Raw genomic sequence first — 288,358 nt, 5'->3', positions numbered from 1 at the left:
TTTTTTGTTTATGCGTGTGATCTCTCTCTCTCTTTCTGTCTCAAAAACACAATGTGTGTGTGTGTGAGAGAGAGAGAGAGGGAGAGAGAGAGAGAAAGAGGGGAAGGGAATGTGAGAGAGAGGAGAGGGAAGGAGCATACCTGGCTCTCCTTCCTCTCCTCATTTATGTGTGTATGTGTGTGTGTGTGGAGAAGAAAGAGAGAGAGAGAGGGAGAGCGCGGGTTACCTCTTTGCTTGCTTGAGCGCCGAAAACTCATATCTGAGTTTTCGGGCGCTCTCGGTTTATTTTTTATCCCTGTTGGCGTCGCTATTTTACAAATAAACTAGCAACGCCGTGAATTTTTATTTTTAAGCGTCGCACTGTGAGCGTCGCTAATGTGAAGTACCTCTTGTAGTGTATGATTATTTGAGATTGATTGATATGCTTGGATTCTCATGGTGTAAGTGATGAGATATTGATTGATATAGTTGCCTTGTCATGCTATACGTGGGAAGCTATGATTGCTTGAGATTTGTTGATATGCTTGGATTCTCATGTTGTAAGTCATGAGATATTGATTGATGTAGTTGACTTGTTATATTCTAAGCTATTGATTTGTTTGGATTGGTTGATACGATTTGATTGATATGCTAATAGTTGCAAATAATATATTATAATTAGTCTTTGATTCATTGATATTGTCATGTTGTCACAATATTAAATCCCTATGATATATTGCTTGGGATGATACCCAATACTCATGTGTGGTCATTTATTATAGCTTTCTTCTATGAGTCGATTCCATGACTATTGGCTAGTGATTTGTGAGTATCATGTAGCTAAGTTAAGAAGGCAATAGATAGAGATCCTCAAGTGACCAATAATTTTTGGAAGGGTCTCTTTGAAAATCTAGGTGCTAGATTAAATTTCTCTTCGGCCTATTATCCATAAACGGATGGCCAAAGTGAAATAGCCAACTCCATGATCTTTGATCTACTAAAATCCTATATTTAATATAGGTACTAGTTGGCCTATCACCCACAAATGGATGGCCAAAGTGAAATAGCTAACTCCATGATCCTTGATCTACTAAAAGCCTATGTTACAAAAGTAGATCAACGTTCTCAATGGAAGAAGTACCTACCTCTTGTAGAGCATGCATCAACAATATTGTACATACTTCTACAGGAAAAGCACCATTTGAGGTCATTGAGGGAAGATCCAAAAGCACCTTGCTACTCAAAGGACATGGGAATATCTTTGTTGTTGATGAATATAGACGAGACTTAAAAGAATCTTTTTAAAAGATGCTTGAAGCTATATTTATCTCTCAGCAAAAGCAAAAGGCTGCTACTAATAAGCACAAAAGAGCCTTGACCTTCAAGCAAGATGACTGGGTCTTGCTAAAGTTTCCTAAAGCTCATCTAAGACATACCTCGGGCAAGAATCCTATAGGACACCAAAAGTATTATGCTAAACTAGCGAAAAGATACTATGGTCCCTTTCAAATTCTTAAGCCAATCAATGAGATTGAAGTTGCCCAATCATAGAGTGAAACATTTTAGGCTTTTTGGATCCAAGAACATGTTTACATGCACATCTCTATCTCTAAAGCATAGAGGAATGGCAAATGGTGGAGTGTACCATGGACATTTTGGATGTCTAGCCTTGGCTCCATTGGGGAGGAACTTTACAAAGGGAGAACTTATGGGTTTCTGGTAGAGAAGGGGGTATACTTCCATGTTTTAGGACATTGATATGTGGATGAACAGTGAACACATGGCCACCTTGAAGATAAGATCCATGTGCACATTGCACTAAATGAGGCAAGATATACACAATGCATAGATAGATTTTTTTGTAGTTTTTACTTAGAGATAGATGGAAATGGAAAGTTGTGTAGATATTGATGTCCTTATTTCTACCATTCTTTGCTTCCATGAGGCATAGTTTTACTTTTCCTTTTTTATAATATTTCTTGCAAGTCTTGATAAGGATCGAAAGAAATTTCTATGCCAAGAAGTTCTAATAGGGACTATCCATCTACAACCAAGCTAAACTACTCCTTAGTTAGACTCCTACAATATTGCTAGTGTTGTTGCCAGTTTGTATCAATTGTTCCCTATAATCATCACTTTGTACAAAATACTTTGATATCATTGGCAATTACTTGTTTGGTATAAATGTCTCATCTTGTTGGTTTTCATTTTGTAAGGATTTTCTGAGATTAGATGGAAAAAGATGTGTCAGTGTCATGCCCTCAATATTGTATGGTGTTTATATGTTAGAAAAATAAAGTGTTGTTTTACCACAGTCTTGTCATGCCCTTGCTTTATAACAATACAAGTAGCTCAAGTCAGTTTTCAAAGATCACCCATATACACTTACAATGGGCAATACATATAGAAATATGGGTAAGGATACATTCTCCTCTTCCTCATTTTCTGTGAGCAAGAACAAGGAGAAGAAGAAAAAGAGAAAAGAGGATGAGTAGAGGACCATAGAGGAGGAGAAGGTAGAGGAGGAAGTAGAAGAGGGTAGAGGCATACTTTGAACTAATTTTCATCATCTCAACTCTTAGGACCTCCAAGTGTAGATGTAGAATATGGAATGGATTATGATTTGAGAATTGACATCCTAATTTCAACAAAATTAATAAGGACTAAACATGCAAAACCATATCCAAGGACTGCCACAATTGCACACAAATTGAAAGACTATATTGAAAGTTACACTTGCTTGGAGACAATAAAATTATAACAATGGAAGCCTTTGGTTAAATTTACTTGTATTTACTCAATTTACAATCAAAATGTTTGATTTTGCAAGCGGTTTCCAGCTATACAAAATGTTGACTTACAAAAAGGGATATTGCGAATTCTTTACAAAATGTTATGTGCTCTTTGCAAAATGTTCCATCTCATATCTATTTTGAGTTATTATGTAACATGCCTACAAAGTTTCTAGAAAGGAAGCCTATAAATTGCCACAATGAGTGCCTTCTGTGCTCTTCTAATCTTTCTGAAGCATATCACTCTTTGAAAAAATCTTCTCTTCTCTAAAAGAGTATGGAATGGAATCTTAGTATCAATTCCTTCCTTAAGAGATAGGCTTTTAGGTGCAAGATTTTATTCTTGCTTTGAGCTCTCTCCTTGGTTTGTTTTTGATTCATCATGTAGCTCCTCCTTCTTCATCTCCTCTTTATGAACCTTCCTAGTAGCTGCTTGATCCTTGCCATTAATGACTTTCCCTCCTTGTATCATCAACCATATTATAAGTAAAATGAAGTATATAATGTAGAATACCCTTGAAATTCTTTAAGCAAGGGACTAAAACTAACACAAATTTTAAAAAACAAACAATGTGGCTCAAAATATGGTGATTTTGACATTGTCAATGCGTTTGAAAGGCCCAAAAACCCTAGGATCAACTCCTAAGTCACCTCTTTTGGACACTCGAAGGGGGAAAAACGTCAAAAAAAGCCTCCCACAATGTTGTGTCTCCCTATGAAAATTTAGTGTATGGAAAGGCCCCTCATATACACTAAATTTGCACAGGGAGGACATAACATTTTGGGAGGCTTTTTTGGACGTTTTTTCCCTCTCCGAGTGTCCAAAAGAGGCGACATAGGAGTCGGTCCTGAGGTTTTTGGGCCTTCCAGAGGCACTGGCGGGGTCAAAATCACCTTTTTTTTTTAAATGATAAAAATTTCTTGATTGTGCCCTCCTTGCACAAAACCTATGTATATGTGTGGCTCTCCATTTTTGTGTAAGGAGTACACCATAAAATATAATTATACAAAAGCTTTTGTGTCGTCCCTATGCAAAAAATAGTATAGTCGAACATGCATCTAGGTCCACTATTTCTGCATAGAGAAGACACAAGCACGAAAAAATTCAAAAAAGCTATTATGTCATTGCTATGCAAAAACAGTGTAGTCGAACATCCGGCTACACTATTTTTGCACAGAAAGACACAACCATGAAAAATATTCAAAAAAGCTATTATGTCATTGCTATGTGCAAATAGTGTGGTCGGACATGCATTAGCCTACACAATTTTTGCGTAGCGATGACATGGATTGAAAAATTTACAAAGAAAGCATTAAGATTATAAAATTTTACCTTACAATGAGTATCCAAAACTTACAGTATAGAAATTGAGGAGAAGATCCAGTCTAAATTGACCTTGTGGAGCAATGTGGGGAGAAGAATGGAGTTGACAAGAAAAGATTGTTTGGATGCAAATTACCTAGATAAAATTTGAATTGACACAATTTACGATGCATAGATTAGACCCTTGTGCATGGATTTCATCGTTGTGCACGTGTTTCGAGGTTCATGATTGAAATACTATTTATAGCTCTCAAAACACTTATATATGTCATTTTTTATCCATCCCTCGTATTTTGTTAAGATTTTTGTATAGAACATAAAGCTCAAAATGTTGTTGAGAAAACACAAAGGTACAAATTTTCATTGGAATTTTTTTTTAGAACATTTTTTTCAATGCAAATCTAAAGTGTGTCATCCCTATGCGAGCATAATGTACCCAGATGCCTTGTCGAATACACATAAATCACATAGCATCAACACATCCTTTTATCATTATATACAAGAAGTTTTTTTTCCTAATGTTTCATTGCTATGCGAAAATAGAACAATTGAACATGCCTCCAAGTGCTATATTTTTGCATAACAATGACACAATCAAGTAGGCACAAATTTCCTTGCTAATGTTGTCTCTATGCAAAAATAGAACTTTTGGACGTCCATTCAAATGCTCTTTTTTTGCATAGCAAGGACACAATCAAGTAGGCAAAAGACATATTGCTTATGTTGCCCTTATGCAAAAATAATGCACACGGACGCATGTCTGGGTGCTCTATTTTTGCATAGCGATGACATCATTGTCATTATACTTCACTTATTTTGTATAACAAAAATATTATCCAATCCTTGTTATATTTGGTCCCTATGAAAAATTAGATCACCCGGACAATATGCGTCTAGATGCTCTTTTTTTGTGTAGGGACGGCATTAGACCAATTGTTTTGAAGAATCAACATGACCAATCATTTTACTAAGTATAGGACCAATCTTTTAACCCAATATAAGAATTTTTTGTTCTTCCTTGTGCAGAAAAGGTGACTAGGAAGACTTTGGAGGGCGTTGACAATGAAGAGGCTGAGGAGACAAGTGAGGACAAGTTGATGGACCTACTATACCAAGCCAAGCAATTATCTAAGGTTTCCTGTGTGAAAGAAATTTTTAATGCTCCCTTTGATCTAGAGAGTTTTCTAGAAGGCTTTATCAATGAAATTCTTGACTATCAAAAGGTTTTTGTAGACCTTACCAAGGAGGGAGCACAAGGTTGAAAACTTTATACACTTTAATGATATTTTTAAAGCAGGCAATTGAACGCCAAACAAAGGCTCTAAGAAGTTGGCATTACTCCAAGATGATTGGAAGAAGGTCCATCAACCCTTGTGAGTGGCATGTAAAGCATGGTTGATTGAAGACATTGCATTCTTACTCTTTTTGACTCTTATTCCAATACATAAAAGGAAAGTTCAAATCTTTGCAAATCACAGCAGTTGTGAATGTCCAAGATGTGAAGAAACATCTGTAGATGTTTTAGAGAAAATGGAGAGGCTTCAAAGCGAAGAGATCCAATAAGAATTGGAGTGAACAAAATCATACTTCTTGAGAAGTAAGAAGCCATTAAAGTTTTTGGACTTGCTCCCAGATTTATGGGCTCAAGAAGTGCATACTTTGGCACTATGGTGAGTTATGTTCTTGCCTCTTCTGGCAAGCAGTTGTAGGGTTACAAGAAGCAGGAGTACTTGAAGTGGAGGGGAAAAAAGGAAAAGCCTGATCAAATAGCCATAAATAATCCTTGTATTATCCCCCACTTTCTTCCTTGCCTCTCTCTCTCTCTCTCTCTCTCTCTCTCTCTCTCTCTCTCTCTCTCTCTCTCTCTCTCTCTCTCTCTAGTGGAAATCCATTGTAAAAATCTTTCACTTGCAAAGGATCTACTGTATGCATCCTTCCTTTTATGTATACTCCTCTGTATAGATGTAGCAATATCAGAATTGTCTATAATAATAATTTACTCTCTTGTGATTTTGTTATATGCCACACTTTTCTATAAAACCATTGGAATACTTCAAGCAAGCTATTAGCTTTTTGAGCTCCTCCACCATGTCTAGTGTGTTTGAAAAACTTGGTTCTTGCTTGATAGTGGGACTTCTCCATACCTTGGGTAGACTAGATTAACAAGCTTCCATATTTCTTTACAAACCAAGAGTGCAATTGTAGATAATGTGTTGCACACAAAAAAAGATAATTTCTTTAGCAACCTATGCAAGTATTGAAGCAAATTAGTAGAATCAAAATTCATAAGTATTACTATGTAGTGTGTGAAGTTCTCTAATCTCCAAGCACTTGTCATAGCTTTCTTGAATTTGTTCAACTCTTCCTTAAAGTTGGAGAGACCATTATTTACCTAATGACTTTTATCACAGAAAGAAAAGTGCATGCAGTGTGCAATGGTTGACATTTGAAAGGGGAATATCTAAACAACTTGAAAGTTTGGATTTTTAGAGTGTCTACCTGGGGATTTGTTTCAATTAGTAGGATTTAGCTCCTTTGTTGCACCCATGCAGTAGATACAAGGGCTTTTCGCATTGGCACCCCTTAACACATTGTACATTCACATAAGTGTCTTAAGTTGCCCCCCATGTGCCATTCCACCATGTACCTACCAAAGCCCTCATCATCTAGCTCCTCTCCAGTCTATTAAGCTTTGATTATTGCAGGGATACTAGTGTGGTGGAACACCTAATTCAACACATTTAAATCTTCACTATCAACCTCAAAAGCACCCAACCACCAAATGTTCTTCTCTGATTGCACACTAAATTTTTTATGGTTTTTCCCCCCTCTTTGGTATGAAGAGATCTATTCATGGGGGTTATTGATACTCTCTTAAGCTTTCTACCCTTCATAATTTCACTCTCATCTAATTTGATGACAAAAATGGCTTGCCCATTCACCTCAGTATGTTGAAGATCATAGAATTTTATCATTGCCCTCTGCAAAGTTCTCAAGTCAAAGAACAGATTGTTGAAAGAGTTAAACTTGAGGTCTTTCTTCTTACCAGGTATATGCCATTGATGTGGAAAGGCTCTCTAAGCATCTCCATGACCTTGGAGTTAATTCTGAGCTTGGCATGTTGAGAAACTGATGGATTTGGAAGCAAGGATCCCTTCACTCTTGACTGCTTTAGGTTTCTTGCCCTACTGATTAGCTTGAACAACTTTTGGTAAACTACCCTACTGATTCCAACTTTGTCCAAAGTGCCTTGAACTTCATCTTTCTCGAAAGTAAAAATCTGCAAAAATCCATTGATGCATTTTTTCCTAGCAACCCTAAATCTTCTTTCATTTAATAGGTTGCCAACAACAACAGGTGGAATCACTTCACAAAACTCATGTTTCCTTGTGAACAGTCTAGCTGAACTAAGGACCTGAGGTAAACACAAAGAAAGACTATAGCACCCAAAGATACCAACTTGCAAAACAAATATCAATTTGATTTTTAAAAAAAGCAATTTTACCTCACTGCTCGATTCTTCTGTTGTAGCCTCCACCTCCTCGCTTGAGACTCAGACATCATATCTCTAGCATATAAAGACCAAGACATCTTTGATTTGGGTAGGCCACAACCCTAGATAAACGCCCAAACCCTCCAAAACACTCTCTAAATATACAATGGAAGCACCCTCTCACCTCATAATTGACTAGACAATGCAATATATGGTGCTCCTTGGTCTTCAATGCCACTCTGCAAGCCAACATAGGTGTTGCTCTGGGGGCACTCCATTGTGTCTTCCCACCTTTATTGCTAACCAATGTGAGGATGACCACACCTGACCAATAACACATCTCACTCAATGTGAAAGATGTGTGTCCATGTATCTTAATGGAATGGTAAAACCATCCTCAGTAGTGTGGAGAAGATGCTTCATAGAAAGACATCTTTGCACTCAAATCTTATACTAGTGGAAGTCTTGCAGATTTCCAACTGTGTGATATCATGTCTAATGCACTAGCTAATTTTACATCTACTCAAAGTAAGGATGACGCATTTAGAGAGTAATGGAATGGAGACCATAAAGATAAAGCCATGACAACATATGTGTATACTAGCAAGTAGTGTCTCCCTCTTTTGTTTACTGTTTATTTCTCTATAACTCCCACAAACTTTGAACAAACAATGCTAATATAGTGAATGCCTCTACTATGATGGGTGCTGCAAGAAGATCTGTAGTTACAATTGCATTGGGGACAAAGCTCTTGCTCCAAACCATCTTGCATATCATGATGACAAGTGTCCTCTTTATAACTCTCCACGTGTCGTCTATACATCCTTATCTCTTGTGGTGATCCACACTAGTTCCCCATATCTGGAAATCATAAGAATGATATATGTGACCAATGTATCAAACAACCAAAGATTTATGCAAGTCTCTTGAAACTGCACCTACGAGCACATCATCTCTAATCTTCCCAAAGTTGCATAGCCTCATGTCAATCAAACATTTGTTGCCCCCCCCTGTGGATAAGAAAGGTCCAACACAAGCATCCCTAGCATTCCACAACATCCTAGGCATTATAAACTTCTACGTCTATGTTTTTTATCACCTTGGCTTCCCCAAGGTTCACAAATAGGCCGTTGTCCTATGTTAATACGATGTCATCGGCATACATTAAGAGAAGATCCAAAATACTACTAAGTTGTGCTCCTTGATCTCCTCCTTTATCATTGTAGTTAGTGATCCCATCAATGTACAATTCAAAGATATCCAACAATGGGCATCCTTGTTTCACACTAATATTGGAGTGTCCCAAATGAAGATAGCTCTCAGAGGGCCACACTCTGTCCACTATCATCTCACACAATGTAGTAATCCCCCATACAATCTTGCTGGGCACCCTAAGGTCAAATATGCTTTATAGCAATTTAGCTTTGGGACTATGGCCAACTTCGTAGCAATCTAGCTTTGAGACTATGGCCAACTTTGCGTCTAATGATCAAGAATAAGGCATATAACTTGGCTAGTGTTTGACCAATCATGATGGTACGATAACTCATTGGCATGGTAGGGTTCCCTAATTTATGTATAGACACTAAAGTATTCATGCTCTACCTCTTGAAAAAACCTTCACACATGGATGGATTAAGCGTATGTAGCTAGTGTTTGACCAATCGTGATGGTGTGATAACTCGTTGGCATGGTAGGGTCCCTTGATTTATCTATAGGCACAATAGTATTAATACATGCTTGCTGGATCAAACATATGTGCAAAAATATATGGCATGGTAGGGTCCCTTGATTTATGTATAGGCACGATAGTATCCATGCTCTACCTCTTGAGAAAGCCTTCACACATGGACGGATCAAATGTATGTGCAAGAACTTCTACTAGAGTGTCTCTAATATGTAAAACATGCTTAGCCACATGTTCTACTCTCTCTGAAAAAGGTAAAGATTGGGGGACAAGGCTATGAAGGAGCAGGGATATGGGGATAGTCGTGTGGAATACTATCCCCATGGGTCTATGGGGATAGTCGTGTGGAATACCATCTCCATGGGTCTATACACTAAACCCATTTCAAGGCATACTAAACCTCTCCAGTGAAAAAATTGAGGTGCTCTAAACTTAGGCAGCGCAAAAATCAAGGCATCCAAGGGCCCGACCAATTGGTTTTACACCCTCATCCTCATGTCCCAAGCTTTGAGACACATGGTCTAACCACCTCACCCACACAAACATGATGTAACCCAACTCGTTTTTATGAACCTTAATGATAACTCAACATGCTCTGTCCGGGTTTAGGGGGTATAATTTCTGCCCAGATTTAGTTTTGATGTGACGCATGCGACTGCGATTGTAGTGATTTTTGTGCGTGGACTTTGCAACTGTGGATCCCCTCACCATCTGTCATTAAATGTTGTGTGTTACTTACTTTTAAGGGTGTTTTTTTGTTGAGAAAACAGTAAATTGTATTAAACAAGTGATTAAATCACGAGGCCTGCAACTGAGAAGGGCACATCAATCTAAACGTGGCTTTTGAGTCATATTAAGCTTTACCGAAAAGCTTTGAATGCCAATCTTCCACATTATTGCAAGCATTGTAGTCTTTCATGTTGAACTTTTCTATGAGGTAGAGCTAATTGAGACAATGCCACTCTAACAAGATTGGAAGAAAAGAACTTTGCCATCACTTAGTTCCCAAGTGACACTGATTTCCACACTTCACTATGGCTTATCTAGGTTAAAAATAGGTACTAAAATGCCATATACACAGAGGAAAGAAGACACCGGGGCCTTTTGTGTCAATTGTGCAGTGTAAAATACATGAAGTCGACTCAAAATTGGAGCTCAAAAATAGCTGCTATGGATAAGATGGGTAGATCTCAGCTTTGCAATGCGGAAACATAAGTTGTTGTTGCTGCTGTTGGGCCTCTACATTGTGGTATAGGTATTGCGATGTCAACACTCTTGCCCATTTCATCTTCAGAGAGGGATCCCCATTGCAGCGAGGAGTTGATACTTGAGAGGAAGTAATTCTGTGAACTTCATGCTCTTCTCTAGTCTCCAAGGAATCCACAGCAAATGCGGACCTGCACAAAGAGTTTTGAGATGATTTGTGGTGCAAACGGTTTCTTCCTAAGACCACCTCCGAGGGCAAGAAAGGTTGGCCTTTGAGTATGTGCCCATCAACATCGCAAGGCCCCTCTCTAAAGAGGTGGTAACCGTGTCCACCATAGAGGAGCAACCCGTGCCCCTCATCTTTACACACCATGCCACTACATGTGCAATCTTGTGACCTACATCCAAGTTGGGGGGGGGGGGGGGGGGGGGGGGGCTCGAGCCTCGAATCCAATACACATTGCACTTGCCCTTCCTTAATGAGAGGAACTGCCCACTCAAAAATGTTTTCCTCATCATACTCCATGTCAATAGCTTTGCAACCACTCATAATCTCCAAGAGCAAGACTCCAAAACTGTACACATCATGGTTGGTTGTCAAGTAGTGGAGCCTATAATACTCCGGGTCTACGTAGCCGAAAGTGTCTGTTGGAAGCTCCAACAACAATGAGTCATTGTCCACGTGGAGAGAGGGCATGAGAGAACCTCCCAGTTTGAACCTTCCTAAATACCGATCTCTTCCTCCACATTGAAGTACACACCTCCATCTTCAACATCGTCTGTGCCGCATTTAACAGTCTCAGACAATGTCACAGTGCTTGCCTTCCATAATCTTCTAGACACATCAATTTGGACCAGAAAGGAACAATTGAATCCTTCAAGGTTGTTATAGCAGAGGCCCAAAACACCTATGGTTCTGAGCCGCATTAAACTCGTAGGGATGGCCCCTACCAGACTTTTGGAGCTATACGTGCAAACTTCACTAAAGTCCCCAGCTCTCTACAACCACTTAGTACCACTGCCCTAAATTTGTAAATTGAATGCAAACCACATAGCGACAAGGGATGGGCCACTCAAGGAATTGCAATTGAGATTAACCCATAGAAACTTGGGGGCATTTATAGGGTATTGATTGCAGCCTACAGGCAAAAGGCCATGGTAGTCTAACGCGTAGTCATCTCCATGATCCTTTGAAGTTTTTGCTTTCAGAGATTCCCTCGTGTAGCAAAGCTCGAGATCATCTTTATTGCGGTGTAGCTGACGGTTGTAGACATGGGATTTGGGTGGAGCAAGACAACAAGCTGGAGGTGGACTCAAGCAGAGAGCTAGGCAAAGAGGCAAAGGCGGGCAACAACAGCACATGAGGAAAGCGGATAGCATGGGAGGTGGAGGTAGATAGGCTGAGCTAGGCGCACAGGGTAGGTGGCTCACAGGGTGGGAGGCTCAAGCTATGGCACGTAGGAGAATGAGGAGAGCAAGGGAGAAGCGCACGTGTCTACGAGAGAGCGAGAGAGAGATAGAGAGAGAGAGGGAGTGAGTTTGTGAAAGTAAGCAAGAGAGAGCACATTCCCCTGCTCTTTGCGTACTTTAAATATTTGATAGTCCTTTGACCTCACCCGCTCTTGTATGTGTGGGCTCCCACACATCGGTGAGTCAGCCTGTGTTCCCTACTTCGCCATCTCTGCTCCATCATCTATGCCTTCATTGGTTCCCTGCTCGGCCCCCTCACCACCACCATGTTCCGGCTCGTCCCTCTCTGCGTGCTCGCTTCTACTCTCTCTCTGCCCACTTCGTGCAGGGAGCCCGGTGACAGGAAGCAGCCATACAACTTAACAAAGTCATAGAAATACACTTGGTGGTGGCGTTGATCAATGCTTAGGCAGAGAGAGAAATTGTGTGTGTGACCGATCTCTGGTATAGATAGATAGGCTGAGACGCACACAGAGAGAGAGAGAGAGAGAGAGAGAGAGAGAGAGAGAGAGAGAGAGAGAGAGAGAGAGACTTGGATATGGCGAACCAGGGTCCAGGACCACTGTGCTTTGTCTCTAATTCTAAGTGACATGGATTTTATATTTTAATCTGAAAACCATTACGATATAACAAGGCAGCGGCTCTTCAATCGTATAATGAGTGTCTTGTTTCCTGCGATTAGTGTCTTTTCTTTTCATCAACCAATCCAATAATTGTACATTTTTAAAAATAACATTTGAAAAAAAAAAGGGCTTACTCCTTTTAGGCAAGCCAAAAATACATAATAGTTTCATATTTTTAGTCCACTCATACACATTGAATCCTTCACATTTTTTCAACAACCCACCACTACCACTCATGACTCTTTTTTGAGTACTGAAGTACACTCACCAATCAAACATTTTCATTCTTTATTTTATTTTTTCAAAATACATATGAGATTTTTCACTAACAAAAAGGGAACACATCACTAAGGCCTTAGCCCTTTGGGCATGCCAAAAAGAGAAATGGGGAAAATACAAGGCCTCAAAGGTAGGGAAAGAGCAGTCCATTAAAAATAGCTAGAGTTGGATACAAGCCCTCACCAGTTCAAATTCCGACAGCGCGCCTCGTTTTTTTCGATGGCCAGGTTTACAACGCCTAGCTTTTTGCGTGGCCGTGTTTAGTGTGCCTAGAGATTCCGCCCTTCAACCAAGACCATTGATCCCATTACTCCACCCCGCATTAACTGTGGGTGTTACTTAGTGCTAAGGGATACAAGCTTCGACCATTACGGTAAAGGGGCCAATAGCGGGCCACCTAAGGAAGGCGAAGAATTGCACTCAGTGTACATAACAGTTTTCAGCTTGGGAGGGCGTGATCAAAAGCTCAACACAAGGGCTATCTAGGATAGTAAGGCCAACTTGAATGGTGCGACACAGAAGCGGTACAACACAATTCGAAATTCCATGTGTAACAAAAATGACCATGGAAAGGGAGACACCGTGGGGTGTATTTAGTGCATCGTGTCCAACAAAGCTCGATTTTGACATCGGACGATCAGGATTGCACCCAACTCTCGGCTAACCAGTACACCATCCGTTAGCTTGTGTTCTTCTTCTGGAGGAAACTTGTACAAGTAAGGGGCCTGCCGCATTTTTGGACTGAAACCCGGCACGCTATTGGCCCCTTTACCCTAAGGCCCTTTCTCATGAGGGTGTTACCGAGGGCGCCTTAGCAGTACCTAAAGAGAGACGGCCAAAAAACCAACGGGCCAATTCTAACAACGAAGTGTGTTGACTTGAGCACGTACATTATCGAGTAGTCTCTCTGTTGGTGTTCGGAGCAAGGATGGCATCCTGGGGTAAGCTGCATTTTCGTGGGCCGACTGTGGTCTCTTGCAGCAGCTCCAATGTAATGCCTCTCCTATCTGGAGACCTATCCAACTCTTGGAAGCATCCAAATGCCATTAGAAGGTGCTCTCTCTCTCTCTCTCTCTCTCTCTCTCTCACTCACACACACACACACACACACACACACACACACACACACACACACAGATTGCACATGCACAGCGTGGTGAAGCGAATAAGCTATATTTGCCATAATGTTTTTCAAGCTCCAAAGAGGAATTGTGAGTTGATGCGAGGCCCTTGAAGATGGTCAATGGGAATGGAGGAGGTAACCGTGATTTGGCTGTTAATGGATGACATCTCAAACTCTACTCTTTTCTTTGGGTGAGTCCATACTTTTCTCTGTATCTTGAAGCTCCTTGCATTGCCTCCCAAGTGCCACCAAGCTTGTGAGTGCCCCTCAAGAGAACTAGCAGAAGCTGAGAGACTCTTTCTGAAAGTGCCTCTTCCAATCTTACATTCAATTAAGCTTCCTGACAAGCCAAGAGTGACGGAGTCTATAGCGACCTCACATAACTGGGCCTCATACAAAACATGTTGTCTATGCCAAGAGTAACTCCCAGGTAGAGCCCCCCCTCCCATGTGGTTCTTAAAAACATTGCTTTTCGGGCTGATCATAGGTCCAAAGTGTGTCTGATGTGCCTCGTTTTTTATTCAGGCTCTCTAAACGCAGCAAAATCTTCTTCTAGGCTCGACATCTTGTGGCTCCTACTCAAATAGGTCACTTGAGCTATTGAGGTCTTTTTCTCTTATTGAAATGAGCTCCATGAGCTCTCAAGCCTTTTAGAGATTTGGTCATTTTAATTTGCTAGTTGTGTAGTGTGGCTTGCCAAACAAACGAAGGTTGGAAGGTTCTTTGAATGTTGGCTTTATGCACATCCATGCACCTACAAGCATGCTGTCCTTGCTGATGATAGAGTGAAACCTTTCTCTTTGTGAATTTGAACATGATGACAGGCAGCAAGGGAAATTGGTTGACGGCAATGAAGGATGTATTAAGATTGCCATCTCCTGTAAAAAGTTTTGATGTGCCTACCTCTCCTGTGCCATCTCAGGGACAGAGGCAGAGTGTAGACAATTTCATTTCAAGATTGGGACCAGGCATGCTGGATACTTCATTTGAGCTGGACGAGGTTAGCCTTTTTTCCTCAATTTGTTTGCATTCTTGTAAACCTGTTCAGAGAGTGAAGTCTTTTCAACTTTGTTTATCAGCTTACTTTGTCATTTCCAAGTTCATATAATTTATATATGTTCTTTTGCAGTGGGCAACCAAGAAGAACCAGTGGAAGGAGATCCCATGAGATAAATGTGAACAACGGAACACCAGAGACAAAACAGGTGCAAAGAAGCAACAACATGAGCAATAGCATTAGCAACACTAGTAACAAAAACAGTAACAACAACAACAATGGCAACAATAACTTGGCGAAAAGCCCAAACAACCTGCAGATGCAGAGTAGAAGTGTTACCACAATAAACAGCAGCAACAAGAAGCTACAGTCGCCAAGAGCCCAACTAGTGCAAGCAGGAGGTGTAAACAGTATAAGGGGCAATGTAAGTAGCAATATAAGGCCTGTGATGAGACATAAAGGGGACATAAAAGCACAAGAAGACCATAACAGTAGGCATGCTAGGGCAGTTGCAGCAGCATCAGCTGCGGCTGCGGAGGCTGCTGCAGTGGCTGCCCAAGCAGCAGCAGAGGTGATGAGACTTACTGGCTACTCATCCACCCCCCATGGCCAATATAGTCCTCCTCTTGATGACTTTTCCCTCGATGATTTCTTCATTGCCTCACAAGCTCAAAGAGCAGCAGCTCTTATCCAGTCTGCCTATAGAGGACACCTGGTAATCCCTCTTGACTCTATTGTGCTTCTTGCCTGCCATCTAGCTTAAAATGAATGAACAACGACACAGATTACTGGACTTAGCATGTTCTTGCTTAATTAGCTTAGGTCAAATCTCATTGAATTAAAAAATTAATTTTCGTGCATTGTTCGTCAAGCTTTAGTATTTTGCGGCAGCCCAGCCTGCAAGATTCCAAAATCAAGGCCATGTATCTTGATTTAGTGATTTTTCTGCAAACACCAGTGCAGCAATGATTCTTCTCCAAACAGCCTGGTGATTTGAAATCCTCACAATTGAGGCACAAGACGGGGAAAAACTGAACTTTACAGTATAACAATGTACTTAGGAACAATGAAAACCTTGAATGCGGACCATAATATTCTCTCTTATGGTGGTACCCTTTACCAGTCTTCTAGAGAATTTGTGAATGGATTTTTTGGGTGTAAATTGACCTTGCATTGGCCTGCTATGAAGAGAGACAGCTTGAAGGTCTTTCTTTGCTAGCATGTATGTACACTGGATATAGCAGAGGAGAGCAATTGCTAAATTTGTCTTGCCTGCAGGAATCCTCATCAGATACAAAAACCTTGCTCTTGATCTGCAGAGTCTGTGGCAGGAAAAGAGTTCTTTCAACCTTCTTATTGGGATGGTTTAATAGGGTTAGCAGTATGAAAATGGGTAAGAAACTTAATATGTAGAACACCTAGCAAGAGTGCTACATATATTACTCTTTAGAAAGTATTGCTTTCAAACCGATTGCAGTAAGCAAATGCTTTCTAGCTCATGAAACAAAGTTTGGTGTCATCGGCTCTAGTACCCCCAACTTCCTTGAAAAAAGGCTATTTGAATGCATTTCCTTTTGTCCATGAAGAGTCAAATTGAAGAGTACTTCGAACATGGAGATCTTACAATTGAAGAAATCAGTACTGAGTGTTTTTTCCTTATTCCCATTAAAGCGACAGGGGTTACTATGCTTTTTGTTGCAGGGGTGTAGAGTACACGTTGACAGTAGCAAATTACTTGAGATTGTATTAGTGCCATAATCCATTTATGTCTTTTCTAATTGCTATGTGACTGCTGAGGCACACAAGACCTTGACAAGTGACAAGCTGCTTGGCGAGTTTGTATTCCCATGGTCTGCTTCATCTGCAAGATATAGGCTGTGAAATATAACTCGATGCTTCTGGTGCGTGGGTGCATAGCGAGGATTTTTCTCTCTAGATGCAAACACTGCATATGGAAGGGTTGTGCATCACATTAAACGCTAATAGGGATGCTTTTAAGCAGATGCAAGGTAAGATCCACTCTCAAATGTGATCAATTATGCTTGCATTTTGAAGACCAATGGCATCACACAGGAGAAGTAGCTACATACACACAGATTCTTGTGAAGCTTGCTAGTTAGGGGCTGTGAAATATTATACTTAGCTCAGTCTGTGGTCCTTGTAGTCACCAAAGCACCAGAAGTCCCTGGTAAGAATTTGACTCAGAATGTAGAGTCTGTTGAGAAGAAAACATCACATCTGCCCCTTACACAATGTGCATGGTCAACCTTTTCAAGGTTGCTTAGTCTGTTTACGTGTATTATGCATCAAAAAATTCAATCAACCGGAATGCTAAAAAAGACAACTTAATTGCCGGCAAGGCAAGCGCTGCGAGCGCCGAAGGGACTGGTGAAGCTACAAGCGGTGGTCAGGGGGCATCTGGTGAGGAGGCAAGCCAGGATATCTCTGCAATGCATGCAGGCTTTGGTGAGGCTACAGGCAAGGGTGAGGGCATGGCAGGTGAAAGCTGCCCTGCAGTTGGCAGCAGCGGCAGAGGAGCAAGGGCAGGGGCAGGGACTGATGCTTCCTCCTGCTTTTCTTCAATCTCTGCCAACAAATATTACCAGCCAGCTTCAGGAAACACCCTCCCACCACCATCGCCGCCTCTCCCCCTTCCGTAATGAGGCCTCTGCCCACTCGCCTGCACTGGTAAGCCCCTTGCTTGGCCCTTTTGATCAGAGTATGCAACCACATCCACCCAATCGGCCAATGGACACATTTTCGCGCGCTGGCTCCCTCATCAGCGTACGCTTTTACACACCCCTCTTTGTTTACGTGCGTGTGCGCGCGCCTGTGTGTCCGTGCGTGCTTGTGTATGTGTTACCAAAAAAAAAAAAAGTGTGTGTGTGGAGATTCCTAAATGAGATTCTCAGTAAGAGAATACATTATTGTGCAAACCTTCTTGTTTTACAAAGGAGCTTGTTTCCATCATGAGCTCAGACTTGAAACATAAAACTGTAATGCACTGCTCACATAGTAGTATTGGCTTAGCCTCAAGAGCAGAGCGCTACTCCATGTAGAACTCTGTACGGAGGAAGCTTCAGCGTCTTCAAGGTGCATGTGCGCACATGCACCTGTATAGGAACAACAAACTAAGTCCTTTTGCATACAGACATTCACATATACATATATGCAATATATATTCACATTCACACCTGTAAGCGAAGCCAGCCAACTGGCTACACCACTTTAACAAGTACAAGGGTTAGATTAACTTCCATGCTTTCACAAGGTTTTTGGTGGCTTGAAGCAGTTAGAAAACCTCGTGACCCTCATTTATTTGCTATAACTTATGAATGTAGTAGTGCTAATCTTGTGAGAAAAGATGCAGTTTGAGAATGCAGTTATGAATGTATTAATGCTAATGTTGTCGTTTAAGATATGATCGAAACTTTAAAGCCGATACGAAAGTTCTTGGAAAATCATTGGACATAGAGTGATTCGATACAATTCAATTGGACACGATTGAACATTCAGAGTTTCAAACTTCTATACCACAAACCGCATTCACTTTTAATCACTTGAGCAAGAGAAATCAATTGTTAAATCACTAGTTGCTCAGAAAGATAAGAAAAGAACTCCTTTATGCCTCGAACTTTGGACTTAACAACCCCCCTCAGGACCCCAGAGGATTGTTCAAAAAAAGATTCATCAACGCAAAGCTGATTTCTCTACAAACAGGCCTACTATCTATCTTTTTCAAATTTCCATAAAAAAAATGGTTCTGACAAGAGATTTGGTTCTAAACTTGAGCTGCTCCAAGCTCAATTTAGCGGGCTAAGCGTGCCGCTATTTTTCTTGGCAGAGTCTATGTTTTACATAGCAGTTTGACCTTATGGAGGTTTTATTGTTGCTAATACTTGCCAATTTATTCCATGGACCACAAGATGCTTTTTAGATGGCCTTTTGGTTGTCGAGAGTACTTTTCAAGAACGTGTATAACATTTTAGGTGGAGGAATTTTGGTACTCCATAGCCAATTCACAGAGATGGCATAAGAGAAGGGAGAGAGTGACAGGTGTGCATGAGTGGCAAGAGAGTTGGCTGCATCAACGATGGGGAAGAGGGATAGAGAGGGTTGTGTGTGCACGCGCGTAATTGGAAGGGTGGGGAAGGTTCTTCCATCCTTTTTTTGGTTGCTCTGCTCACAAGACTTTTAAGTATGAAGTTCTCTTTTTGTGTTGGATCTTTTTACATAGATTTATGGTTATCCAACGGTTTAATTCCTTGGTTGTGGCGCAGTTTTAAGAAAGTATCCTCACACTCGCTATGTTATCAAAACCACATTTAACTTTCATAAAGAGGTGTAACTGGAAACTAGCAACAAATTAAACCAGGGAAAGTATGGGACTTAATTCATATGCAGAGAACATATTTCCTAGCTTGCCTCGGGTAGTTGGTGCAATCATGTTCTTGATAGGGATGTTTGAACGTTGCACACTTGGTTGCATCCACAGGTTAGAGAACAAGACCCTCTCTCTCTCTCTCTCTCTCTCTCTCTCTCTCTCGGTGCAATCATGTTCTTGATAGGGATGTTTGAACGTTGCACACTTGGTTGCATCCACAGGTTAGAGAACAAGACCCTCTCTCTCTCTCTCTCTCTCTCTTAGAGTTATTTAGTTCAGTTTTTCATTGCCAAGGTTGATTGGTTCAGGAGACTCTCTCTCTCTCTCTCTCTCTCTCTCTCTCTCTCTCTCTCATGGTCTCTCACTGTTTTGAGGGTTTCGTCACTTCTTCTTTGCTGTTTTTAGGGTTTTGAAATTTCTTTTTGGTTTTTTTAGGGTTTTGTCACTATTTGTAGGGATTCAAAGCTGTTTTTTTGACGTTTTTTAGAGTTTCATCACTATTTTTTGCTGTTTCTTAGGGTTTTGTCACCGTTTCTTGCTGTTTTTTAGGGTTTTGCCACTGTTTTTAGGGTTTCAAATCTGTGTTTTGCTGTTTTTTAAGGTTTCACAAGCGTTTCTTGCTGTTTTTTAAAGTTTCTTGATTTTTTTTGCTGTTTTATAGTCTCTCTCTCTCTCTCTCTCTTCTTCTTTTTCTTCTTCTCTCTCACTCACTCATGAGAAGCATCGGAGAAGTGCCAACGGCTTCCCTCACGTGTAAGCAGACGCATCCTTTGTTGGCCGTCCACAAAGCCTCTTTCATGCGGACAGGGAAGAGGATGTCGGCAATAGAGAAGGAAATGAGAGAATGGAGAAACGAAGTGGCAGAGTGGAGGAAGGAGAGGAGTACTATTCTTTAAAGATGGACCGAAGAAAGAGATGACATGTGTGTAGGAGGATCGCTTTGCTTGAGGAGAAAGTGGTCATCCAAGATTCCATCATCTGAAATTTACAAGCAAAAAGTGGGCGGCTTGAAGAAGGCGAAATCTAGCCATCCATGATGGAAGAATTGAATACCATGAGAGAAGAAATACGGGTTATCAAAGAAGGTGAGGAGAAGAAGTCATGGGCCGCGCGGCGCAGTCATCTCCGTAACACAAAAGAAAGTAGAGGAGGTCGAAAAATGGATTGAGGCCGCCAAGAAAGGGAAAGGTAAGGAAGCTCCTTGTACATCCACTCTTCTTAACATGACCCTAGAAGAGGAACAAAGGAGGAGGATGCGGGCTCTACATGTGAGGGTAACTGGCCTCAAGGACATAAACAATGTGGAAAAAGAGGTCACAAGCCTCACATCCATGATGGGGGTGGACAAGCCTTCACAGACAAAGGCATGGAGAGTGGACAAGAAGAGTGATGGCCCGGGAGAATCCTCAAAAGGGAGAGCTCTCATACTACACTTCCCCTCCTTGGAAGAGAAGAAGGAATTCTTGAGAAAGAGGCCTACTCTCAAGAAGACAAGTATTTTCCTCGGTGATGATTTCACTCTCTCAAAACTTGCGCATATGAGAGAGGTAATGCGAGAGATTACGGCGGCAAGGGAGAAGGGAAAGATGGCCTTTTACAGAGATGGTCGGATGGTGATTGTAGAGCGGCACTCTACATAACTGTGTGAGACCTATGGGACCACATTGAAGATGGCTACTTGGAATTGTAATGGATCTATGAGATTGGACGTTGGTGCCTTTGATGACAGTTTCAGAGACAGGGACATTGTTTTCTTCTCAGAGACTCATCAGGCCTTTGGATAGCTTATGCCATATGTGGTGGGATACAGATGGGAGACAGCCCACAGGACAGTCGCGAGATCTGAGCATGGGAGTAGAGGTTCAGGAGGAGTAGCAATGCTATTTAGGGAGGAGTTACAGCCACTACTACATATTGTACGGAGAGATGATCATGCTAGATACATGTGGGTGAGACTGAGAGCTAACACAGGCCGATTTCTATACATTGCCATATGTTACAACTTACTTCCCCCCAGTACATGAGTATATGCTACATCCAGAGGACAGTTGCCTTTCTCTATACTAAATTATGATGTATGAGAGTTTTCTAGGGATGGTGATATCATCCTCCTAGGGGACTTCAATACCCGAACGGGCAACTCTCATACAGTCTTCTATGACACTACAGATGAGATGCTTAAAGAGCTGGATGTGGGTGAGTTGGAGCTTGACAGATACTCACATGACAAAGAGCAGATGGAGGATGGGAGATACCTCACGGAGATGACGACTACACATGGGTCAGCAATACTTAATGGCTTACAACGATTTCTTGGAGCAACTGGTTTCATATGCTTTTCACACAGTCACGGGGCCAATACAGTGGACTATGTTATGGCACAATCCAGCTTTATTCCTTGTATTCAGGATTTTATAGTGGGAGCCAGACTAGTCGGTGTAGCAGTGGATCATGCACTTTTGACATTGTGTGTTTCATTTTGGTATAGTACAACCCAAACATCAGGAGGTAGGTCACATGGGAGCTAGACCAGTCGGTGTAGCAGTGGATCATGCACTTTTGACATTGTCTGTTTCATTTCGGTATAGTACAGCCCAAACATCAGGAGACAGGTCACATACCCGTTATACATTTACACCAGAGGGTGACTTGGTTTATACAAAGGAGATCTATAGCCGTCTATGCACAACTGGTCCCGGCCTCTCAGTGGAGAAGTGCACCACTTTACTGACTGAGACACTGCATGGTGTTGCATCAGAGGCATACCCACACACTCAGCTCGGTCGAAGGCGATATTCCGGGAGCATGTCCCATAATAGTTGGTATGATGAGAAGTGCAGAGAGATGAGAGCCCAACTTCAGTGGGATCTTCTTTTAGGAGTCATCACTTACAGACAATCTCGGATTGCTTCCCAACAACTTGTGCGACGGAAGAAACGAGCTTACTTGGCCCAGATGGAGCGAGACTTGTATCAGCTGTTCTTGAGTAGAGACTTAGGAGAGGCATGGCGATTCTTTCATGAGCACTCCCCTCCCCCAGTTATTACTTCTCTTGATGTGTGGGGCCAATATGCCTCATTGTTATATACGGTTCCTGGACAGGACCCCCTTCCAGATCCTACAGAGCCATGCCCACCTACCAGCACCTTCTTTACTATTGAGATGGTAAAGAGAGCCATTGATAGGATGAGGACCAGCAAGGCATATGATCATGATGGTCTAGTAGCAGTGTACTATGAGATACGGGACCGTTTCCACTGTTTATTCAGAGAGGGTTTCGGTCCTTTCTCTAGGGTCATGAGTTATGAGGATTAGAGGTGTCTTGGGCTATATCTACTTGAGTTACACAGATATATAGACACTTTACTACTGGGGAGAGATAGAGAGAGACAATCCTACAGACAGATTACAGATTTCTTTTCACTAGCTATGGGACAGTCAAAGGAGCAGCCATCACTGCAGAAATCGGCCCACACTCATTCGACCACTACCGGCACTCTCATCGACCGAGCACTGGAGCTACTGAGATCCGGATGGGCATGATTGAGGAGAGGGGCTACACAGCATCGACGGAGACTACAACAGAGGATTCAAGCCATACTCTCTCTACATCCAGAGTGCAGATGAGGATGGATTCTAGTAGTAGTATCTTTGTTCTAGTTCTTTTGTACCTAGACATGGTATTAGATTCACCGTTTTGTAACAGATTGGTCTCATATGTAATTTTGGCCTTTTGAAGACGTTAATATAACATTTCATTTCTCTCTCTCTCTCTCTCTCTCTCTCTCATTCACTATTTGAGAAATTTTGCCTTATCCAGAATATTTAAGCATCATCAATCTGTAGTGGTTTGAAAGGCAAACTGCATTTCGTATCTTTTGACAATGCTTTTGTGAAATATAAATATCAAGCGGGTTTTTGGCGACACCATAGCACCATTCATCATCTTGTCACTCTTCGTGTTCTAATGGAGGAAAGTCCGTTGAAAGGCAAACGATTGTACTGTTGCTTTCTGGACTTTAAGAAAGCCTTTGATATAATTTCACGTAAAAATTTATGGAGAAGGATAGAAGAACTCTTGCGGTTTCTCGAATTTATGAGAAGGTGATGTGTAAACTGCACACGGGAAGAGGAATTTCAAAAAAATTGCAAGCACTATTGGGGTTAAACAAGGATGTCCGTTGTCACCCACTCTCTTTGGTCTCTACATCAATCAATTGGAACAAATGGTACTTGACTTTATGCAAGAAGAAGGCATTGAAGAGGTCACTATTTGCAATGCGGTAATCATGCTTTTGTTGTATGCGGATGATGTAGTGCTTCTAATACACTTTAGAGGATGCACAAAAGCCTATGGTTGTCCTTGAGAAATTTTGCTTGCATAGTGGGCTGATTGTGAATAAATCCAAAACAAAGGTTATGCTTGTGAAACCAACCATAAGGAGAAGCCATGCATTATGTACACAATGAGATACTTGAAGTTGTTGAGAGCTTTAAGTACCTTGGCCTTGAGGTTCCGGCCAATCACAAGTGGCATGAATGTGCTATGCTTAGTTTGGAAGTGGGAAAGAGAGCGTACTATGTATTTGAGAACATGTGCAATGCAAGAAGCATCAAGTGTTGGGTTCTCAAGAAGTATCTTTTTGACACATTGGTGACACGAGTTCTTCTTTATGGATAAAGAAGTGGTTTGGGAGATGGGATGCATTACACTTGCTACATGATGCCTCAATTGACTCCCAAGTGAATTTTCTACAACGCCAATGTATTACGGCTTGGGAGGAATCCGGTGGGTCACGCTTTATACATTGCACCACCCATATTGCCCCCAACTACAAAACCATATTCTTCGTTGAAAGAGGAAACGTACTCACCCTTAGATTCTTTAGTCTATCCCCTTGTCAGCGATACGTACTATCGCAGCCATTCGGCTTAGCTCCCCACTCCCTTCGATGCGAGACACAATGTTGGGGTAATATAGAAGAGTCAAATCGATTGTGCACATTATGCTCACTGCAAGTTCGAGAGTCTGAGTACCACACACTGCTAGAGTGATTATCTTTTGGTCACAACCAAACTTGCTTCCCTCACATTTTTAGCCACTATGATATTAGACCTACATACTTTCCTCTCTCAGCCACAATGTGGGCTCTCCATTGTGACTCTCATCACCACAGTTTTGAAGCATCAAGAATCACTCATCAGCCACACACATACTACATCACATGTAACTTTGTCCCATAGGTCATATATGACCTCCAAGGACGAAAATAAAATCTCTCTCTCTCTCTCTCTCTCTCTCTCTCTCTCTCTCTCTCGCTCAAGGTGAGCGCCCACCTCACCACCTTCAAGCTGAAGGTCTCTCACCTTGAGCTTGAGAGAGAGAGAGAGAGAGAGAGAGAGAGAGAGAGAGAGACATAACTAACTCTCTCATAAAAAAGTCTTGTTGCCTTTATTATCCCAGAGGAGATCCCACTATTACCAAAGGGCTCAATCAAACAAGTCCAAGACTCATGTTACATTGACTAGACTTAATCACGATTTCCTCTTGAAGCGATCAGCTCCGTTAAGGCTCATAATGTAATGTATGAACTTCCAACACCGAAAGCTTTCAGTAGAGGTGTTTTCCGAGATGCAAGCATCAGCATGGAAGAAATCACTACAGATTGATGATGCTTAAATATTCTGGATAAGGCACATAATGTAATGGATGAACTTCCAACACCGAAAGCTTTCAGTAGAGGTGTTTTCCGAGATGCAAGCATCAGCATGGAAGAAATCACTACAGATTGATGATGCTTAAATATTCTGGATTGTCAAAAGATCCAGTGGTGTTTGACTCTTTGTTCTAGTTCTTTTGTACCTAGACATGGTATTAGATTCACCATTTTGTAACAAATTGTCTCATAGTTAATTTTGGCCTTTTGAAGACGTTAATATAACATTTCATTTCATTTCTCTCTCTCTCTCTCTCATTCACTATTTGAGAAATTTTGCCTTATCCAGAATATTTAAGCATCATTAATCTGTAGTGGTTTGTTCTCATGGTTTCTTCCTTTCAATGTAGTCAGAAGACTCCAGAGATTGGGATAATAGTGCACTTTCCAAAGAAGAAATTGAGATGAAGGCATTGAAAAAGCAACATGCCTTGGCCCTGAGGCAAAAGGCCTTATCTTATGCAGAAAATAATCAGGTATGGCGTGGAACCCCTCTTTAGTCAGGTAATGCCTCTTGCAAGGTGAAGGTGTTGCATTGCAATGGAAAGTCTGTATCTCAGCATTAAAAGAAAAGGGAAAAGTGCATGTGTCTATCCACACAAGCTATGGCAGATCTTCCTTTTGTGCATATACATGCACACATTCGTGTGTTTGCATACTGGCATGCATGCAAGTGTGAAAAGGTTATGCAGGTGGGGACATGTATCCGTGTGTGTGGGGGAAGAGAGGGAGAGGGGGGGATCCTCGTCGATAAAGCACACGGGGTGTACTCGAGGGATCAACGGCTCGGGTGCATCCCACCGTTGGATCTCATATGGCTGGAAAAAAAAAAAGCGCGCCGCCTGCCCCTATCCCGCCTCGAGCTCGCGACCCCTTCCAACCCACTCGCAGACCTCAACCATCCCGCCTAACGCGCCTCCATGCAGATAATTCGCCTTTACGTGTATAAAAACCTGCCCCCTCTAGGCGCGTCGATCCAACGGTCTAAAGCTCTCCGCCCTGCCGATCACTCTCGTCGCCGTCGATCCCTCGAGTGACACCCCGTGTCACTTATAAACGAGGGGGGGGGATGCCCTCAGTTGTTGGATGTGCACGTGTACATGCTTGCTTGTGTCCATGTTGTCATGTGCATTGATGCAGATGTATGTTCAACATACACGTACGGTGCGGTTTCCACACTCGACACATGCATGCGCATACATTCACACACGCACGCATTAGGGTGTGTGCACTCGTGCGCGTATGTAACATATGTATGCTGCTTATTCCAATCAATTATTTACACCTCTTTGCTTTGTGAATGGCAGAGGACTCCAACAAGATCAATTGGAACAAGGATGCCAAGTGAGTATTACCAAGCACAACAACAGAAGACAAACAAGTCATCATTCCATGAAGCAGAGCCAGAGAAGCTGCACAGAGATTGGAGCTGGCTAGAGGGGTGGATGGCAGCACATGGGGCAACATCTGTGTGGGAGAGTAATGCAGCCGCACTATGGGAGAGCAGAGATGAGCGTCGTGACAGAGACGATGAGGACGATCCTATGATGTATGGGCACATGTACGGATCACACCATGAGTTAGCAGATGTGGAGTATGAGGATAATGCTTCCCATTCCCTTCTTCATGACCTCATCAACAGCGACGACGATCCGGCAATCAAAATCATTGAGATGGACCGTGTTGGCACTCCTCCTGCCTCTCGATCCCCTTACTCTTCCTCAAGGACTTTGCAGCACTTGAACAATACTCATCATCATCATCATCATCATCATCATCATGCTATGTCTAGTAGTAGATTGCATCATGTTGCGTCTCCACACCTTCAACCCTCCAACTTGCTACTCTAATAAAAATGAGTGCTCTTCCATCTTTCCTACTCTGTAAATATTTGGCATGTTTTTTTAATTTTAAAAATGAGTAGTATTTTCTTACTGTAATATATATTTGGAAAAATAACTCTTGCAGCACAGAATGTAGCAGCAGTTCTTAGATTCGCCTAGACATAAGACGCATGGCTTTAATTTATATTTTGTTTTGTTTTCGGAGTCGGGTAGGGCACGCCGGGCCGCGGCCTCTCCCCTCCTTTAATTTATATCTCGCACTAAACGAGAGCAATCCCACCAGACCTGTGTGAAAATTTCCTCACCGCTAAAAAAAGTTTAGGGATGAAAAGTCAAAGGAAATTAGTATTCAAACAACTTCAATATAAACTACGCTTATCTTTAAATTTTCCAAATTCTGGTTTTTGAAGGTGTAACAAGGGGTAAGAAAAAGCCTCCCCCTCAGTATGGCCTAATGACTTTTCACTTGTTTTCCTTCCAATAGCTAAAACCATTTTTTTAAATTGGGGAGAGTGTGTGCATGCGTTTGTCCGTGCGCACTTGCAAGATCAATTACCAAAAGCTTTCCACATGGTCATTGCATGCACGTACATCCACATAGTTCAATCTATTATTATGGCTTCATACAATTTCAACCTTCATTATTTCCTTGGGATGTAGAACACATTGATCACTTTATGTCCAAGGCGATACAATGTTTTTATGGTGAACCTAATTTGATTACTAGGGTTGTGTTTGCTTCAAAGAACTTAAGTGTTTTCACCTCCATGGATCCATTGATGTTCATTACAACATGCTTGCTTGAAAGGCCTCTTTGCTGCCTACATTTCTATATTGACAACCATTGGCTAAGATGTTACTAGCCTTGTGCCGACACATAAGAGTTTGTGCTTATGGTCATTGGGCACTTGATCATATTAATCTCAATTTTGGACATGCTCATATACCTAGTTGTCCATATGCATCTTTTGGATTTTAGTGTGGTAGCAAATACTTTGCTATTCCCCTAGTCTAAATGACCGCCACACTTGGGTAGTTTGTTGCACTTACAGTGCAAACATCAGAGTAGAACCTTTCTTTGGTTGTTGGCCTTGGCTTATTCGCAAAAAACATATAATCTGTCTGAAATTGGTGCATAATATGGCAACCTTGCATCTCTTTGATTTTGGCTTGATAGCAAATACTATGCTATCTCCATTGATTTTGGCTTGGTAGCAAATACTATGCTATCTCCATTGGTATTCACGACCACAACAATTGGGTAATTTGTTACGCTTACAAAGCATACATTGGACTAGAGCCTTTCTACAATCGTTGGCCTTAGGTTATCCACAAAAAGCATGTACTCCGTCTAGAATCGGTATATGATGTGGTTGTTGCGATCCTATTTCTTTCCTCTGGTTGTTCAAAAACAACATGTCTTTGTTTTTTTTTGTTTAACGCTAGTTTCGTACCAAAAAGGACAATTTAGTGTCCCTTTTTCATGAATTTAAATAAAATGGTACATGAAATCTAGAAACAATCTCAAGAAATACTTTTGAAAACTTAAAAAATGCTATTCAAAGTACTCATAAAAATTATAATCCATCACTTTTGTACACAACCTCAATAGTAACTACACTCATGAAAAGCACCTATGTAAAACAACAGTCCATGTTTCACTAAAACTCGTAGCCTAGTCTAAGAAAAAAATGAGCAAGGTGCATGCAATAATCCATGGTAATTACTTAGATATGTGTTTGATATTTTTGTAATTGTCATGAGAAAAGGTTAATCTTTGTGACTAGAATTAAATATAAAAAGTTGCGGGGGTCAAATATGCAACATTTATGAACTCAATGAACGACCACATAAAACGTTTAGTTCATCTAATTTCTTATGATGCATATATATTAGATCTACAACTCCATTACTCAAGGTGATATTATTTGATGGTTATCCATGCCACATTTGGTGATTTATGTTATATTTCAAAAATGGTGCATGTTATAATTCTTATTTTTTAATAAAAAATCAACCTTAAAATAAAGTCCACTTTCGGATTTTTTCATTCATCTCACTTATTTGTATATAAATACCTCATATAGACACAATTGAAAAATTTATATACACATTTTCATTAGTTTTTCACAGCAATGTTTTTTTCCCAAGTAATCATGTACTATAGTTTTTTAAATGAGCTTAGATTACAAGATACCCATGAGCTTGAAACCTTGAAAAATAATTAATTGATGGGTATTTGCGTATAGATATATTATAGACCTTAAGTTTTTCCATTATCTGTATCATGTTAATGAAAGAAACCTTGAAATACCAAAATGTTTCTCTTTGTCAACGCTTTCAAGATCTATGTTTTTTTTTATAACAAAATCTAACCTCATAACTAAGTTATGAAGCTCAATTTCTTGCTATAATAATTTGATGAGAAGTGATATTGAATCTATGGAAATTTTATTAAAATTGCACGAAATTTTTAGGAATTTTCCGTCTTAAAACCTATCACCATAACCTTAATTTGGTATTAATTTTGGTAAAATTAAAATTTGGCTATGTTCTTCACTTCATAACTAATTCAAGGCACGAACGTGAGACCTATAAATCTTTATTTCTAGATTCACCAAATAATTATGACAAGTTGCAGAAAGAACATGACACTTTAGCGTTTAAAGACACTTGAGTGTTCGATTGCAGAACTAGTGTTAAAGGAACAATCGCATTAGGATCTAGACAAACAAGAGGTACGAAAGACAAGGATAAACCATCAAGTTTAGTTGGAACTACTTGAAGTCAAAGTGGTATAACTAGTATGTTAGATAATTAAACACTTGAAGTTTTATGTCACTGTGGTAATGGCCAGCACAATGAACAACGAATCAACAAATCAAAATATACAATTTTCTTAGATAAAGAGGCATTCAAAGGCTATGCCATTGTGGTGATTACCGACACAAAAAAGAATGAGTTAGACCAATAGGTAAAGGTAATGGTCTTATTAGAGAGGTTTCACTAGATACAATAGCATAATCATGTGCAAAAGGTGGTAGCAAGGGTTGAGTTATATAGTTATCTTCACGTTATGCCCAAAGGAATATGAATTTCAAAGGGTCCATTAGCTCATGATAACTATAACTGAGAATTTTTTGGCTTAGATAGATGATCAAGATGGGAACTGTTAGCATGGGTTTAGATTACTCAACGTATAGAGGGACATGCTCTACAACTACCAACAAATGCACAACTTGCAGACCAAGCTTACAAAAGTAGAAAATAGGACATATTTCTACTGCAAAGGTTTGAAGAGTTTACAATTAGACACTTGGTTTGGAAAGAGAGAGGGCTCCCATTGCGGCTTTACTCACGTCACTTTCTGGGAAAGCTTGCAGGTGCACAAATTAGACGGTAGGGTTTCCCATGCTATGACAGAAGCATCTAAAAAAGATTGAAAGTATGCACCTTTTTGGATCTTTCTTTCATGAGATGATTACCTATGCTACCTCATCTAAATCAAAGAAAAGGTTGTATAGGAATGTAGGTGCTATGCTACCTCAATAACCTACTATGCAATAGATTTGATGGAGCAATTTCTTGAAGCTAATGAGCAAGATTGTATAAGTCTTTTACTAGGACAGTTGGAGGACCAATTCCAATGGTTGCAAGAGGAAGTATAAAGTCATAACAAAAGCCCAAAACCACTAGTGAGGAGAAATCGGATTCTAAGGCAACACATCATCCAAGCTGCATCTATTCTAAAGAAGATCTTGCACGTCAAGCTGCTCTAGAGGACTCATCCTCACTAAGAAAGAAAAGAAGAAAATTATATAAGTTTAAATCATAAGCATAGGAGAGATGGAAGAAAAAGTAGGGAGAGCCACCTCATCCATAACCAACTCAACCCAAGCCATGAGAAGATCTAGTAGCGGAGAGAGCAAAATTTCAAATACTAGATAAAAAAGAAAAATTGCTTTGTAATAAAGGAGGAGGAGGATACTAGCTTGTCAACGAGTGTGCTACTTAAATTGATATTGGGGTGCTCACTTTTCAAAGCGTGTATCATGTTCTGTAGGTAAAACTAGTGAGGATTATATATAACTAGTGTGTAAACCCGTCTTCCACACGGGATGTAAGAAGGAACATGAATAAGCAGGAATATGGATTCAGTTTCCTTTATGTCGATTCTAGTGTCGACGCACCAATTCAAAGATGAATAAAGGTTTAGTCTAAGCTCATATCAAGATGCAAAGACATTTGCATAAATTGAGTGCAAAAGCGTTTAATTTTTCCTATTTTACTTGCTTGCACTGGTCTTTTCTGATGTGTAGGTCCATGAATTTTGCTTTGTAGTGTTGATTCTAGCACTAATGACATCGCCCTAGTCCCATGCTTGAAAAGAACTTCAGGTTCTTCTCTCATTGAAGTTTCAACTGTAGAACCAGAACAAATTGAATTTCTATGGTCCTCTTCTAGTAGTGTCAATTTTGGCATCACCTTGGGGCCACACTTGCAAGACAGTTCGTTTGCTCTCTCTGGATTTCCATCTCTAGAACAACTTAACTCTCTTATCAGAACATATGGACTGATCATCTACTTTCACCCTAAAGAACATTATTTTCCTACCTCAGTACATTAGGTTTTTGGTAAAGGGGCCTTGCTCTGTTCAAAAGGACAGAATGCACAAACATTGATCGTAGGGGATGGATCAAACTTACCCACAGGTGGATTTGATGATGATGAGTATTGGATAGGTCTTCCTAGTGATGGCATTGCAGATGAGGTGAGGATTGTCAATCTACCTACTCTTGTGGGTATTTTATTTTATCCTTTCAATGGTGCTGCAAGAGCCAAATTTGAGATTATACACTTGGACCTTGGCAAAATGGGGGAGCATTTGTCTGATTGGGAGCATGTCACTTTACGGATCGATACCTTGACAGGAAAGCTTTCAAAGGTCCTTTTTGTCACATCATAGTGGCAGCATGTGGGTTGATCCGATCGATCTAGAGTACGCTAATGACAACAAATTTGTGATGTATGCGTCTAGATCGGGCAATGTAAGTTATCCTCGTCCAGGGATTCACCTTCTAGGCGATCATGGAGTGGGTCTTAGGAATGATGCAGATAAAAGTCAGTATTTTTTGGATGCCAGTCAGAATTTTGAAATCATGTCTGCAGACTACGTTGGACTCAAAATGCTCCTATAGAGCCCGTATGGCTGTAGTTCATGCGAAAATGGGCATAAATTGGCTAACATGAACTGTCTTAGTGCATTGTAGGCAAGTGGAAAGCAAGTGGGAATTGGGTCTTGTAAGGATTGGCATGGCCATAGCAAAGCGAGCCGAAGCCAATGGGTGCCCAATTGCATATGAAGGCACGTCAGCAAAGTTAGTAATACCTTATTCTTACTATTCCAATGCAATAAAGTTGGCGGCCAATTCAGATGTTTTGATGATCACTTGCCCCTTACGGAGGGGACAAAGGGAAACATTAACCCGAAAGTCCTCGATGCCGTGGGTCCAAGTGGATTCCTCACAAACATAGCTCAAGGTCCGATATTGGATGAAGCAGAACTTCTGAAGGCATTGGTGGAGGTCCGTATTGGAGGAGTTGTCTTGGATGTGTTTGAGAATGAGCCTCAAGTCCCCCAAGAGCTGATGTCTTTGGATAATGTTGTTCTGACTCCTCATGTTGGTAGTTTGACATGGGAAACCAGGAGGGCTATGGTAGATCTTGTTGTTTCTAGCCTTGAAGCCTATTTTGTTGGGCATACTTGCAACTAGTTCTTATATACAATGTGGTCGTCCTTGTTGCAGTACCATGAAATAATTCAAGATGGGCAAGCAAATTTTGGAGGGTGTCTACTCAACAAGCAGGAGGCAAAGAAGAACAAGACAGCTTGGATGCACATAATCAAACATATCCCATCCCTTGCTGCGATAGCTCCTCATCTTGCATCTTGTCGTCTTCCCTTTGACCTCTATTTGAATATCCCTTCTTCTATCATATGTGCTCATCTTTGCACGAAGGTGAAAGTGAATGAGAAGAGAGAGAAACGTGTGCCTCAATTGTCTATTGTGATTTGTGTGCATTGGATTTATCCATTGGAATGGTGCCAATGTTAAGGAAGGTGATGGCGTGAGCCTGGCCTTGGGAACTTGGTAGAGAGAGAGAGAGAGAGAGAGAGAGAGAGAGAGAGAGAGAGAGAGAGAGAGAGAGAGAGAGAGAGAGAGAGAGAGAGAGAGAGAGAGAGAGAGAAGAAGAGGAGGAAGAAGAAGAAGAAGAAGAGGATTTTAACATCGTAGGAAACTATCCCAAGAGACCTCAAAGATCTATCCGACGAGAGTTGAACTCAAGACCTGTTATTCAAGAGGGAAATGGCATAACCAATGAATGTAGCACACTTGGGTTATAGAAAGGTTATACCATTTTTCTCTTTTTATTAACACACCCACACACACGAGAGAGAGAGAGAGAGAGAGAGAGAGAGAGAGAGAGAGCCATGGGGTGTTCTTAAATGTTGAGATACCGCTAAAGAAACAAGGTGTTGGAGTTCCCTATTTTGGTATCCTCATCACTAAGGCTATGTATCGAGAGGGATAGACGCATTTGATGCCAAGTTTGCAGTCTTTGAGTTAATTTTTGGTTTGATATAAGCACTATCTATCTTCTTGTTAGTTTATGGTTAACTTATGCATTATTAAAGTAGAGTTTTTGCTCGTCTCTTAGTACTTTGAGAACATTTTTGGTTTGAGATTTTTTTCTTGTTACAGAGGAGGTAATTTTAAAATTTTATGAGATATCTCATCATAGTGCTTGGCATTCTTGTCAACCTTGTAGTTATGTTCTCTTCTTTTAAGAGAGACATTTGTGGAAAGATTGGATTCAAGACATGTTAAACCAAAAATATTAGCTAGAGCCACTCTTTGGCATCTAAAAGGCGTGGTCTATACAAATGCGCAATGGAAAATGCTTGATGCAAAAACTAGGTTCACTATTTGTTTACACTTAGTCTGTGTACTTCACTACATGGGAGAAGCTACTAATAAAACCTTATGGAAAAAGTTATGCAAGACAAATGAGAGTAAGAGCGCAAGTAGCAAAGTTTACTTGATGAAGAAGCTATTTGAGCTTCACATGAAAGAAAGTGATACAAATTTTGAACACTTCAACGCATTTAATGTATTTTTTGTCAACTGACCTCTTAGGGACTCGATTTTCATAACGAAGTACAGTCTATCTTTTGATTGTGCTCTCTATCCTCACTAGAAGACATATTTTTCATGGCCATAAGCAACTCTGCACTTGAGGAAAAAATTGGCCTATGATATCGTAATTTCGAGTACATTAAACAAAGAGATTCGCAGAAAGTAGAAAGTAAGGTGATGCGTATATTGCTAGTAACAAAGGACAGAGAGGTGGCACTCATAAGGGTACCAAACGAAAGAATCGTAGGAATTTTTGTTGTAAATCTTAAAGCTCTTTGCACAATGTTAAATGCTATCATTGCACAATGTCATGTATGGCAATGAGACAAGAAAAAGTCTCAAGACAACAAGAAGTCTGAGAATAATGGAAAAACCAAAACTAAGATTGAGAAGCTCAATGTTCTAAAGTCTCCTAAGACTACAGATATGCATGAGGTCCGATATGCTAGTCTTTACAACAAATCTTAGTCCAGATGCTCTTGTTGCAGAAGATGCTAGCTATAATTAGAATCATGAGAACGATTCTCTATGTATGCACATACTCATGGTTAAGTGAAGTGTTACCATATACATGTGGTAGTGATGTGTGTGAATACACTTAGGACCGTCGGGGAATTTTTTTCCTCTTTAGGAGGTTTTCCCCCCGTGCATTGTATATACGCCCATTCATTCTAGGGCTATCTATCTTTTCATTACACACTAAGTAATAGACTCTTTGTTGTGTGCCTTGAGCTTCCTTCATCTTCTCCAAGACGTGTGTGTTTTCCTGCAACCCTAATTCCAACAATTGATATCAGAGTAGGTTGTGTTCTCCCGAGCTTAGTTGCCAGCAGCTCCAGCATACGCTTGCTCACTTTCTCCGAATCTGTGAGCTATGATGAATGTTTACAGGTCGATAAATTTTTTGGGTAAGCTCTCTGCTGAGGTTTCTAATTCGGGCTCATTTCAGCCTCCATTTCCACTATAGGCAATATTGCACATGCTATTTTGTCATTTGTGTAGAATCTGTTAGTGTCGTTTTTTGCATAACAAATTCCTTACAGTCTTCTACGATTTGTGCTATATAGAACGTGTTGTTCCCGCTTCGTTTCTCCTCTTTTCGGGCATTTTTCACATCAGATGTATCATTTACTATGGCTGACAACAACAAAATTGTGTTCAAGATATTTGCTGCTACTGAGGACGGATTGGATGGGGATAATTACCCTATGTGGGCTTACATGATGAAACATGTTCTTGTGTCAAAGGGCGTCTGGAATATTCTGCACGGCATTGATGTACGTCCTAGTTCTGAGGATATAGGCGATGTTGATGATGTTGCAGGTCTTATTGCAAGGCTTACTGCTGTTAGAGTTGTTTTGCCTATGGAAAAACAAGCTCGTTGGGATGAAAAGGATGCATAGGCTCATGGTTAATTGTGTTGTCTTTGAAGCGCACCATTACTCCTCACATTCATTGAACAAAATTTACAAAAGAGGATTGGGCTAGTCTTTATGCAAGCCGCAATGAGGAAAAAATTGCATTGCTACGTAAAGAGGTGGAGTCGAAGATTATGCATAAGGAAGATGATATGGAAACTTTCCTTGTTGGTGTCAAGGATATCAATGAGAAACTTATTTCTACAGGTGTTTCTGTTAGGAAATAAGACGTAGCTAAATAGATAATTGAGTAGATTACTTAATGGAGAGAGACAGATTTATATACACGAGATTATAGAGTAGAGAGAGAGAGAGAGAGAGTACACACGATATACGTGGTTCACCCAATGTGGGCTACGTCCACGGGAAAGCAGCCACTCAATGGCTTTAGTACTTCAAAACAAGAAGTAGTTTACAAAGGGATTATACCCTTAATGGAGCTCCTGCCTTGCTTCACTCTCACCACCTCACACTCACCTTGTTGCATCAACTTCACACTATGAAATGTGTGTAGAAATGGCCTCCTTTTATAGGCCAAAAGGGCTGCCCTCTCTTATGAGAGACAGCCATGTGTAGCCGCCCTTGTGCGAATAAGTCCAAATCGGACCCTCCAATCCGCCCATGTGTGGCCGCCCTTGAGAAGACAAGTCCGCTTTTGAATTCGGCCACCGGCCATTGACTTCCGACCACCTGCCACCGGCCATTGACTTCCGACCACCGGCCATCGGCCATTGACTACCGGCCACCGGCCAACCGACCAGTTGTTTTCCGACCACTTTCCGGCCGCCGTCCGGCCATAATATTCCTTTAAAGTTGCCCCTGATTCTTGTCCGTGAAAATTTTAGTTTCCGGTGAGTGATTTTCCTTCACGCACAATGGCTTCTCCTCATAATGGGGGCCTTACAAATGTGCGCTTTTACCACAGAAAATTACAAGGGTAAATCAGGCTCCATACTTAACAATCTCCCACTTGGAGACTGATCTCCAAACCAAACTTGTGACTGCTTTCCATTCTGGCTTCTTATCCTTGAATGCCGATTGAAGATGAGCAAAAGCTCAACTTCTCCTTGTTGACCACCTTTGTAAACATGTCTGCAGGATTTTCACTTGTATGCACCTTTCCTAGCTTTAGTTGTCCCTCTTCCAAAAGAGTGCGTATGAAGTGATATCTCACCTCAATGTGCTTTGTCCTTGAATGAAAAGCTGAGTTCTTCGCAAGATGGATAGCGCTTTGGCTATCACTGTACAAGACACAATTGTCTTGTTTGAATCCAAGCTCTTCTAAGAATCTAAGAATCTGTGAAGCCACAGAATTTCTTTGCTTGCCTCCGTCATTGCTACATGCTCTGCTTCCGTGGTAGAAAGTGAAACCACTTTCTGCAGCTTTGAAGCCCAGCTTACTGCTGTGCCTCCAACCGTGAACACATAGCCAGTAGTGCTCCTTCGAGTATCTTTGTCACCTGCCATATCTGCATCAGCATACCCTTCTAGAAAAATATCAGTTCCTCCAAAATACAAAGCATTTGTTGTTGTCCCTTTTAGATACCTAAGTATCCACTTCACAGCTTGCCAATGCTCTTTACTTGGGTTGTCCATGAACCTACTCACAACTCCCACTGCATGTGCAATGTCTGGCCTTGTCCAGACCATAGCATACATTAGAGAACCCACCGCTGCAGCATATGGAACTTTAGACACATAGGCTATCTCCTCTTGTGTCTTTGGACACATATCCTTCGTTAGTTTAAAATGACCAGCCAAAGGTGTAGAAACTGTTTTTGCATTTTGCATTGCAAACCTTTCTAGTACCTTCTTGATGTAATCTTCTTGAGATAGCTTTATTTTCTTCTTCGTCCTGTCCCTTGATATTTTCATACCAAGTATCCTCTTTGCAGCACCTAAATCTTTCATTGAAAAAGATTTGGACAGCTCCTCTTTTAGGTCTTTGATGTCCTGCATGTTAGCACTTGCAATCAACATGTCATCAACATACAACATTAGGATGATGAATTTCCCATCTCCCAAATTCTCCATGTAGACGCAGTGATCCGAGTTGCATCTTGTGAATCCATGATCCAACATCCATCGATCAAACTTCAAGTACCATTGTCTTGATGCTTGCTTTAAACCATACAAGCTCTTCTTTAATCTGCAAACCATTTTCTCCTTACCTTTTACTTCATACCCCTTTGGTTGAAGCATGTAGATTTCCTCCTCTAAGTCACCGTGAGGGAATTCCGTATTTACATCCATTTGCTCGAGATTTAGATCATGAGCAGCCACAAGGCTTAAGACAAGCCTAATTGAGTTCATTTTTATAACAGGAGAAAATATTTCATTGAAGTCAATACCTTTCTTTTGAGAAAAACCTTTTACCACAAGCCTAGACTTGTACCTTTTCTTCCCACCTTCTTCTTCCTTTAGCTTGTACACCCATTTGTTTTGAAGTGCCCGCTTACCTTTAGGCAACTCAACCAACTCCCATGTTTGGTTGCGATGTAGTGAGTCCATCTCCACTTGCATGCTCTTCGTCCATTCTTCTTTGGATTCATGTTGCATAGCTTCTTCATATGATTCCGGCTCTCCAGAATCTGAGATCAAGAGATGGTTGAAGGAAGGAACAAAACTTTCTGGAGGTCTACTTGCTCTTGTAGATCTTCGGGGAATTGGTTGAGGCTCCTCATTTGGTTGACGTTGTTGCACATTGTCACCGTTTGCAGTCCTTGAGTCTTCACCGTCCTCAAGCTCCATGTACTCATCACCTGTTTCTTTTGTTTGTTTTCTTTCCAAGTAATCTTTGTACATATTTTGTTCGTTAAAAATTACATCCCTACTCCTTAAGATTTTACCATCTTCAGGATTCCATAGGCGATACCCAAAGTCTCTTTCTCCATAGCCAATGAAGAAACACTTTTTGGACTTTGCATCTAACTTTGATCTTAGGCTTCTATCTATGTGCATGAAAGCCTCACACCCAAACACTTTGAGAAATGCATAATTCACCGGTTTACCTGTCCATGCCTCTTTTGTAACTCCCCCATCCAATGCCGTTGAGGGTGACCGATTGATTAAGTACACAGACGTACTTACAGCTTTCGCCCAAAGCTCAAGCGGTAGGCCTGCATGTAGCCACATGCTTCGTGCTCGTTCCATGATTGTCCTGTTCATCCTTTCCGAAATCCCATTTTGTTGAGGTGTCCTTGGGGTTGTCCTTTGCCTCCGAATGCCATTGCTAGCACAAAAGCTTTCAAAAGCTTGGCTGCAATATTCGCCTCCATTGTCGGATCTGAGGCATTTAACCTTGGTACCTGTTTCATTCTCCACAAAGGCTTTCCACCTTTGAAATATGGAAAATACATCGGATTTATTCTTCATGACATAAACCCATGTTTTTCTAGTCGCATCGTCTATGAATGTAACATAGTACAATGAGCCACCAAGTGATGGTGTACTTGTAGGACCCCAAACATCAGAATGAACCAACTCAAGTTTTTTATTTTTTCTTTCATTTCCTGATTTTTGAAATTTTACCCTCTTTTGTTTACCATAAACACAATCTTCACAGAACTCTAAGTCCACTTCTTTCAAACATGGTAGAAGCTTCTTTGTTTGAAGAATTTGCATTCCTTTGGCACTCATATGCCCAAGTCGGTAGTGCCACACCGCACTGTCAACTTCTGTAGTTGCTGCACAAGCTGAAGGTTGCGTGCTAACAGTACACAAGTAAAGTGGACCGACTTTTTCACCCTTGGCAACCACCAAAGATCCCTTTGAGATCTTCCACCGTTTGTTTCCGAATGCAATGTTGTGACCTTCATCGTCCAATTGTCCTGTAGAAATCAAATTTTTGCGAAGAGAAGGAACATGCCTAACATCTTTAAGCTTCCATTCATTTCCGTTAGTGGTTTTGACAGAAACTGTACCTTTGCCGACAATCTCACAAGCTTCATCATCTCCCAAGTATACATACCCAAAATTACCTTTGGTGTAGTCTTGGAAATGTTGCTTGTGTGGTGTCGCATGGAATGAAGCCCCGGAATCTACTATCCAGGAATTAGACACATTGTCTAATGAGAGAATTAGAGCATCTTGCTCTACTTTACCTGCCACATTGGCCTTCGATGTTGGCTTGTTGTCTTGAGACTCTGTCTCCTTCTTCTTCTTGGACCAGCAATCCTTCTTGACGTGGCCCTTCTTGCCGCAGTTCCAACATTCAAGAACTGACTTTGTGCATGACTTGCTCCGCCTTGAGCGATCACGACCCTTTTGGTTTTTGAACCTCTCCTTAAGCCTTCCTCTTGTTTCCACTGATAGTGCAGCACTTGATGATTCTCCTGTGCTTCTCCTTCGAATTTCCTCGCTTAGGAGAACACCCACAACATCATCAAACTTAAGACTATTTGTGCCAGAGATAGAATTACTTACAGCCATCACAAGGCTGTCCCAACTATCCGGTAGAGATGATAGTATAAGGAGAGCTCGCACTTCGTCATCGAAATTGATTTTCACTGATAGAAGTTGACTTATGTTTGCGTTAAAGTCATTTAGGTGTTCTGCAACTGAACCATTCTCTGCCATCTTTAGATTGAACAAGCGCTTCATAAGAAATACCTTATTGGATGCCAATGGTTTCTCGTAGAAGTCGTCAAGTGACTTCATCAAGTCCTCCGTGGTCTTCATCTCCGAAACATTGAAGGCCACCGTTGACGCCAAGCTTAACCGGATTGTTCCCAGTGCCTTTCGATCAAGGACAATCCATGCTTCATCTGCCATTGTTGCGGGTTTCTTCGCAAGACCGCCTAGTGGCAAATAGAGGTCCTTCTGGTAGAGATAGTCTTCAATCTGCATCTTCCAATGTTGGTAGTTTTTGCCGTTGAACTTCTCAATCTTGAGCTTCCCTTCCTCCGCCATAACTCCCACTCAATTCAAGGAATCCTTTCCTTGAGATAATTTAGCTACGAGCAAACCTTGCTCTGATACCAGTTGTTAGGAAATAAGACGTAGCTAAATAGATAATTGAGTAGATTACTTAATGGAAAGAGACAGATTTATATGCACGAGATTATAGAGTAGAGAGAGAGAGAGAGAGTACACACGATATACGTGGTTCACCCAATGTGGGCTACATCCACGGGAAAGCATCCACTCAATGGCTTTAGTACTTCAAAACAAGAAGTAGTTTACAAAGGGATTATACCCTTAATGGAGCTCCCGCCTTGCTTCACTCTCACCACCTCACACTCACCTTGTTGCATCAACTTCACACTATGAAATGTGTGTAGAAATGGCCTCCTTTTATAGGCCAAAAGGGCTGCCCTCTCTTATGAGAGACAGCCATGTGTAGCCGCCCTTGTGCGAATAAGTCCAAATCGGACCCTCCAATCCGCCCATGTGTGGCCGCCCTTGAGAAGACAAGTCCGCTTTTGAATTCGGCCACCGGCCATTGACTTCCGACCACCGGCCAACCGACCGGTTGTTTTCCGACCACTTTCCGGCCGCCGTCCGGCCATAATATTCCGGCGAAAAAAAAATCTTGGGGGCCCGAGGCCTTTAAAGTTGCCCCTGATTCTTGTCCGTGAAAATTTTGGTTTCCGGTGAGTGATTTTCCTTCACGCACAATGGCTTCTCCTCATAATGGGGGCCTTACAAATGTGCGCTTTTACCACATAAATTTACAAGGGTAAATCAGGCTCCATATTTAAGAGTTTCCTTGTGCAGACTGTTCCTGATGCCTTACCAGATTCTTACGAGACTTTTGCCTTGCTATTGCAAGAGTCACTTTCCAAAAAAACACAGGACTAGATAGCATGCAGTTGAACAGGCTTTTATTGCTGCTCAAAGAAAGGGTAGTAACAACAATGCAACCACTTCTTATGGTTCTTCTACGAGTGGAAAATCACCTGTTCCTAATGATTTTGCTGGCAGCAATTCCTCTAGAAATTATGGTGATAAGGGCAAGATAAGGGCAGAAAGAAGATGCATTTCCATTATTGTAAAGCTAATGATCACTTGATCAAGCAGTGTCGTAAGTTGAAGGCAAAAGAGGCTAAGAAGAAAGAGGGTGGTTCCACTACAAATGCAGCTATTGTTGAGTCTTCTGTGAAAGGAGAGTGTGATGCTGATGTTGATGCAGAATGGCTTTTAGTGCAGAGTGTACCTATAATCCTGCTTTCCATGATGCATGCATGTCAATTACTGCAGATTCACATGTGTGGTATTTTGACAGTGGTGCTACAAAGCACATTACCTCACATTGTGATTTGTTCACGTCTCTTGAGTCTGTCCTTCATGGGAATTTAGTTACTTGTGCCAACAATGCCTCTTATCCAGTTCAGAGAGTTGGAAAGATTGTGCTTACTGCTGCAAATGGAAGTTATTTCACACTTGTTGATGCACTTTATGTACCTGGGATCAAGAAAAATCTTTTGTCTGTATCTGCACTTGCTAGACTTGGTCTTGTAGTCAAATTTGTGGATGATAGATGTATAATACATGATCTCAGTTTCGGTGATGAAATTGTAGCATCTCGCATTTTATGCCGTGGGCTGTATAAGCTCACTTTGTATGACAAGTGTAGGCAGAATTTTGCAAATGCAGTTTTTGATTTAAAGGCTATTTTAGATGCAAAATTGTTGCATGCACATTTTGGTCATTTGAATTTTGCTAGTTTGCTGTGTTTGTAGAAATTCAATATGGTTGCTTCTTTACTGCCTCTTGAAGCACCCGCCAAACATGTTTGTGAATGCTGTATTTCGAGTAAGATGCAGTGTTCTAAGTTTCCAAAGGATGGTTCAGCTAGAGCCACATGCAGGTTGCAGCTTGTGCATAGTGATGTTTGTGGGCCCATGCATTACCTTTACTTTGTGATTTTCCTTGATGATTACTCCAGGCATGCATGGGTATTTCTGCTTACAGCGAAGTCCAAAGTATTTACGTGCTTCAAACAATTTTTGGCTATGGCTGAAAATGTCTCGAAATGTACTATGGGCACCCTCCATTCTGATCGAGGGGGGAAATATATGTCTCATGAATTTAATTAATTTCTGGCTAGTCGTCAGATAAAACACCAATGCACAGTGCCTTATATGCCTGAGCAAAATGGTGCTGCTGAGAAGAAGAATAGGTCACTTACAAAAATGTCACAATGTATAGTCAAAAGTAAAGCTTTGCCTCATTCTTTTTGGCTTGAGGCCATCATGTGTACCACTTATGTACTAAACATGTGTCCTATGAAAGCTTTGCAGTCTATTACTCCATATGAAGCATGGCATGATAGAAAGCCTTCTATTGAGCACATGCATGTTTTTGGTTGTTTGTCATATGCTTTGGTGCCACAAACACAACGCATAAAATTTGATGATAAGGCTGTCAAATGTGTTTTGTTGGTTATAGTGCTGAAAGAAAAGGTTACAGGTTGTATCATCCACAAAAAAAGTGTATTCTAGTTTCACGAGATGTTGTGTTTGTGGAAGATTTTTTTCAGCCCTTATTGTCATGTACTAGAGACAGTAATGTAAGCTCACAGGACATTTATGACACTTTGTTGCCTCTTTTCAGTGGTGGAAGTTTCAATGTAAATTCCAATGAGGCAAATGTACAGCCTATGGGGGTTTCTGAAAATGTTACAAATCAGCCGATTACTGATGCAGATGTACATGATGTACTTGATGAGGAAAGGGCTGAAAATGAGCAGGCTAGAGGTATGCCAAAATGGTTGGTGCATACATTGCGTGACAGTAAATTGGATGTACCTTTGTCTAGTCGTACTCGTTCAGGCTCTTGCCATGCATCTTATGCATCAGATTGCTATGCTTTGGGTGTGTCTAGCCTACATGATGTTGAGGAACCTCTGTCTTTTGATGAAGCACAAAATTAAAAAAATTGGATGGCTGCCATACAATCAAAATATGATGCACTGATAGAAAATGACACATGGAATTTATGTGATTTACTTTTAGGCAAAAAGGCCATTGGTACGAAGTGGGTTTTCAAGTTGAAACCCAAGCCAGATGGTGAGATTGATCACTATAAAGCTCGACTTGTTGCAAAGGGTTATGCATAGCAAAAAGGCATAGATTATGAAGAGATTTTTTCTCCCACTTGCAGTGTTTTTTTTTTTGGCTAAAAATCGCCAATTTGGCGAATCTTGAAAATTTTGAGCTTTTTTTTGGCTCTCATTGGTGTAGAACTTAAGATGTTTTTCGCCAGTCTTTGCTATAAAGTTTTTCATTTTGGGGTAGCTAGTTGCCAAACTTATGCCCACTGAAGAAATTGATGGTAGGGGAGATTGAGGGCCAAGTAGGTTTGATTGACTACATTTTATGTAGGAGGTCTGAGATCTTCACACTTCCTCATTTAGTTTTCATTTAGATTTCAAAGACCTTACCCTACTCAACAAAAGGTTGTCTCCTAGCAAAACCCCAGTACATATAAGGTGTGTTGTGACATTGATACTTATTAGAAAAGTATAGGTGGCACTACTTAATCACTTCTTTCTATTATATAAAAAGTTGTAAGAGACGTTCCTTTTATCCTTATTGTAAGAAATGACCAAATAAGGTCTTTTTTTTTTGAAAAAATGATAAGTTTAATTCTAAAATATTATGCTCACCAAATTCATAAATTTAGATTCATTTTCTCGCCAAAAAATTGAGTAATATTTCAAGGTCGGTGTCCAAAAAAATACACTGCCCACTTGTCGTATGACTATTGTGCGTTTTCTATGTGCATTGGTAGCTCATTTTGGTTGGGATGTACATCAATCAGACATTGTTATTGCTTTCTTGAATGGTGACATATTTGAGGAAGTTTATGTAACGCAGCCTCGCGGTTTTGTCAAGAAAGGATAAGAGGATAAGGTGTGCAAATGTAACAAAGTTTTGTATGGGTTGAAGCAATCTCCCCGTGCTTGGTATGAGAAGGTTGACACTCATTTGGTCAAACAAGGCTTTTGTAACAGTCCAACAGAAAGCACATTGTATGTCAAGCGTGAGGGCAATGTACTTCTCATTGTGGTTCTTTATGTAGATGATTTGCTGATGACTAGACCAAATGAGAGACATATTGCTGAATTTAAGGCTCATTTGAATGCTACTTTCAAGATGAAAGATTGGGGGCTGTTGCATCATTACTTGGGTATACAATTTAAGCAGTGTGATGGTGGTATTGCCTTGTGTCAAAAAAGTTACATAGATACATTGCTATGTAAGTTTGGACTTGAGGATTGCAAACCTATTGCCACTCCCATGGAAATAGGTTTGAAATTGAGTCTTCATGATGCTGGTGATTCTGTAGATGTCACTCTTTACCAAACTGTTTTTGGATGCCTCATTTATGTATGCAACACGAGGCCAGATATTCAGTTTGCACTCTCATAGGTCAGCAGATTTATGCATAGCCCAGAGTCTAAGCATTGGTAGGCTATCAAGAGGATTTTCCGCTACTTGAGTGGCACTTTACATCTTGGCTTGTTTTATCCCAAGGGGGGATCATTGCCACTAGACTTACATGCTTTTTCAACCTCAGATTGGACAGGATATTTTGACACGCGAGTGTCCACAAGTGGTTTTTGTTTCATGCTTGGCAGTTCATGTATATCATGGTTGAGCAAGAAGCAACCTACTGTGGCCACTTCTAGTTGTGAGGCTGAGTACAGGGTAGTCTTCAAAGCTACAGTTGACTGTGTATGGCTCAGACGCCTTATGGCTAATTTGGGTGTTGGACATGACATTGCCAACACTATCTACACTGACAGTCAGAGAGCATTGGCACTTGCAAGGAACCCAGTTTTTCATGCTCGCACAAAGCACATTGAGGTGCATTACCACTATGTTAGGGAGAGGCTCTCAACAAGAGAGATAATCTTGGCTTATGTGCCAACACAGGACAACCTTTCAGATCTTTTCACAGAGGCATTGTCTTGTGAGAAGTTTGAAGCTTTATGCCAAGCTTTGGGCTTACTCCCCTTTGTGGACTGATCATGTCCTTAGGACATGGCACTTCCCTTTACTCATGTACCAGCTCTCATTCACCACATCACTCCAGGGGGGATTTGTTACCATATACATGTGGTAGTGATGTGTGTGAACACACTTAGGACCGCCGAGGCATTTTTCCCTCTTTAGGAGGTTTTTTCCCTCGTGCATTGTATATACGTCCATTCATTCTAGGGCTATCTATCTTTCCATTACACACTAAGTAATACACTCTCTGTTGTGTGTCTTGAGCTTCCTTCGTCTTTTCCAAGCTGTGTGTGTTTCCCTGCAACCCTGATTCCAACATGAAGCTCAATGTTGGCTATGAGCTTGAGATACATGGTGTTGGAAACATCATGCTAGTTTTGCACAATGACCCGGAATTCATAGTAAAGAAAGTCAAACCTGTCCCTAAGTTAGCAAAGACTTTTTTATCTGATGGCCAGCTTGGCGACTTGGGTTACACGACCACCTTTAGGAATGGTCCATGGACAATCAAAAAGGGCAATCTTATTATTCTTGAAGGTTAGAAGCATGGAACACTTTACTCTATGCTTGTTTTTTGTGTAGAAAAGGATTGTATATTTATAGCCGAGTTGACATCTACTAAGTTGTGGCATAGCCATTTGGGCCATATGAAAAAAAAGAGGAAAAACATTTAGCACGTTTTGGTTACTTATGTGTGTTAATTTATTTTGAATTTTCTACGTGTGACTATTGCATCTATGGTAAACAAACTAAGAGCACCTTATTGCTATTGAATAGGAAGTGTTTACAGCCACTAGAACTTATTCATATAGCGGCATTTTTAGTCTTGTACCGACCAAGTCTCTAGGAGAAGCTAGTTATTTTGTGACTTTCACAGATGATTCCACTAGGAAGGTGTGGGTTTATCAATTGTTCATAAGGATCAAATGTTCTCTACTTTCTAGAAATACTTAACATTGTTAGAGAATTAGTATTGAAAAAAGATCAAAAGCTTGAGAAGTGTTGATAATGGTAGAGAGTACGTCTCCAGGAAGTTTGCTATTTTTTGTAGCAAGAGAGTTGTTAAGAGCGAGCTTATTGCTCCTTACACACTTAATCAGAATGAAGTTGCCAAAAGGATGAATTGGATGATTCAAGAGTGAGTCTCAACAATGCTTTCTATGGAGAATCAAAGTTTTTGGATAGAGGCAGTAGTGATAGTAGTACATATCGTTAACACACCTAGTATACCATTGAATAACCAAATTCTAAAGGAGTTGTGGTCCAAAAAGAAGCCACACCATGATCATTTGTACATCTTTGGATGTGAAGCATATGCACATGTGTCAAAGGAACTTTGGAAAAAGCTAAACTTGAAGTCACATAAGTATATTTTCCTTGGTTATGGTGGAGATGGAGAAATGAGATATCATCTCTGGCTCTCGAAATCTCATAGAGGCATTTATAGTTCACTCATCATCAACAAGTCAAAGATGCACACACAAGAGAGAATTGACAAGGGAGAGGATACACAAACAACGGCTTCAAAATGTGTGTATCTCACACACACACACACACACACACACACACACACACACACACACACACCCCTAAGTACTTATACAGCTAGTACTTAACCCAATACAAAAACCGACTCTTTAATACGTTGGGTTTAGGATTTCTTTAGCCCCACAACCCCTCAAATAATAAAAAAAATCCCCCCCCCCCCCCCCCCCCCCCCCTTCCCCCCTCCTTTTTTTGTGGGGGTGGCCCCTTAATGCATCACTTTGTTAACTTTTTTAAGCCTCTCAAAGGTGCATAGAGTATGGGACATTACCCCAAAATAATGGTAACTGGCGGGCATTTTTGGGTATTGAGTTAAATGACCTTGTGCATATCAAGTAGTTCACGCCTATCGCTTACATTATCTACCTCACAACCTTACTGTCATATGAGCTTTGTGCACCTGCACGCTGCATGATGATGTTCTTTCTCTCTTCTCTCCCACTCAGTCCCCCTATGGGGCCATGGCGGGTGTTGCTTGTGGCCAGACACTTTGGAAACCGAGCAGAATTCAAAGACGCAGGTCTGCATAATCATCCAGCACTATATAAAGGTGAGGATGGCCCTGAGCCCCTCACTTAGTCTCTTTGCATGGTGTTTGTATTGGTGTAAAGAGAGATTGAGGGCTTTTCCTGGAAGCTTGCCTACTGTCTAACCATGGACTTGTGGAAAAAGATGTTGCTTCTCAGTGTTGGGTGCTTTTGCTATGGAGGCATGGTGGTGCAGGTGTGCTACAGCAGAACGAGTTGAATGAGAGAGAGAGAGAGAGAGAGAGAGAGAGAGAGAGAGAGAGAGAGAGAGAGAGAGAGAGAGAGAGAGAGAGAGAGAGAGAGAGATCTCGACACAGTAGAAAAAATAATGCTATATTATTGTATTGTAATCATTTGTAAATATAGCCTTTTAGGCTTGTCGTGCCTAACTTGGACTCCAAGTTTAACTAATTGTCCCTGCATGCATTATAAAGGGAGTTTCCCATCGACTGGGCACCGTTTTTGGGCTTGCATACCCAACAACCCTCCCCTCAAGCACAAACTACTGACAATGGACTCGAGACAGACCATGGCAGAGTTCATTCACCTGAAACCATGAGTAGAAGTCCCCCCCTTGGCTATAGCATAGGTGTGGGTGTGTACTTCCCTCAAAGGATTTATTGAGGTTGGCCACACTTATTAAAGTGTAAAATAAACAAAATCAAACGAGTTCTGTGTTTGCAGATGGCATCACCCGCCATAGCCTTAGCTGCCCTAACACTCATGTCCACATTATGTACAAATAATTTTTTACTGGCTTTTTTTGCATGAGACGTTTTGGTTTTGTATGATATATAGGGAAATGGTGTGGCTTGAGATTTAGCAACCATGAGCGTTAAAAGCAAACTAGTCCTTGAACTTACGTACTTGCTCTAGTCTTTTTTATACGATGTAGGCTTTTTTTTAAAATAGTGGTCGACAAAATTTCTTTTGATTTCTTTTGACTTTGGGCATAAAAGTCACTTAATTTGAGCAGATAAATGAGGATTGCAAGGATTTATGAAGGCCTTTTTCACATGCCTTGTGTTTTATGATTGTACGGCTGTAGATCCACACCAATGCTTTGGTTGGCATTCACGAAAAAAACTAAGATTTTTGGCCATCTTTTTTATGTTTAGGGATAACTGGCATTAGGTTGTACCCATGCACTTCACGGGTAAGCAGGGCATTAAGTCTGAGGCCTAGGTTTTGAGCTCGTAGTTTTGCTTACTGACTCAACATTTTGGGCTATTAGTTGTGGGTTTAAGACGTTGATGCCATTAAAAAGCAAGATACACCAGTGGTGTATCTACGTATTGGCTGGGAATATTGGGATAAACTGTTAAAAAAATGGGGGGCCGGGTCCGATGAGCCTTTGTTGCATTTGATACATGGTTTTTTGCTGGGCTACTAGCATAATCATGGTGTCACATTGATGATATATTGCGCACTATGATCTGGGTCACATTGCATACCATTGTGGAGGTTTTTTGAAAACCATGTCGTGATTGAACAATCTTGATTTAATGAGTTTTTTTTCACTTAAGGCATGGCTTATGAACACTTGCTTATACAGTTTTGATATTTTTTTATTCCTCTTACTCAAACCAAATGTAGAGGCTTTGATATCCTTAGCTAAGTTCTTTTTGCCTAAGCGAAGCAACAGACAAAATATTTGAAGTTTAATACGATGTTTTTGAGGGTTGTATCTAATGCTAAGGACAAAGGTACTATGTTTTGACTGGCGGTTTTAAAGATAGAGGTGGTAAGAAGTGTACCGCATATACTTGATTAGTCTAGGAGAGTTGTCTGACTAATTTTTCCACACTAAGTAAGAGAATGACGAACTTGCTATGAAAAATTTTGATGGTGTATGGTTAAGAAGTAGGCACAAAATAACTTTGAACTAATGGTGGTATTAAGTCACTTGGATCAAAAGGGGTGGTGGCCTTCTGATCAAAATGATGTTGAGATGTCGAGCTCTACACCTTGAGCTGGCATCCACTACGGGTCTTGGCCGCTTACGGCATTTACTCACTGGCGCGTTAGGTGACCGACACGGAGGATCTCTGCCAGTGATTCTACAGCTGGACTACACTTATAGTGCCAGCCTAGTATGCTTCTAGCGAGTTCACACTTAGTGACCGCATGTACATATGTGCTACTTTTCAGCTTTAGCACTTAGTCATTTTGTACTCTCTTTTCTGTGAAGAAGAAGAAGAAGCTTTCCATCTCTGTGTGCTTTGTGCTTGTCTTGTGTAGCTCTCTTGCATCCTCATTCTTTACATGGTATCAGAGCCTGGTGCAGGCAAGAGAGCAAGAGCACAAGTTTCTGAACAGGTCTCCAAAGTGCAGTATACAGAGATTTACTGTACAAGTACAGTGGTTGTATGTACGCTTGATTGTGGACACTCGTTGAGTGTAGAAAGCGTTACAGGAACCACGATAGCAGGTTCAGCAGATTTGCAGGTTTTTGCAGATTGCAGCTATTTTGTCTTAGTGCTTCAAGATGTCTGACGGTTTCAGTCAGATTGTTACTGAGAAGCTTGAGAAAAATAACTACCCTGCATGGAAGTTCAGAATAACAAATTTCCTAAAAGGAAAAGGTTATTGGGACTATGTAGAAGGAGACAATGAAAAGGAACCAGAGATTCCCGAGGCAAATGCTACAGCAGAACAAAGGAAAGCTTTGAGGGACTGGCAACAAGGCCAGAGCAAAGTGATGTATTGGCTTTCTATGAGCATCACAGATGGCATGATGGGCTATCTACAGGATGCTGAAACCCCCGCCATTGCATGGAAAAACTTAGGCAGAGTGTTCGAGGTGAACACCAAGGCCAGGAAGCTTCAACTAAAGTCGGAGCTAAATCAGGTTAAGAGGAACAACCTCTCCATCAATGATTATGCTTTGAAGATCAAGAGTATCATTGAGGCTCTTGGATCTATTAAAGTCTCAGTGGAAGACGATGACATTGTCCGTGCATGCTTGGATGGTCTAGGAGATGAGTATGTACATTTTAGGTCTTCCATGAATACAAGAGACGACATCCCCGTGTTCCAAGATTTGATTTCTATGCTTATTCTTGAAGAGAAGAACCTTGACACATCTTCTTCTCATGGCAGAAATAATTCTGAACAGGCCTTCTATTCTAACTCCAACAGAGGTAGAGGTAGAGGTCGTGGTCGAGGCCCAAGGGGTTGCAGGGGCCAATTTCTGGAAGGTCAATCAAATCAAAACAATACAGGTGGCAGGGGAAACCAGTCTCAAGGCAGGGGGAGTCAAAGAGGTCGTGGTGCAGGATCAAGCAGGCAGCAACATACTCCAGATAGTAGAGAATGTTGGACTTGTGGTGAAAGAGGTCACATGTCACGTGACTGTCCAAAGGGAAAAGCAAGTAGAAAGAGAGAACAGGGCAACTATGCATCTACTAGCAGAGATGCAGATGACAACAAAAACGAGCGCATGTTTGTTATGCAACATGTAATGAATACAATGACTGCAGAGAATTCCACCCAAGATGATGTTTGGTATGTGGATTCAGGTGCCTCTAATCACATGACGTCTCGTGGAGAGTGGTTTAGAGATATGCGCAAACCAGATGTGTCAGGCTATGTGCAGACAGGAGATGACACAGCTCACCCCATTGCTCATGTAGGGGACATACCTCTAAATACGAAGAGTGGGAAATCAAAGTACTTAGCAGATGTACTTCATGTCCCAAACATTACAAAGAATCTTGTTTCTGTTGGACAAATGGTTGAGCAGGGTTTGCAGGTTCGCTTCAATCCAAATGGCTGTTATGTAGAAGATTTCCAGAATGGCTGTAAGCTGATCACAGAGGGCAAATGTGTGGGCAGAATGTTTACACTGAATGTAGACATGCCTGAGGTAAAAGCTGCATTATTTGCACAGGGCACAGGTGTTGTGGCTGATGTTGACATTTGGCACAAACTCATTGGCCATGTCAATGAGCAGAGATTGCGCAGCATGCAATCAAAATAGATTGTAAAAGGTTTGCCCAAATTCAAGGTGGATGGTATGTATAAAGTGTGTGCAGCATGCCAGTTTGGAAAACAGTCAAAGGGCTCATTTCCACATGAGCGCAATGTATGTAAAAAGCCACTTGAGGTGGTGCACACAGATGTTTGGGGTCCAACCGATACTGCAAGTATACATGGTTGCAGATATTATGTCTCTTTCATTGATGACCATACAAGGAAAGTATGAGTCTACTTCATGCGTAGCAAAAGTGAAGTGTTTGGTCACTTTCAAGACTTCAAAGTCATGATTGAGAAGGAGACAGATATGCAAATCAAGACATTGAGGTTAGATGGAGGGGGAGAGTACTTCTCCAATCATTGGAGAGTACTTTTCCAATGATTTTTCAGATTTTCTGCGAATGCATGGTATACACAGGCAATTTACATGCAGATATACTCCACAGCAGAACGGGGTCGCAGAAAGGAAAAACAGGCACATTGCAGAGGTTGCACGTGCATTGATGAATGAGAAGAACATGCCTCATCATTTCTGGGCTGAAGCTGTAAATACAGCTGTGTACATTATGAACAGGAAACCTACAGCTGCGGTGCATGATGTAACACCTGAGGAAAAGTTTACAGGTACAAAGCTTGATTTAGCACACTTGAAAGTGTTTGACTGCATAGCTTACGTGCATGTACCAGATGAGTTGCGTAGGAAATTGGATCCTAAAGCAGAGAAATGTATTCTTGTGGGATATTCCCTTGAACAAAAGGGGTACAGGTGCTACAATCCTACTACACGAGAATTACGAGTGAGCAGAGATGTAGTCTTTGATGAGATGAGCAGCTGGTACAGTAATGCACATGGCACTATTGGGGCTGATGTAAAAGATGATGTGGTTGTACAAAATGTGAGGCCACAGTCACAGGTTTTGAGTGGACCACAAGAGTCCTCTTCTCGTGGCTCTGTTGAGAAACCATGGAATGGTAGACTACGTACGCAGGTTACTCCACCAACAGGTACACGGAATGTATCACGAAAAGGAAAGGAAAAGGTTGATGAACCTCCCTTTATGGTTGATGCATCATCAGGTTTTTCACATGTAGACATGGATTCAGATGGTTCTGAACAAAGTCTTGATGAGGAATTTGGAATTTCGGCTGTCAGGACACCTGGTGTAAGGAAAGTACAAGAAGATGCTAAAGGGCAAAGGAGTGACCAAGGACCGCGCAGATCTAATAGAGTCAAAAATCCAGTTCAGAAATTGACTCATGATGGGTATCTAGCGCATCACCAAGCCTACATGGCTATGGTGATACAGGATGTGGAGCCCACATGTTTTGAGGATGCAGTTGGAAATGTGCATTGGGATGATGCAATGAATGAAGAGATGGCTGCATTGGAAGCAAATGACACATGGGAGTTGGTGCCATTGCCAAGTGGCAAGAAAGCTATTGGCTGTAAATGGGTGTATAAAACCAAGCATAAGGCTGATGGTAACATTGAGCGTCACAAGGCAAGGCTGGTCGCAAAGGGTTATGCACAGACATATGGCATAGACTATGAGGAGACCTTTGCTCCAGTGGCAAAGATGACGACAGTGAGAGCTGTCATAGCAGTGGCTGCATCTAGAGGATGGATTATGCATCAAATGGATGTAAAGAATGCCTTCTTGAATGGTGAGTTGCAAGAGGAAGTGTATATGGATCAGCCACCTGGTTATGTCAATCCAGGTTACCCAGATTATGTATGCAGACTTCTCAAAGCTTTGTATGGTTTGAAGCAGGGCTCTAGAGCATGGTATGACAGGATTGCCAAGTATCTTGTCAGTATTGGTTTTAGGAGAGCTCATGCTGATCATTCACTCTATGTACGTGAGAGTGATGTGGGGATTGTGGTCATTACCATATATGTAGATGACCTTATTATTGTTGGTGACAATGCTATGGAGATTGACCATGTGAAGGGTCTTCTCAAACAGGAGTTTGAAATGAAAGATTTAGGCGAGTTGCGCTACTTTCTTGGCATTGAGGTGATCAGGACTCCAGAGGGTGTATGGCTATCGCAGAGACAATATGCTTTGGACATGTTGTCAAAGTATGGTATGGCTGATTGTAAGCCAATTTCTATTCCCTTGGATGTGAATGCAAAGCTGAGTGCAGAGAAGGGTGATGTTGTTGAGGATGTCAACATGTACAGGAAGATTGTGGGTAGTCTAATCTACTTGACTATCACGAGGCCAGACTTGAGCTACACAGTAGGCTTGGAGAGTCAGTTCATGCAACTTCCGAGGAAGCCACATTTGGATGGAGTACGGCGCACACTTAGGTATGTGCAAGGTACTCTTGACTACGCATTGTTCTATGTAGCAGATGCACCATTAGCATTGTATGGGTATACAGATGCAGATTGGGCAGGTAGCATTGTTGATAGGAGATCTACGAGTGGCTTCATGTTCTCTTTTGGGAGTGCTGCTGTTACTTGGAGCAGCAAAAAGCAGCCTACGGTTGCTTTATCGAGCACAGAGGCCGAGTACAGAGGTGCAGCAGTTGCGGCGTGCGAGGTAGCTTGGCTACGCACATTACTTGAGGACTTGGGAGTGCAGGTGGACCAGCAGATTTTCATCCATTGTGACAACCTCAGCAGCATGCAGTTGGCTACGAACCGAGTGTTCCATGCCAGGACCAAACACATAGAGGTCCATTACAACTACGTTCGAGAGCGAGTGTTGGCGGGCGACATCGACTTGGTCTACGTCAGCACAGAGGAGCAGATAGCGGATATCTTTACCAAGGCCCTCGGAGCTGAGAAGCTTCGACGTTTCCGGACTATGCTTGGACGTTGCGACATGCAGAGCTCGAGGGGGAGTGTTGAGATGTCGAGCTCTACACCTTGAGCTGGCATCCACTACGGGTCTTGGCCGCTTACGGCATTTACTCACTGGCGCGTTAGGTGACCGACACGGAGGATCTCTGCCAGTGATTCTACAGCTGGACTACACTTATAGTGCCAACCTAGTACGCTTCTAGCGAGTTCACACTTAGTGACCGCATGTACATATGTGCTACTTTTCAGCTTTAGCACTTAGTCATTTTGTACTCTCTTTTCTGTGAAGAAGAAGAAGAAGCTTTCCATCTCTGTGTGCTTTGTGCTTGTCTTGTGTAGCTCTCTTGCATCTTCATTCTTTACAAATGATACATATATAAATATCTATTTAAGGTCTATTAAAAATTTGGTTATATAGAAACCATACATATAATAAATACCATAATTCCAAAGGGTAATGGGCTTTTTCACAAGCCTTAAAAAATATTTTTTCTACAAAATTGAAGTACATGTATACTTTGGACGTTTGTTTAAAGTAAAAAAAAGTTGTAAGTTGGACATGGATAACAACTGATAGAGTCCGTTGACACATGTAAAACACATTCATGACTAACGTATCTATAGTCTTTATTGAATGGATGCACGTGAGGACTCTATCCTTTCTTGGATTTTTTTTTGGCTTGAAGCAAATGTCTATCCATGATTACACTTGCTCCTACTACTTGGGAGTACTTCTTTAATGAGTCATTATCATTGTATACAAGAACGAGGCCTCATTCTCATAAGCCATGTACAAAGAAAATTCTAAGACTAAGTTGTTTTTGTATTAATCATTGTTTTTTCTCTAAATTCAACTATCTTTTGAATGTTAAAGTTTATTTATGTCTTATTATTTAAGTAAAAATAGCTACACACACACACACACACACACACACACACACAACATTGATGAGGGAGAGAACACACGTTATCATCAACAAGTCAAAGATGCATACACATACACACATATAGAGCATTGACAAGGGAGAGGATACACAAACAATGGCTTCAGAATGTGTGTATCACATGCGTGCACACACACACACACACACACACACACACACACACACATCATTGATGAGGGAGAGAACACACATACGACGGCTTTAGATTGTATGTACCACACACACACACACACACACACACACACAATGGCTTTAGATTGTATGTACTACACCTACACACTGCCGTGAGGCATATCGCTACCCGCGAGACATCTCGCTAACCGCAAGACATCTTGCTAATCGCAAGGAACAAATATATTCTTTCAATAAATCTTATCCTTAAATGATTCTTCAAACATGATCAACCAACTCTTAATATAAAACAACAACAACTTATCAAACAATAACAACTTATCAAGTAATAAGAATTTATCAAACAATCAAAATTTATCAAATAAATCTTTCACTATTCTACAAAATCATATGCTTGTTTCTTGAGAAACAATCACCTTTCCTGAATGGTTTTAAAAAATTTGTATGCTTGGCTTTCCATGTCAGCATGTATAATGATGCTAAATTATAAATTTGGCTTACTGGATTAACGACGTGTTCGACTACCTTTCGTGTTTGAGGTTGGGTGGCTTTAACTTCTTCCGTAGCCGATACCTCCACTTGAGTTATGATTGGAGTAGATGATACCTTCCTTGGAGGTGGGACGGCAGGAGCATCCTTGGAGCTTCGTGTCACTCACTTTGGAACCATCGTATCATGGGAGAGAAGAGGGAGAGAGAAAAAGAGAGCTATAAATTCTGAGGGACAACACGACGACGATAGAGAAGGAGTTGGAGATGAAGATGGAGATGGGTTGAGGGTAAGATCTTGAGAGAGAGAGAGAGAGAGAGAGAGAGAGAGAGAGAGAGAGAGAGAGAGAGAGAGAGGGAGAGTACATACAGCGGAAATATCATCATAATAAGAGCAACGTCAACCCTACTACATCAACTTGGGAATGAGTGTGTGGATGATTACTTTGATTTGGCTCATTCATGTACCAAGAAAAAGTTCATTATTTCTAGATTCAAATTGGAGAAGAAGGCCAAGCCTCGGTAGAAAGACCATCATAATGAGAACAATGTCAACCCTAATATAGCAACTTGGGATTATCTTAAAGAAGAACTGTCAAAACACGGTATATCATTCGGACCATATGAATGAGTTTCTTAATTATACTCAAGGAATCAGAGATTTGGAAATTGTACTATTAACATTTCTTGACCCTCGTCAAGTATGCTTCTATGAAGATGACTCAAAAAGTCAAAGTAGCACGATTTATGTCCGGTTTACACAATCCTGTGAAGACTAGACTTCAAAGTCTTTGCCTTACCAATTTTGTAGACGTCCTTGATGCAGATAAGCCCATTGAACTTGAATTATTTAATCATTGGAAAGAAAAATCTAGAGCCTACTCGTACTCGTGAGATCAAGAGATCTCATCCTAAAGATGAACAAAGATCTGGAAATTCCTAGCAAAGAAGGGAGAGGCTAAGAGAGACCGTCTTTGCTACACTTACCTTGACCCTAACTATCAGTCTAGGGATTGTCCATTTAATGACTCAAGCTTTACAAGATCAACAAAAAATTATGGGCCCAAGAACTAGGATCCAAACCAAAATGTCAATAATTTTATGCATAGACCACCCGTAGCTCAACAAAACTTCAATCAAAATCAGAGACCTCCTTAAAATCTGGGAAATTTTTGTCTAGGGAAACCACCTTTTGTGAGAAATGGACCACCCAACAACAACAATAATAATGGGAACAACTTCAATTGACAACCTTATCCAAGAGGAGGAGGAGCAGGAAATCAACGACCTCAAGGAACAACTCAAGTCAACAAAGCTCAAAGTGCTAGAGACGATGGAAATCAATCAAAATGTCTATATTCATATTGCAATAGAACACCAAGGAGTTAACAAGCAATTTTCAATAGTTCACAGACTCCAGCAAAGTATCAAGGTAAGCAATTTACCTTATTGATTGATTCTGGGAGTACACATTCTTTTATCTCTCCTAGATGAATTAGAAACCTCATTCTGCTTAAACACCTTGATACTAACCTCACAATGGAATTAGTTGCGGGTAGGAAAGTTAAATCTTCTACTTCAATGGATCTTGAATTTTATTTTGGATGGCCACAATACTTTAGGTTATTTTAAAATTTTACCCATAGGAGTCTATGATAGAATTTTAGGAATGGATTGGATTAAGAAAAATGATGCTCACTTACATTGCAAAAACACTTCATTAACTTTTGTAGATAAATATAACTCCAAGGTCACCATTATAAAAAAATAGGGACAACCCAAGATTTAGCTCATGAACTTCACTAAACTAATGAAAAGTTACAGAAAGAATGAGATGATTTATGCAGTAAAGCTTAAGCCAGTAGAAAAGAAGTCAGAAACACCTGAACTTGAGTGGCTTACGAAATTTGTTGATGTGTTTTCTAAAGAACTTTCAAAGTTACCATCCAAGAGATTATCTATTTTTTCTTGTACTCTTTGATTATAGTTTTATTTACTCAAAGAATGAACATGAACAACATGTGAAATGAGTACTTGAACTTCTACATCAAAACCAATTTTATGCTAAGCGTAGCAAGTGTATCTTCTTCGTTGACAAAGCGGAATACTTGGGATGCGTTATTTCCAAGGATGGCATCTCTACTGAGAGTTGTTATAGCTTGGCCTACACCAAAGCTTATAAAAGAAGTACGAGGCTTTCTTGGATAAACATGATAGTATCATACTTTAATTGAAGGCTATGCTAAGATAGCTTCTCCATTGACCAATACCTTTAAAAAGACTAAAATGTTTTCTTGGAATGATTGTGCCCAAGCTAGTTTTGAGCGACTCAAAGAAGCTTTGGTGAATGCTCCAGTTTTACAACTTTCAGACTTCACAAAGGCATTCATTGTCCTCACTGATGCAAGTGGACAAACAATTGGTGACATTCTATCTCAAGAAGGAAGACCGGTAGCTTATGAACCTCGTTACACGTTCATGAATTAAGTTACCCTACACATAATTGGGAATTTTTAGCTATTGTACATGCTCTTGAAGTATGGCGGCACTATCTTCTTAGATGGCAATTTGAATCACACAGACCTTAAGAGCCTCAAGTCACAAGTGGATTTACACTCAACATGAACTTAATATGTGACAATGGATATGGATGGAATTATTATGCGAATATGATTTTGGGATTGAATATAAACCAAGGAAGGAAAACTTAGTGGTTGATGCTTTAAGCAGGAAAAGTATAGTAGGAGCAATTAAAACCTCTACTACCTCTTTGATTAACCTTTGTAGAATCTTTTGTAAATGGAGATTGTGATGCCAATATAGAGTGGGCATTTAGTGCATATTATACCTATGATCCTTCTATCCATGATGCATGTATGTCAGTTGCTATAGAGTCACATATGATAGGTTAAGGGGGATAACAAAGTGAGCCATTCATGGGTGAAATAGAACATAGTTAAGCTTCAATTCATCATAAAAATGAGTACATGAGAGCCTCTTATATAGACATAGGCTAGAGCTTTTTGCTTACATCATGGATGAGGAGCGAGAAAGCTCAAAAATTAGCCCAAAAGAGGATAAACAAGTGGAGAACCCATATACACCTTTTTAGAGTCTATTTTGACTTCCTACTTGGCCTCTTATGCACTTGGCAAGATGCTAAAAAGGTCCATGGGTCTTGTATACATATATGGGCATCATTTAGGATGTGTACATGGTCATGGAAAGCTAGGAAATGGCTCCATAAGCTAGGCTAAGCTACGCTTACCCCAAAATATGCACTCCTAAGCCTAGATTATTCATATGCCTCTAGGAACATCTTATATACATCTACAAGGCTCACATGATTCATCATGGTGGTTCTCAATTGGATTCATCAACAAGATTCACTAGGATACAAATCTCAGGGTTTGATTACATGTTAGAGCACATGTGTTTAGGTAATGAGAGACTGTCCAAGAGTGTCTTCATCTTCATGATCATGTTCTTCAATTAGGTTTACCTTTGCCTTGCCTTGATCTTTGTATCTGTTCTCCATGGTCCTTTCATTGCCATCGTTTTGTCTTTGATTGGTGTTCCTATAGAAGTAGCGGAATGGTTGATGCCCTATCCTTCCACAATGTTGGCATTCTTTAACTTTGAAGCAATCCTTGGACTAGTGGTTGGTTCTGTTGCAATGTGTGTGTCTCTTCTTTGAGGAGGTTATAGCATACGCTCCATTTGCTGTTGATTCCTTTTTGCTTTTGTTGATCTCCTTATCTTCTTCTTGTAGAAAATTAATGACAGTTTCAAGTGAGGATATTGGTTCCTTTTTTTTGGGCACACTTACAATTTGATCATATTCCGTAGGAAGGGCCTTCAATAGCACAACTACTTGGTCTTCTTCTTCAACAATCGACTATATATACACCAATTGTGTGCAAATTATTTTAAGCCTATTAATGGGACTAGAGATATCCTCATCACTCCTCAGCATGAGCCCGTATGATTGCATTTTCAATGAATTTTTTGAGTGCTTTCCTTTAGCTCCAAGAAATATTTCTAGGGTTTGCCATGCAGTAAGAGTGGTAGTGGCTTCATCTGAGTAATGCACAAAATTATCATGAAGTACTATGAGGATGATGACAAGTGCTTGTTTATTACAACTTTGAAATTGTGATGTGCTAGTCTCTCCATCACCCATTGGCCTCACCACACTCCATAGCCCCTTTTTTCATGAGATATCCCTTGAGTTTTACTTGCCAAATGTGAAATCCTTTTCCATTGAACTTGCTTAGATCGTTTTTCCCCATGGCGTGATTGTGTGTGAGAGAGGTTTTTATTAAGGGACTCCCTTGGTGGTCTCTATTGTCTAGAGTACAAGACAATTAGCTTCATACCCATGGGAAGATCGCATACATTTCAAGTGGGAATTGTTTTTTTTTTAAAAATTGTGTCTCGTGACATCACTCTTCACCGTTGTGAAGCACCTCTTCACAAGCCTTTGGAGTTTGAGAATTAATTCTTTGTGAAAAATTACTTGAGTTTTTTTCTTCATTTCTTTGTGGTTTTCTACAATGGAAGAGCCCTCCAGAGACCAAGAGATCTAATGCATTTGACACACAGTGGTGAATGTTGGTAGGAAATGCCCCTTGATGACCTTGGTGGATGAAGCTTATGAGAAGTCCCCCTTGGGTACAGGCATTGATTGGCCGGTGGTGAGCGATGATGGTTGGAAATAGCAGACGGTCATTGGAGGTAGACCGGAGCAAAGGGATTGACTGGCGCAAAAAAGACCTACATGTCGGTGGGTTCAATGAGCCTATCCGATCGGACCCAAAACCCTTATGGGCTACAATTAAGCACAACTGTTTGCTTTCGCTCAGCTTGCCATCCTTGTAAAAATAGCATGCATGAGTTGAGATCAATCCCCACGATCGAATGCCCTATATATGGTGCCCTAGACCACTTGTTCATGGACCATTGCACGTGGTCTTCTCCGAAAAAGGACTTTATGAGTTGTTTTTGGCAGTAGTGCACAAGGGGACACACACACACCTAATAATACCAAAATTATTATCAAGGCTCAATCTTGGCCAAATGGTGAGCTTCAATTGAAGGTGCATTGGAGAGCTCTTGCAAGGGGCTATCAAATGATGTGCTTGATGAACTGAGATATGCTTCCTAATTCAAATTGATTGGACTAAACAAAAGGGAGTTAATGAGAGACAAATAAAAGCCTAATTACTAAAACTAATCAAAATCTCATTGATCAAGAAAGGTAGTGGCCAATTGGTCTTTCCAAAAACTTGCCCAATCTTGATTAGCTTCCAATTAAGAGTTTTATTAGAGGACAAAGAGGGAAACATTGAATGACGATCAAAATGTGTGTGTGTGTGTGTGCACACTAGATTTAGCGTGGAGATAGTAAGATGCCTAAGATCTACCAAGATGATTAGTGGGTACTAATCATTACCAAGGCTCTAAAACCACATGACGATAGGTTAAGGGGGATAACAAAGTGAGCCATTCATGGGTGAAATAGAACATAGTTAAGCTTCAATTCATCATAAAACTTAGTACATGAGAGCCTCTTATATAGGCATAGGCTAGAGTTTGTTTCTTATATCATAGATGAGGTGTGAGAAGGCTAAAGTATCGCCCAAAAGAGGTTTAAAAAGTGGAGAACCCGTATGCACCTTTTTAGGGTCTGTTTTGATCTCCTATTTTGCTTCTTATGCACTTGGAAAGATTCTAGAAAGGTCCATGGGTCATGTATACATATATGGGCATCATTTGGGATGTGTACATGGTCATGGGGAGCTAAGAAAAGGCTCCATAAGCTAGGATAAGCTAGGCTTACCCCAATAATGTGTTTAGTACTTTCATAGTGGTGCTAGAAAGCACATTACTTTGCATCATGACTTTGTTTGCCTCTCTCAAGGCTATCCCTCATAGGAATATGGTCACTTGTGCCAACAATGCCTCTTATCCGGTCATGGGAGTTGGAAATATTGTGCTAACTACTATGAATGGTATCTCTTTCACACTTGTTGATGCAGTTTATGTACCAGAGATCAAAATGAACGTTTTGTCTGTATCTGCAATTGCAAGACTTGGTCGTCTTGTCAAATTTGTGGGTGGCAAATATGCAATTCATGGCCTCAATTTTGGTGATGAAGTTGTTGCATCTGACATTTTGTGATGTGGATTGTATAAGCTCACTTTGTATGACAAGTATAGGAAATTTTTTTCAAATGCAGTTGTGGATCCAAAGAATATTTCAGATGCAATACTTTGGCGTGCATGTTTTGGTCCTTTTAATTTTTCCAATTTGTTGCATCTACAAAAATATAACATGGTTGCTTCTTTTCCACCTCTTCAAGCACCTTCTAAGCATGTTTGTGAAGGCTGTATTTTGGGTAAGATGCAACATTCAAAGTTTCCAAAGGGCTCTTGGTGAGAAGTAGTACTTGCTACTCCTTATTCTTTCAAAATATCCAAAGAAAAAGTTAATCATTAGTGAGGGGCAATTGGCCAATTGGCCTAAACCCTAACAATCTCCCACTTGAAGGCCAACGTGGCCCAAGTGGCTATAAACGTAAGGGTTAGTGTGTACAACTATACAAGTGTGAAGAATCACCATATCTTCAGCCTATGCCCATCATCTATATGCAATGTACCAAACCCCTCTAAAGATAGACTCTTTGTCAGAGCATCCACTGGGTTCTCATCCGTGTGGACTTTGGCTAACTTGATGTGTTTGCTAGCCAAAATATCCCGTATCACATGATACCTAACCTTGATGTGTTTCGATTTGGAATGAAACATGGGGTTCTTTGCTAATGCAATCGCACTCTGGCTATCACAATGTAACACTGGAGTCTAGTGTAAACCAAGGTCTCTCACTAGACAAGATAACCACACAACTTCCTTGCTGGCACTAAAACTACAACATACTCAACCTCAAAGGTGGAAGACAAAGTAAAATTTTGGAGACATGATCTCCAAGATATTACCTCTCTAGCAAATAAGAAAATGTTTCCAAATGTGAATCTCCTAGTGTCCACACAACTCGCATAATCAGAATCAATGTATCCAACTATGGATGCATCACTGTTTCCAAAACATAAGCACTTGTTGATTGAACCCTTGATGTATCTCAAGATATGCTTCAATGATTTTTAATGCTTTTTGCACAGATTTCCATATACATGCTGACCACTCCCACTATAAATGCAATGTCTACTCGTGTGCTAACCATGGTGAACATGAGACTGTCAACAACTGTCGAATAGTATGGCACCTTTTCCATCTCTATCTTTTCAACGTCCGATTTAGGGAAATCATTCTTGCTAAGTTCTACATATGCAACCATTGGGGTACTCAATGTCTTCCCCCCTTGCATGTTAAAACATTGCAAGACCTTGTGAATATACTCTTCTTGTGATAGTTCAAGTATTCCACACTTATAATCTCTCTTGATACACATACCAAGAAAGTGATGTGCATCGCCCAAATCTTTCATGGAAAATTGGTTGCTTAAGGCATCCTTGAGAAGTGCAATCTCATATTTTGACTTCTCGACTATAAGCATATCATCCAAGTACAAGATTAGAATAATGAGGGAACCATTGTTTAACCTCATTGTGTACAAGAAGTGATCCTCTTGGCTAGGTACATAAACTTGGGACTAAATGTACATATCAAACTTAATGTACCATCACCTTGAGCCTTGCTTTTATCTATACAAAGCTTTCTTGAGTCTACACACCAGTTCTACCCTTGTTCGCTTCTCACACTTTATCTCAAAACCTTTTGGTTGCTTCATGTAGACATCATCTTCAATACCTCCATGAAGAAATGTCGTCTTCACATCCATTTGGACCTATGGCTACTAAACCAATCACAAGACACAGTGTATTCATCTGAAAGATCTCATCAAAATCTACCCCTTTCTTCTGCTTGAATCCTTTAGCAACCAATCTAGCCTTATACTTAGGCTCGGGATCTTTTGCCATGTATTTTTTCTTGTACACTCATTTGCAAGGGAATGCTTGTTTATCGTATGGTAAATCTTTCAATTCCCAAGTCTCATTGGCTAAGATCGAGTTATACTCAAACTACATTAGCTTGCTCCCACTTCACGCTATCTTCCATTTTAATAGCTTCTTTATAACAAGTGGGCTCACTGCAGTCAATGACTGACAAATAGTGTAGTCCTGGCTAAAAATGCTTAGGTGCACAAGATACACGAATAGGTCTTCTAAGTGCCTAACTGCTAGATTGAGCAACATTTGTTTATGTACTATTGGAAGGTGCATCAATAGCACTTCCAGCATTCTGCATAACTGCATAGCCTACTCCCACTTCATGCTATCTTCCATCTGAATAGCTTCTTCATAACAAGTGAACTCACCGCAGTCAGTGACTAACAAATAGTTTAGTCTTGGCTAAAAACACTTAGGTGCACGAGATACACGAGTAGGTCTTCTAAGTGCCTGACTGCTGGATTGAGCAACATTTGTTTGTGTGCTAGTGGAAGGTGCATCCGTAGCACTTCCAGCACTCTGCATAACTAATGGTGAGGCAACATTCTCAAACCTGACTGTGAAATATTCAATCTCTTTCATTGGCTATCTATGCATCTTAGACTCATTGAATATCACATGTGAACTGCATATGACCTTCTTAGATTCCGAGTGCCAAAGATGATATCCCCTCTCTTTGTCCTCACCATATCCACTTGTGAGATTTGGGATCTAACTTCTACCTAAGCTCTTTTGATACATGTGAGACTGCCTCACACCCAAATACACGTAACCTATTGTAATTAGGTTGTTTGCCCATCCACATCTCTTGTGGAATTTTGTACTTCAATGGTGTACTAGATGAGCGGTTTATCAAGTAAACAGCTATCATAACGGCTTCCCCCCAAAACTTCTGAGGTAAAGTGGCCATGAACAACATAGAAGTGACTCGTTCCTAGGTATTGTTATTCATCCTTTCTGCCACACTGTTCTGAGCAGGTGCGTAAGGCGCATTGAACTGTCTTCTAATGCCTTGTTTACTGTAGAAATCTATGAACTCAGAGGAGATGTATTCACATCCATTGTCAGTTTGTAAAGCTTTAATATTTTTACCTGATTGATTTTCTATCAATGTTAAGAACTTCTAAAAGACACTAAAGACCGCTCTTCTGCTTCAAGTGATAAACCCACACCTTCCTAGTAGATTCATCTATGAATGTTAGGAAGTATAGTGCCCCCCCTAGAGACTTAACATGCATAGGTTTGTATAAGTTTCTATGAACAAGATCTACAGGGCTTTCTAATTCCTTGTCTAAAGGAGTTGTGGTCAACTTAGTCTGCTTTCCATAAATACAATGCTCATATAAAGAAAATCAAAGTAATCTAACACAAGGATATAACTAGGATGTTGCAGTACCTTCATTCTTTTTAGACTCATATGTTCCAATCGGCTATGCCACGACTCTATAGATGCAACTCGGGTACATGTTTGACACTTTGCAGCATAAATTTGATGCCACTATGCATACAAATTCCGCATATGTCAAGCTCATAAGAACTACCCAGCTTCATTATACCATTTGCAACAGTATATGTGGAAAAACACTCCTTATGAGGAGTCACATGAAAGCTAGCACCTGAGTCCATAATCCAATTCTAGGCAAAACACTCGTCAAGAGCTAACAATGTATCGGGACTCAAATATGAGTTGAAGATCACCACATTATTAACAGTCCCAACAGCTGCAGACTCGACAACATTAAGTTCTTCTATCTTCACAATGCTCTTAGGTGTGTGAGAATTCACTTTTTCTTTGCCCTTTTTGCGTTGTAATGCATGGAAATCCTTATTTACATGTCCTTTTTTATGACTATTATAACATTCAACGTTCTTCATGTCTCTTCCACGACTCTTGCTAAGATTATTCTTGCAATTTTCAGAACGATCGTGACTAGCGACCACGCTGCCTTGTCTTGTCACGACTGCCACTAGCCATATACGCATCACCATGCCCACTCACATCAAGAGACTAACGTCTAATCTCCTCAATAAGAAACATTCTAGTAACATCATTGAACACTAGCTTCCCGATAGGTGTTGAGTTACTTATGGCTGTATTGAACGTATCCCATATGACGATGGTAACGAACATAGCAAGAAGATGGCCTTCATCTCATCATCAAAGCTAAGCACTTTAAAAGTAAATTGCAAAAAGACATTGTTGAACTCATTCAAATAAGAGCTAATGATGATGCTTTCTTTCATGTTCATGTGCATAAGTTTCTTCATGAAAAGGACCATATTTGAGGCTTTTTTACCATCCCATGCTGCACATAAGGCATCCCATAAATGTTTGGCATCGGCTTTATCCATTATTGTGAAGTAAACAGATTCACCAAGATGCAGGAAAATGGTCGCCATAGCACGCTCATTTAAATCTTCCCACTCACGATCAGTGTATGCATTCTCTTTTCTCTCACGCAATTGCTTTATCAAACCCTTATTGATCAACACATCATGCATATGCTGCTTCCAGATTGCAAAGTGTGTGCCATCAAACTTCTTAATGTACAACTCATCCTTGTCCGAAGCACTACTAGTAGCCATAGTTTGAGAGAATGTGACAAAAGACTTATGGCAATTTTTTTAAGAGAATTTTGACAAAGTTCCAATGTAACGGGAGCGAAACCTTTAAAAAAATGCAACAAAATCACTATGTGAACAATTAAGTGTGCCAAGAACGCGTATGGACGACTCGCGGAAAAAATACAATAGTCTCCTCTGTTTGGAGATCAAAATCTCAAGGCAGCCAACATGTGAACAACACAAGCATAACCTGCAAGGCAATCAAATAAACCCCCAAATGGCATACACGAAAGAGATATCATCACCCTGCACAAAGAAGCCCAAAGTGCAATAGCACGCTCTGGCTCTACAAAGACCACGCGGCCTAACAAACAACAGCCCAATGAGAGCCCTGCACAACACCCCACAAGCCACGTAAAACTTGCTCAAAAAACTTGCTCGCAAATCCTTATACAATCAGCCTTGTTGCACATAACTTTTCCTTGTCAAAGGTGTGTGTGTATGTGTGTGCACGGGTGCAGACACACTTTTTGTTGCTTGTAAACACCCGAGAGCTCACGCTCTTGCTGCTCTCTTTGCTTGCTCTCACTATAGCACTACAGAGACTCCGAGAATCTCCAACGCTATGTTTGCTCTCTCTGTAGCACTACTGCTTATTTCCAAACCTCATAGTAGTCCAACGCTATTGCACAGAAAACTCCAACACTACTGGGTAAACTCACTTAGTGCTATTCAAAAAATTTGTGCTTTTGTCTTTCAACGCTACCTTTGCCTTGAAATTTCCTAGTGCTATCTGGTTTTGCATGTAGTGCTACTGCAAAAGGAGAGTCACTAAGAGAGATTTCAACGTTGTCTTGCTGAGTAATTAGCACTTTTGTGTATCTATTTGAATCTCCAGTACTCAATGAATCTCTCTCTCTCTCTCTCTCTCTCTCTCTCTCTCTCTCTCTCTCTCTCTCTCTCTCTCTCTCTCTCTCTCTCTGCTAAAGCTTTGAGCCTTAACTTGTACTCGAAGTCCATAGACGTGAAGCTTCTGCCACCCTCCCTCTTGCTTTGATGCCACGTGTGAGGCATTGCGGGAGCGCGTGCATGCAAGTGCGCGAGTGCAATGCAGCAGGAGACGAGATGTGGTGGAGCTCTTGATTAGAGTAATACTCATTGCTACTTATTCTTTCATTATATCCAAATAATAAGTTAATCATTAGTACCCTAACACAATATTTAATTTTTTCTCACAGGGTAGCATATATATGTATGCATAACACAGGGTCTAAGCATTATAAAGTTGCTAAAAAGATATTTCACTACTAGTTGTTATGACACACCTGTCCACAAGTTGTTTTTGTTTTCATGCTTGGCAATTCATGAATATCATGGTTAATCAAGAGGCAACCTACTCTCGCCACTTCCAGTTGTAAGGTTGAGTACAAGGTAGTCTTCATAGCTACGGTTGACCGTGTATCGCTCAAACACCTTATGGTTGGTTTGGTTGTTGGACAAGACACTGCCAACGTCGTCCACATTGACAGTCAGAGTGCATTGGTAGTCGTAAGGAACCCAATTTTTCATGCTTGCACAATGCACATTGAGGTGCATTATCACTATGTCAAACGGAGACTCTCAATAGGAGTGATTATGAAGCTTTCCGCAAAGCTTTGGGCTTGCTTCCCTTTGTGGATTGGTTATGTATGTAGGGCATGTCACTTCCCTATACACTATGTGCCAGCTCTCGTTCACTGCATCCCTCCAAGGGGGGAATTTGTTACCATTTATGTGGTAGTGTTGTGTGTGAACACACTTAGGCCTTCCAGGGCACTTTTTCCTCACTAGGAGGTTTTTTATTTTGTGCATTATATATGCACCCATCACTCTAGGGCTAATCTTTCTATTTGTGCACTAAGCAATACACTCTTTGTTGTGTGCCTTGAGCTTCTTCATCTTCTCCATTTGTGTGTACATCTTTGCAACCCTAATTCCAAAAATGTTGATCATACTTACATCTCACTCTCCCTTGACATCACGTGCCTACTGTGCATACCACCTACATGTACCCCACACACCACCATATACTTCTCACACGGTTTTTCTCATATCTACACTCATCACATCTATGATGGTATTTACCATCTAGAACTCTCATCACTACTTCAAACATTCACCTAAGATCTCTTCCAGTTTTCATGTGCTAGCCCTTAGTACTTCCCACACCAAACTCACTCGTGATGCACCACATGCTCGCATACTATGTATGCCCCATAACCGAAGGTATGATGATGGGTACAAAGAGATATATAGACAAATCTATATGCAGCATGCAAAAACTACCAAGGGGCTTGCAGACAGATGAAGACCCTCACCCACCACCAAAGGCAGAAATTCAAGGAGTCTTGAGAGCTAGGGTTGTATTGACTACTCATAAGCCGTGATTCAACCGTGGCATGGCACCACCTACAAGAGCCCCACTTGTTGATTCCTTTGAGGACCCACATAGATGGCATAACTATGCATGGAGACTCCATTAGGTACCTAGGCAATCATCGATTCCAATGCCTCATATACGCCACAGACACTCTTGCCCTATTCATTGGCTTGTTCTTCAATAGAGCATTACTAAAAGGATTATCAATACAATGGATTAAGCCACCATTGTGCCTATACACAAGTCCGAGGATTCTCTTAACTTGACCACCTATCAAAACATCATGAGTTGTCACACATTGGACAAAGTATAGGGAGCATTATTGGACGGAGATCGAAGTTCATACACAGAGAGCAAGGGCCTACAAGCCACTAGGCGGGGACCGGTTTCAGACGACCCTTCTCTACCATCAACCACATCTTTAATGTATGCTACTTGATAGATTAGACAAAGGTGTGGAGGAGGTGACTACATTGTTGCTTTGTGTCTTTTTGCAATCATTGGCTTCATCTTTGACTATCTTCTTGGTGTTGGTGATGGCCTTTTTCTTCCGGGATTGATCTTTAAAGTAGCACCTCACACCTTGAATTTGGTGCACTCTTTCTCTCCTAAGAATTGTGACAATGTATAATCATATTGGTTTGGAATTTCTCCTAGTAACACTGCTCCTCTTGATACTTTTGATTGAAGCCTCATTGTTGGTGTTGAAGATTAGTGTGAATTATGTCCTTAGCATCAAAGTCTCTGCCTCTCTTTTGTGGGAACCTCCTCTCCTTAAGAAGTTGGCCTTCTAGTAGGTGTGTAAGACTGCCCTTAAGAAGATTTGCACCTCTTCAAGACTCTCGGTTGAGAGACAACACATGGGATCCAAGTTTGTCGGACCCACTTTTGAGAATAAGATTAAATATATATTTTTTTTTGACACCCAATGCCTCTTCAAAAGGATACTTCCCACATGTGCCAAGGCGCCAACAATCTCAACCTCAAACTTTACTTCAATTTACCGCCATGCTTGAAATCCACCCGCTATCTTTTGCCAAAAATAATACAACCCTTTCGAACCCACAACCTCAAGCCCCAAAGATAGGCTACACTCAAGTTAGCCACCCACCACGTGGGTGATTTTGTGAGAGACTAAGAAATTAAGCTTCTTATCTAGAAATATGCAAGAGGTTACCCACACACGCACCTATTTTGGGGTGAATTCAATGAAGTTTATTAAGTGGGCTATGGAGCTCCAAAATCAAGATTTAAGAGCTTGATCAAGAGGTCTGGAGAAGCTCTATTCACACACATAAACATGCATGGCTATGACAAGCTTGGAGAAACTAATTGAGAGTGTAAATATTGGAAAATCAGCCTAAACTCACACAAAATGAAGGGTTGAATCAACCAACAATTAATCCACTATACCATTCAATTGTTTGAGCATTGAGCATGCTTCAAGGGAGTCCAATTGAAGAAATGGATCAAAGTAAGATTTTTATAATGCAAATAAGAAAAAGCACATGCACAAAGAGAGAAAGCTAATCTCCCTTAATCAAGGCTATTAGTGGTTCAAGGGACTAGATACCCATGAATATAATTGCAATTGATCAAGGCCATTATTGCTTAGAGAAGTACATTGACACAAATGCTTAATTACACATAATAAGTTAGCAATGCATTAACTCTCATTAGGCTATGATACCAATTGTATGGAGCTTGGAGGATTGAGCAAAGTACCATTTGTGATCAACATAATCATAAGCACTTAAGCAAAAGAGTGAAATCAAAGTGAAAAACTTGATTATTAAACTAAGTGAAAGATATACAAAGAAGCTCAAGTTATAGCCATGAGCTAAGCTTGAAGATTGGTGATATATGGGAAAGGCGGCATCTCCGCATAGTGCCAAAAGTACATGCATGCATCCTTACAAAGAAGGGTCAACCCTAGGAAGAGAGAAGGATTTGGGAGGAGTAACCAATGCATGCACCTAAGTTACATTGAGTTACATTTCATCTCATGCCATCTAATGTAATGTAATGTCATGTGCATTCCCTGGGCTAAAGACCATCTTCATCATGTAGCAACAATTTGGGGGCACCTGACTTACAACTTCATGGTGGAAACAGATTGAAAGCCAAATCAAAGTGGCAAAGTTGGCCATAGCACCCATGGTAGCGGAGGCTTTCTTACAAACATGTTTCATCCAAAGATTGAAGGGGCTACGATAGGATATCCCTTCACACATAGCTCTTGAAGAATAAGACAACTGGCAGAGGCAAGTAAGACTAGATCATCATATTAGACACATATGATATGCTGGTTTAGCACACATGGTCTAAATATAGAGCGACTCACCCTTTCAATCTTACCATTTACACACCCCTCACAACCGAGTCCTTGGATGGAATCTCTAGAAGCTATACATCCTGGACATGGATTACATCTCTTCCATCAAGGAGAGAGTATTATAGATAGCAGTTCATGACTATTCTAGAGGACGGCTTCATTTAATGGCCACAAAATGTGTGCCAAGTGTGTTGGTGATTGGATAGCTCAAGGTCTCATCTCACATGCTAAAGATCGATGAGCATTGCAACTTCACAAGGACACATATATGCCAAGTGTGTTGGTGATTGGATAGCTCAAGGTCTCATCTCACATGCTAGAGATTGGGCCATCAAAAGTTCACAAGGACAAAAGGACATGCAAACATGCTGACATGGAAAGGAGATACATCCGTTTTCAAAGGACAACCCGCACATAAGTGTTATTGGAGTGGAAAAATCAAAGACAACCAGGTCCCTCATTACTAGAGATTCATAGACATAGGGACTTCTTTCAGAGAGCTGCCCAAATCGATAATGAAGGACAGAAATTTTAACTTCGTAGGAACAATCCCAAGATTTACAAGGCAATTTGGGAGATCCGACTACAACATAAGCAAACCAAACAGAGAGATATACATGGCCTTCTCTAACCCAACTCGCACCTTGTACGGACTCTCTTCATTTATACTCCCTTACGCATATAGTTCCATCCCCCTCACCCCTCATGTACACACACAACCAAAAATGAGAGTGAAGCACCCCATTGTATCAGGGGGCCTATTTTTCTAATATACAGTTAAGCCAAATGTGTGCCCAACTCAGAAAATTGTTTTCATAGTTAGTACCCCCTTCATCAACTGTAAGGGAAGATAAAAGGACTCCATGTTAGAAAGACCCATTCTCAAACCTCTTCAAAAGATCAAACACAAAATTATCTCAACAAACTAACTTGATAGATCGGTCTGACCTCATCACATAAATGCACAAAACCTAGCTTTGCTTTAAGAGAAGGGGAGGGAAAGGCCAAAAGATTTAGTAATCCACTCAACTAATGCTGGAAGAATTCTAAAAAATGCTAAATACAATTGAAAGGTGAGGCTTTCATAATCTTCTTCAAATGCTTTCTGGCGACAACAAAACTAAAATTTCCCACTACCGTCCCCAAAGAGTTGGTCTAGCGGTAAGGCTTTGGCCTCTCAACCTACGGGTTGTGGGTTCAAAGCCCCTGTTGGGTCACACTCTAGAGGGACACCTTGTGCTCAGCTGGTGTTCACGATGCTAGGGCTCTTGCCCTTGGACACTCGAGTGCATCCTCCTCCTGGGGTGGGTCACCCGAGGAGGAGGTTCCTAGCTGGTTGCTACGAGTTCTCTCCGTCGTTCACAGCATGTGGTGCATCAATTAGGTGGCCATGGTGATGCCTACGCGTGGCTCTTGCCCGATGGTACGCAGCCCTTGCCCGACCATGTAACATGGCTAATATTTGGAAGGGATAAGCACCTCCCCCTGTGGGCCCTATGGTGTGTCAAAAAAAAAAAAAATCCCACTACCAAAAAATAATAATTAGTTGTCATTTACAGATGACTAAAATGAATATATGAAGATATCCTCTTGTTGAGCGAGGCATACACACTTTAAATAGATAAAGGCATCAGATAATGAATAGAATCTGATTTGAACGGCAGATACTGGACTCTCCACATCTTTGTTCCTCAGCAGCGTTCAACATCACGGTAGTGGTTCTTGAACATTGCCTAGCCTGTTCAGGTGAAGATAAGCATCTGTGCCTACATAAAACAGGTTATTCACAATTATCCGTCCAACTTCATGACTTGGAAGCACCGTTTGCAAGGTGCATTGCAAAAAATGAAATAAGCAAAACAAAAACATTCAAGCACGTGCCTACCCGCCGAAAATTTTTGGCACAAATTCCATTACTAGAGTTCAGTGGGAAAGAAATTGCATACCTCTGTCTCTCTGTGCGTACATGTGCGTGCAATTCAAGCTACATCCATGCATGCTTACATGAATGAGCATGTGTTGGCACGCAAAGACTTGAAGGCTTCTATGAACCAAGAATCAAGGCATCCCCTCTTCCATTTTGTACTGAAGAACAAACGTCACGTCACTCCCAAGGCTTTTTTCTTTCTTGGATGCGTAGCAAAGACACAGCAAGCTACTACCAGATCTCTGCTTTCATTGATTGTAATTGATGCAGACAAGTAACAGTGTCCCAGCACACCCTGCTAGACTTGCTCTCCATGATTCAAAGCCATGAGCTAGATCCTCCATCTAGTTTAGTGCTAAATTTCAGGGGCGTGCCAATGTGCCAGATCAGTCCTCTTATCAGAAGGCCCCTCTTTTTTTTATCCATGCCTCTCTAACAATGGCTCAGAAATCATTACACAGTAAATTGTGAACACTCGATGTGATCCTGGAGTTTTGTAAGGCCACCCTACTGCAGTATCCAGCAGAACTTCAAAGGCCCTCATAATTACATCCTGCTGAGTAGTTGAAACCAATGCATGCCCTTGCCTTGATATCCCAGATTAAGCCTTTGAAGTGGAATATGGACAGCAGTATGACCTTCCTATATCTACCACCTATAAGAGCAAGGTCACCCGATTCCTCCCTCGACCCCTGCCATGCTGGCCCAGTGAACTACACTGATCAGTTCTTTCCTGCAATAAGCACTTCCACCCCTTGAGCGACTGCCACCTGAATCTGGCAGCTCCACAATAGCTTCCCAGCCAACATTGACACACACCCCATATATACCTAGATGAATCCAGGATAAGCCCAGATTCACCCTTAAAGGAAAGTGCAAGGTATAGACCCATGGTAGTCACCCACAAGACAATATAACCATCAGCCCCATCATGCATAGTATTGACTAAATACCACGACATCCCCACTAACGTCATCAGTGCCCAATAGTGGGTGTAAAACTAGGTAGTACTAACATATGCTCCCAAACACAACACACACCACACGCGCACACACACACACGTGAGCATACATCAACACAAAGTTCAGCGTACTGAGTTTCTGTCATGACTTCGGAGATCAAGGGCAGACTCAGCCATAATGAAGCCTAGCACTAAAAGAAGCATTAAATCGAAAAAATTAGCACAAAAATGAGGTAGTTGATAGGGCATAGGCACCACAAAAGATAGAAAGAATTAGCACAATATCAACAGGTTGTAACTCGGACGAAAACTTCACAATGTGAAGTCTGCATGTCCGCTATACGACTAAAAAATATACCTAGATGAATCCAGGATAAGCCCAGATTCACCCTTAAGGGAAAGTGCAAGGTATAGACCCATGGTAGTTACCCACAAGACAATATAACCATCAGCTCCATCATGCATAGTATTGACTAAATACCACGACGTCCCCACTAACATCGTCAATGCCCAATAGTGGGTGTAGAACTAGGTACTAACATATGCTCCCAAACACAACACACGCCCCATACCCAAAGCTTAATGTAAAACAGTCACAAGATAAGCATTTATAGGGTCCTCACTTACATTCAACCAGAAGATACTAAAATCATGATGTAACCTATGTAATCCATGCAACTATGGCTTCACTCACATTCACCCGGGCCCCGGTAATGATGTTGAACTACAAAGCAGACATGGATTTGGAAAAACAACAAAAATGCATGTCCTACACCAAGACGTACTCTTGAAAACGGAGATAATAGCAAAACGATGTACGATGTACAAACATATGAACCAATTGTAAATCTTGTAATTACCGTAGCCTTCCATGGATATAACCTGTAAATCCCCTCCAAAATACTTTGCATAAAGTTTACTTATCGGAAGACCATAACCATATCCTGCCATTACTGGGGGCATTTCTAGCAGCTGCTGCTTGTCATCTGAAACGGGACTTTTTGCAGTACTGTACAGGTATGTCCAAATCTTGGAAATGCCGCTTCTAGAGATTCCACCACCCTCATCAGAGATCTGCAACAGGAGTGAAATGAACAAATCAGGCTTTGACTTCATATTTGCAAAGCGCAAACATCTCTTTAGTCTACCTTGATGGTAACATCCTCAAGACCATCAGCGACTACGACCCTTATTGGAGGTGAATCTTGCTCCGTATTGCTGAACCGTTCTTCGACAGCTCGAAGTGAGTTTTTCACGAGTTCAAACACCATCTGATGCAAGTGAGTTGGAACATACCTGTGATACATAAGACCCACTTTCATTTCAATACAATGGATACATTGCAGTTGAAATTTTTTTAACCCATGATTCTGTAAAAAAGAACAATACATTCCAGTTGGAAAAATTCTAGCCCATGATTCTGTCAAAAAACACACACACAAACTTACGGAAATGTGAAACTTGGATCTCCATACACATGCACCTCTGGAGAACCCCCGTATGTGCGCATACAAGCAGATCGAGCATCATCAATTGCCATCTGAGCAACCTCAACAGGGGATACACGAGTGCATATAAGACCAATAAAGCCTGGCAGCGGATTAGGTCGATGCAGAGCAACATGCTGACCTGAAAGGCACAGAACGCAACACATAATGTGTTATCAGCACTGACATAGATTGCCTACAAGTTTGAAGCCCCAAAAAAAATTTGTTACGTGATCATGACTAAACCGAGCTCAGAGTTACCTTGAGCAAGCATAAGTTAACTTCGCAACTTGAAAATTTTTATTAAAAATCTTGAGTGCATACCTATAAGCATCCGTATTCCTATTCGAGACATGTAGAACCGATCAAGGAATTGATGGATCTCTGGCAGTTCATTTAAACCCACCTTTTTACCTAAGTCTTCTTTGAGCTCTTGAATACCCAAAGCCATTGTTGGCATAACATCATTGTGACGCATTTTAACTCTCTGTATAAGATCTGTAAACTTAAGTTCGTCCTCATTATCCATGATGTCAGGAAAACTGCGTAAGTCTCGAAAAGAATCAACATACCAATCACGCACCTGAAACCAGATCAAAACTCCTCAGAAGTGCTCAACCCATGATTTAGTACAATGCACTAGCTTGAGTCTAAGACAATTACTATTAACTGTTCCAATCTTGTGTTTATGCAACCTTAATGTTTAGCGAGCCCTAAATAATAGCTGCACTCTCTTATAGACACAGCAGATAGAGGTTGATAGACTCTTTTACAATGACCTGGCCTCCCTAATGCACAACCTAAATTTTCCATAAAGAGGCAACTAGCAGAGGACGTGTAGCAGTACCCTTTATAACATTCACCCGCACATCTACACCAACAACTAGCACACGATCACAAGCATATGCGAAGCCCAGTGCATGGTAGCCACAATCCCAGAAATCTTTAAAACTTCAGTTCAGCTACACACACAAACTCACATTATTACTTCAGGATCATTTCGATCCGCAAGTCCTTGCCATTTTGATGGAGCAGACATTGTATTAATTTTAACCTCAGCCACACATGGGGACCTCACCTAAGTTTTTGGTCTGGCATGGCAGCCTTAGGGCTGATGTACTTGGTGCTTGTATCCACTTCATTGTAGGCTTGTACAGGCGTCATTAATTAGAGTTAATAACAGACAGCTTTGGCTCTGCCTTTGCTCTCTACCTCTGTGTATAGTGTGGCAGATCTGGTTCATCTCTCCTGAGACCAATCACACTTTGTTGTGCCACTCACATGGTGGACCAGTTACACTCTCCATGGTATTAAAGCCAAGGTTCGAGGAGAGACATCCACATCCATTTGAGTTCTATTCACAGCCACATCAGATGGGGGAGTATTGGCTTTCTCGATTGCTACCTTCGGGCCTGCTCTGTAATCAATTTTTGTACTTGCCCTCGGAATCTGCACCATTTGGGCGTTGTGAGGGATTTTCGAGTAATAGAAATCAGCCTCGTGAGAGAGAGAGAGAGAGAGAGAGAGAGAGAGAGAGAGAGAGAGAGAGAGAGAGAGAGAGAGAGAGAGAGAGAGAGAGAGAGAGAACTGCAATGAAATGTTATATTAACGTCTTTGAAAGGCCAAAATGACCTATGAAACCAAAAAGTTACAATTCGTGAATCTGATATCATGTCTGAGTACGGAAATTACAAAGAACTAACACTAACACTAAAAAACCCTAAGGAAAAAAAGGAAATGAATCTGAGGCTGATTCGAGATTGAGACGAGATGGGGGGGGGGGTTGTTGGGTTCAAATGAAATCTCTCATCGGTCGTTGTCGAATCTCATCAACCTCCTCCATGGTCAGTACTCTAGTTGGGCGTCTTGCATGTCGAGCTAGGGTGATCTGTATCTTCTGCTGCAGCCTTCGTCGGTGGTGGGAGACCCCCCGAGGTCGTGGGCGTCTAGATCTGCCTAGCTCAGTGGCTCGGTCGAGCAGCGTACCTCTAGTGTGGGTGGGCTCTGAGATCTGTTGTGATGACTGTTCCTCTGGCTCTCCCCTGGCTGGTGTAAAGAACTCTGTGATTCATCTCTAAGACTGTCTTTCCCCTCATGTCCTCAGCAAGCTCTCCCTAAGTTTGCACAGCTCTAGCAGGAACAATCTGAGACATCTCTGATCCTTGTATCTCATGACTCTAGAGAAAGGTCCGAAACCTTCTCTGAACAGGCAATGGAAGCGGCCGCATATCTCATAGTATGCCGGGCAATGGCATGTGTAATGAAGCTCTATCTCTCGCTCTGAGTTACATAGGTGACATATCCTGGCCCCTGCTGGCACCCCCCGAAAACGGCCAGTCTCGATCTGGAGCTGATGTGAGGATGTGCGTATCTGCCCAATAGCGCATCGTATCCCATGAGATAAGTGTGTATCCATGTATGCAGGCTTAGTCACAAAACCGTCCTCCGTGAGTTGGAGAAGATGCTCTCTGTAGAAGGCCATCTTCGTGCCCAACTCCTGTGTCGGTTGTATCCATGTGCTCCTGGTATCTAGCTGAATCAGATCCTGACGTATGAGGCTGGTGATCTCTGTCCGTGTGAAAGACAAGTAGGGTGCATCTAGGGAGTATTGAAATGGAGGCAATCTATCCATGTTGAAACCATGTGACCGAAACCATGCTGTCATTTGTCCATACCAACATGTTGTATCGCCTTGTAGCGCTAGTTGTCGAGATGACTACAGGGCAAGCCGAGAGTATCTGTCCCTGGGCAGATCCCATTGACCGTGTATAAAGGATACTGATCTAGTCAACGTCTCCACCACGAGGGGTGTGGCGGCTCGCTTGGCTCGGATAATCTCATGCGGCACTGAGGCTGTAACAGACTTGGACACTCCAAGTCAAGAATCAATCACGGCAACACCAAATAACCACTTCAAACAATTGACAGATCACAATAGATTTGCACTAGCCCGGCGCAGTTCCGTGCCTAAAGATATTGGCCCCAAAGACTGGCGCCCCTTTCGGTATTTCTTTTTGTATTAATCAATCTTCAAAGTACAAGAGAGCGGTTAGGGTTTCACTCTCAGACTCTGCGTCCAGATGCTCTGAGAAGTGAGACCCTCACCACTTATTTAAAGGTTACAAGGGATGCCAAAAGCAGAGCCCCAAAAGCTTGAAAGCAAAAGCCTGAAAGCAAAAGCTCTTTTCCCTCTCTCACAGAGAGCATCTGAAAGCAAAAGCAAATTCTCTCTCTCTCAATGAGAGCCAGTAAAAAGCAAGTTCTCTTTTTCCCAAATCATAGCAAAAAGCTGAGATTTGCGCCGCCGAAAATTTCCCCAAAAAAATTTAATTTTTATTTTTTTTACACCTCCGCGATTTCCGTGGCAAAAATTAGGGTTTGCAAGAATTTTAGGGTTTTTGGCAGAAATTAGGGTTTCTGCTGTCCATAGCCACATCATCACTTTGTGACATACCCCCCTCTTGAAAGCATTGTAATCGACCGCGATTACGCCTGCAAAACCGACAAAAGCCATAAACCGTCTTAGTAGACACTGTTCTTAGTACCTACGTACTAAGAACACACATCTAGCACATGTACAAAATCGACAGTCACATCACAGGACATCACATGACATTCAACATTCATTCGGATCTTAGACCATGATTTATCGGCAATGTAGCTAGCAATCACATCTAGGTCCAATCGGGACCTCATCGATGTCCGATTGACTAACCCCTATTGCAACCATGTCTATTCGAGATCAATCAGACCAAAATGCTGCAGTCATTTTGGCTATCAGTTCCTGCACTCAAAAGAAGTCAAGAACAAATCAGTATCATTATCAGGAATTCCATTTCATAAAGTCATCCAGCAGAATACTGTCAGCTATCAGTATCCCTCAAGCTCAAAGAGACATCAGTGACTTTAGTATCAAAATCAAGGCATCTGTTGACAAAGGAGCGGAGTGACTCCCCTCTTGTGCATCCCACTGCACCAGATCTCCGACCAAGCTGAATTCTGGGTTCCGTTTGGAGTAGACTATGCTAAACCAAAACATCGAGGTAAAGTTTCACAATCCGAGGAGTATCTGCTAGGTCCTCCTCCTCCATCCACTTCGCATCAAATGCAGGAAAGTTCTTGAAGTTAATCAAGAACCGCCTTCGGACTTTACCTTTCTTCGTATCGTTATGTGCCAAAATCTGTTCAAGAACAAGGATCTCCTTGTTTTCTTTCACTTCGGGTTGCTCATCAGGCTCCCCATCATCAGGCACATCACCCTTAACAGGTTTCAAGAGACTCATATGCAATGCATTGTGAATCCTCCAAGTACCTGGCAGTTTCAATCGGAAGGAGACATCATTTATCTTTTCAGTAATCTGGAAAGGTATGTAGTATCGCATACTAAGCTTTGGAAAAAGCCTTTCTTTTCCCTTTTTCTTTCGTAGGCGTGCCTTCTCAAAACGTAACAGCACCCAATCATCCTCCGTCAATTTCATGTTGCGCCGATGGCGATCCGCTGCCTTCTTCTGTCGTTCTTGAGACTTCTGCAAAGTCTCGCGAACCTTGGCAAAAGCCGTATCTAGATCTCGCGTATATTCATCCGCTTCAAAGATCTTATCTTTCGTGCTTAGGAAGGGTGGAACCTTCGCAGCACCTTCAACAATCTCAAATGGCGCCTTCCCCGTCGAAGAGTGTATCGTGTTATTGTAGGCAAATTCCACCAAAGGTAAATATCTTTCCCATTGAGTCTTCTGATCTGAGATATAAGACCTCAATAAATCTAGAACCACTGAATTGGCAATCTCGGATTGTCCGTCAATTTGCGGGTGGAATGAGGACGAGAACTGCAACTGCGTGCCAATGTTCTCCCAAATTGCTTTCCAAAACAAACTCGTAAATCTGGGGTCTTTGTAGGAGACAATCGTCTCAGGCATGCCATGTAATCTGAAAATCTGGGCCACAAACAGTCTCGCTAAGTGATTCGGCTTGATTGTTTTCTTCACTGGAATGAAATGAGCCTGTTTACTAAACCTGTCAATAACAGTCCAGATACCGTAGTGAACACTCTGTGTTCTCGGGAGATCAAAAATGAAATCATCGCTATACTTTCCCAGGGGCGGGTGGGTATGGGTAAAGGCTGTAACAATCCCTGTGCCTTATGCCTGTCAAACTTGACCTTCTGGCATACCAAGCAACTGCGAACAAACTCTTCCACATCTTTCTTGAGTCTCGGCCAAAAGAAATATCTCTCTACCCCTTTCATGGTGGTAGCAATGCCGCGGTGACCCGTAAAAGGTGGACAGTGGCATTCAGTCATAACATTTTCCCTCAACCGCTGTGTAACGCACAACATAGTCTTTTTCATCAAGTAGCCTTCCCGAAGGGAGTATCCAGCTACTGTCTCCCCATCTCGTATCCGTGTGAAAATATCTGCAAAATCTGTATCTTTGGCATACTGATCGACCATATCCTCGAAGCTCCTGTGATGTATCGCGGAAATAGCCAGAACCAACGGTTTCCGAGACAAAGCATTTGCCACCACATTCTTTTGTCCCTGCACATGGACAATCTGGAAGTGGAACTGTGACAAGATGTTCGCCCATCCCATCTGCTTTTCCGAAAGCTGCTTCTGTGACAAGAAGTAGCACAAACTCTGATGGTCTGTAAAGACCGTAAAATCCGCTCCGAGTAGGTAATGTCGCCACTGAGTAAGAGCATGGATCACTGCCAAAAGCTCTTTCTCATATATCTGTGCTGTCATCTCCAGCCTAGAGAACAATGGGCTCTCGTAAGCAATGACATGGCCTTCTTGCATCACAATATACTTCAAATGACTTCTGCAAGTCCGGCAAAGTCAAAACTGGTCCTGTAGTCAATTTCAATGTCTGAAAGGCAGTCACCTCTGTGGATCCCCACAAGAAAGGGACTCCTTTCGGTATCAAGATATGCAAAGGGGAAGCAACCTCTGCAAACTTTCGTATGAACCGCCTGTAGTACGAACACAGTCCCAAGAAGCTTCCAACTTCATGGACATTCTTCAAATCAAGCCAATCACGTATAGTCTCTATCTTGGCCGAATCCACTTGCACTCCTGCTGCTGAGACAAAGTGTCCCAAAAAGTGTTCTGCCTCATTCTTGGAGAAAACAATGATATCATCAAAGAAAGTGCCAACAAATAGCCTGTGCTCTCGAAAAATCCTGTCCATCGTCCGGTTAAATGTCGCATGAGCATTGGTTAAACCAAAAGGCATCACCAAAAACTCAAATAACCCAAAAGTCGTCCGAAAAGCTGTCTTGTAGATGTCTTCCGACGCGATTCGGATCTGATGATATCCACTCTTCAGATCAATCCTACTAAAGCACGAGGATTCGTGTAACCTGTCGAGTATATCATCGATCCTAGGAATCGGAAATCTGTTCTTGATGGTGAATTTGTTGAGAGCTCTATAATCGATGCACATTCTCCAAGATCCGTCTTTCTTCAAATCCAACAACAGTGGAGAGCAGTACGGTGAAGTACTAGGCTGGACAAGACCCTTTTCCAAGAGGTCAATGGTCTGATCTTCAAGCCCTCTAAAAAGCAATCAGCATGAGTGTGGAGAAAAATCTTGGCGTTCTTTTGTTTAAGTCAAAACATATTTAACCTTTTTCCATCGCTCAGTTCTCTCCCAAAAGAATGAGTAAAGAAACTGAAGTTCATGAAGTACAATCTCTGAGCCCTTCATCAAAGTCGCTTTCTCGGCCCGAAAGTCAACCACAGCGTAGTTCTGGTGGTACCAAGGGATTCCGAGTAGAACATCACTCGCGTGCCCTGAACACCCCTGTCATTGCAAACGAAGTTTGCCAATGCTCGGTGTAATGGCAACATCCCATCCGGGTGCCAGTCGAACTACCACCGCTGTGGCGTCAGTCTGTCGGGCGTAATTCCAAATCGAGCTGCCAATTCCAAGTGAAAAGAAGTTGGCCTTGGCTCCTTCAAAAGAGCTTCCTGATCCTTCACTTTGCCCCAAAAGCGGCAAAGTTTGTACTTTCATTCATTTAATTCGGTTCAGGTCCCACGCCATGTGGTACCAGTTCTCCTTTTCTATCTCCCTTTTCTGCCACGTTCCTCAGCTGCTCTCGAACTCTCAGGCCTGTCGTCGTTCTTATCATTTTGTTCTTTCGGTGCCTTTTTAGGGCACTTCGCGGAGAGATGTCCATGTTCCCCACATCCAAAGCACTTCCCCTCTCTGATGAAGCGACCTCTCTCCTCAAGAGTAAGCTTGGGTCGTGCATCCTTTTTCTCTGGTTTGCTCTTTTTCTTTCTACTTTCATTCCCAGAAGTCTGTTCGGCTCGTTGTGTCATGGCCTCATCTGTGGGGTAGGTCAGACTGCCAAAGTGAATGGCAAAGCCCCGCTTCGCATGACTCATCAACTCCTGAATAGAAGCTGACTTCTGTTCCAAGCAGTGATCTCGGATCTTTGTAGGTAGACCCAAGGTAAACCGCTCAATCTGTTCTCTGAAGGAGATCTTCTTGAATGAAGAGGCGGGTAGAAAAAAGCTCCAGAATCTTTCACAATAAGCATTGATTGTGTCTTTCTTGGTCATCCGAAGATGGTTCCAAGCAGCTCGTACATCTCGTTCATATTCTTGGAGTGCTCTGAATAGCATCCTCCCGCATAAGCAATGTCAAACTGCTGTATAAAAGACAAAGCCTTCGAAGCATCTGAGTATCCTGAAAAAGTATCAAACTTGATCGAGTGGCCACCTTCCTTAAACTCTCAGACTTTCTTGCTTTTTATCTTCAAGAAAGTCATACTGGTTAGCTTTGTAAAAATTCTTCTTGTTCGCATAAAAGTTTTCGTCATCAGAATCTGAACTGTCCGTAGACGAGTCCTCTGTAGAAGTGTCACTCACTGGGCGAGACTTAGACTTCCTTGCCTTTTTCTTGCCCTTTCCGAAGCGTTGTTTCTTGCTTCGCTTTTTTGCTTTTCCTGTCTTCTTCGCTCGAGTCTGAAGAGCTAGAAGAACTCTCAGAAGAAGAAGAAGAAGAACTGGGTAGGTCTTCAAACTTGACGCGCTTCTTCAATTTCTTTGCCTTGTCAAATGTCGACCGACAACCCAAATATCCCGGGAAGTCAGTGCCTTTCTTCTGCTTTTTGCCGTGCTTTTTGCCTTTCTTTTGCATGTCAAAAAGCTGAGCAATCCGTGCATCAACCACGTTCTCCAGTTCCTTCTCCGTGTATTCTTGGAGGCAGAAGGTTTCTTGAGAGCGGGTTTCGGGATTGGTGTTGTGGTTCTTTGCCACTCCATCTGTACCTCTTCCAAAGATCTGGTTTATATATTTTGCCATCTTCGGGTCCTTGGCAAAATTGAGCATCATCTTTGTTGCATCACAATCAATTGACAACGCTCCATTTCTCTTTGCTTCGCCTGAGTAGGCCGAGGCGGGCCATACTCTCTGTCTAAATCTTCGTTGTGCTCCCAACCCGCATGTCCAGATGCAGAGGGAGTCGACTGATCATTGCCTTAAGCCATAGGTGCCGCGGAAAAAAAATTGGGGATCGGATTTCCCATAGAAGAGAAATCGGCCATGCTCTGATACCACTGTAACAGACTTGGACACTCCAAGTCAAGAATCAATCACGACAACACCAAATAACCACTTCAAACAATTCACATATCACAATAGATTTGCACTGGCCCGACGGAGTTCCGTGCCTAGAGATATTGGCCCCAAAGATTGGCGCCCCTTTCGGTATTTCTTTTTGTATTAATCAATCTTCAAAGTACAAGAGAGCAGTTAGGGTTTCACTCTCAGACTCTGCGTCCAGATGCTCTGAGAAGTGAGACCCTCACCACTTATTTAAAGGTTACAAGGGATGCTAAAAGTAGAGCCCCAAAAGCTTGAAAGCAAAAGCTCTTTTCCCTCTCTCACAGAGAGCTTTTGAAAGCAAAAGCAAATTCTCTCTCTCTCAATGAGAGCCAGTAAAAAGCAAGTTCTCTTTTTCCCAAATCATAGCAAAAAGCTGAGATTTGCGTCGCCGAAAATTTCCCTTTTTTTTTAAAACACCTTCGCGATTTCCAGAAATTAGGGTTCTTGGCAAAAATTAGGGTTTGCAGGAATTTTAGGGTTTCTGTTGTCCGTAGCCACGTCATCACTTTGTGACAGAGACCTTAGCCCGAATCATCCGAGTGATCATAGAGACCAGAGGCCTCTCCATACCTCTCCATCCATTTGTGTTGCCAAATCTCCCATGGTGGTCTACTGAGGGTCCCCATACCTGAACTCCATAGAGCATAACTGAAGTCACTAGAGTGTCAAAAAGCCAGAGCTTTGTTCGCGGTTCCTGAAACTGAACCTGCGCACACATCCTCTCCTGTCCTCCCAAGGTTGCATATGCTCTCGTCAGTCTAGTCTCTGATGATCTTCTTAGTGAAAACACTGGTCCACCGAAGACTACCCCAAGATAAGTATATGCGTCTGTGTACTCCACAGTCTCCTGGCCATACGTAAATGTGGATGCTGACCTTCTGACCCATTGTGGTGTGGTGTTGAACACCAAAACCTTGGCTTTCCCCAGGTTGACAGACAATCCACTGTCACGAGCAAATGTATGCAAAGCATCCAAATGACGCTACATCCCCTCTGGAGAGTCTGAAATTAACACAATATCATCAGCATATAGTAACAACGGAATCCATGTCCCTGCTAGTTCAGCCCCTCTGTCTCCCTAACGCTCTACATAGTCCGAAAACTCATCCACATACATCCCAAAAAGAGTCGGGGATAGGAGGCATCCCTGCTTTACTCCAATAGTGGAGTGGACCATGTCAGACATTCCCTCAGTGGTGCATACCCGCCCCATCACTGTCCTGTATAGAGCCAGAATACCCCATATCAGCCTTGTAGGCGCACCCATGTCCTATAGTCTGCATATAAGTCTGGCTCTCGGCACTAAGTCAAAAGCTTTGCGGAAATCCACAAAGCTACAATAGATCCTCTTGCCATGGTGTTTACCCTCCTCGATAGTAACTTTGAGTGTCAAAGTTTGGTCAAGAGTGGAGAAGCCTCTCCTGAATCCTGCTTGCCCTGGTGCTGGTATGCCCTCTCGCTTTGCCCATCTACTCAGCTCCTGCTCAAGAATGAATGCATACAGCCTAGCTAATGTGTGACCAACCATGATGGTGCGATAATTCCCGGGAATCATGGGATCTCCTGACTTGAAAATAGGCACAATCGTAGACATACTCCAAGTCTCAGGAAAGCCTTCATACATGGCTCGATTAAACATCATCGCCAGGAGCTCTGCAAGCATATCCCTGGCATGGATGAAGTGCTCTGCTAGCAGACCATCATGATCATGTGCTCTCCTAGTCTTCATTCAATGGATTTCCTTACCCTCTCGGCAGTAAAGAAAGAACATGTCTTCGGGCATGTCTCTAGTGGGTCCGGCAAAGGTGGTTGCCCTGATGTTGTAGAGATGTCACGCGACACATCCAACCCTATGTGTCCGTGGACAAGCTATAGCACGAACGGGGTTCAATTCAGTCAAGTCAGTCTAGAATAGGAAGTGATCTGGGACTTTTGTGAGTTTGTTCGCAAACCGTGCATGACCAGTCACTTAGATTAGATGCATATCCTCTGGTTGCACATAGCATGATCATAAGCATTCCCATCAGAATCCTTCAGGGGAATTTTCCAATGCATTTAACCTATTTTCCCTATTTTTGACATTTTTCACTTATTTATTAAGTGACTTTTGTTGGGAACTGAGTAGGGCAAATTGGGTAAGTTAATATATAAGCAAACCAAAGTTAGCACTTTCTGGCAGAAGAGGCAACGGGAGCACCTTGCTCAACAGGCAACTTCTTAGCAAGACCAACACCCACAGTAGCCCTAGCGTTTTCAGCCACCTGAGGACCTAGCGTTTTTGCATCAAATCAGCCTTGGCGTTTTGTGCACAGCAGATCAGCCCGGCATCATCACGACACAGTAGATCAGCCCAGCGTTTTGCATTTGCAAAACCACCGGCGACAGCAAGACCAATTTCAGCCCTAGCGTTTTTGGGACAGCAGAGCACCTAGCGTTTTGCAGTTACTTTGCGACGGAATCAGTAGAAGCATCAGCATTTTCAGTTTTCGGCAGTTAGAACCCGCAGAACAAGTCCCGAACCTGGCAGATCTCACCTTCCCGCAGCAGATTCTCGCCGCATCGGTCAGATCCGGCGAAGTTTACAGTTTCAGCCCGGAAAACGCAGATTTCAGCATCTACGTTTTCAGCGCGTCGTCGTCGCATCGTCGCCATCGACATCGTCACTGACATAGAGTCAGAATTCAGCAGATAGAAGATTTGCAGATTTCAGCCATTAGCAAATTCAGATTCCAGCCCGTCTCGTCATTGACATCGTCGGCAAGTCCAAGCATTGTAGAGATTTGTGCAATCATAAGTAGACCGCTCTCGCCATAGAGAGTGGGGCCCTTGGAGGAGGGTTTTACAAAGTCTTTGGTGTCGTATTCTCTTCTCTATCTCTCAATCTCATGCACTTCCATTCGCTATGTCCATTCACTTTGTTTGTGTCCATTGCACTCTCTCATTAAGAACGGAAGGCTCTCCCTTCCATAAGTAAAAGGAACCTTGAGCACAGTTCGGAGCACTCATTTTGAGCGAAGTTCAACATTCATTCCGCTACACCTAACATTGGTATCAGAGCTTTGGCAGTGTTCTGTATCACTCAAGGAAAGAACCACAAGAATCACAAAAAAAAAAAAAAATTGCTTGTTGAGGTCACACGAACCCAAGCTCACTTGGGCGTGTCGATTCCTAATCGTGTTTTTGAAGAGTGACAGGAATCCCAAGAAAGAAGGGCTTGTCCAGCCTCCCCTTGTGCCTCTTTTCACTCATTGAGAGCGGACCGTACACTTAGCGGCCGGCCAATCGACGTGAGGTGGGAAAAAGCAACCTTGGTGTGAGCGCAAGGCCGCCAAGGGGTGCGCTGAAACCGGCCCGTAGGGCGGTAGGCGTTGGCTTTCACCCGCAATTCTTTACTTTAGATACACACACAGAGCACTTTCCAAAGAGAACCTGCGACGGGAATTAACACTTGAATACACACACGGCTCGGAAGCTAGAATGCCTCGAGCAGACGCCGACAACCTGTAGGCCCCAAAATTGGCGTCCCTTTCGGTATTTCTTTATTCTTTAAGAGGGTAAATTACAAAGTAAGGTCCTGGGAATCCTTCACGTGTATCCACCTAGATACCATCTGATTTGGCCAAATTTCGGCAACATAACAACCCCAAAACTTGCGCGAAACCAATTCCCCTGCTGAAACTCACTTCCACTGGCATAAACCCTCTGATTCCTGCCCAAAAACAGTAAATTCAGCACGCTGTATTTACTGGTTTTTGCCCTGTTTTCAGCCCCAAACAGTCCCCTAACTGTCCTTTGCCAGTGGGGCACTATTCCCAATGGTTCTGGCATCCGTATGGCTGAAAAGCAGTCAATTTACAGCGCATAGACAGCGCTGAATTTGCACCTGTACGGTGAGGTTATGACCCTCATCGGTGCCTGCTTTGGAATAGCAGCTAGCTACCCTTGTTCCTGCTCAAGGAGGCTCTTGCCTCAGCACAAAAGCATGAAACCACATAGCTGTACATCAGTCAAATGAAGAGCCCTCTTGTGGGGCATCACATAACTGCACGTAGGGGAGAGAGAGAGAGCAGTGTGTAGTGTGCAGGTCATCACTCCTAGCACCACACTGTACATAGAGGGAAAGGAAGCACTCCATATCTCTTAACCTGTGACCAGTTCTCAATGAAGCATCCCCCCAATATAAATCGAGCGCCCCCTCTGCTGCCCTTGACCTGTAATGCATCTATGAACAAATAGATGCAAAAAGGGGAAGATTTCCATGGCTGCCAAAACCTGCGAATCGCTGAAAACGCAGCAAAACAGCCCTGTAAACACACATCTGATGCCTTCCAATGCTGAAAATGAGCTCCTATGTCCTAGGTAAAGTCATGGGAAGCTCAAAAATGGAGAGAAATGGCTGAAAATCACAGTTAACAGCCTCCAAAACTGCTCCAAAAAGTCAGTTACGAGTTCTCTTCTCCCAGACTTGGTAAATTGACCAAAAAGTGCCACTTCGCACTCATACATGCAATTTCCCCGCATTAGGCTTCCTGCTTAAAAATCTCTTAACTGGTGCATCAGTTGACTTTGTAGCAGAACAATAAAATGTTCCCCTTGTCATTCCGAAGGTAATGACGTGAACACATTCCATGGCCCAAAATAACAGCTCCCTAATTTTTAGGAGATGCTTTCGTTGGGCTCCCACTGGTCTTCTGACCATCTATCCTCATTGGAACCGCATCCAAAAGTGCAATGTGGCCCAACTGTCGGATACTTTCTGTTGGTGATCCCACCTTGACTTTATGCCTTTATTGAGTTCACTTCCTAGTATCCACCAACTTGCTAAGTGCGACGAGGGGACCTACATGATCTTGCTCTGAGCCTAGACATCCTCTTACTATACGAATTCCAGTGCGGACCACTTCCTGTCTGCGGGTGAAACTACTTTTCACATTGGCCATACAATGTCCGACCATTTGCAACTTCAAAAAGAGGGTCTCAAAAAGTAAACAAAAATCATTGGAAAGAAACCAACAACTAAGGTTAGCAGTTGCCATGTCCTCGTGACATACCCCCCTCTTGAAATCGCAATCGTCCTCGATTGCATACCATAAATACATGCCACTGATGATCTTGTGTTGCCAGCACTCTTTTATCATCGCATGTATCCGCAAGAACGACTTTCAAAACATGTGTACAAATGACTTAATGAGACCTTCATACTTTTGTCAAACTGTACACTGCTATTGCACTGAATCCATGAGTACATTTGATGTGCAAGCTCTATCATTACCCCTCCTTTGCAGACATTGGGTTGGGGCATACGTAGGCTGTAACCCAAAGGCCTCAAGGTAAAGCTGCAATACATTTGGTAAATCTGACAGTTCATGCTCTTCCATCCACTTTGCATCCATAGGTGGATAGTTCTTGAACTTCACCACATAGCATCTTGCAACCTGTCCCTTAACTTTTTACCTGTGCAAAAGGCTCTTGCCTCTGCAAACGAACATAATTCCACAACACTGTGACGTACCACCCACGACCAAGTAAGCTCAAATTTCAAGATGATTTACCAATGCGCCATAGAATCCAAGCAATCGCCTCAGAGAATCGGCAAGCAGTGTATCACGTGGAAGACCCACATCACTCCCGCAGGAGATCTAGTGGCCAATCTACCACCGTGAGACCTCTCCCTATCTCATCTTGGTTGATACTTGCAAACCCTAAAAACGCACCAAAAAATCAGCCCTAATTTGACCACTTTATGGCACGGCGAACATGCGGAATTTCCTGTCTGTCCTGTGAAGAGGAACCCTCTTCCGTAATGCCCTTCCCCTTGTCGACCATAGTGTAATCCCGTGCTCCTGCACTCTCTGTCTTTACCCAAAACAATCCAGGCTCCCTCTTTGAGAAAAAAGTGATTGATATCTCGGCAATGGAACCATGAAACTGGCCCGTAGGGCGGTAGGCGTTGGCTTTCACCCGCAATTCTTTACTTTAGACACACACACAGAGCACTTTGCAAAGAGAACCTACGACGGGAATTAACACTTGAATACACACACGGCTCGGAAGCTAGAATGCCCCGAGCAGACGCCGACAACCTGTAGGCCCCAAAATTGGCGCCCCTTTCGGTATTTCTTTATTCTTTAAGAGGGTAAATTACAAAGTAAGGTCCTGGGAATCCTTCACGTGTATCCACCTAGATACCATCTGATTTGGCCAAATTTCAGCAACATAACAACCCCAAAACTTGCGCGAAACCAATTCCCCTGCTGAAACTCACTTCCACTAGCATAAACCCTCTGATTCCTGCCCAAAAACAGTAAATTCAGCACGCTGTATTTACTGGTTTTTGCCCTGTTTTCAGCCCCAAACAGTCCCCTAACTATCCTTTGCCAGTGGGGCACTATTCCCAATGGTTCCGACGTCCGTATGGCTGAAAAGCAGTCAATTTACAGCGCATAGACAGCGCTGAATTTGCACCTGTACGGTGAGGTTATGACCCTCATCGGTGCCTGCTTTGGAATAGCAGCTAGCTACCCTTGTTCCTGCTCAAGGAGGCTCTTGCCTCAGCACAAAAGCATGAAACCACACAGCTGTACATCAGTCAAATGAAGAGCCCTCTTGTGGGGCATCACATAACTGCACGTAGGGGAGAGAGAGAGCAGTGTGTAGTGTGCAGGTCATCCCTCCTAGCACCACACTGTACAGAGAGGGAAAGGAAGCACTCCATATCTCTTAACCTGTGACTAGTTCTCAATGAAGCATCCCCCCAGCATAAATCGAGCGCCCCCTCTGCTACCCTTGACCTGTAATGCATCTATGAACAAATAGATGCAAAAAGGGGAAGATTTCCATGGCTGCCAAAACCTGCGAATCGCTGAAAACGCAGCAAAACAGCCCTGTAAACACACATCTGATGCCTTCCAATGCTGAAAATGAGCTCCTATGTCCTAGGTAAAGTCATGGGAAGCTCAAAAATGGAAAGAAATGGCTGAAAATCACAGTTAACAGCCTCCAAAACTGCTCCAAAAAGTCAGTTACGAGTTCTCTTCTCCCAGACTTGGTAAATTGACCAAAAAGTGTCACTTCGCACTCATACATGCAATTTCCCCGCATTGGGCTTCCTGCTTAAAAATCTCTCAACTGGTGCATCAGTTGACTTTGCAGCAGAACAATAAAATGTTCCCCTTGTCATTCCGAAGGTAATGACGTGAACACATTTCATGGCCCAAAATAACAGCTCCCTAATTTTTAGGAGATGCTTTCGTTGGGCTCCCACTGGTCTTCTGACCATCTATCCTCATTGGAACCGCATCCAAAAGTGCAATGTGGCCCAACTGTCGGATACTTTCTGTTGGTGATCCCACCTTGACTTTATGTCTTTATTGAGTTCACTTCCTAGTATCCACCAACTTGCTAAGTGCGACGAGGGACCTACATGATCTTGCTCTGAGCCTAGACATCCTCTTACTATACGAATTCCAGTGCGGACCACTTCCTGTCTGCGGGTGAAACTACTGTTCACATTGGCCATACAATGTCCGACCATTTGCAACTTCAAAAAGAGGGTCTCAAAAAGTAAACAAAAATCATTGGAAAGAAACCAACAACTAAGGTTAGCAGTTGCCACGTCCTCGTGACATGCGCCTGCGGAAAAGAGCAGAACTCGGGTGAAGAGAAGATCCTTCTTTAACACAGATTGCAAGCAAAAGAAGAACCTCAAGACCCCCAAGACCCACAAGAACCCAAGTTCCTCGTGAACTTAAGAACCCACAAGAACCCACGACTTCAGTGGATAGTCATCACTCGAAGCGGAATGGATACTTCGCTTGGAGGTGATGAGCATGAGAGAGGCGAAGAAGAATTTTCCCCACCAGGAGGTTTTTCCGACCCTCCCCCTTTCCCATCTACGACAAGGATTGCACTAACTCCTATGGAGGCTTTCGACACGAGGATGATGGACAAGGAATTAGAACGCAAAGCAAGAGAAGCAGAAAGAAAGGCATACAACGAAAAAATGGAAGCCATAGAGCGTGAGCACGAGCGCGAGAACAAAGAAAGACTAGCAAGATTTGATCGCAAGAACAAAGAAAGACTAGCATTTGATCGCGAGAACAAAGCACGAATGCAAGAGATGTTGCGACTCTTTTCTCAAGTTCAGGCACAGATGTAAGAGATTCAGGAAAAGGAGACTCTCTCAGTCTCTTCTTCTCCAAAGCAAGACACACAAGATTTGCATGATGATAAGCATGATGAATTGCTTGATAATGATGAGCATGATGATTTGGATGACAATGACAAGCATGATGATTTGCATGATCAAGATGTGATTTCTCACAAGCATGTTGATTTGCATGAAGATGATGTGATTGTTCACAAGGATGATGTGTTAGTTGATACTTTCTCTAGTGAAGCTAACCTCATTGCAGATTCGATCAATCACGAAGAACCGATCTTGGCTCTCTAGTCGAGGTCCACAGAACCCCCACAAGAAATTCGATCAAACACGAAGAACCAATCTTGGCTCTCGAGCCTAGGTGCAAAGAACCCTTACAAGAAGTATTACGTGTTCGAATGATTAGTCAGCAGGCAATGTTCGAGGGTTTCATTCATGATTGTTTCCTGTATTTTAGTCACCGTCCTTATGTGATCCCTTTTCCTAGGCATGACATATTGTACGTTGAGCACATTTCACTCATGAATGAGCACGGATGTATGCGGATTACTCATGAAAAGATGAAATGTTTGCATCCAAGGAGTTCACATTCTATGTCTCTTCCTTGGCATGACACAGTATTTGAAAGAGCACAAGAAGGATTGAGCATCAAGCATGGGCATTTCCATTGTGTTTTGCCACAGTTGATTGATTTAGATCAGAAAAGAAAGATTTGATCTCATTGTTTGCGTGTGTGTGGTGAACGGTTTGGCACTCCGTCTATTTGTTCATCTACATTGCATGCACAGTCTTTTAGGAAGACCAGATTTTTTCCAGTCACTTTACATGGAATAGGTATGTTCATATTTTTGTGTTGGAAGTGGTTTCAGGAATTTTCAACCATGGAGATTCTTGAAGAAGGAAGAAGCATGACTCCAGAAGAAGTTGAATCATTGAAGGAGCCACAGAAGACTCTGTCGCTTTCGGCGCGGCCCAAAGAAGAAGGCATTGCAGATCTTTATGAAGTTCAAGTATCGCATGACCCACGCATCAAAGTGGGCCAGCGAAGAGTCCCTTCCAGGATTCCGGATGCAATTGGCGATATCCCTCGACGTCATACAGTTCAGTATCAATACCTCACTTTGAAAAGGAGGGGATGTCACGTGACACATCCAACCCTATGTGTCCGTGGACAAGCTACAGCACGACCAGGGTTCAATTCAGTCAAGTCAGTCTAGCATAGGAAGTGATCTGGCACTTTTGTGAGTCTGTTCACAAACCGTGCATGACCAGTCACTTAGATTAGATGCATATCCTCTGGTTGCACATAGCATGATCATAAGCATTCCCATCAAAATCCATCACAATCCTTCGGGGGAATTTTCCAGTGCATTTAACCTATTTTCCCTATTTTTTGCAAACCAAAGTTAGCACTTTTCGACAGAAGAGGCAGCAAGAGCACCTTGCTCAACAGGCAACTTCTCAGCAAGACCAACACCCACAGTAGCCCTAGCGTTTTCAGCCATCTGAGGACCTAGCGTTTTTGCATCAGATCAGCCTTGGCGTTTTGTGCACAGCAGATCAGCCCGGCATCATCACGACACAGCACATCAGCCTAGCGTTTTGCATTTGCAGAACCACCGGCGACAACAGGACCAATTTCAGCCCTAGCGTTTTTGGGACAACAGCTCACCTAGCATTTTGCAATTCCTTTGCAACAGAATCAGCAGAAGCATCAGCATTTTCAGTTTTCAGCAGTTAGAACCCGCAGAACAAGTCCCGAACCTCGCAGATCTCACCTTCCCGCAGCAGATCCTCACTGCACGGTCAGATCCGGCGAAGTTTACAGTTTCAGCCCGGGAAACGCAGATTTCAGCATCTGCGTTTTCAGCGCGTCGTCGTCGCCTCGTCGCCATCGACATCGTCACTGACATAGAGTCAGAATTCAGCAGATAGAAGATTGTCAGATTTCAGCCATTAGCAAATTCAGATTCCAGCCCGTCTCATCGTCGACATCGTCGGCAAGTCCAAGCATTGTAGAGATTTGTGCAGTCATAAGTAGACCGCTCTCGCCATAGAGAGTGGGGCCCTTGGAGGAGGGTCGTCTCTGGTGCCGCATTCTCTTCTCTATCTCTCAGTCTCATGCACTTCCATTCATTGTGTCCATTCACTTTGTTTGTGTCCATTGCACTCTCGCATTGAGAACGGAAGGCTCTCCTTTCCATAAGTAAAAGGAACCTTGAGCATAGTTCGGAGCACTCATCTTGAGCAAAGTTCAACATTCATTCCGTTGCACCTAACAAGAGAGATGTGGCATATTCCCCCCATGTCTCAGTGGAGGTGACCGCTAGTGGTGGTGAATGCTCGTGGAATAGCCTCCATGATTCGCTTGAGTCTTGACTCATAAATAGTTGATACAGATCCCGCTCTAGCTGAGATAGGTAAGCCCTTTTCTTTCGTCGCACTAGGCGGCGAAAGATAATCCATGACTGTCTACGTGTCGTAATACCCATGAGCGCTTCCCTCTGTAATTTGATCCTCGTCTCTCTACACTCCTCATCATACCAACTGTTCTGGGCATGCTCCCAGATCGTCTCCGTGTAGGCTGGCTATGGGGGTTTGCCTGTGAAGCTGCAGCATGGAACATCTCTGTCAGTATCTGAGTGAGTTCAGCTAGTGGCCGTCCCGGGCCCCGGCACGTAAGTGCATAGCTACCTGTATATCTCATCCATATACACAGAATCTGAAACCGGCCCATAGGGCGGTAGGCGTTGGCTTTCACCCGAAATTCTTTACTTTAAACACACACACAGAGCACTTTGCAAAGGAGACCTGTAACGGGAATTAACACTTAATCACACACACGGCTCGGAAGCTAGAATGCTCCGAGCAGACACCGACAACCTGTAGGCCCCAAAATTGGCGCCCCTTTCGGTATTTCTTTATTCTTTAGGAGGGTAAAGTACAAAGAAGAGTCCTGGGAATCCTTTGACTGTATCCCACTAGATACCGCCTGTTTTGGCCAAATTTCGGCAACATAACAGCCCCAAAACTTGCGCGAAACCAATTCCCCTACTGGAACTCGCTTCTACTGACGTATACCCTCTGATTCCTGTCCAAAAACAGTAAAATCAGCACGATGTATTTACTTGTTTTTGCCCTGTTTTCAGCCCCAAACAGTCCCCTAACTGTCCTTCGCCAGTGGGGCACGATTCCCAATGGTCCTGGCGTCCGTATGGCTGAAAAACAGTAAAATTACAGCGCATACACAGCGCTCCTGTACGGTGAGGTTATGACCCTCACCAGTGCCTGCTTTGGAGCAGCAGCTAGCTACCCCTGTTCCTGCTCAAGGAGGCTCTTGCCTCAACACAAAAGCATGAACCCACACAACTGTACATCAGTCAAATGAGTAGCCCTCTTGTGGGGCATCACATAACTGCACGTAGGGGGGGGAGAGAGCAGTGTGTAGTGTGCAGGGCATCACTCCTAGCACCACACTGTACATGAGAGGGAAAGGAAGCACTCCATAGCTCTTAACCTGTGACAAAAGCTGAAATGAGGCCTCTCCCAGCTTAAAAATCAACGCCCATTTTTCTGCAAGAGGAAACTGCATGAAATTTCGACACTTGGCGCATTTTCAAGCATTTTCCCGTTTCGGGTTCGCCGCTTAAAAATATCTCAACCGACGCATCAGTTGACTTCGCGGCAGAGTTATAAAATGTTCCCCTAGTCATACCAGAGGTAATGACGCGAACACATTGACGCGAACACATTTCACGGCCCAAAATAGCAGCTCCCTAAATTTTAGGGGATGCTTCCGTTGGGCTCCCACTGGTCTTCTGACCATCTATCCTCATTGGGACCGCATCCAAAAGTGCAATGTGGCCCAACTGTCGGATACTTTTTGTTGGTAGTCCCACCTTGACTTTACGCCTTAATTGAGTTCACTTCCTAGTATCCACCAACTTGCTAAGTGCGACGGGGGGACCTATATGATCTTGCTCTAAGCCTAGACATCCTCTTACCATACGAATTCCAGTGCCGACCACTTCCCGTCTGCGGGTGAATCTACCGCTCACATTGGCCATACAATGTCCGACCGTTTGCTACTTCAAAAAGAGGGTCTCAAAACAAATAAAATAAACCCCATTGGAAAGAAACCAACAACCAAGGTTAGCAGTCGCCACATCTCTGTGACATGGTTAATAACTGCCACGTCCTCGTGACATACCCCCCTCTTGAAATCGCAAACGTCCTCGATTGCATACATAAATACACGCCACTGATGATCTTGTGCTATTAACACTCTTTTATCATCGCATGTATCCGCAAGAAAGGTCGTAACATACATAGATACAAATGACTTAATGAGGCCTTCATACTTTTGCCATTTCCATCTATGGCACTGAATTCATATGTACATTTGATGTACTAGCTCTATCATTACCCCTCCTTTGCACACGTTGGGTTGGGGCATAAGTCGGCTGTAACCCAAAGGCTTCAAGGTAAAGCTGCAATACATTTGGTGACTCTGACAGTTCATGCTCTTCCATCCACTTTGCATCCATAGGTGGATAGTTCTTGAACTTCACCAAATAGCGTCTTGCAACTTGTCCTTTAACTTTTCTGTCCTTATGTGCCAAAACTTGCTCAGGTACCATGATCTCATCAAGTTCCTCAACTTCTGGCTGATCCTCAACTGGCATATCTTCTTGCACATCACCCACGAAGGGTCTTAGAAGACTCACGTGAAACACATTATGAATCTTCCACGCATCAGGCAATTTCAGCCTGTAAGCCACATCACTGATCTTGTCAAGCACTTGAAAAGGCCCATAGTAACGCATGCTGAGCTTAGGAAACAACCGTTCCTTGCCCTTCATCTTCTTTCACCTTGCCTTTTCGAACCTTAGCAGAACCCAATCACCAGGTGATAACAGCAATTCACAACGGTGACGATCAGCAGCCTTTTTCTGCTTTGCCTGAGTCTTCTCCAAGGCAACTTTAATTTTCTTGTACATCTCATCCATGTTCTCAACATATCGATCTGCCTCAAAGATCTTGTCCTTTGTAAGCAAAATGGGAGGAACCTTTTTGCCGCCTTCAACAATTTCAAAAGGTGCTTTGCCAGTAGACGAATGCACCGTATTATTGTACGCATACTCAAGCATAGGCAAATACTGTTCCCACTTGCCCTTATTATCTGACACATAACATTTCAGCAGATCTAAGACAGTAGAATTAGCCTCTTCTGACTGTCCATCAGTTTGTGGATTGTGGATGAAACGAAGACGAGAATTTGAGCGTAGTGCCCATGTTCTCAAACAATCCTCTCCAGAACAAACTGGTCATGCGAGGATCACGATCACTGATAATCGATTGTGGCATACCATGGTACTTAAACACATTGTACATGAACAAGTGTGCCATCTGATCAGATTTTATCTTCTTCCTGACAGGGATAAAATAGGCCTGCTTGCTGAACCTGCAGATAATGGTCCATATACCATCATTCCCCGTTGGCGTCCTTGGAAGATCAAAGATAAAGTCCATAGCAATGCTTTCCCATGGCTTATCCGGAATCGGCAGTGGTTGTAACAACCCTGGTGCCTTTTGCCTGTCAAACTTGACCTTTTGGCAAACTATGCATGCTCGCACAAAGGCATCCACATCTCTCCTCAAGGTAGGCCAATAGAAGAACGTCTCTACCGCTTTAACTGTTGCATCAATGCCACGATGCCCTGCACACGGTGGGACATGACTCTCTTCCATGACCTTATGTCGCAGTGGCCTAGTGACAAAGTCTGCCATGCATCATCATAAAACCATCTCTGAGGAGGTAGTGCTCATGATGTTGCCCCTCTTGTAACTGTTCAAAGATCCTTGCAAAATCTTCATCAGCAGTATACTGTTCCTTCATGTCATCTAACTCATGATGATAAGGAATTGACACAGCTGAAATTTGTGGCTTTCTTGATAACGCATCAGCCACAACATTCTTCTTGCCTTCCACATGCATAATCTGGAAGTGGAACATGGAAAGAATGTTTGCCCATCGCATATGCTTTTCGGATAACTTTGACTGTGTCAAGAAGTATCGCAAGGTCTAGTGATCTGTTTGGACAACAAAATCAGCACCTAAGAGGTAGTGCTTCCAGCTAGAAAGCGCATGAATCACGGCCAAGAGCTCTTTCTCATAGACTTGCATAGTCCTCTCTGGCCCTTGCAAAATTCGGCTTTCATAAGCTACTACCCGTCCGTCTTGCATTAGCACTGCTCCAATGCTACTGCCACACGCGTCACACTGGACCACAAATGACTTCCTGAGATCTGGCAAAACAATAACTGGATCTGAAGTCAACTTTTCCTTTAAGAGACTAAAAGCTGAAATCTCTTTTTAGGTCCATCTGAGAGTGACCTCTTTCTTTTGCAATGTGTGAAGAGGCGATGCTATCTCTGCAAAATTTCTGATAAACCTTCTATAGTAAGAACACAATCCCAAGAAGCTCCTGACATCGTGCACAGTCTTCAAGTCTGGCCATGTCTTGATAGCTTCGATCTTTGCGGGATCCATTCTAACACCATCCTTTGAGACTATGTGGCCCAATCTCTTCGAGGAAGAATTCACTTTTCTTAGGATTGACAAGTAACCTGTGACTGCGTAGCTCTTCGAACACAATGGTCAAGTGACGCCTATGCTCCTCTTCATTCTTCGAATACACTATCATGTCATCGAAGAACGTTCCAACAAACTGTTGATGCGAGCTGAAAATCCGGTCCATCATTCTGTTGAACGTGGCAGAAGCATTTGTTAGCCCAAACGGCATCACTAGAAACTCATAAAGACCAAATGTTGTTCTAAACGCAGTCTTGTGCACATCCTCTAGCCTTATACGAATCTGATGGTACCCACTCTTAAGGTCTATCCTGCTGAAAATTGCAGCACCCTCTAAACGATCGAGAATATCATCAATGCGAGGAATAGGGAACCTATTCTTGATGGTATTCTTATTCAACGCACGGTAATCAATACACATGCGCCATGAGCCATCCTTCTTCTGCACTAGGAGCACTGGGGAGCAAAGGGGTGAAGAACTAGGCTGAATCAGCCCCTTCTCTAATAACTCCTCAACCTGGCCCATAATCTCTTTCTGCTGCGCCGCACTAACCCTGTAGGGAGGTCTATTTGGTGGGCTACACCCTGGCACCAAATCTATTAGATGGTCCTCAAGTCTCTCTGGCGGCAATTGCGACGGTAATGAATCAGAAAAACAGTCACTAAACTTTTGCAAAAATGCTGACCTTTCTTTATCTAACACAGATAAATTTGACTGATCACTATCTGAGACATCACGTGCAAAAATCAAGTACACAGAAAGATGATTCTTTATTACAGAAGTGATAGCAAAAGCAGATACAATAGGGACTGACTCTCCTTTAAGCTTTACATCCAAGATGTGAGTTTTGCCCCTATGCTGTACAGTGATCTTTTTGTTGTAGGCGTCTAAGACTCCATGCACTCGGAACATCCACGGGATCCCCAACAAGGCGTCACAACCTTCCAGCGGCATGATGTAAAACTCTCCAGTGTCCACATACGACTGAATATGCAGACGCAGTTTTCCAATGATGGGAGTAACACACTCTGAGTGGCCAAGACATGCCAACCCTGCCTCTGCTGTGTACCCCATCTCATCAGCTCTGATGCCCAGCTTCATAGCTAACTCTGGTGAGATAAAGTTGGCTTTGGCACCTGGATCAAAGAAGATGAGTGCCGTCTGCTGTGTACCCCATCTCATCAGCTCTGATGCCCAGCTTCATAGCTAACTCTGGTGAGATAAAGTTGGCTTTGGCACCTGGATCAAAGAAGATGAGTGCCGTCTGATCCCTAACTTTACCCCATGCCCTGCATAACTCACTGGCATCTGTGCTGGGCCTGTGACCCACCATGTCTGGCACTAAACCTGCCGTGGGTTTTGGCTTCTTGCCTTTCTGATCTTCTTTATCCTCTAAGTCAGCTTGCCTTTTCCTTTGTGGACAATTGATAGAAAAGTGACCAGGCTGCTCGCATATAAAGCATTTGTTCTCAGCCATTAGGACCTTCTTTTCCTCGAGCGACTTGTGCACAAAAGGCTTCCTTTTTTGTTTTTTTGCCTGCGCTCCAGAAGTCCCGAATGAATCCTTGTCTTTGGTGGCCTTTTCTGACCCCTGTGACGCATCAGGAGCCGTCTTCACAAAAGGCTTCTTCGCTGAATTTTTCTTTTGCTGCCCTCCTTTGTCGCTCGGAAATCCACTGTCCTCTCCTTTCAACAAGGCAAGACCAGTGTTCGCAACTTCCATAAGCTGAGTAAGGGTAGCCACTCTGTTCTTTGTACAATAATCGCGAAGCCCTTTAGGCAGCCCACAACAGTACTTCTCTATCTGCTCTGTCAATGGCACAAATCTGTAGGTCACTGAGAGTAATGCTTTACAAAACCTCCTATTGTACTCCAGCAAGCTCTTACACGAAGCTGAAGTAAGCTGGTGCCAATCTGTCAGGACATCGACTTCAAATTCATTTGATAGCCAAGCAGATGCAAACATTTGCTTGAAGTAAACCCAAGTGGCGGGTGCCTGTCCTTGCATTAACAATGTCGTCCTCGGCAGCTTTCCTGACCTTCGAGGCCTCTGTAAAATTCCCTCCCGCATAAGCTGTATCAAACTGCTGGAGGAAAGTGAGTGCCTTTGTCTTATCCTCGAAACCACTGAAGGTACTGAACTTTACCGGTGCACCACCTTCTTTGTAAGCCTTCGGCTTCTCTAGTGCCCCCAAGTTGTCGTACGGGATGGTCTGCAACATGGGCACTGTACTAGGCATGATCGGCACGTGTTGGCCATTCACATTTTGCGTCAGAGGTGCGATATCTGGCTGCTGTCCAGAAAAACCAGCCATGCCAAAATGACCCTGTGGCACCCCAAACTGACCCTAGTTGCCGTGGAAACCTTGCTGCATGCCGATACTACCATACATGGGGTTTGGCATGATGCCTTGCATACCCCCGAACACTGTTCCTGGCATGTACGGCTGACTTCCAGACGCATAACCAACCATACTTTGGAACACTGATCCACCCCCAAAATACCCAAGATGAACCGTGGGTGGTAGAAAAACTGAGTGCATAGCTTGGTATCCAGCTCCCTGTCCATTCAAGACAGCATGCTGGCTCTGAAAGGTGGCGGGCTGAACTGGCATAACCTGTGGAATAGGCGTTCTAGCCACCTGTTCAAGCACGGGAGGAACCTGCTTTGGAGCCCCCGACTCCGCAACATGCGAGTGTTCCCTTTCCTCCTGCGCCACATGAAGTACCTAGGCTTGAGCATCAACAAGCTCCGTACACGGCGTAGGTTGCCTATTTGGCTGTTGCATTGGTGGCGCTTGCAAGAATTCCATAAACCTCGGATTCTGCACCAGCTGCGAAAAGACATTCACCGCGGCAACTAACTGAGTCTTGAACGCATCATCCTCAAGTTGCCCTGTCATAAAGCCCTGTACTACTGGAGGGACATTCACGTTGACAGGAGGTAGAGACTGACATGGCCGTGAGCTCTCGCCAATCTCAAAAACCGTAGGAATCTCCAACTTGTCCTTTGAAGAGGAACCCTCTTCCATAATTCCCTTCCCCTTGTCGGCCATAGTGTAATCCCCGTGTTCCTGCACACTGTGTCTTTACCCTGAACAATCCAGGCTCACTCTTTGAGGAAAAAGTGATTGATGTCCCGGCAATGGAACCATGAAACCGGCCCGTAGGGCGGTAGGCGTTGGCTTTCACCCGAAATTCTTTACTTTAAACACACACACAGAGCACTTTGCAAAGGAGACCTGTAACGGGAATTAACACTTAATCACACACACGGCTCGGAAGCTAGAATGCTCCGAGCAGACACCGACAACCTGTAGGCCCCAAAATTGGCGCCCCTTTCGGTATTTCTTTATTCTTTAGGAGGGTAAAGTACAAAGAAGAGTCCTGGGAATCCTTTGACTGTATCCCACTAGATACCGCCTGTTTTGGCCAAATTTCGGCAACATAACAACCCCAAAACTTGCGCGAAACCAATTCCCCTGCTGGAACTCGCTTCTACTGGCGTATACCCTCTGATTCCTGTCCAAAAACAGTAAATTCAGCACGCTGTATTTACTGGTTTTTGCCCTGTTTTCAGCCCCAAACAGTCCCCTAACTGTCCTCTGCCAGTGGGGCACGATTCCCAATGGTCCTGGCGTCCGTATGACTGATTTTGCACCTGTACGGTGAGGTTATGACCCTCACCAGTGCCTGCTTTGGAGCAGCAGCTAGCTACCCCTGTTCCTGCTCAAGGAGGCTCTTGCCTCAGCACAAAAGCATAAACCCACACAACTGTACATCAGTCAAATGAGTAGCCCTCTTGTGGGGCATCACATAACTGCACGTAGGGGAGAGAGAGCAGTGTGTAGTGTGCAGGGCATCACTCCTAGCACCACACTGTACATGAGAGGGAAAGGAAGCACTCCATAGCTCTTAACCTGTGACAAAGGCTGAAATGAGACCTCTCCCAGCTTAAAAATCAACGCCCATTTTTCTGCAAGAGGAAACTGCATGAAATTTCGACACTTGGCGCATTTTCAAGCATTTTCCCGTTTCGGGTTCGCCGCTTAAAAATATCTCAACCGACGCGTCAGTTGACTTCGCGGCAGAGTTATAAAATGTTCCCCTAGTCATACCAGAGGTAATGACGCGAACACATTGACGCGAACACATTTCACGGCCCAAAATAGCAGCTCCCTAAATTTTAGGGGATGCTTCCGTTGGGCTCCCACTGGTCTTCTGACCATCTATCCTCATTGGGACCGCATCCAAAAGTGCAATGTGGCCCAATTGTCGGATACTTTTTGTTGGTAGTCCCACCTTGACTTTACGCCTTAATTGAGTTCACTTCCTAGTATCCACCAACTTGCTAAGTGCGACGGGGGGACCTATATGATCTTGCTCTAAGCCTAGACATCCTCTTACCATACGAATTCCAATGCCGACCACTTCCCGTCTGCGGGTGAATCTACCGTTCACATTGGCCATACAATGTCCGACCGTTTGCTACTTCAAAAAGAGGGTCTCAAAACAAATAAAATAAACCCCATTGGAAAGAAACCAACAACCAAGGTTAGCAGTTGCCACATCTCTGTGACATGGTTAATAACTGCCACGTCCTCGTGACAGAATCTGTCTCCCTCATGAAGGTATACCAGGTGGGCGTGAGGACCTCTCCTAATGGAGCTGTGCTGAACTGAAACGTCAGGGTGAAAGACAAGATAGCATGATCAACTGCTACTCCAACTGGCCTAGTGTCCACCATGAAATCCTGAAAGAATGGAATGAGATCTCGTTGGGCCATAACATAATCGACTGTGCTAGCACCATGTCGATGTGGAAAGCAAGTAAAACCTCCAGCTGTCGAAAATCTATGTAGGCCATTCAAAATGGCCAATCTATGTGCAATTCCCATATCTATCAAGTATCTGCCATACTCAGTGTATTCCTTATCTTGTGATAGTCTAGATAGACCCATCTCTATAACGTCTAGCTCCCTAAGCATCTCCTCGAAAGTATCATAAAATATTGTCTGGTGGTGGGCAGTCCTAGCATTGAAGTCCCCTAGTATGATAATGTCACCATCCCTGGAAAACTCCCATATGTCATTATCCAAAATAGCAAAGGGGGACTGTCCTCTAGGTGATGCATATACTGACGTACTAGGAGGAAAGTAACAGATAGCAATGTAGAGGTATTTGCCCGTCTCTGCCCTGAGCCTCACCCACATGTACCTAGCCTGTTCATCCTTGCACGCTATATATAGCAATGGCTGCAACTCCTACCTGAATAGAACTCCTCTCTGAATAGAACTGCCACTCCCCCTGACCCCGTCCTTGATGCTCCGATCTGGTCTATTGTCTGCAGGCTGTCTCCCATCTATATCCGCTCACCTGTGGCATGGATTGCCCAGGGGCTTGATGAGTCTCAGAGTAGAAAATGATGTCTCTCCCTGTGAAGCTATCCTCAAAGGCCCCTACATCAAGACGGAGTGACCCATTACAATTCCAGATTGCCATCTTTAGTGTGGTCCCATAGGTATCGCACCGTCATGCGGAGCGTCGCTCCAATATCACCACCCTTCCATCCGTGTAAAAAGCAATCTTCCCTTTTTCCTTTGCTGCTCTGATTTCCGGCATTACTTCTTTCATATGAGCAATCTGTGAGAGGGTGAGGTCATCTCCAAGAAAGATGTCAAGTCTTCTTTAGAGTCGGTCTCTTCTTCAAGAAGTCCTTCGATTCCATGGAGGGGAAGCGGAGAATGAGTGCCCTTTCTTTTGAGGTTTCTCCGTTGCTCCCACTTTTCTTAGTGCCCACTCTCCAAGCCCTCGTATGCGTCTGCTCGTTAACCCCCACCAGAGTCATGAGTTCTTTCACCTCTTCATCCACATTATCTTGGTCTCTGAGGCCACATATCCTTACGTGTAAGGCCCGCACACATCTCCTTTGCTCCTCTTCCAGTGTCAAGTTAATGATGGTTGGTGTGGGGGTGGGGGTTATATCCTTGCCCTTTCCTGTCTTGACAATCTCGATCCATTTTTCGGCCTTTTCTGCTTTTTGTTGAGTCTTTGTGATGACATCTACCCACGAGGTCGTCATTTCTTTTCGTTGCTCCCCACCTTCTTTGATGGCCTGCACTTGTTCCTTAATCGTGTTAAGCTCTTCAATTACTAAGGGTTGAAGCTCTCCCTCTTCGAGGACATTCTGCGATCGCACCTCTACAAGCTCTTTCTTGAGTATTGCGATTTCCTCCTCTTGGGCCTTCACACGATCCTCGCCACGCGCTCGTCAAGTGCATCAATAGTACCTAGGAGATGGCGGTCGATCTTGCTGATGGACTCGCTCATTTCTTCTTTGCATTTTGAATGGCATCCTTCATAGGGTCATCCTTGGCATTTTGTTTTCTCATGAAGCCCTGCAAAAAGGTGTGTGACCCCGAAAATTGCAAAAGCCATACAACTATCCCCCAAGTCACAAACCCATCGTGAAATGCCCACTCTAATCACCAAACAACAAACTACCATCCACACTCGTTGCGCACATGGACAAACCCAGAAACAATGCCTCCAAGACTTAGGCTCCAAAGTATATCTCTACCAAGTTGGATTGTGACCAGTGACTGCCGACCAAAGGTGCCTACAGGCAATCCAGCATGTGCTATCATCCACATGAAAAAACATATCTTACGGCTAATATAGAGGGTCGAGATGCATGGCCAAAATTGTCATTGGAAAGCTGGGAGGATGTGTTGATCTTGCCACACCTCTGACTGGCCTGGACGGTGAGGTGGATGTCAGGTTTGCAAAAGAAGCCTCCTCCCAAGGCAGACCGTGTACTCAAAAAAGGACACAGAAAAGGATAGAGTGACTCCATCATCGCTCAACGAAGGCCAGTGCCACTCCTGTCCAACTGAGCAAGGGGCTTGCCCTGCCAAATCCAGTCTCCAAAGTGGAGCCTCCTCAGTAGTGAAAACAGGGTCAACACCACATGATCTCCTCTGGAAAGAGCCTACCACTTAGCAGGCTGCCAATGGGCAGTCAACTGCTAATCAGGTGAACCTCATCTTGAAAATTCAATTTGATGTGACGTCCATGATGACTAGTCTCAGCGATGCTAAAGACTAGAGTCTCCTGTTGAGCAACAATCGGAGCTCCTGAGAGGGGATCAAAGTACACCCACTATCCTTGATGAGAAGGTAAAGGAGTCTATCCCTCGATGAAAGCATGCCAATTGAGTGGAATGGCCTCATCAATTCCTCTCATACGGACAGCAACCCCTCTGTTGATTCCATAGGTTGCTCCAATAACTTGTTCCCCAACCAAGGAAGCAACAATCAACGTACTATGAGCTTCGCAAGAAATGCCTTGCTCTGCATCTCTGGATCAATAATCCCCAATCCTCCCTCCTTTCTAGGCAAAATGATTGTGTCTCAATGGACTCGTGGTCAAGTGTCAGTAGAGCCATCTAGGCGACCCCACAAAAAGTTGCATACAAGGCGCTTCAAACACGCCATGATGCCATCGCAAGAAGAACCTGATTCACCACAAGGGCTCTTCCAGCCAAAGATAAGTGTAAGGATGACCAATGGCAAAGTTTCTTCTTGATAGACTGTAGCACGGGCGCAAATTGTTGCTCAGCTATGCCGACATGGAAACCCAAATATCTACAAGTCCGCCCTCTAGGTAGCCAAGTGACATTATCCTGCGCACCCCAGTGACAATCCTCATCCACTCCTACAAGAAAACCAAAAGACTTGTGCCAGTTTATGCGAACACCACTGGCCATGCAAAAGGTAGCAAGAGCATCCCGTAGACTATCCAAGGTGGGTGTGTCATATCAAACGGAGAGCATAGTGTCATCGAATCTGGCTAGTCAGCCAAAGGCATAGTAAGACCTCTCAATTGTGGGGTCCTGACTCCTGTGGTGCAAGAGGAGAGACATCACCTCAGCTAAAAACAGAAATAAATAGGCAGCCAGGAAACATCCTCGGCGAACTGAACGAGACACAGGAAAACGCCGTCCAATGTGGCCCCTAATGTGACAACGTTGAAAGCAGTAAGGTATAATGCAGATAAAACTCTGATCCACTACTAGAAAAAACCCATCCTCTGAATAGTGCCCTCCATGAAACTTCAATCTACTCTACCATAAGCCTTTTCAAAATAAAGAAGCATGAATGCTCTAGGCTGATATGTCTGACGATCCCACTCGATTGCTTCATGGCATTAGATGTGTTATTGGTCAGTTACACACCTCATCTCACCAATTGGAGATAGAGGCTAGCTATACAGAGGTATACCCCCAAAGGAGAGATTATGCCAGGTTTGCCAAAGAGAGCCAGAGACAAAGGAGCACTATATTTACCAATGCACAACATACTATGAGATCCGCGGGCGTTTTCATTGCTTATGCAAAGAGGGCTTTGGCCCCTATCCCGCATCGGATTACTATGATCAAAGGTGCCTAGGTCTCTTCTCGCTGGAGATCTGTACACTCAGAGAGACTACCCTTGGGAGCTAAAAACCTACACATAGAGGATCCATACAGAGCCAGATCACTACTTTTTACAAAGGGACTACTCGGGATCGCCCACCATAGGTTACCCAGTCACAACCTCATTGGGGCATTCTTCTTGATCGAACCATCCAGCTGGGCCACCCACAACGCCCGAGGATACGAGGATCTTCACATCCTGGTCGAGGTCTACATCAAAGGCTACAGAGCATCATTGAGCGACATCGAGCTCGCCCCCCCAAATCCCCCCCCTCCCCCGAGAGCTGACCATGGAGGACATTGAGGTCACACTACAGAAACCCATGAGAGAGCTCATGGGATGATCATCATTGTCTTGTTTCTCCAATGTGCACACAGGTCACTTTGGCCTTTTGAAGACGTAATATAACATTTCATTTCATCATCATCATCATCTCTCTCTCTCTCTCTCTCTCTCTCTCTCTCTCTCTCTCTCTCTCTCTCTCTCTCTCTCTCTCTCTCTCTCTCTCTCTCTCTCTGTGTGTGTGTGTGTGTGTGTGTGTGTGTGTGTGTGTGTGTGTGTGAAGAGAAAACTGGAATAACCTTTCTATCACCCCAGTGTGGTAGACTGGTTATCCCAGTTCTCACTTGAATAAGAGGTCTTGAGTTCAAGACACGTCGAGACTCGAATAGTAACTTCGAGATCTCTTAGAATTGATCCTTCGACATTAAAACTTCTCTTCTTCTCTCTCTCTCTCTCATTTAACATACAGCTCGATTACCTTGACAACTGGGGCCTTCTCGGAGAGCCCATAAGGAAGATTCTCCAGCTCGATCACCCTGTGTGCAAGCCGGACAGGCAGTTCTTTGTGAAGAAATTGCGCAGACACGAGAAGGTTTTTCTTAGTTGGAAAGGCTCCAAAATCCATCATATATTTAAGGCTGACTCCTGTCTGCTTCTTCTGACTGCACCGGTAGATATCTTCTACTAGACGCCTGGATAGCGTCTCTGCAAGCCGGCGGGCAGCCATGGTAGAAATCAGACAACTACCAATAAATCTCTCTTAAAAGCGAACAATAGTACATAGGCTTCTCGTTCCAGAAAGGGGATCCGATGCAGAAGTTCGTAGACCAAGAATTAGACATCTTCTTCATTGATCTTCTGCAGCTGTGTGGCTTAGAGACTTAGACAAGGGCCGTCTGATGCTCTTCTGGCAACCGAAGATTGATCATCATGGGTATAAGACAGAAAACCGAAGATAAAAAAACTCCGCCTGATTACACTCTTTTGCAATGAAATGTGGGTATCAAAGAGCACAAAATTGCCTCCAGGAAACCCTAATTGCTGGGCACGGTAACTCCTCAAAGCTGACGCCAGTCAAAGCATCAAGCCGAAAGAAGGAACTTCGATGAAAACTCTGCATCAGTAAGCACCCTGCAGAGAAAGTGGGAAGTTTTGTGTGGTAGCAGCCCTCTCTGGCTACTTTTAGCTCCACCTACTAGGCCTATATGTATGAGATTCCCGGAAACAAGGCCACCTAAACGTTCGCTTTTCTAGTTTTTTTGTTAAACCAGTAATTCATTTTAAATGTAGCTTTCGTGGGAATCACTCCAGATTCTCCTTCTTTCTACCACTACAACTTCGGGTCCATGGTGATATGGCGCTCTCTCTCTCTCTCTCTCTCTCTCTCTCTCTCTCCATCCATACACGGCTGCAGAAGCTTTGTGATGTACCATAGAAGCTATGTGACACGGGTGAGAGAATTTACGATGAGATTGCTATTGAGGGGTTGTCCTGTGTGTGGTGGTGTTGTGGTAGAAATTTGTTTCCCCGGGGGCGCAGAGAACAAAGGGGGAAGGGGGTAAGCAAGAATTGTTGTGTGGAGTCTCGAAAGAGATGACTTCACCTTTACAATACCAATAAGTTGTGGAAGCAAGCCAACAGCATCCATGAACTCATGACAACAAGAGAGAGAGAGAGAGAGAGGTTCGATGGGCGCACAAGGAGGTGAAGAGGTATATTAAGTCGTGGCGCATAGACAAAGGATAGACATCGTCGTGAGGTATGGGGCACATTAGGAGATGGAAGCTATGGGGCAAAAGGAGCAGCACCAAGAATGCGAGCACAAGAGGAAGAGGGAGAGTCCAAACGATGAGGGCACATGCAGCAAGGGAGAGGAGCGATGGAATCTTTCTGTTGATGGGTTTTATTTTATGTGGAGCCAGTATGTTGTACACATTTTGGAAAATAGCTCATTAAGAGGGAATTAAGCAAGATGCCAACACAAGCCTGGAGTGAAAGTAAAGGTACGACAAAGACAGAGCAACTCTTTCTCTGTAGGCTCTACGAGAGCATCTCTCTCTCTCTCTCTCTCTCTCTCTCTCTCTCTCTCTCTCTCTGGTGCGAGCAAGGGCAGCAAGAGAGAGGTCGCGCCGTGAAGGAGGGGGGAGGTCATGCTCAACGACCTTTGAGTTCATCGAGTTGTGGGAAAACTATTTCATTTCTTGCAAAGATTTCATGACCCCTTCGGGATATGGCACAAAGATCTTGGAGAATCTTCTATCTAATGAATTTCTTTTCATCTTTCCCAAATATATTATATTTATGTCACTACGATTTTATCAAATGAAGATTTTGATTTTAAGCATAATTAGAGGGTATTTGAGGCAGATTCCCTAACAACGCCACTAAAATCTTTTTTTTTCTTTGTTATCAAATGTTGTACACATTTTAAAGGCTTTTAGAGCCCAATCTCACATCGTATTTAGGAAATTAGTTAGATTAAATTTTAGAAACGGGCTCCACTAAAAGTCCTTTCGAAGTGGATTTTAAATATGTTCCTATATTTACACAAAAAGGTGAACGTGCATATCACCCTACAAAAGTGGTTTAATTCTCATTCGCAAGTTTCCTTGAAGGATTCTTAATCTAAACTAACACAATATGGCGGAAGGGGGGAGCTCTTTACACGTGTCAAAATCTTCGACATGAAGGCTAAACTCCAAAGCTGAGAGAAGCCCATGTGCACGTGATAAAGAGGGGGGGAGAGAGCGAGAGAGAGAGAGAGAGAGAGAGAGAGAGGCCGTCGAAGGCGATCGGCTGTACTAATCTATACTATAGATGAAGGGGATAGGAATTCATGCGGCCACGTGGGTGCAAATGGTTTCTTCTAGCCATATTCGCCTGAGTGAGGGGAACGGTGATACCAACAATAAAACCATGTTCTTCCTGGACCATGTGGTAGAAGTCGAATCAACTGGCAAGTGTGCTCTGAGTCTCACAAGTCAACCCGGCAAGACAACAAGCGCAACACACACATGACGCACACATAGTGAGTGAGTGCCATTGAACGCGACGTCATCAATCTCTGCAATCAATGCTTTAAAGTGAACTTCACTCAAGAGAGTACAGAGGCGCACGGAGAGAGAGAGAGAGAGAGAGAGAGAGAGAGAGAGAGAGAATCCCTCGTCTCTGTGTGTGCGCAGGAGAAAGTGTGTGTGTGTGTGTGTGTGTGTGTGTGTGTGAGAGAGAGAGAGAGAGAGAGAGAGAGAGAGAGAGAGAGATGAGAGCTGGAGAGCGAGACAAATCTCATCCTTAGAATTTTGAAGTTGATGGCCATGGGAAAGAAATGAAATGATATGTTAACTTCAATATTGAGACCAAAATGATAAATCGACTTCAAGATCGAGGCCAAATTAATATAGCGAAAATTACCAAAATACCCGTCTATTTTGTGGTCATTTCCAAAATACCCCTCAAATTTCAAAAATTCCCAAAGTACCCTCCCTATTTTGTCATAAATTCCCAAAATGCCTTTCAAATTTTCCAAAAAACCCCTGGTTGTGAGATTAAATTTCTCCAAAAACTAAAAAAAAATGTAGCTTTTCATAAGAAGATTGATTGTCTATCAATACAAGATGCTATAACAAAAATTTGAGTTGGCTATGTAGGCTTTGGAGATGAATTGCTTCATTATTTTCGAGCATAATTGCCTTTTTGGCACGATAATTTGTGACAAATTACATGCTAAGCACTCAAAAATGGATCTCAATTGTCAAAAAAGAATAATGATTAGAAAATCTTGATCGATCCAACCAAAATAGATACAAGGGTGTTTTGGGAATTTTTGAAATTTGAGGGGTATTTTGGAAATTTCCACAAATTAGAGGGGTATTTTGGTAATTTTCCCAATAACATATTAACGTCTTCAAGAGGCCAAAATGGCCTATGAGACACAAACTGGTGAATTTGATATCATGTTTGGGTACGAAAGAAATATAAAATGAAACTAGAAGTGCTACTAGCTAAAAGAGAGAGAGAGAGAGAGAGAGAGAGAGAGAGAGAGAGCGCATGAGACAAGAGACAGACTGCACTAAGAGAGAGAGAGAGAGCAAGCTAGATCATCACCATCGTCAACATCATCATCACCCATACGTTCTCTCTCTCTCTCTCTCTCTCTCTCTCTCTCTCTCTCTCTCTCTTTTAATCGTTCTATAAAAAAATTAATGGTTTTAGAAAAAAATTAATGTTTTTAGTAGATTTGTGATCTTTTCAGATAGTTTTAACACCATTAATTTTTTATAGAACGATTAAAATAGAGAGAGAGAGAGAGAGAGGGAAGCAGCAATATCCTCTACATAGGTCGTGACCACATACATGTGCACACAAGGTCGATGTCGTAAAAACAGAGGGCAACACCAAGAAAGAAGCAATATCCGCTACACAAGCAAACATGGAGGGGAAGAGAATAAGAAGAACCAAGGCAATATGATACATGTTGATATTTGTGATAGTGGGTTGCTTGAAAAGAACACATACTTAGGCAACACATTAGACAGTATGTATGTCAAGTGCAATGGACTTGACAGAGTGTAACAGGTCCTCGACGAGTTTCCTCTCTAAACTAACATAATATGGCAGAAGGGGGAGCCCTTTACACGTGTCAAAATCTACGACATGAAGGCTAAACTCCAAAACTGAGAGAAACCCATGTGCACGCGATAAAGAGGGAGATAGAAAGAGAGAGAGAGAGGTCGATGAAGGTGGACGGCCATACTAGTAAAAAAGAAAGATTGTGTATTAGCAAGCTTGCTAGTTTTAAGGAAGTTGTCTATTTCATCCTCCTAAAGTTACGTACGTGCAATGTGGCTGATATCTAAAATTATCTAAACTATCTATACTATAAAAAAAGAGGGAGGAATCCCCCCCCCCCCCCCCTCCCTCGCCACATGGTGCAAGCTGCTTAGTCCGGCCAGTGTGCCCTGCAAGCAAGCTTAGACAACGACAAGCAGAGAATGAGAGAGAGCGACGTTGACTATCCCATCCGACTCCCAGGCCCCGACGCGGTCGAATACAAACGCGCACGCACACACACACACACACACAGACACACACACACAGAGACGTGATTGTCCTAGTCTCCAGGGTCGTCTAGGCACCGAGCACAAATGCAGATAGATAGATAGATAGAGAGATAGAGAGAGAGAGAGAGAGAGCGTTTAATGTTCATTGACAAACTATACCATTCAACACGAGCCAAGGCACTACAAAAGGACTCTCTCTCTCTCTCTCTCTCTCTCTCTCTCTCTCTCTCTCTCTCTCTCTCTCTCTCTCTCACACACACACACACACACACACACACACACACACACACACACACACAGCGGTTTTTTGACCTAGTAGACATCAATTCACTCTTTCGATCATAACTCGCTCATTTGAACTCCGATTTAGGTGATCTATAGCCTCAATCGAAGAGCAAGAAGCCCACTACGCATTGATGGAAAGACAAAAAAATTTGACCAATGGAAGGCTTTGTTGTAACAACATCTCAGAATTGAAAAATTTGTCAAAACTTTGCGTTTTTGTTGCCGACTTGAAGGCAATGTCAGACAAAACTCGCAAGAGTGGAAAATCCACACTCGCCATGGAGAATGATGCAAAATCTCCAAGGAATTTGGATGCTAATCCAACCACATCGTCTACAACAACGAAAGCAATGATCATGGCTTACTTGGTTTCATTACAAGAAACCGTCATAACAAGCGAGGTGAAGAGCTGCGCGCACTTGCAATGGAGAACGGCACTTTAAGAGTTCTCGTCGTGGAGAATGAGCACCTCAAGAAGGTTCTTGAAATGCAAACAACACGCTTGATGTATCTTGAGAATGAAGTTCAAGAATGTAAGCGCTCTCTTGTTGACATGAATGTATTGAAAGAGCGCTTCAGCAAAGTTGAGAGTGATCATGTATTGAAAAAGGAAACGATAGATACGATACGACATGATGTATGTAAGTTGAGAAATGCATCCAAATCATGGGCTGATATATGTAAGGAAAATGTGGTTTCTACATCTCCTATCACGTAAGCCGTTGTCCAAGCAAAGAATGTAGAGAATGTGGATACTCAAGAATTGCAAGAACGACAAAAACGCTCAAAGAACATCGTCATTCGTGGAATCAAAGAGGAAAGCATGGAAACACCCCAAAATCTTGCGGTTGCTATTGAAGAGTTTTTTGCTACATACCTTGGCATGTCTGGAATCATGGCTTATGGTGCACATCGAGTTGGAAAACAAGGAGTCCCTTGCTCGGGAGAAAGACCTATTGTATGTACCATGGTTGATGAGGTAAAGAGAAATATCATTCTTGACAATAGTTGGATCTACTTTAAAGGAACGGGTTGTAATGTATATGAGGATCGCACTCTTATGCAACAAAATCTACATCGCAAAGCATATGAGGAAAGAAGCAAGAAGGTTAAGGAGTCATCTCAAGAAGAAAAGTCACTTGAGGAGGATGCAAGTCCACCCAACAAATAGGGACACATGATCTATGAGACCAATTCACGCTTGCGAATAAGCTTTTGGAATTGTAATGGGTATCCATGGAATGCAGGAATTGGCATTGATGAGCTTACCAATGACTCCGATGTGATAATTATTGTCGAAACATGGGAGCATGATGCACAACGAATTCTTGGATTTGACAAATACAATGTGCATTCTTTGATGTGGGCCAAAAATGCAAAGCAACGTAGAGGCCAAGGAGGCATAGCATGTATGACCAAAAAGGGTTTGAAAGATGTTTCCATTGTCAGAGAAGATAAGTATAAACGTTACTTATGGCTGAAAATCAGTCCACCAAATGGTCAAGTCATGTTTGTGGTTGGTTGCTACATTCTTCACTATGACTCCAACTTTTATGCTTGCTTGGATATGGATAGAGATCAGCCCTTTGTTGAACTAGAGAAAGACATTGCTCATTACAAGAACCAGGGTGAAGTCATTGTCTGTGGAAACATGAATGCTCGCACAAATACGTTACAACACGACACACAACAAGTCAACATGCCGCATGTCTCAAGAAGAATGGATGACTCATACGTGTATAATCGAAGTTCTAATGATGCAAAAGAACTGGATCACTATGGAAAGTCACTTCTACATATGTGCAATAGTACCGGAATGCTCATTGCAAAATGGTGTATCTCTATGGCAAGACACCAATGACTTTACAAGTAGAAAGCACAATGGTGATAACGTGATTGACTATATGTTGTTTTCGGAAGCTACTCTAGAATGCATACAAAGCTTTACACTTGGTGAATGGAATCCGGAATTGGATCATAGGATGTTACGTATTGACCTCAAGTGTAGTAAAAGACTCGAGCATGTAGCCTCCAATCATGATGTGAATCATTCGTACCTACGTCTAGACTTCAAACAAACACTTATATATGCTAATATGGTGGACCAAATGTTAAGCATGACAGAGCATCAAGAGAGCCCAACATTAGAATGCAAGTGGAAAGTTTTCAAAGAAGTAATTTTCTCTTGTGCGAAGAAATGCTTTTCGGTGAAACACATGTCTTGCAAAAGGTCTAAGAAGGGTAACACCAAGAAGAAATGGTTTGACATGGAATGTAGTCAAGCCTGAAAACACTTGCTAAGGTTGGATGCAAGCAAAGACAAGGATGTTTACTTGGAACATTCACACACATACAAAGTACTTGTTCAAAAAAAGAGGAGAAGGTGGGAGGTCAAAAAACAACTTCTTTTAGCGCAAGAGAAAGCACATGCATGTGGCAAGTTTTGGTAAAATCTAAAAGGCAAGCGTGTTGAGAGCTTTGGTGACTTGACTCTTGAGGATATATATACGCATTACAAGAACCTATGTGAGCAACCCAATGTTGATAAGATGGAGTGTTGTAGCTCCCTTTTGTTTATGCCTCCCTTCTTTACCATTGAAGATGTATGCCGCGCGCTTGAGAAACTTGCTACTCGCAAGGCAGGGGACCTTCAAGGTGTCAAGGGTCAAATGATTGAATGGACAAGCAAGAAAACATGATATTAGATACGCGATATGTTTAACCTTGCACTTCAGTATGGCATGCCTCATGATTGGAGTACAGATTGGATTAAACCTTTGCACAAAGGAGGAGATGTAAACAATGTGAACAACTATCGCACTATAATGGTTGATTCTTTGATGGCAAAGTTATCTGGATGTATCATGGAGATGAAGATAAGTGAATGGGCTGAAAAGAACGGCAAACGTGCGCTTGGCCAAGGAGGTTTTCGAAAGCATCATAGCACTATTGATCACCTTGTCACTCTTTGAGTTCTTATGGAAGCGTCTCGATTGAAAGGAAAAAAGTTGTATTGTTGCTTTGTGGATTTCAAGAAAGCTTTTGACATGGTACCGCGAGGAAAACTTTAGAGACGTATGCAAAGTCTTCAAGTGCCGAGAGAATTTATGCATGCAGTCTCTCGCATCTACCAAAAAGTGATACGTCGACTACGTATGGGAGATGGAATTTCAAATTTTTTTGCAAGCACCATTGATGTCAAAAAAGGATGCCCACTTTCCCCAACCCTCTTTGGGCTACTCATTGATGAATTGGAATGCATGGTTCTTGATTTTATGCAACAAGAAGGCATAGAAGAGGTTAAGATCATAAATGCGGTGATCATGCTTTTGCTTTATGCCGATGATGTAGTGTTCTCGGTACATACCTTAGAAGATGCACAAAAGCTTATGAGTGTCTTAGAACACTTTTGCCTACGTAGCGGGTTGATCATGAATGGATCCAAAACCAAGGTTATGCTTGTAAAGACCCTCAATGACAAGAATGCATGCATTGTATACAACAATGAGCAACTTGAAGTGGTAGATAGCTTCAAGTACCTTGGCCTTGAGGTTCCATCCAATCATAAATGGAAGGATTGCGCAATGCGTCGCTTGGAAGCCGGAAAGAGGGCTTATTATGCATTTGAGAACATGTGCAATGCTCGAGAGATCAAGTGTTGGGCTCTCAAAAAGTATCTCTTTGACACATCGGTGACACCGTTGCTTCTTTATGGAGTGGAGGTGTTGGGTGGTAGCATCGGGAAGTCTACTTGGAAAGAGTTTGAGAATGTCCAAAAGCGTTTTCTCACCAACTTTCTCGAAGTCAAGACACAAACACCCTACATGCTCTTACTTCTTGAGTCCGGATCGCTTCCCATTGAGGTCTTGGGCATGCAAAGGGTTGTGGAGTACATGCTTAAGACACAACGTAGCCTTTTGTATCGACTTCTTAGAATCACATATGAAGCAAGTCAAAAGGTCCAAAAGACATGCAAGAGCAAAATACTAAGTTCAGGGTGGATGCTTGACATCAAGAAATGGTTCGGAAGATGGGATGCATGTCACTTGGTCAAGGTTGCATCGATCAACTCCCAAGTTAATGAGGCCTTCTTACAACGCCAATTAATCACGGCTTGTGAGAAATCCGGAGGTTCTCGCTTCGGCCATTACACCACACACATTGCCCCAAACTACAAATCTCTCTTCTTCTCCAAATGATATCTTCAGCCATGAGCTCTCCCTACATACCTTCCTCTCCCAACCACGATGTGGACTCTCTATTGCGACACTCATTTCAGCTATTTTTGAGCATCAAGAGTCACTTATGACCTCCATTCACACCACGTGACATGTTCATTTGGTCCCATAGGTCATATTTGACCTTCGAGGACGATAATAGATCTCTCTCTCTCTCTCTCTCTCTCTCTCTCTCTCTCTCTCTCTCTCTCTCTCTCTCTGCCCGCTGGACACCGCTGCATAATACCCCTCAAATTTCATAAATTGCCAAAATACCCCCAATATCTTGTCAAACATTCCCAAAATGCCTTGTAAATTTTTCAAAATTCCCCAAATACCCCTGCTTGTAGCTTACATAAGAAAACTGATTGTCTAACAATACAAGATGCTAAAACTAGAATTTGAGTTGATTATGTAGGCTTTGGAGATGAATATCTTTATTATTTTAGACCTACTTTCCTTTGTAGGCCCCGTTGGACAAGGCAGCGAGTGTCACACACACACACACACACACACACACACAGCGAGTCATGTTCCTGTGCCGACAACAAATAGCGTTTGGCCAATGTGCCTGTGTGAACGCTGAGAGAGAGAGAGAGAGAGAGAGAGAGAGAGAGAGAGAGAGAGAGAGAGAGAGAGAGAGAGAGAGAGAGACTTTTACAACGTCGACCAGTGTTACGGAAAAATGTGTCTCGACTTAATATCAATATCAAAAATGTCGTTTGAGAGAAAAGGAGGAATTTCACTCCAAAATAGAGAAAATAGTCCAAAATCCCGAAAAAATAAACTAATTTTCTAAAATTTCCTCTTGGCAAATTCAAGGAAAGGAATTTTTGTATGTTTGGAAAAATGATTTTTCCCGAACACTATCGGCGACTGTCTAGGCACAAATAGTGTGTGTGTGTGCGTGATGGAGATGGCAACGAGTGTCTCACACACACACACACATAGATTCATGTCTCTGTGCCGATAGCAAATAGCATAGAAAATTGAGTCTTTGGCCAATGTGCCTGCGAACGTTGAGAGAGAGAGAGAGAGAGAGAGAGAGAGAGAGAGAGAGAGAGAGAAACTTTTTCGTCGGTGACCAGTGTTTGGGAAAAATGTGTCGGCTTAATATTGTGTCGTTTTCAATATCATAAATGTCATTTGAGAGCAAGGAGAAAATGAGAAATCCCGCTCCAAAATAGAGAAAAATAGTGCAAAATCTTGAAAAAAATAACCTAATTTTCTAAAATTTCCTCTTGGAAAATTCAAGGAAAGGAATTTTGTATGTTTGGAAAAATGATTTTTCCCGAGCACTATCGGTGACTGTCTCACAGGCCCACAAATGGTGTGTGTGTGTGATGGAGATGGCAGCGAGTGTCACACACACACACACACACACACACAAAGGCTCACGAGTCAATCCGATGAGACAACGAGTGAGACACACACACACACACACACACTTGTAGTGTTGAAACTCACAAACTAAAGGAATTTTTTTCACACCCACCCACCCACAAATACACCAATCAACCCCCCCCCCCCCTCTCTATTGCTCTTTTGCCTCGACCAGACTAGGTCAACTTAAGAGATTGCATTTAAAAATGGACCACTAAGTTTACTACTACCATGGGGCTTAGCCCTTGAATGTATTATGACGCTCTGTACTTTTGGAGATTCGAGCGTGTTCAATGGCATCTGCTCTCATGGCGCAGTGAAGGCAGCTTCTCCACCCACCTGACTATCAATCTCCATTGATGGCCATCGACGCACAGCTCTATGCTATCACACACTCGTGAGGGAGTGCGGCCTGACTCTCTCGCTACCTTGACACAGCATATGGACAGACCGGCCTCCTCCTACTATAAAAACAGGTGAGGGCGCATCTCTGCCCCTCACTTAGCCATTGTGGTCGTGTTGAGTTATTTTGAAATCACCTACTATCTGCTTTACTGCCAAGGAGAATGGAGCTCTCACCACGCAGGTGACTCAGGTTTTTTTCTTACCCTTGCTGGGTTAGTTGGTTTACTGCACTATTTATGCATGCCTGACATGATTAAACACTAAAAGGATTTAATTTAGGAAAGGTGGTCCTACCTTATGCTTGTTTCAAGCATGCATATTGTACAATTAAACCAAAGGCTATGTTGTTCTTGTAAATTGTTTTGCAAAGGGGTTTTTTTGTTGTTGTTATATCAAGGAGCTTGATATGGTAACCTTGGGCATGATACACCCCCGCCCGTTATAAGCTGACAAAGAATGGTATAAACATCATATAGGAGTTGCTCCTGACCTTGGACTGGTTAGGTCGCCTCAATGATTTACTATCGGGGGATGTCTGGCTCTTCATATTGTGATTGGTTGGCACCAATTGGGCCAGTCAATGGTAAGGACTGGATGTAATACTGTGGCATATATTGGTGGTTGGTGGTTGTTCTGCTGCTTTGTTTGGAAAGGAAATATGAGTATTTTAGCTCGTTACTGCATATGATCTTATGAATGGGTTTCTTATAAATCCGTTGCAGGAAAATACTGTATGTAGACTCTACCTAATCTCTGCGTAAATGGTTTTTGAAAAAAATGGGTTTTTCTTGTTATTTCAATAAAAGCGACGTTGATTACTTTTTGCATTAACTGTGCGTTTGCGCTTGTTCTAATCTCGGCATAACTGATTCTTCTCAAATATATGGGGTTACTCCTAGCCTTTGTAGCAACTGAGGCTTTAGGTACTCTATTTCATTGTAGGTGCTCACATTCAGAGGAAAGAATCATCATCTTGAGATTAAAGCTTGATGTAACACAACGTTTTGGGTTTGGCTTATGTTCTATTGAAATGGTTCTCTGCGCAGACTATGTATGAAGGTAAGTATATGGCAGTTTTTTCAACAGAAGCTTGGAATGGGTTATACCTCGGGTAAAGATGGAATACTGCTTCTAATGCAGTAGCTGATTGTAAATATGGAATACTGCTTCTAATGCAGTAGTTGATTGTAATGGATAGCTTATTGAAGGAGGGTGATAAATGGTTATATTACAGTTTTTCGGACCCATGTTCTAATGTATGATTGTGTTTATGGGATGGATTTTTTATCAGTTGCACTCTATGAAGGACCAGTCGGTTTTTTGGATTGACATTCACAGTTAGTGTTTTTTTTTTTTGGGCTATGCTTCTACTACTTGGCTAGCTATAAGGTTGTAACTAATAGATTACATTGGATCCCATTTATATGATAAGTACACCATCGATTCTATAACTAAGAGGTTATATCTATACTTACTGACTGATAGAACCTCACTAAAATGATTGTAGGATAACGCATATTCTCTTTGGGGAATATGCTACTCTGATTGAAAGGAATACCGTGTCACTTAGGTAAAAAGTAATAATTTGACTTATATAAGAAAAGGATTTACTGCGAACCTAGCTTGTTTAAAGTTAAAAAAGTTTTGTAAGATGGACATGGATAACAACTGATATGGTCCATTGATACCTGTAAAACACATACAAGGCTAACTGAATTGTTGTCTTGTTTGGATGGATGCAGGTAAGAACTCTATCTTATCTTGGAAGGGTTTTTTACTTTGGCAAGCTACCTTACTCTGGATAAAACACACACAAATGAATCGGGAAGTTTTTTCTTCATACTGAAAGGGGATCTCTTTCCTACAAACATTGTATTTAAATAATTCTAATACGCACCCAGGGACAAAGAGACGATAGCAAGGCTTCAAATGGAATCTTTCTACTAATGTCTTAAATTTTAAAAGAGCCAAAACTTTTCGATTAGATGGGCTTCAATTTGGAAGTGGTTTTGAGCATCATTGATATTTGGGGTCTTCTTCACTATGAAACCCTTAAATCATGTTAAGTTACTACATGCCCAAATATAATCCTAAGGCGTTAGTGTGTGACCTCTAGAGTTTGGAAACAGAATAGAATCTGGGGAAAATTACCAAAATACCCCTATAATTTGTGGAAATACCCCCAATATTTTGTCATCAATTCCCAAAATGCCCTTCAGATTTTCCAAAATTCCCAAAATACCACTGGTTGTGAGAGTAAATTTCTCCAAAAATAAAATTTTTTGTAGGTCTTCCCAAGAAGAGTGATTGTCTATCGTACAAGATGCTAAAACTACAATTTGAGTTGGTTATGTAGGCTTTGGAGATGAATTGCTTCGACATAATTGCCTTTTTTGCGATGGTAATTGGTGACAAATTAAATGCTGAGCACTCGAAAACGGATCTCAATTGTCAAAAATGAATGAAGATTAGAAAATCTTGAACAATCCAACCAAAATAGATACAAGGGTATTTTGGGAATTTCCTCAAATTAGAGGGGTATTTGGTGACAAATTAAATGCTGAGCACTCGAAAACGGATCTCAATTGTCAAAAACGAATGAAGATTAGAAAATTTTGAACAATCCAACCAAAATAGATGCAAGGGTATTTTGGGAATTTCCTCAAATTAGAGGGGTATTTTGGTAATTTTCCCTAGAATCTAATAAAGACGGTCATATAAATTGATTTCTTAAGAAATGAGTCATGAATGTAGTCAAGGGAGGATAACTCAACACTAAACACCAAGCCTCGGGAGGGCATCCGGGCCACCCACCTGGCAGTGAAAAACACAAAACCCGGGTATACATGGGATAGAGGCACCAACATGGAAAAGGACTAAAGTCGTGCAGAGTGGGCTCATGGTTTGCATGTCAACCGGATGGTGAACCATAGCGAGGTGGGGGTATGGTCATGCATTAGAATTGAGGGGGGAAGGAAAAGCAAGGAGGCATATTTTTTTGCCTGCAAGAAGGATGTGTGAATTGTGTGAGATGAGCCATGGCTTGAAGGGAATCAACAACATAAAGCTTGAAGGAAAATAGCAATGCAAAAGTTGTTTCTTGAAGGAAATCAGCAATGCAAATCCTTCTCTCTATCAGCAACGAAAAGCCCTCTCTCTATCTCTAGCATATTTGATCAACCTCGATCAGGAAGGCTAGCTTATGGATCACCATTTTCAATGTAAAATTGGTTCTTCCTTTTCTCTCTCTCTCTCTCTCTCTCTCTCTCTCTCTCTCTCTCTCTCTCTCTCTCTCTCTCTCTCTCTCTCTCTCTCTCTCTCTCTCTCAACACACACACACACACACGCATGCACACACACACATTTTTTTTGTTTTCATGGTTTGTTGAACACACGCACACACACGTGTTTTTTTTCTTTAATGGTTTGTCGAGAATCAATTGGAGAATGAAGATTGCAGGCAATAGAAACACATACAATTGCACGCTGGTAAAATTTGGATGGCCAATGCACACACACATGCACAAATACAATTAGAATGTATCACTCTGAGAGAGAGAGAGAGAGAGAGAGAGAGAGAGAGAGAGAGAGAGAGAGAGAGAGAGAGAGAGAGAGAGAGAGATGTTTTTTTAATTGGAGAATCCATTGTAAGTGGTGGAGAATACATTGCAAGTGGTGGCCCCTCCCCGTATCCCCCCCCGCCCCCCACAAACACACACATTCAACACTATTGTATGATGGTAAAAATCGATTGGAGAATCCATTGCAGGTGGTGCCCCCCCCCCCCCCTCCCAACACACACACACACACACACACACATTCAACACTATTGTATGATGGTAAAATTTGGATGACACGTGAACATATAAGCATGCATGCTTGTAGAATGCATTGATCTCTTAGAGAGAGAGAGAGAGAGAGAGAGAGAGAGAGAGAGAGAGAGAGAGAGAGAGAGAGAGAGAGAGAGAGAGAGAGAGAGAGAGAGAGAGAGAGATCATGCTTATGGATACAAGCTTATGTCTTACTAATATACTTCATGCTACTCCCATATCCAGCATATGGCCCACTCACCCATCTGAAAGGGGAAGAGATCATGTGTGCGAGGTGGTTCCTCTCGCATCACACGTTCAACCGCACAAGGATTAGCATCAAAGGTCAATGCAACATTGTGTGCAAAGAGTGAGGCTCGGGTCCAACACGCAAAGGTGGGGAGTGTGGATGTAGCCCAGGATCAAGAAGAGGGATCTCCTTCCTATGAGGAGAGCTTCTACACCCCCTCCAATCTCCTATTGCTAACATGGCTACCCCTCAACCAAGGAGAAGTCCACGAAAGAAACTTTTGATGAAGACACTCCCTAACCTAAATGAGTGTCCATGAAAGAAGTTGGTGTGTACAAGTGATTGTGGAGTTGAGTCCAAAGAAAGTGATAGAGGATGTGGCAAAGGGAACAACACGAGACAATGCTGAGGTGCATGCAAAGGGGGAAGAGGCACCCCACATTGAAGATCCAAATCCTTTCCTAGAGGTTGAGCTCCCCGATGGGCGTCTAGCACGCCAATTCCATGCAGCCATAGATAGCCCAAAGCGTTTAGCCTTCATTTTCAAGAGGGTGCAGATGATGGGTCACCTCAAGGACTACCATGGTATCAACATAGAGAGAAAAGCACCCTAGAGGTTGGTCCCTACACAAAGAGATGGAGAGAAGAGCAAAGCTCATGCCGAAACCTGAAGTGAAAGCTTGGCATAATTTTTTTTTGAAAAGGTTTGGCGACCAAAATTGGACGTTCACGCAAAAGTGTAAGAGGTATCAATGCCTCATGCACGTTCAAGCATTGAAGGTATGGAAGGACCTTGGAAATAAGTACAAGGGTAGGTCATAGGCTGCTTGTTGAGGAATTTATAGGTGGGAGGATGAGAGATTATATGGCAAAAAAAGGTCATCTAGGTTACGATGCAAATGTAAGTGTCCAACATGTCTTGTTTTTTCTCTCTACTTATTGTTGATATTATGTGTGGGCTTACATGATGATCTTTATCCCATTGCAAATAATTCTCAAACTACCACGTTATGGGTATGCATAGAGGAGGGCGCACGATTTCCCTCCTTGGCTTGAGGCGGCCTTGCAGGACATAGACAATGAGGACTCTTTTTCAGCATGCTCCCTAGGAAGATGCCGACAATGAGAAATATGAAGAGGACATGCCACAAGGGACTCCGAAACTTTTAGAGACATTATGTACCCTCGAACCGCATGAGGTATGGGTTCAGGGTTTGTGACTCCCATTTTCTTGCGCATAATTTGTTTTACTTGTGTGTTGTTTCTTGTGCATAAGCTATTTCACTAGTGCATAAGTTATTTTGCCTTTTAGCCTTCCTTGCTTTACTCTCCAACAAGGAAAAAGCTACCTATTTGGAAAGGCCAAAAATCAAAGCAACCAATTGATGTAGGCTCCCTTGAGGACACCTCTTAGCTAACACTCGTTTATTTGTCAATAACAACCACCTGATAGTTGAAAGATGGGCCATGGAATCAACCCTTCCACTCTGACATGCAGCAATCGGACATTATATAGGTGGAATTTTACAAGCATCCTTGTATGCATTGCTTTCTAATTTTTATATGCTCACTATGTCGATAATTGTGGTATGTTTGTTGACATTAGATTCTCCTCACAAGTGCCTATGGCTTGGTTGAGCTCATAGGCCTAATGAAAGGTAGCAATGTGCTTAACATACACATTTTGACAAGTGGATGAAGTACACACTAGCCTCAAATGTCTTATAGCAAGTGATATTTGTGTACTCTATGTGGTTCTCGGTTGTGGAAGCCACTATGGGCAAGAGTGATGTGTGTCCTACATAACTTCTTTGGGGAGAGGGACTTTAAGCATTGTGTACTTACATTTCTTTTAATCATTCTTAGGTGGTTTGTAAGAAGAGTACAAAGGATGTTGGTTTTGTTTCATCCATGCTTTGCATTGATATATCATTTTTTGTTTGGCTTTGAAATAGGAAACATTGGACATGTTGTGTGATGTACCTTGCCACATGTACAAAGGTTGCGGGGATACATGGGAGGAAAAATCACCTTCTCTACTATGACCCACTGGGATGGACTAACATGGTAGATATTATGCTTGTTTTACACAGGTACATGATCTTAGTTTATGGTTATTTATGGCTCTCTAGATGGCTATTTATTTTGTTTATATAGATTTTTGTTTTGCCAGTTACACATGTAGTGCATTGGAGGCTTTGGCTCAAGGGGTAAAAGATCCTAATGTCCAGTATGTGTTGCTTGAACCTACCATTGCATTTGAGTTAAAATTGATGAAAGTAAGTCTCTTAATGTTGTCTTATGCCTTGAAGATTAGGACATGCTCGTCACTCTTTACTTGTTGATTTGATGTTGCAGGGTCCTGTTTAGGTGAATTCATATGATTTTGGATTTTATCTCATGGTTATCATTTCATTACATAATCAAATCTTGCTTGCAAGAGAAGAGCAAGAGATGGGTATCAAGGACATGGTTTGTACAAGACAATGTGTTGGCATTGAAGGAAACTCTCCATGGTTGGTGCTTGCCACCAAACTTGTCCAAGGTCCAATGACGTAGCTGCGTATCAAAACGCTCATCAAAATGGAGCAAGCATCCATTGAATGCAGCATGTAGCTTCTCAAAACTCTTAAAATGAGGCACAAATTGCTTCTTGATTATAGCGTTTCAAAATGCACAATGTAGTCTAGTAGCTTGTTGACACCTCTCTGCTAACTGCATTTCAAAACATTGTGTATCCATAGCATAGCGATAGCGTCCCCATCCAATGTCTCACAATGGAGCTCCTCTAGCCACTAGAGTTTTAAAATGCCAAGGAAGACATGCACTTTAGCGGTAGCAAAGTCTCAACATCGGTGGCCTTTTGCTGGGGTGTCCAAATTAGCCAAGGGAGCTTGTAGATGTTGTGGGTCAAAAGCACCACGAAAAATATTGCAAGGCCTCCTGCCTTGCTCTTCTCCATGCACGGGTGCTTGCCCTCGCCCAAGGTCACGGAGCACAAAGCTTTGATACCATGTCAAAGTCGACAATGCAGAAGCGTAGAGACCAAGAGGAGAATGCACGAGAGAGAGAGAGAGAGAGAGAGAGAGAGAGAGAGAGAGAGAGAGAGAGAGAGAGAGAGAGAGAGAGAGTCTCCTTAACCAACCAACCTTGGCAACAATGAATGAATAGTGCTTATACAATGGGGGCAATGGGCTGCATATATACCCGCCTACATAAATTGCCCTACCGAGACTTTGACAAATAAGTGAAATAAATATCTAAAAGCCAAAATAAATATTGGGATCACATTGGATCGCTCACTTAAGATGCCATAACTTTAACATATCCATGCTAGAGCCTGCATGCAAATCCCGTAGACAACTCTGTATGGTTTGTATAGTTCCACTATGCATCATGCTAGTGTCAATCACCATACGACTAACAATCCTTGCTACAAATTCTCCCACTACAGCTGCTAGGTCGGGCCTCAATACTAATAGGTCGTACATGAGACGCTCGAATTCTGAAAAAATTTAATTGTGCTAGCCTCTCAATGCTATGTGCATACTCTGCACCATCACGAATACTAGTCATGTATGGATGTGTCCATAGGCAAAACCATGTGTTTGGGCATCAACTCATTAGCCTCTATCATGATCATATCAAAGAAATCCATGTCCGTCATCTCTATCTATGTCTCTAAGGAGTAGACTCGCTCTACCTCTATTTGTGCAAACTCTGACAACACCTATTGTATCTCACTAGAGCATTGCCGCTCTACCTATATCTCTATAGAATCTACTGGCATGTCCTACATAACTACATGCTCTATCTTGTCAATATATTGGAGCTCACCTATACGAAGGAGACATGTCTCATCTCTTGCTCAATGCATGCCAACAACAAAACCAAGACTATGCCATCTCGTATCTTAGATACATGCATAGGATATACCAAGCCACTACAGTCTCCCTTGTTAATCACTAATGATTTGCAACGCATCATGCATAGTGTTTAACACCCACAATCCATTAATTATCTCATCGAGATCAAACTCTATCTCAGCTGAAGAACATAGCACACATGTCGTAGTATATAGGATGCATGTCATAATAACTAATATCTAATTCTCCTAAATGATTTTCTCATGTTAAATTGATCATTTGATATGGGGAAGTACCAGGGGAGAAAAAGCTAGATTATTAGTAAAGCTAGTAGACTGGTCACAGTAGGGATCCAAAGGGGTACCATCTGCACAAGAGCAATGTGCAATGTGCAATGAATGGGCTCCAAAAACCTTAGGGTTTAGCCCATTAAGACTTCCAAAAGGTTAAGTTCCAAAATTTCAAAGTGTAAAGTCCAATGGTCAATCGTAAATGGAATTGGATGCTTTGTGTGTGTGCAAAAGGCCAATAAGCTAGAGGACAAAAGCAAAAACGTTTTGGGAAGATGAAAAAGCTTAATAAGGACTACACACACACACACACACACACACACACACACTATACACCTAAGCTTACCCTTTCCACAAAGTAAAGAGGACACATGTCAGGCATGCAAAGAAACCCCCAATTCTTGCTTGAATCCTATTGGATGGGCACAGAGGTGGACCAATGAGAAGTTAGCTAGTGTAAACTAAATTTTTATTGTTTATAAATGCTAAAAAAAAAACCAATAAGATATAGTCTCCTTAAAAGACTATTGGACAGTCAAAAGGTCCAATGATAATTAAGCAGTTCCTAAAATTGCTTAATTCCTATTGGCCAAAGGACTAAAAGGTCCAATAGCAAAGCAGAGAATTAAATTAATTATTTGGCATTTACAAAATGAAAAAAAGGATGGACACTTGTCACAAGGCTCTTGACTGGGCCTCTCAAAGGCTATTGGCCAAATTATTTACGGGCCAATAGGAAGCCAGCAAGAGTAAAACTCATACTCAAATACTCTTGGCTAGGCTTTTCAAGGGCCAATAGGAATGCAGCATGAGTAATTGGCAAAGGGGGTCAACCAAGAGGAGAGAGGGGGCTGTTTTGAAGGACATTATTCCACACACACTCACACAACTCATGTGTAGAGCAAGAAAATCATCTCCTTCTCCAAGATTTAATGGAAAGCTCATCTTCTTCTCCAAGTTTGAGAATGGAGGCCTACACCAACAACTCTTGGATATGGAATGCAAATCCAACCAAGAGCTAAGCTTCAATGCCATGCTTCTCTCCTCTATTATCTAATTACTAAGCTCAGCTAAGCTACAAGAGTAATTAAGTGAGGAAATACTTCTTTCTCGTAAGAATACTCCTTCTTCCTCTAGATCTACTCTCATATCCCGCTAGCTCTCACTATCTTTGAAGGTGTGTGAGGTTTTGGGTCTGAGACCAACTAGTAATTGATGTTATGTGTTATCACGTGTAAGTTTGGTGCATGAAGCTTCCATCTTCATAGCACCGACGAGTTTTTACCAAGGAACACAAAGAATTGTATTGTACAAAGTCTCTCTTAATGGGAGAAGTTATAATACAAATGCCTAATGGAGGGGGGACCGGTCCATGTAAATCCTGTCCTCAATAGTTGTCAATTGTTCTATTTCTCTCCCTCTTTCAAGTATTGTTATGCCAAACTAATTAGGTGTTATGCTAATGTTGTTATCTCCAATCAAGCACTCTTGTATGCTCATTAGGAATTTGCTCTTAATGAAATGCTCACTATGTTAAGTTATTTTCCGCTATTTACAAGCTTTATAGACCAGTAATTGTTACAATGCACCACTGGGTAATGACATGCAAACTTCTCCTGCACTTGCAATGTCAAATGCCTAACCATCAGCCAAGTGTACACAACCAAATCTCCCACTAAAAAAAGTACTAAACCACTCACGATGTGGTGTAATGTGGAAGATTGCATCCTCATCTAGCAACCAATAGGGATAAATGCCACCTCTAGAAGACATGCAAGGAGGAGGAACTCTAAAAGGTAAATGTGACATCATCGTCAATGGCATATGAAGCCACCGCTCTAGCATGTGTCAAAACCATCTTTACATCTCGCATACATCAACGTCGCTGCGTCTAAAGCAATGATGCCTAATGTGCCCTATGTGACCACCATGCCAACAACACATATATCAGCAACTAAAAGGCCACCATCTCTCATGAGTTATCTACATATGCATACAAAACATAACCACACAAAATCATGGTGAAACTACTCTCTGGAATGACCCACACAGTCATACATAGCTTAATGCATGTGGTGCATAGTCTGCATTGCAAGGAATGCGCAACCTGTGAGCAAAACGCCTAGCTCCTATTGTGTTGAGTCCGGGAGGCCGGGGGGGGGGGACGTCGGAGCAAAACCGCTATGGAATGGGCATGGGAGGAAACTCAATGGCGAGGCTACACCGAAGGAGATAAAAATCGTGCTTGCTAAGTCGAGCCGAGAAGAACATGACGATGTTGCCTTCCACCGTTGGACGAAAGTTGCTAGCTAATGTCATAGCCATCAAAGGTTCAAGCCAATGCCGAGCCAATGTGAAGCTGAGAAGAAGATGTTGCTGTAGAAAAAGTGCACCTCCAGTGTGTTGAGGTGTGACCGTTATTGTCCAGGATTAAAGGAGGAGGAGAGTGCACTATGTGGGTGGAGCAAGACTCTCGAGAAGTAGAGGAGCCCTGTATTCTTTTTGGTATATGAACAATAAGGTAGAGTATGTACACACAATGGGCGGTTGGCGGACCGCCCGATCGCGGGCAAAGGTGTAATGCCTTTACCTCAACAATTTTTATAGTGAGGTCCACATTCATGGCAGTGCTTATGTTTAGGGCGAGGTCCAACTCTATGATTGTGTTTATGGTGTGTCCAAGTTTATGGTTTTATGATGAGGTCAAGTTCTATGGCCATATTTATGGTGAGGTTCTATTATGGTGAGGTTCAGGTTTAGGGTCGTGTTTATGGCGAGGTCTAGGTTGTGCTTTATGGCGAGCTCTTTAGTTTTATGACAAGATTTTGGTTACCCTTTATGGCAAGCTCTTTTTTTTTCAATTTTGTGTTGGTTGTATGCAGTTTTGTGATAAATTGTGTCCGAGCTTATGGCCATAATTATTGATGGTATTTGGGTATAGGTCTACGTCTACGACTGTGTGTAGGTTTAGGTCTTCAAAGGCTCATGGAAATCCAGGTTTACGTCTTCGAGGGCTTATGGCAATCTAGGCTTATGGCTATGTCTCAATTTAGGTCTATCTAACTTTATGGTTGTGTCCTGAGTTTGGGTCCAGGTTTATGGCTAGGCTTGAGTTTGTGTCCAGATTACAGCCTTCGAAGGTTTATGGAAATCCGGGCTTATGGTTGGGTCTAGGTTTAGGTCTAGTTAGGTTTATGGTTTCTCCAACATTAGGTCATCACTTATGGTTGGGCCCAAGTTTGGCCGGATCCAAGTCTAGGTCCAAATTTCGGTCTATGCTTATGGTTGTGTCTGTTGGGTCCGAGTTTGTGTCCACTTATGGTGAGTTCAAGTTTGGGTCCATGTCTATGGCTAGGTCCAAGTTTGTGTATCTCTTTAGTCCTTCGAAGGTGGCTGGGTCCGAGTTTAGGTCTAGCTAGGCATATGGATGGTCTAGGTTTAGGTCTTCACTTATGGCTAGGTCCAAGTTTGGGTCCAAGCTTATGGTTGCATCCAAGTTTGTGCCCAAGTTTATGGATGGGTCTGCGTTTGTGTCCATTTATGGTGGCTGGGTTTATGGTTGGGTCTGAGTTAGTGTCTCTATTTAGGTCTTCAAAGGTAGGTTTAAGTCTAGCTAGGTTTACGGCTATTCCAGGTTTAGGTTTTCACTTATGGATGGGCCCAAGTTTGGGTCTACAATTATGGCTTAGGCCTTCGAAGGCTTTTGGAAATCTAGGCTTATGGTTGGTTCTAGGTTTCGGTCTAAATAGGTTTATGGCTCGGTCCAAGTTTGTGTTCGGTTTAGGTTTAGATAGGTTTATGACTGGGACCGAGTTTGTGTCTAGGTTTAGGTCTCGATAGATTTAAGGCTGGATCCGAGTTTATGGTTGGGTCTAGGTTTAGGTCTTGATAGGTTTATGGTTGTGTTCAAGTTTGTGTCCAAGTTTAGGCCTAGATAGGTTTATGGGGCTGGGTCCAAGTTTGTCTCCAGGTTTAAGCTTTTGAAGACTTATGGAAAGTTGGGCTTATGACTTGGTCCAAGTTTGGTTTTGAGTAGCTGGTTGGGTCTGAGTTTGTGTCTAGGTTTAGGCCTTTGAAAGCTTATTGCATTCTGGGTTTATGCCTAGGTCCAGGTTTAGTTCTGCACTTATGGCTAGGTCCAAGTTTGGGTCCTTGTTTATGGCTATGTCAAAGTTACTTCAAATGTCCATGCTTGCATCTTTCAGGGAACAATTATAATAATCCGGGCTTATGTATTTGCTTATGGTAATGTGGGCTTACGTCTTCAAAGACACATAGCAATCCAAAAAAATGGATGGTTCCAAGTTTATGGCAATCTGGATTTATGGCTAGCCTTGTGTTAAGGTCTAGCTAGGTTGTTGGATGTGTCTAGGTTGGGTACAAGTTTCTCATTTTTGTGCGATAACATCCTTCAAACCATTGAGCAAGATGGGCAAGACGATATTGTAATTTGTAACACTCAAAGTATGCACTACACTCTATGGCCTGCTGACCATAACCTCTTTGCAACCACTCACATATGTGCTGAAATCGGATGGCTATCTTGATGCTATGACATGGGTTAGTATACGAATGTTATTGTTGCTAGAGTAGATTTGAATGTAAGGCAAACCAGATACTGATATGAAGGTTGAATATTGATGCATGATGGTTGACCATAATGCTCTCCACAAGCCTTCTATCTATGGTTTGACCACACCTATCATGTCGCAAGAATCTTTGGCTCACCATAACCGTTGTCGGAAGCCTCCTATGTAGCTTTTATGGGCTGAAATTTGATGGATGTCCTTTGTGCTGATCTGAGGATATTGATGCTCCTAGAGTAGAGTTGAGCATAAGGCTGATCCGATACTGATCTTAGAGTTGAATACTGATGCTCTATGGTTGACCATAACCCTTGTTGCAAGCTTCTTGTCTAGCTTCTGTGGGCTGCCATAACCCTCTCGTTGTTGCAAGCCTCTTTGGGTTGACTCTATTTCCATCAACTTATATCTTCACGTATGGTCCCAGATTACAAATCCCCCATGTGGAAAGCCTTGCTGCAAGCCTCTATGGGTTGACCATAACCCTGCCATTGGCACACCAATTGTCTCATACAACTTCTAGACTATCGTTTATTGCTTAGGTGAGATTTCGTGTTCAGATATGTTTATGGCAAGATTTTGTGTCTAGCTTGCAAGCATCATATTTTGGTCGAGGTTTTGTGTTGACACTAATGGCTTATGGTATTGAGTAGATATGGCTCTCTATGCAATGATGTTTGTCCAAGTTGCTGGATACAATGTATATATTGTCTATTTTAAGATGTGTCTTGATAGATTGAAATTTGTCGGCCGGTTGCCAAGACTCAACATTTCGATGCTAGCAAAGCGAGAACCACACACATAAAAATTGTAAATCCGTGGGATATAGCTGACTCGACTAGTGCATGGAGGCTACAAGAGATAGCTAAATTTTCCAAAAACCCAGAGTCTAAGTGATTTCTACCTAACTCGGTCTCAAATGACATCAAAAGCTACTTTTCTTACCGTAAGCTTATCCAGACAAATTTGTGTAGCTACAAGACTCAGAATGCAACGAAACTTAATGCCTAGCATGAGCAGAGTATCCTCAACATTCTCATATGCTCAAATGTCATTTTTGACACTAAAAGAAAATCATGCATAAGATAAACAACCTATTTTAGGTCAATTGGTTTGGGCCTTTGAAGCACTCTATAGCTTCCTCTAGACGTGCTCTATCTATTCCTAAGGTCAAAAATCAGTTTTGGTGCTTGTATTGTGCATAGGGAGCGAAAATAGCTCGTAGATGGGCATGACTGAAAACACATTTTTATGGCAAAAAACTTACGTTAAATGGCAGAGCTTTCACCCGTGAATGTGTTGGTATGCTTGGATTAGCAATGCAACACCATACGAGAGAGACATAAAGGGTTGAAGAAACAATAGACTCACAATAAGCTTCTGCAGCGTACACTCACTTTCATTATCCAAAAACTTAGGTCAATAGTTACCCAAATTGGATTTTTATACCTTAGCCAAGGTTCAAGAATGGATTTCTAGCTAATTGGGCTCAATAACAAGGCTGAAGAACTACATAAAGTTACAAATTTGGAAGCCCTTGGTCCCTTTACACTCATTGGCAATCAATAATATTACAACAGCTTTGGACTTTGCGAGATTTCTCATTGATACAAAGGGGTTTACTATAATCAATTGGGATAAAATTGAGAGTGGTGTCCCTTTGATGCTCTTTTTATGTCTTTGTTAGTTGAGCATCAAACATTTCCCCCCTCCTTGCCCGTGTCATCCACGACACAGCTCGACACAGCTACTTAGGGTCCTAAGTAGTGGTCGGGATTTCTCGCTTCAATCCTCCTTACATGCTGCTCGAGACCTTGTTGGTACTTGAGGTGAAGTTCTTTGTCCTCTGCGGACATGAACTACACGGTTATTTTGTTCCTTTTCTTGACTGCTAAGTAGCTAACAAACCTGGCTCTCAAATTTGTGGATGACAGGGCCAAAGATTTTGGATCTGTAAGTGAAGAAGCCTGTATAGAATGCATCTTCAAAGGTTTGCATGTAATATGATGGTAGAAACATCACTCGACCATAAAATCCATGGAGCACTTCCTCCAAAGGTTGTCATGATAGATTATAGCACAATCCCTTGTTACCTTCGAGGAATGACATCCATGATGCATCTGTTTGTTCTGTGTGGTGGAAAGTTTGTAAGCCGGTAAGGAGCATTTTGGATATCTTGACCAACATGATGTAGGCCAAGTCAGGTATCCCTCTGAACAAATGAATGGTAGAAGAAAGTGTGTCCACCATATAAGTCGCTGTGGGTGGGCCATTCTGTGGTGGTAGGAACCTTGGGTAATTGATTCAGGTTGGCCTCTTGGTACCACACACTACATAGGATCTTGCTTGATATTTGATGGCACATTTGTATACAAGATAAGATACCTAGGGTGCCGATTTAGCCAGATCTCCTGCCATTTTGGATGTGTCATTGTTGGGTTGACTTGGAAGTCCTTTACCAGTCTTTCTTTGAGCTGTAGCATTTCAAACTTTATGAGTGGGAAGGGGAGAGCTTGCTGATGCCATGCTTCATTGATATTGGCCGGTGTGAGAAGGTTGACATTGATTGAGTGCAGGATCCACTCTTCCCATTGCATCACCTCTTTCCAAATTTTCTTTGTCTCTACAAATCTCTAGCTCTATGAGATTGCCCTCTTGAGTGGTGTCTGCTTCAAAGTCCTTGAACTGTAGGGCACTTTGAGTTGTTCAATCTCTTTTTGCTACCTTTCCTCTCGCTGCATAAAACCAATGGTAAGTTCTCTCCTTTGCATCTCTTCTAGATTTAGTTCCATTTCTAGGTCTCGAACCTTCTATTCCACAGCTTTATAAGCCTCATCTATTCCCTATAGTGTGGCCACTGTTGGGTTGTCTTGAGTTGATTCAACAGTGTATTTTGCTCTTGACAATGAGCTTTCGACTGTGCCAGCTGAGTATTGGCAATATTGACCAGGATTTGTAGCCTTTGTAATGTGGAAGATGACTCTTGTAAAGTGGTGGTGGCCTCTTTAACCTCTTTCTCTGCTCTTGGTTCTTTGTTTTGAGAGTTTCCAAGGCCACTTCGGACTTTGTGATTAGTTCTGCTAGTTCTTGTGCTTGATTTCCATTGCTTCTTGTATGCTTCATTGAAAGTGTTGGCAATGTTGAGCCGATCATTTGAGTACTGCAGCCCCGCTGATACAAATTGTGAAGTTATTGGTGGTGAGCATAGATCTCGTCTTTCATTTTATCCACCACATCATGTGCAAACTGTGCGCACTCATCAATGTCATCTAGACTTTCCAAGGTTCTTGACTGGCTCACTTCAGAGGCTGATCCGTTTGTATGCCGGAGCCTCGGTGAGGCGGGCTTGATCCGACTTATCATTTTGTTCCTTTTCAGGCTCCTCGACAAGCTCTGTGTGTGCTTTGATATTTCCATCCTTTGGAGCACTTTCCTTTGGTGGTGGTTGCTCTCTTGGAGGGGAAAAGTGTGGAGTTTCTTTAGTGTTTGCTTGTTTTGGTGGTGAGTCCTCTCTAGGTGGTTTTTGCTCTTTGTCTTGTGCTTTTGCATGCTCTCTTTGACGTTCTTCTTGCCGATAGAGATGTTCTAACCCCACCATAGCATCATCCTGCAGATTATACACGAGGTTCTTGGATCAAACTTTGAATTTTGTAGGTGAGAGTTTTCATTTCTCTTCACCTTTCAGCCCTCTTTCAAGCTCAAAAGTGGCAGCTTCCCTCTCAACCCTTGCTGCTTTTTGGGCTGGTTCCTCTACTGGTGCCATAGGTCTTGGCCTCTTCTTGGGTTCTTCATCATCTACCTTAGCCTTTCCTTTTTCCCTTTTCTTCCCGTCGAGAGGAGTTTCCTCCTCCTCTTCCTCTTTGTTGCTTTCAATGGTTTTTGCTACGGTAGTGGTCTCTTGGCTTGGGACATTGACCAGCCTTGTCCTCAATATTGTGGCCACTGGTAGAGCTCTGGTCTGTACTTTTTCTTCATCATCATTTTTGCGTAGTGGCCATAAATTTTGCTCTGAGATAGGTGGTAGATGCTTGGCCTGGCCGATTGCATGATAGGCTATCCGTGTTAGTACTTTTGGAGCTCCCAAAAAAGGTTATGTTCTTTTGATTTTTTACATGGGTGAGGGTTGTAAAGACATATTGGACATGGTTCACTTCATTTACTCCCTCTTTCTTTGATGCTTGAGTGAATGTGGAAGCCACAACATGATTTGGAATCGTGTATCTAGGAGGCCGCTTTGCAGTGAAATGAAAATGTTGGTGATAGAGCCAAAGTGCTCACTCTATCTCTTTTTGCTTTAGATCAAAGAATGAAGTAGATCTACTAGTGAAAATGCCGATTGTGGTTAGTTGTCATTCTCTCATTGGTTTTCCTCCTTTTTACAACTTTAGGGCATCTGCAACTTGATCTTCTGTGATGTTTACTTCTATTGGGGAGTCATTCAAATCTGAAATGGTTTCCCTCCCTTCTTTTGTGATGCTATGTAAAAGTTCATAGGCCCTCTTGTAATCCACTCCATAGGGCTCCAGCTCTATATAATCCTTGAGGCCAATCTTTCAATGCATGCAATTTTGTGCCAGATTGAATGCATAGGATGTGTATGTGCTGGAAGTGGTGTGTGTGGGACGCATGTCTAACCTCACCATCCTATCTTATTGCAGTATTAGCGAGAACCACGATTAATTTGTCAAACCATAGGATGAAGCTGACTCGACTAGTGCATAGAGGCTACAAGAGGTTGTCAATCTCTCAGAAAACAACTAACAACTCGCATCTAACTTAAGCTACACTCAAGTGACTGAAACCACCAAAAGCCAATCGCTCATCGGCAAGCAAATCATATCCGTTACAACATTAAATGACATCCAAATGTAACGAAACTTCTAGGACAAGTTTAGAAGACCTAAGCACACATGCCTATGGCCTCAAACCACACTTTAGGTCAAGTTCCAAAATCACGATTATTAACAGCAGTGGATTTTTTACCTAATCGTTTTCGACCCAGAATGCATCTAAATGCTTAGCAATGATGTCCCAATACCCCGCCCATGCTTAGTTTTTATTTTAAAAGTGTAAATTCTTAGTTATGATGAAATTAGGCCGCGGATCGGAGAAAAAATACCATTCAATATATAACCTTATAGGTTGGACAAGGCGACGCCAAAAGCTACGAAATACTATGAATGGCTTACGTCAATGCGTAGAGCTCTTACCTGCAGTTGCAATGCAACAAACGCATTCGCAATGTGACAATCGAAGAGGGAGTAGGAAGCGGAAGGAGAGAAGTGAGCGCCGTTAGCTCACGCTGCGTTTCTTATCCAAAAACTTATAAAAAACTTACAAAAATTGGCTTTTATACCTTAGCCAAGGTTTTTGGGTGGTCAAAAGTAATAATCTGGAGTTCTACCAAAGCTGGGAATTGACTGGCTAATACAATCTGAAAGCTTGTAGCCCCGGCTCATTAATTACAAAGTTTACCAAGAAAATAGGAGTTACAATATTCCTGATTTATCAAAATAATAATCGTTTCACAAGGAGAACTCCGAAAAATGGTATCCACGTTAGCTTGCTGCTGACATTCCCCCCCTCCTCGCCTGTGTCATCCCTTGATACAACTTTATGGGCTGAAGTAGTCTTCGGATTGACGGTTGGCGAGGTGGTCTTTCAGTGCTTCCAGTGCTTTTTGATATCTGATTTTGCGTTCTTTCTTTGACACTTGCAAAAATTGCATGGTGACTCAGTTTTTCAGTTCCACCGCCGAGTAACCTACAAATCTTGCTGTGAGGTTTCTTATCACCAACGCAAATATCTTCGTTCGCCAGGTGAAGAAGCCAGTGTAGGCAGAAACATGCATTGGGCATAAATCCATAAAGAACTTTCTCTGAGGGTTTCCCACTTAGATCATAGCAGAGGCCTTTAAAAAATGAGAGCCATGGGGCTCCTGTCTACTCAGGTTCATTGAAAACCTGTATGCATGTGAGTAGCATTCTGCAGATCTTATATAGCATTGCACAGGAGAGATCTGTCAGACTCTTGAAGAATGTCATGGCGCCCGTTAGGGTTTTCACCATGTATTCTTCTGTTGCTTGGCCTCTCTCTGGAGCTGGCAGCCTGGGAAAATTGAGCCATGTTGGCCTCTTCTTCTGCAGTGCTTCATGTGCTTGCCATGTCCTTACTCAAGGTACATGACAAAATGTCGGATCTTTCTGTAAGGCCGCAGGTGCTCTCATGAAAAAAATCATGTATCTTGGATTCTTGTTCAGCCAGCTTAGCCTCCACTTTGGGTGGTCTTTATCTGCGCCATCTTCTTGCATATCCTTGTATAACCTTTCTTTCACCTGTAAGAGTTCTACCTTGATGAGAGGGTATGGCAGGGATTGTTGGTGCCATTGAGCATTGATTTGATTGGGAGTGAGTTGAGTGACGTTGACAGAGTGTAAAACTCTCAATTCCCAATCCATAGCGGCCTTCCACTGCTCATCTACCTTTAAGGCGATCTTCTCCTTCAGTGCATCTTCTTCAGTCTTTGACAGCTGGACCATTGGTACTGTGTCTTCGTTTGTGATTTGGACTTGAAAATCTTCTTCACCACTCGGCTCTTCTGTAGACTGCGTCTTGAATTCAACAAATAAGATCGAGGGGATGTCCATTTGGGGCGGCTCTGAAGTGCCTGCCTCTTCCTGTGTATCGGGCTTTCCATCTTTGAGGAGTTGATTCATTCTTTTCAGTTCCGCAATTTCCTTAAGAAGCTCCTCCTCTCTTTGGACCCGCATCAGTGCCAGGTCTCTGCGTTGCGACTGTTCAAGTTTCAACTCCAGTTCTAAATATCTTATTTTCTTTTCAAGTGCCCTGTACACTTCATCTGTTCCCTTGATCGAGGCTACGGCTGGATTTTTTCTTATTTGCCGCAAGAAAGTGGCCTGATCATTGATTCTTTGTTCAGAATATTGCAGAGATGCGTTTGCTACATCTAATTGTACTTGAATCTTCTGAGCTGATAGAGAGGTGGTAAGAAGTTCGTTTGTCACTTATGTGAGCTGCACGCCCTTCACCTTGCAGGCATCAGATAACTTAGTAAGGAGGTCATCTACCTCCTCCATTTCCTTATGCTGTTTGTTCCTTGCTATCTGATGCTGTTCAGCTTCTATCTTTAGCTCTTGTACCTGCCTTTGGAGATCAATGATTGTAACCAAATTGCTTCAAATCAATTTTTGAACAAGCAAAGATGCATAAAATCATGCTAGGAACAAAACTGTATGGTCAAAACAAAAATTTGCAACCAAAGTAAATAATCGCGATTATTTACAGCTGAGAAAAATTTCAACTTTTTTGCAAACTTGGCTTTATAGGCTTGAAGTATATGCCAATTACATGCTCTGAGGGAGATATGGGCTCATTTGGATGCACAGGGTGAAAATGGTATCAGATTTTGACTTTACGTCTCTGAAACAGTAGATATAAAGGAAATTTGAGATTTTGAAATTCAAATTAACTCAAAATTGGCTAGTGGGCTTATCACAACATGTACTTTGGATGTATGATGACAAAATGTCCAAATTCCCCAATTTTGACCAAAAAGTAAATAATCTCGATTATTAACTTTTCTTCCAAAATTGACATTTTTTTGCATACATTGGTTCTAAGCATGGTATAGAGCTTGGGTATGAATTATGAGGTGATTTGGATCAAGAAAAGTTGTTCATATCTCAGATTTTGGCTTACAAAGACTTCTTTGCGTTTTTTGGCAATTTTGCAAGTAATGGGTGGTCATTTTGGCTCATACTTGATTTTTGGCATGTAATAGGTGTGTACAAATGATAGGTGAGGTGAATTGACAATTTCCAAGAAAAAATGATGCAAAAGTAAATAATCGTGATTACTTACTACAGTGACAAAAACTTTGCAATTCTCATAGATTTTGACCTAGACATGTTTCATACACTTAATACAAGTCCTAAATTGAATTTGGTCAAGTTTGGTCATGCCGGCATCACTTGGTGCTCTGTCAACTCTGAAATCACTGTTTTTTGTGATTACTCTATCTGTTGGATTGGTCGGTCAACTTTGAGGCTTTGGACTTGTCCGTAACATAGTTGTGAAGCTACCTGTCCAATTTTGGCTCATTTGGAGTCAGTTTGGCTTCGTATGTCGAATTTGACGCTTTGTAACCTTCGAGCCGTTTTCTGCTTTTCGAGGGCTTTACTTGATAGATTTCACCAAACCCATCATATACATTATATATGAACATCATTAGCAAGCCATCTGTGGAGTCAGGTCGGAATTCTGGTCTTTTGCAAAAACCCTAATTTCTCTAATGGGGACCCCCTTGACCCCAGCCGAATGGTCATATGATGGTATGGAAGGGTTCTATATTGTTAGGGCATGCTATGGTTCAAATCCCATCCGATTTGGTCAAGTTGGCAAGCCGCTATGGTCAATTTTAGGTCGTAGGTTTTCGTGCATTGCTCGGTTTCTAGGGTTTTTTCTAGGGCTTTAGACTAGCTACCGGCTATACAAAATGGATCATTGATGAGTAAAGAACTTACCCCTCATGTCTCGTGTGAGACGGCACTAAAAAAGGTCAATTGTGGCCTCCAGAAACGTCGCGCGAAAGAGGCCGAAATGCTCTCTCTGCAAAGGCTCCAAGTGAAAATGAGGTGGTTTTAGCCTACCCTGGATATCTATACCCGGACTTCCCGAACCAAATTTCCTCAAATCCCCCGTTTGTCCTATTAGGCCGTGAAATCTATGTTAGGCTCAAAAATTTCCCAAATCGGATTCCTGTAGCTCATTCTGCAAGAATTTTGCAGAAGTAGGCTTGACCGCCTAATTTAAGCTTCCCGCTTCCATCTTCTGATTTCGTTGAAAATTTTTGTGCTTGTCCGCCTTGTCTTTTTTATCACCATCGTGTCGTCCGTTTTTCCATTTGAGCTTACTTGCTATTTATTATTAATTTTTTACTTTTTTTAAAAAAATCAAAGAAAATAGCAAAATGCTCCAAAAAAGTAAAGTAAAAATCCAATAATTAAGAAAATTCCTTGAAAAACACAGCTTTATTGTTTTTTCTCAGATTTTTTCCATTTTTAAGTCTTCTTATCAACAAAATGATGAAAAATACCCAAAAAAGGACTATTTTTGATGATTTTCTGACAATATATACACTATTTACACTCATCGGGAAGATATTATCAGTGAATTTTCCCTTGATGATGAATTATAAGAGCATTATTAGGAAATTTTGCAAAAAATCACACATTAACATGAAACTTTTTCCTCCCTCTTCAAACATTGCCCTTAATTACTTAGTACTTAGTACTCTTCCACCCCTCCTAGATGGTGTTCTCCGGGACGACTGCTTGCATGGGTTGAACATTTGTGTCTTTGCATAGCCGCAATTGGCTCTACCATGATATGAAGATCAATGCAATTCAACTCAATATGTTGTGCCAGAGTGGGGTCTTGAGTAAATAACTCAAGGGTTTCCGACGTCGAGGTTTGTTGCTGATTTCTTCCAAAGAGCAAATCTTGTAGCCTTTGTGCTCTCTGTTTGATAGTACCATCAGGGTGTTTAAACACGCTGATTGCTTGAGCTGTTGGTAGCACATTAGATGGTTGTCGAGCTTTTACGCGCCATTGATAGCTTGGTCGGCTTGGTGCATAGTGTTTTAGAGCCTGTTGCGACTTAACTCACCACTGTTTGACTGGTTTCACGGTGTGTGGAGAAGATAAGTGCTCCTTTTTCCTCCAAACTCTTTTCATGTTAGGTTCTTTGTTCATACGTGCTCAATTCTGTGCTCGAATCCTTGGAACCGGCTTCTGTTTCCTTGGTGAAGTTTTAGGGACCCAAATCTGATTTAGTTTGTCCACAAGTTGTACTTTTGGTACCCAAATTTGCCTGACTCCTTGCATGCTACTTGTAGCATTTGTTTGTTGATGGGATGGAGAAGATTTGCTTCGTGGATTGGTCTTCTAATATCATCTTTTCCATTCCTCTTTGCTTGGTGCAATAGGAACAATGAGTTGCCCTCCTTTAAGTGATAGCTTTAGCTGATTCGTATCCCAATCTGGCACTGCTTTGTATGTAAACATCCAAGGAATGCCAAGAATCATCGTCTCATTCATGTGTTCATCTGGCAAGCATACAAACTGATGCGGACATGAACATCCATGTACTACCACATTCAAGTTGACTACTCCCAATGTTGGAGTTGGATTCTTATTGCATCCTTTGATTGTCGTTATTCCCCCGGTCAATGCTTGCTGCTCCACTTGGCGATACATCTTCAATGATAAATGGTCCATTTCCCTTTTTCTTAAACTTGGGAATGTGTTGTTTAAGGGAATAGACTATAACTAAGTCCCTGAATTTTTTTGTGATTAAGTGGGAATCAAAAAACTGTTTTTGTTTCCGCTTTTGTGCATAGATATGAGCTACATCGGTTAGCCTTTGCCCGTCTAGCTTTTCCAAATCTTCAAGTCGTTCTGACAATTCATGTCCATTCCACTCAAGAGTCTGTGCTACCCTTAATGTCGGCAATAGAAACTCTATTGGGAGTATGGCATCGAGACCATAAACAAGGTTAAAGGGTGTGGCATTTAGAGTTGTTTTGAATGAAACTCAATAAGCCCATAGAGCAACATGGAGATTCATTTCCCAGTCTGTCCTTCCTGAACTAACCACTTTGGTCAGTACTGAGCTAAGAATTTTATTCGTATGCTCAGCTTGCCCGTTTGCTCGTGGGTGATAGGGAGTTGATTTGTTATGGATAACCATAAACTCATTAAGCAAATACTTTATTACCTCGTTGAGGAAATGAGTTCCCCAATCACTGACAATCTCTATTGGTAGTCCATACCTTACGAATACATACTCACATAAGAATGCAACAGTGGTTCTGGCATCATTCTTTTGGGTTGCCTTAGTCTTGGCCCATTTGGTCAAATAGTCCGTAGCTACAATGATATATTGAGCTTGGGTTTTGTAAGCAGGTGGCTGTATCGGTCCAACAAAATCTATACCCCATTTTGCGAAGGCTCGAGCCCCCATCATTGGTCTTAAGGGCATGCTGTCTACTTGTGTTGGCATTTTTGCTCGTTGACAAGCATCACACCTTCGAACATATTCTTTGGCATCTGCAAAAAGTGTTGGCCACCATATGCCTGCCATCAAGATTGCTCTTGCGGTGGTCTCACTCAAAAAGTGACCTCCAGCTAATCCAGCATGTGCTTGTCCTATAATCGGAATATACTTGTTTTCATTTGCACAAAGACGCAAATGTTGATCTTTACCTCACCTATACAATTGGTTCCCAATAAGAGCATAGTCTCTTGCTTCCGTTTCAATTGCTCTTTGTTGGAGTTTACTCATATTCTCAGGAAATGTTCGGTTCGATAAGTAAGTAACTAGATATTTACTCCAGTTAGGAGCAGGTGACATTTGAAAGAATGTTACATAAGGAATGGGTGGTTGTTTTTTACACTGAGGGCAATCTTTTACAAAAGATCTAACATCTCTCCTCATAGTCGGCCAAAATACTTCAAGTCTTAAGATTCGTTGCATAGTTTGGTCTTCCGCAAAGTGAAGTCCTATTATGGTAACATGTGCTTGACTTAGGTATTGTTCCTTTTCTTCAGGGTTAATGCACAAAAGCAATATCCCATCTCGATTTCTTTTATATAGCCTCCCAGCTAGTAATTGATACATAGCCAATTTCTCGATTAAATCAATTGTGATAGGAAGTGGTGAATCCACTTGAGCTATGGTCATTAATGACACAATTTTCTCCGACCATCTAGGTATCATTTCCATGGAGAACAAATAGGCATCTGGTAGATCATCATCTACCCCTTTAGGTGATTCCCCTAAAACAATCCTTGATAAATGATCTGCTCGTTGATGTGTAGTGCCTTTTGTTACAACCACAGTGAAATCAAATTCGAGAAGAATGATGAACCATCTCACTATTTTCCCTGTGCTGCATGGTTTGTTGACCAAATATAACAAGGCTTGGTGGTCCACAAAGAACACAAACTTGTTGGCTAATAGGTAATGTCTATACTTTTTAACGGCATAGATCATTCCAAGCCGTTCTCTTTCAGTGGTGGTGTAATTATTTTCTGCCATGTTCAATTGTCGGCTAGCATAAGAGATAGAAAAGTCAAGTTTCCCATCTCCCGGTTGAGCTAGTATACATCGAATAGCAAAATTTGAAGCATCTACATGTACGTGGAATACCTTATCCCAATCGGGTGCTTTCAATATTGGAGTTGAGATGAGAGCTTGCTTAAGCTTCGTGAAGGATTCTTCACATGCCTCGGTCCATTCAAAGTGCGTAATCAAGCTATACATGGGTTTTGCAATTATGGCATACATGTAGATGAAACGTCGCTAATATCCACAATGCCCCATGAATGCTTGTACCCCTTTGACTGTTGTTGGTCTAAGAAAATCAACAATGACATGAATCTTTTCCATATCGATAGCTATGCCATTTTTAAACACTATATGTCCAAGAATTTTTCCTTCTCTTCCCATGAATGTGCACTTTTCAAGGTTTAAGCAAATCCTGTAAAGTCTACATTTCTCGAATACCTTTTTGAGGTGTTCAAAATGATCAACTCGGATTGACGAATGTACGCATAGATCATCCATGTATACTTCTAAGAATTTCCGAAGATATTCTTTGAAAGCATGACTCATCAATCTCTGAAATGTGGTTGGAGCATTAGTTAACCCAAACGGCATAACCTGATAGGCAAATATATCCCATTCTGTTGCAAAAGCAGTTTTATGCTGATCTTTTGGGTCAATCAAAAGTTGATTGTATCTCGAAAATCCATCTAAGAAGCTGTAAGCTTCTTTTCCTGCCACTCGTTCTAAAACATGCTCAGTTATCAAAAGAGGAAAGTTGTCTCTAATGGTAGCTGCATTTACTTTTTTGAGATTAACACACACTCGTAATTTCCCATTCTTCTTAGGTACTACCACAATTGGAGACACCCAATCAGTGTGTTCAATTTCGTAAATGAATTCGGCTTCCTTCAGTTTTTCAATCTCTTCTTTGATCTTTCTGGCAAATGTTTCGTTATAAGTGTATGGTCTCTGTCTACTTGGTTTCACATCATCTCTCATAGGTATAGTATGTTGACAGATTTCTGGTTCTGGCAAATGTTTCGTTATAAGTGTATGGTCTCTGTCTACTTGGTTTCACATCATCTCTCATAGGTATAATATGCTGACAGATTTCTGGATCAACACCCTTGAGATCCTCGTAAGACCAAGCGAAGATATCTCGGTATTTCTTTAACAAGCCCAACAAAAGCTTTTCTTCTTTTTTTGTTAGGTCGTTTGCAATGTAAGCCGGTCTAGGCTCTTCTCCTGGTTCAACCAAGTCCACCCTTTTAGCGTTTTTAGGTCCTTCGTAAGACTTGCCTTGTTTCCGTAGTTCCCTAACAGGTTGTTCGATTATTATTTTTTGATCTTGGAGAGTATACTTTTTATAATGGGATGGAACATGCACTACATCCTTACCATCCTCTTCCGTAGTTTCCATTTCGATGGTGTATATCTCCTTTAGAGCTTTTTTCAACTCTTGATATTTCTTTTTCTGCTCGACTGTGGTCATGAGTGGCTTTCTATCCTGATATTCTTTGTGAGTACCCTTCCTTGTTTTTCTTGATGTCTGAGACATTTCTAAGTTTCTGTTTGAAGGTTATTTACCAGTTATTTTTTCCTTGACACAATCATTAGCCTCTATTTGCATCAGGAATTGTGTTTTACTGGAGACTGATGGTAGGTCGTGCTTTCACAATTTTAGTGTCTCTTTTTCTTCTATACCATTTTTGTCTTCTTGATTTATGGTTTGGAAAGTCAAAAAACTTTTCCTCCCCTCCCTTTAAGAGTAACTGAGCCCTCGTATGCTCTTTTTCTGATTCCGAATCTTCTGAGGTAGCTGAGTGTTCATCTAACTCATCAGTTGCATCGTAATAGAGGTCAGAAAAGATTTGTTGAGCTTTCATTAAGTCCTTTGTTTCCTCATCTTTGTTTTCAATGTCAAGGACTGACATCATTTGGATGGGAATTATGTCGTAGCCATCCTCATTGCAAAATTGAGTAGGCATAGACGTATTCACACATACATCCATTGTTGCTAGAATTTGAGTCCACTCAAATGGTTCGAATAAATGCTCTGGAAAGGGTTCAGATATGTAGGCTTCATCTGTACACTCCCTTTCTAGGATACATTCCTCTCGTCTTAAGCTTCCATTTTTTGAAGCTCTGCACATCCAAATACGAGTGTCTTTGTTTAGCCAAGATGGGAGTTTAGTTTCAGCCGAAGAGACTGAATCAAACTCTTAGATGGGTGTTCTTAAGACATCTCTATAGGTGTGATCTTTTAGATTGACTCTTGTTATAGATCCCACCTGCTTCAAGTACAGATAGTCGTTTCCCCAATCTTGGATAAGTTGTACCTGTCGCATGAAAGGTCTTCCCAATATGATTTCATAGTTGAGTTTTTTTCCAAAATCTACTATGGCAAATGTGTGTTGATATTCAATTCCATAGGAGTTGACTATCACTTTTTCTAGTAGTCCTAGTGGTCTCTCAATGTGTTTGTCAGCTAGCTGTAATTTCATTCGCGTTTGTCTAATGGCTGGCTGTCCCCAGGATTCCCATACTGCTATAATGGCTATGGCTATGCCAGCTCCACTATCCAGTATCACCATGGTTTCAATGTCATTATATCTCACTGTGAGGGTCGTGTTTCCTTCTTCCCCTTCATAATATTCTCCGACCTTGTTCATAGGAACTGATCGAATCTCTTTGTTTTCCGTTTCTTTTTTCAAGTTTCTCAGATTCTTAGAGATTAACCCCGTTATCCCCACCTTCTCTAGGGTTTTCTGTAAATCGTTCCATAAGTATGGCCTGAATTTCAACGGTTCTCCCAAAGTAAGAGTGCATTGGATAGGTGTAGACATGATTGAATGAATGTTGTCTACTTCCAGGGTCTGTTTGGCTCTTTTTACTTGAGTGGTTTTGCAAATGATAGATTCATCTTCGTTATCTCGCAAGTATGAAGGTAATGTTTTTAAAGTCAAAGGTTTAGATATTCTTGAAGCCTCCGATCCGCAATCCCCGTACAAGGATTGTAAATCCATGTTCATATCGGATGGTAGTTTATCCAACCATACTTCCTCTATAGGAGCTGACTTTAAAGTTAAGCTCCCATCATTGATCTCTCTTACCTTTTCCCATAAGTGTCCTGGCGAGTCTTCTTCTACTAATGGAATTCCGTCTACGGCATCTTCACTGTCCGGCACTATGAGTTCTGGTTTATTTCTTTCAAGGTGGGGTTCTGCCACCACTTCGAATTTAGCTTTCATTTCCTCTACCGCAAGCTCTTCCGATTTTGCAATATTTTCAATCTTGGGTTTTTGTTTATCCAGCATTTCTTGCGTGATTCTTGCCAAGTTTTGATAAGCTTCCAGCTTAGCTGCTTCCATGTCTGGAGATGGATAGTTTTTCCATTTATTTCCTATGTTTTGGATGGATCCTCCAGATTTCATGGTTGTTTCCTTGAATTCACTGCCAGTTTCTTTCAACTTATCCTGGGCTAGCATTTTTGCTTTCTCTTCATTTTCAATCTGTTGTTTTTGTTTTCTCATCTCATATCTTTTGCTTATGCTCCTTTTGATTCTTTGAGAAGAAACTTTCGTGTTCTCCAAATCATCAGAGGAATTGTGTTTCTTTTTCTTTTCCTGGGCTCTAGTGATTACCTTGATTGGAACAATTGGTTCGCTCTCTGATGAGTTGCTAGGCATCACTTGGACTACGTTTACTTCAGTTTTTCCTTTCTTCAAAGGATTCTTAGGACAATCTTTTGAAAAGTGTCCTCCCTTTTTGCAACATTGTATGCAATAGGCTTCAATTGGTTTAAGGTTTTTTTCAGGCTCTGGACAAATGTTCTTCCAATGATCATCAACACCACAGTTATGACAGTTTCCTGTTCTGGGCTTCATCATGGGTCTTCCCATGGGAGGTCTGACACCTTGATTAGCTACATAATAAATTGTTGCGAGCTTTGGTGGAGCATAAGTCATGGTTTCCTCCATTGGTGGTGGGTGTGGACTATACCAATCTCCCTCTACCATTACTGTAGATGGACTAGGTTCTGCATAGGGTGTAACATGCACTAATGCTTGTTCATCTATGACTCCTTCTGGGTGCATGTACTTTACGGGTACCACATTATGTCCTGGATAAGGAGGTTGTTGTCCCAACACAGGTTGAGGTCTCTCCATACCCATTGGTGGTCTTTGAACTTGAGCCATATTAAGCTGATATCTGTACATGGGTTGTCCCTGGGGCCTCATGGGCACGTACTGAACATTCCCATCATACTTTGGTCTGAAGTAGCACTCGTGGGTCTCATGGTTGGTCCATTTCCCCTCGATTGCACACCATTTTTGTGGCCTGATTGGTTGTCCCTATGGGTTTATCCCCTGTCCTGGTCCTCTCATAGGTGCTTTTTGCATATTGTTCATCATGTCATTCATCCTTTTTAGCATATCTTCTATGGCTGAGAGTGGTGCCGCAGCAGCCGTCTCCACTTGTGCTAGTTTTGTGGATGCTGTCTTCTCGCTTTGGTTATTCTTAGGGACATCCTCTTCATTGAAGATCTCACAATTGTCTCCTAGGTCAATAGCATCAGACACACACGTCTCTAGGGTTGTATGCTTTTTTATTATAGAGTATAGCATGAAGTTCTTTGTTTAGCAGTCCCTCCAGAAAAAATGATACAAGTCACTCTCCTGCAGGTATCTCCATCTCTGGGCATTTGGCAATGTATTGTTTCATTCGAGTTGCACAATCCCTAACAGACTCACCATGTTTCTGTTTAAAGTTGTATATTTGAGCTACCGTATTATGTTTAATCCCCATTTTAGAACAAGTGAATGTGAACTAAATGAGATTCAAGTGCATCAAGATGTCTATTTGGATGAGATGACTAGATACTGTTGTGAGTGCATCAAGAGTTCCGGAAGGATGCAATGGTTGCACAGTGATCTAAGTGCATCAATTTTTTTGGACGAATGAGATGGCTAGATTGAATGATTGAAAACATGGTGCTCAATGTGAACTAAGTGTGTGGTTTTGTGGACTGCATGCTATGTGGATGTAATGTCTGGTGAGGATGGTCATGGGCATGGTTTTCTTGCTTGAGATGTGAAATGAAAGGATATGAATCTTTTAGTAACAAGATTAAGTAGATCAAGAAATTCGTGAAAAGATCAATGTGGTATGGATGTGATTTCTAAATGGGTACAATGATCAAGATTTGTATCTAAGACCGTCGATAGGAATGTGATTGATCAATGCCTGATGTCTTTGTAGAAGTGTTGGATTGGTAGAGTCTCTTGCATGAGTACATAGAGTATGTGTCTACTGAAGAAAGTTTTTGTCCTTTGGCTGTTTTTGTAGGCGTAATCGACAATTCTTTCAAGAGGAAGGAATGCGACAAAGTGATGATGTGGCATGCCCAACTAGAAGAGAAATGGCCGATTGGACAAGAGAGATTGAACCGACCAAGTTAAGGGACTTATGAGCACCGGTCGTGTGGCCTAAAACCCTAAAAACCCAAAGCTCAAACTCTAAAGAAGTTTTTTGTAAATCGCGTTGATGATGTAATAGTTTTACGGACGTCCGCATTTTACGCTGATAACGTGGCAGGCCATACGGATTTCCACAAAATGCGAAGGCAACTTTAATCCTAGCTTTTAAGGTTTAATGATTTTGAGAAAAGTGATTTTGGGGCTTTTCTTTTGTGCATCCCTTGTAATGTTTATAAGAGCCCCTCGGGCCTCACTCTGCAGAGCATCTGGACTAGAGTATGAGAGAAAAGAACTTTCGGGAGTTGTACTTTGTTGTGAGCAATAATAAAGAAATACTGAAAGGGGTGCCAGTCTTTGGGGCTAGTGTTTCTGGGCGTGGAACTCCGCCATGCCATCTCTCTCTCTCTCTCTCTCTCTCTCTCTCTCTCTCTCTCTCTCTCTCTCTCATGCATAAAGTTCAGTGAGTTTGAATTTTTTGTTTGTGTGTTGCTATTGATTTTCCACTTCAAGGAGTGTCCAAGCTTGTAACACAATGCACATCCTCCAGGATCCATCCTTCTGTAAGACTAGAAGCACTGGTGAAAAAAAGGTGATGCATTGGGTTGTATTAGACCCTTTTCAAGAAGTTCCTTTACTTGGTTCATGATTTTCTTGTTATGTGTTGTGTGTACTGTGTAAGGTGGCCGGTTTGGTGGTGAACTACCACGTATGAGATCAATCGTGTGATCTTCATGTCTCTCAAGAGAGGTATCTCTCCAAGCAAACCCTCAAAGAAACAGTCCGCATGAGCTTGCAAAAATTATTATCGTTCTTGTTTTAAGTCTGAAAAATTTGACTTGTTATGTTTGTCTAGTTCTTTCAAATAGAACGAGTAAACAAAAAGATTGGATTTCATTAATTTGGACATGGTAAAAACCTATACAAGTGGGATCGATTTGCCTTTAGTTTTACATTAGGGATGGCTTCTTGCCTTTCTGAATCTTCAATGTGGGCTTTTCTTGCCCAATAAACGACCACGACACCGTTCAAGGGATCCCCAAGAGTACATCACACCCCTCTAGAGTCATGATATAAAAGTCCTCGTGCCTTAAACACCCTTGGAAATGCAACAAAGTTTGTCTATTACACATGTAATGGTGACATCAAGCCCAATGCCACTAAAACCGCCTCCATTGGTGGTCCCATTTCTTCAAATGTTATTCCAAGTCGCCAATTAGGTGAGATGAAGTTGGTCTTGGATCCTCCATCAAAGAATATCATAAGGACTTCCTAGTCTCATACTTTGCCCCATGCTCCATTAGGACAAGTTTGAGGTCTCTTTTTTTCCTTTTAACATTTAGAGAGAGAGAGAGAGAGAGAGAGAGAGAGAGAGAGCTCTAAGCCAATGAGGGGAGGGCTTTTGTTACGGAATATCCTTTTTGGAAATTGCATTTGATTTTCTAAAATGAATTTCCTTTGAGAAACAATCTGAGGTAACTTTCAAGTACATGTGCCTTTTACTCAAAAAGGTCTCTTTCACTGACCCCAAAGAATTTTTGAATCTTCTCACAATCTTCTTTTCCCTCCTCTTCCAAGCCCTCTTTGTCTCATGGCCTCCTCTTCCCTTCTCTTCCTACGATCCTCTCTTCACCCTCATCTGTTGTGCATCCTATTCTCCTTAAGCAATGGAGTCCACCCAATCCAAATGCCCTAGCAAATCCATTGAATCCATCACCACGTATGCTTCATTAGATGAGCACAATCAATGGATCCCAATATCTATAACCAAGGATAGTTGGATTATAATGCAAGAGAACAAGAAAAGAAAAGCCTAATCTAAGAACCAATTCTTGTCATGATGGAAAGGGAGAGTGAAAGACTTCCGTCTTGTTGGAGCCAAGAAGACAATGAAAGAGGTTTTGGTGCAACATGTTTACATGCACAAGGAGATTCACTTACAATCCAAAAGCTCAAATCTTCCTTTGCACAGAGCAAACTATAAGTGTTTCACACTTCTCTTCTTGTTTGTGGTTGGTTCTCTTTTTGTTTGTTGTTCAAATGTACACAATAGATTATCTTTTGTACTTGATTGTTATAATTTTGGTTTGTGGTTCACTACTATGTTTGTGGTTCTTTACATGATTGCTATGATTTTGGTTTGTGACTCTCTACTATTCTCATTATAGACATGTATCCCTCAAGCATAGAGGAATGGCAACCAGTGGAGTGTGTCAGAGATATTTAGATGTGTGACATCGATCCATTGGTGAAGAGATTTACAAAAAGAGAACACATAGTTCTCTGGGAAAAAACAAATATTCTTTCATGATCATTTTTATGTCCCACCAAAATCTATGAAGGATTGGGGAACTGTCTCCAAGTTGCACTGCCTAGTTTCAGAAGTGAAGAGTGGCCATTACCAAGCTCAGTAACAAGTGAAAGCTATAGGTGCAAAATCTTTTATGAGATCCAGAAATGTCTAAAGGCCAACATTGCAAGCAAGTTGAGCGGAGTTTCAATGTTTTATGCCCATCACTATCTTTGTGGATTTCTTTGCAAAGTGTCACATGCGCACTTCACTTCCGCTACGTGAACATGCTTCTGCTACACTCTAGCATGATTCTTATCTTAGGACCTAGCCTAGCACTTTGTGAGCCTCGGTCATAGTTGCAGAATGTGCATGTCCACGCCGGTCATAGTTGCATACCCTCTCTTGCACATGACCACATTTTAGCACTTAGGCATTTACTACGCGTGAACCACCTCTTAAAGTGCATATTATTATTTAGCGAATTTTCATTTACCCTCGTTGGAATGTAGATAGGGCAGATGGCTAAAGAATCTATAAAAGGAACCTTGAGCACTCACTAATCACTCATCTTGAGCCGTACACCATCAGAATTTCTTGTGTGACCTATTCTTACTTTTTCTATTTTTCAATATGGATTGCAGGTCTCGAGGAGGATTGAGAATAAAGTTTTATGGCAAGAAGCACCTGAAGGAATAGTACATCTGCTTCCAAGCTAAATCCTATGCAAATTGTATCAAACTGGCATTTTGTACAAATGCTGGTTGTCTCTTCTTGTAGCAAACTGACATTTTGTACATTTTTATATCAACGACAAATGACATTTTGGTTCAGATGTCTTATCTTGTTTGATAGATGTCTTGTTTTATGTCTAATTTGTTTTTTATTATTTAGATGAATTATTTTGTTTAATGCCAATGTCATCAATATTGTATGCCTCCACAACACTATAAATAGGCCAACCCGGTTTAGGTTTGTCACACTTTCTCCTCTTCCTCTCTGTGAGAAATAGGTCAAGAGATATCGGTAAGGATTCTTGCTCCACTTCTTCATTTCCTATGAGCAAGAAGGAGAAGAGAAAAGGGAGAAAAGCCCATGAACAGGAGAAGGAAGAGGTGGAAGAGAAGGAAGACCTTGAGCCAGTTTTCACTAACTCCACTTACTTGAAAGAACGCCCACCATGGTTGGATGATTTCCTAGGCCCTTCTTGGGTAGGGTTGGAAGGTGGCATGGATTATGGATTGGACCTTAACATGTTACTGTCAACACAATTGGACTCTGAAAAACATGCAGAGACAAATGCAAGGGCTGCCACCACAATTGCAACAAAAAATGAAAAACTTTATTGGGAGCTACACGAGAAATGGAGCCAATGAAAGTTGTAAAATTTATATCATACTCTCAAAGAGAGCATTTGTAATGTTTTCTCTTTACAAAAAAATATGAGTATGTAGTGTTTTCTCTTTACAGAATTCTCTCAAGTAGCGAGTATGCAATGTTCTCAAGTAGAGAGCATGTCAACACAAAACACTTTTGGGGGTTCTAGGAGTCCTAGGACTCTTTCTTGTGCTAGCTTCCTTTGTTTTCCTTGGTGTTTTTGGCTCTTGCTTCTTTTTCTCCTCTTTGGCATGTGTTTATGCATTTCTGGGGCTCTTTCTTGGAGCAATAGGCTTCTTTTCCTAATTTAGAACCTCCTTGGGCTTGTCTTCCTTCTTTGGCTTCTCGTCATTTAATTTAATTTTTACTTACAACCTAATAGTACCATACCTTCACATTTAATTTTTACTTACAACCTAATAGTACCATACCTTCACATTAAAGATTTGTATGTCATCCATGAACTTTGCAATAGGAGGAAATTGCTCAATTGCCTCTATCAGCCTTAAGGTAGCCCTATTTAGAAAGATCCAAAGCATTGTTACAAAATTGAAAGTGGGAGCACTGGCTAAAGTATTGGACAATTACACTTATAGCCTAGCCCTTCCACGGTGGCCCTCAAGAGATTTCAATATGAAACATGTTTTATTAGTGATATCAATGCTATAAGACTCTAGTGAGATCTATGAAAAGACCATTGGACATTGTCAAAAGCCTCCAATATGAAAATTTGAAAATGACTTAGGGTAGCACTAGAACATACCTCTCATGGTAGGGAGAGAGAAGGACATTTAACTCATGGTCATGCATCAATAATCTACAAAGAGATTCAAAGAACAATTTTTAATTATGAACAATCTACAAAAACACATATAGAATGTTGATGATTAGGCAAATCTCAAGGATGCAAGAATAATACGGTCATTGATCTCTCTTTGCCAATCTTTGAGGATGTCAACACACTCAACATCCAGAGTAATATAATTTTTTCTCTGAATAAGTCATTTTCTAAGAAAGCACCCACCAAGAAGCCTGATCTATGGACAAATGGTAGATTGTATCCCATCGACCCCATCATCAAATGCACCCCACTATTCTTCAATTTTTCTTCATTGATAAAATTTGTAAGAGATGGTATGAAAGGGCTATTAGGCTATATGGACAAATGATAGATTGTATTGTATCCCATCGACCCCATCATCAAATGCACCCCACTATTCTTCAATTGTTCTTCATTGATAAATTTGTAAGAGATGGTATGAAAGGGCTATTAGGCTAAATGAAAAACCTTGCAGCAGAAGGACATTCTTAAGCTGGAAAACTATTTGCTACTACAGTTCAAGGATTCCCTTAATCATTAGCTTCAAGAAAGCAACGAGAAGGCAAAGAACCTCCCATCATTATTGAATATAGTCAGAAGAAAGAGTACATAGCTTGGACTTAGACAAAGACAAATAAAGTTGAAGAATATTCAGAGTCTCAAGCAAGGAGGTGGATGCTATAGCAAAAGAATCAAAGTAGTGAGGTAAAATTGTTTTTTTTTTCAAACTGATATTTGTTTTGCAAGTTGGTATCTTTGGGTGCTATAGTCTCTCTTTGTATTTACCCTAGGTCCTTAGTTCAGCCAAACTGCTCACAAGGAAACATGAGAGGTGCATCACAATCATTTTGTGAAGTGATTCCACATGTTGTTGTTGGAAACCTATTGAATGAAAGGATATTTAGGGTTGCTAGACAGAAATGCATCAATAGATTTTTTCAAAGATCTACTTTGGACAAAGATGAAGTTTAAAGCACTTTGGAAAAAGTTGGAATGAGTAGGATAGATTACGGAAAGCTATTCAAACTCATCAATAGAAACGTGAAGCAGTCAAGAGTGAAGGGGTCCTTGCTTCCAAAGAAATCAGTTTTTCAACATGCCAAGCTCAAAATTAATTCCAAGGTCATGGAGATGCTTGGAGAGCCTTTCCACATCAATGACATATATCTTGGTAAGAAGAAAGACATCAAGTTTAAGCGTTTCAATAATCTGCTCTTTGACTTGAGAACCTTGCATAGGGCTATGATTAAATTCAATTATCTTCAACATATTGAGACGAATGAGCAAGCCTTTTTTGTCATCAAATTAGATAAGAGTGAAATTGTAAAGGGTAGAAAGCTTGAGAGAGTATCAATAACCCTCATGAATAGAGCTCTTCATACCACAGAGAGGGAAAAAAACCCTAAAAATTTTAGTGTGCAGTCAGAGAAAAACATTTGGTGGTTGGGTGCTTTTGAGGTTGATAGTGAAGATTTTGATGTGTTGAATTGGGTATTCCACAACACTAGTATCCCTGGTATAATCAAAGCTCAACAGGTTGGGGAGGAGCTAGATGTTGAGGGCTTTGGTAGGCACAAGGTGGAATGGAACATGGGGGGGACCAAAAGACACTAAAGTATATGTACAATGTGTCAAGGGGTGCCAATTCCAAAAGCCCTTGTATCTAGTGCATGGGTGCAACAAAGGAGATGAATCCTGCTAATTGGAACAAAGCCCCATATAAATACTCTAAAGATCCAAACTTTCAAGCTGTTTTAGATATTCCCCTTTCAAACGTCTACCTTTGCACACTACATGCACTGTGTAGAATCATTGAAAAGATTGTACACCTCTACATAGGGTTTGCATGGAAACCACAACCTTTATCAGCCACCAGAGAAACTGAAATAAAAAGTATTGAGAGGATATTGTCTGATATTGGACTTCATGGGGGGAATGTTGTGATTAAGTCAAACCCCAAGGGGAATGTTGTGATTAAGTCAAACCCCAAGAGTTCATCTGGTGGAAATAATGTCCCTAGGAGAGCTTCCATTGGTGGGATAAAAGCCTGAACATTCTTGAGATTTCATGGAAAGTTGGATAGAGGTTCATCTAAAGTCTAGTACAACCAATGGAAGGCTCTACACAATGTTGTGAATGACCATGGAGTTGATGGTAGAGCACGAAATGACAGGGCAAAAGTGTGGGAAGCCCTCGATGCAGTCTTTTCTTATTGTGATAAAATTCATCAAGGAAAGAATAATCTCTTCAACTTTAAGAAAGAGTCGAATAGATTCAAGAAAGCTATGACAAGTGCTTGGAGCTCAGAGCACTTCACACACTACATGGCAATAATTATGAATTTTGATTCTACTAATTTGCTTTAATACTTTCATAAGTTGCTAAAGAAGTTATCTTTTTTTTGTGCAACACATTATCTACAATCACACTCCTTGGTTTATAAAGAAATATGGTCAATTTGGTCTACTCAAGGTATGGAGAAGTCCCACTATCAAGCAAGAACCAAGTTTTTCAAACACACTAGACATGGTGGAGGAGCTCAAAAAGCTAATAGCTTGCTTGAAGTATTCCAGTGGTTTTACAGACAAGTGTGTCACAAAACAAGATCACAGGAGACTACAAAATATTAGACAATTTCGTAATATAACTATACAGAGGAGTATACAAAAAAGGAAGGATGCATACAATAGATCATCTGTAGTGAAAAGTTTTTACAGTGGTTTTTCACTAGAGAGAGGCAAGGAATCAAATGAGGAATAATAAAAGAATCAATTCCGGCTGCTTGAGCCAACATTAGGCTTTTCATTTCTCCCCCTCCACTTCAAGTACTCATGCTCCTTGTAACCCTGCAACTGCTTCAAGTCACCAGAAAAGGCAAGGATATAAATGGCCAAAGTATGCACTTCTTGAGCCCATAAATCTTGGAGCAAGTCCAAAAACTCTAGTGGCTTATTGCTTCTCAAGAAGTATGATTTTGTCCACTCCAACTCTTATTGGATATGAGTGAACCTACCACCCTCGACAGAGCCACTAGTGCAAGTATGGGGAGAGTGGGTGATTGAAAAAGCTTCCTATGGTAGATAGCTATTGTCTCCTTGTTGAGATTTCCAATGTAATGGCCCAACCTTTGATCCCTCTTTAGATCTAAAGGCCTAGAGCCCTTCCCTCTTCCTAGAAACTTGTCAGGATCTACGTATCAATCTGTGAAAAAAACCCCTCAAATCAGTTAATAGAAATGAAGTTTCACTCAAATTTCAATGCACTAAATAATGTGCTTTCAAAAATTATAGTTTACCATTTTACCTTAGCGATTTCATCATCGTCAAAAATGTCCTCTTTCCAGAGATCAATGAAAAATCTTGGTTTATTCTCTTTGCTCTCTCTTGAAACTTCTGTGCCCATGTGTTCAATCTTCAATCTTTTCTGAATTTGTTGGAACTCCTCATCTGTGGGAATCCCTTGCTCTTCATAGCTTTGAAAAACATGTAGTACATGCTCTCTAGCATGGGATTGATCAACTAGATTGCTTCGTTAGCCACATTTGTAGTGAATTGAGATCGAACAAAATATTGGAAACTGAGCGACTGAGAGAGAGCGAGAGAGAGAGAGTTTTCATGAAAGCGTGTTAGATTTTTCTACCTGAGAGTGTTTGGGATACCGATCGTCGTGGTTCACAGGTGTACCTCCACATAAATTGGATACCGATCGTAGTGCCTCAGAGGGGTACCTCGCCAAAAACCACAAGGAGTGTTGGAGTTTTGTCGAGCTCAATGTTCATGTGAATTTTTAAGCCCATATCAACATCTTCCATGGAGCCGCATGCCTTTAAGATGCCTGGGTAGGTGATTGTGATTGCATCTGTTGCCGACCCAAAAGCCTTCAAGATGGTTCTAGAGAGGGAACTCCATCGTGCTTTCTCAAGCGCATCGGATAGGAAGCTAAAAATAGTGTGGAGCTTTTTGGCCCTGTTCTTGTTGTGCGTATCCCGTGACTAGTGCATTTTGATGCTTTGCATCCACTAAAAACAACCTAAACTTTCTAGCCCTGGTCTTGTTACACACATCCCGTGCTTAGTGCATTCCAAGAGGCAACATTTCTGTTAGGACCACCTTGTGATACGTGCACCACATTTGGCATACATATCGACCAAGGCTTTGCCAAGCACGAAATCGTTTTTGATCGATATCCCCTGACTAATAATATCAGGCGAAATTTTTGTGCCCATGCAGCATCTTGTGTTGCGGCTAAAATGATGCATACTTCCCTTGCAGTTCCTTGTCATCACATTGGCAAATTCCTTGATTCTCATGCATGCGTCCTTTAGGAAAACTTGCTGCTCCTACTATTTCAGCCCATGCCAGGCAATTAGAGAGAGGCCTTTCCTTTGCATCTGGTAAAAAAAGCCTAGAGCTTTCTTGCCATAGCCAGGTTACCCCTCATTTGGCATACATATCGACCAAGGCAATGCCAAGCACAACATCTGTTTTCAACAACCTCTGACTAACAATATAATTGTGCCTATATCAGCATCTTGCATAGAGCCACATGCCGTCAAGATACATGTGTGGGTGATTGAATCTGGAGAGAGGCCCTTGCTTTGCATACATATCGACAAAGACAATGCCAAGCACGATATCTTTTTTATAGCTAGTACCTCCGAAAAAATCTACTTGTCAATTCGAGGAGTGTCAAACCATCTCCCATCTCATACCTGCATACGTAGGTGATTGCATCTAGAGAGAGGCCCTTGCTTTGCATCTTCTGAAAACGGACTAGAGATTTCTAGCCATATTGAGTAGGGCAAATATTGCATTCAATGCATTCCAAGAGTCCACACTCTGGACAGGAAGCTCCTCGAGCACTTGTGTAGAGCCACATGCCTTCAAGATGTAAGCATAGCCTTCAGGACGAAAGTATAGGTGACTACATTTGGAGAGATACACTTGCTTTGCATCCGATGGAAATGCTGTAGATTTTTTGGTGCTGCTCTTGTTGCGCACATCCCGCAATCTGTGCATTCCAAGAGATGACATTCCGGATAGGAAGCACCTCAAGCACTTTTTGTGCTTTCTCAAGCGCTCCATATTTGGCATACATATCGCCCAAGGAAATGGCAAGCACGACATATGTTTTCAACAGCCTTTGACTAACAATATAATTGTGCCCATATCAACATCTTGCGTAGAGCCACATGCCTTCAAGATACATTCGTGGGTAATTGCATCTGGAGAGAGGCCCTTGCTTTGCATCCGATGAAAACAGCCGAGAGCTTTTTGGCCATATATCAGCATCTTGTGTAGAGATACATGCCGTCAAGATACATGTGTGGGTGATTGCATCTGGAGAGAGGCCCTTGCTTTGCATACATATCGACAAAGACAATGCCAAGCACAATATCTTTTTTATAGCTAGTACCACCGACAAAATCTACTTGTCAATCCGAGGAGTGTCAAACCATCTCCCATCTCATACCTGCATATGTAGGTGATTGCATCTAGAGAGAGGCCCTCACTTTGCATCTTCTGAAAACGGGCTAGAGCTTTCTAGTCATATTGAGTGGGGAAAATATTGCAATCAATGCATTCCAAGAGTCCACACTCTGGACAGGAAGCTCCTCGAGCACTTGTGTAGAGCCACATGCCTTCAAGATGTAAGCATAGCCTTCAGGACGAAAGTATAGGTGACTGAATTTGGGAGATACACTTGCTTTGCATCCGATGGAAATGTTGTAGATTTTTAACAACCTCTGAATAAGAATATAATTGTGGATTTTTGTGCCCATGTAAGCATCTTCCGTAGAACCACATGCCTTCAAGATGCATGCATCTCGAGAGAGCCCTCGCTTCGTATCCACCGAAAACAAAATAGAGATTTCTAGCCCAGCCATGTGGGGAAAATCTTGCAATTAGTACGTTCAAAGAGTCCACACTACAGACAGGAAGCTTGTCGAGCACTTGCGCAGAGCTACATGCCTTCAAGACCTTCAAGACGGAAGTATAGGTGACTGAATTTGGGAACTTACACTTGCTTTGCACCCACTCAAAACACCCTAGAGATTTGTGGCCCTGCTCTTGTTGCGCACGTCCCATAGTTAGTGCATTCCAAGAGGCGACATTCTGGATAGGAAGCACCTCAAACACTTTTTGTGCTTTCTCAAGTGCACCACATTTGGAATACATATCGACCAAGACAGTGCCAAGCACGCCATCTCACCTGCTGAAAACAGCCCATGTCAACATCTTACATAGAGCCACATGTCTTCAAGATGCATGCGTAGGTGATTGCATCTGTCTTTCATGCAATGCGAATTCTTGGGCCCTTGCTTCACATTTGCTGAAAACGAACAGACTACCGGATGACTGCAATTGATAGACAACTGTGATAGTCATTGGCGCAACTTCAAGATGCATGCGTAGGTGATTGCATCTGTCTTTCATGCAATGCGAATTCTTGGGCCCTTGCTTCGCATCTGCTGAAAACGAACAGAATATCGAACGACTACAATTGATAGACAATTGTGACAGTCATTGGCACAACGACGATTGGTATAGAGCTGTCACTGATTCGATGTTAAAAATAACGAAGACTTTTTTACTTTCCGGTTTCAAAATCTTGACACGTGGAGGCTTGAGAGCTCGAGAATACCGGACGACTACAATTGATAGACAACTGTGACAGTCATTAGCGCAACGACGATTTGTATAGAGCTATCGTTGATTCGATGTTAAAAATAACGAAGACTTTTTTACTTTCCGGTTTCAAAATCTTGACACGTGGAGGCTTGAGAGCTCGAGAATTGAAAAGAGCCTGCTACGCTAACGAAGTAATAAACTTCTCAGATTCTATATCAAACAATGATAATGGACATGGTGTATTGTCGTCCACAAAGCCTTTATCATGATCTGCCCACTCTGCCAAAATAGCAAGGCAATATTCCTCTCTTAGATCAAAGAGGTTTGTATATCTTGTAATAGAAAATACTTCTTATTGTTTATCTTATAAGTGGGCCGATGCGCTTTCACGACGACCAAAAGTTAATGCAGTGTCTATAGCAACTCATAATTATCTATCTTCTATAATAGATGAGTATGCTACTGACCTCGACTTTAAAGACATAATGTCAGCCCTTGCTTTGGGGAAGAAAGAGGAACCATTCACCTTGTAGGATGGTTATCTTCTCCATGGCAATAGGCTATGTGTTACTCACTCCTTTCGTGAGAAATTCATAAATGAATCCCATGCTCCACCCTATGCAAGGCATAGAGGCATTCAACCTACTCTCCGAGGAGTAGAGATATATTTATATTGGCCTACCATGAAAGTGGACATACAAGAGTATGTTTGTAACATTTAATGGACTAGTAACTTGTGTGTAGCGGAAAATAGCATGAACATAGTGAGCATTTCATTAGAATAGCTTCCTAATGAGAATAACGAGGGTGCTTGGGTGGAGAGAGCAACAAAAAGCATAACACCTAGTTAGATAGCATGAACAATACTTCAAAAGAGAGAGAAATTAAGCTATTGACAACAGTTGAGGACCGGATTTACATGGAGCCGGTCCCCCCCTCCAAAAGGCTTTGTATTATAGTTTCTCCCATCAAGAGAGACATTTTACAATACAATTCTTTGTGTTCCTTCAATACTAGCTAGTGCAATGAAGATGGAAACTTCATGCACTAAGCAAAACACTTATCAAACACAACATCAATTCCCTCACGGTCTTAGACCTCACACACCTTCGAAGATGGTGAGAGCTAGCGGGTATGAGAGTAGATTGAGAGGAAGCAGGAGTATTCTTACGAGAAAGATGTACATTTCCTCACATAATCACTCATATTAGCATAGCTTAGCTTAGTAATTAGCATGGTAGAGGAGATGAGCATGCATTGAAGCTTGGCTCTTGGTTGAATTTGCATCACAAAGCCAAGAGTTGTTGGTGTAGGCCTCCCTTCTCACAAGCTTGGAGTAGGTGATAAACTTTCCATTAAAGCTTGAGAAGAGAGAGAGAGAGTCTTCTTTGCTTCACACATGAGATTGTGTGAGTGTGTGTGTGATAATGCCTTGCAAAAATCAGCCCCCTCTCTCTCTTGGTCGACCCCCCTTGCTAATTACTCATGCTAGCATCCTATTGGACCTCCCCAAGCTTAGCAAATGACAATTAAGTAGCATAAGTGATAGCCTTCTGACATGTGTCCCCCTTTTCCCTTTTGTGAGAGCTTTAGGTAATTTAATAATTCAACTAAACTCTCATTGGACCCCTTTGCCTCCTGGCCAATAGGAATCAGGCAAGCCATTGGGCTGCTAAATGCTCATTGGACCCCTTGGAAAATTGTCCAATAGTCTTTTAGAGAGCTTAATTCTTATTGGTTCTTTTATTAAGTGTTTTAAATTAATTAAACTAGATTTACTCTAGCCTAATTCTCATTGGTCCACCTCCAAGGCCATCCAATAGGATTTGAGTACTCCTTGTGGGCATATGGGCTAGGGAGGTGACATGTGTCCCTCGTTCCCTTTGTGTAAAGGGAGCTTGTGTGTGTGTGTGTGTGTGTGTGTGTGTGTGTGTGTGTGTGTGTGTGTGTGACTTTCTCTCTCATCCCCTACTTGCAAGGCTCGCCCCCTCCTATGTAGGGATGGATGAAGACTTTTGGAACACACACAAAGCATCCAATTTTCCCTAATGTTGACCTTTGGACACAACCTTTGAATTTTGGAACCTTAGCATTTTGGAAGTCTTAATGGGCTAAACCTTAGGGTCTTTTAAGCCCATTGTTGCACATTGCTCTTTTGCAGATGGCCCCCCCTTTGGATCCCTATTTTCCTTCCTTTGGATCCCTATTGTGGCCGGTCTGCTAGCTTAACCAATATTTTAGCTTTTTCTCCCCTATCACTTCCCCATATTAAATGATCAGTTTAACATGAGAAAATCATTTAGGAGAATTAGATATTGATTATTATGACAATGTTTCCAAATGTGTGTGCCAAAAGACCAAGTATGATAGGGGGAAGCAACCTCAATTACTCCAGCCATTGCCAATTCCTAATTCACCATGGGAGAGCATATCCATGAATTTTATCTTTGGATTCCCCAAGTCTATCCATGGGAATACAGGAATATGGAAGATAGTTGTCAGGCTTAGAAAACAAGCACATTTCATCAATTCTTGAATAGAATTCAACTTTTGTTCCAGGCAGTAGTCTTGGATCTCTATAGGGAGTCCGCAGCAAAATTGCTCAATTTGTTCCTTAAAAGAGACCTTCATAAATGAAGAGGTTGGTAGAAAAGAGTTCCAAAATCTCTCGCAATAAGCGTCCAAAGAATCTCCCTTGGTCATCCGAAGATGATGCCACGTGATTTGTATATCTCGTTCGTACTCCCGAGTTAGCCAAGAAGAAATAAAAAGCCTTTTGAATTTCAACCATTTAACTGGAGCTTCCTTCCTCAGAAGAAGAGTGGAACACCATGTTCGAGCATTTCCCTTGAATCCTAATCTTGGAGTGCTGTGAGTAATGCCCTCCAGAGAAAGCTATGTCAAACTGCTGAATGAAGGCCAAAGCCCTCGGAGCATCTCGGAACCCAGAAAAGGATTCAAATTTAATTGATTGTCCACCTTCTTTAAATTTTTTTGTTTTCATCCTCTTGTCTTCGAGGAAATCGTATTGGTTGGCTTTGTAGAATTTCTGCGAGTACAGGTTCCGCTTTTCTACACTCGTCTGTATTTTTGGCTTTCCTCCCTACCTAAGAGGAGAAGCAATGGCCACACGCCATCTTGAGTAAATCTTATCAATCAGGTAATTCTTCAGGTGTTTCGCCAATCTTGGGTACTTAATCAATCTGTTCACACATATGCCAATCTGCGGTTGACATTTGTACTCTGTTTTGGCAAACTTGTCCGTTGAATAAAAAATTGCCCAAATCTTCATTCTTTTCTTCAGTTTCCACGCCGGATTTTCAACTTTTCTTTGCCTTCCCACTAAGAGGTGTCATCTCTGTCAAATTCTCCACACGAACACATGTATAAATTGAGATTCTTTAAGGCTTTATGCCATGACAGAGCAATGAAGACGGGAGCGCGCCCGATGTGCGATATATGAAGGGTGAGAGTGGCTCATAAGTCCAGGGTCGGGACACGAAAATTCTTTCCCAAAAGTTGTGTGCGCTGCAAAAAGGATTGGATCCTCGGTAGAAGAAGAATCTTTCTGTGCTCTTATACCATTGTAGCATACTTGGACACCTCAAGTCAAGATTCTACCACGACACAACAGAGATTCACTTCAAAAATAGTTCACAATTCACACTTGAGTCGACACGGCCCGGCGTAGTTCCGTGCCTAGAGATATTGGCCCCAAAGACTGGAGCCCCTTTCGGTATTTCTTTTTGTATTAATCTGTGTTCAAAGTACAAGACAGTGGATAGGCGCTCACTCTCAGACTCTGCGTCCAGATGCTCTGAGAAGTGAGGCCCTACCCACTTATTTATTGGTAAAGGGATGCCCAAAAGCAGAGCCACGTCAACTTTAAAGCTTTTAAAAATAAAGCAACTGGCCCAAAAGCTTTGCTGAAAATCAACCAACGTAAAATCAAGGATTCCGTACGCTATGCCACGTCATCAGCAACTACACAAAAGCAAGAATTCCGTACGGATGCCATATCAACCTGTCAACGCGTTTTGCGGCGCAAATTCCGGAACTGCCGTATTGTAGCCACGTATCAATGTGTGTCATGGGGTCTGCTGCCACGTCACCATTTGTGACAGGAACAAACCATGCTCTTTCCTTGATTCCTCGGAAGGAGGTTGACTCCCATTGGAATCTCCATTGATTTCTGTTGCTCCCTCGTTGGGATTGGGGTTGACTTCATCTTCTTGAAGTGGTGTAGTCGGTGGAACAATTTCCTCTTTACCGAATTCGCTACAAGAATCCATGTGTGATGTAGAAAAAAGAATCTCGTCCTTCGTAGAAGAAGAATCGTCTTGGCTCTCATACCACTGTAATAGGCTAGGACACTCCATGCGAGAGATCTACAACAACACACCTGAGAAAACTACAAACAATTGAACTAAACTTGGAGAAGAAGAAGAAGAAGAACAGAGTTTTAACGGCGTAGGAAACTATCCCACGAGACCTTAGAGATCTAGCCGACGAGGAGTTGAACTCAAGACCTGTTATTTAAGAGGGAAATGTCATAACCAATCTACCACACTTGGGTGATAGAAAGGCTGTACCATTTTCCTCTTTTTATTAGCGCGCGCGCACACACACACACTCGAGAAGAAGAGAGTTTTAACGTCGTAGGAAACACACACCCACACACACACGAGAGAGAGAGAGAGAGAGAGAGAGAGAGAGAGAGAGAGAGAGAGAGAGAAATGAAATGTTATATTAACGTCTTCAAAAGGCCAGAATGACCTATGAGACCAAACTGATACAAAAGTGGTGAATCTGTTACAATGTCTGGGTACCTTAGTACTAAAGTACTAAGTGTGAAAAGTGTGAAATGCCATAAATTGGTACCACGCATAGCAAGAGGCACAGTTGGCCATGCACCTAGAGGAAGCCGACAAATTCACGCTCCTTTCTTTTAGTTGGGCTGATTTCCAAGACAAGCTCAAGGCGCGGTTTATGCCACCTCAGTACCTCGCACGATTGAAGGAAGATTGGCGCGCTCTCAAGCATACCCCCCTCTTGAAAGAATTGTAATCGCCATCGATTACGCCTGCAAAACAGACGGAGGCCATAAATTGTCTTAGTAGACACTGACTCTTAGTATCGACGCACTAGACACAACACATCTAGCACATGTACCAATCGACAATCACATCACCGGACATCACAGGACATCACTTCACATCACATGACAAATCACATTCAAATTTATTCCAAAATTCAGACCATGATTTAATCGGCAACGTATTTAGTAATCGCATCTAAATCTAGTCGAGACCTCACAGAATCCCAATTAACTAATCCTTATTGCAATCATATATACCTAGATGAATCCAAGATAAGCCCAAATTCACCCATAAAGGAAAGTGCAAGGTATAGACCCATGGTAGTCACCCACAAGACAATATAACCATCAGCTCCATCATGCATAGTATTGACTAAATACCACGACATCCCCACTAACGTCGTCAGTGCCCAATAGTGGGTGCAGAACTAGGTACTAACATATGCTCCCAAACACAACACCACAAACACACACACACACACACACACACAGGAGCATACATCAACACAAAGTTCAACGTACTGAGTTTCTGTCATGACTCCGGAGATCAAGGGCAAACTCAGCCATAATGAAGCCTAGCACTAAAAGAAGCATAAAATCGGAAAAATTAGCACAAAAATGAGGTAGTTGATAGGACATACGCACCACAAAAGATAGAAAGAATTAGCACAATATCAACTGGTCGTAACTCGGACGAAAACTTCACAATGTGAAGTCTACATGTTCGCTATACGACTAAAAAATATACCTAGATGAATCTAGGATAAGCCCAAATTCACCCATAAAGGAAAGTGCAAGGTATAGACCCATGGTAGTCACCCACAAGACAATATAACCATCAGCTCCATCATGCATAGTATTGACTATTGCAATCATGTCTATAGAGATTTATGAGACCGAAATGTTGCAGTCATTTCGTCTTTCAGTTCCTGCACTCAAATAGGTCGAGTAAAAATCAATCAATATCATTTTCATTTTCAGGAATTCCGGGTCATAAAGTCATTCAACAATTTCCCATTTAGTCTTCTGAGCCAAAGAAGAAGACTTCAACAAATTCAAAACCATCGAATTGGCTATTTCCAAATTGCCCATCTGTCTGCGCGTGGAACGAGGACGAGAACTGCAACCACGTGCCAATCTTCTCCTAGATTGCCGTCCAAAACAACTAGTAGATCGGGGATCTTTGTTCAAAACAATGGACTCAGACATGCCATATATTAGAACAGATTTGCCAAAGGATCGGGCTTAACTGTCTTCTTTATTGTAGAGCAGTGAGCCTGCTTACTGAATCTGTTGATGACCGTCCAAAGGCCATCATGCCCACTCTGTGTCTTCGGGAGATCAAAAATGAAATCCATAACAATACTTTCCCAGGGGCCGGTGGGAATGGGTAAAGGGTGTAACAATCCATGTGCTTTATGCCTGTCAAACTTGACCTTTTGGCATACCAAGCAACTGCGTACAAAGTCGTCCACATCCTTCTTGAGTCTCGGCTAAAAGAAGTAACGATCCACACCTTTCAAGGTGGTGTCAATGCCGCGGTGACCCGTAAAAGGTGGACAATGGCACTCTGTCAAAACTTTTTCCCTCAACGGCTATGTAACAATCGTTTTCTTTATGAAGTAGCCATCCCATAAGGAATATCCTGCTACTACCTCTCCATTCTGCATTCGAGTGAATATATCTGAAAAGTTTGGATTTGTGGTGTACTGATCGACCATGTCCCCAAAGCTTCTATGATGAATCGCAGAAATAGCCAAGACTAACAGCTTCTGTCACAAGACAAGCACCACGTGCCAATAGAAAAGAACAGACTGAACAGGGCTTTTAGCACTTCAATAGCAATTGAACTGAAAGAGAGAGACGACACGGAGTGGCGGAATTCCACCCCAGAGAGTATTGGCCCCAAACATTGGCGCCCCTCTCGGTATTTCTTTATATTGCATCAACACAGTACAAGCCGGTACTCCAGACTCTACACCTTCTCCAGGAAGCATGCCAGAGAATGAGCCCTAACCTCATATTTAAAGGCCCTAGGCCCCAAAAGCAGTTTACAGTGAAAAGCCTTCAAACTCAAAAGCATCTGGTCCAAAAGCAATGCCCAAAAATCTGTCAGCGGCCCAACGTAATTTACGGAAATCTGTACAGTTGCCATGTCATCAACCACCGCAAAACGCGGAAATCCGTACAGCTTGCCACGTCATCAGCCAGCGTATTTTTCAAAAATCTGTCACGTCATCAACAGCTACGCAATGTGTGTGTGTGTGGGTCCTACTTTATTTCTTTTATGTCACTTGGGGCCCCATCGGACGGGGTCCCCATAAGTTGGTAGGACATCTTCTTCTGTTACTTGTTCTTGTTAGGTTTTAGGCCCCTCGGCCAACATCTGCAAGTTGGTTCCCTTCTTCAGGGCTTTGACACGTCAGCAGTTTGTGACAGCTTCCGGGACAAAGCATTTGCCACCAAGCTCTATGTCCCTGAACATGGACAATCTGGAAGTGAAACTGTGACAAGATGTTAGCCCACCGCATCTGCTTTTCCAAAAGTTGCTTCTGTGACAAGAAGTAGCGTAAACTCTGATGATCGATGAAGACCGTAAAATCGGCTCCGAGTAGGTAATGTCGCCACTGAGTAAGAGCATGGATAACTGCCAAAAGCTCTTTCTCATAAATGTGTGCTGTCAATTCCGGCCTTGAAAACAATTGGCTCTCATAGGCAATGACATGGCCTTCTTGCATTAAGACCGCACCCAAACTACGACCACAAGCATCCCAATATACTTCGAATGAATTTTGCAAATCCGACAAAGTCAAAATTGGTCCCGTAGTCAATTTCTCTTTCAATGTATGAAAGGCAGTCACCTCTGTGGGTCCCCACGAGAAAGGGACTCCTTTCTGTGTCAGAATATGCAAAGGGGATGAACCACCAGTAGTAAGAACACAAGCCCAAGAAGTTTCTAACTTCATGAACATTCTTCAAGTCAGGCCAATCGCGGACAGTGTCATTTTTTGCCAGATCTATATATACTTTTTCTGTTGAGACAATGTGTCCCAAGAAATGTACGTCAGGCAAGAAAAACTCGCTCTTTTTCACATGTATAAGCAATTTATGCTTCCTTAGTGTCCACAAATGATCGGTATTCTCTGAAAATCCAAAAAGTCGTCTTGAAAGTTGTCTTATTGAAGTCGCGGAGCGGAGCGTGGATCGACTTCACACACACACACACACACACACACACACACACACACACATGGATACACAGAGATACACAGTACGCAACAAAGAATAGTTTTGAAGGGTTATCTCCCAAAACCTTATTATTCACAAAAGTATAAGTGAGTATATACAAAGAGTTAGTGATAAGTGAGTTAGGCGGGCGGGCGGGCGGCCATATCGTTTAAGAGGCCACTTGGGCTTTAATCCCAACAACCTCCCACTTAAAGTCCAATGTGGCACTTTAAGTAACTGTAAATCTATGAACATAAATGTACAAAGATTTACATCGCTGCCATCTATCCAATGCCCAATAACTCACGACAATGCACAAAGCCCTCTCCTGGAAGTCCCTTTGTGAGTAGATCAACAGGATTGTCCTTGGTGTGGATCTTCAACAGTTGTATCTGCTTGTCTTCAAGTACTTCCCTAATGAAGTGATATTTCACATCAATATGCTTAGTCTTTGAATGGAACACTCGATTCTTTGCCAATTGTATAGCACTTTGACTATGACAATATAACTCTAGCATATCTGCATTGATTCCCAAGTCTGCTACCAATCTACCAAGCCAAATAACTTCTTTGTATGCCTCATTTGCTGCAACATACTCAGCTTCAGTAGTAGACTGTGTAACACAATCTTGTAATCGAGATCACCATGATATGGCACCTCCAGCCAATGTAAAGACATAGCCTGATGTAGATCTCCTCTTATCCAAGTCTCCTGCATAATCTGAGTCAGTGTATCCTCTGACACTCAAATCCTGACTACCATAGCATATGTGCATACTCTTTGTATGTTTTAAGTATCTCATGATACTTTTCACTGCCTCCCAATGTTTCTTGCCGGGATTTGACATATATCTGCTAACCACTCCCACTGCAAATGCAATATCCGGACGTGTAGCAATCGTTGCATACATCAAACTACCCACTGCAGACGCATATGGAATCTTATCCATTTCAGCCTTTTCTTCCTCAGACACAGGATAATCTTGTTTGCTAAGTTTCACATATGGTGGCAATGGAACACTCAATGCCTTTCCCTTCTCCATATTGAAACGTTGCAAAACCTTGTCAATATACTCTGTTTGAGATAACCAAATCAACTTCTTTGATCTGTCTCTCTCAATGCGCATACCGAGTATATGACTTGCCTCACCCATGTCTTTCATGTCAAATGATTTTGCCATCTTTGACTTCAAAGCTGAAATTTCTTCCAAAAGTGTTTGCCAGCAATCAACATGTCATCCACATACAAAATAAGGATCAGCCAACTGCCATCCTTAGCCTTCTTTGTATATAGACAGTGATCGAACTCACTACGTTTGTAGCCGTGAGAAAGCATAAACTGGTGGAACTTATGGTACCATGCCCTCGGTGATTGTTTTAAGCCATAAAGACTCTTTAACAACTGGCATACCAAATGTTCCATGCCTTTCTCAACAAACCCTTCTGGCTGTTGCATGTAAATTTCCACATCTAAATCACCATGCAAGAACGCTGTCTTGACATCCATTTGGTGCAACACCAAATCCAATATAGCAACCAATGCAAGAAAGCATCTCAATGTAGTCATCTCGACCACTGGAGAAAAGACTTCATCAAAGTCAATGCCTTGTTCTTGCTTAAAGCCCTTGGCAACAAGCCTTGCTTTGTACTTTGGCTGACTATCATGAGCGGTGATCTTATACCTGTAAACCCATTTACAAGGTAGAGCCTTTTTGCCCTGTGGTAATTTAACTAGCTTCCATGTCTGGTTTTTATGCAGAGCTGTCATCTCTCACTCCATGGCCAACTGCCATTTTTTCGAGTCAACCACTTGTAATGCTTTCTTGTAACAAGATGGTTCTCCGCAATCTGTGAGCATGACATAATTTAGAGATGGCACATAACGATCAGGTGGTTTGGAGACACGCTCAGAACGTCTCACCATAGCTGATTCTACCTCTCTAGCCACTATAGGTTGTTCCTGAGCCTGACCATGCTGTCTTGATGTGCTAGCACTAGGTCCATCTTCCCTGAAGACAACTCTACTGATCTCCTCTGTCTTCTCTGGCTTAGCGTGAAACTTGGCTTCATTGAAATGCACATCATTGCTACGAATAAGTTTTTTGGACTCAGGATCCCAAAGCCGGTAACCCATCTCGCCCGATTCTCCGTAGCCAAGAAATATACACTTCTTGCTCTTTGGTTCTAACTTATTCCTGAACTCCTTAGGAATATAGCTATAAGCTTCACAACCAAAGACTCTGAGATGCTTATACGAAGGTGCCTTGCCTGTCCATAGCATCTCGGCCACTGCACTCTTATCCAGAACCCTACTAGGAGACCTGTTGATCAAATGGACTGCTGTAGCCACTGCTTCTGCCCAAAATCCATCCGGCAACTCAGCATTTGACAACATGCTTCTAACCTTCTCTTGTATGGTCCTATTCATACGTTCTGCAACCCCATTCTGTGAAGGATTATATGCTGCAGTAAGTTCCCGCTTAATCCCTTTTGCTTCACAAAAGTCTTGAAAAGCTTTGGAAACGTACTCTCCACCATTGTCAATTCTCAAGCACTTCAGCTTCTGACCACTCTGATTCTCCACAAGCTGCAAGAATGTCTTAAAGACCTTGAGCACCTCATCCTTGTGCTTCAAGAAGTAAACCCATACTTTGCGAGAATAGTCATCTATGAATGTACAAAAGTACACTGCTCCTCCTAGTGACAAACTAGGCATTGGTCCGTATAGATCACTGTGCACAAGAGCTAACCGTTCGTCCCTACGATTCCTCTTTGACCTGTGCGGTTCCTGTGTTTGCTTACCATAAACACAATGCTCACAAAACTTGAAATCTTGAAATGAAAAGCCAGGCAAATAACCATAATGAGAGTATTTCCATTCCTCTTTTTGACATATGTCCCAGCCTACGATGCCACAGTGACACACTTGGCTGCTCAATCACATTAATTACATGGTTTTTAATCTCTGAAACATGTAAAGTGTACAGAGTTCCTGACTTGCTACCATGTGCTACAGTCATCGAACCTTTGGAGATCTTCCAAGCGCTGTTCCCAAAAACTGTCACATAACCCGCATCATCCAACTTCCCTGTACTGATCAAGCTCTTTCGGATTGTTGGAACATGTCTAACATTCTTGAGCCATAAAGAAGAGCCATTCTGAAACTTCAACTGCACATCTCCCACTCCAAGTATGTCACAAACCTGCTCATTGCCAAGTCTGACATAGCTTTAGTAGCCACATATGATGTAAACCACTCTTTGTGCGGAGAAACATGTAAAGATGCCCCTGAGTCGATAATCCAATCACTCATAGCATGTCCATCCTCTGCAGTCAAGAAAACAGAATCAAGATTGCTTGTGAGGAAGATGTCACCAGTTGCTATACCAGAATCACTGTCTGAACCAGATCCTGTGACATTCACCTCTTCAATCTTCACTGAACTCTTCTTTTCATCTTGCTCAGAACTCTTTGTTTTGCCTTTTTCTTGTTTCCACTTCGTACAGTCTCGTTTCATGTGACCCTTCTTGCCACAATGGTAGCATTCTATGTCATCCTTTGACTTCGAGTCACGAGACTTACTTCGATTTTGTGCCTTCTTACCCTTCTTCTCTTTAGACTGTTGTCTTCCTCGAACGACCAAAGCACTATTGCCTTTGCCTTTGTCAATGTTCTTCCTGTTCACTTCCTCAGTGAGCAAGCTGCCTTCTACATTGGCACTTGTAAGACCTTCTGGTGCGACAGAATTACTTAACGCTGTACGAAAAGTATCCCAACTGTCTGGCAAAGTGATTAAGAGAAACATAGCCTTCACTTAATCTGGAAAGACTATCTCATGTGCTGTTAACTGGCTGAAAATTGTATGAAATTCATTGAGATGATTTGACATGGCTGTCCCTTCCTTCATCTTCAAATCCACCAATTTCTTGAGCCAGTAAATCTGAGAAGCAGCACTTTGTTTCTCGTACATACCACATAGCTTTTGCCATACGCCATATGTTGTAGTCTCTTCTGCTACGTTGAAGTAAACATTTTTTGCCAGTGTCAGCATGATTGTGGAACAAGCTAACTCGTCAAGCTCTTCCCACTCATCTTCAGACATATCTTCTGGTCTCTCCTCTTTGAGCTTCAGTGGCTTCACTTGTTTTTTCTGCACCAAAACCTGTCAAATCTGGTTCTTCCATAATAGAAAGTTTGTGCCATCCAGCTTCTTTATGTTGTAAAGAGTCTCACTTTAAGAAGATGCTATATCTGCCAAACTGTTTACTCCTGGGAAAAATCCGACAGAGTTTCCCATGTAAACTGGCCTCTGTACACAGTAAACAAGTTGTAATCAACAAGTTGAACACCTCTCCTCAAGAACTGTCAGTATTTTGAAAAATTTTGACAGAGTCTCCCCTGTAAACTGAGCTCTGGGAACCAAAAGATAGTTCAAAAAACAATCATAAATAGCTGACCAGTGACGAATTCAAAAATCTCTGTAATATGTTGTCCTGTAAGCATACACTGTCTCCTGTCTGGGCGATGACAGAACCTGTATCTGTCTCAAGACTGAACCCTGAACAATGCCTCAACGGCCTGACGCATAAGATGCAATCCAGTGTCTACACAAAGTCATACATCCTATGGGATAAAAGTCGCCGAAGAGGATGCGTGTAGAGGGGAACTCCAGCAACCTAATCCACCTCACACTGGGTAACCCAGCCCCCAGTGATTGGCATACATCCTACAATAGGCCAATCACTGTCCTATGACCGCTACGGCGGTCTGTCTGCTAGCGTGACTCACAACTAGCAGACCCACAATCAAAGTACATCAATCTGCAATACATGCCAGTGGTGTCAAGCCATCGTATGGCCACACCTCCCCTGGAACCTGGCAAGCACAAGAAGTAGCAATGCAGACTGCAATATATATATATCTGATGATATATATGTGTACCTAGTCTATAGATGATGCTCTGAAGACTAATGAGTGATGTATGTCGATGCCGATATTGATGCCGACCACCTTCTGCTTGCCAATCTACACAAGACGGGTTTCTTTGTGGCTGAAACCTATCTTCTGCTGTAGTGCTCAAAACGAAATTTTGAGGGCATAAATGGCTTCGAAAGGGGGGTAAAACCTCAGGTCACCCAGGTCACCTACTGGAAATGTTCCCGAAACGCCGAGTGTGAATTTCCAAGCTTCGGATCCAGAATCTGCCTGAAAAGTGCGCGCGCGCGATTACGCAAAAACGACACTGAACCAAGGCTCTGATACCAATTGAAGTCGCGGAGCGGAGCGTGGATCGACTTCACACACACACACACACACACACACACACACACACACACACACACACACACACACACACAGATACACACAGATGCACAGTACGCAACAGAGAACAGTTTTGAAGGGTTATCTCCCAAAACCTTATTATCCACAAAAGTATAAGTGAGTATATACAAAGAGTTAGTGATAAGTGAGTTAGGCAGGCGGGCGGCCATATCGTATAAGAGGCCACTTGGGCTTTAATCCCAACACTTATAGATGTCTCCAGGAGCAATACAGATCTGATGATAATCACTTCTTCATATCAATTCGGCAAGTAGAATTCTGAAGTCTGTCGAGTATATCATCGATCCTCGTAATGTGGAAATCTGTGGTTCATTGTTTCTTTATCTTGGCCTCGGATAACACTGGCCAGTTCGGTGGTGTACTACCACAAATCAATCATGTGATCTTCATGTCGTAAAGGAGGTAACTCGCTTTATATGCCTTCAGAGAAACGGTCAGCCTCTATTGCAGAAAAATCTTGTTGTTTCTTTTCGAGGTCAAACATATTCAACCTTCAATCATCATTCAGTTCGTTCAAGAAAAATCGAGTAAAGAAACTGAATTTCACCAAGTACTATCTCTCTCGCCCTACATTTATCAAAAGTTGCTTTAGTACTCTGATAGTCAATCACAACGTTGTGCTTGTGGTACCAAGGGATTCCTAATAGGACGTCACAACCTCCTGAGGGCATTACGTAGAAGTCCTCGTGCCCTAAACACCCCTAACATTGCAAACAAAGTTTGCCAATGATCGGTGTAATGGCAACTGGGTGCCGCTAGAACTGCCTCCGTCTGTGGCCTCAGCTTGTCGGACGTAATTCCAAGTCGAGCCGCCAATTCAAGTGAAAAGAAGTCAGCCTTGGCTCCTCCATCAAAGAAAATGAGGGCTTCTTTATCTTTCAGTTTGCCCCAAGAGCGGCAAAGTTTTGTACTTTCGTTCATCTGATTCGGGTCGGGCCCCACGCAATGTGGTATATCATTTAAATCATCATGCTTATCATCATGCAAATCATGTGTATTATGCCTTGGAGAGGAAGAGACTGAGAGAGTCTCCTATTCCTGATTTTGTGCAAACTACGCCTGCACAATAGAAAAGAGTCACAAGAAATCTTTCATGTGTTGGTCGCTCTTCTCTTTTCTTGCTTTGTTCTCGCGATCAAATTCCGCTTGTCTTTCTTTGGCTTCACGCCTTATGGCTGCCTTTTCTTCTTCGTATTCACGATCTATGGCTGCCCTTTGTTCTTTGTAGGCCTTTCTTTCTGCTTCTCTTTCTACTTTTCGTGCTTCGCGTTCTAAATTCATGTCCATCACCATCTTGTCGAAAAGCGTCATAGGATCTGGTGCAATCTTTGGCGTAGATAGGGAAGGGGGAGGGTCGGAAAAACCTCCTGGTGGGGAAAATTCTTCTTCGCCTCTCTCATGCTCATCACCTCTAAGCGAAGTATCCATTCCGCTTCGAGTGATGACCATCCATTGAAGTCGTGGGTTCTTGTGGGTTCTTGTGGCCTTGGGTTCTTAAGTTCACGAGGAACTTGGGTTCTTGGGAGTCTTGGGTTCTTAAGTTCACGAGGAACTTGGGTTCTTGCGGGTCTTGGTTCTTGGGGTTCTTGAGGTCTTGAGGTTCTTAAGGTTCTTGAGGGTCTTCTTTTGCTTGCAATCTGTGTTTGAGAAGGATCTTCTCTTCACCCGAGTTCTACTCTTTTCCGCGGGCGTACCCCTTGGCGGCCTTGCGCTCACACCAAGGTTGCTTTTTCCCACCTCACGTCGATTGGCCGGCCACTAAGTGCACGGTCTGCTCTCAATGAGTGAAAAGAGGCACAAGGGGAGGCTGGACAAGCCCTTCTTTCCTGGGATTCCTGTCACTCTTCAAACCACGATTAGGAATCGACACGCCCAAGCGAACTTGGGTTCGTGCGACCTCAACAAGCAAAAAAAATTATGTGGTGCTTGTGGTTCTTTCCTTGAGTGATACAGAACACTGCCAAAGCTCTGATACCAATGTAAAGTGCAGCGGAATGAATGTTGCTTTTCTCAAGATGAGTGTTTTGTAGTGTGCTCAAGGTTCCTTTTATTCTTACAGAAGGGAGAGCCTTCCGTTCTTAATGAGAGAGTTTTATGATCACAAACAAGTGGATGGACGCTGCGTGAAAGTGTTTGAGACTGAGAGATGGAGAGAGAAGAGAAATACGACACCATAGATGTTGTAAAACCCTCCTCCGAAGGCCCCACTCTCGTCGGTGAGAGTGGTCTACTATTGATTGCACAAATCTCTACAATGCTTGGACTTGCCGACGATGTCAACGACGATGAGGACAACGTCGAGACGGGCTGAAATCTGAAAGTGCTAATGGCTGAAATCTGCAAATCTTTATCTGTTGAATTCTGACTCTATGTCGGTGACGATGTCGATGACGATGATGCGACGACGACGGGCTGAAAACGCAGATGCTGAAATCTGCGTTTTCCGGGCTGAAACTGCAAACTTCGCTAGATCTAACCGTGCAGCGAGGAACTGTTGCGGGAAGGTGAGATCTGCAAGGTTCGGGGGTTCTTCTGCGAATGCTAAGTGCTGAAAACTGAAAACGCTGGTCTATGGGCTGATTCTGTTGCGAAGATCTGCAAAACCGCCGAGGTGTTTGGCAGATGCAAAAACGCTAGGGCTGAAAATCTGTTGCCGTCGCCGGATGGCTTGCAATTGCAAAAACGCTAGGCTGATCTAGGAGTTCTGCAAACGCTAGATGATCTGCTGCAAAAACGCCAAGGCTTGTCTGCTGCAGAAAACGCTGGATTGGTCTTGATGGCTGAAAACGCTATGGAGTCCTGCCGGTCTTGCTGAGAAGGTGCCTGTTGAGCCAAGCTCCTGTTGCCTCTTCTGCCAGAAAGTGCTCGCTTTGGTTTTCTTATATATTATCTTACCCAATTTGCCCTACTCAGTTCCCAACAAAAGTCACTTAAATTAATAAGTGAAAAATGTCAAAAATAGGAAAAATAGGCTAAAAATTACTCGAAAATTCCCCTGACTGATTCTGATGGATTCTGATCGGAATGCTTATGATCATGCTGTGTGCAACCAAAGGCTATGCATCTATTCTAAGTGACTGGGCATGCACGGTCTGCGAATAGACTCACAAAAGTGCCAGATCACTTCTAATCTAGACTGACTGGACTGACGGAACCCTTGTTATGCTGTAGCTTGTCCACGGACACATAGGATTGGATGTGTCACGTGACAAAGGAGCATCCATACTGCCGTCCGTACAACTTGCCACGTCAACATGTCAACGCGTTTTGCAACGGATTTTCCGTTGGCTACCACGTCAGCATGTCGACGTCACCAGTTTGTGACACTGTTATTGTAGGCAAATTCCACCAAAGGCAAAAAAAAATCCCATTGAGTCTTTTGATCAAAGATGTAAGACTTCAACAAATCCAAAACAATTGAATTTGCGATCTCAGATTGCCTTTTTGTCTGCGGGTGGAAAGATGACGAGAACTGCAATCGTGTGCCAATGTTCTCCCAAATAGCCCTCCAAAACAAACTCGTGAATCGGGGATCTCTGTCAGAGACTATTTTCTCAGGCATGCCATGTAACCGAAATATCTGTGCAATGAACAGTCTCGCTAAATGGTCCGGCTTCACTGTTTTCTTCACTGGAATAAAGTGAGCTTGCTTGCTAAATCTGTCGATGACAGTCAAAATGCCATCGTGCCCACTCTCTGTCTTTGGGAGATCAACGATGAAATCCATTGCAATACTTTCCAGGGGCAGGTGGGAATGGGTAAATGCTGTAGTAATCCTTGTGCCTTATGACTGTCAAACTTGACCTTTTGGCATACTAAAAAACTGCGAACAAAGTCATCCACATCCTTCTTGCGTCTCGGGCAAAAGAAATACGCTCTACCTCCTTCAAGGTGGTATCGATGTCGCGGTGATGCGTAAATGGTGGACAGTGGCACTCTGTCAAGACTTTTTCCCTCAAAGGTTGTGTGACACACAACATTGTTTTCTTCATCAAGTAGCCATCCCGTATGGAATATCCTGGAATTGTCTCTCCATTCTGTATCCGAGTAAAAACATCGGTAAAGTCCGGATCTGTGGTGTAATGGTCAACCATATCCTCAAAGCTTCTATGATGGATCGCAGTGTAACGGACTTGGACACTCCAAGTCAAGAATCTACCACGACAGCACCAAATAACCACTTCAAAACAGTTCACAGTTCACAATTGATTCAACACTGGCCCCGCGGAGTTCTGTGCTACAGATATTGGCCCCAAAGACTAGCGCCCCTTTCGGTATTTCTTTTTGTATTAATCTGAGTTCAAAGTACAAGAGTACGGGCAGGCGCTCACACTCAGACTCTGCGTCCAGATGCTCTGAGTTGTGAGAGGCCTGCTCACTTATTTAAAGTTACAAGGGTTGCCAAAAGAAGAGCCCCAAAAGCTGAAAATCAAAAGCTCAAAAGATTTGCAAAAGATAAAGCAATTTCTCTTTCTCTCTCTCTCTTGCTAAAATAAAGCAGAGAGACTCTCTCTCTCTCTCTCTCTCTCTCTCTCTCTCTCTCTCTCTCTCTCTCTCTCCAATTGCGTAGGAAAAGCAAGCCAAAAAGCATTTATGCCACAGCTTTTGCTTCCGCGATTCTCGCCGCAAATTTCGGAGGTTCGTACGGTTGCCACGTGTCCACTGCCACGTCAGCAAAATCAGGGTTAGGGTTAGGGTTTCAACACAATTAGCATTTCTGGCAGCCACGTCATCACTTTGTGACATACCCCCCTCTTGAAAGCATTGTAATCGCCCTCGATTACGCCTGCAAAACAGCCATAAACCATCTTAGCAAACACTGACTGTTAGTACCTACGTACTAGAAACACACATCTAGCACATATACCAATCGACAGTCACATCACACGACATCATAGGACATCACTAGACATCACAGAACATCACATGACAAATCACATTCAACATTCATTCGGATCTTAGACCATGATTTATCGGCAATGTAGCTAGCAATCGCATCTAGATCCAGCAAGACGTCATCGATGCCCGATTGACTAACCCCTATTGCAACCATGTCTATTCGAGATCATTCAGACCAAAATGCTACAGTCATTTCGTCTATCAGTTTCTGCACTTAAAACCAAGTCAAGAACAAATCAGTTTCATAGTCCGAAATTCCATTTCATAAAGTCATCCAGCAGAATACTGTCAGCTCTCAGTATCTCTAAAGCTCAAAGAGACATCAGTGACTCTAGTATCAAAATCGAGGCATCTGTTGACAAAGGAGCGGAGTAACTCCCCTCTTGTGCATTGCACTGCACCAGATCTCCGGCCAAGCTGAATTCTAGGTTTCATTTGGAATAGACTATGCTAAACCAAAAGTTTCGAGGTAAAGTTTCACATTCCGAGGAATATCTGCTAGGTCTTCCTCCTCCATTCGCTTCGCATCCAATGCAAAGTAGGTCTTGAATTTAACCAAGAACCGTCAGTTCGCAACGAGTATCTGCTCGTTTTCGTCCAATTCGGGCTGCACCTCTGGCTTCCCATCATCGGGCACGTCGCCTTCACAAGGCTTCAAGAGACTTACACGAAAAACATTGTGAATCCTCCAAGTATTCTGGCAGCTTCAGTCTAAAGGAGATATCATTCATCTTTTCGGAAAATCTGGAAAGGTCACACTATCTCATGCTAAGCTTTCAAAGAAGCCGCTCTTTTCCCTTTTTTGTCTTTTTTGGTAATGCCTTCCCATAATGTAAGAGCACCCAATCATTCTCCTTCAATTTCAAATAGTGACAATGGCGATCTGCTGCCTTTTTCTGTCTTTCCTGAAATTTCTGTGCAAAGCCTTCTGGACCAAATCCCTCGTGAACTGGTCGGCTTCAAAGAAAAATCTTATCTTTCGCGCTAAGGAAGGATAGAACCTTCGTAGCAAATTCAAAAATCTCAAATGGCATCTTCCCCATCAAAGAGTCAAACGTGTTTCACTGAATTAGCAATCTCTGATTGCCCGTCAGTCTGCGGGTGGAACGATGACGAGAACTGCAACCACGTGCGTATGTTCTCCCAAATAGCCGTCCGAAACAAACTCGTGAACCTGTGGTCCCTGTCGGAGACAATCGTCTCAAGCATGCCATGTAATCTGAAGACCTGGGCAATAAACAGTCGTGCCGACGCTGTGTTCTCGGGAGATGAAATCCATTGCAATACTTTCTGAGGGGTGGGTGGCTATGGGTAAAAGGCTGTAACAATCCCTGTGCTTTATGCCTGTCAAACTTGACCTTCTGGCATACCAAGCAACTGCGCACAATCTCGTCCACATCCTTCTTGAGTCCGGCCAAAAGAAGTATTTCTCTACCCCTTTCAAGGTGGTAGCAATGCCACGGTGACCCGTAAACGGTGGACAGTGGCATTCGGTCATAACCTTTTCCCTCAACGGTTGTGTAACGCACAACATGGTTTTCTTCATCAAGTAGCCATTCCGAATGGAATAGTCCGCTACTATCTCCCCTTCTGTATTCAACTGAATACATCTGCACAATCTGTTTTGTGGCGTACTAACCGACCATATCCTCGAAGTTCCTATGATGTATAGCGGAAAATAGCCAGAACCAACGGCTTTTGGGGTAAAGTATCTGCCACCAATTACTTCTGTCCCTACACATGGACAATCCGGAAGTAAACCGTGACAAGATGTTTGCCCACCGCATCTGCTTTTTCCGATAGCTGCTTCCGTGACAAGAAGTAGCGTAAACTCCCACCATCTGTGAAAACCGTAAAATCGGCTCCGAGTAGGTAATGTCGCCACTGAAAAAAAAGCATGGATAGCCGCCAAAAGCTCTTTCTCACATATCTATACAGTCAATTCCGGCCTTGAAAACAATCAGCTCTCATAGGCAATGACATTGGCCTTCTTGCATTAAGACCGCATCTAGACTACGACCACAAGTATCACAATATACTTCAAATGACTTCTCCAAGTCCGGCAAAGTCAAAACTGGTTCCGTAGTCGATTTCTCTTTCAATGTCTGAAAGGCAGTCACCTCTGTGTGTCCCCACGAGAAAGGGACTCCTTTCTGTATCAAGATATGCAAAGGGGAAGCAACCTCTGCAAACTATCGAATGAACCGCCTGTAGTACGAACACAATCCAAGAAGCTTCTAGCTTCATGGACATTCTTCAAATCTGGCCAATCACGGATAGTCTCTATCTTGGCCGGATCCATTTGCACTCCTGCTACCGACACAATGTGTCCCAAAAAGTGTATCTCTAGTAGGAAAAATTCACTTTTCTTTGCATTAATCACTAACTTGGGATCTTGTAATGTTTGAAAGACTTGAAGCAGATGATCTCTATGTTCTGCCTCATTCTTGGAGAAAACAATGATATCATCAAAGAAAGTGCCAACAAATAGCCTGTACTCTCGAAAAATCCTATCCATCATCCGGTTGAATGTCGTAGGAGCATTGGTTAAGCCAAAAGGCATCACCAAAAACTCAAATAACCCAAAAGTCGTCCGAAAGGCTGTCTTGTAGACGTCTCCCAGCACGATTCGGATCTGATGATATCCACTCTTCAGATCAATCTTGCTAAAGCACGAGGATCCCTGTAATCTGTCGAGTATATCATCGATCCTAGGAATCGGAAATCTGTTCTTGACGGTGATTTTGTTGAGAGCTCTATAATCGATGCACATTCTCCAAGATCCGTCTTTCTTCAAAACCAACAACACTAGAGAGCAATATTGTGAAGTACTAGGCAGGACAAGACCTTTTTCCAAGAGGTCTTTCACTTGGTTCATAATCTCTTCGTTCTGTGCTCGGCTCACACGGTAAGGTGGCCAATTCGGTGGTGTGCTTTCAGGTATCAGATCAATGGAATGATATTCAGGACGAGCGGATGGTAACTCGCCTGGCAGGCCCTCTGAAAAGCAATCCGCATGAGTGTGGAGAAAATCTTGGCGTTCTTTTGTTCAGGTCAAAACATATTCAACCTTAATCCATCGTTCAGTTCTCTCCCAAAAAAATGAGTAAAGAAACTCAAGTTAATCAAGTACAATCTCTGAGCCCTTCATTTGTCAAAGTCGCTTTCTCGGCCCAGTAGTCAACTACGGCGTTGTTGTTATGGTACCAAGGGATTTCGAGTAGAACGTCACAACCTTCCAAGGCAAATACGTAAAACTCCTCGTGCCCTAAACACCCCTGTCATTGCAAGCAAAGTTTGCCAATGCTCAGTGTAATGGCAACATCCCGTCCAAGTGCCACTCGAACTACCTCCGCCTGTGGCCTCAGCCTATCGGGCGTAATTCCAAATCGAGCCGCCAATTCCAAGTGAAAAGAAGTTTGCCTTGGCTCCTTCAAAAGAGCTCCCTGATCTTTCACTTTGTCCTAAAAGCGGCAAAGTTTGTACTTTCATTCATTTGATTCAGTTCAGGCCCCACGCAATGTGGTACCAGTTCTGCCTTTTCTGCCACGTCTCTCAGCTGCTTTAGAACTTTCTGGCCTTTCTTCATCTTGTTCATATGGTGCCTTGTTAGGGCACTTCGCGGAGATATGCCCAATTTCCCCGCATTCAAAGCACTTCCCCTCCTTTATGTAGCGAGCTCTCTCCAAAGGAGTAAGCTTGGGTCGTGCATCCTTCTTTTCTGGGTTGCTATTTCTCTTTCTACTTTCATTTGTCGAAGTCTGTTCAGCTCTGTGTCATGATCTCATCGGTGGGGTAGGTCAAACTGCCAGAGTGAATGGAAAAACCCCGTTTCACATGAATCATCAACTCCTAAATGGAAGCTGACTTCTGTTCCAAGCAGTGATCTCGGATCTCTGTAGGTAGACCCAAGGTAAACCGCTCAATCTGTTCCGTAAACGAGATCTTCTTAAATGAAGAGGCGGGTAGAAAAGAGCTCGAGAATCTCTCGCAATAAGCGTCCACTGTATCCTTCTTAGTCATCCGAAGATGGTTCCAAGCAGCTCGTATATCACGTTCATACTCTCGAGTTAGCCAAGAAGAAATAAAACCCTCTTGAATTTCAGCCATTTAACTCGCTCAGTCTTGCTTAATAGAAGCGTGGACCACCAAGTTCGAGCATTCCCCTTAAGAGTAAGAAGCAGCTCTCCGAGTCTTAGAGTGCTCTGAGTAACGTCCTCCCGCGAAAGCAATGTCAAACTGCTGTACAAAAGGCAAAGCCTTTGAAGCATCTCTATATCCCGAAAAAGTGTCAAATTTAATTGATTGTCCACCTTCCTTAAACTCTCGGACTTTCTTGATTTTGTCTTCTAGAAAGTCATACTGGTTTGCTTTGTAAAAATTCTTCTTCTTTGCATAAAAGTTGTTGTCGTTTGTTGCTAAATTGGCTTTATTTGACTAAAAAATAATTCTAAATGAATTATTGGATTTATAAGTGAGAGGGTTTTCTCGCTTGGAACACCAGGAAAAATTATTCTAAATGAATTATTGGAATTTTAAGTGAGAGGGTTTTCTCATTGGAGACATCCGAGTACAGAGTATTCCTAGTGCGTCATCTAGAGTAATGACGGGAGCATTGTCAACGGGAATATCTGTAAGGCCGCCAGGAACGGGTACTTCTGATGCGTCACTCGGATGGGTGACAGGGAGCATCCTGAAGAAGTATCCGACCATCCGGGAAGGGACATCTCTGATGCATCGTAGGATGGGTGACATAGAGCAACGCGAAGGAGATTGTACCGTAAGTTCGGTAGGAAGGACTAGGTCATGGGTATTCCTTATGCGTCACAAGGTGGGTGACGGGTGCGTCGGAAAGGGGATACCCATAGTCAGGAGGAAATTCCGAACTGTGTTAGAATTGTGCAAAAGGAAAAGCAAGCACTTGAATGAAGATGGGTTCGGAGGAAACTTTGAGGAAAAACGGATGCTTTTTGAGAAAGCGGAATTGCTTTTCGGAAAAGCAGATGCTTTCCCGCGAGGAAGTCTATGTCTGCATTGCAACTATGCATGTGATTGCATCCCGGGACACCTGGCAAGTGATGCAAAAGCATTGTTTTTAACTTATAAGGTTTTATTGAGTTTTTGGACACATTCAGACCATTTTTAAAGGTGACCGGCCGCCCACTTAATAAGTGGGCAGCCATCTGATAAATAAGGCAACAGATCAGCCAGTGTTTTCTCTCTCTCTTTTTCTGGCGGAACAGCGCCACCAAAAAAAACAAACAAACAAAAAAAACGGCCGCAATCTCTACGCGAGCAGCCAATGCTCTGCTATCCGTGCCATGGCAAGGAGCTAGAAAAGCATCACAAGTACTCACTCAGAGGAGAGGATCAGTTTTTGCAAGAAGGAGATGTTGCTGCAGAGTTCACCCGCAAAGAAGACGTTGCCAATGATGCCCATGGCTGCCCCAAGTGTACCAGATGTTGCCAAGACCCAGTGCGCGAGTTCCCTCGCAAAGAAGTGCCTACGGAGCCTGTTTCCATCGCAACAAGCTGCTGTTTTTCTCTGTTTTCAGCCCATAAACGTCGTAGACGGGACTGATTTACGAGAAGGAACCCAAGAACACCTCTTTCGTGTGTGGGATTGGAAGAGAGGATTTTCTATGTAGAGATCTCTTCCGGGGAATTGCTTTTCGAGAACCGAGTTGCGTTTCGAGCGTGAGACTTTGAAGGTAACGATTTTCATGTTATGAACTCTGAGTATTTGTTTGCAGGTGTACTTCCTCTTAGTGAGGGAGTAGGAGAAGAGGAAGGAATGAGCCTCTGCAGGAGAAAAGCGCTCTGAGGAACTAGAGCCAGATCAGCCCAAGGGTTTCGTACCCGAGTTTGGGAAGTAGATCCACGGATCGGAGAGAGGTAGTCTCTCAAGTTGTGATCCGGAAGTTGGGATTCCCAAGTAAGGACTTCGTGTCCAGGAAAGCAGAGTTGTTCTGCGGGAAGAGAACTTTGGAAACAGAGTTGGAAAAGAGAGTTGCAGGGATGTCATGCCCTGAGTCTGGAAGGTGAGATCCAGAGGCGAGAACCTTGGTTCTCAAGGATTTGGAATAAGGAATGGAAGTTCCTTGGAATAGGGTTTTGCCCTAGGAATAGGAAGCCGAGGCTTCCGGGAACCATCAAGTCTTATTCTAGAACGAACGTGGTAATACGTTCGGTTGAAGTGCTTGTATAGACTCCTCCTCAGTAATAAAGATACTATTACGGGGAGGGACCAGCCCATCTTCTGGCCCCCAGTACTGTGTCGATCTTCTCACTCTCTATCTCTCTCTATCTATTTCTCTCTATATCCTTTGGCTTCAGTAATAAGTGATAAATCCTATTAATCCGAATGTATTTTATATTGTTATGCGCTCCCGTTTGTGACATCGTCAGAGTCTGAACTGTATGTAGACGAGTCCTCTGTAGAACTGTCACTCACTGGCGAAATTTAGACCTCTTTGTCTTTTTCTTGCCCTTCCCGAAGCGTTGCTTCTTGCTTCGCTTTTTACCTTTTCGGTCTTCTTCGCTCAAGTCAGATGAGCTAGAAGAACTGTCAGAAGAAGAAGAAGAAGAACTGGATACTCCTTCAAATCGAACACGCTTCTTCTGTTTCTTTGCCTTTTCAAATGTCGACTGACGACCCAAATAGCTTGGAAAGTCTGTGCCTTTCTTCTGCTTTTTGTCGTGCTTTTTAGCTTTGTTCTGCATGTCAAAACGCTGAGCAATTCGTGCATCAACCACCTCTTCTAATTCCTTCTCTATATATTTCTTGTGAGCAGAAGTTTTCTTAAGAGCGGGTTTTCGAGGTGGTTCTGTGGTTTTCTGCCACTGCAAGTGCACCTCCTGGAAAGAAGTCTCGTTCATATATTTTGCAAACCTTGGATCCTTCGCAAAATTGAGCATCATCTTTGTTGCATCGCCGATCAACTGACGACGCTCCATCTCTCGACGCTCCACCTGAGCCGGCAGAGGCGGGCCATACTCCTTACCTGAATCTTTGTTGTGATCCCTTCCCGCATCTCCGGATGCAGAGGGAGTCAAATGATCTTTGCCTGAAACCATAGGTGCCGCGGGAAAAAAAAATTGGGATCTGATTTCCCGTAGAAGAGAAATTGACCATGCTCTGATACCACTGTAATGGACTTGAACACTCCAAGTCAAGAATCTACCACGACGGGACCAAATAACCACTTCAAAACAATTCACAGTTCACAATTGATTCAACACTGGCCCAACGGAGTTCCGTGCCTAGAGATATTGGCCCCAAAGATTGGCGCCCCTTTCGGTATTTCTTTTTGTATTAATATGAGTTCAAAGTACAAGAGTGCTGGCAGGCGCTCACACTCAGACTCTGCGTCCAGATGCTCTGAGTTGTGAGAGGCCTGCTCACTTATTTAAAGTTACAAGGGTTGCCAAAAGCAGAGCCCCAAAAGCTGAAAATCAAAAGCTCAAAAGCTTTGCAAAAAATAAAGCAGTTTCTCTTTCTCTCTCTCTCTCTTGCTAAAATAAAGCAGAGAGGCTTTTCTCTCTTTCTCTCTCTTGCTTAGTCAAATAAAGCAAAGAGGTTCCCTCTCTCTCTCTCTCTCTCTCTCTCTCTCCAATTGCGTAGGAAAAGCAAACCAAAAAGCATTTATGCCGCTGCTTTTGCTTCCACGATTCCCGCCACAAATTCCGGAGGTCCGTACGGCTGCCACGTGTCCACTGTCACGTCAGCAAAATCAGGGTTAGGGTTAGGGTTTCAGCAAAATTAGGGTTTTTCATTTTAGGGTTAGGGTTTCAGCAGAATTAGGGTTCCTGATTTTAGGGTTAGGGTTTCAACAGAATTAGGGTTTTTGATTTTAGGGTTAAGATTTCAGCAGAATTAGGGTTTCTGGCAGCCACGTCATCACTTTGTGACATGCGGAAATAGCCAAGAGGAGCGGCTTCCGAGACAATGCATCTGCCACTAAATATTTATGTCCCTGCACATGGACAATCTGGAAGTGGAACTGTGACAAGATGTTAGCCCACCGCATCTGCTTTTCCGAAAGCTGCTTCTGTGACAAGAAGTAGCACAGACTCTAATGATCAATGAAAACTATGAAATCGGCTCCGAGTAGATAATGTCGCCACTGTGTAAGAGCATGGATCACTGCCAATAGCTCTTTCTCATAAATTTGGGCTACCAATTCTGGCCTTGAAAACACAGAGATTGACAGTTCTACTGAGGACTCATCTACAGACAGCCCAAATTCTGATGACGGAAACTTTTATGCGAACAAGAAGAATTTTTATAAAGCCAACCAGTATGACTTTCTGGAAGATAAAAGCAAGAAAGTCCGAGAGTTTAAGGAAGGTGGACAGTCAATTAAATTTGACACTTTCTCAGGATACTCAGATGCTTCGAAGGCTTTGTCTTTTATTCAACAGTTTGACATCGCTTTCGCGAGAGGACGCTACTCAGAGCACTCCAAGATTCAGAGAGCTGCCTCTTGCTTTAAGGGGAATGCTCGCGCTTGGTGGTCTACTCTTCTCTTAAACAAGATTGCGCCAGTTAAATGGCTGAAATTTAAGAAGCTTTTTATTTCTTCTTGGTTGACGCAAGAACATGAACGAGATATACGAGCTGCTTGGAACCATCTTCGGATGACCAAGAAAGATACGATCAATGCTTATTGTGAAAGATTCTGGAGCTCTTTTCTACCCGCCTCTTCATTCAAGAAGATCTCGTTCAGAGAACAGATTGAGCGGTTTACCTTGGGTCTACCTACAGAGATTCAAGATCACTGCTTGGAACAGAAGTCAGCTTCTATTCAGGAGTTGATGAGTCATGCGAAGTGGGGCTTTGCCATTCACTCTGGCAGTCTGACCTATCCCACAGATGAGGCCATGACATTACGAGCCGAACAGACTTCTCGGAATGAAAGTAGAAAGAAAAAGAGCAAACCAGAGAAAAAGGATGCACGACCCAAGCTTACTCTTGAGGAGAGAGCTCGCTTCATCAGAGAGGGGAAGTGCTTTGGATGCGGGGAAGATGGACATATCTCCGCGAAGTGCCCTAAATAGGCACCGAAAGAACAGAATGATAAGAACGACGACAGGCCTGAGAGTTCGAGAGCAGCTGAGGAACGTGGTAGAAAAGGCAGATAAAAAGCAGAACTGGTACCACATGGCGTGGGACCTGAACCGAATTAAATGAATGAAAGTACAAACTTTGCCACTTTTGGGGCAAAGTGAAGGATCAGGAAGCTCTTTTGAATGAGCCAAGGCCAACTTCTTTTCACTTGGAATTGGCGGCTCGATTTGGAATTACGCCCGACAGACTGTTCGAATGGCACCCGGATGGGATGTTGCCATTACACCAAGCATTGGCAAACTTCGTTTGCAATGATAGGGGTGTTCAGAGCATGCAAGTGACGTTCTACTCGGAATCCCTTGGTACCACCAGAACTACGCCGTGGTTGACTACCGGACCGAGAAAGCGACTTTGATGAATGAAGGACTTAGAGATTGTACTTGATGAACTTCAGTTTCTTTACTCATTCTTTTGGTAGAGAAATGAACGATGGAAAAAGGTTGAATATGTTTTGACCTGAACAAAAGAACGCCAAGATTTTTCTCCACAGTCATGCCGATTGCTTTTTAGAGGGACTGAAGATCAGACCATTGACCTGATACTTGGAAGCACGTCACCGAATCGGCCACCCTACAGTGTGAGCCGAGCACAGAATGAAGAGATTATGAACCAAGTGAAAGACCTCTTGGAAAAGGGTCTTGTCCAGCCTAGTACTTCACCGTATTGCTCTCCAGTGTTGTTGGTTTTGAAGAAAAACGGATCTTGGAGAATATGCATCGATTATAGAGCTCTCAACAAAATCACCATCAAGAACAGATTTCCGATTCCTAGGATCGATGATATACTCGACAGGTTACATGAATCCTCATGCTTTAGCAGGATTGATCTGAAGAGTGGATATCATCAGATCCAAATCGCGCCGGAAGACGTCTACAAGACAGCTTTTCGGATGACTTTTGGGTTATTTGAGTTTTTGGTGATGCCTTTTGGCTTAACCAATGCTCCTGCGACATTTAACCGGATGATGGACAGGATTTTTCGAGAGTACAGGCTATTTGTTGGCACTTTCTTTGACGACATCATTGTTTTCTCCAAGAATGAGGCAGAACACAGAGATCATCTGCTTCAGGTCTTTCAGGCATTACGAGATCACAAGCTAGTGATTAATGCAAAGAAAAGTGAATTTTTCCTACTAGAGATACACTTTTTGGGACACTTTGTCTCGGCAGGAGGAGTGCAAGTGGATTCGGCCAAGATAGAGACTATACGTGATTGGCCTGATTTGAAGAATGTCCATGAAGTTGGAAGCTTCTTGGGACTGTGTTCGTACTACAGGCAGTTCGTACGAAAGTTTGCAAAGGTTGCTTCCCCTTTGCATATCTTGATACAGAAAGGAGTCCCTTTCTTGTGAGGATCCACAGAGGTGACTGCCTTTCAGACATTGAAAGAGAGATTGACTACAGGACCAGAGTTGACTTTGCCGGACTTGCAAAAGTCATTTGAAGTATTTTGTGATGCTTGTGGTCGTAGTCTGGGTGCGGTCTTGATGCAAGAAGGCCATGTCATTTCTTACGAGAGCCGATTGTTCTCTAGGCCGGAGATGACAGCACAGATTTATGAGAGAGAGCTTTTGGCAGTGATCCATGCTCTTACTCAGTGGCGACATTACCTACTCGGAGCGGATTTTACAGTCTTTACAGACCATCAGAGTTTGTGCTGCTTCTTGTCATAGAAGCAGTTTTCGGAAAAGCAGATGCGGTGGGCGAACATCTTGTCACAGTTTCACTTCCAGATTGTCCATGTGCACGGACAGAAGAAAGTGGTGGCAGATGCTTTGTCTCGAAAGCCGTTGGTTTTGGCTATTTCCGCGATACATCATAGGAGCTTCGAGGATATGGTTGATCAGTATGCCACAGATACAGATTTTGCAGATATTTTGACACGGATACAGGATGGGGAGACAGTAGCTGGATACTCCCTTCGGGAAGGCTACTTGATGAAAAAAGACTATGTTGTGCATTACACAACCGTTGAGGGCAAAGGTTATGATTGAATGCCACTGTCCACCTTTTACGGGTCACCGCGGCATTGCTACCACCATGAAGGGGCTAGAGAGAGACTTCTTTTGGCCGAGACTCAAAAAGGATGTGGAAGAGTTTGTGCGCAGTTGCTTAGTATGCCAGAAGGTCAAGTTTGACACGCATAAGGCACAAGGATTGTTACAGCCTTTACCCATACCCACCCGCCCCTGGGAAAGTATTGAAAAGGATTTCATTTTTGATCTCCCGAGAACATAGAATGATCACGATGATTTTCCGATTACATGGCACGTCTGAGACGATTGTCTCCGACAGAGACCCTAGATTTATGAGTTTGTTTTGGAAGGAAATTTGGGAGAACATTGGCACGCGGTTGCAGTTCTCATCATCGTTCCACTTGCAGACTGACGGGCAATCTGAGATTGCCAATTCAGTGATTTTAGATTTATTGAAGTCTTGTATCTCAGATTCGAAGACTCAATGGGAAAAGAACTTACCTTTGGTGGAATTTGCCTACAATAACACGATACACTCTTCGACGGGGAAGACGCCATGTGAGATTGTTGAAAGTGCTGTGAAGGTTTCATCCTTCCTGAGCACGAAAGATTAGATATTTGAAGCGGATGAATATTCGCGAGATTTGGATACGGCTTTTGCCAAGGTTCGCGAGACTTTGCAGGAGTCTCAAGAACGACAGAAAAAGGCAGCGATCGCCATCGTCGCGATTTGAAATTGAAGGAGGGTGATTGAGTGCTCTTACATTTTGAGAAGGCACGCCTATGAAAGAAAAAGGGAAAGGAGATGCTTTTTTTTCCAAAGCTTAGTATGCGATACTACGGACCTTTCCAGATCACTGACAAGATAAATGATGTCTCCTTCCGATTCAAACTGCCAGATACTTGGAGGATTCACAATGCATTGCATGTGAGTCTCTTGAAACCTGTTAAGGGTGATGTGTCTGATGATGGGGAGCCTGATGAGCAACCCAAAGTGGAAGAAAACAAGGAGATCCTTGTTCCTGAACAGATTTTGGCACATAACGATACGAAGAAAGGTAAAGTCCGAAGGCGGTTCTTGGTTAAATACAAGAACTTTCCTGCATTTGATGCGAAGTGGATGGAGGAGGACCTAGCAGATACTCCTCGGATTGTGAAACTTTACCTCGATGTTTTGGTTTAGCATAGTCTACTCCAAACAGAACCCAGACTTCAGCTTGGCCGGAGATCTGGTGCAGTGGGATGCACAAGAGGGGAGTCACTTCGCTCCTTTGTCAACAGATGCCTTGATTTTGATACTAAAGTCACTGATCTCTTTGAGCTTCAGGGATACTGATAGTTGACAGTATTCTGCTGGATGACTTTATGAAATGGAATTCCTGATAATGATACTGATTTGTTCTTGACTTCTTGTGAGTGCAGGAACTGATAGCCAAAATGACTACAGCATTTTGGTCTGATTGATCTCGAATAGACATGGTTGCAATAGGGGTTAGTCAATCGGACATCGATGAGGTCCCAATTGGACCTAGATGTGATTGCTAGCTACATTGCCGATAAATCATGGTCTAAGATCCGAATGAATGTTGAATGTCATGTGATGTCCTGTGATGTCTAGTGATGTCCTGAGATGTTGTGTGATGTGACTGTCGATTTTGTACATGTGCTAGATGTGTGTTCCTAGTACGTAGGTACTAACAGTCAGTGTCTACTAAGACGGTTTATGGCTTTTGTCGGTTTTGCAGGCGTAATCGCAGTCGATTACAATGCTTTCAAGAGGGGGGTATGTCACAAAGTGATGACGTGGCTACGGACAGCAGAAACCCTAATTTCTACCAGAAACCCTAAAATTCCTGCAAACCCTAATTTTTGCCAAAAACCCTAATTTCCAGAAATCGCGGAGGCTTTTTTTTTTTTACTTTTTTTTTTTTTTAATGATGAGCGACGCGAATCTTGCTTTTTACTCTACGCAAGAGAAAGGAAGAGAATGCTTTTTTTTTAATAAAAAAAGAGAAGAGCTTGAGAGAGAAGAGCTTTTGAAGCTCTTATGCTTTTGCTTTCAAGCTTTTGGGGCTCTGCTTTTGGGCATCCCTTGTAACTTTAAATAAGTGGTTTGGGCATTCACTTCTCAGAGCATCTGGACGCAGAGTTTGAGAGTGAAACCCTAACCGCTCTCTTGTACTTTGATGATTGATTAATACAAAAAGCAATGCCGAAAGGGGTGCCAGTCTTTGGGGCCAATATCTCTAGGCACGGAACTCCGCCGGGCCAGTGCAAATCTATTGTGATCTGTGAATTGTTTGAAGTGGTTATTTGGTGTTGTCGTGATTGATTCTTGACTTGGAGTGTCCAAGTCTGTTACACGCCCTCAAATACTTCAAATGGCACCTTCCCTGTGTGTTGTTGTAGGCAAACTCCACCAAGGGCAAATACTTTTCCCTTAAGTCTTCTAATCCGAAATATAAGATTTCAGCAAATACAAAACCATTGAATTGGCTATCTCAAATTGCTAATCTGTCAGCGGGTAGTGTCACGAGGACGTGGCAACTGCGAACCTTAGTTGTTGGTTTCTTTCCAATGATTTTTGTTTTATTTTTAAGACCCTCTTTTTTTGTAAGATGCAGCGGAATGAATGTTTGCGCTTTGCTCAAGATGAGTGCTCTGAATTGTACTCAAGGTTGCTTTTGTTCTTATGGAAGGTAGAGCCTTCCGTTCTTAATAAGAGAATGCTATGATCATGTTAGGTGCAGCGGAATGATTGTTTGCGCTTTGCTCAAGATGAGTGATCTGTAGTGCGCTCAAGGTTCCTTTTAGTTCTTATGGAAGGGAGAGCCTTCCGTTCTTAATGAAAAGTGCTATGATCACAAACAAGTGAATGGACACTCTACGTGCAAGTGTATGAGACTGAGAGAAAGAGAGAAGAGAGATACGACACCCGAGAGGTTGTAAAACCCTCCTCCGAAGGCCCCACTCTCGTCAGCGAGAGTGGTCTACTATTGATTGCACAAAGTGGTACAATGCGGATGCAATGGACTGATGCAACTCGGGACTATGTCGATGACGACAACAGTGACGACGACGGCGACCTTAGGGCTGAAATCTGTGGTCTTCTAACTGTTGGAATTCAGGACTGTTTTGGTGGCTGAAAATGACTGTTTTGGCTGCGTTTTCGAGGCTGTTCTTCTGCAACCAACTTGGGCTGATTCTACTGCTGTTCCATAGGGCTGAAACGTTGTTGTTCTGATGCGGCATTGGCTGAAAACCAAAACGCTGATCTGCTTCTGCTGAGGGTTGGCTGAAAACCAAAAACGCTACTGGCCCTGGCTAGCGTTAGTAAAATCTGATGACAATCTGGGGGTTGGCGATCATGGGAGAAAAACGCCAGGGTGCTGAATATGGCGATGATGCAGGGACTGGAAACGCCAAGGGGAATCGGGTACTGCTGATGCGGGAAACTGCTAGGACAAAAAACGCTAGATGCTTGCGGGTGTGGCGAGGATGGGGAGATCAAACGCCAAGGGGTTCTTGCGGGGTTCTACTGAGAAGGTGCCTGTTGAGCATGTGCTCCTGCTGCCTCTTCTGCTGTTGAGTGCTAGCTTTGGGTTGCTTATATATTAACTTACCCAATTTTCCCTACTCAGTTCCTAACAAAAGTAACTTAATAAAATAAGTGAAAATTGTCAAAAATAGGGAAAATAGGCTAAAGTCACTTGAAAATTTCCGAAAGTGATTCTGATGGAATCTGATGTAAATGCTTATGCTTATGCAATGTGCAATCAGAGGATATGCATCTAAACTGAGTGACTAGGCATGCACTGTCTACGAATAGACTCACAAAAGTGCCAGTTCACTTCTAAATCTAGACTGACGGGAACCCTGCTATGTTGTAGCTTGTCCACGGACACATAGGGTTGGATGTGTCACGTGAAATCCCCTCCTTTTCAAAGTGAGGTACTGGTACCGAACTCTATGGCGTCGAGGGAGATCGCCAAGAGCATCCGGAATCCTGGAAGGGACTCTTCGCCGGCCCACTCTAATGTGTGGGTCATGCGGTACTTGAACTTCAAAAATGTTTGCAAAGCCTTCTTCTTTGGGCCGCGCCGAAAGCGACACAAAGTCTTCTGAGTTTCCTTCCTTGCTTCAACTTCGTGTAGAGTCTTGCTTCTTTCTTCTTCTAGAATCTCCATGGCTGAAAATTCCTGAAACGACTTCCAACACAAAAACATGAACATACCCATTCCATCTAAAGTGAAGGGAAAAAATCTTGTCTTCCTTAAAGACTGTGCATGTATTGTGGATGAACAAAGAGACGGAGTGCCAAACGGTTCATCACATACACGCAAACACTTAGATCGAATCATTCTTTCCTGATCTAACTCAATCAAATGTGGCAATTCACAATGGAAATGCCTATGCTTGGTGCTCATACTTTCATGTGCTCTTTCTACAACTGTGTCGTGCCAAGGAAGAGACATAAAATGTGACTTCCTGACATGTATACTTTTCAGCTTTTCCTGAAAAATCTGCATACATTCGTGCTCATTCATGATAGAAACGTGCTCAATGTACAATATGTCATGCCTGGGAAAAGGGATCACATAAAGACGTCGACTAAAAAACAGGAAACGATCACGAATGAAACACTCGATCACTGCGTACGAATCAATCATGCGAACACATAATACTTCCTGTAATGGTTTTGTGGACCTAGGCTCGAGAGCCAAGATCGGTTCTTCCTAAATGATCGAATCGTCCTGTGGGGGTTCTTTGGGATCTATCGAATCTTCTTATGGTGGTTCTCTAGACCTCGACTCGAAAGTCAAGATCGATCCTTCGTGATCGATCGATCTGTAACGATGTTAGCTTCGCTAGAAAAAGCATCCACTAACACATCATGTCACCAGCGTGTGACTACTATCTATCCTTTTTGTTGATTTCTTTCTTATTATCTATTTACTTTCACTTTTTGGAAACACCCCTCGGGAAATCTAACTGCCCTGCATTGCATAGCTAGTGTGGAACTGTCCAGAGGGAGTCCAGGCCTGAGGGCAAGAGAGCACTAAGGTTGGACAAGGACTATGGTTAGCCAAGTGGGGTCATTGACTAGCCAAAGTGGAATCCTTTGCTACAGAGGCTACATTTCAGTTTTGGATGTGGCCACAGTGTACAAAGAGGGTCGGATGACCTAGAAAGATATAATGGCAGCATCTCCTAAAATTTAGGGAACTGCTATTTTGGGACCTGAAAATGTGTTGGCGTCATTACCTCCGGAATGACAAAGGGAACATTTTCTTACTCTGCCGTGAAGTCAACTGGGCAACCGGTTGGGATATTTTTAGGTGGCAACCCCGAAACGGGAAAATGCTTGTAAATGTGCCAAGTGGCACATTCTGGTGCAGTTTCTAATGCAAGAGAGAGTTGGCGCTGAATTTGAAGGGAAGAAGGGCTCATTTGCTGATTTTGTCACAGGTTAAGAGCTATGGAGTGCTTGCTTTCCCTCTTATGCACAGTGCGGTGCCAGGAGTGATGCCCTGCACGCTACGCACTGCCCTCTCTCTCCCCTTTGGCAGTATGTTATGCCCCTCTAGTGGGCTCTTCATTTGACCAATGTACAGTTGTGTGGGTTCATGCGCGATTGCCGAGGCAAGAGCCTCTTGCACAGGTACTGGATTAGCTAGCGGCTAATCCCCCCGCAGGTACAGGTGAATTCGGAGAGGTTTCACGCCAGAAATCTCGTCCGATTCAAAGGGCAAGTAGCCCTACAGGTGCGGGAGCTCGAGGACTTGCTAGGGATGCGACCGGCACGCGAAACGGAGCCCGAAACAGTGAATTACAGCCTGCTGTGTATTTTTGCAGGTTTAGGGTTTTGGCCCTAAACGGACCCTAATACCCCCAGGTGGTTCGGGGACGCAAGGGGACCGTTGTACAGGCGATCTGGAGCATTTTCAGGGCTGAAAACAGAGAATTCAGCGTGCTGCAGATTCTCGCCAGGTTTTGCAAAGTGCCCGTATGCGTCGGGAAAGTTAGTCAATGCGTGGGAATACTGACCGTGAAGGGTTCTAGTACAGTTATGTTGCCGAAATCGGGCTGGAACAGTGGAAATTCAGCCGAGTTTGTGCGGGGCAGCTTGTAGGAACCACAGCGTTTATTCCCTCTTTTGAATAATAAAGAAATACCGAAAGGGGCGCCTAAGTTAGGGGCCAATCTGGTGTCTGTCTACTCATACAGGTGCAATCTAGCAGCCTGTATCCCTCTCCCCTTTGTTGTGTCTTGAAAGTACAAGTAAAATAGACGACTAATAATGGGTGAAAGCTAAATCAAGGTTTAAAGTAAAGTCTACCGCCCTTTTTGGATTGAACAGGCCGGTTTCATGGTTCCATCGACGGGATTAAATCACTTTTTCCCATAGAAGTGAGCCTTGGTCAGTTTTGGGCTTGAAGACACAGGGGATCATAGACCAGACACAGGGAATTGCAATTATGGCTGATAGACCAGATGATGTGACTGAAGAGGTTTCCTCTTCACAGGGTCAACAGACACATGAAGTGGGTGAGTCCTCAAGACCACCACAGACAGATGACGATATATTCAGGACCCAGTTGGCTACTGCTGTGGCTATGTTCACACAAGTAATGCAGAATCCGAGGTTTTTAGCCTTTCTGCAACCTCCTGTTCCGTCTCAGCAAGTTGGGTCACTGGATCATATTCAAAAGCCTGTTAAGGCTCGAGCACAGGTGATTCATACCGCACAGTCAATGGAAACACCTGTACACTTGACGGAGAACATGCAGTCTCCACAACCTGTGCCTAAGGTGCAAGAACAGGTGGTTGAGATGCCAGTCTTTCAAGCTGTACCAGTTCAGCCCGCCACCTTTCAACAGCCTATAGCTGGTTCTAATGGGCAGGGAAGCAACTTACAGGCTATGCAACAGGTCTTCCCACCACCTTCAGTACACCCTGGCTATTTTGGAGGTGGATCCGTATTCCAAAGCATGGCTGGTCATGCACCTGGAAATCAGTTTTATACGCCAGGAACAGTGTTTGCGGGTGCTCAAACGATGATGCCTAACCCCATGTACAGTGTCATGGGTATGCAACCAGGGTTTCAAAGCACTCAGGGACAATTTGGGATGCCACAAGCAAATTTTGGCATGGCTGGAATTACAAATCAGCAGCCAAATATGGCATTTCCAGGTCAAGTTAATAGCGGCCAAGGAACACAGATGAACCTTAATAGTGTTCCCATGTTTCAGTCACTTCCATATGACAATTTAACGCCGCTGGAGAGGCCAACTCCGTACAAAGAAGGTGGCAAAGGTGTGACATTCACGACCTTTACAGGGTTTGATGACAGGAAGAAGGCTCTTTCATTCCTCCAGCAATTTGACAAGGCCTATGCAGGGGGAAACTTTACAGAGGCTTCAAAGGTCCGCAAGGCAGCCACTTTCTTGACAGGGAATGCGGGACAATGGTGGACAACTTTATTGCTTCAAGGGCAAGCTCCGTCCACATGGATTTACTTCAAGCAGATTTTTGCAGCAGCATGGTTATCTGATGATTTCGAAGCAGATGTCATGACAGAATGGCACCAGCTTAATGCTGCCACTTGCAGAAATCTGGATGATTACAATCGGAAGTTTTGGAAAGCTCTACTTCCAGTAACTTCCTATAGGTTTGTGCCATTGACAGAACAGATTGAAAAATACTGTTGTGGCCTACCCAAAGGATTGAGAAAATACTGCACGAAGACAAAAGTCACTACTTTGACGCAGCTCATCGAGGTAGCAAACACTGGCAATGGTTTGCTCAAGGGAGAAGATTGTGAATTTAACACTGGCGTCAAGGCAGGATCAGGCAAGAAAAATTCAGCCAAGAAGCACTTTCCCAATGAGGCTCCTAAAGGGACTCAGGAGTCGGCCAACGCGGGGAAAGACAAAGCTACGGCTGAATCAGAAAAAGGACCCGCAAAGAAATGGAAAAGACGTTTTCCTCGCAAGTCAGAAGAGCAAAAGAAGGTCCTGAGGACAGAGAACAAATGCTTTATATGTGAGCAGCCTGGCCACATTGCTTACAACTGTCCTACAAAGAAAAGGCCAGCTGATTCTGAAGACAAGGAGGACAGGAAGGGAAAGAAGCCCATGGCTGGTCTAGTGCCAGATATGGTGGGCGACAAGCCAAATTCAGATGCAAATGAACTTTGCAGAGCATGGGGAAAGGTCAGGGATCAAACAGTGCTTATCTTCTTTGATCCAGGTGCCAAAGCCAACTTCATTTCCCCAGAATTGGCTTCAAAGTTGGGAATCAGACCTGAAGAGATGGGGTATACAGCAGAGGCAGGTTTGGCATGTCCTGGCCATACAGAGGCTGTGACACCCATCATTGGAAAGTTGCGTCTACATATCCAGTCCTATGTAGATGCTGAAGAATTTTACATCATGCCACTGGACGGATGTGATGTGTTGTTAGGTATTCCTTGGTTGTTTCGTGTACAGGGAATCATGGATGCCTACAACAAAAAGATCACTGTACAGAGCAGGGGAAAGACTCACATTCTGGATGTAAAGCTTAAAGGGGAGTCTATTCCTACTGTATCAGCTTCTGCTATTACTTCTGTAATGAAAAAGCATCTTTCTGCGTACTTGGTTTTTGCACGTGAAGTGTCAGATTGTGATGAATCAAATTTATCTGTGCTAGATAAAGAAAGGTCAATGTTTTTACAACAGTATAGTGACTGTTTTTCCGATTCATTACCGTCTCAATTACCGCCAGAGAGACCCGAGGACCATGCGATAGATTTGGTGCCAGGCAGTAGCCCACCAAATAAGCCTCCGTACAGGGTTAGTGCGGCTCAGCAGAAAGAGATAATGGGCCAAGTACAGGAGCTGTTAGAAAAGGGGCTGATTCAGCCCAGTTCATCTCCATTCTGTTCTCCAGTGTTGTTGGTGCAGAAAAAGGATGGCTCATGGCGTATGTGCATCGACTATCGTGCACTGAACAAGAATACCATCAAGAATAGGTTCCCTATACCTAGAATTGATGATATTATGGACAAATTAGAAGGAGCAGCTATGTTTAGCAGGATAGATCTAAAGAGTGGGTACCATCAGATCCGCATTAGATCAGAGGATGTGCACAAGACTGCTTTTAGAACGACGTTTGGCCTTTACGAATTTTTAGTGATGCCCTTTGGTCTCACAAATGCTCCTGCTACGTTCAATAGGATGATGGACAGAATTTTCCGTCCACACCAGCAGTTTGTTGGTACATTCTTTGATGACATGATAGTCTACTCAAAGAATGAAGAGGAGCATAGGCATCACTTGGCCATTGTGTTCAAAGAGCTACGCAGTCATAGGTTGCTCATCAATGCAAAGAAAAGTGAGTTTTTTCTGGAAGAGATTCACTTTCTGGGACACATTGTCTCAAAGGATGGTGTCAGAATGGATCCTGCAAAAGTCGAAGCGATCAAGTCATGGCCAAATTTGAAGACGGTGCATGATGTCCGAAGCTTTTTGGGACTATGCTCCTATTACAGAAGGTTTATCCGAAATTTCGCTGAGATTGCTTCACCTTTACATGCTCTTCAAAAGAAGGCAGTCACCTTTAGATGGACACAGAAAGAGATTTCAGCTTTTAATCTCTTAAAGGAAAAGATGACTTCAGATCCAGTCATTGTGTTGCCAGATCTTAGGAAGTCATTTGTGGTCCAGTGCGACGCCTGCGGTAGTAGCATTGGTGCTGTGCTAATGCAAGATGGCAGGGTAGTAGCCTATGAGAGCAGAATTTTGCAAGGGCCAGAGATGACCATGCAGGTCTATGAGAAAGAGTTACTGGCTGTGATTCATGCGCTCTTAAGTTGGAAACACTACCTGCTAGGTGCAGACTTTGTTGTCCAAACGGACCATCAGACCTTGCGATACTTCTTGACACAGACAAAGTTATCTGAGAAGCATATGCGATGGGCAAATATCTTGTCCATGTTCCATTTTCAGATTGTGCATGTGGAAGGCAAGAAGAACGTTGTGGCTGATGCCTTGTCAAGGAAGCCACAAATTTCAGCTGTGTCGATTCCTTATCATCATGAACTTGATGATATGAGAGAACAGTATGCAAATGATGAAGATTTTGCAAGGGTCTTCGAGCAACTAATGGATGGACAACGTCATGAACACTATCTTCTTAAAGACGGGTTCATGATGATGCATGGCAGATTGTGTGTCACAAAGCCATTGCGACGCAAAGTTATGGAAGAGAGTCATGTCCCACCGTATGCAGGGCATCGTGGTATCGATGCTACAGTGAAAGCGGTTGAGACATTCTTCTATTGGCCTACATTGAGAAGGGATGTGGATGCCTTTGTGCGAGAATGCCTAATATGCCAAAAGGTCAAGTTTGACAGGCAAAAGGCACCAGGGTTATTGCAACCACTACCTATTCCAGATAAACCATGGGAAAGTATTGCTATGGATTTTATCTTTGATCTTCCAAGAACGCAGACAGGAAATGATGGTATTTGGACCATTATTTGCAGATTCAGCAAACAGGCTCATTTTATTCCTGTCAGGAAGAAGATAAAGCCAGATCAGATGGCACGCTTGTTTATGAGCAATATTTTCAAGTATCATGGCATGCCACAGTCGATTGTTAGCGACCGTGATCCACGCATGACAAGTTTGTTCTGGAGAGGTTTGTTTGAGAATATGGGCACCACGCTCAAATTCTCTTCGTCATTTCATCCTCAAACAGATGGGCAGTCGGAAGAGGCAAATTCTACTGTCCTAGATCTGCTCAAGTGCTATGTGTCAGAGCATAAAGGAAAGTGGGAGCAGTATTTGCCATTGGTGGAGTATGCATACAATAATACAGTGCATTCATCAACTGGCAAGGCACCCTTTGAGATAGTTGAAGGTGGCAAGAAAGTTCCTCCCATACTGCATACAAAGGACAAGATATTTGAAGCAGATAAGTATGTTCAGGACATGGATGAAATGTACAAGAAGGTCAAAGTGGCCTTAGAAAGGACTCAGGCAAAGCAAAAGAAAGCAGCTGATCGTCACCGTCGTGAAGTGGTATATTCACTTGGTGATTGGGTGCTTCTACGGTTTGAAAAGGCAAGGTTAAAGAAGATGAAGGGCAAGGAAAGACTGTTTCCAAAGCTCAGCATGCGTTACTATGGGCCTTTTCAAGTGTGCGACATAATCAGTGATGTTGCATATAGGCTGAAATTGCCTGACAGTTGGAAGATTCACAATGCGTTTCATGTGAGTCTTCTCAGACCCTATGTGGGTGATGTGCCAGAAGCTATTCCAGCTGAAGATCAGCCGGAAGTCGAGGAACTTGACGAGATCTTGGACCCTGAACAGATTTTGGCACACAAAGAAAGGAAAGTGAAAGGCAAGGTTGCTAGGCGTTACTTGGTAAAGTTCAGAAACTATCCACCAATGGATGCTAAGTGGATGGAAGAAGGTGAACTTGCAGAGTCACCAACTGTGTTATCACTTTACCTGGAAGCCTTCGATTTGCAACCTACCTTGACCCCTTGAGTTTCAAAGCTACATGCATTGTCAGTGTGACAACGGCTTCTGAAACAAATGATGTACATGGTATTTAAAGTGAGCTCAAATCAAATACCTGTTACATGAATGTTAGAGCTGTACAGATTGTCAGTTTGGCAATTGCTCTTATGGAATGTCCAAAAGTTTGCTTAGTGCTATAGAAGTGAGTATTTCTTGTCAGTCTGTCAAGGATACAGTGATTGCTTCTATTAAAGAGTACATGTGTAACTGCATTCTTAAACTGTCGGTTTGGGTATGCTCGAAAGTGTTACGGGATCCAACGTGTACTATAAGACAGTGGCAAAATGTGCAGCTACCATTTTGTCATTGGAAAGTTAGTGACTCAAAGCAATGGCAGAGTGCGAAGCTACCACTATGTCATTGGGACAGGGTTCACACGCAGGCAATACATGAGTCGACGAGGTGTTGAATACACCAGGGTTGACAATGAGCATGTATGTGTCGTATATGTGTCGACAGGTGTTGAATACATCAGTGTTGACAGTAAGCATGTACGACATAGATGCAAACGAGGACGTTTGAGATTTCAAGAGGGGGGTATGTCACCAGCGTGTGACTACTATCTATCCTTTTTGTTGATTTCTTTCTTATTATCTATTTACTTTCACTTTTTGGAAACACCCCTCGGGAAATCTAACTGCCCTGCATTGCATAGCTAGTGTGGAACTGTCCAGAGGGAGTCCAGGCCTGAGGGCAAGAGAGCACTAAGGTTGGACAAGGACTATGGTTAGCCAAGTGGGGTCATTGACTAGCCAAAGTGGAATCCTTTGCTACAGAGGCTACATTTCAGTTTTGGATGTGGCCACAGTGTACAAAGAGGGTCGGATGACCTAGAAAGATATAATGGCAGCATCTCCTAAAATTTAGGGAACTGCTATTTTGGGACCTGAAAATGTGTTGGCGTCATTACCTCCGGAATGACAAAGGGAACATTTTCTTACTCTGCCGTGAAGTCAACTGGGCAACCGGTTGGGATATTTTTAGGTGGCAACCCCGAAACGGGAAAATGCTTGTAAATGTGCCAAGTGGCACATTCTGGTGCAGTTTCTAATGCAAGAGAGAGTTGGCGCTGAATTTGAAGGGAAGAAGGGCTCATTTGCTGATTTTGTCACAGGTTAAGAGCTATGGAGTGCTTGCTTTCCCTCTTATGCACAGTGCGGTGCCAGGAGTGATGCCCTGCACGCTACGCACTGCCCTCTCTCTCCCCTTTGGCAGTATGTTATGCCCCTCTAGTGGGCTCTTCATTTGACCAATGTACAGTTGTGTGGGTTCATGCGCGATTGCCGAGGCAAGAGCCTCTTGCACAGGTACTGGATTAGCTAGCGGCTAATCCCCCCGCAGGTACAGGTGAATTCGGAGAGGTTTCACGCCAGAAATCTCGTCCGATTCAAAGGGCAAGTAGCCCTACAGGTGCGGGAGCTCGAGGACTTGCTAGGGATGCGACCGGCACGCGAAACGGAGCCCGAAACAGTGAATTACAGCCTGCTGTGTATTTTTGCAGGTTTAGGGTTTTGGCCCTAAACGGACCCTAATACCCCCAGGTGGTTCGGGGACGCAAGGGGACCGTTGTACAGGCGATCTGGAGCATTTTCAGGGCTGAAAACAGAGAATTCAGCGTGCTGCAGATTCTCGCCAGGTTTTGCAAAGTGCCCGTATGCGTCGGGAAAGTTAGTCAATGCGTGGGAATACTGACCGTGAAGGGTTCTAGTACAGTTATGTTGCCGAAATCGGGCTGGAACAGTGGAAATTCAGCCGAGTTTGTGCGGGGCAGCTTGTAGGAACCACAGCGTTTATTCCCTCTTTTGAATAATAAAGAAATACCGAAAGGGGCGCCTAAGTTAGGGGCCAATCTGGTGTCTGTCTACTCATACAGGTGCAATCTAGCAGCCTGTATCCCTCTCCCCTTTGTTGTGTCTTGAAAGTACAAGTAAAATAGACGACTAATAATGGGTGAAAGCTAAATCAAGGTTTAAAGTAAAGTCTACCGCCCTTTTTGGATTGAACAGGCCGGTTTCATCGCCAGAAATCTCGTCCGATTCAAAGGGCAAGTAGCCCTACAGGTGCGGGAGCTCGAGGACTTGCTAGGGATGCGACCGGCACGCGAAACGGAGCCCGAAACAGTGAATTACAGCCTGCTGTGTATTTTTGCAGGTTTAGGGTTTTGGCCCTAAACGGACCCTAATACCCCCAGGAGGTTCGGGGACGCAAGGGGACCGCTGTACAGGCGATCTGGAGCATTTTCAGGGCTGAAAACAGAGAATTCAGCGTGCTGCAGATTCTCGCCAGGTTTTGCAAAGTGCCCGTATGCGTCGGGAAAGTCGGTCAATGCGTGGGAATACTGACCGTGAAGGGTTCTAGTACAGTTATGCTGCCGAAATCAGGCTGGAACAGTGGAAATTCAGCCGAGTTTGTGCGGGGCAGCTTGTAGGGAACCACAGCGTTTATTCCCTCTTTTGAACAATAAAGAAATACCGAAAGGGGCGCCTAAGTTAGGGGCCAATCTGGTGTCCGTCTACTCATACAGGTGCAATCTAGCAGCCTGTATCCCTCTCCCCTTTGTTGTGTCTTGAAAGTACAGGTAAAATAGACGACTAATAATGGGTGAAAGCTAAATCAAGGTTTAAAGTAAAGTCTACCGCCCTTTTTGGATTGAACAGGCCGGTTTCACATCATCTTTGTGAACAATCACATCATCTTCATGCAACTCATCATGCTGGTGAGAAATCACATCTTGATCATGCAAATCATCATGCTTGTCATTGACATCCAAATCATCATGCTTATCATCACCATTCAAATCATCATGCAAATCATTGTCAATCAAATCATCATCATGCTTCACACAATCATGCAAATCCTGTGTGTCATGCTTTGGAGAAGAAGAGACTGAGAGTCTCCTTTTCCCGATCTTGTTGAATCTGTGTCTGCATTTGAGAAAAGAGTCGCAACATCGCTTGCATTCTTGTTGTGGTCTCGCGGTCATATTCTGCTTGTCTTGCTTTGGCTTCCAAGCGTGCTTGCTCGCTCTCACGCGCTATGGCAGCAATTCTTTCTTGGTACTGGCGCTCTATGGCTGCCATGTCGTCTTCGTAGGCTTTTCTTTCTGCTTCTCGTTCGGCATCTCTTGCGTTGTCTTCTAACTTCTTGTCCATCATCCTCTTGTCGAAAGCCTCCATGTGAGTTAGTGCAATCGGTGTCGTAGATGGTGAAGGAGGAGGGTCGGAAAAATCTCCTAGTGGGGAAAACTCTTCGTCACCTCTCTCATGCTCATCACCTCCAAGCAAAGTATCCATTCCGCTTCGAGTGATATACCTAGATGAATCCAGGATAAGCCCAAATTCACCACTGAATCCAGGACCATCCACTGAAATCTTGGGTTCTTGTGGGTTCTTGTGGTCTTGGGTTCTTAAGTTCACGAGGAACTTGGGTTCTTGAGGGTCTTGGTTCTTAAGTTCACGAGGAACTTGGGTTCTTGAGGGTCTTGGGTTCTTGAGGTTTTCTTTCGCTTGCAAACCGCGTTGAGAAGGATCTTCTCTTAACCCAAGTTCTACTCCTTTCCGCGGGCGCACCCCTTGGCGGCCTTACGCTCACACCAAGGTTGCTTTTTCCCACCTCACGTCGAGTGGCCGACCGCTAAGTGCACAGTCCGCTCTTAATGAGTGAAAAGAGACACAAGGGGAGGCTGGACGACCCCTTCTTTCTTGGGATTCCTGTCACTCTTCAACAAACACGATTAGGAATCGACACGCCCAAGCGAACTTGGGTTCGTGTGACCTCAACAAGCAAAAAAAATTATGTGGTTCTTTCCTTGAGTGATACAAAACACTGCCAAAGCTCTGATACCAATGTTAAGTGCAGCGGAATGATTGTTTGTGCTTTGCTCAAGATGAGTGATCCGTAGTGCGCTCAAGGTTCCTTTTAGTTCTTATAGAAGGGAGAGCCTTCCATTCTTAATGGGAGGTGCTATGATCACAAACAAGTGAATGGACACTGTGCGTGCAAGTGTACGAGACTGAGAGAAAGAGAGAAGAGAGATACGACACCCGAGAGGTTGTAAAACCCTCCTCCGAAGGCCCCACTCTCGTCGGCGAGAGCGGTCTACTATTGATTGCACAAAGTGGTACAATGCGGATGCAATGGACTGATGCAATTCGGGACTATGTTGGTGACGACGACGGCGACCTTAGGGCTGAAATCTGTGGTCTTCTAACAGCTGAAATTCGGGACTGTTTTGGTGGCTGAAAATGACTGTTTTGGCTGCGTTTTCGAGGCTGAAAATGGGGGTTCTTCTGCAACCAACTTGGGCTGCTTCTATTGTTGTTCCATAGGGCTGAAACGCTGTTGTTCTGATGCGGCATTGACTGAAAACCAAAACGCTGATCTGCTTCTGTTGAGGGTTGGCTGAAAACCAAAAACGCTACTGGCCCTGGCTAGCGTTAGTAAAATCTGATGACAATCTGGGGGCTGGCGATCATGGGAGAAAAACGCCAGGTGCTGAATATGGCGATGATGTAGGGACTGGAAACGCCAAGGGGAATCGAGTACTGCTGATGCGGGAAAATGCACCTGCGGGTGTGGCGAGGATGGGGAGATTAAACGCCAAGGGGTTCTTGCGGGGTTCTGCAGAGAAGGTGCCTATTGAGCATGTGCTCCTGCTGCTTCTTCTGCTGTTGAGTGCTAGCTTTGGGTTGCTTATATATTAACTTACCCAATTTGCCCTACTCAGTTCCTAACAAAAGTCACTAAATAAAATAAGTGAAAATTGTCAAAAATAGGGAAAATAGGCTAAACTCACTTGAAAAATTCCCAAACTGATTCTGATGGAATGTGGCATGCACGGTCTACGAATAGACTCACAAAAGTGTCAGTTCACTTCTAAATCTAGACTGACGGGAACTCTGCTATGCTGTAGCTTGTCCACGGACACATAGGGTTGGATGTGTCACGTGACAGATCACAAACAAAGTGAATGGACATTGTGCGTGCAAGTGAATGAGACTGAGAGATAGAGAGAGAAGAGAGATACGACACCAGAGACGTAAAACCCTCCTCCGAAGGCCCCACTCTCGTCGACGAGAGTGGTCTACTTATGATTTCACAAACTGGTACAATGCTGACGCATGGGACTGATGCAAGTCTAGGTTATGTCAGCGATGACGACGGGGACGACGAAACCAACCTAAGGGCTGAAATCTGCAATCTTTTATCTGCTGTCCAAAAACCCTATGGACTGAAATTTGGCCTGCTTGAAAACGCTTGGAAAAACGCTAGTTCCTGCTGTCTTTAAGGCTGAAAAACTGCGTCTACTGTAGGGCTGAAAACCGATGATCTTTGGGCTGAATCTACTACTCCTTTAGGGATGAATTTGCAGGTTTTCTTATGGCTGAAAATCGCTGCATGCTGAAAAACGCCAGCCAGAAAGGGCGGCGTTCTGTGGTTCTGGAAAACGCTAGGGATGAGGATGTCTGGTGATGAGATCTTGCTGCAAAACGCTAGTGCTGAGGTCTTCTTGGCGATGAAACTGCTGAGGAAAACGCCAAGCTGATGTTGATGAAAAACACTAGGGGAGATGTCTTTGCTTGGAGGAAATCCACCAAGTTCTTGCTTGAGAAGTTGTCTACTGAGCTTGGCTCCTGTTGCCTCTTCTGCCATTTAGTGCTAACTTGGGTTTGCTTATATATTAACTAACCCAATTTGCCCTACCTTTTTTCCAACAAAAGTCACTTAAAAATAATAAGTGATAAATGTCAAAAATAGGTAAAATAAGCTAAATACACTGGAAAATTCCCCTAACTGATTCTGATGGATTCTGATGGGGATGCTTATGATCATGTTGTGTGCAACCAGAGGATATGCATCTACACCAAGTGACTGGGGATGCACGGTCTACGAATAGACTCACAAAAGTGCCACATCACTTCTAATCTAGACTGACGCGACGGATTGAACCCTTGCTATGTTGTAGCTTGTCCACGAACACATAGGGTTGGATGTGTCACGTGACATCCCCTCCTTTTCAAAGTGAGGTATTGGTACCGAACCGAATGGCGCCGAGGGAGATCGCCAATAGCATCCGGAATCCTGGAAGGGACTCTTCGCTGGCCCACTCTGATCTGTGGGTCGTGCGGTACTTGAACTTCATAAATGTCTGCAAAGCTTGCTTCTTTGGGCCGCGCCGAAAGCGACACAAAGTCTGTTGTGGTCCTTCGATGCTTCAACTTCGTCTAGAGTCATGCTTCTTTCTTCTTCAAGAATCTCCATGGCTGAAAATTCCTGAAACCACTTCCAACACAAAACCATGAACATACCTATTCCATGTAAAGTGAGTGGAAAAAATCTTGTCTTCCTAAAAGACTGTGTATGCAATGTAGATGAACAAAGAGACGGAGTGCCAAACCGTTCACTACACACACACAAACAATGAGATCGAATCTTTCTCTTATGATCTAGAGCAATCAATTGTGGCAAATCACAACGGAAATGCCCATGCTTGGTGCTCATACTTTCATGTACTCTTTCTACGACTGTGTCGTGCCAAGGAAGAGACATGGGACGTGACTTCCTTGAATGCATATCTTTCAGCTTTTCATGAACAATTCGCATATATTCGTGCTCATTCATGATAGAAACGTGCTCAACGTACAATATGTCATGCCTAGGAAAAGGGATCACATAAAGACGCTGACTAAAATACAGGAAACGATCACGAATGAAACACTCGAACAATGCGTGCGAACTAATCATGCGAACACATAATACTTCCTATAAGTGTTCTTGAGATCTAGGCTCGAGAGCCAAGATCGGTTCTTCCTGAATGGTCGAATCTTCCTGTGTGGATTCTTTGGACCTCGACTCGAGAGCCAAGATCAATCCTTCGTGATTGATCGAATCTGCAACGAGGTTAGTTTCGCTAGAAAAAGCATCAACTAACACATCATCCGTGTAAACAATCACTTCATCTTCATGCAAATCATCATGCTTGTGAGAAATCACATCTTGATCATCATGCTTGTCATGGTCATCCAAATCCTCATGCAAATCATTGGCATTCAAATCATCAGGCAAATCATTATGCTTATCATTGTCATTCAAATCATCATCATGCAAATCATGTGTATCATGCTTTGGAGAAGAAGAGACTGAGAGAGTCTCCTTCTCCTGAATCCTTTCAATCTTGTCCTGCATATTAGCAATGAGGGAGGGAGAATGAACAATGTCCTCTCCACGAATGACAATGGGAGTATCACTTTTGGCATAGAGAGTGAAAGTGTTAGCCTCCCAATCAATGAGAGGGTTAAGATCACGAAACCATCGAATGCCCAAAATCATATCACATCCTGATAGAGGAGAGACAAAAAATCTTCTAGTGAAGGCAGCTTGTTGTTGAATTGTAAACAAAACACCAAGACACTCCTGTGTGATGAGAGAGTCCATACCGGGAACAAAGCCAGAGACCTCGAGAGGAGATTTCTGACTAACTTCTAGGCGAGCTCTCTCAACAAGAGAGGGACTGATCACATCATGCATACTACCTGGGTCAAACAATGACAAAACGCTGCCCCGACACCTGACCATAACATTTAATGAGAGAATCATCAATGGGCGGGTCAACAAAAACTTGGGGCACACTCATGTTATCAGTAATTGCATTGATAGAGGAAGTGGGTTCTGTGGATTCTTTAGATTCATTCAATTCAAGTTTAGGACATGTTCTTTTTATGTGACCCTTAATGTGACAATGAAAACAACGACCTTCCTTAGAATAAGTGCTTTGCTCTTCCGACGTGATATATCCTCCTACAATTCCTTGTGCTACCTTTTCATCTGGAGTAAGCTTAGGTTTAGCAATTGTGTTAGCCTTACCCTTGGGTTCATTGGAAGAATTCCTTTCTGAGAGACTATTGGAAGATTGGTTAGAAGAGTTACCATTCTTACCGTTCTGAGGGTTCTGAGAAGTCTGGGAGGTACTTGTCGAAGTCTTGTTCTCCTTAGGCTTTCCCTTGTTGTGCTTCATCTCCTGTGCGAGAGCAATCGCTACCGCCTTGTTGAGATCGATTGGATCGAGCACCTTGACATCGTACTTGATATACTCGTCCAATCCATAAAGGAATGCCTCTTTGCGTTCATCATCCGACTTGCGTAATTGAGTACCTAACTGCAAAACACGATTAGAAAAAGACATAACCGGCATACCATTTTGCTTGAGAGTGCGCCAATCGTCCTTCAATTTCGCTAGGTACTGAGGTGGCATAAACCGCGCCTTTAGCTTGTCTTGGAAATTAGCCCAACTAAAAGAGAGGGGCGTGAATTCGTCGACTTCCTCTAGATGCGCGGCTAACTGTGCCTCTTGCCATGCGTGGTACCAATTGATGGCATCACCAGCAAGGTACATAGCTGCTGTCAAAACTTTGCTATTTCCTGTCTTCTTAGTTGTCGCAAAATAAGCATTAAATTGATGCAACCAAGAATGAATAACCGTAGCATCCATCTTAACATCATAATTACTGAACTGGATCTTCTCTGTAATTGGGTTGTTGGAGTCTGAATCTCGGCTTGCGCCACTTGAGGAACTACCAACATCTTTGGCTGGCTCGGATTTTGATGAGAGAACATGTCGAACCAACTCTTGCATGAGTTGTTCACTCTGTGCCGCACGCTCTGCCTGTCTTTCCTCGGCAGCCAAACGATTCGCTTCTTGTCGTGCCATCATGTCCAACATTGTCTTGACCAAAGCCTCCATAGGATTTGGTACAATCCTTGGCGTAGATGGCGTAGGGGGAGGGTCGGAAAAATCTCTTGGTGAAGAAAACTCTTCGTCGCCTCTCTCATGCTCATCACCTGTATGTGAAGTATCCATTCCGCTTCAGGTGATGACCATGCACTATGATCTTGGGTTCTGAAGTTCACAAGGAACTTCGGTTCTTGAGGGTCTTGGGGTCTTGGGGTCTTGGGTTCTTGAGGGTCTTGAGGTTCTTGGGGTTCTTGGGTTCTTGAGGGTCTTGAGGTTCTTGAGGTTTTCTTTCCCTTGCAAACCGTGTTTGAGAAGGATCTTCTCTTCACCCGAGTTCTACTCTTTTCCGCGGGCGCACCCCTTCGCGGCCTTGCGCTCACACCAAGGTTGCTTTTTCCCACCTCACGTCCATTGGCCAGCCGCTAAGTGCACAGTCCGCTCTCAATGAGTGAAAAGAGACACAAGGGGAGACTGGACAAGCCCTTCTTTCTTGGGATTCCTGTCACCCTTCAAAAACACGATTAGGAATCGACACGCCCAAGCGAGCTTGGGTTCGTGCGACCGCAACAAGCAAAAGCATCTAGCACCCCTTGCGTTTTGGCTTGGCTCCTGCCTAGCTCAGCGTAGGGATCACCAGGCATAGTTACCTGGAACAGGAACGGGGAACAAGAGCATCCGGAACGGGACGAGAATGGGGAGAAGGAGGGGAGGCCGGAACGGGAACAAGGTCGGAACGGTCGACTAAAGTAAGGCTTGAACTACCTCCATTCAGCTTAGTCCCAAATAAACTCCTAAACAACACAAAAACTGCCCCTAAACCTGTCCTCAAACTTCACCAAAAATGTTCCCCAAACAGCCCCAAATGCCTTCTTTTGCCCGTTTCGCCCCGCATTCCGCTATTCCGCCTCATGTTCCCTTCCATTCCAAAACACCGTTCCGAAACATTTCCGCCTCTGTTTCGGGAACGGAACTCGTCCAGAACACCGTTAAGAAACGTATGGACTTTGTACTAGATCCAAGCTAAATCCCTAAACACTTCCGCTGCACTTGACAATAGTCGTGTCTGGAGTGTGTCTGACCCATACCCAAGCAGGGCATGTAGTCCGTAGAGCTACATCCTCTGTCCAAGAGTCCTCATGAACATATACAAAGCAGGGTGCACTTTCAAATAAGTATACCACAATGTGTCTACATCTTGCTGCATCTGGTGGTGTCACATAGAACTTGGCCAACAGCCACAGAGTCTATATCAAGTAAGTCATCCCCAAGTCTCCCGTGTGGTGAGAGAACTCGACAGCCTGAACATGGAGCCAGTCCATCATTGTATGCATAGTCCACTCCGGCTGATCCTTGCCACACAATGTGAAGGAAAAACCAACCGATGTGTCTAAGGCCTCTTCACCTCTGGCTACCCATGTTAGGTGCAGCGGAATGAAATGTTTGCGCTTTGCTCAAGATGAGTGCTCCATAATGTGCTCAAGGTTCCTTTTCGTTCTTATGGAAGGGAGAGCCTTCCGTTCTTAATCAGAGAATGCTATGATCACAAACAAAGTGAATGGACACTGTGCGTGCAAGTGAACGAGACAGAGATAGAGAGAGAAGAGAGATACAACACCAGAGACGTTGTAAAACCCTCCTCCCAAGGCCCCAATCTCGTCGGCGAGAGTGGTCTACTTATGACTGCAGAAACTGGTACAATGCGGACGCATGTGACTGATGCAAGTCTAGGCTATGTCGGCGATGACGACGGGGACGACGGGGACGACGAGACCGACCTAAGGGCTGAAATCTGCAATCTTTTATCTGCTGTCCAAAAATGCTATGGGCTGAAATCTGGCCTGCTTGAAAACGCTTGGGAAAACGCTGGTTCGTGCAGTCTTTAAGGCTGAAAAACTGCGTCTACTGTAGGGCTGAAAACCGATGATCTTTGGGCTGAATCTGCTACTCTTTTAGGGCTGAATTTGCAAGTTTTCTTATGGCTGAAAATCGCTGCATGCTGAAAAACGCCAGCCAGAAAGGGAGGCGATCTGTGGTTCTGGAAAACGCTAGAGATGAGAAGGTCTTGCAATGAGATCTTGCTGCAAAACGCTAGTGTTGAGGTCTTCTTGGCGATGGGACTGCTAAGGAAAACGCCAAGCTAATGTTGATGAAAAACGCTAGGGGAGATGGTCTTTGCTTGGAGGAAATCCACGAAGTTCTTGCTTGAGAAGTTGCATGTTGAGCTTTGCTCTTGTTGCCTCTTCTGCCATTTAGTGCTAACTTGGGTTTGCTTATATATTAACTTACCCAATTTGCCCTACTCAGTTTCCAACAAAAGTCACTTAAATTAATAAGTGAAAAATGTCAAAAATAGGGAAAATAGGCTAAAATTATTGGAAAATTCTCCTAACTGATTCTGATGGATTCTGACGGAAATGCTTATGATCATGTTGCGTGCAACCAGAGAATATGCATCTACACTAAGTGACTAGGCATGCACGGTCTACGAATAGACTCACAAAAGCGTCAGATCACTTCTAATCTAGACTGACTGGACTGATTGAACCCTTGCTATGCTGTAGCTTGTCCACGGACACATAGGGTTGGATGTGTCACGTGACATCCCCTCCTTTTCAAAGTGAGGTATTGGTACCGAACTGTATGGCATCGAGGGAGATCGCCAACAATATCCAGAATCCTGGAAGGGACTCTTCGCCGGCCCACTCTGATGTGTGGGTCGTGCAGTACTTGAACTTCATAAAGGTCTGCAACGCTTGCTTCTTTGGGCCGCGCCGAAAGCGACAAAGTCTTCTGTGGCTCCTTCAATGCTTCAACTTTGTCGAGAGTCATGCTTCTTTCTTCTTCAAGAATCTCCATGGCTGAAAATTCTTGAACCCATTTCCAACACAAAACCATGAACATACCTATTCCATGTAAGTCTTCCTAAAGACTGTGCATGCAATGTAGATGAACAAATAGACGAAGTGCCAAACCGTTCATCCAAGACATGCAAACAATGAGATCGAATCTTTCTTTCCTGATCTAAATCAATCAAATGTGGCAAAACGCAATGGAAATGCCTATGCTTGATGCTCATCCTTTCAGGTGCTCTGTCTACAACTGTGTCATACCAAGGAAGAGACATGGAAGGTGACTTCCTTGAATGCATACTTTTCAGCTTTTCATGAAAAATCCACATACATCTGTGCTCATTCATGATGGAAACGTACTCAATGTACAATATGTCATGCCTAGGAAAAGGAATCACATGAAGATGCTGACTAACATACAGGAAACGATCACGAATGAAACACTCGATCACTGCCTGCGAACTAATCATGCGAACACAGAATACTTCCTGTGAGGGTTCTTGAGACCCAGGCTCGAGAGCCAAGATCATTTCTTCCTGAGGGGGTTCTTTGGACCTCGCCTCGAAAGTCAAGATCGATCCTTCGTGATTGATCGAATCTGTAATAAGGTTAGCTTCGCTAGAAAAAGCATTCACTAACACCTCATTCTTGTGAACAATCACATCTTCTTCATGCAAATCATCATATTTGTGAGAGAACACATCTTGATCATCATGCAAGTCATCATGCTTGTGAGAAATCACATCTTGATCATGCAAATCATCATGCTCATCATTATCATCCAAATCATCATGCAAATCATTGTCATTCAATTCATCATGCTTCTCATAATCATGCAAATCCTGTGTGTCATGCTTGGGAGAAGAAGAGACTGAGAGAGTCTCCTTTTCCCGAATCTCTTGCATCTGTGTCTAAACTTGTGAAAAGAGTCTCAACATCTCTTTCATGTGTCAGTCGTTCATTTCTTTCCTTGCTTTGTTCTCGCAAACCATTTCTGCTTTTCTTGCTTCGCATTCACGATCAAATTCTGCCATTCTTTCTGCTCTTCTTGCTTCGCGTTCTAACTTCCTGTCCATCATCATCATGTCGAAAAGCTCCATAGGAGTTAGTGCAATCCTTGGCGTAGATGGGGAAGGGTCGGAACACCTCCTTGTGGGGAAAATTCTTCTTCGCCTCTCTCATGCTCATCACCTCTAAGCGACGTATCCATTCCGCTTCGAGTGATGACCAGCTATTGAAGTCGTGGGTTCTTGTGATCTTGGTTCTTAAGTTCACAAAGAACTTTGGATTCTTGGGTTCTTGAGGTTCTTGCGGTTCTTCTTTCGCTTGCAATCTGTGTTAGAAAAGGATCTTCTCTTCACCCGAGTTCTGCTCTTTTCCGCGGGCGCACCCCTTGGCGACCTTGCACTCACACCAAGGTTTCTTTTTCCCACCTCACATCGATTGGCCGGCCGCTAAGTTCACAGTCCGCTCTCAATGAGTAAAAAGAGGCACAAGGGGAGGCTCGACAAGCCCTTCTTTCTTGGGATTCCTGTCACTCTTCAAAAACACGATTAGGAATCGACGCGCCCAAGCGAACTTGGGTTCGTGCGACCGCAACAAGCAAAAAAAATTCTTGTGATTCTTGTGGTTCTTTCCTTGAGTGATACAGAACACTGTCAAAGCTCTGATACCAATGTTAGGAGCAGCGGAATGAAATGTTTGCACTTTGCTCAAGATGAGTGCTCCATAATGTGCTCAAGGTTCCTTTTTGTTCTTATGGAAGGGAGAGCCTTCCATTCTTAATGAGAGAATGCTATGATCACAAACAAAGTGAATGGACACTGTGCGTGCAAGTGAACGAGACTGAGAGATAGAGAGAGAAGAGAGATACGACACCAGAGACGTAAAAACCTCCTCCGAAGGCCCCACTCTCGTCGGCGAGAGTGGTCTACTTATGACTGCACAAACTGGTACAATGCGGATGCGTGTGACTGATGCAAGTCTAGGCTATGTCGGCGATGACGACGGGGACGACGGGGACGACCTAAGGGCTGAAATCTGCAATCTTTTATCTGCTGTCCAAAAATGCTATGGGCTGAAATCTGGCCTGCTTGAAAACGCTTGGGAAAACGCTGGTTCGTGTGGTCTTTAAGGCTGAAAAACTGCATCTATTGTAGGGCTGAAAAACGATGATCTTTGGGCTGAATCTGCTGCTCTTTTAGGGCTGAATTTGCAGGTTTTCTTATGGCTGAAAATCGCTGCATGCTGAAAAACGCCAGCCAGAAAGGGAGGCGATCTGTGGTTCTGGAAAACGCTAGGGTGAGGAGGTCTGGCGATGAGATCTTGCTGCAAAACACTAGTGCTGAGGTCTTCTTGGCGATGGAACTGCTGAGGAAAACGCCAAGCTGATGTTGATGAAAAACGCTAGGGGAGATGGTCTTTGCTTGAGTGGTCTTTGCTTGAAGGAAATCCACCAAGTTCTTGCTTGAGAAGTTGCCTGCTGAGCTTGGCTCCTGTTGCCTCTTCTACCATTTATTGCTAACTTGCGTTTGCTTATATATTAACTTACCCAATTTGCCCTACTCAGTTTCCAACAAAAGTCACTTAAATTAATAAGTGAAAAATGTCAAAAATAGGAAAAATAGGCTAAAATCATTGGAAAATTCTCCTAACTGATTCTGATGGATTCTGATGGGAATGCTTATGATCATGCTGTGTGCAACTAGAGGATATGCATCTACACTAAGTGACTGGGCATGCACGGTCTACGAAGACTCACAAAAGTGACAGATCACTTCTAATCTAGACTGACCGGGCTGACTGAACCCTTGCTATGATGTAGCTTGTCTACGGACACATAGGGTTGGATGTGTCACGTGACAACCCAATACGAAACCTTGCCACTAGCGGGAAAAACAAACCGTTGTGTCCAGTTTCTTGCTGCTAGAAACAAAACATGTCCTCTGAAACAAGCCTCCTTGAAATCGGGAGAAGAGTCGTAGCGAAAACGTGTAAAGTCGTAGTCGAAGAAGTCCCAACGGCGCCGGATATCAAAACTAGTCAGCACGCAAGTGACTACCGCAAAAGGCGACGTTTGCACCAAGAGGGGCATCCGCAAATAGGGCTGCAGCTCTCGCGTCAGGCGGCTCGTGGCAAATGCACTGCCAAGACACCTCCAAGCTGCCAACAAGTGGCATGTCCCCTGGGCAGCACAGTGAGGCATGGGAGGGGTCAGGAGACGGGGCGGAAGGATTAATGCGAGGGATGGGAGAGGCGGAGGGGGCGGGTGGAGGAGGTGGTGGAGAAGTGGAGACGGTAGGCGGGGAGGAGGGGACGGGCTGGCGATGGCAAAGCTAGGTGGAAGGGGCATCCGTTGGCTCATCTTGCTGTAGCTAGCCAAAGCAGAACCCACTGCTGTTGTCCTACTACATGCCGACGACCAAGGGTGCCTAACCCTGACGACAGTGGCCACGAACCTACTACTAGCCCTAATCTGCATGGGCACCTGTCTCAATAGAGGTACCCGCATGTGCTCCTTGTGTCTCTCTCTGTTGAGCTTGGCCAGCCTTGGTACACTAGATCTGAGTCGAGAGTCGGGTCCTCCATGGACAGGTCTTCGCAAGATGGGCCATCTGTCTGCACATGAAACACTGATCCACCACTCACCCAAGTTAGTAGAACTACCTTCGAGGAGGGTGTGGGTGTCTCGAACTGGAACATGTACCGTAGGTATGCCTACTGTCCCGACAACAACGAAAGCTGTCATGCAAGGTGTCTCCAAAACGGTCCCAGTTTTGGATACTATGAAAGTAGCGGGAGGTACTCTTTCCGCAAACCGGTGAAGCAAACTGAAATGGGCGGGTCTGCTTTAGCCGGATCAAAACAATGGCACGTGGGGGAGGGAGGGGGGGGGGGGGGGGGGGGGGGGATCAAGGAGGAGGGACGAGCGCTAGCTGCGCGAAAGAGGAAGGCGTGGACAGGGGGAGTAGTGCAAGAGAGGGGAGATGGAAAAGGGGGAACTGGATAGTGAGAAAGCAAGGAGCACAAGGAGGCGCACAAAGGGAGGGAGCACAGGCAACAGCAAGCATCTAGTTTGGATCTTCCCAGCTTCAGGTACCTTGCCCTTGAGGTTTCGGCCAATCATAAATAGAATAATTGCGGTACGTGACGCTTAGAAGCAGGAAAAAGAGACTTACCATGCATTTGAGAGCATGTGCAATGTGGAAGAGATTCAATGTTGGGTTCTCAAGAAATACCTCTTTGACACCTTGGTGATTGGTGCTTCTTTATGGAGTTGAATATGGGGTGGTGGCATCTCTAAGTCTGCGTGGAAAGAGTTAGAGAATGTCCAAAAGCGTTTTCTTAGAAACTTTCTCTAAATCAAAATACAAACACCATACATGCTCTTACTTCTTGAGTCCGGATCATTTTCCATTGAGGTTATGAGAATGGAGAGAGTCATGAAGTACATGGTTAAGATGTGACGAAACCTTTCACATCAAGATCAGAGAATTGCATGGGAGCCAAGTGAAAAGGTCCAAAGGATGCACACGAGCAAAATATTCACTTCGGAATGGATACAAAACATCAAGAAGTGGTTTGGATGGGATGCATTACACTTGCTTCATGATGCCTCAATAGACTCCATAGTGAAAGTACAACCCCAACGTATCACAGTTTGGGAGAAATCCGGAGGTTCATGCTTCATACATTACACGACATGTGTTGCCTCCGATTACAAAACCATCTTCTTCTCCGAACAAGGGTCCTGCACCACCCCTTACATGCTCGATCGAGCCCATCCCCTTGAGTGCAATCTACAATATCATGAGTTGACTATGGACTTTAAAGTTTATGTCCCCAAAAAGCTAGTGAGTTTGAGTATGACACCATACTTGAATGCTAAGCTTTAGATCACATTAGAGCTTGCTTTCCCACATCTTCGGTGAGAAGCTCACCCTACACACATTCCTCTCCCAACCATGATGTGGATTCTCAATTGCGACGCCCATTTCCACAATTCTTGAGCATCAAGAGTCACTTATCATCTCTACACACTCCAAATGATATGTTTCTTTTGGTCCCATACCCATATTTGACCTTCAAGGACGATAATAAAATATCTCTCTCTCTCTCTCTCTCTCTCTCTCTCTCTCTCTCTCACACACACACACACACACACACACACACACACACACACACACACAAAATGGCACATCTTCAGAATGCAATTAAGCTTACCTTGCTCTTCCGATTATCCCACCACTGGGAGCAGTCCCTGAAAAACTCTCGCCATAGAAAGTCTATGTCCGAACTATCTGAGGAGCATCTTGGTGAGCGTTGCACAATCCACTGTGCTTGAAGGAGGTGATCATCAGAGACAGAAGGAAAGAAACTCTTGCAGGTGCACGTCTCCAAGGATAAGAATGTCAATATCATATTGAGCTAGGGCTGTATCCTCAGAGCATTAGCTCCTTCTCTAGAAGATCTCTGCTCTTGATTCACGTGTGTCTGGAATAGCCACGATTAAGACGAAGCAGAGCTCTCATCTACTTTCAGCCCCTGCTGTGCTGCTCCACGCTTCTGAGATTAGCTTCCTGCCCTTTACTGCTGTAGGCCGCAATTTCCTGTTTGCTTGTTTCCATGCGAATATTTAGAATGTGTACCTTCAGTATTTCTGCCAAATTGGCTGAAACTCTCTGCCTCTCTCTCTCTCTCTCTCTCTCTCTCAAAATTGCTCATGTTGTGGAGTCAATTAATAGTTCACGTGGGTATATTTTCTCTACCAGTAGGAGTATGGGGTACCAGCTGGAGAAAATTCAAAAAATGCATCATTGATAGAATAGACACCCTCGGTCCCTCTGAAGTGGAGGTTTAGTCGAAGGCTCAATGAGAGTGGAGGGATCCAAGGCACGTGGACGCCATGCATTCTTTTCTTTTTGCCCAATTTGGGTCTCTCTCTCTCTCTCTCTCTCTCTCTCTCTCTCTCTCTCTCTCTCTCTCTCTCTCTCTCTGCCTGCACTGCCTTTGAATCAAGCTCCAATGAGGGTGGGTTATAATTATAGGTAGGGTAGGTGTGCGCTACCTGCAGGTTGGAGGCCATGAGCGGGGTGTGTCTGGTAGATAAAGGGAAGGTGAAGAGCGGCTACAGCCACATGAAGGAGGGCGCAGCGTTGATGAGTAGGGGGCTGGAGACGTGCATGTAGAAGAGCTGCAGATGGGGAGGGGGAAGGCGATGGAAGGGAGGCAAGAAGCAAGGAGCAGCCTGCGTCTGATCAAAGCACGAGAATGGGAGAGAGAGAGAGAGAGAGAGAGAGAGAGAGAGAGAGAGAGAGAGAGAGGGAGAGGGAGAGACAGACGCAAGTCGAAAAGGTGGGGTCGAAGGTGTTGGCTGGAAGGGGAATCTTTTAGAGGAAGTTAATATTGTATTTTCACTTCCCAGTAGTAGCACTCAAATCGTCAGATATTTCTTTTTACATAATGTATGGAAGACAAGGAACCGTCGTGTGTTTGAAGGAGGTTCTGAGGTGGCAAGCTTTGTAGAAATTACTCAAGAAAGCAAAGTGCTAATATGGACGCCCGGGCGCAAGCATCACTCGGAGGATTGGTCTAGGACTACTTGTGCATTGTTGTCAGCAGATGGAATGCCTAGGACGGCGTAAAGATCTCAAAAGGACAATTTTTTGGACCATGTGTATCGGTGGGGGTGGCTGCCCTGATGTAATTATAGTCTCTAGATGTTGTCATGGCTCAACAAGAGCATGACCTTGTAATTTTTTGGGGCTGCTCAATATAATTCACTCACAATTGTGAGTTTTGCACACAAAAAAAGGAAGAGGAGAATCTGCACACAGATTCTCCTCATACAGTTTACATAAAATGAAAAATTCGTTAGTGAAGCATCATTGGTTGGATTTGTACGAGGTTGTCGGCATGCGATCTACGACTCCAACTCTAGAAGGTTTGTGGGCGTAGTGGTGGAGTGCCAATCTCTCTCTCTCTCTCTCTCTCTCTCTCTCTCTCTCTCTCTCTCTCTCTCTCTCTCTCTCTCTCTCTCTCTCTCTCTCTCTCTCTCTCTCTCTCTCTCTCTCTCTCTCTGTGTGTGTGTGTGTGTGTGTGTGTGTGTGTGTGTGTGTGTGTGTGTGTGTAACGGGAGGATGCAAGGTAGCACAAGCACTGCAAGAATGAAGTAGGGCAGCGATTGAGTAGGGCGAAGGAGGCAAGGCAAGAGTGCTCCTGCAAGGATGATCATTGAGCAGGGGTGAGATCACAAAAAGAAAGGATTGAGGGACAGGAGGGGGCAAACGGCAGAGGAAGGAGAGATTTCGAGCAGCTGAGAGGGAGGGTTAGGTTGAGCAAGGGCAAGCGAGGACGAAAGGGAAAGAATCTTGATTGCTATTGAAATTTTTTAAAGTAGAGTCGGTAGAGCACATGAAGATAGGAAGTATCGTGGGCATTTTCGTCTATCCAAAGGATGTCATCAAAGTATCTAAAATAGTTTTGGAGGTATTGTAGCATGTGCCTTTTGTTAGGATCATCTAGCATGTGCTTGATGTAGTTGTATTCAAGTGCATGTAAGTATATGTTGCACCAGATAGGGGAGCATGTCAGCCAATGGGTATCTCATTTGTTTATCTAAATAGTTTCTCTTGATTTTGTATGTATATGATGATGAGCCAAGTGCTTAGCTAGATGATTTCAGCCTCATTGAGTGAGAGTCCTATTTTATACCTCTTGTTGGTCTAAAGCCTTTCTTGGCATTTCCTAGGAAATCTTTTGAAAGAGATGAACATGTCATGTGAGGTGCAAAATACTTCATGATACATTTGATTCATGATGGGGATTGGCCTTAGTTGCTTGTTATGGGAGATATTTTCATAACACTTTTTTATATCTCCTACCACTGAGGTTATAACATAGTAGTACTTTTTGGTTAAGCTTCCTAGCTCTCTCCTTTAGTAAGCATATGCATGTTTCAAAATACAGCTTAGAAGTAAAGAAATCTATGAGTAGCAACACGAGGCTCCACATGTAATCCATTTGAAGCTATTCTTATGAGCTTTCTAGATGGCAGTTACGAAAGATCATGGAAGTGTATTTAAACATTAGTATGGTGCAATTGCTTTGTGATCCTTGTGAGGAACTCTTTTATAGATTCTCACATGCCTCAAAGTCTTCCCCTAGAAATTTGGCATTAGCTTGCTCCCAAAAATATTTCTTAACAAATGAAAGCAAGGTTGCTAGGTGCACTGTCAACACAAGAAGTCAAGAACCTTTCTGTGAGTTGTGTGATTGCACTGTTTATCTTAGGGGTTGTCATAAAATATAATAACTAACTCTACCAAATGATTTTCTCATATTAAACTGATCATTTAATATGGGAAGATAAAAGGGGAACAAGAGTTAGGATATAGATATATGCTTCTAGACCTATCTCAACAGGGGACCAAAAGGAGAAATGGTTGCATCTAAATAGGGTTTCAAAAGAAGATGATCTACCAAAGAGCAATGTGCAATAAGTGCTTCTAGATTTACCTCAGCAAGGTACAAAGAGGAGAGATGGTTACATCTCAATAGGGGTCCAAAAGGAGGTAGTCTATAAAAGAGCAACGTGCATCTAATGGAGCTTAAAAGACCTTAGGGTTAGATTCATCAAAGACCTCCAAAAGTTAGTGTTAAAAAGTCCTTTGACCTTAGGCAACCTTAGGCAAGCTAGGGTTAACCTTGAGGTGGGAATCCTACCCAAGCATGAGGTGCTTGTCAGCTTGCTAACTAAAGTGCTTAAAGTGTTTGTGGGAACCTTGCCCAAGCTTGAGGTGATTCTCATGCTTAAATGACTAAGGTTCTTGAAGTGTTGAATTCAAAGATAAATTTTCAAGAGGCATAATTGACTAAGTGCTTGAAGTGTTCAATTCAAACAAAATGACTTAAGAAGCATAAAAGACACATACCAAAATCCTCCACATGTGACCCTCATGATGTGCTTGAATCCTATTGGATAGGCTTAAAGGGGTCCAATGAGAATTTAGATGCATAAAAATAAATAATTAAGTTCTTTCTCTCAAAGAGAAAAAAGAAGACACATGTCCAAATGATATAATTATTCGAAGTGCAAAGTGCAAGAGCTCCATCTACTTCTCCAAGCTTGTTGAGAAGTGGAGAGGCTACACCAACACTCTTGGCTATGGAATGCAAATCCAACCAAGAGCCATGCTTCAGTGCTTAAGCTTGTCATCTTCTTCCTCTTCATTACTATGCTATTATGCGATGCTAAGCAAGAAGAGTGATGATAAGTGAGGAACTATTTTTTTCTCCTATGAATGATTCTTCTTCCTCTTCCCTACCCTCATTCCCCGCTAGCTCTCTCCACCTTCGAAGGTGTTTGAGGCCTTCGGACTGAGGCTTGATATAGTTAATGCTTTTGCAAAGTTTATGTTATGCTCGTGATGCATGAAGCTTTCCATCTTCATAGCATCACCAAGGTCACAAGGAACACAAAGATTGTATTGTACCAAGTCTCTCTTGATGGGAGAATCTATAATATAAATGCCTTTTGGAGGGGGGACCGCTCGACTCCAAGTAAATCAAGTCCTCAACTATTGTCATGTTCTATAATACTCGCTCTCTTGCAAAAGTATTGTTCATGCCAAGTTAATTAAGTACTATGTGTATGTTGCTACCATCAATTAAGTTCAACCTCTATGTTCTCAGAGTGATCTCACAAAAATGATCACTCTAATTCTCATAATTCCGCTATGCTCAAAGTTCATAGGCCATTTCCATTACACTGGTATCAAAGCGTTTGGTTTCTCTTTTCTTGCTTAGTAAGAGAGGTCGTTAAGTAGCCTATTAATGGTTGATTTTGTTAATTATATTAGGGTAGGTGGGATTGGGATCTATTATCGATTTTGTTGAGCCCATTGTGGGATATGGTGCACACCTCGGGAGCTTTGGTCTTAATAATGGAGTCTTTTTAGACTTTCCTACGGCTTTACCATTATTGAGCCATAAGAAGTCCAAAAGGAGTTATCCCTTGGCAATTCTGTTGTGTTAGACCCACTCCACTACTCTCTATAATTACCAATTCGAGCCATGGGTGTAGATACTTAAGTGCTTATTTTCAAAGGCTAAGCGGAGTAGCAACTAAGGTTTTGAATTGCCAAAGAATACACTAAGTAAACACATAAGTATAATTAGCATGGCTGACAATAACCAAGAGAGTAGAATGAACATTGATAACTTTGATTTTGCACATGAAGGTGCTAATGATGATGTCCCCATGTTTGTGAATTATCTTGTTACTAGGTTGCATCAAGCTATGGGCAACCCTACTTTGCAAGCCGAAGTTACTCAACAACTTCGTGCTTATGGGATTTCCCTTCCTTTCCAAGAGGAGAGAGAGTTTAGGAGGCCTCTTGATGAGACTCCGAAAAGAAGACTCTCTCCCATAAGAGAGTTGGAATCCAAAGAGCGAGAAAGAAGCAAATCCCTAAGTTCCTCTAAAGATGTGGCTCCATGAAGACAACGGTCTAGAATATCGCCAACTCCTCCTCCCAAGAGGAAATGATCAACCCATAGTCCTTCTCCTCAACCATATGATTTTTCAATGGTTTCTGCTTTGAAGAGGTCTGTTGGCTAGAAGCTCTAGGGCTTCTAACTGGTGTAGCATTTCCCGGTCTAAGAGCTGAGCTTGATGGATTTACAACTCCCCCCTTCCTAGGGTGATCACTATAGCCTGCTTCATTATAAGAGTTCAAAACTATTTGGCTTTGGTTTAATCTCACCTTTTGGGACTGTGAAGGTACACTTTGGGTATCATTGTTGATGTTTGGCATCTGTAAACCTTCTGCATAGTTTCCTATGTATCTTCTTGAAACATGACAAATTATTCCCCAAGTCAAGTTGTAGATAGCATTATCTTTGCCCTGATATTGTCTATCCCATGGGTCTCCTATGATATGAGCTTCTGTGGTTTCAGGACTCAAGGCATCATAGATGCTAGACTCTCATCTATATCTACGACTATTTTGGTCAAAGTATATGCTCGTTTGGTCACAACATCAAAGCTTGATTTTCGATGGAGGAGAGTTTGGCTCTGAACATATTTCTAGGTTCACTCGGGTAATATCCTTCATCTCTAGTGAGGATGGGCTATAATAGATTATTTCCTCTGAAACGAACCATCCTTTCTGATCTATCACTCGACGCACTTCTATGAGCTGGTATGTGGGCCGTTCAAACAATGGTTGATCCTTTTTGTACAGTTTTCCTTTTTGGTTTACATAGTGTGCATATGAATTATGTGTACCATACAAAACTAACATCATTTTGTTTGATGTGTCCCTTAGACTTGTGAATGATTGCACACTTGTGGTTGTGGATACAAAATCATTTGCAAACATAACAGTCTTGTCAACCTTTGGTGATATCTCGACACCTTTACTAAATTCATGCAGGAATTTGTTGTTCAAAGAATCAATTTTAAGCTTTTCAGGTGTCTGTGCATCTTTATGCTCATTCTGAACTTGCATTGCTTTTACTGGTGCTTCTAATGGTAATGCAGAATCATCTAATTGCATTAAAAGTGACAAGTTAGATGCACTTACATCGAGATTCGCATTTCCAATTTGCTTTGTGCCTTGCTTGGCGGTTCATGTATCCCTGTTGTCAGGATTTCTTGGACAATCTTCAGCAAAATGTCCACCTTTTCGTCCACAATCTGAGCAATACGCCATGACTGGTGGTATTTCATTTGGTTCTGTCATGTCAAGCTCTAGCTGAGAAGTTTCACCTTCTATGCTGACCAAGTTGTCGGCATCTTCTTTTAAAACACTGAGCATCAAGTTGTAGAATGCTCCATCTTGACCTTTGTACCGTCTTTGGCTTGGTTTTCCGATTAGACTGGCTTCTATTGGTTGATCTATTGGATCTTGCAATTCTGGCTCTCGACTATAGATATGACCACTGTAATCCATGTACAATGACCCTGATTGCATATGCACTAAATGTATGTTTTGCGGACTTATGCAGATTTCTGGATAAACACTTGGGTTGATTTTTTGCATCTCTATTTGCACTTCATCTTTGAGCTTGCAATACCTAGCTCCACTGAAGTCTGTGAACATCTGGGAGTTCTCTGAATCTGGTTTTACTCTGATCAATAGGATCTTGGCTCCTTTGCTGCTTTTGTTGTTCATCAAGTATTTATGGCCTTTTGAATCTGTATACAAGACTTTATCTCCATTGTAGCCATAAAGCTGTAAAATTTGCTCTGTTGCACTTGTAATTGTGTTACCACTGCTATTGGCTTGCTATGCTATACTTGAACTCTTAGCTCGAGATAAGTCCATGTCGATTGGTTCTGTAAAAACTGACTCCTAGCAGATTTTGGTATTGATTAGCAAAAAGAATTTCCTACTCGGGTTTGATAAGACTGCTTTTGCCAAAGTACTTTTGGCATTTGATTTCTCTTAGACTCACAAGAGTGGATTAACTCTAGCTTGACAATGTCAAAATTGATTGCAACCTTTTGAAACGATGAAAAACTGGGCCTTTAAATGATTAATCTGCAATCCACCGTGATTTGTCGATTTTCACCTTGATTTTGGCAGCCCTCACGGCTTCAGGTTGACCATTTTCAATTTTTTTCGGCTATTCGGATTCGCTTCGACACAGTTTGCTGCTCTTTTTGTTGTGTGCTCGGCGTGTGGTGTTTGCTCGGTGTGATTTCCTGAAGGTGTGTTTTTTCGGCGTTGTTTTTTGCTTTCGGAGTCTTTCTAACTTTTTGTCTTTTTTTTGCTCTTTCGACGAGTTTCTTTTTATTTTTCTTAACTTTATATGAAATTTTGAATTTTCTAAGTTTTTTGGTCTTTTTATGAATTTTTACGATTTATTTGATTAAATTTGTGATTTTTACAGAATTTTCTGTGATTTTTTGAAGTTTTTATAATTTTTACAGTTTTTTGGGATTTTTTCTTATCAACTTTAGATTTTTTTTAATGAATTTTTTGAGTTTTTACGAATTTTTAATGTTATACGGATTTATTTGTGTCAGCTTTTTATTTTTTGTGATTTATTTGTGAATTTTTGGATTTTTTTGTGTTTTTTATTTTTTGAGAAATTTTTAATCCCTTTTATTGATTTCTTTTTATTTTCTATTTTTTATTGATTTTTTACTGTAAAGTTTTGATTTTTTTGGTAATTTTTATGAGGTTTTTAATTTTTTTGTGAATTATTTATTAGTTTTTTCTCTTTTTGTGATTTTTAAAACCCTTTCTAATTTGATTTTTTTTAAAGAAATAATTTTTTAATAAAAAAAATTTGGGTGATTTTTTAAACTCTTTTTTAAAATTTTGTGAGTTTTATATTCTTGCTTTTTTTTTAAAAAAAATGTGTTTTTTTTCTTATTGTTGTTTAAATAATACTAATACTAATATATATATATATATATATATATATATATATATATATATATATATATATATATATATATATAAGAACATTACCTGCTGCACCTGGCGTTGACTCTGAGCGCTCGTGCTTCCGACTGACAACGGCGACTTCGTGGGCAGTAGCGCGAGGCGGAGCCCGACCCTAGCGCGCATGAAGGAGGGCAAAGAAAGCGGGAGAGTGAGCTCGCAGAAGCAGGCGGACATGATGTAGTGTGTGTGTGTGTGTGTGTGTGTGTGTGTTGACAGGGGGAGAGAGAGAGAGAGATAGATTTGATAGATTTTATTATCGTCCTCGGAGGTCAAATATGACCTATGGGACCAAAGTTACATGTGATGTAGTATGTGTATGGCTGATGAGTGACTCTCGATGCTCCAAAATTGTAGTGATGAGAGTCGCAATGGAGAGCCCACACTTTGGCTGGGAGAGGAAAGTGTGTAGGTCTAAGTTATGGCTGAAAATGTGAGAGAAGCAAGTTCGGATGTGATCAAAAGCTGAGCACTCTAGTAGTGTGTGGTACTCAGACTCTCGAACTTGCAGTGAGCATAATGTGCACAATCGATTTGACTCTTCTCCATTGCCCCAACGCCCTATCTCGCATCGAAGGAAATGGGAGCTAAGCCGAATTGCTGCGATAGTGCGTATCGCGGACAAGGGAATAGGCTCAAGCATGTAAGTGTGAGTACGGTTTCCTCTCTCAGCGAAGAACATGGTTTTGTAGTTGGGGGCAATATAGGTGCTGTAATGTATGAAGCGTGACCCACCGGATTTCTCCCAAGCCGTAATACATTGGCGTTGTAGAAAAGCTTCATTCACTTGAGAGTCAATTGAAGCATCATGTAGCAAGTGTAATGCATCCCATCTCCCAAACCACTTCTTTATGTCTTGCATCCATCCCGTGCTCAAGATCTTGCTTTTATGCGTCTTTTGAACTTTTTTGCTTGCTTCCCATGCAATTGTAGGAAGTCGATGTGAGGGGTTTTGACGCATCTTTATCATGTACTCCACAACCCTTTCCATGCCCATAACCTCAATTGGAAGAGATCCCGACTCAAGAAGTAGGAGCATATATGGTGTTTGTGTCTTAACTTGGAGAAAGTTTGTAAGAAAACGCTTTTGGACATTCTCAAACTCTTTCCAAGTAGACTTTGAGATGCTCCCGCCCCACACTTCAACTCCATAAAGAAGAACCGGTGTCACCAATGCATCAAAAAGATACTTCTTGAGAACCCAACACTTGATGTTTCCCGCATTACACATGTTCTCAAATGCATAATATGCTCTCTTTCCCGCTTCCAAACGACGCATAGCACATTCATGCCACTTGTGATTGGATGGAACCTCAAGGCCAAGGTACTTAAAGCTCTCAACAACTTCAAGTGTCTCGTTGTTGTACACAATGCATGGCTTCTCCTTATGGTTGGTTTTCACAAGCATAACCTTTGTTTTGGATTCATTTACAATCAGCCCACTATGCAAGCAAAAGTTCTCAAGGACAACCATAAGTTTTTGTGCATCTTCTAAAGTGTGTGCTAGAAGCACTACATCATCCGCATACAACAAAAGCATGATTACCGCATTGCAAATAGTGACCTCTTTAATGCCTTCTTCTTGCATAAAGTCAAGTACCATTTGTTCCAATTGATCGATGCATAGACCAAAGAGAGTTGGTGACAATAGACATCCTTGTTTAACCCCAATAGTGCTTACAAAAATTTCTGAAATTTCTCTTCCCATGCGCAATTGACAAATCACCTTCTCATAGATTCGAGAAACCGCAAGCATAAACTCACTTGGCACTTGGAGTTCTTCCATCCTTCTCCACAAATTGTTACGTGGAATCATATCAAAGGCTTTCTTAAAGTCCACAAAACAACAATACAATCGCTTGCCTTTCAACCGACTTTCCTCCATGAGAACACGAAGAGTGACAAGATGATCAATGGTGCTATGGCATCGACGAAAACCCGCTTGTCCCTTTGCACGCTTGTCATTCTCTTCAGCCCAATCACTCAATTTCATCTCCATTATGCACCCAAACAACTTTGCCATAAGAGACCCAATCATTATAGTCCGGTAGTTGCTTACATTCTTTACATCCCCTCCTTTATGCAAAGGCTTAACCCAATTAGTACTCCAATCGTAAGGCATACCATGTTGAAGTGCAAGGTTGAACATATCACACATCCACTCATGGGTAAAATCTCCCGTCCATTTGATCATCTCCGGCTTGATACCTTGAAGATCTCCCGCTTTGCGAGTGGCCAACTTTTCAAGCCCACCGCATACATCCTCAATAGTAAAAAAAGACGGCATACATGGGAGTGAACCATAAAATGGCATTTTTTCAGTATTTTCTTGCTCATATAATTGCCTACAATGTGTGTACATATCCACTAGACTAAAGTTACCAAAATTCTCAACCCGCTTGCCTCTCAAGTTTTTCCAAAATCTTCCACATGTATGTGCCTTTTCTTGGACTTGAAATTCTTGTTGCTTTACTTCCCATCTTCTTCTCTTCTTTTGAATCAATGCTTTGTATGTATGCAAATGACTTTGATAGTTGTCTTTGTCCATAGTTCCATCAAGCTTTATCAAGGACTTTCGAGCATCTTGACATTCTTTATCAAACCACCTTTTGCGTGATCTATCTTTGTTGATACCATGGAGATGCTTTATGGCAAAGCATTCTTCCGCACAAGAACAAATAGCTTTCTTGAAAGCTTCCCATTTAGTTTCCAATGGTGCATCACATTGAAGCTTTGTCATCCATAATTTTTGCTCAACCATTTCAATGTACATTGGTGCCCGTTTGAAATCCATACATAGTGATAACTTCTCTTTCCTTTGGCTGAGATTATCATGCTTAGTTGCTTCTCCACATGAAAGGTCAATACATAAGGTGCGATGGTCGGATTCCGGGGTCCATTGACCAAACATAAAACTCTTTATGCGATACATGATGGCTTCAGAGAGTAGCATATAGTCAATCACACTATCCCCATTATGTCTTCTACATGTAAATCCATTGGTTCCACTCCACAAAGATACACCATTGGCAATGAGCATACCCGTGCTATTACACATGTGTAAAAGTAACTTTCCATAGTGATCCGGCTCTTTCTCATCCATTGAAGTACGATCATACAAGTGAACTTCCTCCAACTCCCTTGAAATGTATGGCATATCAAATTGTTGAGTATCGTGTTGCAATGTTTTTGTGCGAGCATTCATATCCCCAAATACAATAACATCACCTTCACCTTTGAAATAAACAATGTCCTCTTCCAAATCAGAAAATGGTTGATCTCTATCCATGCAAGCATAAAAGGGAGAATCATGATGAGGAATGTAGCAACCGACTACAAAAATAGGTGCTCTTTTTGGTGTCATAATTTTCAGCCATACATAACGTTTGTATTTGTCATCTTTCACAATTGATACAAAATCTTCCAATCCTTTCTTAACCATACATGCTAACCCTCCTTGTCCTCTTCGTTTCTTGAGATTCTTTGACCACATCAATGAATGTACATTGTAATCCTCCAAGCCGTTAATCCTTTGTGTATCATGCTCCCAAGTTTCAACAAGAAGTACAACATCGGCTTTGCTTGTTAGTTCATCAATGCCAACCCCCGCATTCCATGGGTATCCATTACAATTCCAAAAGCATATTTTCAATTGTAACTCGGTCTCATAAGTCACGCATCCCTATTTGCTTGAGAGACTTGCCTCCTCCTTGGGCACATTTTCTTCATGAGAGATCTCCTTGTTTTTATTATTCTTTTCCTCATATGCCTTGCGACGCATATTTTGTTGCTTAATAGTGCGATCTTCACATACAAAACATTTTGTATCCCTCAAATAGATCCAACTATTATCAAGGATAATCTTTCGCTTGGTCTCATCCGGCATGGTGCATACAATTGGTCGTTCTCCTGAGCGAGGAGCTCCTTGCTTCCCCACTCTATGTGCTCCATAGACCATAACTCCGGACATGCCAAAGTGGGTTTTGAAGAAATCTTCAATAACAATGGCAAGAGAAGGAGGTGTCTATAACTTCTCTTCGGGAATTCCACGAATAACAATGTTCTTGGAACGTCGCTCCCGTTCCTTCAACTCCTCCACATCCACATTCTCAACATTCTTTGTTTGAACCATAGCTTGCATGAGTGAGGAATTAGAAACCACATTGCTACCACATACATCAGCCCAAGACTTGTTTGTGCATACATTTTTCATGTCGCATACATCCCGGCTCATAGTGTCAAATTTCTCCTCTTTCAATACATGGTCATGCTCTACTTTGCTCATCCGCTCCTTCAAAGCATTCAAGTCCACAAGAGAGCGTTTACATTCCTTGACTTCCTCTTCAAGTTGCATCAAACGTGTTGTTTGCATCTCAAGTGTCCTCTTGAGATTCTCACTCTCAACCACAAGTACCCTTAGTGTGCCATTCTCCATTGCAAGTGCTCGTAAGTCTTCGCCTTGTTTGTTTACGGTCTCTTGCAATGATACCAAGTACGCCATGATCATGGTCTCTGATGTCGTTGGTTGGGTGGTTGTGTTGCTATCTCCACACTTAGGAGATTTTGGATCATTTTCCACAATGGTTGTGGACCTTGTTGAAGAAGAAGAACCCTTGCGAGCGCCGGAAGACATTGTATGTAAAATAGGAGATGAGAATCAATTTTGTCGAATCTGTTCACTTCGGAAATGCTGCTACAGAAACGCCTTCCATAACTCTGAAAATTTCTGTCTTTACATCAATGCGTAGAGGACTTCGTGCTCTTCGATTGAGGCTATAGATCACCCAAATCGGAGTTCGGATGAAGAAGTTATGATCAAAAGAGTGGACTGCTGTCTACTAGGTCAAAAAACGGCTGCACTAAAAGAGAGAGAGAGAGAGAGAGAGAGAGAGAGAGAGAGAGAGAGAGAGAGAGAGAGAGAGAGAGAGTGAGGGTTAGAGAGAGAATTAGAGGGGAATCACGCGTGGGCACGGTCCAAACATCGAGAGAGAGAGAGAGAGAGGGTTAGTGAGAGAGTGAGAAGAGAGAGGCAGGGCTAGAAAAAATACATTTTTTCTAACCGATGAAAATAAGGGCAAACTTGAAATTCTACCAGTTTTTAGGTCAAAATTTGAAGCTTTTGCTGGTAATAACACTAAAACTTACAAAAATTTTCCGGTTTTCTTCAAGGCAAGCTCAAAATCTAACTGGGATTTTATGATTTCGGCCGGTTAGAATACACAGGACCCCGAAAAGAGAGAATAAGGGAGAGAGAGAGAGTGAGTGGATGGCAGTGTGTGTGTGTGTGTGTGTGTGTGTGATGGGTGGTGTTCACCCGGAAAGAAGAAGAAAGGGAATCTTATTGTCGGCAAAAACTATCACAACCGACTGTAAAGATCTAGTCGACGACAAATTTTGATGTGCCGAAAGGCACAGTGTCGAGCTCGAAACCGGCCCTTTTTTATTATTGATTTTTTAAATTTCGGAACGTGCAAAAATGCCAAAAATAGGTCGGAAATTAGCCGAAAACGCTAAAATTCGCCAGAAAACCCCAAAATTTGTTAGAAAATCACCGACATTCACAATCAAACATTTTCGATGCGCAAAAGCACACCAAAAATAGCAGATTTTACCGCAATTGTAAATTACAACACGATCGTCAACCCAACCCTCGAAAATAGCGAAACGCTCAAAACTCGACTACGGAGGGCACAAATGCGAACAAAATGATGCCGTAAATATGCACACACAAAATGGCTCGTAAAGATCGCAAAATATCAAATTTTATGGAATTACTCAAAAATTAATGAAAAAATTAGCAAAATTTAGCAAAATTATCCGAAAAAAACCCTTTTTTTTATACAAATTCTCCACACATTGGGGAATAGTGCAGCCAAATAAAATTGCCAAAATCACATCAATTCAATTGCCAACAATTTCATCAATAAAATCAAGACTAGGCAATTAAACCGGCAAAATTACCGACAAAAGTAGGTCAAAATTTGACGCAATTAGAGTGTGTAAATCATTGTTTTGAGCACAAAAACGCAAAAATTAATCATTACACACATCCTTTATGCAATCAAAACATTGAATTAACCATGCAAATTAAACACTTTTTAGGCACACACAAAAGGGTTAAACTTGTCGGATTTGTAATGTGACTTCACAAATCATTAGTTGGGCATGAGCACAACACAAATCAATCATCACAATTGAAAAATCATAACGCACACATTGATTTCTAGGTGCACAAACATTGTCAATATAGTGCACACACACCTAAAATTAAGCATACACACACTCAATTAGAATGCACACACACTTGATTTTAGTGCACACACACTTGAAATTGACCATCCAAGCATGCAATTAACTCAATTAGGCACCCAATTAGCAATCCACAATCATCAATTAGCAATTGAAACTTGTCAAATTCATGCGCCACCAATTCTAAAAATTTCTGGCATTACTACGGCGTGAAAATGAATAATCGCAAAATTTTCAATCCATAACATCAACATTGCATTGCATCAACATAGCATAGCATTACATTGCATCATGGTGGGATTTCTACACAATTCTACACATCTCTAGATTCTAGGGAGGTTGAGAATACCACCTTACTTACCTTTCCATCGAAGATCAATTGAATGGTCGAATGCTCCAATCCTTTGTAACAAATTAGTAAGTTAACAAAAAATAGTCAAATTAGCAAGGGGTTAGTGTGAAATTAGAGTGTGTAAACACACAATTGGCAAGATATGGTCACACATTAGGGAATTATGAACACAATGCTTCATGCACACACATTCAAAATCCACAAAAACATAAACACACAAGTGAATTAGTGAGGGAACGCATTCGATTATGCCACAATTACACTAGCGTAGGCCATCGTCCCCGGCAGCGGCGCCAAATGTTGGGTATCCCATCGTTGCAATAGCTCCAATGACCAACAAAATTGTCAATACGGAGGGATGAGCTACCCGGCTAGCGCATGGAAACACTCACACGGTTAGGGAGCGAATCATGGCAACAAGAATGGTTAACTCTATGAGGTGAGCTTCTTGGCCTATGGAGGAGCGAAGCCACAATGAAGGGCAATCTCCACATCCACTTCTCTTCACCTCTAATCAACCCAATCACACACACTACGATTGCAAGACGCACACAACACTAATCCTATCATGCAACACACTAATTGCAAGCACACACACATAGATCTATCGAGCACCACACTCCAATCAAATCTACATGCACACACAAGCAAGAGAGGGCAATCACACAAGATTAGAGAGTGATCAACCACTAATTAGCTAAGATCTAGCTAATCTAAGCATCATAGGCAATCATAAGAAGTAAGAGAGAGACATAGTGAAAAAGAATGAATCATTGATTAGTGTTAATCAAGTCTCATGAACAAGGAGAAGTTCAAGGACTCCATAGCCACACACCTTAAGAGCTCTCACCAAAGAGTGCTCTCAACAAATGAGTTTGAGAACCCTAATGTCATTTACACACTGCTTTATGTACCTAGGGTAAAAATATGCAATGTCCGGGCACCCAAGGCCTTTAGGGCTCCACCACTTACTGAATTTGCAACCTAGGCACACTAACTGCCATATTCTTTACATCTTGGAACTCCCATTGAGCCCTAACACATTAGAAATATTACAATGGCTTGAAATAAATCGAGAATTTACAATACGTGACCATTTTGGGAAAACGTGGAAAATGTATAACTCCAATCTTTACTGCTTCTTCGTATTGTTCTTTTGATGTGCATCTGTACGTCTTCAATCTTTAGCAGCTTCTGTTAACTGACCTTGACTCAGTTAACAGGTGCTTTCTTTGAACCTTATGAACATTTTTGTGTCTTCAACTGACAAGTCAGGTGCTCCTGGTGACATTTCTATCTTAGGCGTGTCTAAGATAGGACTGGTTGATTTTGAGCCATTTTGAGCTTATGTCAACTTGACTGGATGTGGAGTGTTGAGTCTTGGTGCTTGATGAAGTTTGGGCTCATTTGTGGACAGGCTAAAAGTCAGTTATGGCCACTTTTAGTATGTTTGGTGCAATAAAGTGTATCTGAGGGTTTTTAATGCACGAAAAAAATGTAGTGATGTAGTCTTTGTGATGGGTAAGGGTTTCATGCTTATGTGAAAATGTGTGCAAAAAATGCTTCCAACCTAGCAGATTATCTTTGGCGTGCCTAAGATAAAATTTACAATTTATTGTCACTTAGGCCCTAATCTTGCCCCATCTAGCTTCTACTATGTTAGTTATGAAGATTGAAGCCCTTGGTTGTGTTTCTTGCATTTGGTGTTGTCCCCGATGAGGTTGACAGTCCTCTTTTAAGCCGAGATTGACTTGGAGTCATCAACCATTAGTTGTGTGCCCACTGAAGGTTGGTGAAGGTCCAATGTATTGTATAGAGTGCCCCCTTTGAGTTTTAGGTCAAATGGATCAATATTTTGCAATGTGGTGCAAAATGTCACTTTGCGATGAGGATATGGTCATTTTGACCTATACTGATGATTGGGACTCCAATGCACCCCTAATTCTCCACAGCTCCCCAACATGATGGCCCCAACACATATGTAAAATCTGGTACAGATCTGGTCCCGTCATCTTCGGCGCGTCTAAGATACTAGGTCATCTTTTATGGCATATTTTGCACCTTTGAGCTTACCAATGTGTTCCCCCACTAGTGATGAGCCTATGGTTCATTTTCTGTGCAATTTGGATGTCTGGTGTGACCGGTGTTAGTGTTTCTGATCCCAAAACTTCCCAAATTGTCCTGTGCCCCCTACAACCCTTGTGGTCGGCAATTTGATAATCAAAATGCTTCTAGACATAGTTAGGAACTTACCCCTCATGGCTGAAGTGAGTAAGAGCTGGCAGACGGTGTGTAGGAGAGCGTGGAAGGTCGTCGAAATCCACAACCCGAAGCTCTCTCTCTAAAGGTTAGAATGCAAATGAGAAACTGGCTTAAGAAACTATACATACTTGGACTTTTCCAACACCCCCCATCCAATACCTACCAACTGAACGCAGTTATTGTTAAGAAAACATATCCATTGTTGGGAGTTGATGAGTTATTTGATAAGCTCACCCGTGATCATATCTTTACAAAGATAGAAGCAATCAGGGTATAATCAAGTATGAAGTAGGTTTGCTGATATACCTAAAACTACTTTTTGAACAACGTTTGAACTCTATGAGTTTCTGGTTATTCCCTTAGGGTTGACCAATGCACTAGCAACTTTCCTAACGCTTATGGCTAGTTTCTTGAAACCATATATGGGCAAGTTTTCTATTTTTTTCCTCGATGAAATTCTAGTGTATAGTGCCTTTGAGGAAGATCACTTACAACATCTAAAGCAGATGTTTCTGACTTGTTTTGGCAAAAACAATTATATGCCAAGGAATCCAAGTGTGATTTTCTCAAGGAGGAAATTCACCCAAAATTTGTTCGAGATGATTATTGAGTCGAAGTGGCCACCGAGTTTTGTGGTCGGCATTGCTCCACAAATTTTTTGGTCTTTCCATTGAGCTTCAAGATTTGGCGTTTGGAATCGGAATCCAATTCTGACATTCTTGCTTATTTATTTTATTTATTTTGGCTTTTATTAGCTTTTATTAGTATAAATGAAAGGAAATTAATTGAACTACTCACAAAAATTCTATTCTACATTCAAAAATACAAAAATATTCTAATATTATTATTTGGCCATATTTTTGTGGATTGCTCCATTTTGATCATGATTTTGGTCTAAAAACACACAATACAAGTAGAAATTGCACTATTTTTTGCCTTTTTGACATGTATGTACAATATATACTCACACCTAGGGGTTATCATATTGCGTTCCCCATTCATCTCGTTATTAGGGCATATCAACTAATTCTTTCTGAAAAATTTGCACGTTAACACACATTACTTCAAAACATTGTACTTTTTCTCTTCCAAATTTATACTCTTGGATCCACATTCAGAATGTCTCTCCCCCTCCTTGCTCAAGTCCTTTGGGGTGACAAAGTACCATCTAGGTTGTACAGTGCATGGGTTAGAAAGTCATGTTTATGCATGGCCTTGATTGACACTATAATGCTATTGAGATCAATTCATGTAAACATACTATGATGTGCAAGAGGTGGGTTTTGAGTATTGCACTCAAGGGTTTCCGATCATCAATGAAAGTCACGAAGTACAGGTAATTGCCCACGGACGGAGTTTACATGGGCCCACAAACATCACTATGCACAAGCTGCAACTTGCATGTGGCCCTAACTAAACCATCCTTTGGAAACTTAGAACGCTGCATTTTACCCAAAATACAGCCTTCACAAACATTTTTGACAGGTGCTTCCAGAGGCGGCAAAGAAGCAACCATATCAGATTTCTGCAAACGCAGCAAATTGATAAAATTTAGATGACCAAAACGTGCATACCAAAGTTTTGCATCTGAAATAGCCCTTGAATCTGCAACTGCATTTGCAAAATTTTATCCACACTTGTCATACAAAGTGAGCTTATACACCCCACGACACAAAAGGCCAGATGTAACAATTTCATCACCAAAACTGAGATCATGAACTGTACATTTGTCATCCACAAATTTGACTACAAGTCCTTGTCTAGCAAGTGTAGATATAGACAAAAGATTCTTCTTGATCCCAGGTACATAAAGTGCATCAACAAGTGTGAAAGAACTTCCATTTGCAGCAGTAAGCACAATCTTTCCAACTCCCTGAAATGGATAAGAGGCATTGTTGGCATAAGTGACTGAATTCCCATGAAGGACAGACTCGAGAGAGGTGAAGAATTCATGATGTGAGGTAATGTGCTTTGTAGCACCACTATCGAAATACCATACATGTGAATCTGCAGCAACTGACAAGCATGCATCATGGAAAATAGAATTGTAAGTGCTCTCTGCACTAAAAGCCCATTCTGCATCAACATCAGCAACATAGTCTCCTTTCACAGAAGACTCAACAATGGCTGCATTTGTAGTGGAACCAACATTTGCATTAGAACCACCCTCTTTCTTCATAGCCTCTTTGGCCTTCAACTTAGGACATTGCTTGATCAAGTGATCATTAGCTTTACAATAATGGCAACGCATCTTCTCTTTGCCCTTATCACCAGAATTTGTAGATGAATTGTTGCAACAAAAGCATTAGGAACAGAAGTTTTGCCACTCGCAGCAGAACCATAAGAAGTGGTTGCATTGTTGCTACCACCCTTTCTTTGAGAATCAATAAAAGCCTGTTCAACTGCACTCTGCCTAGTCCTGGTTTTTCTGGAAAGTGACTCTTGTAACAGCAATGTGCATAATGCATCAAACTTGACAACTTCACGATTTCCTTGGGTCATAAGTCTGCAAGTACTAGCAAAAGTCTAGTAAGAATCTGGTAAGGCATCAAGAACAGTTTGCACAAGGGAACTATCAGAAATGACCACCTGCAGAAATAAGTTGCTCATTAATATCCTTGACACTTGCAAGGAAAGTTTCCATATCATCTTCCTCATGCATAATCTTCGATTCCAGCTCTTTACACAACAAAGCAATTTTAGCCTCATTGCGGCTTGCATAAAGACGTGCTAGAATATCCCAAGCCTGCTTTGTAGACTTTGCTGAACAAATGTGAGGAACAATGGTGCACTTCACAGACAACGCAATCAATGCATGAGCATGCGCATCCTTTACATCCCAATGAGCTTGTTTTGTCGTAGGCAAAACAACTCTAATAGCAACAAGACCTGTAACATCCTCAATATCGCCTACATCCTCAGAACCATGAGGTACATCAATGCCCTGCACAATATTCTAGACGCCCTTTGACACAAGAACATGTTGCATCATATAAACCCACATAGGGTAATTGTCCCCATCCAACCTATCCTCAACAGCAAACATCTTGAACACATCAATGTTGTTGTCAGTCATGGTAAATGTTGCAACGGATGTGAAAACTGCTCGAGAATAGGGGAAATGAAGCAGGAACAACACGTGCTTTATAGCACAAACCGTAGAAGACTGTAAGGCACCTGTTATGTAGAAAATGGCACTAACAGAAATTCTGCACAAAATGACGAAATTGCCTGTGTAGACCTGCCTGTAGTGGAAACGGAGGTCGAAATGAGCCCAAATCAGAAATCTGAGCAGACTGTGCTCTACGAGACGTCCCAAAATTTTTGTTGACCTGTGAACGCTCGCCAAACCTCACTGAAATCGGAGAAAGTGAGCAGACGTGTGCTAGAGCGGTTGGCGACTAAGCCCAGAAGGATGCAACCTGCTCTGATACCAATTGTTGGAATTAGGGTTGCAGAGAAATGCATACAGCTTGGAGAAGACGAGAAGCTCAAGGCACACAATGTAGAGTGTATTACTTAGTGTGCAATGGAAAGATAGATAGCCCTAGAGTGATGGGCATATATACAATGCACGGGGGAAAAAACCTCTTAAAGAGGGGAAAAACTCCCCGACAGTCCTAGTGTGTTCACACACATCACTACCACATGTATATGGTAACAATTTGGCCTTTTGATCTTAGCTGTATATTCCTTCTTTGGTTGCCATACCCATTTCATCTTTGGTAACTGCGATTTCTATTGAGAATGTAGATACGATGGGTTTACCTGAGGCTCATTGGCAATGTATAGCAACTTTTTAGGCACCCAGATTTTTGAGGTCGGTTGATGAGCTGCCTTTTGGATTTCCAAATTTTCCTGGTTCCTTGTGCATGATATGTTGATGAGAATAAGTCCTTAGTGAAGTAGTAGTTGTAATTGTGGATGATAACTCATGTTTCTTTGATTGGAAATCATCCAGAGATTCTTTCCATTCCTCTTTGTTGTATGAAAATGGTATCGTTAGCTGTCCTCCTTTAAGTGTAAGTTCCAAAATTCAAGCATCCCAATCTTGGATTGCTTTGTAGGTTCTCATCCAAGGAACAACTAATATTAGGTCTTCGTTCATATGTTCATATGCTATACATATGAAGTATACGGGCAAGAGAATCCATGAACCATAACATTCAAGTTGATTTTCCCTAGAGTTAGAGTGACTCTTTTGTCGAAAGATCGTGTGTCCTTAATGACCATAGCACAGGTAGATTCCCAAATAGCAATCCCTATTATACCACGAGTGATTGAGCAATCCTACCTATATCAATTGCAAGCTGGAAGGTTGAATCGCAAAAACAAGGATAGAATCCTACTTTTGTGCATTAATCCCGAGGAACAAGAAGCCTACTTGTGTCAAGCTCATACCACAGGAGTAGGTCTACATTTTGCATGAGATCAAACCTACAATTAACTTGGTTGGGAGTTTACTGGCCTACCATGAAGAGATATGATCATCATTATGTGAATGATTGCTCTCAATGTAAAGATAGAACCGCCATACCCCATGCCACGGCCAATGAAGAGGAGTATCTATTGCCTCATCCGACTCACGCTATCTCTGATAGCTCTCCTTGTTTTTGTTTGAAACTATAGATTTGTGCCACTGTACTATGCTTTATTCCCATTTTAGAAGTGGTAGCAACAAATCTCATTGCCAAAGTTGGTAAATTGGTTATCAACCTAGGAGGTATGGTCTGAAACTAGGTTAAAGCTTTGCCCTCTAAGGTCATCCCAAATCCCTCAAACCGTGTATGGAAGTCAGTTATGCGCTCAACTCTCAAAACTTGTATGAAGCTCGCTAAATGTTCATATAGATCCCCTGATCCGCTGTATTTTTGACCCCTTTTTTAAAGTCTACTAGTCTGGCTCTACAATTATGCTCAACACCCACTCTCTCTCTCTCTCTTCTAGCCGGTGTTTCTCCCATTAAACCTTCAAATCAACTATTTGGTAGATGTGATTCATGTGGACCTCTCCTTGTTTTAGTGTCACCCATTCTTTCCCTGTTGTAGGTGGTTTTTGCATTTCTACCCTTGGTCCCATCGTTGAGGTAGCTGCCCCTTCTGTGCTTCCTCTTTGATTGAACATGCTATCATATGCTCTATCATTTGGGTATATATTATGTTAAGTTTCATGTATTGCTCCCGTAATCACTTCTCGCATTGAGTGTCCCTGATACTTAGTCTGCTCAATCTTCTTCAGAGTCATCATAACAAAATTATTGTTATAACAATCCCTAAATAGATGGACCGATAATTCTGCTAAGCTCTTTTCCTTGATCTTGAAAATATACACTATCTTTAAGGGTGTCAATTGCTTGTTTTGGAATGGATCGTCCATATCAGGTCTATGACATTGTTGGCTTCCCAACAATAGACTCCAAGCTTAGGGTTATCCATGGATATGCATTTCAAAGGTTTGGTATCTATTAAGTCATATCCTTCTAATTCGAGTACATGTCCTTCTTTCATAGCCTTATAAGGAATTAGGGTATCAACCTCCAATCCCCATTTGTATATTGAATCAAGATCCTGTATCTGTTTTGGTCCACATAGAAATTGTCATGTTTGTTGGCTCTAACCTCTTCTTCAATATTTACTACAAACTTCTCGTTAAGGTCTAGGTATGATTGAACTTGAGAGAGGTCAAGATATGATTGAACTTGAGAGAGGTCCCACCTCTTGATTGAGTTGAAAAGGAAGACATTTCGAAGCTTGAGTCAGAATAATTATCAGGCACTTCTTCTGCAATAGTTTCTAATGGTCTCCCTTGGTTTACACTCTCTTCTATGGATGCTCTACTCCTATTCTCCCCAATTTACCAAAACTCTACTAGATCTTAAGTTCATGTATGGGCTCACACAACTTAATTGGATAGATACTTCAAACTTGGAAAGTTGTCCTTGGCTTAAGATACAATGCTTCCACTCCTTGCCTTGCCTTTTTGCAAAGTCTTTATTCCCTGCACACCAGCACTTCAAATCATATATGTGATTCCACAATTGTCAATCTGAAGTCACAAAATATCTAAAAATCCCTTTCTACAAGCACCAGCTATGAAAATTTTCTCTGGCTATCTTAGACGTGCCTAAGATGGCTGCACCTATTTGTGAGGGTAATTTCTATTTTTATCACATAGATGGAGTCCCCACAGCTTGACAAATATTTCCCAGGTGTCAAAATGACAAAATTGTCCTTCTAGTGAGAGATTTATCTTCAACGCGTCTAAGATATATCTTCACTGTTTCACCTGTAATTTTCCCAATATGACTTGGGTTGGCTTCTACAAGTGATTTCAAGCTTGTACAATGAATTTCACAAAGTTTGGACAAATTACCAGTATTTTATCACCCTTTTTTATCCTATAGTCTGGTTTTCCAGTTTTAAGTTGGTGTTTTGACCCTTGCACAACTCCAACTTTGATGAAACTTGCTTAGGAGTTGTATTATGGTCCAAATAAACCCTATGAGTTGAAATTTTGGCATAATATCCTATCTGGACAGATTTTATCTTTGGCGTGCCTAAGATAAATCTCTACCAAATTTTGACCTTTTTTCAAATTTTACTTCACAGATTGATTTTTCCACAAGTTTTAGGATTTATCTACACCTTGGTTTCAAGTTTTAGCCAAATCTAACTTTTCCTTGTTAATTTTCTGTAAAGTTTGCAATTTTTTATATTTTTGGTCTTGACCAAGTTTTTTAGTGATCCAAATGTCCAAAATCAAAGGGAGTAGTCTACTCAAGTTGGTCTACCACCTTGCAAGTCTAGTTTGCTAGAATCAGTCTTAGAAACCCCCTTTCTATCTTGGATGCACCTAAGATAGATCTGACAATTTTTGTGTTTTTCTCAATGCACCTCAATTTAGATGCAATCTTGATGGTTTTCTACTTACCCTACTCCTACTGAACATGAAAAAACAATACAAAAAGTGAAAACTTCAACCTTCAGTCTGAAATCCCTACTCTCTAATTAGGTGACACCCTTATTGACCACTAGCTCATCTCAAGGACCCTCTACCAAGTCCGTTCTACTAACTAAAGCTCTTGAGGTCCTTACCGAGTATCCCTACTCTGGAGCACCTCTCAATCGTGATGAAAGTTAGAATATATGTTACTCTAGACAAAACTAGAGGAAGTAATGGAACTTTCAAGTGAATGCTTTGGGTTTTTCTCTATTTTAAGTTGTCTCATCCCCAGCAACAACACCAAAATGTTGGCCGACTGCCAAGCCTCACCATTTCAAAGCTAGCAAAGCGAGAACCACAGACATAAAAATTGTCAATCCGTGGGATGTAGCTGACCCGAGTAGTGCATGAAGGCTACATGAGATAGTTAATCTCTCGGAAAACCCAAGTCTAAGTGGTTTCTACCTAGCTCGGTCTCAAATGTGTGTCATATATTAAAAGCTACTTTCCTTATCGCAACATTATCTAGACAAATTTGTGTAGCTACGTCACTCCGAATGCAACGGAACTTAATGCCTAGCATGAGCAGAGTATCCTTAACACTCTCATGTACTCAAATGTCATTTCTGACACTCAAACCAAATTGCAAATAAGATAAACAACCTAGGTCAGTCAATTTTGGTGTCTGGAGCACTCTATGGCTTCCTTTAGACGTGCTCTATCTATTCCTAAGGTCAAAAACTAGTTGTGGGACGTGTATTGTGCATAAGGAGCAAAAATAGCTTGTAGACGGGCACGACTAAAAACACAATTTTATCGCAAAAAAACTTACGTTAAATGAAAGAGCTTTCACCTACAAACACGTTGGTATGCTCAGAATAGAAATGCAACACCTTATGAGAGAGACACAAAGAGTTGAAGAAACAACAGACTCATAATAAGATTCTGCAACGTATGCTCACTTTTCATTATCCAAAAACTTAGGTCAATACTTACAAAAATTGGCTTTTATACCTTAGCGAAGGTTCAAAGAATGGATTCCTAGCTATTTGGGCTCAATAACAAGGCTTAAGAACTGCATAAAATTACAAACTTGGAAGCCCTTGGCCCCTTTAGACTCATTGGCAATCAATAATATTACAACCGCTTTGGACTTTGTGGGATTTCTCATTAATACAAAGGGGTTTGATACAATCAAATGGGATAAAAATGAGAGTGGCATCCCTTTGATGCTCTTTTTCTGGCTTTGTTAGATGAGCAGCTAGCACTACCATCTTTGGATTTATGATTTTATTGATCCGTTGGAGCTATGCTACAAGGGAGCCAACATTTGCTGCCATAGCCGAGGATGGTAGCATAAGCTAGAGGTGATGTTTTAGAAGATCGAGTGTTTAAATGTAGAAAACCCCTTCTTTTTTCACTATTTGATCACTAATTTGTGACTAATCTATTAACAATTTGTGTGCTAAACATGTGTGTGTGTGTGTGTGTGTGTGTGTGCGCCTAATTAGAGGCTTGGTAATCACTCTTTTGAAAGAAAATTGTAAAAAATTCATGTGGATTTGAGAGATTTTTAGTGTGTAATCAAAAGATTTTTCACTAATTATCCTCTCTAATTACTCACTAATTGCATGCAATTATAAAGCAATGCATAGATAAATGAACCATTGGATGTGTTCTCATTGCTAAAATGTGTGTAATTTCCATGAATGTTATGCTACACATAAGTTTTTTTGTGATTGGTTGGTTGCAGTGAACCGATGCTAAGTACACACACATGTGTGTAGGCATCATTGGAGTTGGAATTCGACATGATTCTTGACATAAATGTGAGTGCACTAACTCACTCAATTACTAATTTGTGTACAAATTTTAATTGAAAATTAGGCACATCAAAATTGGTGCAATTTTGTGTGTATTTTTTTGTGCCTATGTGTAGGAAAAGTGCACAAAATTGAGTGCCAATGTATGGTAATTTTGATGCCAATAGAATGATTTGAAGCAATTGGATGTTGATCAAGTTGATTATGGTTTGAACTCGCTGCATAAATTTAAAAAAAAAACGTAATAGTTTTTGTAAATTTTTAGAAATTTTTGGTAATTTAAATGATGAAAATGGAAAAACTTGATGCAAACTATCAATCCAAAGCGTGCTTAGTAACTTTGTGAATTTTCTCTAATTTTTTGGCTTTTTAAAGCATTTGTGGAACATTTTAAGTCTCCGATAAATTTTTGCACTATTTGTAAATTTTTAAAAAAAGTTTGAAAAAAACACACACACACACACACACACACACACACAATCACTAGGGATAGTGTGTTAATATCACTAGACTGATACTGATGCTACTTGTGCTCTGGTATTGGTACTGGTGCTACCTGTGCACTGGTACTAGTACTGATACTATATTATACTGAACGGGTAGTGGTGCTACTTATGTACTGATACTGATGCTACTTGTGTACTGGTACTCACACACACATACACATCACTAGGGATAATGTGTTAATATCACTATACTGATACTGGTGCTACTTATGCTCTGGTACTAGAGCTGGTACTGGTATTGGTGCTATCTGTGCACTGGTACTGGTATTGGTACTATATTATATTGGACTAATGCTGCCTGGGCACTGGTACTAATATTAGTGCTACTTGTGTACTGGTACTATATTGGTATTCTAGTGTATTGAACTGGTACTAGTGCTACTTATGTGATATACGAGCACTGGGACTGGTACTGTTTGTGTACAATATTATACCGAATTGGTGCTACTTGTGATACCGGTACTGGTGCTAAACGTTTACTGGTAATGAACTAGTACTAGTACTAGTACTGTTTGTGGATTGTAATATACTAGACTCGTGCTAATTGTGGGTTGTTATTGATGCTACTTGTGTACTGTACTTGTGTACTGGTACTAGAGCTAGGTGCTGGTACTGGTGCTACATGTGTACTGATACTGGTACTGGTACTATATTATAATGGACTGGTACTGGTGCTACTTATGCCCTGATACTCATGTTACTTGTGTATTGGTATTGTACTATACTATACTATCTTGGTACTATATTTTATTGAACTAGTACTACTGCTACTTATGTGATATACTGGTATTGGTTGTGTACAATAATTATTATGAACTGGTACTAAGTGCTACTAGTGATACTGGTACTAGTACTATTTGTGTACTATAATATATTGGATTGATGCTACTTGTGTACTAATACCGATGGTACTTGTGGACTAGTACTGTAATGGTAGTGGTACTGGTATAGTATTGTATTGAACTGGTACTGGTGCTACTTGCGTACAGGTGATACTGGTACTGGAGTAAAATTGGGTGGACCTTTTGCCTCGCTAGGATAGTGTGTAAATATCCTTGGGCTTTATTTAATGGGGCTAATTGACCTAGGGAATCCTGGGTGTATTATAGTAGGTAATTCAATAGCTGCTATTTTGGAGGTGCCTTAAATGACAACTAATTATTCATAAATAGCTAAGTGATATGAAGAAAGGCCGGTGGCTTGCTGGCCTTGGCATTTTGGCCTCTTCTGTTTAAACCATACTGACCCTCCTTCAGTCAGTGCTAATGCATTTTCTAAATACCCTAGTTCTTTCCTCTTCTCTTCTCTCTCTCTCTCTCTTTCTCACACTTCTCCTCCCTCCCTCTCTCTCTCTCTCTCTCTCTCTCTCACACACACACACACACACACACACACACACACACACACACACACACACACACACACACACACACACACACACACACACACACACACACACACACACACACACACACACACACACACACACACACACACGCACACACACACTACTCCCGCCTACTACTCTTTCAAATGGATAAGCTACCTATATATGTCAAGGTTGCTGTGTGGGAAGCTGAGAGCTTGAGCTTGCAAGACTTCTTGATAGGACCTTACTTCACCAATCAACTTAACATGGAAGTTCCTACTTAGGTCCGGGCTGGCATCACAGAATACTTCTTCTTTTCTTTCATTTTGCTTTTAGCTATGGTGGACATCGATAACAAGTGTCCTTCATTGATGACACCTGCCTTCCACTACTAACTCCTCTCTTTTGTTGGTTGTGATGGTGGCAGGTGACATTTGAAGGACTTGCCATATCTTACATGCAAATGGAATATTGAGGATGGTTTTTCTTTGATTGTACTTTACCCACATTTTCACATGATAAATTGGGATTTTTCTCGGCATTCTCTGGTTATTAGTAGATGATTGTCATCTTTGTGCTCTGATTATTGAATTCCTCCTACACACACACACACACACACACACACACACACACACACACACACACACACACACACACACACACACACACACAATCTTTCCATTCCACCCGCTCTCTGTACTTACGTGACGTTGATGCAGTTGGAGCAGGGCCCGCCTCACCACTGTGAAGGAAAGCGGCCACTAAATGTAGTGGCAGTGCTACATCATCTTCCTCTTGAGACTTGGCCTGCCACACTGCTATAAAGGAAAAGAAGCCTCAGGCTCCCAGCCCTATAAAGGTGAGCTTTCATGCTCAATTAGCATTGGTATTGTGTGTCTTTGGTGAGTGTGAGTACTTGTTTTCTTTGAGATTGGGTTTTTCCACAAGGGGTAGCATTTAGTAATCGGCTACATGGCTAAAGGCAAGGATAAGCATGCTATTGTGGAGTTGGCGGCTCCGACTCCTTCTCAGTTGACTTATGGAATTACTATGGATTACTGTCCATATGGTGTATGTGATTCACTTGATGTTATGGTACCTTCTGTAAATACTATAGTGTTACTTCTACTGTGTCGTTTATGGCTATGGCATGGTTCGTTTATTCACACTGTTAGAATAAGCTTTCATTTAATGTTGATTCATAAGGATTTGCAGCCGTTTGTAGCTACGGCTTGTGTTAGTTGTTTCTTTTCATGTGTCTCTGTTGTGGCATATATATGGTCCTATCAAAGGCTTGGTTTGTTTAACCTCCTGCAATACTAATGAATGGTGCCATTAAAAGTTTAACAGTATGATTGAAGGTCTTCTTACTACTCGATGAAGGCCCATATATGGTAGGATTGGCCTACCTGTAGGATAAAAAACTATGGCCTGGTGTAGGTAGAAATTGGTCATTGGCAGGTAGATGATTGTTACTTTGAACCTTTGGTTAGGTTAAGATTTGATGCTTAAAATCTTTCTTAACATGATAGTGTTAAACCTACTAGTTGTAAATAACTCTAACCTAGTTTTTAGTTGTTTAAACTACTGTCGCAGCAGGTTTATACTATTGATGCACTTATGGGGTGGATACCGAGATGACTAGTCTTGCTAGTTCATGGATTTTCCATCTGAGTATTGTGATTCGTTTAAAAAAAATTCCCCACTTCTCGTTTGGTATTGAGCTTATTACTCAAGCTCAATTATGACTATGCCGTTTGAGAAGCTGCTCAAATTGGTTGTACATAGTCTTTCTTATTAATTATCTTTGAAAGAAATTTAGTTAGTTGGGTGACATCTATAACATGTGGGATACCCATGCATCACCTGCATACAGTGCCAATGCTAACTAAAATTTGTGTTGTTTCCATGGGTGCAGGTGAGGGTTACCTTCTCAACTATGGTTTTCAAAGTTCCTTGGAGTGAAGATGGTGGATTGATACATCTTCAGGCTCTTAACTCTATTGTACTTATGTATAAAGTCCGTTCTGTACTATGAATGGGAATTATACCACCTTTTCATTGGCATAGTTTCTAGTGTATTTTGTAATTTGAAAGAATTCTTTGGTGTTTATGTTATATTGTTACTTGAACACACACACACACACACACACACACACACACACACACACACACACACACACACACACACACACACACACACACACACACACACACACATTCACACACACATGCACTGTCATACCCACTCATGTGCGTGAACACACACAATAAATTGAAAATCTCTCTCTCTCTCTCTCTCTCTCTCTCTCTCTCTCTCTCTCTCTCTCTCTCTCTCTCACGAGTATTCCCCCCTTTCCGTTGCGCCAAAAGGCATTCCACGATTCCCTCTTTTCTTCCCCCTTTTTTCGCATTGAGCCAACGTCACGTGCGCCTCTCTCTGCGTTGCCAGTAGCAGACTTTTTATAAAATTTAATTTTGTTTCATTTTCATTTTCATTTCATTTCATTCTTATTTCAATTTCATTCTCCTTTCATTTTGTTTCAATTTTTTGAAATTTCCTTTTATTTTGTATTTATTTATATATTTACTTTAAAACCCATAAAAAAGAAATCAACAAGAAAACAAAAAAAATTAAATAGAAAAAAACAAGAGAACTTCAAATAAAAAGCTAAGAAAACTCACAAAAAATTGACCAATTTTTTTAGAAAAATTAGGAAAAAAATCCAAAAAATAGAAAAATTAAAAGAAAAAACTGAAAAAATAAAAATTCTTAAAATTGAGAAAAATAAACATAAAATATTCTTTAAAAAACAAAAAAATCCATTTGATTTTTTACTTTTTTTAAAAACTTCTTGTTTTATTCATTTATTTTCTATTTTTGTATTTATTTTAAAAAAATAAAAACTCAAAAAGCGAACAAAACTTGCACTTCTCTTTTTCGATCTCTTTTCTTGAATCACACATGCATCCCACATTCCGTACACACCTTACGCATGATTAAACACACATTTAGAGTAGATACGCCCGAATAGTCCAAATTTGCCAGATTTTGTTCGATTTCGCCCGATCCCACCATAATTGACCCGATTGTATCCAGATTGCACGCATACAACCCGTTCGTACATAGATTCCAATTTTGATCCACATTTGATCATTTGACTAGCTTCAGAGCTTATTCATGTGCATTATTCCATTCAAATGAGCAGTTTTGGCTCTGTAAGTGCAAATAGACATCATACGCGTATGATGTCTTTTGTGTCAAAATGGTGCTTTTTGGTTCCAGATAGCTTGTAGATGTGTTAATCAACAATCCTACAAAGTTTCATTGAGTTTGGAGTTATTTTGACAAAATTAGGACCAAAAATCAATTTTATGGCCTAATTTGCGTCTTTTTGGTTTTCCTTGGGTTTTCTAACTCCAATTCTCATGATACTTGGTTCATAGGATGTGATTAACATGTGGAATGAGGCTATGCACTCAAATGTTGAAATGGATGTGAAATTCACGTGTGAGACATCATACGCGTATGATGTCTTTTCTTGAAATGTTGGTCTTTTTGTGCAAAGAATGCTTTGTGCTAGTGCCCTAAGCCCTGCTAACTAGTTTTCGACTTAAAAAAGTCATCAGTTTAGCTAAAAAGCCCCCTTATAGGCATTTCAGTCTCCGAAGTCGTCTCTTTGCCGTGGGGTTGAATTTCTTCAACTTTTCTTCTCGAGAGTTGCGTTTCCAGCTCATTGGATATGTTGTGAAGCCATCTATTTGGTTAAACATGACTTTGGTTCCCCGTTCTCCATCTTTCTCCATTTGGTTGCCCGAAAGCGTCTTTTTCACCATCGGTAAGTGAATCAGCTTTCTTTTGGGTTTTGCTTGCAAACATAAGTCATCCATGTATATTTGAAGCTGCTTGTGAAGTTTCATTTCATTCGGTCGTCAATTTCAGCCGTTATGCCAAAATGACGCTTTGTGTGTCCGTAGCCGAATCGGTTGTTCCGACCTACTTTTGGTGGTCCCAACCTGGAGATACTCTATGGTTGCATTATCCTTGATGTGGTTGAACTTCCTGTGAAGTTTTGTGTCGTTTCGACAACTTTTTCCTGTTTGCCTCTTGCAGGCTCTGTTGACCTAGGGTTTTTCCAGTCGTTCTTTTTCGAGCTTTGAGTGTTAGAAACCCATCTTCTATACTAGGGTAACCCACCTATAAGTTCTTGCAAGGTTTGATTAGGCGGTTGTGCCACTACCTAGCATTCTACTGCATTCCCCGTCTGCTCTTGTTTCTTGGTTTTGGTCAGTTTTCGCGACAAAAGTTAATGATAAGCATATGGCAACGAGTCTACCTCTCATGTCTGGTGTCCTCTGAGCTCTCGTAGCAGTCGTAGAAGGCTGTAGAAGGTTGGATGCTCCTGTGTGCTCTTTGCTCTCTCCAAGAAGGTAATAGTGGAAATGAGTTTGAAAGTGATGTGAAAAATACTTAACTTCGGACTTCTCGGATCACTTGTTGCCAAATTTGACATGTGCTCCTATCTCGTCGTGAAATGCACTTTAAGATTTGAAATTTCTCAATTTGGACTCCGTTTGACCTGTTTCTGAGAAATCTGTCCACTTTGCCAAAATTCTGTCATTTCGGGCTTCCCGCAACTTTTCCCGAATTGTACTCAATTTTTACCATGGGTTGCCCTTGTCATTAGGATCATCACCATCTATTCTTTTCTTTTTTCTGATCTCGTTTCACCTACTTTTTTATTTTTCTTTTACTTTTATTAAGAAAATCATAAAAAATAAAGAAAAATAGCAAATTGAAGCCAAAAAATTCCAAACATACACAATAAATAGCTGGTAACCCTGTGTATATGAATATACACTTAATTGTGATTTCTGGACTTGGATTACCACTTTTTTCCACTTTTTAGCTCCAAACACACTCTTATTTAGTGATATTTACACGTCTAGAGACCCAAATTCATCATTTGATCTCTTCTTGTTGCAAAACAAGGTATATAAGGAAATAAATATTATCAATATCCGCAATCAAACATAAAAATTGCAAAATCATGTAAGACACTGCCCTTGTAATATAATTTTTTGTTTTTCTTTGTTTTTGTCGCTTGTAGCTGCTTTGTAGCTCCTGTATACATGTATACCTCCCCCCCTCCTAGTCTGAGTCCTCCTGGACGACTATGAATTGTCTATGGGCGAAGCATTGTAGTTGTTTTGGTCATAAGTTCCCAATGCAATTGTAGAGCGATGATACAACAGTCTTTCCAATAAAGCTGCTCTTTGTTTGATTGAAGGATTGGTGGTCGGGTTTTGGGTTGGTTTTGGCACTGCGGTAGTAGAATCAGTAGATGGATTCTCTTTACCTTGTTGTTCTGTTGCACAATCCAAATCTCCTTCCGCTTCGCTTGTGCTTGCCACAAACTCTTTGCGACCCAAACCTGCTTTGTTCTTTGTGTTGATTTCCTCGCCTTGAAATACCTAGGAGTTTCCGTGGATTGTATTGAAGGGAGTTCCTGTTTACAAATCTTTGGGATCCAAATTTGCTTGCTATAGCTTTGTGCCGTCATGAACTTCTTTGGAATCTAGATCTGTTTCACTGTCCTTGATTGTCTGGAATCACTCTGTTGTCTGGTATTGAAGACTCTGTTTTCCACCTTTGTGTTCTCTGGCACAACCTTTTTTGGTCTCCATACCAACTTTGACTCCGTTTTTTCCCCAAGGTTGAGCTGTTATATTATTGCTTGTCTTCTTTATCCACTGTTGAGAATTCCTCGTCGAAGAGTAATCCGGTTGTATAGAAACTTTTGGTTGCCATTGCTTCTTCTTTTTCTCTGGTTGTTGTTTACCTTTGTGCTTGCATTCTTCCTTTGGAGTTGGCTCTGCTCCTTTGGTGAACTTAACTGATTGACTTTCACCTTCGTATTTGATAAGCACTGATTTAGAATTCTAGTCAATCATTGCATTGTATTGCTTCTGCCATGGTTGTCCTAGCAATAATGGATGTTGTGTAGCTTGCTCTTCAACCACGTAAAACATATGAGGATACACATACTGGTTAATCTGTATATGTAAAACTGTGCATCCGACAGTTTTGATTGAATTCTCAGAGTAACTCTTTAACTCTTGCTTGGCAGTTTGTAATTTAGTGTCATTTGTCAATTGTCTATACAAACTGAGTGAAAGTAGGTTAGTTTGAGCTCCTGAATCCAATAGTGCTCTTGCTTTGATTTGGTTGGTTCCTACTTTGCATTCAATGATGGGTTCTTCTTTGTCATTATCCATTTCTGTTATACTGACTGCGTTTATTTGTATTGCTCCTTCATTGCGCTGTTTCTGACACAGTAGTCTTCTTTTCTCCATTCTTTCCTTCGCCTCGGCTTGCGCTTCCTCCACAATATTTTCCTTTTTCTGGACACGCAGCTTTTCTTGATGTATTTTGAGAAGCATGTCTTGGGTTAGCGACAAAAGATACTTTTTCACTCTGCATCCACTAATCCAATTGGGCATTTCTTCTCCGTCTAATGTAGCAAGCTTGACGGCTCCACTTGGTGATAGATCTTTAATCACCAGAGGTCCCATCCCTCGCTTTTTAAGCTTCTTAGCATGCTGTTTCAGAGTGTAAACTAGGACATAGTCCCCAACCTTAAACTCTTTAGTCCGCACATGCTTATCAAAAAATTCTTTTTGTCGCCTTTTTTGAGCGTAGATAGAAGCTACTGCTTTTAGGCAAAGCTCGTCTAGCTTTTCCAGGTCATCTATTCTATCAGAAAGCTCGTGCCCTGTCCACTCTAGATCCTTAGACAACCTTAAGGTTGAAATCAAGAATTCTATTGGTAAGATAGCATTTAGCCCAAAAACCATGTTATATGGGGTCGTTCCTATTGATGTTTTATATGCTACCCTATATGCCCATAATGTTGAATGAAACTTCTGGTCCCAGTCAGTTCTCGACTCAGATACAATCTTTGTGAGGACCGTGCATATGGTTTTGTTTGTTGCTTCAGCTTGTCCGTTTGCTTGTGGATGATACGGGGCTGATTTCCTATGGATTACCATGAATTCATCTAGAAGGATCTCTATCACTTCATTTATAAAATGTGTGCCTCGATCACTCACAATTTCTATTGGCAATCCATATCGTACAAAGACGTATTCATATAGAAATTGTGCCGTGGTCCTGGCATCCGCTTTTTGAGTTGCCTTTGCTTCGACCCAGTTTGTTAGATAGTCTGTAGCCACAACGATGTATTGTGCATGAGTCTTATATGCAGGAGGTGAAATGGGTCCGACATAATCAATCCCCCATTTTGCAAAAGCTCTTGCCCCCATCATTGGTCTAAGCGACATATCATCTCTTTTAAGTGGTACTTTGGTCCGCTGACAGTCATCGCACCGTTTAACGTATTCCTCAGCGTCCATGTGTAATGTTGGCCACCATATTCCTGCGGCTAAGACAAGTTTTGCTGTCGTATCACCTGAGAAATGGCCTCCACCTACTCCTCCATGAGCTTGCTCTAGTATTATCACATCCTCAGTCTCTGATGCGCAAATCCTAAGCTGGTTGTCTTTACCTCTCTTATAGAGTTGATCTCCTATTAAAGCGTAATCTCTAGCTTCTGTCTCTACAGATTTCTGACAAGCTTTTGACGTTCCTTCTGGGAAAGTTCTATTTGTGAGATATTCAACAATATACTGACTCCATTCCGGAGCGATCATTATCTGATATAATGTTGAATACTCTGCTGGCGGTTTTGAGGAACATACAATACATACAGTGACATATTCATGTACGCTTTCTTTCATTCCTGGCCAATAGACTCCCAATTGTAACAAATTCCTATATGTGTTCCTTCTTGAACAATGAAATGCACATTCCTGAACATGTGCTTCGCGTAGATATATATTATATTCCTTAGGATTGATGCATAGTCGTAAAACATGATCATTTCCCAATTGATACAACCTTCCTGCAACCAATTGAAGATTCTTGGAATGCTGAATAGCAATATGTTTCTGGTTGTATTCTCTTTTATCAAACTCTCCTCCATAGGTTAATAGGCTAACGACATTTTGAGACCACTTCGGTATCATTTCTATGTTGAACAAGTACGCGTCTGGCATGTCGTCATCTACTCCTATAGGGTCTTCTCCATTCGTCAATCGCGAAAGATGATCAACTCTAAGATGTGTTTTTCCTTTCTTTACTACTACCGTGAAGTCGAATTCCAGTAAGATAATGAACCATCTCACTATTCTTCCGGTATTGCATGGTTTATTCACTAGGTAGAGCAAGGCTTGGTGATCCGTAAAAAACACAAACTTGTTGGCTAGAAGATAATGCCGAAATTTCTTCACAACATATATCATTCCTAATCCTTCTCGCTCTGTTGTGGTGTAATTCTTCTCTGCATTGTTGAGCTGTCGACTGGCGTAACAGATAGAAAAATCCATGTTTCCTTCTTCTGGCTGAGCCAAAATGCATCCTATTGCATATGCCGAAGCATCTATATGCACATGGAATATCTTCTCCCAATCTGGTGATTTCAAGACTGGAGCAGTAATGAGTGCCTCTTTCAATTTCTTGAACGGTTCCTCACACTCCTCTGTCCATTCAAAGTTCACTATTAGCCTGTAAAGTGGTTGGCCTATTATAGCGTACATGTAAATGAATCGTCTATAATATCCGCAATGTCCCATAAAGCTCTGTACTTGTTTCGCATTGGTTGGTCTAGGCATATCCACTATAACTTTTATCTTCTCTAAATCCGTGGATATTCCGTTTTGTGAGACAATATGTCCCAGAATTCTGCCCTGTCAGACCATAAACACACATTTCTCAGGATTGAGACAAATGCGATATGTCCTACATTTCTCAAATACTTTTCTTAGGTGTTCTAAATGCTCATCTCTCAGAAGAGAATGTACACATAAGTCATCCATGTATATTTCTAGAAACAACCTTAAGTATTCTTTGAAAGCATGCGTCATCAGCCTCTGGAAGGTTGCGGGAGCATTGGTTAGACCAAAAGGCATAACCCGATAAGCATAAATTCCCCACTCCGTTGCAAAAGCTGTTTTATGTTGATCTTCTAGTGCTATGGCTAGCTGGTTATATCCTGAAAAACCATCAAGAAAAGAGTATGCTGTTTTCCCTGATACACGCTCTAGAACATGATCAGTTATCGGAAGGGGATAATTGTCCCTGATTGTTGCAGCATTCACTTTCTTTAAGTTGACACATACTCGGAGTTTTCCGTTCTTCTTGGGTACTACCACAATCGGAGATACCCAATCGGTGTGTTCAATCTCGTATATGAATTCAGCTTCCATTAGCTTATCTATCTCTTCTTTGATTCGCTTAGCAAATGTATCATTATATGTGTATGGTCTCTGTCTGCTAGGCTTTGCGTCTTGTTTCAGTGGGATTGTGTGTTGGCATATCGATGGGTCAACTCCCTTTAAGTCCTTATAAGACCATGCAAACACATCCCTGTACTCTCTGAGAAGACTCAAAAGTCTCTCTTTCTCGCCTGGAGACAAATCCGTGGCTATGTACACCGGTCTAGGTGTCTCACCTGGAGCTGCTAAATCAACTTTTTTTGCATCTTCCGGTCCGTCATAAGATTCGTTCTCCCTTCTCTCTCGAATAGGTTGGGTTAATACCACCTTCCTATCCTCTATTGTGAATTTCCTGTAGTGAGAGGGAACATCCATGTTTTCCTTGATTTTGGCGTTTTCGTCCTCTCCACTCTCAATTTCTGTCGTCCAAACTTCTTTCAGAGTTTTCTTGAGCTCTCTGTACTTGTTTCTACGTTCTAACTTGGACTCCGTGTGTTCTTTGTTGCGCTTGTTCTTTTCTGATTTTTCTGTTTCAGTTTTCGTTTTATTCCTTTGAACTTGATTTCTTGAGCTTCTTTTGTCTTTTCGTAAGCTCTTTTGATCATTGCCTCTCATTCTTCCAGAAATCTTGTCCTTAACACAATCTTCTGCCTTTACTAGCATTAGGAATTGATTTTTTCCCTTTATTCTAGGCATCGGATTGGTTCTAACCCCCTTTGTTTTTCTCTTTGCTCTATAGCGTTTCTGGCGTTGTTTAGTTTGGTTCAGAAAATCATAAAATCGGACATCCGTTATAGTTTCTTCATTTCCGCTTGAATTGTCCGTTGACTCGTTGTCTGCTTCATTTCCCCACTCTGGATGATCGGGAATGTCGTGAAACACCTCTTCTTCATTTTCCTTTTCCAGTGTATCGTTCTTTTCAGTTTCTTTTTCGAGTATCATTCTCAGCATGAAGTATGGAACCACGTCGTACCCGTCCTTGTCGCAAAATTTCGTTGTGGGACCATCCGGGATTGCACAAACATCTAGGGTTGCTAGAATGTGTGTCCATTCTAATGGTTCAAGCGTGTCCTCTGGAAAGGGTTCTCCTATATAAGTTTCGTCTTCGATAGCCCTTTCTAAAACATATTCTTCTCGCCTCAGACTTCCACATTTCGAGGCTCCACACATCCATAACTCCTTGGGCTTACCTAACCAGGCCGGAAATTCGGATCCCGCCAAAGTAGCTGAATCAAACTCCTCTACCGGTGTTCGGTTCACATCTTTGTAGCTATGGTCTTTCAGGTTCACACGTGTAGTGGTTTCCATATTTCTCAGGTATATGTGATCGTAGCCCCAATCCTGGACCATTTTCAACTGTCTCATGAATGGTCTTCCCAGTATGATATCATAGTTATTCTCCTTGCCAAAATCGACAATAGCAAAAGTATATTCGTATTCAATGCCGCAAGAAGTCACTACGACTTTCTCTAATAACCCCATAGGTTTCTCCATGTGTCCATCTGCTAATTGGAGTTTCAACCTAGTCTTCCTTATTGCTGGTTTCCTCCATTTTTTCCAGATTTCTTTTGTAGCAATGGCTACCCCAGCTCCGCTGTCTAGTATTGCCATTGTGTTCACTCCTTGGAATTCAACTGGTAAGGTTGTATTCCCCTCTTCACCTTCGCAATACTCTCTGACCTTGTTTAAGGGTACAGGCTTAGCGTTCTTTTGTGGTTTACTCAGCTCTTGTATACCCTCTTGCAGTCTCGATGTTGGGTCTTTTATCCCAAATTTTTCCAAGAATTTTCCTACAGTGGTCCACATATGTGGTCTTAGCCTCAAAAGCTCAGCTAGAGTGATAGTGCATGTCACTGGTGTTGACAAGATCTCTATCAATCCTTGCGAGTCCATGACTTTTTTTGATGAGATTCTTCATGAGGGAAGTGCTCTAGTCTCGGATTTTGCTTCATACTCTCCTAAGTATGAAGGTAAGGTATTCAGTGAGTGAGGTTTGCTCTCCATTGTTCTAACAGAGCCCCCATCTCCCCAGTAAGATTGCAGATCCAAGTCCACTTGAGATCCTGCCTCAAATTCCACTATGGGAGGATTCCTGATGTCCTTTTCTCAATTTGTCTGATTAGCTTGGCAACTTAGCTCGTTTGCAAAGTTTGCCTCTCTCACTTGTTTCCAAAATTCATTGTAATCCTCATCTCTTCCGTAAGACCTCTGTATGACTGGATGAAAACTCTCTATCTCCTGATCGGTTGTGTTCAATACTATGCGGTCATCCTTGTGTGTATTTTCAGGCTTTTGTGCACTGGGAGTCTTTTCAGCTACCCGTGAAACGATAATCTCTTGCTGAATTGGGTTTTCCGTTCCACAATTCATTGTTTCTTTTGGTGGTTCTAATAAGGCTTGTGCAGTCTCGATCATTCTCTGGCACATTTCAAGTCTTTGCTTTTCCAATTCCGCGTTTGGGTATGTCATCCATCTCTGTTCTTGTGTTTGGTTGTTCTTTAACCTAGCTTCGTAAGCTCTCATCAGTGCGTCCAATGGTTCGTGTACTTTGTCGATTAGCACTGATCCCCCTGAGCTTAAGCTCGTTGTTTCTTTGATACTCTTTTGTTTCGTTCTTTCCGGGCTCATCTCTCGTTTCCCGTTTTGACTCTAAAGTTTTTCTAATCTATCTTTAGTTCGCTTTAGTTCCTCAGCTAGAATAGCGTCTTAACGTTCTTTTCTCAACTTCATGTGTGCTTTTCTAGCTTTCCATGTGTTTCTCTGACTCCGCGGTCCTTGACTAACCACTTCAGTCGCTAACTTTCCATTCTCAGGTTCTCTAGTGGTTTTCTTAGCTTGAGCTCTAGTAACAACTTGCGTTGGTATCAGAGTTTCATTTTCAGACCCACTGCTGGTAGGAATAGTTTCTAGCATATTCAATGTCGTCTTTTGCACTTTGTTTGGATTCTTTGAACAATCCTCAATGAAGTGAGTAACCCCACACTCAGTGCAATAAGCGTTAATTCTAATGATTTCCGTATGTGGACAAACATTCATCAGATGGTCACCTCCACACTTGTAACAGGGCCCTAGTGCTGGTCTTTGTCCCATTTGATTCGTCCTTTGTGGATAGGATGGTCTTTGTCCTGTTAACCCTCCATGAGCTATGAACATCAATGTTCTTGCATCCAAATTGTATCTCTCTTCATCAGAAGCACTTATAACTGTTGGTATTCCAACATTCCCAATCATGCCCCATGGTTCTGGTTGTTTGGGTTCTTCTGGTGGGTAATACACAGTTGGAGACATGTGTGCACCAGATTCTTCATAATAGGCTTGAACAGGCACTAAGGCTTGTTCTTCCTGATTCTCTAAGGTTGGTGCATATCTAATGCCCACTGGTCTTGCTCCTGGTGAAGGTGGTTGTTGTCCCAATACTGGTTTAGCCTTTCTATCCCCATAGGTCCTGGTACATTTCCCGTTGGGTATCGAGGTACTGGATGTACTTGAGGTGGTGCTTATTGAGCAGGAGGTGCATACTGACGCTCCCTTACATACCCTTTGTTGTAATAGCACTCCTCTGTTGGATGGTTTGTCCATTTTTGTTCAATAGCACACCATTTCAGTGGTTTTGGCAATGGTTTTTGGTATGGTGCCATCCTTTTTAGAGCATCTTCTATCATTTGCTCTACATTTGGCATGGTTGTTGTTTGAACATTCTTTTTAGTGGTAGTCTCGCTCGCTACGGAGGAGGAGCTACTGGATGCAAAATCTGTATCCGCTGACACCTCTCCATAAACTGTACAGTTATCCACTAAGTACAATGCCTCTCTCGTTACTTGCTCGAAACTTGTACAAGCTTTCAAATGCAAGTCCTTCTTGAGAGTGTCGTTTCTTAGTCCCTCAATAAAGAGAACAGATAGTCTGTCATCTTGTGGTCGTTCACGTACTGGACATCTCTCAATGTATTGTTTGAAGTGAAGTGAAGCTTCCTTCACTTTTTCGTGTTCTCTCTGTTTGAAAGCATATATTTGTGAGACCGTATTGTGCTTAATCCCTCGTTTTGAGAATTCCTCAGCAAACTCTCTTAGCAAATGGTCAATGTCATGGAATCCCCCTATGTTCAATGGTTGAAACCATGTCAATGCCATACCTTCTAGAGTAAGAACAAATCCCTCGTATTGTGTATGGAAATCTGTTATCTGCTCAGCTCTTAAGACTTGCTTAAAGAGTGACACATGTGCATACGGATCTCCTGAACCACCATACTTCTTTGGCATACACTTGGCTACTTGAGATGGTCTCATACGTCTATGGTCTACTACCAATCTCATTGCTCCTGTGTCCCGGCTAAAGCTTTCTCTAGCATCATGGACTTCATGGGTTACCCTTGTCGGTTCCCCTACCCTGAATCTACTACTAGGAGGTAAATGTGATGGTTCCGCTTCGAACCTTGGACCTGGAGTGGTATATGTGGGGATTGGAACTGCACTACCTCGATTCGTATCCATTGACTCTCTGGAATGTAATGATCCCATTGGTTCGGGCTTCGAGTACTGAGGTTGACTGAAAGAGTCAGCAGCCTGAGTTCTTTGTCATCCTGTCGTCATTGGGTTTTGCACTCCATTTGTTGGTGCTGGTCTTTGTGAGCTAGAAGTAACATAATGCTGATGTAGTGGTCCCCCAAAGTATGTATATCCTTCTAATTCTTTCTTGCCCATTGTTGAGTATTGCCTCCCATACTTGTCGTAAGCGGCAATTTTCACTTCCGATCCCTCTGTGTAGGTAAAGACATAAAGTCTTTTTTGGTCTGTCAACTCTCCGGTGTAGGGTTCTTCAAATCTATAATAGAGATCTTGCTCCCCATTATTATATTTGTATAGCCCCACATAGATGTTATCAGTGTTGATCCTTGTAGTTTCATTCTCTCTTCTTAACCTCGCATCAGGGAAGTTCATTATTGATGCTTTCTCCTCAAGTTCTTCATCTACTTTGGCTTTGGTGCCCATCAATCCCCACTTGTCCACAATGTTAGGGTTTAGGACTACCAAGTACATGGTACCCTCGTCATCTAGATATCTATCTCCGCTATAGCTCACAGGCACTAAGTCCTTGAACTCACTAGGTCTCTCCTCTATCTTTACACAATAGCGGTCCATTCCATCTTTGTAGATCTTGGCACCTTGCTCATTGTCGTACTGGTATTTTATGAACAATAGCTTCATTGTGGCGGAAGGGTTTGATGATCCTGCTGCCATATTTTCTCTGTTGTTCAGGTTCAAGTGTTCCAAGTGTTCGGTGAAAATCTCGTAAGATCTCTCCGAAGAAGTATCAGAAATACTTCCTTCAAAGATCGGCTCTAATGGTTGCACCCAACTTTGGTTTACACTTCCCTCGGTTGATATGACACTTGCGTGTTCCCCTTGTTTTGGTTGGTTATTCTGGAGATTCTTGCCCGATCTCAAATTCATCAATTCCCCTAAAGGACTTTAACTTTTCCGTCTCGACAATTTGTTTTCCCCAAGTTTTTGTGGTCAGAATTGATCCAAACTGATTGATACTTGGTCGATTGTTTAATCTTGTCAGTTGGACAACTTCTGTTTCATCAAGTGAGAATTTTGTTGCAGTTATGCTGAAAAAGACATTATACGCGTATGATGTCTTTTTTTTTCACAGATTTAGACTATTTTGGTTATGCTCACTCTCAGTAGCCCCCTTATGCTCTTTCCACTCACAAAATTCAGTTTGAACTCTGTTTGAGCAAGTTATGGCTAATTTAGGCTTTTCTTGGCAATTTTCCGCTTTTGACTTGTTTTGGGTCAATTATGATCCAAATGGGATAAAACTTGAAATATAACCTCTAGACAGCTATTACAATGGACCTGTGTTGGCAAAGTATCAAAATATGTCCAAAATTAGGTCAAAGACATTATACGCGTATGATGTCTTTTTCATCAATTTGGGTCAAGACTTGATATTTATGCTTTCTACAGTGTTTGTAACAATCTTGTCAGGTCAGATATCAAAATTAAGCAGTGGATGTGCTAAAAGACATTGTACGCGTATGATGTCTTTTTTCACAGATTTTGACTATTTTTGGTTTTAAGCCTTCTCCAATGTTTATAATTGAGTTTCAAGTGTTTTTGTCAGGTTTGAATGTAAAAGCAAGATCCGAATCCAAAATTTCCTATTCTTTGCGTTTCTTGGACTCCGACTTGTCTTTTTGGGTTTCTTTGAGTGTTAATGCTCTTGTTTTAAGTTGAAATTAGGGTATAACCCCCCTTTTGAACACTTTGGTAAAGTCAAAATTTTTGTTTTGGTCTCTGTTTGGTCATTTAGACATCATACGCGTATGATGTCTAAAGTTGCAGATTTCCAGTTTTTTGGCACAGAATCCTTTCTAAAGCTTTCTCTAGTGCTCAGCAACTCCCAGATACACAGAAAATTTCTCTGACTTTTGTTTATTGCAAGTTTCACTACTAACTCGACGGTTTAGTGATCTAACATGCAATCAACCATATCAAGCAAATACTCCAATGATTATTAGCTCTAGATCAGGATCAAATGAAGTCCTACCTAAGCTATTCCTAATCATAAAATGGGTTTGGTAATTGTGATTTTAAAGAGATCCACTGTCACTCACGGACTAGCAAATTCTTCTTCTATCAACAACTACTCAACACCAACAAAACAACAAACAAATCTAAGCTAAACTAAAAATACTGTCAGCACGGAAGACCCAGGAATACCCCACTTCCTAGTATCTCTCGAGATCTTCGGAGTCCACCACTCCTAGATCTTTTCTAACTAAAGTATACAAAGTAATTTATACGACTCACCTCGTAGGATTAGTCGAAGGTCACCTACTTAGGGCTCTCGTCCCCGGCAGCGGCGCCAAATGTTAAGGCGGTTACGCCGCTAGCGGAAGCTAAATAGCGAGAACTCAACCAACAACAGAATTTGTCAGACGAGGACGAAGCTTGACCCGCAGGCGCATGGAAACAACTAGGTGGGTGTCAAATCACCTACTCGACCTTCTAATGACAATCACTACTAAGGAAATCAAATCTAAGTTCTAAAATACGCAAGTGACTGAAATCCGTACTACGAACGAATGCTATACGAAACAGGATCTAGAATCATTGAATCGATCTCAAACTCAAGGGGAAGTCTATGCACTAGGTAAGAACAACACCCTTAAGACTTGAACTTCAAAATCAACCTATAATCACTCCGTGCGGTAAACGCGTATGAAGACAGGCCGAAAAATACAGGTGACCGACACTTGACCCCGATGGTACTAATGTGTAGCTCTAATCGTTGTGGTTCTATAGATATGCTGCACGCTCTATTCCGACACACGAGTTGGAAGAAAACTCACACCGAAGCTCATAGGAACTTACGACACATAGAGGCCGATAGCGCGCACTCTTGGTATCTGTGCGTAGCTCTCGCCGTTGCTAACACAATGGCGGTGTCGCTTCTCCAATGGCGGCTCCGTAGCTCGCGTAGCAAGTAGATAAGACTCTCTCTCTCTCACTCTCTCTCAGACACAGTCACGGCGCTCAAAAAAACTCACTTTGATTAATAATCTGAATCCCCTTAGGTTACAAAAACTTTGGCTTATATACCTCAGCCTTGGAGGTGAGAACATCTCTAACTAATTACATCAGCAAGTGAAATTACTTCGGGATTACAAGCTGAAAACTCAATTGAGTCCCGTTACTTAATGAATGGCTCAAATCAAAATTAATGTCAGAAAGACATTTATTACAATCAATGGTTACAAAATGATGAGTGTGAGCAAAAATGTGGGTGTGATCCTCTGCTGGCTCAACAGGTACTTATAGACCATGACTGTCACCACCCCCATAGACTAGAGGTCACACTTGAGGATTCGGAGTCTAGATTTCCAAGGCATTTGAGACACCTTGAGATTAGGTAGAGCCTACCTTAGACTCTGTTCATGAGAGTAGCACTACCTATGTGCGACGTAGGACATATCAAGCCTATATCTCATCACAGAGAGATGTCGTAGGGCCAATAGACATGTTTACGTGCCTTGCATGATAACATAGACTAGACCATTAGCTAGTGATGATACACTCGTTTGGATCGAGAGCGAAAATACACCTGATTCACAAGCCATATCTCACCAGAGATTTCCATTGAGAGCTAGGTAAGAGTCAGCATTTGAGGGATCTTGAGCCACACAATTCATTGCCCACACAGTCACCTGCTGATGTCATCCCTAGACCCATTAGTTATGCTTCAGATTCCACTATCCATATGGAGCTAGGTGCTAGCCAATTGATGAGCACCAAAGAAAGAGCTACGAGATTACAGCTTTTATTGTTTGGAGAGAGTTCTCTTATCCCTTGTAGTTGCACTAGACCCCTGACTTGTGCAAATTGACCATGGTGCACTAGACACATACATGTAAACTAGAGGAACTTTTTTCCCTTTGGGATTTTTCCCTCTAGATATCCAGGTATGAGACCTTAGTATATGTTTTGTTTTTATTTGTACTTAGGTAATACAAATTTCATTTCTATGTTGACACACCTTTCTAGGTGGTAGTGTTTTGTTGATGATTTTTCAGCATAGATAGACTTGAGCTTTTACACATCATGGATAGATTGAGCTTCAACATCTCATGTTTGCTTCCACGACTATTGAGGAGACACATCAGATCCCTCCAGGTGTACTACTTTCCATGATTCATGTTGATGGACATCTATACTTGTTGATTTTGCTTTTCCATGGTTTGATTGAGTGCATTAAGTTATGTTTTGTTATATTCCATTATAGATGTATAAACTTGTCTTTGCTTTATTTAATTGAATTCAACTTTAGTCTTATCGATGAGCCTTGAGGTTAGGAGGCCGTGACTTTAGGCTAACTCATTTACTTGATCGCTAGTCCTAGTTAGTAAAATTATTTAAATGTTTGAGACCTTAGGAGTGTTTTAGGCATAGAGTTAAACAACAAAGAATTCTATGAGAATACAAAGGAAATGGAAGAAAAAAACAGAAGTGCCATAAATGTAAAATCTTAAGCTGGAAGAGAAATCCCTGCTTGATCTTGGTACTTCACTCACATGTATTGCGTAGGGTACTAGAGCCCTAGAGGTTCCTAGTGTGGGCGCTTTTCTTTGAGAAGAAAAAATCCCCGGGCATACAAAATAAGAACACATGTCAAATGAAATTGAATCAATGTGAAAAAAAAAGAAAAAGACAAAAAGGAAAAACAAGAAAAATAAAATGAAAGAATTCCATTGAGCTTCAAGTGAAAAATTTGTTTGGACTCGTGAGAATTAATTAGCTAATCAAAGCAAAAAGGCACAATTAGGGAATCTTGCATTTAGATAATCTTCCTAACTTAGCTAGTGCTAGAGTGAGCGTTTAACCCTTAGTCATAGCTATCTAATTGAGAGACTCGTCCATAAGCCCAAAACTCTTGATTGATTAATTTCAAAAATGCAATTTATTTGTCCTTAATGGTAGGGTAGCATTTCATAATTCTTTGCATTTACTCATTTCCATATGTGCTTTGCATTCCCCTTATGCTTTATTGCCATATGATTCAGCTTGCTATCTCACCCATGTTTTTCTTTTGCAGGCACATCCTTCCTCTAGCATCTACCACGACATGGCTTTGTCACAGGGATGACAAAGCTTAGGAAGCGGGCGCAATGTTGGCAGCGTCCAACACTAGCAATTGTTTACCTCTTCTCTATGAGCATATTTTTTCATTATCTGTTATTTTACAGTTACCATATACATGTGGTAGTGATGTGTGTGAACACACTAGGACCGCCAAGGCATTTTTCCCCTCCTTAGAAGGTTTTTTCCCACATGCATTGTATATATGCCCATTCATTCTAGGGCTATCTATCTTTCCATTGCACACTAAGTAACACACTCTCTATTGTGTGCCTTGAGCTTCCCTCGTCTTGTCCAGGCTGTGTGCGTCTCTCTGCAACCCTAATTCCAACAATTGGTATCAGAGCAGGTTGCGTCCTCCCAGGCTTAGTCGCCAGCAACAGCACATGCCTACTCACTTTCTCCGATTTCTGTGAGCTTTGGCGAGTGTTTGCAGGTCGACAAAAAATTCAGGCTCATTACAGCCATCGTTTCCACTACAACTAGGTCTGTGCAGGCAATTTTTTCATTTTGTGCAGAATTTTTGTCAGTGAAAAATACTACATAACTGGTCCCATACAGTCTACTACGGGTTGGGCTATATAGCATGTGATGGTCTCACTCAGTTTCTCCTCATTTTGGGCAGTTTTCACATCAAGTGCAGGCATTTTCCATGGCCAACAACAACACAGATGTGTTCAAGATCTTTGTTGTTGAGGACAGATTGGATGGGGACAATTACCCTATGTGGGCTTACATGATGCAACATGTTCTTGTGTCAAAGGGCATCTAGAATATTGTGCAGGGCATTGATGTACGTCTTGGTTCTGAGGATGTAGGCGATGTTGAGGATGTTTGCAGGTCTTGCTGCAAGGATTGCTACTATTAGAGTTGTTTTGCCTATGGCAGAACAAGATCGTTTGGGATGTAAAGGGTGTGTAGTCTCATGCGTTGATTGCGTTCTCTGTGAAGCGCACCATTACTCCTCACATTCGTTCAACGAAATTTTCAAAACAGGCTTGGGATATTCTAGCAAGTCTTTATGAAACCCGCAATGAGGCTAAAATTGCTATGTTGCGTAAACAGCTGGAATCGAAGATTATGCATGAGGAAGATGATATGGACATTTTCCTTTCTGGTGTCAAGGATATCAATAAGCAACTTATTTCTGCAGATGAAGTCATTTTAGACAGTTCCCTTGTGCAGACTGTTCTTGATGCCTTACCAGATTCTTACCAGACTTTTGCTAGTACTTGGAGACTTATGACCCAAGGAAATTCTAAAGTTGATAATTTTGATGCATTATGCACATTGCTATTACAAGAGTCACTTTCATAAAAAAATAGGACTAGGCAGTGTGAAATTACAGGCTTTTACTGCTTCTCAAAGAAAGGGTGGTAACAACAATGTAGCCACTTCTTATGGTTCTACTGTGAGTGGCAAAAATTTTGTTCCTAATGCTTCTGCTGGCAACTATTCGTCTGGAAATTCTGGTGATAAGGGCAAAAAGAAGATACGTTGCCATTATTTTAAAGCTAATGATCACTTGATCAAGCAGTGTCCTAAGTTGAAGGCCAAAGAGGCTAAGAAGAAAGAGGGTGGTTCCACTGCAAATGCTGGTTCCACTACAAGTGCAGCCATTGTTGAGTCTTCTATGAAAGGAGACTATGATGCTCATGTTGATGCAAAATGGGCTTTTAGTGCAGAGTGCACTTACAATCCTATTGTTGATGATGCATGCATGTTAGTTTGCTGCAGATTCACATGTGTGGTATTTTGACAGTGGTGCTACAAAGCACATTACCTCACATCGTGAATTGTTCACCTCTCTTGAGTTTGTCCCTCATGGGAATTCAGTCACTTGTGCCAACAATGCCTCTTATCTGGTTCACGGGGTTGGAAGTTTTTGCTTATACTGCTGCAAATGGTAGCTCTTTCACACTTTTTGATGCACTTTATGTACATGGGATCAAGAAGAATCTTTTGTCTGTATCTGCACTTGCTAGACTTGGACTTGTAATCAAATTTGTGGATGACAGATGTACAATTCATGATCTCAGTTTTGGTGATGAAATTGTTGCATCTAGCCTTTTGTGCCATGGGCTGTATAAGCTCACTTTGTATGACAAGTGTGGACAAAATTTTGCAAATGCAGTTGCAGATTCAAGGGTTGTTTCAGATGCAAAACTGTGGCATGCATGTTTTGGGCATTTGAATTTTGCTAGTTTGTTGCGTTTACAGAAATCTGATATGGTTGCTTCTTTGCCACCTCTTGAAGCACCTGTCAAACATGTTTGTGAAGGCTCTATTTTGGGTAAAATGCAACGTTCTAACTTTCCAAAGGATGGTTCAGTTAGGGCCACATGCAGCTTTGTACCTTGTGCATAGTGATGTTTGTGGACCCATGCAAACTCCATCCTTGGGCAATTACCTGTACTTCGTGACTTTCATTGATGATTACTCCAGGCATGCACGGGTATTTCCGCTTAAAGTGAAGTCCAAAGTTTTAATGTGATTTAAACAATTTTTGGCTATGGCTGAAAAGGTCTCGAAACGTACTATAGACACCCTCCGTTCCGATCAAGGGGGGGAGTATATGTCTCATGAATTTAATGCATTTCAGGCTAGTTATGGGATAAAACACCAATGTACAGTGCCTTATACGCCTCAGCAAAATGGTGTAGCTGATAGGAAAAACATGTCACTTACAAAAATGGCACGATGTATTGTCAAAAGTCAAGCTTTGCCGCATTCTTTTTGGCTTGAGGCCACCATGTGTGCCACTTATGCACTTAACAGGTGTCCTACGAAAGCTTTGCAGTCTATTTCTCCATTTGAAGCATGGCATGATAGAAAGCCTTCTATTGGGCACATGCGTGTTTTTGGTTGTTTCGCATATGCTTTAGTGCCACAAACACAATGCAGAAAATTACATGATAAGGTTGTCAAATGTATCTTTGTTGGTTATAGTGCTGAAAGCAAAGGTTTCAGGTTGTATCATCCGCAAACAAAGCGTATTTTGGTTTCACGAGATGTAGTGTTTGTGGAAGATTCTGTTCAGCCCTTGCTGTCATGTACTAGAGGAAGTATTGTAAGCTCACAGGACATTTATGACACTTTGTTGCCTCTTTTCAGTGGTGGAAGTTCGAATGTAAATTCCAATGAGGCAAATGTTCAGCTGTACGAGAGAGAGTGTGAGCTTCATCTTGACGCTACGTGTGCATCGGTGGTCGGAATCGAGTGCGGAGAAGTGCAGTGTGTTGCCCCCGATGAGAGCTACGTGCCGATACCTACATTGCGCGCGTACGGTCCGGTTTTGCGAGCTCCTTCTACGAGCTTCATCTGGTGTTTGGGTGAGCATACGTTGTCCGATTTTGCATTGCAGCATATCCACGCGTTCACAATGAGTAGAGCTACACATTAGGCACTTTAGATTTTGGAAACGATGACATGTAAATTTCGGCCAGACATCCTACGCGATTCTGCACCAGGTGTTTTGGGTTGGGGTTTTGGTTCATAGACCTTAGGGAGAGTGACCTATTGGTGTTAGTAGGGTCTCCTTCAAGTTCTATGGTGTTTCGAGATTGTTTGATGCGTGTTCGGCTCTAGACAGCGTTGTAGGAAGTTTTCTCCTATGCACTCTTGAAGGCTGTGACTTAGACAATTGGTAGAGACCTCTGTAGGAATTAGTTAGGAGTCGGTCGAGTGTAGGTTGACACCTTATGCTTGCTTCCACGCGCTTGCGGGTCGAGCTTCGTCCTTAGCTGACATTATATGTTAGGTGAGTTCTCGTTGTGCTGACGTCCGTCGCGGCGTATCCGTCCAACATTGGCGCCGTTGCCGGGGACGAAAACCTTAGGTAGGTGACCGAGACTAATCCTTGAGGATTGGGATTTTTGGCTTGCCAAGAGTCTTGTTTTACATTTAGATAGGATCAGAGGGTGGAGGACACTCTAGGTCTTAGAGGGAGTCTAGGAAGCGTGTGTCTGGCCTAGATCCTTCGACTTAGGTAGATTAGGTAGACCAAGATAGTTTTAGGTAGTAGTTGAGTTCTTGAGTAGGAGTTGGAGTGGTAGAAGCGGTGAGAGCTTGAGAGTCCGGAGAGGCCAAAAAGCAACCAAAAACACCATTATCACCATTTCACATGATAAGTAGGAGTAGAGTAAGTAGGACATCATGATTCAGGATCTAGAGCATTTCATGCATGTACACTTGCTTGGTAAAGTCATCACAAGTTTGTAAAAGACGCAAAAAGACGTCAAAGTGTGTTTGAAAGCCTAAGAGAAGTCCAAAAGTTACTGTGAGTGTTTCTGATAGAGCTATAGAGCATCAGGAGCATTTCTGCCAGAAAAAAAATTAATTTTAAGGCAGGAGACATCCTACGCGTAGGATGTCTACAGGCTAATCTGGTGGGAATTTTGGGATTTTGAGTTGACCGGTGTGTTCAGAAGGTGGGGTTTACCCTAATTTCAACTGGAAAGTGGAAATTTGACCTTATCTTGACAGGATAAGGCCAGATAGACTGAAATTGCCAGACATCCTACCCAATTAGTGCCAAAGCATTATTTTGAGACCAAAACCATAAGATGGCTGCATGAGCATGTCTTGCATGATATATTGAGTGACTGAAAGGGGTTTCATCTCATTTGGGTGAGAAAATTGGGTTCAAAGCGGACTTTAGCACTTTTGACTGAAAAAGGCAAGAATAGCTAAAATTTGGGACTTTTGAAATCCAAACCAAAATCTAAACATACCACTGGGTTACTGACATCAAGGGGAAATTGTGGGCAAGTTCGGGGTCAAACATGCCAAAAAGACATCCTACGCGTAGGATGTCTTCTGTGTGATTTTGCACTCCAAACCAAATTTTGAGTATACCAAAGTGATCAGCAACTCAAGGGTAGCCTGTGCTTTGAGTTTGAAGCCATTCTGATGAAATAGACATACTACGCGTAGGATGTCTAAAGCAAGAAATTGAAGCCAGACTTTGACAGTGAGCATAGTAAGGTGTTGTATAGCCTAAGGCAAGCCTCCTAGTCAATTTTGGTCCAAATTGGAGTTGATTAGATTGATCAATATCAGCAGCAAGCTGTCGAAACAGTTTTTTAACGCATTGACCAGCTAATAGGTGTCCAAATCAAAAAGTAAAAACAGCTGTGGGCTCAGCACATCAAGGGGAAACCATAGTGCAAAAATCCAGGCAAAACAAAGCAAGAGACATCCTACGCGTAGGATGTCTATTTGGGCCTAATGAAGAGAAAATTTGACTGGGCATAGGCAGTGAGATTCCATTTGGCTTAAGGGTTCCAGAACTTCTTTCATAAGTGAATTTGGACCTCGTTTGCCCATTTGACGGAGCAAAGACTGAATTCAGACTTTTTCGCGTAAATTGACTAACATCCGAGGGAAATACAGTTTCAGATTTGCAGACCTAATCCAGAACATCAGCAGTGTATAAAATACAGTAGTGGTTGAGATTAACTCTCCAGTTATACCAATCATTACTAAGATAACCTCTAGCGGATAAATGCTTTGATTCGATTACCGAAATTAAACGCTTGTGTACAGGTATATGCAACAACAAAGCAAGAAGTTGTGCATAAACTGATCCTTTGCTAGGTGAGTGGTTGGATTTGTGATAAATTGCATTGATAAGTTTGATGAATTTGAGATCAGGAAGATATATTGTTAGAGACCAAAAGGTGGCAGGTGACCAAGGTAGCCTAGTGTCCACCGAAGAGAGTGTAACTCAGGCAAGGCTAGATCCGCTAGCACCAAGTATTGAGGAAGATAGTTATACTAACACTTCGTCAGACAAATCTTTCTTCATGATGGGTAGTCAACAGCCGGGAGGTTTCACCTATGACGGACCGATGCTAGGAGGAAGCACCTCCCAAAATCCTTTGAATGATTCCAAATCACTGTGATCTTCTTAGAGGGAACAAACTCGAGAGGAGCCCTAGTCTATTCTGACTATCAAGGACGCAAGTGCATTCGTATCGAAGAAAGGCCAGCTCAAAGATTGGAGATAATCCGAGTCTATGATGATGGAGATAGATTCCGAGACGAAAATGGGAACCACTATCTGATAGTTAGTAACCCTGAAGATTTCAACAGATATGGAGATAACGTGGCGAAAGGGAAAATGGTTTCAGAAACTCAAGAACCGCCACCAAACATTGATCGGCCCGGAGCTATTCTTATGTATGATAAGAAAACGACCAGGGTTCCAACTTATAACGAGAACGTGGGAATCTACAAGCATGAGAGTGAGGGTATAATCTCTTACTTTTGCAGCAAAGAACCAAACGTAAACGAATTAAGCAAAGACAAGGTTCTTTACTTATTCTCTGATGAAACTGCTATGGGAAAGGGTATAGTTTTTGTTGATAGATATGGGCGAGAATACCAACGTATTCTCCCAGAGGAGGTAGAAAGGGCAACAGGTCCAAGAGCATTAACATATGCCCCTGAGGAAGTGCCAAGAGCCACCTACACCCCAAGAAAGTCAACGAATCCTTTTTCAGATGAGTATGACGCTACCTCACATTACCCGACCGCAAGCGTTCAACAACCAAGACCAACCGGTAAACCAGCCATCATTGCAGGCATGGCTTTGACAGAGTGCAACAATGGAATAAGACCGAAATCGAGATGGTTATCAAGCCACACGAGGGCTAAGGGATTTACAAGAACCACCACTCTATTCAAGGTATCAAGGAGAGAATAAGCCAAAGACTCAAGGGTCAACAGAGCCTGGAGGACCACCCATAGAGCGAGTTCTAAGAGATGAACCACCTCCAGCGAGAACCGTTAGAAATTATGGCTTAGGAGCACTTCGGGGAGAGGAACCGGCCTATTACAGAAGGCATGAGGAGGGATATCGATTAGAACGTGGAGATCCAATGATGAGGTTCGTAGACCATCGGAGAATTAGACCTTCTCAAGTCCAAAAATGGGTAAACAAGAAATACACAGGAAGCAGAGACCCAAGAGATCATGTAGCAGCCTTTGTGCGTGTAATTAGAGCCGAAGAGGTGTTAGATTTTCCTACCCAATTTGCAGGGTTTGGACTAACCCTAGAGGATGACGCTGCCACTTGGTTTGACTCTGTAGAGCGTAGAGACTTTGAGTTGATGGAGGAGGTGTTTGACGAGTTTATTGAGGAATTCTCACAAAGGGGGATAGCTCATAATACCGTCTCACAAATCCATAAATTCAAACAGAAAGATGGAGAATCTGTACGAAAGGCAGCCCTAAGACTAAAAAGATATGTTAAGTTCTGTCCTGTTGAAGAACTGCCAACTCAATCCAGACTCATGCTGATATTCATCCAAGGACTAAGGAATGCGGATCTCCAGAAAGACTTACATATGAAGAGGAGCACGACGTTGAATGAGTTGACAAAGGAGGCTCTTTACCTTGTGGACAATTGTGCGGTCTACAAAGAGGGGGAGTTCAAGGACCTTGATGACGATTCGTCTTCACAACAAAGTGGAAGCAAGTCTTCTAAGACAGCACCGAAAGGAGAAGTAGCTGTAAACCAAGAACAGCTTGTAGATGAAGTGCTAAAAAAGATCAATTTGTACACCAAACCCTAGGCTAAACAACCCAAGTGGTGTGCTATTGAACAAAAATGGACAAACCATGGGATCGAGGAATGTTATTATAACATGGGGTATGTGTGAGAGAGACCTTATGCGCCCCAAGCTCTGGTAGCTTCTCCTCAAGTTCCACCGATGCCTAGATATCAAGCAGGCAACCTATCAGGACCTGTAGGTGTAGAAAGACCACAACCGTTGTTGGGGCAACAACCACCCCTACCAGGATTACGACCAGTTGGTATAAGATACACACCAACCGTAACTGAATCAGAGGATAAGGCTTTGGTGCCTATGCATGCATATTATGAAGATCCCAATGGATATGCGGCAAACCCTATCTATTATCCACCAGAAGAACCCTCGACACCAGAACCATGGAGCATGATAGGTAATACAGGACCACCAAATGCTGCACAGGCAGCATGAGAAGGAAGATATAGCTTAGATGAACGAACACTGATGTTCATAGCCAACGGAGGCATGGGCGGACAGAGACATGCCTACCAACAAAGAGGGGCACAAGGAGCACCTCAACAGCCCAAGGGACCCTGCTACAAGTGTGGTGGAGACCACTGGCTGAGAGACTGTCCTCATGATGAAATCATTAGAGTCAACGCATATTGCACTGAGTGTGGAGTTACTCATTTGATTCCCGATTGCCCTAAAAACCCGAGCAAAGGAGCAAAAACCACCTTGAACATGCTAGAAACAGTACCTTCTAGTGGAGGATCGGAAAATGAAACAATCATACCTATTCGGGCAGTAACACGAGCCCAAGCTCACAGAATGACAAACGAACCCATAGTTGAAGAGCCAAAAACCGATGCCCAAAGTTCAGGAACGAAAAATCAGAGAAGCATTTGGAAAGCTAGAAAGGCGCGTATGAAAGCCAGGAAGGAACGAGAGCAAACAGCTCTATCTGAGGAGTTGAAACATACAAAGGATAGATTAGAGCGGTTAGAGGATCTCGCTAGCTTAAGTTCACACACCACGACAACCCTAGCACCCAAAGAAATAGCAGAGCCCAAAAGTGCAGGATCAGGAGGATCTGTACTGGCAGACAAGGTAAATGAGCAGTTGGATGCGCTTCTAAAAGCTTATGAAGCTAGACTAAAAAAGAATCAAACCCAGGAGCAAAGGTGGATGCCTTATCCATATGCAGAAATAGAAAAATAGAGGTGGAAATGTGTAAAAAGATGATCGAAACAGCTCAATCATTGATGGGAGACACGCTGGGTAAACCTGCAAATTGGCATGAGTCACCAATTCCAACCCCTATCCAACCAACTTTAGAAAAACATGTGGAAACAAAGGAAAGACTCACTAATGCCTATGAGTCCAGAGGAGAGCCTATCATGGTGGTAAATACCACAGATGAGGCAAGTGACGGGTTCCAGCCTAAAATATTGGCAGAAAGGGCTAAGGACTGTAATGGTCTAGACGATCTGTGGAAGCAAATCCGTGAGGCCAACGAGGCTAATAGGATGAGTAACCACATGAATAGCACGAGAAAAGAAAGGAATGTAACCTTACCTCCTATTGAAGAATTTGAGGCAAGGTCACAAATGAACTTTGAGATACATTCGCAAGGGGGAGACCAAGGATCAATTAGTTCGGGGCACAGCCAACCAGACTCGCTGAGAACTTTACCCTCTTACCTAGGAGAGTATGAAGCTAAGTCGGAAGTGAGAGCAATCCCATCTCAAATACTTTCTCTAACAAAGTGATGGATTCTCAAGGATTGATTGAGTTGGTGTCCACTCCAGTGGCATGCACAATCACATTGGCACAACTCCTAAGGTTACGACCAAACATGTGGACCACAGTAGGTAAGTGCCTAGTAAAGTTTGCAGTGAAAGACCCCACCTTGAAGCTACAGGAAGGGATTAGAGAGTTGGATAGGCCTCAACTAAACACTAGGCCAGTACCATTGAACAAGGTTGGAGAGTACTATGAGGGAGAAGATGGAAACACCACGCTACCAGTAGAATTCCAAGGAGTAGTTTCCAAAGCTATTTTTGACAGTGTAGCGGGAGTTGCTATCGCCACCAGGGAAATCTGGAAAAAATGGGGAAAACCAGCTTTGAGGGCTACCAGAATGAAACTGCAATTGGCAGATGGGTTCATGGAGAAGTCTCTAGGACTCTTAGAAAAAGTGATTGTCACTTCGTGCGGAATCGAGTATGAGCATACATTTGCAAAAGTCAATTTCGACAAAAAGAACAATTATGAGATCATCTTGGGACGACCATTCATGTGACAATTAAAGATGGTCCAAGATTGGGGTTATGACCACATATACCTCAGACATAGCGAGACAACAACTAAAATACACCTGAAAGACCATAGTTACAAAGATGTGAACCAAACACCTGTGGAAGAGTTTGATTCAACTACAGTAGCAGGATCAGAACTCCTAGCATGGTTAGGGCAACCAAAAGAGCTATGGATGTGCGGACCTTCACATTGTGGAAGTTTAAGAAGAGAGGAATGCATCTTAGAAAGAGCGATAGAAGATAATGAGTATATTCCGGAACCTTTCCCTGTAGATGCCTTGGAACCTCTAGAATGGGAACACATACTAGCAACATTGGATGTCTGTACCATTACAGACAGTCCAACAACAAAATTTTGCGATAAGGATGGCTATGATGTGCCACCCTACTACATGGTAAGCATTATACGAGGAGAAAAAGAGACGGTAGAACCACCAGCACAAGAAGAGTTTTACAACTCCTCTGAACATCTGGAAGAAAAAGATGATGCTGATAATGAGTGTTCAGACACATCAAGTGAGCGTGGAAATGAAACCGAGAATATCAAGTTTTATGATTCTGCTAATCAACACCCTAGATGAAAGGAACGCTATAGGAGGAAACGAGCAGGAAACAAAGAGAGAGAGAACCTAATGCCCAGGATAAAAGGTAAAACTCACTATTTGATGCTTGTAAAAGCAGAGGATTGTGTTAAAGATCAAATATCAGGAAGATTCTCAAAAGACCGAAAGGAACGAACGAGAGAGGAAATAAAACAGGTACGAAAAGCTAAAACCAAAACAAAATCACAAAAATCTCAAAACTCAAAAAAAGAAACAACAAAAGACCAAGAGTGGACCAAACTGGAGCGTAAACAGAATTACCAAGAACTGAAACGGTCTCTACGTGAGATATGGACTACTGAAGAAGATAGTGATGGTAAAGGGGAGTCAGAAAAGGGAAACATGAATGTACCATCACACTATCGGAATTTTACTATCCAGGACAGAAAAATCATCATAACACCACCAGTCAGGGAAATAACCAACCAAGAATCTTACGATGGGCCTGAAAATGCAAAAAAGATAGACCTTGCAGAACCAGGTGAAAAGCCTCAGCCGGTCTATATAGCCAACGATTTAGAGCCTGAAGAGGAAGAACGACTGACACAACTTCTCAAGAAGTATAAAGATGTATTTGCTTGGTCCTATAAAGACCTCAAAGGAGTTGATTCATCGATATGCCAACATACAATTCCTTTGAAATCGGATGCAAAACCTAGCAAACAACGTCCTTATACATATAATGACACATTTGCTAAACGAATCAAAGAGGAGATTGATAAACTGATGGAAGCTGAATTCATCTATGAAATCGAACATACAGATTGGGTGTCACCCATTGTGGTAGTTCCCAAAAAGAATGGAAAACTGCGAGTGTGTGTAAACCTAAAAAAGGTAAATGCAGCCACCACAAGGGATAATTATCCCTTGCCAATCACAGAACATGTACTTGAGCGGGTGGCCGGGAAACGGGCTTATTCCTTTCTGGATGGGTTTTCAGGATACAACCAATTGGCAATAGCAAGGGAGGATCAACACAAAACAGCATTTGCCACAGAATGGGGGATTTATGCGTATCGAGTTATGCCGTTTGGCTTAACTAATGCCCCAGCCACTTTCCAGAGGTTAATGACTCACGCATTCAAGGAGTACCTAAGAAAATTCTTAGAAATTTACATGGATGATCTTTGTGTACACTCTCTTCTACGAGAGGAACATATCGACCATTTGCAAAAGGTCTTTGAAAAATGCAGGACATATCGAATCTGTCTTAACCCGGAAAAGTGTGTATTCATGGTTAAGCAAGGCCGCATCTTAGGACACATTGTCTCAAGAAATGGCATAACCACTGACCTAGACAAAGTCAAAGTCATCATAGACCTACCCAGGCCTACTAATGCGAAACAAGTGCAATCCTTCATGGGACACTGCGGATATTATCTAAGATTCATATACATGTATGCGGTTATCGCACAACCTCTGTATCGTTTGCTAGTCAATTTCGATTGGACCAAGGAGTGTGAAACTTCATTCCAAAAGATGAAGGAAAACCTTATATCAGCACCTGTACTAAAGGCACCACATTGGGAAAAGATATTCCATGTTCACATTGATGCTTCTGCATATGCCATTGGAAGTATTCTTGCTCAACCTGGAGACGGAACAATGGATTTTCCAGTTTTCTATGTGAGCTGACAGTTAAACAGTGCGGAAAAGAACTACACAACCATCGAGCGGGAAGGGTTAGGAATGATCTATGCTGTAAATAAATTTCGGCATTATTTGCTTGCAAACAAATTTGTGTTCTTCATAGATCCTCAAGCTCTTTTGTATCTGGTAAATACACCATGCAATACAGGGAGGATTGTACGCTGGTTTATTATATTGCTAGAATTTGACTTCACAATAGTGGTCAAGAAGGGTAAAACACATCTACGAGCGGATCATCTTTCAAGGATACACAACGGGGAAGCTCCTGAAGGAGTAGACGATGACATACCAGATGCTTATCTTTTCAATATTGAAATGGTACCCAAATGGTCTCAGGAAATTGTTAGCATTCTTTCCTTTGGAAGTGGGTTTGATAATACGGAATACAGATCCAAACAACAAACAATTCGACAAACAAAAAACCTCCAGTTGATAGTAGGACGACTGTATCATCTTGGATCGGACCTAATCCTACGATTATGTATAAATCCGGAAGAATTCAAGTGCTACCTTGAAGAGGCACATGCCCAGGATTGTGCATTTCATTGTTCAACAGTGAAAACACACCAGAGACTGAAACAATTAGGGGTTTATTGGTCAACTATGTATGCGGACTCACATTCTTATGTTACCAATTGTACTATATGTAGTGCCAAACAACCAGTGGATCACACGACATTGTTTCGGGTCTGCATGGAGTCAATATATCATTGACTTCTTAACCACAAGGACGTTCCCTGAGAACATCACAAGAGTACGAAAAAAGCTATAGAGCTGGAAGCTTGTGACTTTCAGTTAATTGGGAACCAACTCTATAAGCGAGGAAAGGACAATCAACTTAGAATTTGTGCAAGTGAAAGCGAATACCTGCTGATTCTAGAACATGCACATAGCGGAATAAGTGGAGGCCATTTTTCGAGAAATAAGACGACAAAAATTGTCTTAACCGTAGGAATTTGGTGGCCCACAGTGCACATGGATGCTGAAGAGTTTGTAAAGCATTGTGACGCATGTCAACGCACCAAGGTGCCAATAAAAAGAGATGAGACGCCATTACGGCCAATGATGGGAGCAAGAGCATTTGCAAAATGGGGCATTGATTTTGTGGGACCTATATCACCCCGTGCATATCACACCCATACCCAATATATCATTGTGGCTACGGACTATCTCACAAAATGGGTCGAAGCCAAGGAAACCCAAAAAGCTGATGCACGCACCACTGCACAATTTTTGTATGAGAATGTTTTTGTACGTTACAGGTTACCAATAGAAATTGTCAGTGATTGTGGGACACATTTTCTTAATGAAGTCATTGAATATCTGCTAGAGAAATTCATGGTCATACATAGGAAATCTGCACCATACCATCCACAGGCAAATGGACAAGCCGAGGCCACAAATAAAACACAATGCACGGTTCTCACTAAAATAGTGTCAGAATCAAGAACAGATTGGGATCAACAGCTACACTCAACACTGTGGGGATACAGGGTAGCTTAAAAAACATCAATAGGAACAACACCGTACAATATGGTGTTCGGCCTAAATGCTATACTACCCATAGAGTTTTTAATTCCAACTCTACGAGTAGCAAAAAGCTTAGAATGGACAGTGCATGAGCTCTCTTCAAGAATTGATGATCTTGAAAAGCTAGGTGAACTCCGCTTACGAGCTGTAGCTTCAATCTATGCTAAAAAAAGAAGACAAAAAGAATTTTTTGACAAACATGTGCGCACTAAAGAGTTCAAAACAGGTGATTACGTACTTGTTTATACTTTGAAGCAACATGCCAAGAAACTTAAAAAGCGAGGGATGGAGCCATTTGTGATTAGTGATCCATCACAAAGTGGAGCTGTCAAGCTTGCTACATTAATAGGTGAAGAAATGCCGAACTGGATTAGTGGATGTCGACTGAAGAGATATCATCTACCACTCACATAGGAGATGCTCCAACAAATTCATCAAGAAAAACAACGAATGAAGGAAAAACAAAGTGTACGAGAGGAAGCTCAGGCAGAAGCAAAGGAACGCATTGCAAAACGAGGACTTCTGCGACAACAACAACAAAGTGGACCACCATTGCGAATCAATGCCATTCAACTGATGAAGTTGGATGAAGACACAGTGGAGCCAATAATTGCAATCAAAGTGGGCAACAATCAAGTTAAATCGATAACATTGCTTGATTCTGGAGCTCAAGAAAATTTGATCTCTTACGGATTATACCAACAGCTCAAATTCACAGGTCCACTTCATCCTACTCCTCAAGTGCTGGAAAGTAGCACATCACACCCGTTGAAAACATTCGGATGGACTATATTGCATGTACAGATACATCAATATATTTACCCACACAAATTCTATGTGGTGGAGGACGACAGCACACAACACCCAATGATGTTGGGACAACCTTGGCAAAAAGAGTACAAAGTGCAGATAGATTGGAATGTAAAGGCAGTCAAAATTCAGCATGCACATGAACAACTGGTGATAGCCTTTGCTCAACAATCCTAGAATAATCAGCTGCAAGCCATGCAATCACTGGAAAAAGAGCCAAAAGCAAAAATGCCACCAAAGAACAACATGATACCCGCGACCACTAATCAGGTAAAGGCCAACCGTGCTAATTACAGATATACGAAATCACCGGCCGCAATGCAAAGATCTAGGCTACCAAAACAAGGGAAACAAGTATGGATGCGGAAGGATAGAAATGAAATGGCAGAAAAACAACAATGCAACAAAAGAATTCCAACGAAGCAGATAGTTCATCCAAAACCAAGGGCATAAAACATATATGGATCCCAACGAAAATGCTTAGCCATATCCCAAATGTCACTCGCATTTGGATACCAAAACAAAAGCAAAAGGAACTCCCTTCAGTACAAGCAACAACGGAAGGCAGACAGCTGCATTTAAAAAAGGAAAACCAACTTATGTGGAAGCCAATCAGCAACAAAACAGTGGCAACAAAGGAAGTAGCAAAACAATTACATAAACCGATAAAAGCAAAATACCAATGGAAAGCAAAGGCAATAAGGCCCATAGCCATTCCGGCCAAGTCAATCCTCGACCTAGAAATAGCTACGACTCTATCAACAGTATCGGCAAAGCAATTGCCTTTTGCAAAAAAGACAATTAAACAGAGAGCAGTAGAGTTACAACTGTTACTTGCAAAGAAAACAGGAAACCTCGACGGCGAATGCCAATAAGCATCTTGCTTATTCCCTTCTCTTGCACAACATCAATTTTTCCATGCATTGACCGAGTATGCATAAAATAGGGCCACATTAATCAGCCAGGCATTAGCACAACTTTTGTCAACCTATGCACGGCACATACTCCACGGCGATACCTTGTCGTCCGGGAGGACTCCGGCTAGGAGGGGGGGAGGCATTCTCAAATGCGGAACCAATAACAGAAACAACAAAAAAGGGCATGATTTTCGACTATTTTAAGGGTTGTTGTTTGATTGCGAAATTTTCAAGAGTAACCCAAGTACATATGCCCTTATACAACATGTATCTCAGGTATATGGGGCCAAACGCCAAATCAAGCCCCTAGGTGTGTGTATATAAGTAGAAATAGCCATTTTTCAAGAAAAATAATGGTAAAACAGAGAAATCTGGCCATAAAAATTGCATGTGAGTGTATATAATGTTTTGCGGTGATGTTTGTGATTTATTATTATTTTTGGGGATTTTTTGGGTTTGATTTGCTATTTTCCTTTTAATTTTGCTAATTTTCGGCAGAAAAACTTCAAAAATACAAAAAGCAGGTGAAAAACAATCGTAATGAAAAACAAAAAAATATGGGGATGATAAGTGACTATAGGATAACCTATGGTACAGTGGGGGTGCAATTATGAGATAGTAGCGGAAAGCGTGTTTTGGCCAGGTTTTGATCGAAATGCCAAATTTCTGGTAAACAAAGCAAATGGAGTCCAAATCAAGAAATTTTTGAGCCTAAACGGCATCTCGCAAGAAGATAGGAGCACATGTCAAATTTCATGAAAAGTGGTTCGGGGACCTCCATTATAAGAAATTTTCATCTCATTTTTAGCTCATTCTTACTATTGACTTTGTGGAGAGAGCTTCTGCCACCTAGAGCGGACCGACCTTCCAGCAGCTTCTACGATGCGCACGACTACCCGACAAGCTCCAGACATGAGAGGTAGGCTCACCACCTTGAGCTTTTCGCGCATGTTTGTCATTATGTCGCGAAAAGTAGCGTAGGGGTCACACACAAAGCGGGCGGTAGAGACCTACAAGTAGAGACGGCGGCCTAATGGCTAACCCAAAAGCAACAAGACTTCATCGGCAGCTTACTCTAGCCTAGGAGACCAGTCCTGGATGTCCAAAGGCAGTAGAAAACCATCGGGGAAAACCCTAATTCCCAGAAACCCGCAAGAGGCCACCAAATGGGAAATTGACGAAACAGCGATCAAATGCTATCAAAATTCATGGGTAGGAGCATCTCGACATGCTTGACAAGTCTATGTGACCCGCATGACCAAAAAGTGACCCGAAGCGGCACTAAACTTCAGAAACGGCATCAAACACACAAAGCGTCAAATTGCTCTTGCGGCCAAACCGCAAGCCCGTTTGCCACCAAACTTCACAAGCGGCCTTCCTAGACCATCAACAACCAAGTCCTATGGCGGTAGACCACCACAAATCATCGAAGGTACGTAAACGCAACCATGGGTGCTTCTAGAGCGACAAATCGTCAAGATGAAGCTCCGGTGAAGCCAAAGTCGACAAAAACCATACGGCAAGGATCCCCAAGGGATCGGGAAGCTTGTGACAAGCATCAAAGAGGATGGAGTGGCCAAAGTAACAGATCTACAAGGCAGGCCAGGAACAGAGATAATCATCACTGAGCAGGTTGTAGCAGATGCACTAGACCTCTGTAACAAGGGGGATAGTGTAACTAAAAGAAGGGATGAGGTAAAGGTGTACAATGAGAAGAAAGAGAATTACACCTTTGAAGATATTGCCAACCCAAGAGTGGCAATCATGAGCCAGTTATACAACCAGTACTTCCACATGTGGCACGAAGAGGCCACAAAAGTACAGAATGCCGCCAGGTGCAATTGCCACGACATTCACTTAGGCAATGACGAAAGGCACCCCAAAGATAATCAACTATGCGGCATACATACATGACAACCTAGTAAAGATGGGTAACAAGACGCCAACCTATATAGTGCCAGGAGAACTAATCACCAAGGTGATTTATGGGGCACTACACGCAAAAGGAAGGTGGCCTGACCCCCCGTCTCAGAACGATTGGTTGAGGCTAAAAGAAGACAAAGAAGACGAGCCTCAAAGAGCACCAAGGGTGGCTACAAGACTAAAAAGATGGCTGGAGCCGGTTCAAGAGGAGGAGCCCGAGCAAAAGAAAGGGAAGAAGGAATTTGCCCAAGTGCCTGCCAAAGAAACAAGGTCATAGAAAGCGGCAAGACTCGAGAGGCTGATGGAGAGCTTCCGAGCAGAGAGAGCCCTCAGGGGTGATTTAAGTGAACTCTGGAAGCCTTCTCTAGAGTCTATTTCAGGATCATCCCGAAGAGTGCAAAGGGACATATTTGAGGACTATATCAAGAATTTTGAGATTCTTGATGCCGCATCAGAGAATATATGACATGTCCCTTTCACAGAGGAGGAAGTACAACAAATACGGTAGAAACTACTAGATGAGCAAGAGAGCCAAGAAAGAGAAAGGAAAACTAAAGCAGACAGGGATTTAAAAGGCAAGCCTACATCTCTACCGGCCAGCCCTAAACCCAGCCCACAACCATCACCACCGCCCTCACCGCCTCCTAACAGCCCTCCACAAGAAGACAAGGAGGCTGAGGACAAACCAGAAGAACAGCAAGCAGGAAAGCAAGAGCAGAGTCAGGAGCAAAAGCCAAAAGAAGAAGCTAAGCCTCGAAGTGAGAAAAAAGAATTAGAAGATTCTTATTACGTATTTTTGGACCTGCTAGCTGCAGGATACACGAAGGAAGAAGCCGCCACAGTCGCATTCGACTTGGCGAGGACAGAGCCTAAAGAACAGATGCAAGGCATCATGCTAGTGGAATTAAAGGAAATTGCCACCGATACAGTGGACCTGCACCCGCCCTCCAACGACTGGGACGTGGTGATGACAAAGCTAACCAAGTTGAGAGCGCAATCCATGGCTTCAAAAAAAGAGATGACAGTTCTCAAAGCCACTGAAGTAAAGATTAAGATGGAAGTAGAGGCTCTACAAGGACAAAGCCAAAGGCAAAAGGAGAGGGAAGCTGAACTACAGGCCAGCCTAGCAAGGGCACTACAAAGCTGCCAGGCAATGGAGGAAACAAATCAAGCAACCGCAAAAAGAATGCAAGCAGTTGAAGAAGAATGTCAGCAGCTCAGCAAATCACTGCTAGATGTCGAGAAGGAAAGAGATAACTTGACACTACAGCTGACAGAAGAATCTAAAGAAGTAGAATCCATGAGAAACGCCAAGGAAAGGGCGGAGATAGATCAAGAAGCAAGCCAGGATGAGGTCCTTGAGCTCAAGGACCAACTCAAAGTAAAAGATCAGACCATCCAGAGGCTACGAGCATCACCTGCCAGAGTCAAAGCTACTAGCTTGACTCAAATCACGACTGGGAGCTCTATGAAGAACAAATGCAAGAACTTCAGAAAGAGCTGACTCTAGAGAAAAAGCAGAGATTGATGATGGCAGAAGGATCTATCGTCATGCAAACGAGAATGGAAGAAGGCCAAAAAGCCCTCAAGAGGAAGTAGAAAGCATGAAGAGAAAGCTCGAGGAGGTGGAGAAATAAACGCCGAACTAAATGACCTCCTCGTGAATATGGGCGAAGAAGCGGAAACGGAAAAGCAAAAACTCCTGAGGCAAATTGAGGAGTTGAAAGGACAGCAAGCAGGAGAGCCAGAGAGCATCGGGCCAGCAGCCAATGAGGGCATTGACTTAGAAAATGTGGCAGATCCGGTGGACACGCCTATGCAAGAGGACATCCTAGAAGGATCCTCTCAAGAGCCACAGGATCTAACACAAGAAGAGGAAGAAAAATTGCGTAAAGCAATAGAGGTGGAGCTCAGAGAGACCACAAAGGAAGCCTTGGAGTGGGAGCAGAGGGTTTTCAAGTCTATGACCATTCAGAAGATCGACGCCAGCAACCTCAGGCGCGAGTGGCTTCAACCCTCTCTCCCATTTCCATTGCTGAAATATGAGGCAACTACCATAAACAAGCGGATCAGAGAAGAGCCAACTGTACCACTTTACAATGCAGATACCTCACAACCAGAAGGGGTCAAGCTCATTGTTGATTCTCAGCCAAAGTGGAGGAAGGCCTGGCTTACAAAGTACCCACAATACCTAATCCACTTGGTAGAGGCACCACAAAATATCAGAGACAACCTTAGCTTTTGTCCTCTACCAAGGATTAGGACATGGAAAGCGCAGGAAATATTGCAAAGGAGCCAACCCACTTGGTTGAACTACCCTAAGCTGCCGGGCTTGAAGGCAGGTGAGAGAATAAGTGTCCAATGCATGGTGAAAACCCTAATGGGCACCATAAAGTTGTTCACTGGCTCACCTGACCTTACATGCATTATGATGAAGAAAATCTGCAAAACCCTCTTAGCAATGTTTGAGACTTTCAAGACAGGCCAAGTGACCGACAACATCTTTTTCTTCCAGGATACCTACAGATGCGCTTATGATCTGTCGGGTTAGCCTTCCAAGGAGGTGATACATGCAATGTATCAGAGGATAATGTTTCTACCATCCTATCACCTCCAGGCTTTTGAAGAAGCGTTCTACAGAGGCTTCTTCACAATAAACACTGACATTTTTGGCCCTACAATGATGAACCTGCATGCAAGATACGAATCACTGCTAAAGATGCGAGAAACGATACGATGAAGAAGCAGATCAGCGGCCATGTCGGGGATGACATGAGCAAGGAGGGGGGGAGTGTTAGAAGCTGGACACACCCCACGACAACTAACTACTCGGAGGATTATTATTTTTGTAATTATTCATTCATTGAGGAAAACCTGATTTTTCACCTTGTAAATATTGGGACTTACAGAAGTTTCCAGATTGTATCCCAGTTTTGATAGTTAGATTGAGTAGATGATTGATTTTGGAACTTTGGGGTTTGAGAATGGTAAGGTATATATACCACTTTTTGACCTTAATGAAAGACCTTTTTTTCAAGTTTTAAATAAAAGTTTGTGAGTGAGCGTACTGTGTACGATAGAGAGTGTGAGCTTCATCTTGACACTACGTGTGCACCGGTGGTCGAAATCGAGTGTGGAGAAGTGCAACGTGTTGCCCCCGACGAGAGCTATGTGCCGATACCTACATTGCGCGCGTACGGTCCGGTTTTGCAAGCTCCTTCTACGAGCTTCATCTGGTGTTTGGGTGAGCATACGTTGTCCGATTTTGCATTATAGCATATCCATGCGTTCACAGTGAGTAGAGCTACACATTAAGCACTTTAGATTTCGAAAACGATGACCTGTAAATTTCGGCCAGACATCCTACGCGATTTTGCACTAGGTGTTTTGGGTTTGGGATTTTGGTTCATAGACCTTAGGGAGAGTGACCTATTGGTGTTAGTAGGGTCTCCTTCAAGTTCTATGGTGTTTCGAGATTGTTTGATGGGTGTTCGGCTCTAGACAGCGTTGTAGGAAGTTTTCTCTTATGCACTCTTGAAGGCTGTGACTTAAACAATTGGTAGAGACCTCTGTAGGAATTAGTTAGGAGTCGGTCGAGTGTAGGTTGACACCTTATGCTTGCTTCCATGCGCTTGCGGGTCGAGTTTCATCCTTAGCTGACATTATATGTTAGGTGAGTTCTCGCTGTGCTGACGTCCGTCACGGCGTATCCGTCCAACATCAGCCCATGGGGTTTCCGAAAATGTTACAAATCAGCCTATTATTGATGCAGATGTACATGATGTACTTGATGAGGAAAGGGATGAAAATGAGCAGGCTAGAGGTATGCCAAAATGGCTAGTGCATACATTGCTTGACAGTAAATTGGATGCACCTTTGTTTAGTCGTACTCGTTTAGGCTCTAGCCATGCATCTTATGCATCGGATTGTTATGCTTTGGCTGTGTCTAGGTTACATGATGTTGAGGAACCTCTGTCTTTTGATGCACAAAATGCAAAAAATTGGATGGCTACCATGCAATCAGAATATGATGCACTTATAGAAAATGACACATGGACTTTATGTGATTTGCCTCCTGGCAAAAAGGCCATTGGTACGAAGTGGGTTTACAAGTTGAAACGCAAGCCGTATGGTGAGATTGATTGCCATAAGGCTCAACTTATTGCAAAGGGTTATGCACAAAAAAAAGGCATAGATTATGAAGAGACTTTTTCTCCCACTTATCATATGACTACTGTGCGTTTTCTATGTGCATTGGCAGCTCATTTTGGTTGGGATGTACATCAATCAGACATTGTTACCGCTTTCTTGAATGGTGACATATTAGAGGAAGTTTATTTAACGCAGCTTCGCGGTTTTGTCTCATGAAAGGACAAGAGGACAAAGTGTGCAGATGTAAGAAGGCTTTGTATGGCTGGAAACAATCTCCTCGTGTTTGTTATGAGAAAGCTGACACTCATTTGGTCAAACGAGGCTTTTGTAATAGTCCAACAGAAAGCACATTGTATATAAAGCATGAGGGTGATGTGCTTATTATTGTGGTTCTTTATGTAGATGATTTTCTGATCACTGGACCAAATGAGAGACATATTGCTAAATTTAAGGCTGATTTGAATGCTACTTTCAAGATGAAAGAATTGGGGTTGTTGCATCATTACTTGGGTATATAGTTTAAGCATTGTGATGGTGGTATTGCCTTGTGTCAAAAAAGTTACATAGAGACATTGCTATGTAAGTTTGGACTTGAGGATTGCAAACCTATTGCCACTCCCATGAAAACAAGTTTGAAATTGAGTCTTTATGATGCTGGTGATCTTGTTGATGTCACTCTTTACCAAACTGCTGTTGGATGCCTCATTTTTGTATGCAAGACAAGACCGGATATTCAGTTTGCAGTCTCACAGGTCAACAGATTTATGCATAGCCCACGGTCTAAGCATTGGCAGGCTGTCAAGAGGATTTTCCGCTACCTTAGTGGCACTTTATATCTTGGCTTGTTTTATCCCAAGGGGGGGGATCATTGCCACCAAAATTACATGCTTTTTTGGACTCAAATTGGGCTGGTTGTTTTGACACGCGAGTGTCCACAAGTGGTTTTTGTTTCATGCTTGGAAGTTCATGTATATCATGGTTGAGCAAGAAGCAACCTACTGTGGCCACTTCGAGTTGTGAGGCTAAGTACAGGGTAGTCTTCACAGCTACGGTTGAGTGTGTATGGCTCAGACGCTTTATGGCTGATTTGGGTGTTGGACAGGACACTGCCAACACTATCTACACTAATAGTCAGAGCGCATTGGCAGTTGCAAGGAACCTAGTTTTTCATGCTCGCACAAAGCACATTGAGGTGCATTACCACTATGTTAGGGAGAGGCTCTCATCAGGAGAGATCAACTTGGCTTATGTGCCAACACATGACAACCTTGCAGATCTTTTCACAAAGGCATTGTCTCGTGAGAAGCTTGAAGCGTTTCGCAAAGCTTTGGGCTTACTTCCCTTTGTGGACTGATCATGTCCTCAAGGCATGGCACTTCCCGTTACTCATGTGCCAACTCTCGTTCACCGCATCACTCCAGGGGGGATTTGTTACCATATACATGTGGTAGTGATGTGTGTGAACACACTAGGACCGCAGGGCATTTTT

At 42.3% G+C, this 288,358-nt stretch overlaps 1 protein-coding gene and 2 pseudogenes across 5 annotated transcripts; 2 read left to right on the top strand and 1 right to left on the bottom strand.

Annotated features, from left to right (window-relative positions):
- Positions 1-13,688: 13,688 nt before the first annotated feature.
- LOC147458628 (uncharacterized) lies at positions 13,689-26,973 on the top strand (annotated as a pseudogene). Its single transcript, XR_015187769.1, has 7 exons — positions 13,689-13,906; positions 14,801-14,856; positions 14,945-14,977; positions 15,102-15,688; positions 17,314-17,661; positions 25,425-25,550; positions 26,382-26,973. The product of XR_015187769.1 is annotated as an uncharacterized LOC147458628 (transcript).
- Positions 26,974-31,245: 4,272 nt separating this feature from the next.
- Positions 31,246-32,692, top strand: LOC147458627 (hypothetical protein At1g04090-like; annotated as a pseudogene).
- Positions 32,693-72,806: 40,114 nt separating this feature from the next.
- LOC147458626 (pyruvate dehydrogenase (acetyl-transferring) kinase, mitochondrial-like) lies at positions 72,807-219,142 on the bottom strand. 4 transcript variants are annotated; one of them, XR_015187767.1, is made up of 7 exons: positions 108,259-108,981; positions 75,972-76,230; positions 75,609-75,789; positions 75,309-75,456; positions 75,021-75,234; positions 73,219-73,932; positions 72,807-73,038 (listed from the first exon to the last, which is right to left on the bottom strand). XR_015187767.1 is itself a non-coding variant. In XM_086510094.1 (6 exons), exons 1-6 carry the CDS (start codon positions 218,902-218,904, stop codon positions 72,980-72,982), a joined length of 1,059 nt encoding a protein of 352 aa, XP_086366220.1. In that variant the 5' UTR covers positions 218,905-219,142; the 3' UTR covers positions 72,807-72,979. The 4 variants fall into 4 exon arrangements, 2 of the variants coding, with proteins under 2 accessions (XP_086366220.1, XP_086366219.1); XR_015187768.1 differs by having other exon boundaries at positions 73,277-73,932; XM_086510094.1 differs by lacking the exons at positions 73,219-73,932; positions 108,259-108,981 and adding an exon at positions 218,707-219,142.
- Positions 219,143-288,358: the final 69,216 nt, after the last annotated feature.

Source organism: Adiantum capillus-veneris, chromosome 4, assembly GCF_014529385.1.
Source record: "Adiantum capillus-veneris isolate H3 chromosome 4, ASM1452938v2, whole genome shotgun sequence".
Taxonomy (NCBI): Eukaryota; Viridiplantae; Streptophyta; class Polypodiopsida; order Polypodiales; family Pteridaceae; genus Adiantum; species Adiantum capillus-veneris.
Note: the sequence above shows the minus strand (reverse complement) of the source record. Positions and strands in the feature narration are given on the sequence as shown.

What these genes read in the sequence shown, in the direction of transcription:
- LOC147458626 (XM_086510093.1), bottom strand. Translation starts at nt 108,507, where the DNA reads ATGGCTGCCCGCCGGCTTGCAGAGACGCTATCCAGGCGTCTAGTAGAA. An exon ending in TTGAGGATGTTACCATCAAG is followed by an intron (nt 75,235 to 75,308) that starts GTAGACTAAAGA and finishes CTCCTGTTGCAG; the next exon opens with ATCTCTGATGAGGGTGGTGG. An exon ending in TATATCCATGGAAGGCTACG is followed by an intron (nt 73,039 to 75,020) that starts GTAATTACAAGA and finishes TGTTTTATGTAG; the next exon opens with GCACAGATGCTTATCTTCAC.